This window comes from Pleurodeles waltl, chromosome 1_1 (genome assembly GCF_031143425.1).
Source record: "Pleurodeles waltl isolate 20211129_DDA chromosome 1_1, aPleWal1.hap1.20221129, whole genome shotgun sequence".
In the NCBI taxonomy this organism is placed as follows: domain Eukaryota; kingdom Metazoa; phylum Chordata; class Amphibia; order Caudata; family Salamandridae; genus Pleurodeles; species Pleurodeles waltl.
Genome location: NC_090436.1, coordinates 46902896 through 47191247, shown reverse-complemented (window position 1 = coordinate 47191247; position 288352 = coordinate 46902896). Strand labels below are relative to the sequence as shown.

General features: G+C 45.1%; 1 protein-coding gene across 1 annotated transcript; it reads right to left on the bottom strand.

The window, feature by feature from the left end:
- Nucleotides 1-44969: 44969 nt before the first annotated feature.
- On the bottom strand, nt 44970-162996 carry LOC138260468 (uncharacterized). The gene is made up of 4 exons (XM_069209029.1): nt 162906-162996; nt 98156-99008; nt 52242-52422; nt 44970-45578 (listed from the first exon to the last, which is right to left on the bottom strand). The coding sequence occupies exons 1-4, from the start codon at nt 162916-162918 to the stop codon at nt 45381-45383; spliced, it is 1245 nt and encodes a 414-aa protein (XP_069065130.1). The 5' UTR covers nt 162919-162996; the 3' UTR covers nt 44970-45380.
- Nucleotides 162997-288352: the final 125356 nt, after the last annotated feature.

Below are 288352 nucleotides of genomic sequence, written 5' to 3'. Positions count from 1 at the left end.
AGAGGCTCTGGGAGGCTACCCCTCCCATGCCTAAAACACCTATTTCCAAAGGAAGAGGGTGTAACACCCCTCTCCCAAAGTAAATGCTTTGTTCTGCCTTCCTGGGCTCAAGCTACTTGATCAACAGGAGGGCAGAAACCTGCCTGTAAGGTGACAGCAGCTGGGGCTGCCTGGAACACCTCAGAAGACTGTAATAGCAGTACTGAGGTCCTCTAAGGAGCCCACAGAGTGAATGGAATCATACAACCAAGGTTTGCAAAAGCCTTGAGGTATGATTCCAACATGTTTGATACCAAACACGGCCAGATTCAAAGTTACCATTGTGAAGCTGTACATAGGTAGTGACCTATATACAGTGCACATGCAAAATGGCATCCCTGCACTCACGAAGTCTGGGAAAATGGTCCTGGACAATGTGGGGACACCTCTGCTAGTGCAGGGGTTCCCTCACACACAGGTACTCTGTACCTAGCCTTCAGGGTTGGAAGGTCTGACATATAGGTGACTTATAAATGACCAGTGCAGTGTAAATGGCAGTGAGTGCATGCACCATTTCACACAGGCTGCAATAACAGTCTTGTAAAAGCCTTTGCATGGGCTCCCTATGGGTGGCAAAAGAAATGCTGCAACCCATAGGGATCCCCTGGAATCCCAATGCCCTGGGTACCTAAGTACCACATACTAGGGACTTATAAGGGTGACCAGTATGCCAGTTTTGGATGAAATACTGGGTTACCAGTATGCAGTGACAACCTTTAGAGGAAATAGAGCATAAGCACTGGGGTCCTGATTAGCAGGATCCCAGTGACACAGTCAAACACACTGACATCAGGCAGAAATTGGGGGTAACATGCCAAAAAGATGGAACTTTCCTACACCCTCCCCTCTACCTGGAAGTGCTTCCACAGACCCACCCCTAAATGTGCTTCAGGGATCGTGTTCATGTGGAGAGCAGACTCAGACCTCTTAAACCACAGATAGATGTCATCTTCCCTCTTTTAATCCTTCACCGGATCTTTACAAATGTGTATCCCCCTCTCAGGCTGCACTGAGGTACTGATGCCACCATCTCTACTAGACTGGCTCATCTGATCCAGCTTCCTTAAACTGAGCTCTTGAGCCAAGAGCATCTTGTTCTCCTCTATGGCCAACCTCTTCTCTCCCATCTCCATCTTAAGCTTCTCTAACACAAACTGGTGCACCCTCTCTGCTTCTCTGTCCTGACTCAGGAGTCAGACCCTTGGATGACACACTGCTACCTGCACTGGAGACCCTCCACCCCCAGGCAAAACAGGTACCTCTACTACATTATGAACATTCTGCACCTCCTCACCCTCATCTCCCTCTTCTGTGTGCCTCCCAGCCTCCTTGGCTGCTACCCAGCCCCTCAATGCCTTTTGCAGCTCCTCCTTCCTGACGGAGCTCTTGATTGGGCAGGCAAAATCCTTACAAAACTGCTTCAGTTGAACCACTGTGTACTCCTTCAGTTTCTCTAACTCAGAAACCTCCTTTATAGCCACAGCTGATGCATCTCTAGATTGAGACATTTTGGTGAGTACTCAAAAATGCAAAGTTCCAAAAGTAGTTCAGAGAGTTCCCATGGGAAGTTCAAAATCACAAAAAAGGAAGCAGAAAAGTCCAAAAAGAGAAAAAGCTAAAACAAGTACTATGTGGTCACTTAATGGTCTGCACTGAAAACAATAGCTTACACTTAATCACTGTCTGTCAAGTACAAATACAAGTTCCATCCTCACCGCTGATCCCCAATGTTAGAAATGTGGACTCTGGTTGGCAGTCAGTATGCACTCTGTGCAAGCAGGGAGCCTCACTCTAGTCAGGGCAATGGAGATACACACTTGGATAACCCCTGCTCACCCACTTGGTAGCTTGGCACAAGCAGTCAGGCTTATCTCAAAGGCAATGTGTAAAGTATTTGTGCCAAACAGTACAAAATAGACACCACACCAGTTTAGAAAAATAGGCAATATTTATCTAAATAAAAGAAGACCAAAACAACAAAAATCCAACATACACAAGTCAAGATATGAATTTTTAAAGTTAAAAGAATGGAAACGTTGATTTTGCACAAAGTACCTGGTTTGCATCAAAAATAAAGCTGCACGGGCGAGCGTGCATCAGAAAAGTCAGCGATGCATCAATTTCTAACTTGCAAGTGGGGCTGTGCGTCGTTTCTTCTCCGGTCAGGTAGGTGATGTGCCGTTTTTCTCTCCCGCAAGAGTCGATTTCCAGACGGGGCACCTTGGATGCGCGCAGGTTCACTTTGATTTTGATGCCCAGTGATGATGCTTGTGAAATACCGCCTTGCAGTGTTGGAAAACTGCGCTGAGTGGGGTTTGCGTCATTTTCAGCAGCCGGTGTTGTGTTGTTTCTCCAGCCGTGATGCAGGTGATGCGTCAATTTTCCAGCAGTGATGCAGGTGGTGCGCGGGTGGCACATCATTTTTACAGCCGCGTTGCAGGTGGTGCATCAGAATTTTCCCCGCACACCTTCCCGTGCGTGGATTTCAGTCCTTGTTCTACCAGCTTCACCTTTCAATGGCCCAGGGACTGGATAAAGCACCATTTGGCAGGGCAGGAGTCTGACCCAAAGACTTCAAAACCGAGGCAAGCTCAGTCTGAGCCCATGGAAACACTACACAAGCAGGAATATACCACAAAGTCCAGTCTTTGTCCTCTTTCAGGCAGAAGCAGCAACTGCAGACCAACCCAGCAAAGTACAGTCACGGGCAAAGGGGCAATACTCCTCCTCCAGCTCTTCTCCTTGGCAGAGGTTCCTCTTGGTTCCAGGAGAAATCTAAAAATCTGGGGTTTTGGGTCCAGTACTTATACCCCTTTCTGCCTTTGAAGTAGGTAAACTTCAAAGGAAAGCCTCTGCCTTGCCCAGGCCTGGCTTCATACTCATACCAGGGAGTTGGTGACTGCATTGTGTGAGGGCAGGCACAGTCCATTCAGGTGTAAGTGATCACTCCTCCCTCCACTCTAGAATGGTTTAAGCAAGAACATGCCCACTTTCTAAAAGTGGCATTTTCAAACAGACAATCTATAAACCAACTTTACCAAAAGATGTATTTTCAAAGTGTGAGTTCAGAGACCCCAAACTCCACATCTCTATCTGCCCCCACAGGGAAACTGCACTTAAAATATAAAAGCCAGTCCCAATGTTAACCCATGAGAGATAGGCCTTGCAACAGTGAGAAACAAATGTGGCAGTATTTCACTGTTAGGACATGTAAAACACATCAGTACATGTTCCGCCTTTAACATATGCTGCACCCTGCCCATAGGGCTACCTAAGGCCTAACTTAGGGGTGCCTTACATGTACAAAAAGGAAAAAGGTTTAGGCCTGGCAAGTGGATACACTTGACAGGTTGAATTAACAGTTTAGAACTGCACACACAAACACTGCAGTGGTAGGTCTGAGCCATCTTTACAGAGCTACCCATGTGAGTGGCACAATTGGTGCTGTCGGCCCTCTAGTAGCATTTGATTTACAGACCCTGGGCACCTTTACTGCACTTTACTAGGGACTTACTATTAAATCTAATATTTCAATCATGGAAAAGCCAATTACACATGCAATTTACACAGGGAGCACTTGCACTTTAGCGCTGGTCATCAGTGGTAAAGTGCCCAGCGTACCAAAACCAGCAAAAACAAAGTCCAGCACTCAGTCAAAACATGGGAAGCAGAGGCAAAAAAAAGAGAGGGGAGACTACGCCAAGGATGCAAGGTCTAAAAATTCCTATAAGAACTTTCAGCCCCTCAAGATCATCCTAAGGGTCCCCATTAATGGAGTAAGACTGCCAACCCACCCCTCCGTATTTTATGCTGTAGATCCAAAGCTTTGTCCTCCTATCTGCTCTTTCAGTAGAGGGGAACACATTGATACTTTTTCTTTGTTAACATTCACCATTTTGCAGTACTGTATTTAAAACAAGTTACCCTCGATTTAGTCCCTGTCCAAAATGCAACAGGGAAATCAACAAAATGTCACTCATTTGGATTAGTTTCAAGTACTTAATATCTGAGAAACAAACTAGTAAAGATGTGCAATGCAGAATTAAGTCAAAGTCAAATGGGGACAAAATCAAGCATAAAGGAATTAGCATAAATGAAAAAAAAATAGTTATCTCCTTGATATAATGATGTAAAAAGTCCTTTCGCCGTACTTGAATCCACAAATGGAGAAGCCCCCAGGTTGAGAGTGGAGGGGCATATCATTGGCTAAGAGGAGGGAAACGTCAGGAAAAATCCTCTCAGTAGAGGCACAAGTAGTTGGAATTAATGGCCCCAAATTTTATTGTTCCGGTTTGTGGTTTTGTCTGGGTCCCTCAATCCGTTTGGAGGTATTCACCCCGTCTCTGAAACAAAGTTTTTCAGGGCCTTTTTTCAAAATTCACTGGTTTGGTCTCTTCTTTCCACTCTGTTTTTTTTATTTTGCCCTTGGGCTTAAAGATAGAAAAACCTTCACAAGCTTTTGCAATGGACCCTGATGTTACAGATGTTACAGCCTCCAGTGATCAATGGTCCGAATATATCTTATTAAATGAGTAGGGCTTTCTTTTTTTTTAATAACCTTACATGCTTTAATATGGGGCATTCCTGCCTGTGAGTAGAAATCAAGACTTGAGGCCCGTGAAATCAGAGCATTAGCCTCAGCATCTGGCTTTACCCCCGTAGCTGCCCTTTGGGCGGTCCCTCTCATTTTATTGTGTATTACTTTTCCCCTATCTTCTTTAGTACTGATTAGTACCTTCATTATCGTGGTAACTCTGTCTTGAATGGAATCAGACCTTCCAACAAATATAACGCTAAGATGGAAGATAGAATTCTGTCTAGGCAAAACAGTGAATCAGACACCTGTGCCTCCTGACCAGGAGGGTTACCTGATTGACAATTAATTCCAAATTACGAGTTGTCGATGTTTGTGATATTAATAAGGAGTGTTCTTAAGATGTACTACTGAAGCGTTGCAGGCTGGTAATCAATGAGTGAGTGAACAGGGTTTGAGGATTATTTACCTTATAGTGCGACCTACACTTGAAATTGAACTCGGAATCTATGTCCAGAAGAGTAAAATCTTCTTTGAAAAAGCAGAGCATTTCCTCTTGTAGCATTTCTTTCTGGAGTTATTGCTCTAGATTCACTTACATGGGGACTTAGAGGGTGAGGCTGCAGGGAGTAATTATACATGCTTTGTGCAAGAAGATGTATTGTGCTATCATTCAAATCATTTTCAATCATTTCCTCTTTACCCCAAAGAGAAAAGATCTGATTCTTGCCTTTTCGCATGTTGTTATGGAGGAGGTCTGGGTGTCAGCCAAGCGGCTGGGTAGACTACCAGCTGGTAACAGCCGGGCATCCAAGGCGTTCGAGAAATGGCCAGAAGAATGGGGCTAAACATGGCCGAGAAGAGTCAGCTGCCAAACGCCTGACACCAAGGCTCAGGGACGAGCATCAGCTCCAGGCCCGAGCCCGACCGGCTATGCGGCTTCACCTCTGAAAGAACCTCAGCTCCTGTGCTCTCAGCTCTCCAGTTGAAACCAAGTGGTAGCTGGAATAAGGAGCCCAGGAAACACAAGGGGAATCACAAGGGGAGAGGCTACACCTCCACTGTAGACCCCTGAAACTTTCCACACACCTTGCTGTGCACCTCAGTTGCATCCTCCGTCCATCGATCAGGTGAACCGGAACCGGAAACAAACAATAAACACTACAAGACTTCTCACTCAATCAAAGTCCTAGGTGACTTCTGACATTGCAGATAAATCCAAATTTAAAGTTCACAAACCTAATGTCATCCTCAAAATAGCAGCAGTATGGTACTATCTCTCAGTTAACTACTGGCCAATAAGTGTAGCCAATATGTGTGTTGTTCTTCATTGATTCATTTTTGCATTTACTTGTTTGTTTGTTTGAATGTATTTTGTTCTACGTATGATAACAGGTTCCAAACTCCAACTATTAAAACGTGAACATATGGTGATTGTAAATGTTCCTTCAGCTATCAACATATTTCACAAATGGTATTATTTTGTATATGTGTGTGTACATTTACACATCATAAATTCTTTTTAGGAATGTTCAAGTAACATTTCTCAAGGTGTTAGTAATGTCAAGTTGAAATGACTACAACTACCATGATGCCTTGTTTCTGTATCTGGAAAACATGTTTGCACTGCAATGTTTCTCATGCTCTCTTTTCCAACATACATGCACGTGTTAAACTTGCATGAATTAGAAAAACCTCAATTAATGCAATAAATGGAAATGGCATGTTTCCAATACTGCATGTTGTCTCTTGATTTTCAGTGCATTGACCTAATGTAATTGGTCTCGCAAATCAAAGTATGTTGATTTAAAGTTTTCGTACAAGTCATGCTGCAAGCACTACCTACTTTGTAATAATATTAAATGTACCTAGCAAAGCTGATATGATGACTAATGTTAGGAATCCTACCAAGTATTATGATAGTCTGATCATTAGCATGCTAGGCCTTGGAATGGTTTCCTTCACATTTCTCCTCTCTACTGAGTTGCTTTGACTGTGTGATAAATCCCACTTCGTAAGTATTACTTTTCAGGACATCTCTTTAGATATAGTTTAGTGTAGTTTATAATGTGTTTGTAAATTGCCACAAACACTGAAAGGTCTACTCATAACATTATTTGTAAAATAATTTCCTTTCAGGTGACATTATATGTAGCTCAAAAGCTATTTCATCCACACTCTTGCAATATGATTTTCTTGCAATTCTTCTTAGGAGCTACACCCGGAGTATGTGGCCAACCATCAGCCACAAGGGGATACCTCTACTCCAGACTAAGATCAAGTTTACATTGAGGACTCCAGTTCTGAAAGCCCAGATGATGGTAAGCTGCCTGGATCATCTGGTCTGTCTAAACAGACAGCTTCATTTAGTCTCATTCTGCTCACACCTACACCTCCCAGCCCAGCTGTTACAACACCTCCACCAATGGATACTTCCACTTCCTGCGTCCAAGGGAATATCACATCAATCTTGTATCCCACCTCCATCCTGGCTGCTGTTGAGACAACACTTACCACCACCACCTCCAATTCAGCCTGGACCACAGGAGGGAACATTTATTCGGACCAAAAGGAGAGTATGACAAGACCTCCACCCCCACCACCACTAAAAGACGCAGAACCTAATTCCCTTCAGTGTGTGACTACCATTTACTCTGTGGACTATTTCTGGGCACATTTACCATTTTGAGGACAGTTGTGTTCTGTACATTGGTCTTCAAACAATTTTGGGTCTACCAAAATATTTTCATTTACCTTGACTGTTTTGTTTTTGCTTTTCATTTGTATATTGTTCTCATCCTGCTTGAGTTGATGTGTGTTTCTAAAATTAAAAGTTAACGCGCAAATTCAAAGACTGGTGTTGTTTTTACTGTAGTATAATATTTTACATTATTTTTACTTCCATCATCTTGTGAAAAAAGATAGCTTGAAACAAATTGCTAAATTTGGTTAATGTTTGTCCAGTTTCCAAATATATAACATAATTACCATCAGCATACATCTTGATATATTAATTACATCCATTTCCAAAAAAGATTGGTCTGTGCCATCCTTACAAATACAGTTCCAGACCTTGAAACTATGGAAGAAAGGAATTTTTTACAACAAAAAAGATTCAATAGGCAAATTAATACTGATTCATATCATCAGCTGGAGCTAGAAATCCTGACTCACAAGTGAATCCCATATCAATAAAGCAATAATCAAAATCGTGGCAGAACTACTTTGTGTGAACACAGGATTATTCCAATACAGTATGGCCTTATCTTGAGAAAAATTGTAACCAACTAAAAGTGGTGTGCTACGAGAAGTTCATCCTACAATGATGAGGCACATAAACAGCCTCATACAGTCAACACAAAATGAGGATTTAGCAGATGTGCATGGAGATGAGTATGGTATGGTTCAAATCACACATGTGGTTAGAGCAAGTGAAGCAGAACATATTGCCTTGATGGCAACATATAACAATTAACAAGTCTAATGCAATACCAAAAGTCCTATACGATCAATGTGCAAGTTGTCTTTGTACAAGATTTGTACACCCAAAGCGTGTGTGCCTTTCACAGGATCAACACAAGTTCCCTTTGTACTTGGCAACACCAGCATATAACAGCAAATGTCACAATTTTGAAATGTCAAAATGAGGATGATATGGTGAAGAATCCTAAAACAGAAGAGCAGCAATAAATTAATTTATTTTCCTGACAAAATAGACCCCCTACAAATGATAGCATGTGAGAACACAATCACTTAGATCAATCAAAGTTAATCAATGTACATAAACACAACAGTCAATGTGTCAAACCTTTGATCAACAAACATCCTTGCCCAGGAATTTTCTAGACCTACACATTCCTACAAAATGTCCAGTACTGACTGAAATGCTCATCACATTACAAGTTGTTCTGACAGTGAATGTAACATTATGTAAAGAATATTTTTACACTCATGTGAAGGAGTGTTCAATGAGATCTTGACATACGTCAAATCCTTCCTCTTCACCATTGTCATATTCATTTGGCATTTTAACATCCTCACCCAGTGACTCATCATGATCTTCATCCTCTGCAATGCATAGGATATTCCGTTGCAGGGCGATCTTATGTAACATGCAGCAGGCCATGGTGATTTGGCACACCTTATCGAGTGAGTAGAGGAGGGATCCCCCAGTTTTATCCAGACAGTGAAATCTGGCCTTCTGGAGCCCAAAAGCCTGCTCCACTGGCCTCGGTGTTCTTCCATGGCCCTCATTGAAGTGGACCTGCCCTAGCATTGTTGGATTCCTCAGGGGTGCTAACAACCATGGTAGTTTTGGATAAGCTGAGTCTCCTATTTGAAAAATATATGAACCCATTGTAGCGCCTCAAACTAGTAATATACCAATATTCAGACTGACAGATTGTATTTACCACCAAGACAGTCTCTCTCAGGTCCAAGTTGCGACATTTCCAAGGGTATGTGGCTCTTCCATAATACAAAGGAATCATGTGTTGACCCGGGGGAAACAGCCACACATGATGATGATGTACGAATCAGGTAAGCACACAACTCGGACATTGATTGAATGGAAGTTTTTGTAATTGCAATAGCCCTGTTCTCTAGCGGGTGGTGGCACTGAAGAAATATGCGTGCCATCAATTGATCCAATCAAATGTGGTAGGTCAGCCAAAGCATAAAAATCATCCTTCATATTTGCAAAATTCTCATTACGTAGAAACTGGATGAAGCTGCTGAAATGTATTCATTTTGTGTCCACAGGATCATTTCAATACGCTGTGGCAGTATCTGGAAGAATCTCACAACCAACTTTTAGTGGTGTGCTGCAAGAAGTTATTTCTTCAATGGTAAGACATTTCAGCAGCTGGAATGTATTATTTACACCTTTCTTTTTTTTTTTAAATAGAAGTATACAATACACTGCATCACCATTGATGCTAACTACAGTAATGATTGCATTATAATGTGTCAAATTTGTCAAATAACACTGTTGTACATATTTTACATTGGTAAACAAGCTAGCTACCATTTTGAGTGGTGGTGTCACACTTAACATTTCCAAATACACTGCTTCACATCCTAAAATGATGTCTGCCTGACCTTGCCCTCAGGACATTGGCAATCCGACGGCCATCATCAGAACTTGGCCACATAATAGGTGTAACACTCCACACTGGACACAGCCATAGGCTAACGTGTGTGACAGCAATGCACACAAGCCAACTGCTATGTATGTCTTCAACATTGTGTACATTTATGCAGCATCCTAACACTGCAGCCAACAACACCTGCTCCACGTTCGCTGCTGTTATTAACTTCTCAGAGCCAGGATGCTTGGCTAAGCAGGTGACAGGGCCCCTAACTTCTTACGTGAGGAGTTAAAGATGTTGACAACAGAGGTCCCGACTCTGTAAAGACAGCTGTATGGGAACCTAGAGGAACAGGTACATGTTTGAATGGAAAACGTATTTTTAAGTGACTTGTCTTATTTTAGACACTGGCTAATTTGTCCTTTTGAGTTCCTGAGTGAAGCTTTGTGATCGGAGTGTAGTAAACTCAATATATTTTACTACAAATAAAATGATGTGTGTTAGAAATGGGGTTTCTGGTTGGCTAGGGTATGCACCTAAGCAAGGCAGAACCCACCCACTCTAGTCAGGGCGAGGGAGTTACACACCCACGATAACCCCTGCTCACCCGCTTGGTAGCTTGGCACGAGCAGTCAGGCCTATCCCAGAGGCAATGTCTAAAGCGATTGCACAACACATGTGACGCAATATCCACAACACAAAGTAAACACAACACCACGTTACATAAAAATAAACTGTATTCTACACAACCTTATTAGTTCAAACACAAAATGTTAATAATACCCTGCTACACAATCAGTTGTTAGAACATTACTCAGTTACTGGTACTCCGCAAAAGCCAGCAGTAGTCACGTTAAACACATAGGTTACTGGTTATTCTGCAACATAAGCAGTAGCCAGGAAAACAGTATCAACAGAAATGCACATATCATGGAAAACACGTAACTGAAAGGCCAAACAGCATCATGAATGTACATATGAGAAACTGCATTGTGCAAATATCACCACAACATCCTGAATGCACATTAAAAATGAAACATTCCCTTCATGGTACATGCAAAGTTCATGGGATCACATAAAGGAGCTCCAACACTCCTTCTACGCTGAATGTAGCCCAAACTGGCTTTGCAGGGATGGGGCCTCGGTCGAGGGTCCCCTTACATCCTGCAAGCCATCCCGTGAAATGTGAGGGAGGGGGGAGCACCCACCCCTTCCTTTCCATTGGGAAGATCTCTCCCCATTAATCACCACTACTACAATGATTGCCCCCAGAGGCTATGGCAGGCTCTTGCTGGGAAGGGAAAAAGGTCTCCTTGACCTGCAGTCACAGGGAGCTCACGTGCTACTGGCACAGAGACCTGGGAAGAGGGACTTACCTTTGATTGCATGGTGGGTGCCCCCTCCTCAATCGGGGGTCACCTTATCCGATTCACCCTCAACTGGGCGGGGCCTCTGTTGAAACTTCCTGGCCGCCCGATGAGGAAAACAAAGGCTCATGCGACCTCTCGCGCCTTGAGGGAACACCTGTCTCCCCTCGGGGGCAAAGCAAAGCTTCTTCATCGAAGGCCCTGGGGTGGCCTAGCAAGAGTGAGGGACCTCTGATGAGGTTTCCCTCCCTCCTGGCCACCGCTCTGTCAAAGGATTGCACACCTGCACCCGATCTGGTGAGCGATCATCCACAAATAGTCATCTCAGGCCACAACAGTGATTGCACAAGAAGCGGTGCCTGCCTGTGCCCCGGGGGCATGCTACTACGCGCTCCTGTGCGCTGGAGGCACATATAAGGTGCACACTTCGCACTCCTCGGATCTCTACAACCTGCCCGGGTTGCGGCGGTGATTACCTGCGGCAGCACTCCAGAAGCGATTGGGACACACTTCTATTGCAATGAGTCAATCGCTCAGCATGAGCTTTAGCAGAGCAGTCCAGCGCTCGCCAACACAGATACAGGGTGCTTCCAGGATTCCTTAGGCAAAGCGCTCTTCCTGCACCACTTCAGCAGCGGAAAAAGCTGTAGGGGAACAAGGGGCACACCACCCAGCCCCTTGAGACAGTGAGAGGGAGCACAGGGCGGCAGGGCCCAAGCAAACAGGCCATCACAAAGAGTTGTAGGCAGTGGCAGTTCCTCCTAGTGACCCAGCAGATCACAGGTCAGCACACCAGCAGCAGTCCAAGGCAGTTGCTGGCAAGGCCCTCCAGCAGCATGCTATGTCCAGTTCAGTAGTGCAGAAATGTCTCTCATAACATGGGGAAAACCCCCTTTACTTATACTCAGTTTTGTATAGGCTTTCACAAAAGGTGAGAAGAGGTTCCAACCAGTTCCAACTGGTTCTAGGAGTGTCCTCCCTCTCCTCCAGCACAGGCTCCAGACATCAGCTGTGGGTAAACACACCCTTTGTATGAGGCCAGGGCACCACTTTTACAAATGCAGGTGTACGCTGCCTCTCCTTCTCTTAGCCCAAAAAGACCATTCAATATGCAGGTGCACCTCGTTGACACCTCTGCCTTCCCTGTGTACAGGCTGTCTGAAAAGTATGCACAACGACCAGCTGTCTCTCTGCCCCAGACGTGGATTGGAGTCAAGCTGCAAAACACCAGAGTCATAAGCACAGAGAAATATCCACTTTCTAGAAGTGGCATTTATATAATGGTTAAAAAATCCACCTACACCAGTAATCTGCAATTCTCACTACCATTACAACCATACCAAACATGCCTATGCTACCCCTCATAGATCAGACAATACCCCTAGACATAAGGCAGGACAATTCCAATGCAATCCTATGAGAAATGCAGCACTCACAGCAGTGAGAAACCAAATAGGCTGTTTGGCACTACCAGGACTGGCCACACAACTAAGCCCATGTCCTACCTTTTACATACATAGCACCCTGCCCATAGGACTAGCTTGGGCCTACCCTAGGGGTGACTTATATGTAGTAAAAGGGGAGTCCCAGGTCCCTGTGACAGTAAACTATGCAGGCAGGCCCTGCGCTAGCAGGCCTGAGACAGGATTGAAAGGCTACTTCTGTGGGTGGCACAAGCTGCGCTGTGGGCCCACTAGTAGCATTTAATTTACAGGCCCTAGGATAGGAATAGGGGTACCACTGTACAAGGGACTTAGAGGTAAATTAAATCAGGTGCAAGCCAATCATACCAAATTTAGAAAGGATAGAACATGTACTTTAGCACTGATCAGCAGTGGTAAAGTACCCATAGTCCTAACGTCAGCAAAAAAAGTAAAACAAAATAGGAGGAGGAAGGCAAAACGTTTGGGGATGACCCTGTAAAAAGGGCCAGGTCCAACAATGTGTAGCTTCTTTTGCTGTCTGTAAATTGAAAGGTAAAGTCATCTGAATAAATAAAGTGACTTTTCATTTCAATTTACTTTCAAATCAATATTGCCATTTACAGAGTGCATGACCCTTACTTCCAGTGGCCAGTAGACACTGTGCAATAGGTATAAGTAAAAAAGACAGCCGTATGTCAAAATCAAAGTGCTTCAACATTTTCAAGGTGTGGACCGGTCTGATCATTTTTTAAATCTCTTTACATCTGTCCCATTTTCCCGTGAGTATCTGTATTTACTAACCATGTAATGGTGACACATATGGGGAAAGGTACAGTCTGTGCTGCCAGTTTATATGACACAGGCTCTCAAGCACCCATAGTTATGTGTCATTCCCACACACACTTCTTTATACATCACCAAAAAGCATGCACTCACTGGCACAATTGGCAGGCCTTACATACTGCCCTTAGTCATTGTATGTGGTTCACACCATGGTATCCGTCTCAGAAAACATAAGGCATTAAGCCAATAAGCCAATGAAGCTGTGTTTGGTGGGGAGAGGGGTGCTAACAATGTGCAAGTTATATAGAGTTCAGTAGCTCACAATGATTTGCACTGGTCAGAAGTAGCTCTCACTACAGGAAATTTTTCAGATCTCCAGCCTAGATTATATGTTTGGCCTGGAATAGCCTGGAATGATAGAATGAGGACATTAAAATTGCTGAGGAAAACTCAACAGGATACAGTAAATCTTTCCAAGGATATATTACATTTGGGGAGTTAATCTGCACTGTCTGTTTAGCGAAGCATGTGATAGATTTGTCAAAATTGTGTCAACGCCCATCAGAAGAAGGAGATCAGGAAGGCCATCATCAAGAAGTTGTGGACCCTGGGAGTCTACAAGTGGTGCAGCATTCATTGCAAAAAAAGGTGGCAGGACGTATGATGCTGGACCGCAAGTCACTGCACCCTAACCCATCTAATGGCCTGCATACTTGCGGTGGTCTATCCGGACCTTGATGAGCAGTTGATAGCCCAACAGCAGCATCTAGGAGGTAAATTCGTTTTCTGAGCTTTTCTTGTTAATTAACTTATTTTTGTTACAGCAATGTTTTATGGCATCAACATTAAGGTTTATACACACCCAGTGCACACGAGAATTTTTGGATGTGTACGTTTTCCACAAGTTATATGATGTACTGTTTGCTGTATTGATTTGTGATAAAGGTTGCATGTAGATTTCTTATCACAACACAAGGACTGTTTTGAGCAGACACATGCCTGCATAAGAAAAAAGAGCTACCTGGATTTTGTCTATCTTATGAGGATTGTGTCCGGTGTGATGCTCCATCACAAACATGAGTAAGTAATGTTGGCCGGATTACAAGTGACATGGCATACAATGCACTTATGATACAGTCGATGTTTCTAACCTCACATTGGCGAGTTGGTATAATGACAAAATAATATTGAGCATCTGGTCCAAAATGACTAGGAACACGAGTACAATAGCATAATTTCTTAGCAAAAACTTATTAAAAATATGTTAGGGACCCACCCCCTAAAAGAACTGGGGTCTCCTTTGCTGAGGCAATGCCCCTCCTGGCCCCCTGGCTGCGCTCAGTGAAGAGGCAATCAACCTGTTAAGCAGCATATCTGTAAACCAAATAGCAATAATGAATTGCATCCAGGGGCTCAGTTGGCAAATGCAGCATATGGCTGCATTCCTGGATGCCATTCATAGTTCAATGTTTGACATGCAGAGATTGCTTGCAAAGAATCTCTCTGCACTGACCACAGCCCCCCAACTAGCCCAACTTTGTGTCCCGGCTCCTGTCCCTTCCGCATCCCACATTCCACCTCCCAACCCAATCCAAAGCACACTCATGACCTTGCACACATCCAATCACACAGACACAAGCTGTACATACACATACAAACACACACACATACAGAAACACAAGCATGGACAACCACAGAAATCATGCCCACCACCACAGGCATCACAGAAAGCACTACCACAACACCCACAAGCACCACCACACCACCATAACCACAATACCCACTACCACTGCCACCACAACACTGTCAACCACCAGCACACCCACATGCTTCACAACCACAACATCCACCCTAACAGCACACTCCTCCAAACACACATAGTCATACACACACATACACATCTCCACGCAACACACACACTCTCACAGTTAGCAGAATACAAGACACCTGCAAAACAACACACATCCAAGCATACACCAGACACACATACATCTACAACACATAGGACACACACACCACAAACACATCATCCACCTCAACAGTACACGGACCAAACACACGCACTCACAGAAGATAATTCCCACAACAACACCCACCAAATGCAAACACTTGCCCGAGCACCACACACTTTCAAAGAAACATACAACCAAACCTCCACCACATACACCAGACCCATATGCACCTGCAAAACACACACACAACGCCCATTTCTTCTTCTTCTAACTCCCAACCCATAATTCTCTCCCACCCTCTCTACCCCTTTTTCCCCTCAGACATTACCAGTTGCCTGTCCCTGAACCCCAACAAAAACAAAACCACATCTCCCAAGAGGGATTGTTGAGGTGCATGCTTGCCCACTTGATGGCCCAAACAGAGGAGGTTGTCCTTGACAGTGAAATTAGGAGGCAAGTTCTGTCCTGAAGCCCAATTTTGAGTAGCCCAATCATATGAATATTTATTATTTCTTTTTGGACTATGATTTCTGAGAGAACGCTATCATTTTAGTAGTAAAATAACATTTATTTTCCCAACTTTTGTCGAGCCATTCTTCTTAAATTATTATTAATCAATTAATGACATTTTTATAATTGCAAATGTGACTAACATGAAATTAACTTTATTTCTAACATTGATTATATTTTTTACGTATTTTTATAATGCATACAATAGTGATGAACATTTGTGATGGGCATGTTAGTTTTGGTGCAAGCATTCATCATGATTCGGGACAACTACACCAAAATTGCACATATTTATATTTTTAAGACTTGGGAATGCACATGTGTTAATGATAATTGTTAATAATAAACACATATACACAACACATGATAGAAACACTTGTTAGTTAAATTAAATCTAATGATTCACAGAAAATGTAAAAGACAAGGGGAAATGTGACATTGATACATATATACCATGTTTTAGGTTTAGAGGTGACATTGGATGTACGTTTCGTGTGAACCCACTTTGCAATTACTACATTATATTAGATTTATGTAGGTACAATCATGTATACTGTTAATAAATCTCATGAGGTAGTTTAGGAAAAATGATTAAACACACCTGTTTGGAGGTATTTCAAATTAGGGATTAATGTGACTTTTGGTGTATGTGTCGATTAGTTTGTAGGCCGTCGGTACCAAGTTGGTACAGTTAATAGTATATAGCGGTGTATTTCTTTACATTTTTCAGACTACCACATTACACACACACATGCACATTATACTGTTGCTTCAAAGTATTTTTTAAGCATGCAGAAGTCCAGAGCTAATGTATACAGACAATTCCAATGGTAACAGGTAAAACAGTGACTTACTTTGAGTTCCTGTGATGATGGGGTTGATTTTTGCCAGGGTCCACTAGCAGCACCAAATGTACAACTTGTACGATCGGGTACATGGTGGCAAGGAAAGAGAAAATGTTAGAAAAGGCAAGTTTCAAGCTTATATATCTTCGATTTCGCCAACTCAGGTGTGGAGGTTTAGCCACCACAGTTACGTCAGTGGGAAGGCACATAGTGATTGGCCCGGAGATAAAACTGGCTGGGGTCCTGCCATCAGCCACTTTTGCCTATAAAGCGATTGAAGCAGGTGAAAAATTCTGGCTGAGATGGCAGTTCACCTCTGGAGTTTGATCTATGGGCCAGCTGACATGTAAATAAAATGGGAGGACCACCTAGCTGGTGGACAGATTGCCCAACAGAAAACTAACAGCGGGACCAATTCCGCCCAGTTCTAAATCAGGCTTGCAGTCTTTCCAGAGATGTTAAATCAAATTACAGATCTTTTGAAAAAAGAAAAACCTTTTCAGTGGACATCCCAAGCTCAGAAGGATGAGAGGTTAAATGAAGAACCAGTTTTTTGGCAACTGATGTTACTAAGACTGTTATCGTGAAAACTGGGGCTTTCAATTGTGCAATAGAAGCTGTTATTTCACACAGAAACAAAGATGAAGAAGAAATCCTGTTGCATTCCATTCATGTAAATTAAGTGGACCGAAATTATTCAGTCATCAAGAAGAGCTATAAGTGATAGAGGAGGTTCTTAATGCATGGAAACATTAGAACACCACAAGTCAAAAAACTGATCATCAATACCTATAGGTATTACTGCAAGCCAAATGTTAAGCCATTTGATAAGATCAAAGAACTTTTTTTCAACAGTACGTCTTTATCATAGCTTATATTCCTGTTTCCCTCAACAGTGTGGTTGACTGACTATCCTGAATGAGAAGAATGTCTTCTGAACTAAAAGCTACTATCATAAAATAATTTTATAAATGCAATCTCCCTTATTAACTCATAGCTTAAAACTGTTCAAGTACTAGACAAATGATTGGGTTTAAAGAAAGAAAGATGTTCTAAGAGTCGAAGGAATGATTTTTGCCAATAAGAAATGTTTTGAACCACTAAGAAACTTCAAAACATTATTCTAGAAGCTATGAATGATTTTTATAAGCAAGTCATTTTGGTTGAAATGATCATATTCTACGTCATTGTTGCTGGTCTTCAGTTCATGAAATGTTAAGGACTGTAGGCATGATTCACAAAGGTAAACTTACACATTTATGTAAGGTTCCAATTGTTTGCTTGTCAAAAAGGTAATTTATGAGTAGTATCTTTACGACTGTGCAGTATCTGGAGATAAAAAGATAAGACAGTTCTATCTTTTTTTATGTGTGAAAATGCGTAAAGATAATATTTATTAAACTTGTAGTTTACCTTTGCGAATCAGGCACTAAATTATTTTATGTGGAGTAAGTGTTCAGAGTAAAGGGAATACTCAATCCAAATATTGTCTCATTCATTCTTTGGAATTATCTCAACAGCCAGGCGAATACATGTATAGATGTTTCATTGTTGATGTGAGAAGATCAAAAGGATGTACTAGAGTCATTGTTATTAATGACTGATTTACCAAGATGGTTCACTTCTCTCCTCTACCAAAGATTCTATCAAAATCACAAATGACAATTGTTTGACTAGTTGTAATCCATGCTCTTCCAAAGAAGGTAGTATCAGACATAGGTGTGCAGTATGTTTTTAGGTTGTGGAATCAGTTGTGCATTAATCTCTATCATCTGGATTTTATCCACAGACAAACACCTTAATTTGAGCATCTGAAAAGAACATTAGAAAATATAAATGTTGCTTTGTTAATTACTCATAATCTAACTAGAAATCGAGTAGGAGGCTGGCCTGGTTTGCAGTGAGTACCTAAGGTGCTGACACCTCATACTAGGTTCAGTTATCCCTTATTAGTGAAATGTAGACAGTGTCTAGAAGCCAGGCTCTCTAGGGGTAGTATGGATGAGCAGCCAAGGCCTAACTAGGAGACATGCAAAGCTCATGGAATACCACTGTAATCACACAGTACTCACACACATGAAAGAAAATACTCAGTGTTACAAAAATAAAGGTACTTTATTTTGGTGACACAAATGCCAAAAATACCCTTGAGACTATATTCCCTTAGGAGGTAAGCTCTACACAAAATATATACACTAGTATGCAGAAATAGCTGTAAAAACAGAAAACAGTGGAAATAGTGAAAATCACAATATTTAGAAATGGGCCTAGGGAAACACAAACCATATACTAAGAAAGTGGAATGCTAAAGTCGGTTTCCAACCTAGGCAAGTGTAGTGTGTAGAGGCGATGGGAGTATTAGAAAACACTAAAGGTAAGTAATAGAACCCATCCCAGAACCCAGGAAAGTAGGGGTAAATCGCAGTGACCTGCCTAGAACACACAAACACAGGAAAGAAGATATTGCAAGAACCAGAAGAGACTACAAGATACCTATGATAGATTCCTGTACCTGAAGACCTGTGGAAGAAGAGGACCAAGTCCAAGAAGCACAGAAGAGTCCAGGGAGAACAGGAGTCCCTGCTAACCTGGATGAAGGTGCAAAGGAAGAACCACCGGTGAAGAAGAACAATCAGAACTGCACCCAAGAAGACGGATGCGGGTTCCTGGTTGGGGCAGATTATGTCCCACGCCGGATGGATTGGTTTACATTGATGGACTCTGCCAAAAAGCATGGAACCCAAGAGGTGAAGCCAGAGGGGGCTCTCAGCAACTCAGAGAGCCCTCAGAAAACCAAGCAGCATGCACAGGAGTCCCACAGCATGGGGGCAATGAAGGTGCAAAAGGAGGCCCACGCAGAACTACAACAAAGGGTCCCACGCAACTGGAGAACCACACAGGAAGTTGTGGGTCGCAGGATAGAGTGCTGGGGGCTGGAGCTGGACGATGCATGGAGAACTTCATGAATGGTGCCAACTGCAAAACTTGCGATGCACAGGGGTACTGTCTTGCGTGAGGAGAGGAGTTCTTACCTCCACCAAAGTTGGACAGAAGGATGTCAGGAGTGTCAGTACTACTTTAGTCCACCACCCGTTATGCTGGATCCATGCACTTCATCAGGAGAGGGGATCCACGCCACCGGTCGTTGCTGCAGAGGGGTGCCTGCTGAAGCAGGGGAGTGACTCCTTCACTCAAAGGGAGATTCCTTTGTTCTTCTGGTGCAGGCTGAAGACCAGCTGTCTTCTGAGGATGCAGAACTGATGAACAGTTGCAGTTGCTGGTAGAAGCTGAAGATACAATGTTGCAGAAGTCGTCTTTGCTTCTTTGTTGCTGTTTGTAGAGTTTGTGGATGGTCCAGATGGAGTTTCTTCGGTAAGAAGGTGAAGTAAAGGTTGCAGAGGATCCCTGCTGGATTCTTGCAATCCGAATCTGAAGAACCACTGTTAGAAATGGGGTCTTTGGTTGACAGTCAGGTTACCCCCTGTTCAAGCAAGGACCCTCACTCTCGTCAGGGTAAAAGAGAATCACCCTCAGCTAACCCCTGCTTACCCCCTTGGTAGCTTGGCAGAGCAGTAGGCTTAACCTCAGAGTGCTAGGTGTAAAGTATTTGTACCAACACACACAGTAACTTAATGAAAACACTACAAAATGACACAACACCGGTTTAGAAAAATAGGAAATATTTATCTAAACAAAACAAGACCAAAACGACAAAAATCCGACATACACAAGTCAAGTTATGAATTTTTAGAGATTAAACTCAAAAATAGCGCTTAGAAACAAAAATGCTTCGAGGAGATGTTAACACGGCGTTGTGACGGAGTCGTTCCCAACAAGCCGACACCAGCGGCGCCGGACACGGAGTCGCGTAGACCCCCAAGTACAGTACCTTTGGTGAAGAGTGAAAACAAGCCGATGCGCGAAGTCGTGAATCGCGGCGTCTGTGCGAAACGTTGAATCCGTGCACTTCAAGCGGCGTCAGTCACGACGTGGTGCGGCGACTTCCACGGAGTCGTGGACTTCAGCGGGGCTGCTGCAGCGACGGGCCTGCGAAGAGTGTTGCGTTCCAGCGAAGGTCACAGCGTCAGGTGCAGGCGGCGTTACCGGATTCAGCAGCCGCGTCGGTCCAGAGTCGTCCGAAGTCGATTTCCTTGGATTTCCACCAGCTTTCCTTTCTAGGGCCCAGGGACTGGATAGGGCACCACTTGTCAGAGCAGGAGTCTCTCCAGAGACTCCAGGTGCTGGCAGAGAGAAGTCTTTGCTGTCCCTGAGACTTCAAACAACAGGAGGCAAGCTCTAAATCAAGCCCTTGGAGATTTCTTCTCAAGATGGAAGGCACACAAAGTCCAGTCTTTGCCCTCTTTCTCTGGCAGAAGCAGCACTGCAGGAAAGCTCCACAAAGTACAGTCACAGGCAGGGCAGCACTTCTTCCTCAGCTATCAGCTCTTCTCCAGGCAGAGGTTCCTCTTGGTTCCAGAAGTGTTTCTAAAGTCTGTAGATTTGGGTGCCCTTCTTATACCCATTTTAGTCTTTGAAGTCACCTTTCTTCAAAGGGGACTCACACCTACTTGTGAAATCCTGCCGTGCCCAGGGAAGTCATCAGACACACAGCAGGGGGTTGGAGCCGGCATTGTCAGAGGCAGGCACAGTCCTTTCAGATGAGAGTGACCACTCCACCCCTCCCTCCTAGCAGAGATGGCTAATCAGGAAATGCAGGTTACACCCCAGCCCCCTTTGTGTCACTGTCTGGTGTGAGGTGAAAAACAACCCAACTGTCAAACTGACCCAGACAGGGAATCCACAAACACGGCAGAGTCACAGAATGGTTTAAGCGAGAAAATGCTCACTTTCTAAAAGTGGCATTTTCAAACGCACAATCTTAAAATCAACTTTACTAAAAGATGTATTTTTAAATTGTGAGTTCAGGGACCCCAAACTCCACGTGTCCATCTACTCTCTAGGGGAATCTACACTTTAATCATATTTAAAGGTAGCCCCCATGTTATCCTATGAGAGAGACAGGCCTTGCAACAGTGAAAAACGAAGTTGGCAGTATTTCACTGTCAGGACATATAAACCACATTACTATATGTCCTACCTTATCCATACACTGCACCCTGCCATTGGGGCTACCTAGGGCCTACCTTAGGGGTGCCTTACATGTAAGAAAAGGGAAGGTTTAGGCCTGGCAAGTGGGTACACTTGCCAAGTCGAATTTACAGAGTAAAAATACAAACACAGACACTGCAGTGGCAGGTGTGAGACATGATTACAGGGTTACTTGTGTGGGTGGCATAACCAGTGCTGCAGGCCCACTAGTAACATTTGATTTACAGGCCCTGGGCACCTCTAGTGCACTTTACTAGGGACTTAACAGTAAAACAAATATGCCAATCATGGAGAATCAATTACGTACACATTTTAAACAGGAGCACTTGCACTTTAGCACTGGTTAGCAGTGGTATAGTGCCCAGAGTAACAAAAACAATAAAATCAGAGTCCAGCACCCATCAACAACCTGGGGAACAGAGGCAAAAAGTTAAGGGAGACCACGCCAAGGATGAAAAGTCTAACAACCACCCAAGAGAGAGACCCTATATAGCCCTGAAAGGAGGATTGGTCAGCTACACAGGTAAGCACCTATCAGGGGAGGGCTCTGACGTCACCTGCTGGCACTGGCCACTCTGATGCTCCCAGAGTTCCCTGCCAACTTGGAATCCAAGATGGCAAAACCCGGGGACCCTCTGGAGGAGATCTGAGCACCACCCCTGGGGTGGGGATGAACAGGGGAGTGGTCACTCACCGTTCCTTTGTTCAGTTTTGCAACAGAGCAAGGACTAGGGGGTCCCTGAACCAGTGTAGACTGGACTTTTCAAGGACGGTACCAAATGTGCCCTTCAAAGGATTTCCAGTGGCTTGGGGAGGCTACCCCTCCCAAGCTTGTAACACCTATTTCCAGAGGGAGAGGGTGTAACACCCCTCTCCTAAAGGAAATCGTTTTTTCTGCCTTCCTGGGCTTGTGCTGCTCAAGCAACAGGAGGGTCGCGGGGGCAACCCTGCACTAGCAGAGATGCCCCCACGACCTTCAGTACCATTTTCCTGGACTTCGTGAGGGCAGGGAGGCCATTTTACACGTGTACTGGGCATAGGTCACTACCTATGTCCAGCTACATAATGGTAACTCCGAACCTAGGCATGTTTGGTAGCAAACATGTAGGAATCGTACCCCTATGCTTTTGGAAGCATTGGTTATATGATTTCATGCATCCTGGGGGCTCCTTAGAGGACCCCAGTACTGCCATTACAGCCGTCTGAGGTTTTCCAGGCAGCCCCAGCTGCTGCCACCTCTCAGAAAGGTTTCTGCCCTCCTGTTGCTTGAGCAGCTCAAGCCCAGGAAGGCAGAACAAAGGGTTTCCTTTAGGAGAGGGGTGTTACACCCTCTCCCTTTGGAAATAGGTGTTACAGGCACTGGAAAAGCTTTGAAAGGCACATTTGGTACCATCCTTGCATAATCCAGTCTACACCGGTTCAGGGACTCCAAGTCCCTGCTCTGGCGCGAAATTGGACAAAGGAAAGGGGAGTGACCACTCCCTTGTCCATCATCCCCCCAAGGGTGGTGCTCAGAGCTCCTCCAGAGGGTCCCTGGGTTTTGCCATCTTGGATTCCAAGTTGGCAGGGAACTCTGGAAACATCTGAGTGGCCAGGTCAGGGAGATGACGTCAGAGACCCCTCCTGATAGGTGATCACCCAGCTAGGTGACCAATCCCCCTTTCAGGGCTATTTAGGGTCTCTCCTTTGGATGGTTCCTCAGATTCGGTTTACACGATTCCAGCAGGATTCCAATGCATTCTTTACTTCAACTTCTGACTAAAGAAACTGCATCTGGACTCTCCAGGACCCGACAATCTGCAACAAAGACAAAGATTTTGCCTGCAACATTGTTTCTCTTGCTCCTTCCAGCTTCTGCAACATTTCCCCAGTTGTGCATCCTCTGAGGACAGCCCGTTTTCAGTCTGCACAGGAAAGAAGAAGGAATCTCCCTTGGAGTGAAGTTATCACTCCCCCGCATCAGCAGGCACCAACAGCAATGACAACCAGCTGTGTGGATCCCCTCTCCTGCTGAGCTGCATTGATCCTGCATCACGGTTCGTGGTCGGAAGTGTTCCAGATGGTCCTCTCTACCAGCTGCCCAACTTGGGTGGAGGTAAGCCATTGCCTTCCCACGCAAGACAGTACCCTTGTGCACTGGGTCTTTTGCAGCTTCCATGGCTTGTTGGCGCTTCCTCCAAGGGGCCTTCAGGCACCATGTAGCTCCAGTCCCTAGCACTCTTTTATGCTACCCACAGCTCCCTTAGTGGCTCTTCTGCGGTGTGGGACTCCTTTTTGTAGTGCTACATGGGCTCGATTTGCACCTTCTGTGTCTTTTAGGCTTTCCTAAAAGAGAGAAGGCCTGTGCAGTCCTTCAATTGAAGTGGAGGAGAGTTCCATCATTTGGCTGTGCAATGGACAAAGCTTTTACCATCCCAGTGAACGCTCTTACATTTAGGAACTGTCACATTGTAGGCCGAAGAGTATCACAAGGTTCCTAATGGGCAGTACAGATAAACCATTCACACCTTTGAAAGCAATGCAAAGTGCTTTGAAGACAATGTTCTTTCGAATAGGTAGCCAATGGAGCTGGTCCAAGGCTTGTGAACCTGAATGATGCTTGGGAGTCCTAAGTAAAATGCGCACCGCAGCATTCTGCAGGACTTGTAGTTTATTTAGGAGTCCCTGCTGCATGTTGATGTATAATACATTGCAGTAGTCCGGCTTTGAGAGCACAAGAGCAGTGACAGCTAACTTCTGCAAGTCTTGCTGGATGAAATCGAAGGACTTTCTCAGGATCTTGAGGGCAAAGAAAAAAGAGGAGGTCACAGCATTAATTTGTTTAACAAATAACAGTTTGTCATTGAAAATTATCCCGGTTGTATGACAGAACCACACATGGTGGAACCACGCATGGCTTAACAACGCAGTCATAACCACAACTGCATCTTAACCACACATGCCTTTACAATGAATTTCATTGTAAAAGCATGCTTAGTAAGTATATTTGGTAACGCCATGCGTGGTTGTGTGATACAACCCCCCCAACCACCTCACCCCCACCCTAAATCATAAAACTTACCCTTTCCAAAAAACAACCCACCCTGTCTTAAAAACTACTCCGAACCCCTGCTGTCACCCTAAACCCTTAAACCTACTCTGCCGCTGTCCTACAAAGTACCTCAACCCCCACCCTAAAAGCTACCATGCCCTGTCCTAAAACCTACCACGACCCCCTGCCCAAGCCATTAATCCTACCCTGTCCTAAAAACTAAAACCCACCCCACACTGTCCTAACAACTACTCTGTCCCCGACCCTGCACTGAACCTACCCTGCCCTGTCCCAAGAACAATTCTGATCCCCTCTCCCCACCCTAAACCCTAAAAGCTACCCCACCCTGTCCTAAAAACTGCCCCGCCCTGAACCTTTGAAGCTACCCTGCCCTGTCCTAAAACCTACCCAGCGATGTCCTAAAAACTACCCCAACCCCTGTCCTAAACCCTAAACCATACCCTGTCCTAAAAACTCCACCAACCTGTCCTAAAACCAACCCTGACCCCCGTCCACACCCTAAACCCTAATACCTACCCTGCCGTAAAAACTACCTCCACCCCCTGCACGAAACCCTAAAACCTACCATGTCCTAAAAACTCCCCCACCATGTCTTAAAAACTACCTATACACCCACCTTACCCCACCCTGTCCTTAAAACTGCCCGACCCTCTGCCCGTCTGGCTGTTCCTCCTGTGTGCCTGAACCATGCAAATGCATTGTGCCTTATCCACACATTTGTGTGGTACAAGCACATGCATGGTTCAGGGCAAGCGTGGTAACTCTTGAGTGCTAATGGCCTGCGTGGCGCCTTGTAAAGGCCATTTACCAATTATCCCTAGTTTTTTTTACTTTAGAGACCGGACTTGGTAACTAGATTCTGAGATCAGAAGTGGACTGTTAATTTGTGATGATGTGATGGTATTTTAATTGGTGTGTCCTCAGCTCATTCTTCAATTTGTCTGGTATGTTTGGTTAAATGTTCTTCCACACCTGGGTATATAGGTTAAAAGGGTTTGTTTGTTTTTTAAACATTTTTTTGCATCTTTTTGTCTTCCATCTGATGATATTGTGTTTACATGTGTTCAATTTGAGATTTAGGTAAGTGAAATTGTACAAGTAATTTCTTGGAAATTCCACAAAATAAGCTGTGAGGTATTGCAAATGAAAATAAAACACAAGGGTATGTCTTGCATTTAAAAGGCAATTGAGAAATAGGCAACGTGGATTGGCTCAATGGAAAGATGCTTCTGTTGATCCATTTCCTGCTTCAGTTAGAACCAGAAAGAAATTTACTGTTATAAGTATTCATCTTTGGCACAAACATTTGTGAAAGTTTGCACTTGTTTATTTCCTATAGTTGCACAAAGTTTACATAATGCGAACTTCATGACATTTTGTGAGTCACATGGGTGTAACTAAAATTGGGCACAGACCTTTGACATCTACTCTCAGCCAGAACATGAGTGACAAACGTTACTACTGAAGACATTACAGAATGGCTCACTGTCATTCTGTTTATTTAAATAAAAACACATTACTGTTTTTAGCATGATGCTTCTCTTGGTCAGTGCTTGGGATGAATCCCTACCCCCAAGATCAAACGAGGCCCTCAAAGGAGAGGTGGAGTGAACTTTCAGTTTGAGTTGTAGGTTATCTGTGTATTCGTGAACACTAATGCCATTACCAGTGAATAGAATCTAAAGGAGCTCAATGGGGAGGTTAAAGATCATGAGAGCAGAACCAAACTTTGGAGACTCCAGGGAGAACCAGTCAAGGATGTTACCAATGAATACCATTTGAGTATAGAATGGGGATGATGTGAGATAATGGACAATGTATATGGTAGCTCAGAGATCTAGCCATCTTAATTTAATGAACAAGAGTCATCTTTATCTGTGGGCAGACCCATAGCTATATCTATGCTGTATCATAATCCAGAGGCAGATTGGTAGTTGTGCAGGAGATACTTGGGGTTGAAATGATCTTGAAGTTGTGCATAGCCTGTATTTTTGATGGCTTTGCTGATAAATCATAGGTGACCAATGGGTTGGTAGTAGACGGGGTTCTAAAGATCTGCTTTGGTTTCCAACCATATTGGAAGATTTGTCCACTAGTGAGAGATTCTAAATATATACCTGAAGTGAAAGAGGCATTGACAATAATGAGTAGAAGTGACAGAGCTTTTCCTGAAATGGTCTTGATCAGGACCAGGATGAGACATCATCTTCATAGAAAGTGGTGTTGAAGAGTCAGGGGTTTGAAGGATGACCATTACAGGATACAGTGCACAGCGGTATCTATAAGTGCAGAAGCAAGCTTGTTGTTTAGATTTGCTGTTGGTTCTTCTGTGTTTTTATAATTTTTACTGAAAAAGACAATAATGGAGTTCCTCTTGTCTTCAAAGTGTGTGTTATTGGAGAATCAGATATGCTGGCACATCATTTGATTGCTTTGAACAGCATGTTTACTTTATTGTCAGCTTAATTAATGGTATTAATAGAGGACTCAGCTATAGCTGATGTGATGAGGTGTCTGCGTTTTTCGAAGAGTGACAGTTGTACTAGTTTGTCAGGCTAATGTTTTTCTTTCATTTCCTTTCCTGTCTGCAGATGGAGTATTTGTTGTTGGGAAGATCTTTTAAACCTTGAATTGCTTTATGTTTGGCGTGCACATGTGTTTATTTGGAGTGTCAGTCTCTCGTTGTTTTTTTAGAAATATTCAGTGGGAGTGTTGGCAAGGTAGGAGACTATTTAGAGCTTTATGTTGCTGACTTAGAGTTTTTTTTAATGGTGTGAGGGTATTTTTCCTCACATCTGCTCTCAGTGTGTTTGCTGCTCTACCAGAAGTGTGACATGGAAGGCAAGGCGGTCGGTCCAGCCCATGGACATGTGAGGTTTGCATTTGATGGGTGGCAATGTTGTGAAAGCCAAGGTTGTTAATGTAGTACTTTGAATGTGTTGATTGGGTGAAGTGATGTATTATATTGAGTGCATTGATGAGACAGAGGAAATGAGGAGGATGACTTGGTTCTTTTATTCTTGAGGCCAACTCATGTCTAACACACTTCCAAGCATTGCCGACATCAGCACACAAGTCCCCCAGCACACACTGCAGCCCAGATTTATACTCTGTTTGCGCTGAATTAACGTAAAATTTTTTACGCTAATTCAGCGCAAACTTAGCTCCATATTTATATTTTGACGCTAGACTAGTCTAATGTCAAAATATTGGAGTTAAAGTAATTTTTACCAGCTGGAAACTACCTTGCGTCAATGAGATGCAAGGTAGGCGTTCCCAAGCAAAACATTACTCTAAGGCCCTAGCACCTTATTTATTCTCCCATGAAAAAATGGTGCACGGGAGGAAGGAGGGCCTAAATAATGGTGCTAAACTTGCCTAGTGCCATTATTTAACCGGTTCTGTGCCGAGGACGTAATGGTTACGTCCTGCGGCACAGTGCTGCTGTGCCCAGGATGTAAGCATTACGTCCTGGGCACCCAGCCCAGAGGGAGCGCTAGCACTCCCTCTGTGGGGTTCCCCCCCACCCCCCCAAGTCAGGGATGGAAGGGGAAGCACTTCCCCTTCCACCCCCGAATCCCCCCACCCCAGTGACATCTGACAATCACAATGCCTCCTCCTTCGCGCTGGAAGCTCAGCTTCCAGCACGATGATCGGAAGAGAAATGCTTTGCATTTCTCTTCCAATCAAGGAGACGAGGCAGAGATGCTTCAAAGGGAAGGAAATGTATTTCCTTCCCTTTGAAGTCTCTCTCTGCGTTTTGGCAGCCGGATTGTAAAGCAATCCGGCTGTCAAAACCCCCGCTAGGCACCAGGGATGTCTTTTTTATGAATGAAACTGGCAGGAGGGAGTGACCCCTTGGGCAAGGGTCGCTTCCAGGGGGGGCATTTTTTTAAGGCTTTTTCTGCCCCCCCTTGGGTGCAGATCAGCCTATTATTAGGCCGATCTGCCCCCGGGGGGGGGGGGGGGCAGAAACCTTTAGGCAACATAGGTAATTTTTTTTTTTGTTTGTTTTTGGTTTTTGAGATGGGGAGCGACCCCTTAGGCAAGGGTCGCACCCCTAGGGGGCAAATTATATTTAGGCCATTTCTGCCCCCGTGGGGGCAAAAACCACTAGACACCAGGGAGTTTTTTTTTTTGGTTTGTTTTTCACGTAAGGAGAGTGACCCCTTAGGGGGCAAATTTATTTTAGGCCATTTCTGCCCCCCATGGGGGCAGATCAGCCTATTTTAATTAGGCCGATCTGCCCCCATGGTGGGCAGAAACCACTAGGCGCCAGGGCAATTTTTTTTTTTTTTGTTTGTTTGTTTTTTTAGAGATGGGGAGCGACCCCTTAGGCAAGGGTCGCTCCCCTTGAGGCGCAAATTGTATTTAGGCCATTTCTGCCCGCTTTGGGGGCAGATCAGCCGATTTTAGGTCAATCTGCCCCCAAGGGGGGCAGAAACCACTAGGCACCAGGGATCTTTTTTTTTGCGGCGTCACGCAAGGGGAGTGACCTTGTAGGCAAGGGTCGCTCCCTGGGGGTTGGGGGGGCAAATTTATTTTAGGCCATTTCGGCCCCCCGGGGGCAGATCGGCCTATTAGTATTAGGCCGATCTGCCCCCAGGGGGGGCAGAAACCTCTAGGCACCGGGGCAAATTTTTCTTTTTGAGTTTTTTGTTTTTTTGTTTGTTTTTTAGAGATGGGGAGCGACCCATTAGACAAGGTGCGCTCCCCTGGGGGGCAAATTGTATGTAGACCATTTCTGTCCCCGTTGGGGGCAGATTGGCCGATTTTAGGTCAATCTGCCCCCAAGGGGGGCAGAAACCACTAGGCACCAGGGATCTTTTTTTTGCGCTGTCACGCAAGGGGAGCGACCTTGTAGACAAGGATTGCTCCCCGAGGGGGGGCAAATTTATTTTAGGCCATTTCTGCTCCCCTGGGGGCAGATCGGCCTATTGTTATTAGGCCGATATGCCCCCGGGGGGGCAGAAACCTCTAGGCGCCAGGGCAATTTTTTTTTTGTTTGTTTGTTTTTTTAGAGATGGGGAGCGACCCCTTAGGCAAGGGTCACTCCCCTTGAGGGGCAAATTGTATTTAGGCCATTTCTGCCCGCTTTGGGGGCAGATCGGCCGATTTTAGGTCAATCTGCCCCCAAGGGGGGCAGAAACCACTAGGCACCAGGGATCTTTTTTTTGCGCCGTCACGCAAGGGGAGCGACCTTGTAGACAAGGGTTGCTCCCCGGGGGGGGGAAATTTATTTTAGGCCATTTCTGCCCCCCCGGGGGTAGATCGGCCTATTGTTATTAGAAACCTCTAGGCGCCAGGGCAAATATTTTTTTTGTGTTTTTTTTGTTGGTTTGTTTTTTTAGAGATGGGGAGCGACCCATTAGGCAAGGGTCGCTCCCCTGGGGGGCCTATTGTATTTAGACCATTTGGGGCAGATTGGCCGATTTTAGGTCAATCTGCCCCCAAGGGGGCAGAAACCACTAGGCATCGGGTATTTTTTTTTGGCGCTAATGTCAAGCAGGGGGAGCGACCCCGTAGGCAAGGGTCACTCCCGGGGGGGGCTTGGGGGGTGGGGGACAAATTTATTTTAGCCCATTTCTGACCCCCTGGGGCCGGCTGAGCTAAAGGCCAAAATCCACAGGTAGGCACTGTTTTCTATGAAAAAATTTGATGTGTCCACATTGTGTTTTGGGCCATTTCCTGTTGCGGGCGCTAGGCCAACCCACACAAGTGAGGTATCATTTTTATCGGGAGACTTGGGGGAACGCTGGGTGGAAGGAAATGTGTGGCTCCTCTCAGATTCCAGAACTTTCTGTCACCGAAATGTGAGGAAAATTAGTTTTTTTTGCCAGATTTTGAGGTTTGCAAAGGATTCTGGGTAACAGAAACTGGCCAGAGCCCCACAAGTCACCCCATCTTTTATTCCCCTAGGTCTCTAGTTTTAAAAAATGCACAGGTTTGGTAGATTTCCCTAGGTGCTGGCTGAGCTAGAGGCCAAAATCTACAGGTAGGCACTTTGCAAAAAAAACCTCCGTTTTCTTTAAAAAAAATGTGATGTGTCCATGTTGTGTTTTGGGGCGTTTCCTGTCACTGGCGCTAGCCCTACCCACACAAGTGAGGTATCATTTTTATCGGGAGACTTGGGGGAACGCTGGGTGGAAGGAAATTTGTGGCTCCTCTCAAATTCCAGAACTTTCTGTCACCGAAATGTGAGGAAAACCTGTTTTTTTTAGCCAAATTTTTAGGTTTACAAAGTATTCTGGGTAACAAAACCTGGTCAGAGCCCCACAAGTCACACCATCTTGGATTCCCCTAGGTCTCTAGTTTTAAAAAATGCACAGGTTTGGTAGGTTTCCCTAGGTGCCGGCTGAGCTAGAGGCCAAAATCTACAGGTAGGCACTTTGCAAAAAACACCTCTGTTTTCTTTAAAAAAATGTGATGTGTCCACGTTGTGTTTTGGGGCGTTTCCTTTCACGGGCGCTAGGCCTACCACACAAGTGAGGTATCATTTTTATCGGGAGACTTGGGGAAAGCTGGGTGGAAGGAAATTTGTGGCTCCTCTCAAATTCCAGAACTTTCTGTCACCGAAATGTGAGGAAAACATGTTTTTTTAGCCAAATTTTGAGGTTTGCAAAGGATTCTGGGTAACAGAACCTGGTCAGAGCCCCACAAGTCACCCCATCTTGGATTCCCCTAGGTCTCTAGTTTTCAAACCTGCACAGGTTTGGTAGATATCCCTAGGTGCTGGCTGAGCTAGAGGCCAAAATCTACAGGTAGGCACTTTGCAAAAAACACCTCTGTTTTCTTTCAAAAAATGTGATGTGTCCACGTTGTGTTTTGGGGCGTTTCCTGTCACGGGCGCTAGGCCTACCCACACAAGTGAGGTATCATTTTTATCGGGAGACTTGGGGGAACGCTGGGTGGAAGGAAATGTGTGGCTCCTCTCAAATTCCAGAACTTTCTGTCACCGAAATGTGAGGAAAACGTGTTTTTTTAGCCAAATTTTGAGGTTTGCAAAGTATTCTGGGTAACAGAACCTGGTCATAGCCCCACAAGTCACCCCATATTGGATTCCCCTAGGTCTCTAGTTTTAAAAAATGCACAGGTTTGGTAGGTTTCCCTAGGTGCCGGCTGAGCTAGAGGCCAAAATCTACAGGTAGGCACTTTGCAAAAAGCACCTCTGTTTTCTTTAAAAAAATGTGATGTGTCGACGTTGTGTTTTGGGGCATTTCCTGTCACGGGCGCTAGGCCTACCCACACAAGTGAGGTAACATTTTTATCAGGAGACTTGGGGGAATGCTGGGTGGAAGGAAATTTGTGGCTCCTCTCAGATTCCAGAACTTTCTGTCACCGAAATGTGAGGAAAATTAGTTTTTTTTGCCAGATTTTGAGGTTTGCAAAGGATTCTGGGTAACAGAAACTGGCCAGAGCCCCACAAGTCACCCCATCTTTTATTCCCCTAGGTCTCTAGTTTTAAAAAATGCACAGGTTTGGTAGATTTCCCTAGGTGCTGGCTGAGCTAGAGGCCAAAATCTACAGGTAGGCACTTTGCAAAAAACCCCTCTATTTTCTTTAAAAAAATGTGATGTGTCCATGTTGTGTTTTGGGGCGTTTCCTGTCACGGGCGCTAGGCCTACCCACACAAGTGAGGTATAATTTTTATCGGGAGACTTGGGGGAACGCTGGGTGGAAGGAAATTTGTGGCTCCTCTCAAATTCCAGAACTTTCTGTCACCGAAATGTGAGGAAAACCTGTTTTTTTTAGCCAAATTTTTAGGTTTACAAAGTATTCTGGGTAACAGAACCTGGTCAGAGCCCCACAAGTCACCCCGTCTTGGATTCCCCTAGGTCTCTAGTTTTAAAAAATGCACAGGTTTGGTAGGTTTCCCTAGGTGCCGGCTGAGCTAGAGGCCAAAATCTACAGGTAGGCACTTTGCAAAAAACACCTCTGTTTTCTTTAAAAAAATGTGATGTGTCCACGTTGTGTTTTGGGGCGTTTCCTTTCACGGGCGCTAGGCCTACCACACAAGTGAGGTATCATTTTTATCGGGAGACTTGGGGAAAGCTGGGTGGAAGGAAATTTGTGGCTCCTCTCAAATTCCAGAACTTTCTGTCACCGAAATGTGAGGAAAACATGTTTTTTTAGCCAAATTTTGAGGTTTGCAAAGGATTCTGGGTAACAGAACCTGGCCAGAGCCCCACAAGTCACCCCATCTTGGATTCCCCTAGGTCTCTAGTTTTCAAACCTGCAAAGGTTTGGTAGATATCCCTAGGTGCTGGCTGAGCTAGAGGCCAAAATCTACACGTAGGCACTTTGCAAAAAACACCTCTGTTTTCATTAAAAAAATGTGATGTGTCGACGTTGTGTTTTGGGGCATTTCCTGTCACGGGCGCTAGGCCTACCCACACAAGTGAGGTAACATTTTTATCAGGAGACTTGGGGGAACGCTGGGTGGAAGGAAATTTGTGGCTCCTCTCAGATTCCAGAACTTTCTGTCACCGAAATGTGAGGAAAATTAGTTTTTTTTGCCAGATTTTGAGGTTTGCAAAGGATTCTGGGTAACAGAAACTGGCCAGAGCCCCACAAGTCACCCCATCTTTTATTCCCCTAGGTCTCTAGTTTTAAAAAATGCACAGGTTTGGTAGATTTCCCTAGGTGCTGGCTGAGCTAGAGGCCAAAATCTACAGGTAGGCACTTTGCAAAAAAACCCTCTGTTTTCTTTCAAAAAATGTGATGTGTCCATGTTGTGTTTTGGGGCGTTTCCTGTCACGGGCGCTAGGCCTACCCACACAAGTGAGGTATCATTTTTATCGGGAGACTTGGGGGAACGCTGGGTGGAAGGAAATTTGTGGCTCCTCTCAAATTCCAGAACTTTCTGTCACCGAAATGTGAGGAAAACCTGTTTTTTTTAGCCAAATTTTTAGGTTTACAAAGTATTCTGGGTAACAGAACCTGGTCAGAGCCCCACAAGTCACCCCATCTTGGATTCCCCTAGGTCTCTAGTTTTAAAAAATGCACAGGTTTGGTAGGTTTCCCTAGGTGCTGGCTGAGCTAGAGGCCAAAATCTACAGGTAGGCACTTTGCAAAAAACACCTCTGTTTTCTTTAAAAAAATGTGATGTGTCCACGTTGTGTTTTGGGGCGTTTCCTGTCACGGGCGCTAGGCCTACCCACACAAGTGAGGTATCATTTTTATCGGGAGACTTGGGGGAACGCTGGGTGGAAGGAAATTTGTGGCTCCTCTCAAATTCCAGAACTTTCTGTCACCGAAATGTGAGGAAAACGTGTTTTTTTAGCCAAATTTTGAAGTTTGCAAAGTATTCTGGGTAACAGAACCTGGTCATAGCCCCACAAGTCACCCCATATTGGATTCCCCTAGGTCTCTAGTTTTAAAAAATGCACAAGTTTGGTTGGTTTGCCTAGGTACCGGCTGAGCTAGAGGCCAAAATCTACAAGTAGGCACTTTGCAAAAAACACCTCTGTTTTCTTTAAAAAAATTTGATGTGTCGACGTTGTGTTTTGGGGCATTTCCTGTCACGGGCGCTAGGCCTACCCACACAAGTGAGGTAACATTTTTATCAGGAGACTTGGGGGAACGCTGGGTGGAAGGAAATTTGTGGCTCCTCTCAGATTCCAGAACTTTCTGTCACTGAAATGTGAGGAAAATTAGTTTTTTTTGCCAGATTTTGAGGTTTGCAAAGGATTCTGGGTAACAGAAACTGGCCAGAGCCCCACAAGTCACCCCATCTTTTATTCCCCTAGGACTCTAGTTTTCAAAAATGCACAGGTTTGGTAGATTTCCCTAGGTGCTGGCTGAGCTAGAGGCCAAAATCTACAGGTAGGCACTTTGCAAAAAACCCCTCTGTTTTCTTTCAAAAAATGTGATGTGTCCATGTTGTGTTTTGGGGCGTTTCCTGTCACGGGCGCTAGGCCTACCCACACAAGTGAGGTATCATTTTTATCGGGAGACTTGGGGGAACGCTGGGTGGAAGGAAATATGTGGCTCCTCTCAAATTCCAGAACTTTCTGTCACCGAAATGTGAGGAAAACCTGTTTTTTTTAGCCAAATTTTTAGGTTTACAAAGTATTCTGGGTAACAGAACCTGGTCAGAGCCCCACAAGTCACCCCATCTTGGATTCCCCTAGGTCTCTAGTTTTAAAAAATGCACAGGTTTGGTAGGTTTCCCTAGGTGCTGGCTGAGCTAGAGGCCAAAATCTACAGGTAGGCACTTTGCAAAAAACACCTCTGTTTTCTTTAAAAAAATGTGATGTGTCCACGTTGTGTTTTGGGGCGTTTCCTGTCACGGGCGCTAGGCCTACCCACACAAGTGAGGTATCATTTTTATCAGGAGACTTGGGGGAACGCTGGGTGGAAGGAAATTTGTGGCTCCTCTCAAATTCCAGAACTTTCTGTCACCGAAATGTGAGGAAAACGTGTTTTTTTAGCCAAATTTTGAAGTTTGCAAAGTATTCTGGGTAACAGAACCTGGTCATAGCCCCACAAGTCACCCCATATTGGATTCCCCTAGGTCTCTAGTTTTAAAAAATGCACAAGTTTGGTTGGTTTGCCTAGGTGCCGGCTGAGCTAGAGGCCAAAATCTACAAGTAGGCACTTTGCAAAAAACACCTCTGTTTTCTTTAAAAAAATTTGATGTGTCGACGTTGTGTTTTGGGGCATTTCCTGTCACGGGCGCTAGGCCTACCCACACAAGTGAGGTAACATTTTTATCAGGAGACTTGGGGGAACGCTGGGTGGAAGGAAATTTGTGGCTCCTCTCAGATTCCAGAACTTTCTGTCACCGAAATGTGAGGAAAATTAGTTTTTTTTGCCAGATTTTGAGGTTTGCAAAGGATTCTGGGTAACAGAAACTGGCCAGAGCCCCACAAGTCACCCCATCTTTTATTCCCCTAGGTCTCTAGTTTTCAAAAATGCACAGGTTTGGTAGATTTCCCTAGGTGCTGGCTGAGCTAGAGGCCAAAATCTACAGGTAGGCACTTTGCAAAAAACCCCTCTGTTTTCTTTCAAAAAATGTGATGTGTCCATGTTGTGTTTTGGGGCGTTTCCTGTCACGGGCGCTAGGCCTACCCACACAAGTGAGGTATCATTTTTATCGGGAGACTTGGGGGAACGCTGGGTGGAAGGAAATATGTGGCTCCTCTCAAATTCCAGAACTTTCTGTCACCGAAATGTGAGGAAAACCTGTTTTTTTTAGCCAAATTTTTAGGTTTACAAAGTATTCTGGGTAACAGAACCTGGTCAGAGCCCCACAAGTCACCCCATCTTGGATTCCCCTAGGTCTCTAGTTTTAAAAAATGCACAGGTTTGGTAGGTTTCCCTAGGTGCTGGCTGAGCTAGAGGCCAAAATCTACAGGTAGGCACTTTGCAAAAAACCCCTCTGTTTTCTTTCAAAAAATGTGATGTGTCCATGTTGTGTTTTGGGGCGTTTCCTGTCACGGGCGCTAGGCCTACCCACACAAGTGAGGTATCATTTTTATCGGGAGACTTGGGGGAACGCTGGGTGGAAGGAAATATGTGGCTCCTCTCAAATTCCAGAACTTTCTGTCACCGAAATGTGAGGAAAACGTGTTTTTTTAGCCAAATTTTGAGGTTTGCAAAGTATTCTGGGTAACAGAACCTGGTCATAGCCCCACAAGTCACCCCATATTGGATTCCCCTAGGTCTCTAGTTTTAAAAAATGCACAGGTTTGGTAGGTTTCCCTAGGTGCCGGCTGAGCTAGAGGCCAAAATCTACAGGTAGGCACTTTGCAAAAAGCACCTCTGTTTTCTTTAAAAAAATGTGATGTGTCGACGTTGTGTTTTGGGGCATTTCCTGTCACGGGCGCTAGGCCTACCCACACAAGTGAGGTAACATTTTTATCAGGAGACTTGGGGGAATGCTGGGTGGAAGGAAATTTGTGGCTCCTCTCAGATTCCAGAACTTTCTGTCACCGAAATGTGAGGAAAATTAGTTTTTTTTGCCAGATTTTGAGGTTTGCAAAGGATTCTGGGTAACAGAAACTGGCCAGAGCCCCACAAGTCACCCCATCTTTTATTCCCCTAGGTCTCTAGTTTTCAAAAATGCACAGGTTTGGTAGATTTCCCTAGGTGCTGGCTGAGCTAGAGGCCAAAATCTACAGGTAGGCACTTTGCAAAAAACCCCTCTATTTTCTTTAAAAAAATGTGATGTGTCCATGTTGTGTTTTGGGGCGTTTCCTGTCACGGGCGCTAGGCCTACCCACACAAGTGAGGTATAATTTTTATCGGGAGACTTGGGGGAACGCTGGGTGGAAGGAAATTTGTGGCTCCTCTCAAATTCCAGAACTTTCTGTCACCGAAATGTGAGGAAAACCTGTTTTTTTTAGCCAAATTTTTAGGTTTACAAAGTATTCTGGGTAACAGAACCTGGTCAGAGCCCCACAAGTCACCCCGTCTTGGATTCCCCTAGGTCTCTAGTTTTAAAAAATGCACAGGTTTGGTAGGTTTCCCTAGGTGCCGGCTGAGCTAGAGGCCAAAATCTACAGGTAGGCACTTTGCAAAAAACACCTCTGTTTTCTTTAAAAAAATGTGATGTGTCCACGTTGTGTTTTGGGGCGTTTCCTTTCACGGGCGCTAGGCCTACCACACAAGTGAGGTATCATTTTTATCGGGAGACTTGGGGAAAGCTGGGTGGAAGGAAATTTGTGGCTCCTCTCAAATTCCAGAACTTTCTGTCACCGAAATGTGAGGAAAACATGTTTTTTTAGCCAAATTTTGAGGTTTGCAAAGGATTCTGGGTAACAGAACCTGGCCAGAGCCCCACAAGTCACCCCATCTTGGATTCCCCTAGGTCTCTAGTTTTCAAACCTGCACAGGTTTGGTAGATATCCCTAGGTGCTGGCTGAGCTAGAGGCCAAAATCTACACGTAGGCACTTTGCAAAAAACACCTCTGTTTTCTTTAAAAAAATGTGATGTGTCCATGTTGTGTTTTGGGGCGTTTCCTGTCACGGGCGCTAGGCCTACCCACACAAGTGAGGTATCATTTTTATCGGGAGACTTGGGGGAACGCTGGGTGGAAGGAAATTTGTGGCTCCTCTCAAATTCCAGAACTTTCTGTCACCGAAATGTGAGGAAAACGTGTTTTTTTAGCCAAATTTTGAGGTTTGCAAAGTATTCTGGGTAACAGAACCTGGTCATAGCCCCACAAGTCACCCCATATTGGATTCCCCTAGGTCTATAGTTTTAAAAAATGCACAGGTTTGGTAGGTTTCCCTAGGTGCCGGCTGAGCTAGAGGCCAAAATCTACAAGTAGGCACTTTGCAAAAAACACCTCTGTTTTCATTAAAAAAATGTGATGTGTCGACGTTGTGTTTTGGGGTATTTCCTGTCACGGGCGCTAGGCCTACCCACACAAGTGAGGTAACATTTTTATCAGGAGACTTGGGGGAACGCTGGGTGGAAGGAAATTTGTGGCTCCTCTCAAATTCCAGAACTTTCTGTCACCGAAATGTGAGGAAAACCTGTTTTTTTTAGCCAAATTTTTAGGTTTGCAAAGGATTCTGGGTAACAGAAACTGGCCAGAGCCCCACAAGTCACCCCATCTTTTATTCCCCTAGGTCTCTAGTTTTAAAAAATGCACAGGTTTGGTAGATTTCCCTAGGTGCTGGCTGAGCTAGAGGCCAAAATCTACAGGTAGGCACTTTGCAAAAAAACCCTCTGTTTTCTTTAAAAAAATGTGATGTGTCCATGTTGTGTTTTGGGGCGTTTCCTGTCACGGGCGCTAGGCCTACCCACACAAGTGAGGTATCATTTTTATCGGGAGACTTGGGGGAACGCTGGGTGGAAGGAAATATGTGGCTCCTCTCAAATTCCAGAACTTTCTGTCACCGAAATGTGAGGAAAACCTGTTTTTTTTAGCCAAATTTTTAGGTTTACAAAGTATTCTGGGTAACAGAACCTGGTCAGAGCCCCACAAGTCACCCCATCTTGGATTCCCCTAGGTCTCTAGTTTTAAAAAATGCACAGGTTTGGTAGGTTTCCCTAGGTGCTGGCTGAGCTAGAGGCCAAAATCTACAGGTAGGCACTTTGCAAAAAACACCTCTGTTTTCTTTAAAAAAATGTGATGTGTCCACGTTGTGTTTTGGGGCGTTTCCTGTCACGGGCGCTAGGCCTACCCACACAAGTGAGGTATCATTTTTATCGGGAGACTTGGGGGAACGCTGGGTGGAAGGAAATTTGTGGCTCCTCTCAAATTCCAGAACTTTCTGTCACCGAAATGTGAGGAAAACGTGTTTTTTTAGCCAAATTTTGAAGTTTGCAAAGTATTCTGGGTAACAGAACCTGGTCATAGCCCCACAAGTCACCCCATATTGGATTCCCCTAGGTCTCTAGTTTTAAAAAATGCACAAGTTTGGTTGGTTTGCCTAGGTGCCGGCTGAGCTAGAGGCCAAAATCTACAAGTAGGCACTTTGCAAAAAACACCTCTGTTTTCTTTAAAAAAATTTGATGTGTCGACGTTGTGTTTTGGGGCATTTCCTGTCACGGGCGCTAGGCCTACCCACACAAGTGAGGTAACATTTTTATCAGGAGACTTGGGGGAACGCTGGGTGGAAGGAAATTTGTGGCTCCTCTCAGATTCCAGAACTTTCTGTCACCGAAATGTGAGGAAAATTAGTTTTTTTTGCCAGATTTTGAGGTTTGCAAAGGATTCTGGGTAACAGAAACTGGCCAGAGCCCCACAAGTCACCCCATCTTTTATTCCCCTAGGTCTCTAGTTTTCAAAAATGCACAGGTTTGGTAGATTTCCCTAGGTGCTGGCTGAGCTAGAGGCCAAAATCTACAGGTAGGCACTTTGCAAAAAAACCCTCTGTTTTCTTTCAAAAAATGTGATGTGTCCATGTTGTGTTTTGGGGCGTTTCCTGTCACGGGCGCTAGGCCTACCCACACAAGTGAGGTATCATTTTTATCGGGAGACTTGGGGGAACGCTGGGTGGAAGGAAATATGTGGCTCCTCTCAAATTCCAGAACTTTCTGTCACCGAAATGTGAGGAAAACCTGTTTTTTTTAGCCAAATTTTTAGGTTTACAAAGTATTCTGGGTAACAGAACCTGGTCAGAGCCCCACAAGTCACCCCATCTTGGATTCCCCTAGGTCTCTAGTTTTAAAAAATGCACAGGTTTGGTAGGTTTCCCTAGGTGCTGGCTGAGCTAGAGGCCAAAATCTACAGGTAGGCACTTTGCAAAAAACACCTCTGTTTTCTTTAAAAAAATGTGATGTGTCCACGTTGTGTTTTGGGGCGTTTCTTGTCACGGGCGCTAGGCCTACCACACAAGTAAGGTATCATTTTTATCGGGAGACTTGGGGAAAGCTGGGTGGAAGGAAATTTGTGGCTCCTCTCAAATTCCAGAACTTTCTGTCACCGAAATGTGAGGAAAACATGTTTTTTTAGCCAAATTTTGAGGTTTGCAAAGGATTCTGGGTAACAGAACCTGGTCAGAGCCCCACAAGTCACCCCATCTTGGATTCCCCTAGGTCTCTAGTTTTCAAACCTGCACAGGTTTGGTAGATATCCCTAGGTGCTGGCTGAGCTAGAGGCCAAAATCTACAGGTAGGCACTTTGCAAAAAACACCTCTGTTTTCTTTCAAAAAATGTGATGTGTCCATGTTGTGTTTGGGGGCGTTTCCTGTCACGGGCGCTAGGCCTACCCACACAAGTGAGGTATCATTTTTATCGGGAGACTTGGGGGAACGCTGGGTGGAAGGAAATTTGTGGCTCCTCTCAAATTCCAGAACTTTCTGTCACCGAAATGTGAGGAAAACGTGTTTTTTTAGCCAGATTTTGAGGTTTGCAAAGTATTCTGGGTAACAGAACCTGGTCATAGCCCCACAAGTCACCCCATATTGGATTCCCCTAGGTCTATAGTTTTAAAAAATGCACAGGTTTGGTAGGTTTCCCTAGGTGCCGGCTGAGCTAGAGGCCAAAATCTACAGGTAGGCACTTTGCAAAAAACACCTCTGTGTTCTTTAAAAAAAAAGTGATGTGTCCATGTTGTGTTTTGGGGCGTTTCCTGTCACGGGCGCTAGGCCTACCCACACAAGTGAGGTATCATTTTTATCGGGCGACTTGGGGGAACATGGATTAGCAAAACAAGTGTTATTGCCCCTTGTCTTTCTCTACATTTTTTCCTTCCAAATATAAGAGAGTGTGTAAAAAAGACATCTATTTGAGAAATGCCCTGTAATTCACATGCTAGTATGGTCACCCCGGAATTCAGAGATGTGCAAATAACCACTGCTCCTCAACACCTTATCTTGTGCCCTTTTTGTAAATACAAAGGTTTTCTTGATAGCTATTTTTCACTCTTTATATTTCAGCAAATGAATTGCTATTTACCCGGTATAGAATGAAAACGCACTGCAGGGTGCAGCTCATTTATTGGCTCTGGGTACCTAGGGTTCTTGATGAACCTATAAGCCCTGTATATCCCCGCAACCAGAGGAGTCCAGCAGACGTAACGGTATATTGCTTTCGAAAATCTGACATTGCAAGAAAAAGTTACAGAGTAAAAGGTAGAGATAAATGGCTGTTTTTTTCACCTCAATTTAAATATTTTTCTTTTTCAGTTGTTATTTTGTGTAGGAAACCCTTGTAGAATACTACACAAATTACCCCTTGCTGAATTCAGGAATTTTGTCTACTTTTCAAAAATGTTGCGGTTCCTGGGATCCAGCATTGGTTTCATGCCCATTTCTGTCACTGACTGGAAGGAGGCTGAAAGCACAAAAAATCGTAAAAATGGGGTATGTCCCAGTAAAATGCCACAATTGTGTTGAAAAATTAGGTTTTCTGATTCAAGTCTGCCTGTTCCTGAAAGCTGGCAAGCTGGTGATTTTAGCACCACAAACCCTTTGTTGATGCCATTTTCAGGGAAAAAACCACAAGCATTCTTCTGCAGCCCCTTTTTCCCATTTGTTTGAAAAAAACGAAATTTTCACTGTATTTTTGCTAATTTCTTGGCCTCCTTCTGGGGAACCCACAAAGTCTGGGTACCTCTAGAATTCCTAGGATGTTGGAAAAAAAGGCACAAATTGGGTGTGGGTAGCTTATGTGAACAAAAAGTTATGAGGGCCTAAGCGCGAACTGCCCCAAATAGCCAAAAAAAGGCTCGGCACAGGAGGGGGAAAAGGCCTGGCCGTGAAGGGTGTTAACGCCTGGGTCAGGGCTGGCATTAGGGGACCAGTGAGCCTATTTCCATGGTGGAACACCATGGATTAAGCCCACAGGTACCCTCCCCAGCCCTCTAAGGACACCTCTACCCCCACCAGAGGGACAGCGGAGAATGGGGGATCCCAGGTAAGTATAGGTAAGTATTTGGTTTATTTTTAAAAGTGCCAATTGGGGGCCCTGAAATGGGTCCCCCTACATGGCACTGAGTGCAAGGGCCATGCCGAAGGGACCCTTGTCCCCTGTGCTGGCCGTTGGGATTGTGGGCATGACTCCTGTCTTTTTTAAGACAGGAGTCATGTGGTATGGTAGGTTTTCCGTTAAGAAATAACGCTAGGCTGGTTAGAGTCATTTGTTTTTACTCTAACCAGCCTAATGTCATTTTTCAGTGCAAAACCCCTTTCCCCCATTCCGTCACCCACACCCGGCTAACATAATTTTTTCTGACACTAGCCCTACATGAGCACCTGCTTGCGCATTCCATTAATTCGGTGCCCGGCTGGCGCTCTGGAATGATCCAAGCCAATGCTATACTTTTTGACACAAAACTGCGTTAGCACATTTTTGCGGCAAAAACTATAAATATGGGCCTCCGTGCCTTCAAACAGATTGTTTCCTGATTATGCAATACGTTCATGATCTTATTAGCCCAGAGCACATAGATGCTTGAATAAACAATGGGTGCAGGAAAGAAACTAAGGCCCATACTTATACTTTTTTAGTGCTGCATTTGCATCATTTTTTGACGCAAAAGTGCCACAAACTTACAAAATAAAATTAGATTTTGTAAGTTTGCGCCACTTTTGCATAAAAAAATTACGCAAATGCAGCGCTAAAAAAGTATAAATATGGGCCTACGTTCTGACCACAAAGGTCTCAGGCATGCAATACTTCCAGTTCACACTTTACGTGAATTGCATCTACCATGAAACACACATGCATTCATAGGCCAAAGAATGCTCTGTCATTAAGCATTGTCAAAAGTATAATGAAGAATGTGTATTGGTTTAGTTCAAGAATTCAGGATTATGAGGTCACATGTCTTTGAGTGCTTTTCCATGTTAAATCTGTAACTAGCAAGTCAACTATTATTTAATATGTGTAACCTAGTATTGTATAGATTTTTACAAAAATGCCTGTCTTAGAACAGGCATTTGAGAAAAAACCCAGAGGTAGTTTGAGCAGTACTGAGGTGCAGTCCGTAGCATTTTTCTCCCTGTTATGAGAGTTAGTAAATACTGTCTTTGCATTGCCAAGAAGAGTCTGCATGTTTGTTCCAGTAGTGAGAGTTCTTGTTACCCTGCAACACTTTCATGACTGAGATAATGAGGAAGTCATTGTACTGTCCAGGAAGCCTGCACATGAGATGAAATGTGGCAGACTATGGTGCTGAAAGTCCAAAGTGGCATGTCAGGCAGGAGCTCCATGTAGTTCAGTGTAGTGTTATTACTTGGGGTGCAGGACTGGGGAAATGTATGGATGATGGCAAGACAGCATCACTTTTTATGCAAAATACATGTGCTGGATGATGTAGCCTGTGAGGACAAGGATGTATAGTATGGGGTTTTGAGCCATGTCACTGTAAGGTGATTAGGCGTACCACCACCACTGCAGTATGGAGAACTGGAAACTGTGCATTGAAGAGCATGTTTGGGGTATGCATTGAGTAGTTTGATGTGAAGTGTGTGATTAAGTTGATGATTCTCATTAGGATGGTGCGAGCGGTGCGACCGCACTGGGTGCTGACCTCAGCGGGGGTGCTGTCTGTAGCAATAACTTAGAAGCTTGTGGTTTAAAAGCACCTCCTGAAACGTTTCTTGTGCGTCCAGTGTTCAGGGAGCAATTAAAATATCAAGATACCTCTTGTGATTAATGTTCCTGGTCGTAGTGTAGAGGGTTAATATGCCTGCGGCAAAGAACAGAACTATATTTTATGTGGCTAGCTGAGTGGATTAGTAAAGCCAGCCTTTACAAGCACTTTAAAACAATTGAATGTATGTGAAAGGGGGGCTATGTAGAAATGAGGGGTACATTTGCTGGGGTGGGAGTGAGGGAATCTGAGGAGGTGGTCGTGGGGTGGGGGTGCAAAAAAAAAAGAACGTCGCACAGGGTGCCACCAGTGCTAAAGCCAGCCCGATTCCGAGTGTCCTGGAGGTCTATCTATGTATGTATGATATTCTGGCTTATTTCAAGTTTCACGGTTTCTAGGGCCAGAATGACTGAGTCTACAAATACTACCAATGTTCAGTGCTGGGGGGTTTTCATGAAGCTGCTGTGCCCTGCACCCACCTGCCCAGCTTCTGCTCAACAGGTGGCATGCAACTGCTACTTGCAGTTCTCACTTTACCTGCTACTGTCCTTTCCACACCACGCCATCCACACAGATGCCTCAACAAAGCATCTGCGCCCATTTACCGCCTGTTGCAAGCAGGCGATGAATTGAAGCAGACTTGGGCACCATATTCATGACAGAAGGGGGAAGGTGACAACTGAATAACTGCATGCATTTTTCACATTCGAGAAAGTTGTGCTTGACTAATTTTTTGTGTCCTGAGCATTCTTCTAATTTGTTGTTGATTACAAATTTGATGTCAGGTTGGAAAGTGATGCACCAAACAATGATAACAATGGTAAGTTCAGAGTGCCTTGAATCAAAGAAGTAGGAAACACATGTGGTTAGTACCAACAGAGTAAAATGGAGCAGATGTGCAAGAGGTGTAGACTGCTTTGTGACATATTCATGATCAGGCAGCAATATCAATCGTGACTAGGTGGTGGTGTTAGTCATCTCACCCCACAAAAGCTTCTGAAGGCTTCCTAGGTCTCTGAAGAGCAGTGACATCTGTTCTTCCTCCAGTTCCTTGTTCCATGTAATCCCACGTTGGAGAAATAAATGTTTTTTTTCTAAACCTCTGACTGTCCTTATAAATTGTCAGATGAATCAAAGATTTGCAGATCTGCATGCCCTCTGAGCACAGAACGAAGTGACACCCCCTCCCACTAGCCCCATGTGACAGCAAAGCACACCAGCACACCAGTCAACCATCACTTTCAAGAAAGGACAAACGGCAGAAGTCACCAATCAGTCTATAATTTATTTTGCATTCTGTTCCCAACATCAAGAGACGTTTTTGGTGATATTGCTGTAAATATGACTTCTAATTTAGTCCGCTATTTAAACACCCCAACTTCCAACATTAGTTGTCAAGTTTCCAAACTGAACGTTTGAGAAGAATTTGTGGGGAATCGCTGCCGTGAGAATGACTATTATAAGATTAGACATCAACTTGACTGTTGGAGAACTAAAGCAAAGGCAGAATCACAGATCAGTAAAATGGAAGCAGATATTAATTAAATTCAGCTTTATATTAAATTCGAATGTGATCCAAGTCAAAGGGCACTTAGTAATTTCTCTAAATCAAATTTTGCATTTGCAATTTTTTCAAGTAGCTCCCATGTGTTTTTTCAGCGTCGGGGGCATTCTCCTTATACTTCGTCCTGTTGGATCTGCAGATTGTAGTATCCCACCCCGGTCAACATACCGGAGATGGCTACCTTGTTGCCAAACATGGTGGTAATCGCGGCTCTGTAAGGCACCTTCATTGTGGCTTTTTGCAACGTCGCTTTCAGTGTCACCGCTGTGCCTGCCGGAAGGTCAAAATTGGTCGATAGGCTAAAAGGAAACTGCCAAAAAAAAGATATGATAGTTTATAAATGTGTGCATATATAGAAACAACATTTTATAAGCCATTGATAACTCACAATTCCATCAGCCTTGTGTTCACCGCTCTGTTCCTCTCTATAGATATATTTATGCCGCGACAGTGAAAATAATCAGGACAAAACAACAGCATTTTCTGTAAAAACACACACATACATTTGTACGGAGCAAAAGTGAAATTTCACTTTAGTACCTTCAATGCGATTTTACATCAGTGCATAAAGTTAACCCCTTGAATCTTTGCTTTCAATACCTACTTGAAAAATGCCATGGCAGTAATCATTTATGCAAATTCAAGTAAAATGTGCTTTTTATTGTTGAGGGAGGAGAGGGGAAGCCTTTTCTTTATTGTAGATAACATTGGAAAATATTATAAAGAAGAGTCGTATTGCTAATGATTTATTAATGATGTTCACCTGAATTAATGTAATAGATAACTATCTATTGATAATCATCATTTTAGTGTGACTGGATTGATAACCACTATAGTGCTTACCTGGGCTTCTAAAACAGTTGTCACAACAATATAGAGTTAGAGAACAGGATGGTTCTCGGAATAGTCACGTGTTGTTTTATAATTATTCTCTTTTTAATGTACTGATATTATACGATAGTGAAGGTGCTAGATATGTAAATACAGACCAACATGGAGAGATAAAAAAAAAAAATATATAGTATAAACCCACTACAGTAATATATTGGAATTGTATGTTCTGTGCATTGACACTTTGATGTTGTAAATATTTCGCAGCTCTGAGGAATTCCTCATTTATGGCTAAGCTGAGATTTATTGTGACAAGTTACAAAGAAAATTGAAGAAAAATAACCGAACACATTTTATATGTACAATAGAATGTGATTGGAATTTATTGGGTGGATCCTGCAAGAACTAGAATGCTCCCACAACAGCATGTTCATAACATTCCCGTGAACTGTGGGGAATGTTATGGATTTTATTTTGATGAAGTGATTAAGGACTGTATAGAATTGTTAATGCTTTTCTACATTGTTGTACTGTTTACAGATTTGTTATTAAAGGCATTCTTTTACCTCGGGGTCAAACACCATGACTGATATGGTACTTGAGATTTGGAGCTGTGCGGTGGTGAAGGACCATTACTGTCAAATGTGTTGACTATATCTTTCTGTCTATTACACAGTGACAGTCCTTTTTGTCTATTTATGTTTCAGCAACACTTTCTTTGCAAACCACTTCTGATTTGCCTATAACCTGGCTCTCATTAGATGGATCTGTACCAACGTTTGGCACTCGATGAGCATATGCAGCCAAGATCCCACATACAACTTTAAACATGCTTCGATTTAAGGTTAAAAAAGTTAGAAGAGGGGGAAAAAGATGTGCTTTCCTATTTTTGCTCCCATAAGAAATTTTGTTTGGAGCTACAGCTAAACCGTCTGAATTAATTGAGGCAAATTGTGTCATGAAAGTAGAGTTTCACTGGGAAAGCCTGTTTTTCATGATTTTGTATATTTGTGTTCAGCAGAGTTTGCATTTTAAAAAGGTGCCAGGCGGGCTTTGAAAGGGTTAAGACATTTATATATCTTGTCAGTGTAAAAGCCATTTATTGATATACATTTTCTATCTTGTGATGAATATGCATGTGGAAGTAATTTGGTTACTGGTTGACGGGGGTAAAACCCAACTCAAGCAGGAACCACAATCCTTGTAAAGATGAAGTGACAAGCAACCCCAAATTAACCTGTGCTCAACGCTCTGGTAGGGTGGCACAGAGCAACCAGGCTTAACTTGGAGGCAATGTGTAAAGTATTTGTGCAACACTTTAAACCGTAACTCAATGAAAACACACCACAACAGGATTGCATGCAAAATGTAGAAAAATAGATTCATCTTTAATAAATAAAACAAGACCAAAACAACAAAAATCCAATCAGGAGAATAGGATCCATCCAGTTTTAAAGATTTCAGTGAAACAGCACCAAAAAACACCAAGTGCCAATCTTATATATCTAGCCACACCAGGCCGGGGAAACTCACAAGTTTAGAACAACCGCAATGGAGCACTGGTCAGCTACAGGAACCCAGATAGGCCCACTGAACAAGAGTACCTTAAATCCTGGTTGCAGAGCATTGCGAGGTCCCGATTCTAGGATGCATTGTGCAGCCGAGGTGAAGAATGGTTCTTGAGGAGCTGCAAAGTTGTGATGCGAGATCCTGTTTTGCCATAAAGGATCCCATTGATGAGAGCTTGTAATGCAAAGTCCGGCATCGGGGATGCTTTGTGCAGTAGAGGCAATGTGTTAGTTCTGAGGAGCTGCGAGGCTGCACAAGAACCTGCGTCATCGTGGAGGCAGCCATTGGCGAGAGATTTGCAATGGTTCTGAAGCAGGCTGTGAGGTCAATGACGAGCCATTGCACAGTGGGAAACCCCACACCACTTGTTGGTTCTACTCAGGATTGTGCCACACAGAAGAGGAGATGTGTTGATTCTGCTGGATCCACAGATGAGCTGGCAAATCACCTTCAGGTCATCTTCCAAGGATCCAGGACTGGGGTTGTACCACTTGGCAGGGTATGACTCACAGATAGCAGAGTCAAGGTGCTAGATTCACAGTTGTTGAAATCTTCGGTCCCTAAGGTTCTAGTGTGGAGGCCAACCAACTAGCCTTTGCAGTTGCTTTGGGGTCCTTGGTTCAACAGATGCAGGTCCAGTTCATCTGATCCAGGCAAGAGGGCAGCAGGTCAGCACAACAGGGCAGCAGTCCTGCAGAGTGGGAGTCCTTTCAGCAGCACAGCAGTCTTTCTTCCTGGCAGAGTATCCACAGGCCCAGAGGCGTACTGTAGAGTTGGTGTCTGGGGTCCAATATTTGTACCTGGGCCTTTCTTTGAAGTGTAAGAACCTTCTAGCATTTTCCCTTTGATGTTCACAGGCTTTCTGCCTGCCCAGGCTCCATACTAACTACAGGGGGTGTACTGCCCTCCCATCCTACCAGTTATGGCCAATCCAGGTGCACCCATGCTCTCTTTTGTGTATAGCTATCTAAGAGGAATACACAAAACCCAAATGTCAACTACACCCAGTCATGTGACCCAGAGACAGTCTGCAGGCACTAAATGGCTAAGGAAAGAAATGCCAACTTCCTAAAAGTTTTTTGTGTTACTTTCTATTACGTGGCATATTCAAAATTGTGATTTAAATTCTGACTTCACCATAAAAGAGTATTTTTCATTACAGTTCCAAAGACAAAAAAACATGAAATGTTTACCTATAACCACTTGGAAGTTACAGCTCATTAAATTTAATAAGGTAATTACAATGTTATCCTATTAGAGAGGTAGTCCTCACAAGAGTAACAAATGACTTTAAGAGCTTTCCACTACTGGGACATGCACAATCTAAAAGCACATTCCACTTTTTAAAGCCATTGTACCCAGCCCTCTGGGTTGGCCATGGCCTACCCAGGGGTGACTTATATGCATTGAAAAAATAAGGTTTGGGCCGGGCAAAAAATGTGTTTTGCTAGGTTGACATAGAATTTTAAAACTACACATAGTCTATCATTCTACTATGTTTTAGGGACAGAGCCCTGAAAGCCAATAAAATAGGTTCAGAAAACTGGAGGGTGAGGGCAAAAGGTCTGAGGAAGACCATGTGGATTGGGCCGAGGCTAACGGCATACAACATTTGGTGGAGAATATGTTGAGATTTCTCTCAGTATTTTTCAATTGGTGCAGATCTATCAAGAGAGAGCAAGTTAAAAAGGGGGGATGTTAAAAAGGTTTCATTCACTAATAACCTTGGCACTGTTGCAATAAGTCTGCTCAAAATTTAGCACAAGCTTGGATTTTTTTTTTCTATTGGCATGTTAGCGTTAGTGCCAATCCATCAAGGAGCATTATTGAAAATGTTAAATGGGAGGCAATACGAATTTTATTTGCTTATAACTTTAGTGCTATTTGATGAATCTTTATAGAACATGGCAGGCAGTTAGCAAGTTAAATCCAGTGGAAGTATTTCAGGTTTTGTGCAGATCGGAACTCAACAAAGCTCGGTAAGAGGGAATATTGAATACATTTCTGATTTAATAACTTTGGCATCATTTGAAGGATCTACACCAAATTTGAAATAGATTAGGCACATTAAGCATACTTTTGGTAATCTCAAATTCCTAGTACTCCATTAAGGTGGAGCAGTTAAGAAGGGGGACTGTTCATTCGCTAATTACAGTGGCACTGTTTGAGGCATCTTCAAACAATTTGGCAGAAGCTTGTAAGGTTTGGTTCTCTAGTGGTATGTGAAATTTTGAATGCTCGGAGGCGGAATAGGCAAGGTAAGGAGGCTCTAAAATCTTTAGTTGCATCTATCTTTCGCACTCTTTGGATCTGCATAAAATGTGTCAGGCAGCTAGAAGGGTGTAGCCAGTGCAGGCTTTCAAGGTTTCTTATGATCCAAAGACCAAAGTTAAGGGGATTGTGGCAATCACTTCTGATTGGCTACTAGCCTTGCTATCATTTAATGGACCAGCACAAACCTTTGCAGAGGCCTATTCTTGGGGTAATTAGTTTCATCAGGGCTCATGAAGAAGAAATCGATTTGAAAAAGGCAGAAGAAATATTAATTTGCTAATATATTTGGCACTGTGCAATGAAACGGCACAACATTTCACAAATATTTTGCAGGTTTAGCTTTCAGTTCAGATCTGTTTGAGCAGATCCATGGAGATCAAAGATAAGTGGGTGGGAAAGTAAGTTTTGTTTACTAATAATGTTGTTGTAATTTGGTGGGTAAGCATGAGAAGTGGAAGACAGTTAGTAAATAACACCTGGTTGAAGGTCTGGCAGGCCCTGTAAATAACCCACCCTGCATGATGCTGAAGGTAATTGAGCTCATAGCCTAGCTGAAGACCGCAAGGAGACAAGAGTGGGCACATGGCAGGTGAATGCAGTATAACATTAATAAAAATGAAATCCCCTATAAAAAAAGATTAAAAAAGAGTTATGGTTAAGAGAGCACAAGATCAAAAAAGCCTGTCTTGCTCAGTACGCCCCTTAGCAGATGACATGTTAAAAAAGGCTGTCTACAAAGAGCAAAAGATGGTTAACGTACACCTCCTGTCTTTTAGTAGGAGGCAGGATGGGAGTTGAGGTCCACTTCTTTAACATCAAAGGAAGCCTACGACTATGCACTCCAGCCGCACCCGTCTACTGAGGCCATTCAAATAAATTATATAATTGTTTTTGTAATGTAATTTCAGGCGTTAGTCATGACCCTGAAACAATAACCAACATTTTCATATGCTGCTTAATACCATATCGATGCTCTTTTCTATTGATCAGAGTTGTTTAATTTTCCCAGTTATCTTGTTTTTACTTTACCGACCTGAGAATCCTATAGATTAACTTTCAATATCCGGTATTACCTCTGGTGACTACTGATATTTTTAAAAAGTACATCAATGGCTGCTAGTTTTTAGTAGTGAATGTGCCTTGGTCACACTTGACAGTAATCACTGTTTATTTCAATATGGCAACTAAGAGTAATCATCCATGGGAACCTGCAAATGTTGACTTTTGGTGCTGCGCAAAGTTCCCGCCATGTCATTTCCTATACTATCATTATAGACGTTACCCATAGTACTATAGTGAAATCACACCGCTGCTGGTGTTCTTCCACCAGGTTAGACATTTAGGGGGTGATTTACTAACATTTTGCGCTGGCTTTGCGTCATGAAAGTGACGCAAACCAGCACAAAATGTTGTTCATTATTAGAACACTGGATCGTTGACCGCTCCATTGAAAACAATGGAGTGCTGCGGACTTTTACTGGCCGGTAAAAGCCCGGAGCGCCAACATTCCAATTTTCTCTTTGTTCACAGCAACAGCTGTGAACAAAGCCTCACGGAGCCCGAGGGGATTTTAATCCCCTTGGGCTTCGTGTGGAATTTGTTTTATTTAATAGAACATTCTGCCCCCGAGTGGCAGAATGTTCTAATAGCCTTAGAACCCGCCGTAGCGGGTTCTACTTGCCATTAAAGGCCCTCTCCCTTCGGCTCGGGCCTTTAACGTGGGAGCGGGCCTTTAATGGCCGGTAGAGCCCGCTACAGCGGGTTCTAAGGCTATATTATTTACTTTCGGTTTTGCACTGGAAAATGATGAAGAGTAATGCAAAGTAATGCAAGAAGCTGTTTTGAATTACTTAGAGTCATAGGGGCGTTCCCATGCAGCCATCCTCCCTTTTTAAAGCAAAACCCTATCTACCAAAAATGCGAGTCAGGGCTTTGTGTCCAAAAAAACAGGTGTTAAAAGGAGAAATGTTGTCATCTGTCCTTTCTTTTCCTACTTTGCATGCGTGCTGCACTGTGCATACTTGCATATCTCCAGCTAAAAGTATCGTCTTCAAATGACCTGTAGGGGCAGAATGACCAAACTCGCAGTTTGGTAAATCTGCCCCTACATGTCATTTGATGAGGATACTTTTGGCCTGGAGATATGCAAGTATGGCCATCGCTAGAGCGGGGCTTTGTGTCCAGGACGATGAGCCTCACCGATGCTCAAGGCTGTTGGATGCCATGAATATGGTGAACGGAAGATTGACAAAACAACACTTATGCGAATCACCTCATAATAAAGTATATGATACCATACCTGAATTGTATTGTTTTGCATGATATTCCACTTCTGCTGGGATTTCTTATTCAGAAAAACCATGAGTCCATCTTCTGCAATCGTTGGCATTCCTATGGTAAAGGTTGGATCAGCTCCTGCTCCAGCTTGAAGTCCATGTTCTTTGGAAAAGGTATAGTTTTCAGTGAAAGATGTTTCAAATCTATCAGGAAAAGCAAATACAAAAAGCAAGCTAAATAGTCTTGATACCATGCTTAAAATAAAATGCCCACCCTCATGTACCAACTGTTATTGTTAACAGGTTAACATTTTCATATTGACAGGTAGCACTTAAAGGAATTAACGCATGGCCTTGCAGCCCTTGTGGCAGGGGGTGCCCACTGCTCCAAGGGGCTCCCAAACCTTTCAAGGGGCCCCATTTAGCCCAAGGCCAATGATTAGTTGTGTGCTTTGGAGGACTCGGGGCCCCTCTTCACATTCTGCCGAGGGGGCCCATCATTGTAGCTTACGCCACTGACGTAAGGCCCAGTAATGAGGTTAGGAATAAATTCTCTTTTTCACATCTTAAACTCCCTCGGTGAGGAATCCTCAAATCAAAGGTGTGTGCATGTGTTTTTTAGACATTTGTATAGTACGCACGTAGCTCAAATGAGAGGCAAGGGCTTTAGAGATGAGGATAAAATACAGAGACAGCAATGGTTTTTCGGTTGGCAGAGAAGGAGGTGAGTTACAGGGGGGTGGGAACAGGCATAAGGTCTCAGAGGATTATTAAGACTACTTTTTAAAGAAGATAAAGTAGAAAGGAGGTAGGAAAATGAAAGGTAAAACATATTTGTGGAAAAAACGAAACGTGATTGAATTAATTCGCAATTACATTTATATAGCGCTCAGCACTCCCGACGAGGCGTTGAGGATCTTTTCGTCGGCCAGCATGCTGCTTCGAAACCCAAGACTGCTGGTTAATCCAAATGTTATTGATTATTGGTTTATTGTGGGCTACAGGGATTGGCCTTTTGCTTTCAAGAAGACCAGCCCATTAATTTACTCCGGTATCTTTGAGATGGATTGAATTAGTAGGAGTTAGTGATGATTTGAACTCCTACCAAGATCACATTCATTTCTAATCACATGTGCATTCAATACCCTAATACAAATACAGAGAATTTTAAAGGGTAATGCTTCATTTTGTTCTGGAAAAAATCCTGACCTATTTGACAAATGTAGAAACCCCGGCGAGAAATGTATGTTTGGCCTATTGCATGTAAGGACCTTTTGATGGATGGGTTGCACAACAACAAACTTGTAGGCTGTTTGGTAGTAACAAAACAAAGACTTCTAATTTAGTCACAACCAAAGGGCAAAAAGGTAAAACCGGCTACAAAGGTAAACACACTGAGGTGCACGGCGTAGTGACACTTAAGAGACCAGCTTTCTGCAACTTAAATATAAAGTTTGATTACGTGTTGAAAAGAGATGTTTGTTTTTTTCCCCATAATTTAGAATTTTTATATATATATATATATATATATATGTTATATATATTTTTAGATAATAATAAAACACTCACCTGTGATGATTCGGTCTAGAAGGGAAAACTTACATTGGACAATTAAATAAAGGAGGAAATATACAATCGTTCCAGCTATAGCTCCAAGTTAGAGAAATCACCTGTGATTAAAGCTGGTCGTGAAGAAATTCCTGAGGGCAGGTAGGCCAAAACTGACAAGATTATTAGTCAAACCTTAAAAGTGACAGTTTATTTTGTATAAAGATTTAGCTCCCACAACAATGATTTTGTTTTCAGAGTGTAGAACAGATGGTCCAATGAAATGCGAGCACATTTCAGATGAAGAATGGAAGAAAGCATTTCCTTCAGTTTCTTGAAAGTTAAGACAACCATATTCAGCAGGCAGACACATTAAACCATTTGCTGTGTGTTATATTGTATATCGAAGAAAATAAACAGATGAAATAATTTGCTTCACATGGGTAGGCGCTTTAAGTGTAAGTGTAAACGCCTAGTGGGTAACTACATGGATAACTACATACATACATATGTTGGGGCCTTGCTCATAAACAATGCAATTTTGCAAAAGGCAACTGAAAAATTTAGTATGAACGTAGGAGGTTGTCTATCAAAATTACTTTACAAAATTATCAATGAAGTGGTCCTTTGCACAATTTTAATTATGCCAGAGATAATAGAGTAATTTCAGTAATTACTCATTACTCTGATGATGTGAAATTACCAAAATAGCACGATTATATCAGATTATATTATATTATTATATTATATAAGATTGAGTAATGCTGGATTACACTTCTCACATAATTATGCACAATTACAATACATTTGAGGCAATTATGAGTAATTACGCCAGTTATGTCCACCCCCAGGAAAAATGCATTTAACAAGTTCATTTGACAGAGGAATTTTATAATTCAAGCATAGACAATTGGAATTGCCAAAGCAAAGTTGTGTGGTTACATTTTCCATCTATTTGTGTATTATGAACTTGGCTCTAAAGAGCAGTGGAGTGCTTGACATCTACCTTGAAACGGGAGCTCCTCAACCACATGTGCTGTACACGGGACAGTACTGTCCGTTGGGGCCAAGCTGCAAATAGATTACATAATCCTGGAAGTGAGATCTGAATACATACTAGGCACTGCCAGGGGCGGCTCCTCCGCTGTGGCAGAGGAGCGTTGCCCCCGCAACCCTTTAAAAATAAAACAATAATAAACAAAGTTCTTTTTTAAAGGGGCTGGCCATGGGGGGTGACAAGCACTGAGGGAAGGGCATAAAGCACTCCCCTTAGTGCGCATGTATGTTGGGGTGGCCAAACACACATGAGCACAGAGGCTGTCACCAATCCGGCACTGTGTTGTAAGCCCAGGCCAGGGCGCTCCAGCCAATCATGATACTGCTCTGAGCAGCGTCATGATTGGCTGCAGGGCAGGCTGGGAGCCTGTGCCTACAGCGTGGCAGTGAGCGGAGGTACGGAGAAGGTAAGTTTTTTAAATATATATTTTATTTTTGTTCCCCGTGCCACTTTTTTGGATAAAACTTAAACAACTATGTTATTACAGCTAATTTCTTCCCTGGTGTTAATGTCCGAAGACTAGGTATGAGCAGGAATAGATGCAGAGTAAGATGACGACATCCACCAGGAACATGCTACATACTTGTTACTTAACAAATTGAGACAGTGACAAAGTTGGCTTGCTTAGAATCACGTGTTTTATCATACATTAAAGTGGAGGTTAGAGCCCAATTCTCTGGAATGAAATGGATCCGTAGTGGGCTTTTCCAAATTGTATTGAACTGTATTAAATTTTCTTTAGAGAACCTCATTAACTAAAGTACAAAATCTGGTTATGTGGGCCCGAAATCAGCTATTTCACATTGTATACCCATGCATTAATGAGAATTACAAGTAAAACTCCCCAAAATGGGGAATAAATTGTGGGATCCAAAAATACTGGTGTAGGAAGCTGGCACTTTGCATAGTGGACCAAAATTAAGTTCACTGTGCAAAGAGTCCAGGCAAACCCCAAAGGTATCACAGAGGCACAAATGGCATCCCAAATGCTGTCCTTTGTGGTAGTGTGGTCGAGCAGTTCAGAGGGTAATGCTAAGCATGTAAGGCACGCATTCATATAGTAAGTGAGACACACACTCAGTAAGGAAATCCGACACCAATTCATAAAAATAACACATACTTTCATATAATTTTAGATACGAAGATCACCAGAGTTATGAATTTTTCGAGTTTGCAAAAGTTGACAGTGCATTTTTCAGATGCAGTAATGTTATCCTATGGATAAAGAACAAGCACTGCAATCCTGTATAGTACATCAACTTACGGGACCAATCTACTTGACTCGGGGTAAGTATGGGGCAAGGTCCAAGGCCACCCCAACAGGCTACCTCGAGTGGCACTGAGGCGGCCAGGTGCAGTGGTGCAGTTCAGCGTTGGGTACCCCAGGTAAGTCGATGGGGATTGGTCCTGGCACAAAGTTGCTGCAGGGGAGGACTGAGCTTTCAGTCTGGGTGAACCACTGAGGGTGTTCTGTTCTTGCAATGCTCAGGGACATAGGGACTCCAGTGACCCTGTTCTCCTCAGTCCGGGGCCTCCCGGTGCAGAGGTGGTTTGGAAAAGTCAGGTTTACTGTCACTCGTGGTAGTTGCGGTAGAGGGGGCCACAGAAACAGACTGCAGGCATAAACTGGGGGACCCGTCTGGCCGAACAAGCAGGTGGCCTCGGGTCTCACAAGCCTGGGAGACGTAGGGATGCCAGTGGTCCTTCTCTGCTCTGTCCAAGGCTTCCAGGAGCATAGGTGCAGTGGTGCAGTGAGGTCTCCATCACCAGAAGTGGTTGCAGTGAGGGGGAATCTGCAGAATCTGGCTGCAGACACCATCAGGAAGTCTGAAGAAGAGGGCAAGTTCGGGTGTGCTTTGTCTCTGGAGGGCCTGGAGACCATGCTGACACTGTTGGCCCACTGCAGATTGGGCTAGGTGCAGTGATGCTGTCTGGCATAGGGTGTTTGTCAGTCACAGTCCTCACAGTTCTTTCTTTCGGTGCCTGCAAATACAGGGAAGCAGCTCCTCTGCTCCAAAGGAGTTCTACTTGGCAATTTGCAAAGCATTGGCAGCTCTCCCGGTTTCTTGGAGGCTGCAGGGGCAGGACAGGTCAGGTGCTCCTCGACGGTCAGATGTAGCAGGCATGCGAGAAGGGTTAGCAGCAAGTCTGTTGTGCTCTGCGGTTCTCGGGTTCAACAGGCTTCGTGTCCACTCCTTCCTTTGTGTCCATCAAAGATATGCTTTCCTGGTATCAGGGGGTCCCCTAAATAGTCAGTTTAGGGTGTGTTGAGGGGAGTGAAGGGTAATAGCCAATGGGCTACTTACCCTTGGCGTCACTACACCCCCTAGATGACCACTTCCTGTGAGGAGTGGGCATCACCCTGTCCAGAGTTCCTAAATTCCACCACACACAAGATGACAGAATTTCCTAGGCTGTGTCCAATTCAGGATGATCACCCTTGGGATATGTCCAGCCTGGAAGTGCAACATGCCTTCTGCATAGCTAATTCTTCCACCTGTCCAGGTAGCAGATGGGCCCTGGGGTGAGGGGGGGTCGACATCCTCTTCTGAGGAGAGCCAGTTCTGCATTCCAAAGGTAGTGGGGTTCTTTGAAGCCTCCTGCCTTGGGATGCAGACTATCCTGTGGGGCGGGGTGTGTAACACTCCTACCCGAGCAGGCTTTGTTTCTGACTTCAAGAGAGCAAAGTCTCTTACCCTTTGGGGTCAGGTTCCTGTCTGTTGGTGGCAGACTGGTTAGAACTAGTGAGTGAGCTCACCAGCAGTCAGTAGGTTTTCAGGGGCACCTCTAAGGTGCCTTTTGGGTGCACAACCAGCATCGAAGACACCCTCAGCCCCGCCGAACACCTGCACTTCTAGATCCACACTGACCCAAACACCACCCTCTGGGGGACCTTCGTTTACAGACTCCCCGGCCCCTGACAGCAGTTCAGCGACTCCATCACCGACGTCATCAGCACGCACACTCTCGCAATGCACACTACATACTCCTTGGGGACTTCGACTTCCACCTTGAGAACACCAACGATAACAAATCTACCACCCTGCTCAACAACCTCCCCAACCTCAACCTCAAACAGCTCGTCACGACACCCACCCACTCAGCAGGACACACACTCGACTCCATTGTCTCCTCCAGCAAACACGTCTCCTTCAGCCACACCACCAAACTCCACTGGACCGACCACCGCTGCATCCACTTCTCCTTCGAGAAACCCACAACACACCATCACCTGCAACGGATTCCCCACCGCAGATGGAACAAGGTCACCGAAGACCAACTGATCACTACCCTCTCCCGGAACCCACCCATCGACACCACTGACACACAGCCCGCAACCTCAGGCAATGGATCGACGACTGTGCCAACACTCTCGCCTGATCAAATATCCTTCCAACAGACGCACCAACAGAAAGGCCTTCTGGTTCACAACCGACCTCCAAAAATCTAAGCAAACATGCCGAAGACTCAAAAAGAAGTGCCAAGATCAGACACTGGACAACCACACAGCCTTGAAGAACGCCATCGCAGACACCACCAACTCATCCGAACCGCCAACAGAACCGCCTTCAAAGAACACATCGACAACAATGCCCACAGCCAAAAGGAGCTCTTAAACATTGTGAAGGATCTCTCCAACCCTGGCTCCAATGTTAACGACATCCTTTCATCACAAGACCTCTGTGACTCCCTAGCCACCTTCGTCCTCAGCAAGATCACAGACATCCATGACAGCTTCAGTACTCAGACCCCCGTCAACCACCGACACCACAAACTCACCACCCACCAGCCTCCTGCTCACCTGGACCCACATCAACGACAAAGACACCATCAAAATCATAATCTACTCCAGCTCACCATCTGACCCCTGCCCTCACCACATCTTTAACAAAGCAAGCTCTGTCATCGCACCCCAACTCTGAAAGATCATCAACAGTTCCTTCAAGTCCGCCACCTTCCTGGAGAGCTGTAAACACGCCAAGATCAATGCCCTCCTCAAAGAACCTATGGCGGACCCAAAGAACCTCAAGAACTTCCAGCCCATCTCCCTGCTCCCCTTCCTGGCAAAAGTCATATAGAAAATTGTCAACAAACAACTGACCCATTCCCTCGAGGAGAACAACACTCTGGACCCATCCCAATCCGGATTCCGCATCAACCACTGCACTGAAACTGCCCTCATCGCCGCCACCGACGATTTCAGAACCGTACTGGACAAAGGCTAAACCACGGCCCTCATCCTCCTGGACCTCTCAGCCATGTTCAACACCGTCTGCCACCACACGCCTCAGCAACACAGGAATCTGCAACAGAGCCCTGGACTGGATCACCTCCTTTCTCACCGGCAGAACTCAGAGAGTCCACCTCCCTCCATTCTGCTCTGAAGCCACCAAAATCATCTGCGGGGTACCCCAGGTTTCGTCCCTCAGCCCGACCCTCTTCAACGTCTACATGGCTTCGCTCGCTAGAATTGCCAGATCTCAGAACCTCAACATCATCTCATACGCTGATAACACCCAGCTGATCCTCTCCCTCACCAAGGACACCGCCAAGAACAACCTCCACAAAAGAATGAAGGCCATTGCCGAATGGATGAAGAACAGCTGCCTGAAACTGAATTCCGACAAGACTGAGGTCCTCATCCTCGGCTCCATCTCCTTTGCATAGGATGACTCCTGGTGGCCTGCCACACTGGGAACCGCACCGACACCCACCAACCATGCACGCAGTCTGTTTGTGTCATCAGGGTTCTTCCAACTACACCAGTAGATTTTCAAAGGTATTAGTTCAAATCAAAGAAGCCTCAGCTGTTTTTTCATGGCTTTGCCAAAAGACAATGAGAGGTAGGTAGGCAGGACCTCTGGTTCGTACAGTGTTGTGGCTCTGGTGGCATGTGCCAGTTTCTTTAAGGCTTGTGTGTCTTGTTCTCTTAATATTCATTTTGCCTATTTAGTCAGCAGTTTTGAGACTAAAGGTGCTGGAAGGCCACTTGGCCAGATCTATTATTCCTCAAGTACATCCAATGAGAAGTTTAGGTACTTATCCCAGCTTGTCCGAGGGTTGCTTATTACTTCCCAGATTACATTTTTAGCATGTTATGTTTGATATGCTTGGCTTTGAAGCAGCAGGATAAGAACTTTGCCTTCAATATCAAATACTGAGAAAACAGACAGAATTCTTGCCGGATTTGGGCATGTGATATGCAGTTGGGCAGGGAGAATACTCTTCTATAACAGGTAAATTGTGCCCTGTCCACCCAATTGGCCATTTTATTTCTCAATCTCATTGTGCCATAGGAGATGGTAGGAAGTAGTTTGCAGCCCACCATTTTTAGAAGCAGCCATAGGTAAGGGTTTGCCATTGGTTTCTATAACATGCAAAATACCCATTACAAGGAATTTGCTACCATTTGCTGGGTGTGGACTTACAGTGCGACGAGGCCCCTGTGGGCCTGCCATACCCCCAGGTATTTGTACATGTCAACACTCCCCTCGATGAACCGTGCTCCACTTTATTTCAGTTTGCATGTGATTATTATCACCTTGGTCTTTGCCATGTTTATCTTCAATTTGTTTGCTGTGCAGTAGGTGGTGAGTGCATTAAAGAGTCTATAATCCTATTGGTGTCAAATCAAAAAGAACTGTATTACCTGCATACTGGAACAATGGGATTCTGGTGCCAGCTATCTTTGGTGGAAATGCCCTTTCCTTCTTGAGGTGTTCTGTTAGATCAGCCAAATGCAAGTTAAGCAATAAAAGCACTAGTACACAGCCTTGCTTTAGGCCTTTATTTGTCATGATTTTTGCCGTGGTTGCCCATTCCACGCTGACTTTTATTTTTAGTGTTGGAAATTAGACCTATAATGGCTTTCAGTAAGGGGTGGGATGCCACATGCTTTGAGCCTTGTTCTGGAGATACTGGCGAAGGCAGTTTGAAAGGCCAGGGTTACTTCACTCAGAGAGGAGATGGAAGTGAGGTTGTCGTCAATCTGACAGCCGTTCTGAAAGCCTGCTTGCCTGTTTGGCTTGGGGGATCAGGATTGTAATCCCCTATTTAAAATGCTGTTGTAAAACTTCCCTTCCGTGTCGAGAAGTGCAATCAGGAATAATTCCATGGGCAAGATCAAAAGCCTTTTTTATGTAAGGGAACCAATCGTGATCTTCTCTCCAACTCTGGGATGGTTGCCCCAGTAAGAATTCTTAAAATAGGAGGCCATTACCAAAGTCAATCGAGGTGGGGCCCATTTGTATGTTGCGACCAGGATGTCACTTGGGCCTGGTGTTTCACCTGGGCGAATTGCTTTAATGGCTCTCACCTCTTGGTCCAGGTTTATTGAAGCCATGTGAAACCAGTCCCAGAATGCTTGTTTCCGGTCCAGGGAGGACCTGGCCTGGCAGTTCGGGCTGGACTGTTCCCATGAGGAACACGGTCAAGACTGATTTGCATATGGCTGGGTCCAAACTGGGGTTGCATGGTGAGCAAAAGAACGATGGATTAAACCCAGAACTGTAAGTGGGGGTGAGTGTTTGCATTGCTCAGCACTCCGTCCATCATCCTTTTGTGTTGCTAAAGTTGCCCTAAGTGGGAAGGGTATGCCCAGACGTGGGTCCCTTGCTCACTGTGCCACTGGATTCAAGCTAGCCTGGCTGATGAAGGGTGATACCCTGAAACCGGTCCCAGGATGCTTGTTTCTGGTCCAGGGAGGACCCTGTCTGGCAGTTCGGGCTGGACTGTTCCCATGAGGAACAGGGTCAAAACTGATTTGCATATGGCTGGGTCCAAACTGGGGTTGCATGGTGAGCAAAAGAATGATGGATTAAACCCAGATCTGTGACTTGGAGTGAGTGTTTGCATTGTTCAGCACTCCGTCCATCATCCTTTTGTGTTGCCATGTCAGCTAGGTCTGGGATTGGTGATGACATTAACACATTGGTGCCCTATCGAGGTTCTTCGATCTCACTGCCATCTGCCGCTTAATATACCCATAAGCTTTTAATATAGGATTCCCATTCGGCAGGGGCGATGTTAGCTGTGATTGCCTAGCATTTTGGGGTTCAGCTGTTATTAATCTATAGCCATAATTTCCTCTGATCTTTAGATTTTATTATTGTGTGTGATGCCACCTACCTACTGGCTTTCACCGCCCTTTTTTTGGGCGTAACTACATTTCCTGTATTTTCTCCTTATTGTGGCATTCTGATTCAGCAATCACAAAATTCTCCTCCTTATCAAGGCTGAGATTTTTCAGAGCTTTATTTAGTTGTTGTTTTAGGGCAGCTGTCACCTTTCTCTTATGGGTTCTATTCATTGTCTGAGTTTTACTCTGCCCATATTTCTCTTTATGGGGGCTCCATCATTCTCCTTTAGATAGGTGGCCAGACACTCACAAAGGTTTTAATTGAGGTTTTCCTTGGTTGTTTTCAAGGTCTCATCCAGAAACTGGTCAACTCGGCCCCCCTTCCCCTCTTTGTCCTCCAAGTTCCATTTTATTCAATTAATGGGTTCAAGGTCTTCTTGGCTTTCAATGAGACTTATTTTACGTGAGCTGGGTCTTATAGCCAGAGCTTCACATTTGAGGATGGAATGATCATTTGCCAGGGATGCAACATTATCAAATGTGCGTATATGTTGAAAGTGGCTAGGGACAATCATATGTAATCCAGGGTTGCCAGCCTAAAACAAGCTTCTGCCCTAGTGATTTATTTGCATTTACAAATCATGGTATTTAGTTGATGTGGGGTTTATCACTTTTATTCCCTATTTTGCCAGCTGTGACTTATTCTTCCTCAGGACTTTACCTGGCATGGGTCTGGTGAAAGTATCCCCAATCTCCGGGGGGGGGGAGGCAGGCTCTGCCCTCAATATCAGAGGAGCTGATTTTTTCCAAGCCTGGTAGATTAGCACAAAGTTTCATGATATTTCCCCTGTTGAGGACCTCCCACTGCCCTCTGGAGACATAGGGCCTGATTCCTACTCTGGCGGGCGGTCAAAAGACCGCTGGGGCCATTCCGACCTTCCCGCCGGCCCAGCGGGAAGGCGGCCTGCAACACAGAAGCCGGCTCCGAATGGAGCTGGCGGTGTTGCAGGTGTGCGACGGGTGCAGTTGCACCCGTCGCGCTTTTCAATGTCTGCTAGGCAGACAGTGAAAAGCAGGCTGGGGCCCCCAGGGGTCCCAGGACACCCGTTCCCGCCAGCCTGTTCCTGGCGGTAAAAACCACCAGAAACAGGCTGGTGGGAAGGGGGTCAGAATCCCCATGGCGGCGCTGCTTGCAGCGCCGTCATGGAGGATTCTCCCAGCCGGGGGAAATCCGGCGGGAAACCGCCGGACCCGGTTTTCCGACCGCGGCTTTATAGCTGCGGTCGGAATGGGCTATGAAGCACCGCCAGCCTGTTGGCGGTGCTTCAGTCATTTTAGCCCTGGCGGTCTCGGACCTCCAGGGTTAGAATGACCCCCATAGTCTGGGTAGAGGACAATTTTGTGGTCTGTTTCGGTCACCAAGATCTGACTATTAGTTTGCACCTTACCCATACCACTCTCTAAACTGGAGGGCTTCCTGATGTTACCCTCCCCACATTTCCGTTCCGAACAGTTTTGCTTATTTCTACTTTACGTGCACGTATCAGTGATACGTTGGTCACGTGTCCAATGTTTTGACGATTTTTTCCAACACCTCCATTCACCTCCGTTGCAGCCATCGACGGGCCTCTCGTCCACAGAATCAGCGGTCAAAAATGTTGTTGTTCATTGAATCGTAGACTTGAGAAGTTTGAGCACCAGTTAGACAAAGAGTACCTTTCACCTCATTGATCTGTGTTGATGATGCTTGCAAGGGCAGACTCTACGGCCTCAGAGTAGAGCGGGTCTTTGGCCTACCCACTCGGTTCAGGTCTGGAGCCCCTTCTATAGATTGTGGAGATGTGCTGGCCGTTGGTAGATTTTCTTGGCCCCACAGGCCTTTTTTCACTTCTTTCCTACCTGTTTTGTCTCCGCGGCCTATCCCCCGTTTGATTGTTAGAAGGGAGTAGCTGATGCACGTGACTGTAGATGTTGGGGAAATTCCTTGCCTTCCCCGCTTGTGGTGACATGCAAACTTTTCCCCTTAGAGATCATTGTTGCATCACCTGTGGTGGCTATCCCTTTCCCAACTATTATGATCTTCAGGCTGAGCGGGATCACATTACAGTTTGAATGGCTGGGTGTTACCTCAACAGATTCTGTTCTCTTCCGCCTTGTGTCTTTGAATGAGTTAGGGAATAGTCCCTTGAAGCATGCACTCCTTTTTGCCAATGAGGAGCTCATGTTGTAGGATGTTGATGTTACTGACAAGTTTGAAACCAATTTGGTACTTCTCTCTCGCTCCATGTGCCCCGATTATGTCTACCATATTGCCCACTTTGGCCTTTTTGCCAGATGATACATATGCCCAGATACTTGTGGAGACCTCAAAGTGTTGACAATGGATTAAACAATGGTGATGCGCACAACAGCAGGACATTTCTATACACAAACAGTGCATTTTCATATGTAAACAAAGTTGCAGCACCACTGTTAGATTCCCCCATCGTGAGCTCTCCATCAACTCTAGCAAGTAGGTACATGGTAAGGCTGGCAAGCTCTGAGACCCAGGTCTGAAGGTTAATGACTGACAGGTCACAGGAGGCATAACAATTAGCCGGCAGCCAAATACTCAAACAGGAAAAACTCAGATCAGATCCCACAGGTAAGCAGCAACACAACAATAGTCCCCGGAGATTGGCCCCAAAAAAACACACATGGTCAGTGGGATGTGTGCATTCCTAAAATACCATAAGGTTAGATACCACATGTAGTTAGGTACATTTAGCCAATCAGGACATGGCACCCAATACATGCAGTGCCCATGCGCTCCTCAGGCCGGACATCTGGACGCATACTCGCTGGCTCACATTGTGTCCATTTCAGGTTGAGGCACACCTGTATTCTGGATCTATAATTGTATTTACTACTCCTTGACAACTGTTCACATCTTCACCCTGGAAGGACTGCTTTTTATGACTTTAATAGACCCAGAGAAATGGATAAAGCTTTTTAACAATGAGAGACAGTCCTCAGACCCCAGTTCTGTAACCTCTCTCCTCGCCATAATGTTTAATTAAACAGACCATTTTCTGTTTTGCCAGACACCTATTGTCTTTTGTTTTTTTATGGTAAATTCTCATTTTGAGCAACAAGAGTCCACCGCAAAATACCCTCTAACGTCACTCCTGCATTGGCCTAAGATGGGGTCGTCCTCACTAACTTAGAGTGGGTCCGGGCTGCGGTTGTTTTCGTCGCTCTGCACTAACTGGCACTTTCCAGGGCACTGCTTGCTATTGTATAGTAACTTATCTTTTTGCCACTGTATATAGCCGCTGGCATGCAATTGCCTGGCCTAGCAGAGATCTTTGTGTCCCCATTCTTATAGTGGTTCCCTGGTACCAGTGTGGCCACTGCGGAGCTTCAGGCTCTGCGAATCTGTCTGCTGCTGCGTGGCTTTGAGAAACCCCCCTAAGGTTGTAGTGGGGGTTTTCTAAGCTATGGCATGACGCTGGGGCCAACTTTGGCGCCAGGGGCTCAGGGCTAGTGGGTCGACTCAGCTCACGCCCACGAGCATCCATAGCAGATATCACTTTCAATAGCCGATGAAAGCTTTATTTCAGGCTTTGGCCTTGTTGCGTCCTAAATTCTCTATTAAGTCGCTATTAGCTGGTTCGATATTTCATACTTGTTGGAAAATGGCTTCTCTGAAGGCTCACCTGAAACTTTTTCGCTCCCTCTTTAGAACTCTGGACACTTTACCATTGCTAACCAGTGCTAAAGTGCATGTGCTCTCTCCCTAAAAACATGGTAACATTGGCTTGTACCCAATTGTCATGTTTAATTTACTTGTAAGTCCCCAGTAAAGTACACTACATGTGCCAGGGCCTGTAAATTAAATACTACTAGTGGGCCTGCAACACTAATTGTGCCACCCACATGGGTAGCCCCTTCACCATGTCTCAGGCTTGCCATTGCAAAGCCTGTGTGTGCAGTTTCACTGCCACTTCGATTTGGCATTTAAAACTACTTGCCAAGCCTTAAACTCCCCTTTTTCTACATATATGTCACCCCTAAGGTAGGCCCTAAGTAACCCATTGGGCAGGGTGCTATGTAGGTAAAAGGCAGGACATGTACCTATGTGTTTTCCATATCCTGGTAGTGAAAAATTCATAGATTTGTTTTCCACTACTGCGAGGCCTGCTCCTCTTATGGACTAGCATTAGAACTGCCCTCATATATTTTTGTTATACAATCTGATCTAGAAGGAGTAGCCCTGTCTTGTTTAGTATTTCCAGAATGTAGCTTACTGATGAAGTTGGATTTAATATTAGTATTTTAGAAATACCACTTTTAGAAAGTAGGCATTTCCCTGCACTTACTGCCATCTGTGCCTCACAGTCCTGTCTCTAATTCATGCCTGGTCTGTGCTGGTTGTCAGCTCCCCTTTTGCATTCCACCCAGACAGACATAAACACAGGACACTCAGTCACATCTACATTCATCTGCCTACTGAATGGGTTTCCCTGGTTAGGAAGGGTGGAGGGACTCTCTCTTACATTTCAAAGGCCAGTGACCTGCCCTCATTCAAAGGACTGATAACCCCCCACAGGGATCCTGGCAGACAGGACTGGGCTGAAAGGGGAACTTGTGCACTTCAAAACCACTCTTTGACTTTTCCCCTACTTCAAAGGCATTTTTGGGTATATAAACTCGGTCTCTGACTCCAGTAAATCAGACACTTCTGGATCTACACCTGCACTCTGTCAGAGGAACTGCCTGGCTGCCCAAAGGACTCATTTGGACCGTTTGCTGAGAAGGATTGCTGCCCTACTTGTTGCCCTGCTGCCCTGCTGGCTTCTGACCTTGCTGGGAGGACTCTGCCTTCCCCGAAAGTGCTCTCCAAGGGCTTGGATTGAACTTGCTTCCTGTTCTGAAGTCTCAGGGACACAAACATGCTTTTAGCTAGTTTTCCAACTTCATCGACGCAGAGAATGCTGCCAGCTCCTGCTTTGTGGACATCACTGCATGCAACAACCGTGGCCTGCAAAGCAAGTCCGACGTTGCCATGACACAGCTGATGTCACGCAGGGTCGTTGCGACAGTGCAAAGTCAACACATTGCGTCTTGACCGACTGGATCCATCGACCCTGCTGGGTCACAAGGAACCAATGCATCACAACTGACGCCTGCCAGCTCCGGATGCAACCAGATGGAACCAACGCCTCCCCTTCACCTGCCTCGCAGTACAGAACTGACGCCTCATCTCCCTGGTCGCCGCAAGGGACTGACGCTACTCCAGCCCCAGCTAGGCCTAATCTCGCTGACTCCGAGCAATGTTTTTGTTGCTTTGTTTTGAAAAGGTACTGTACCTAGGGTTCATGCGACTCCATGACCGGTGCTGTGCCATCAGATTATTGAGAATGACTCAGTCAATGACACCGTGATAGCCCCAGTTGGAGCCATTGTGTTTCTAAGCGCTTTTGTGGGATTTAATCTTTAAAAAAATCATAACTTTGCTTGTGTACATTGGATTTTCATCATTCCAACCTTATTTTATTCAGATAAATATCTATTTTTCTAAACCTGTGTGGTGTATTTTTGTGGTGTTTTTACTGTGTTACGGTATGAGTTATTGCACAAATACTTTAAACATTGCCTTCTGAGTTAAGCCTGACTGCTTAGTGCCAAGCTACCAGAGGCTGGGCACAGGTTAATTTGGATTGTGTTGTGACTTACCTTGACTAGGATTTTGGACCCTACTTGGACAAGGGTGTATACCTCTTCCAACTCGAGACCCAATTTCTAACAATACATAATACTTGGAGTTTAGTATTGACATTTAAGGTTTTGGTGGGCCTAATTAGTGCCACTTTTATTGGTTGGGTCTCAGCCCTTGCTGGTCTTGAAGTGACAGAGTGATGTCTTGATTATACTTGATCTTGGTTATTCTAGCTCTCAATCACCTCTACAGGTAGTGTTATGAGGCAGAAGGTATCCTTTTTTTCATATCAGGTCTTTTTCGGTTCTAAGCCACTTCCCACAAGCTGCCCACAAGGTGCATCCAGGCCATCAACCGACCAGTCTGAGCGGAACTCAGCAACCAGCCTCTAGTCTCCTCGTGCAGCTGTTTACCGCCTGCTTCTGGGCCTGCTGCTCACCCAGCAACTCTGTGCTGCCTCCCCACACTGCAATGCACCCTCCCAACTCACCTCACCTCCAAAATGTGAAAGGAAGATGCTGTAGATGGACCAGCAGGTGGGGGAGTGCAGCACGTCAGAGCATTGGCGGCTAGAGGAAGGAGGAGGGGAAGGAGGAGGTGAGGGCTGTGTGCTGATTTTGGGATGTGTACCCAGGTTGCTTCCACGGGCTTGCTGGTACCACCTGGTGCTACCACTGCTGCTGCCGGTGAAAACCTTCAGTTGAGTGGTGCTTTGCATGTTTCAGCCTCTCAGGTGTGGCAGAAGGCAACTGTCTTCTCCTGCCTTCCCTTCTCCTTGCTCTTTCATCTTCAGGTAACTGCATATAAAATAATTCACACCTTCATACTACCAAAATGCAGAACAGACAGAGGTATTGGAAACACAAATGTTGTGGGAGAAAATATTGTGTCAAGAATATCGAGGAGAAAAATACTGTGAAGGTAAGTTTCCATGGGTAAGCAATGTTGAATTATATATAACTTCACATGTACCTTGATGATATTGGGGCCATATTTGTGACCCAGTTTGCATGGCTCTTGCATCACGTATCATGGTGCACGAGGGACACAAACCTTACATCAGACTTTTAAAGCCACACAAAGCCACCTTGCTTCAAACATCTGGAGTAATGCAATGTAGTGCAAATCGCTGTGTTGCATTACCCTGTGCAAGGGCGGCATTCCATGGGCATTGCTTGGATGTTCCCTCACAACTCCTGTGGTGTTTGACACACTTGAGATTTACCAAACCTGGTAAACCTGGAAATGGACCAAAAAGAGACGTCTCCCCAGGAGAAGTGTAACAATGGGGAAATATCTTATTTCTTTATTTCTTCTCATTTTCCCATTTCTATGTGTGCAACATTCTGCATTCCTATCTATTTTTGTGTAGAGTTCACGCCTCACCTGCAGAGTGTCCTCAGTCAAATCCACTACTAACTTCTATGCAGAATGGCCATTTTATGTAAACACATAGGCTCATTGCTCAATTAGGTTCACTTCTCTTCAAATACAGGTACACACTTGGCTCCCATTTACTATCAATTTTTGTTCAACAGATGTTCTTTTTATGTATACAGATAAAAAAGGATTTGTAATGATTTTAATCAATTGTGCATTATCTATCTCTCTATCCCTCTATCTATCTATCTATCTATCTATCTATCTATCTATCTATCTATCTATCTATCTATCTATCTATCTATCTCTCTCAATTCAGACATTAATGCGTTGCTCATCGAGGTGGGTATTCCCACTGTTGTGAGAAAATTACAAAATCCTGTTTGTTTCACCCAGAAAATCACCCTTTAAAAGAACGAAAAATATGAAAACAGGCCGTGATTTGGAAAAGCATGAGGGAATTTAAGAAGAAACACCAATTTTCAATGCAGATAATAGTCCATGATTAACTGCTGTGCTCTAAATGAAAACCTGTCATGTAATATCTTATACAATTGTACAAAGATGGCATTTTTCAACTTCAGGGTAGTTCAACAGTGACAAACGATTCACTTTAGAGATCTTTCTTCATCACATGTAATAGAGTGCTGCAGTTTGTAATTTTAAACTACTGGGACCTCTTTGGTCTCTCTGGCCCAACCAATTCCTACATTCTGTGCAATACAGAATTCTCCTTACCTTGGGCAGACAGAGGTTGCCTATCAGGGAACTTTCTTCTTTTGTACTAGAGTTGGACTAGTTTGCATAAGATTGTTCTCCTCTGTGAAGTCATAGATGAACTATTAAGAGTGGAAACTGAAGTTTTTAAGTATTTATACAGGTTTGTAGGTCAAGTACTCCCATCACTTGTTTGTTCTTTGTTCTACCTCCTGAGGGCTGGCAGGTTGTGAGAAAGTAGCCTCGTTCTAGCATGGTTACCCCCATTTTTGGCCTGTTTGTCAGTGTGTTTTTACTGCCTCACTGAGATCCTGCTAATCAGGACCCCAGTGCTCATAGTTTGTGGCCTACATGTCAGTATGTTTTACTGTTTTGTCAGTATGCTTGACTGTGTCACTGTAGTCCTGCTAACCAGAACTCCAGTGCTTATGCTCTCTCTGATTACAAATTTGTACTTACATACTGGTAACTCAGTATTCCACTCCAAATTGGGATACTGGACCTCCTTTATAGTCTCTAGTATATGGTACCTAGTTACCCAGGGCATTGAGGTTCCAGGAGATCCTTATGGGCTGCAGCATTTCTTTTGCCATCCATAAGGAACTCATACAAACACTTCTTCAGGGCTGCCATTGCAGCCTGAGTGAAATAGTGTAAGCACTATTTCACAGCCATTTCAACCGCACCAGGTCGCCTATAAGTCACCTATATATCAAACCTTCAGACCTTGAAGGCTAGGTGCATAGTACCTGCGCTGGAGTATACCCCTGCAATAGCAGAGGTGCCCTCACATCGTTCAGGCCCATTGTCCCAGACTTTGTGAGTGCGGGAACACCATTATAAGTGTGCACTACATATAGGTCAACACATATATGTAGCTTCACAATGGTAAGTCTGAATATGGCCATGTGAGGTGACTAGGATTGAGAAATTGTACTCCTAATCTGATTCTGGTATTGGGGGGCCAATTCCATGCACCCTGGGGCTTCACCATGGAGCCCCAGTACTGCCATACCAGTCTTCTGAGGTTTTCAGTGCAGCCCCAGCTCCTGCCACCTCACAGTCAGGCTTCTGCCCTCCGAGGGCTTGAGCAGCTCAATCCCAGAAAGGCAGAACCATGCATTTCCTTTAAGAGAGGGGTGTTACACCCTCTCCGTTTGGACCTAGGTGTTACAGGCATGGGAGGGGTTTCCTCCCAGAGCCTCTGGAAGTGCTTTGAAGGGCACAGATGGTGTCCTCCTTGTATAATCCACAACCCAGTCTACACCAGTTGAGGGACCCCCAGTCCCTGCTCTGGCGCGAAACTGGACAAAGGAAAGGGGAGTGACCACTCCCCTGTCCATCACCACCCCAGGGTTGGTGCCTAGAGCTCCTCCAGAGTGTCCCTGGGTTATGCCATCTTGTTTTCAGGATGTTCAGGGAACTCTGGGAGTATCTGAGTGGCCAGTGCCAACAGGTGACATCAGAGACCCCTCCTGATAGGTCCATACCTGGTTAGGTGACCAATTCCCCTCTGAGGACTATTTAGGGTCTCTCCTGTGGGTGTTTTCTCAGATTCGATTGCAAGACTCCAGGGGTCCTCTGCATCCTTTACTTCATCTTCTACCATCAGATCAACAGCAGAACTGCTCCAACAACTTTACAACTGCATCAAAGTATCCAAGAAGGCTACTGCAACTCTATAACTTCAGCTCCTGCCAGCAACTGCAACAGTTTCCAGGTTGTGCACACTCTAAGGACTGCCTGTCTTGATCCAGCACCAGAAGAACCAAAGGAATCTCCTGTGGAGTGACGGAGTCACTTCCCTGCTGCAGCAGGCACCTCTCTGCAGTGACGATTGGTACTCTGGGTGCACAGGTGGTAGACTAAAGTGACCCGGAGTGTCCAAAGGTCCAGCTCTCCAAATTTGGTGGAAGTAAGAGCTTGCCTCCCGGTGCCAGGAAGTACCCCTGTGTAGCACATATTTTTCAGTTCCCAGGGCTTCTGTGCACTTCTCCAAGAAATCCTTCATACACAGCATAGCTCTGTTCTGTGACGCTCAGCTCCCTGAGTTGTTCTACGGCAGTGTGGGATCCCTTTGTATAGTGCTGCAATGACCACCATTTGCAACTCTTTTGTCCCTTGGTGTGGGACTCATGTGCGCACTGCATGGTCTTCTGAGGGATCTCTGAGTTGCTGAGAGCCCCCTCTGGTTCCCCATCCTGAGTAGAGTCAACCTGGTCCTTCCTGGGCCCCGGCAACGCCATTTTTCACGAAACACATTTTTTGCATATACCAAGTCTAGTTTGCTTAATCCAGCAACGCAAACCAGACTGCATTCATTCACCTGCCGTGGGACATCTTCTGCACCAACCAGGAACCCGTATCTGTCTTCTTTGGTGCAATACTTACTTTGTCTTCTCACCGGTGGTTCTCCTTTTGTACCTTTAGCCGGGTTAGCAGGGGCTCCTGTTCTCCCTGGACTCTTCAGTGCTTCCTGGACTTGGTCCCCTTCTTCCACAGGTCTTCAGGTCCAGGAACCCATTGTTGGTGTGTTGCAATCTCTTTTGGCTCTTGCACTGTCTTCTACCACGACTTCTAGTGTGCTTTAGGAAACTTGCGGTGTTTTACTCCTGCTTTCTTAGTTTCTGGGGTGGGGTATTTGACTTACCTTTGGTGTTTTCTTACACTCCCAGCACCCCTCTACACACTACAGTTGTCTAGGTTGGAAACTGACTTTCACATTCCACTATTTTAGTATATGGTTTGTGTTCTCCATAGGCCCATTGCAACCTATTGTGACACTAAAATAAAGTACCTTTATTTTTGGTAACATTGAGTATTGTCTTTCTTGTGTGTAAGTACTGTGACTAGAGAGGTAGTGCAAGAGCTTTGTATGTCTCCTAGTTCAGCCTTTTCTGCCTACAGCTACCTTTAGACAGCCTGGCTTCTAGACACTGACCGTTTCACTAATAAGGGATAACTGGACCCGGTATAAGGAATAAGTACCTTAGGTACCCACTACAAACCAGGCCAGCCTCCTACACAGGTCCAATGTGGGAGGGAATGAATCAGGCTGAACATAGCCTATCGTGTTAGGAATTAATAGAAGACCCCTGTCTTAGACTTGACAACATTAGAGTGGCCTTCCACCCAACTTTTTGTCTACCTCCTCTACTTACCTGACATTGTGTTTTCCTGGCTTTAGGACTCTGTGCACTTTACCACTGATAACTAGTGCTAAAGTGCTTGCATGGTAACATTGATTCTTCCCTGACTGGCATATTTAATTGAATTATACATCCCTAGTAAAGTGGTACTATATATGCCCAGGGCCTGTAAATTAAATGCTGCCTGTGGGCCTGCAGCACTGATTGTGTCACCCACTTAAGTATCCCTTTAACCATGTCTCAGCCCTACCCTTGCAGAGCCTGTAAGTGCAGTTTACCTTGCCATGTCGACTTTTCAAAATTTCAGGCCCAAACTTTCCCTTTTTTATACCTATAAGTCACCTCTAAGGTAGGACCTAGACAACCCAGAGGGCAGGGTGCAATGTATTTAAAAGGCAAGACATACTTTTAAATTATTACTTGTGCTAGTAGTGTAAAACTCCCAAAGTCATTTTCCACTACTTCTAAGCCTATCTCTCCCATAGGATAACACTCAGATTACCTTATTACTTCTTATACGTGTCATTCACAATCTAGAAGAAAAACATTCTTCGGGTTTGGTGTCCCTGGAATCACAATTTAAAATCACAATTGATAGTAAAGTTGGATTTATAATTGTACTTCTGAAAATGGCACTTTTAGAAAGTTACCATTTTCTTACTTTAGCCATTTGGTGCCTACTACCTTTCTCTAATTACTTTTCAGGGGTGACAGCTGAGCTTTGTGTATTTTCCCTATACAACCTTACACAATGCGAGCTTAGGTGTGATTTGATGGGCCTTGAAGGGCCACCCTGACAGGATGGGAGGGTGGAGCTGGCCACAGTCTCACACTTACACCTGAATAAACTGTGTCCTATCCCCACACAAAAATCTGCATAATCCCTTGTAGTGAATCTAGAGCCAGGGGAGAAAGGACAGGACCACAGTGCACTGAAAAGGCCTTCAAAGGCCAAACTGGAGACATGTATTGGAACTCTGACACCCCCAACTCAATACACTTGTGGACCTGTGACTACTCTGCCAGGAAGAAAGACTGATGTGCTGCTGGAGGACTACCCTTTTGCTGGACTGCTGATTTGCTGGAAGTCTGCCTCTCTCTGCTGCCTGCTGCCTTCTATTCCCCTGCCTGGGTGAGAAGGACTGAACCTGCATCACTTGAACCCAGCGTGACTCCAAGGACTAGCTGACTGGTCTCCTGATCTGAATTCTCCCCAAAATTCAATATTTTCAACCATCCTACTTCTATACCTGGACTCTGACTTCTGTGAGTTTGCCCCGCCAAGTGGTGCCAGTCCTGGTCTTTGGAACTGGGCCTAAGTTGTTTTGCTCTAGCAGTACCAACGCATCTCCTTTGGCATGGGAAAAATCAGTGCATTGCTACTGTTGTGTGGACAGAGCTGGTAAATGGCCTTCTGAACCAGCTCTGTGTTTTTTTTCTTGAGCGCAAGGTCGCTGCCTCCCCGTCGACCTGAGCCTCGACGATGATGATGAACTCTACATCGCAACCACTGTGCTCTTTGGGATCAGTGCATTGCTTTGATGCTGATGCAGCCAGTACCCAAATTCAAACTCCCCTTGCATCTAGGAACCAACCCACTGTTACCGCTGCATTGGAACATCAAAGTATCTCCTCGACTACATGGGAAAAATCCTTGCATCTCCTTATCAGCATAGGTTGGAATCAAAACAACATTCCCACCTCAGGAGTTTAAGGTACTTTGGCTCAGCGGGCCAGTAGCCGGCTTGTTCCCCATCGCAGTCGGCCTGTTTTCTTTACTTTGTCCTGGTCCGGCACAACCAATTATCCTCACTTGGCGGATATTTGATCTATTTGATCAAATTTGAGCTATTTGATTTTGCCATTTTGGTCCTGTTTTATTTATTAAATTGTGTTCTATTTTTCTAACCTGGTGTGGAATATTTTTGTGTGGTGTTTTCACAGTTTTACTGTTTGAAGTGTTGCACAATTACTTTACACACAACCTGTCTGCTCTGGGCCAAGCTACCAGGGAGTGAGCAAAGGCTAATATATGTAGGAAAGTACCATCTTGCCTGGCATGTTACCCTCATTTTTCACTGTATATATGTTGTTTTAGTTGTATGTGTCACTGGGACCCTGGTAACCCAGGGCCCCAGTGCTCATAAGTGTGCCTGAATGTGTTACCTGTGTAGTGACTAACTGTCTCACTGAGGCTCTGCTAATCAGAACCTCAGTTGTTATGCTCTCTCATTTCTTTCCAAATTGTCACTAACAGGCTAGTGACCATATTTACCAATTTACATTGGCTTACTGGAACACCCTTATAATTCCCTAGTATATGGTACTGAGGTACCCAGGGTATTGGGGTTCCAGGAGATCCCTATGGGCTGCAGCATTTCTTTTGCCACCCATAGGGAGCTCTGACAATTCTTACACAGGCCTGCCACTGCAGCCTGAGTGAAATAACGTCCACGTTATGTCACAGCCATTTTACACTGCACTTAAGTAACTTATAAGTCACCTATATGTCTAACCTTTACCTGGTAAAGGTTAGGTGCAAAGTTACTTAGTGTGAGGGCACCCTGGCACTAGCCAAGGTGCCCCCACATTGTTCAGGGCCAATTCCCTGAACTTTGTGAGTGCGGGGACACCATTACACGTGTGCACTACATATAGGTAACTACCTATATGTGGCTTCACAATGGTAACTCCGAATATGGCCATGTAACATGTCTATGATCATGGAATTGCCCCCTCTATACCATCCTGGCATAGTTGGCTCAATCCCATGATCCCAGTGGTCTGTAGCACAGACCCTGGTACTGCCAAACTGCCCTTCCTGGGGTTTCACTGCAGCTGCTGCTGCTGCCAACCCCTCAGACAGGCATCTGCCCTCCTGGGGTCCAGCCAGGCCTGGCCCAGGATGGCAGAACAAAGAACTTCCTCTGAGAGAGGGTGTGACACCCTCTCCCTTTGGAAAATGGTGTGAAGGCAGGGGAGGAGTAGCCTCCCCCAGCCTCTGGAAATGCTTTGTTGGGCACAGATGTGCCCAATTCTGCATAAGCCAGTCTACACCGGTTCAGGGGACCCCTTAGCCCTGCTCTGGCGCGAAACTGGACAAAGGAAAGGGGAGTGACCACTCCCCTGACCTGCACCTCCCCTGGGAGGTGTCCAGAGCTCCTCCAGTGTGCTCCAGACCTCTGCCATCTTGGAAACAGAGGTGCTGCTGGCACACTGGACTGCTCTGAGTGGCCAGTGCCACCAGGTGACGTCAGAGACTCCTTGTGATAGGCTCCTTCAGGTGTTGCTAGCCTATCCTCTCTCCTAGGTAGCCAAACCCTCTTTTCTGGCTATTTAGGGTCTCTGTCTCTGGGGAAACTTTAGATAACGAATGCAAGAGCTCATCCGAGTTCCTCTGCATCTCTCTCCTTACCTTCTGATAAGGAATCGACTGCTGACCGCGCTGGAAGCCTGCAAACCTGCAACATAGTAGCAAAGACGACTACTGCAACTCTGTAACGCTGATCCTGCCGCCTTCTCGACTGTTTTCCTGCTTGTGCATGCTGTGGGGGTAGTCTGCCTCCTCTCTGCACCAGAAGCTCAGAAGAAATCTCCTGTGGGTCGACGGAATCTTCCCCCTGCAACCGCAGGCACCAAAAAGCTGCATTACCGGTCCCTTGGGTCTCCTCTCAGCATGACGAGCGAGGTCCCTCGAATCCAGCGACTCTGTCCAAGTGACCCCCACAGTCCAGTGACTCTTCAGTCCAAGTTTGGTGGAGGTAAGTCCTTGCCTCACCTCGCTGGGCTGCATTGCTGGGAATCGCAACTTTTGCAGCTACTCCGGCCCCTGTGCACTTTCGGCGGAAATCCTTTGTGCACAGCCAAGCCTGGGTCCACGGCACTCTAACCTGCATTGCACGACTTTCTAAGTTGGTCTCCGGCGACGTGGGACTCCTTTGTGCAACTTCAGCGAGCACCATTTCACGCATCCTCGTAGTGCCTGTTTCTGGCACTTCTCTGGGTGCTACCGGCTTCAGAGAGGGCTCCGTGTCTTGCTCGACGTCCCCTCTCTCTGCTGGTCCAATTTGCGACCTCCTGGTCCCTCCTGGGCCTCAGCAGCATCCAAAAACGCTAACTGCACGATTTGAAGCTAGCAAGGCTTGTTGACATTGTTTCGGCGGGAAAACCCTTCTGCACAACTCTCCACGGCGAGAGGGATCCGTCCACCAAAGGGGAAGTCTCTAGCCCTTTTCGTTCTTTCAGAAACCTCAGCTTCTTCTGCCCAGTAGAAGCTTCTTTGCACCCGCAGCTGGCATTTCCTGGGCATTTGCCCATCTCCGACTTGCTTGTGACTTTTGGACTTGGTCCCCTTCTTCCACAGGTACCCAGGAAATCCACAGTTGTTGCATTGTTGGTTTGTGTCTTTCCTGCATTATTCCTCTAACACGACTTCTTTGTCCTTAGGGGAACTTTAGTGCACTTTGCACTCACTTTTCAGGGTCTTGGGGAGGGTTATTTTTCTAACTCTCACTATTTTCTAATAGTCCCAGCGACCCTCTACAAGGTCACATAGGTTTGGGGTCCATTCGTGGTTCGCATTCCACTTTTGGAGTATATGGTTTGTGTTGCCCCTATCCCTATGTTTCCCCATTGCATCCTATTGTAACTATACATTGTTTGCACTGTTTTCTAAGACTATACTGCATATTTTTGCTATTGTGTATATATATCTTGTGTATATTTCCTATCCTCTCACTGAGGGTACACTCTGAGATACTTTGGCATATTGTCATAAAAATAAAGTACCTTTATTTTTAGTATTACTGTGTATTGTGTTTTCTTATGACATTGTGCATATGACACTAAGTGGTACTGTAGTAGCTTCACACGTCTCCTAGTTCAGCCTAAGCTGCTCTGCTAAGCTACCATTATCTATCAGCCTAAGCTGCTAGACACCCTATACACTAATAAGGGATAACTGGGCCTGCTGCAAGGTGCAAGTACCCCTTGGTACTCACTACAAGCCAGTCCAGCCTCCTACATTGGTTGTGCAGCGGTGGGATAAGTGCTTTGAGACTACTTACCACTCTTGTCATTGTACTTTTCATAAGAGAAAAATATACAAAACAAGGTCAGTGTATATACACATAGCCAAAAAGTTTTGCATTTCCTCTTTTCACTCTTTTCTAAGTGCTGAAAAGTACTTCTAACTTTCTAAAAAGTTCTAAAAAGTTTTAAAAGTTTTTTTTCTCTGTCTTTCTAAAAGCTCTGACAAACTTTTTATCTTTTACTATCACTTTAACTCTCTCTAAAAATGTCTGGCACAGGCCAAAATATTGATCTGTCCAAACTTGCATATGATCACCTTAGCTGGAAAGGAGCAAGGAGTCTCTGCATAGAGAGAGGTTTGAGTGTAGGGAAGAATCCTTCCTTAGAACTGTTAATTAACATGCTTAGAGTACAGGATAAGGCCATAAGTGCCCAATCTGTTGAAAAAGTAGCTAATGGTTCTCAATCTGATCCAGGGACTCCCCCAGGAAAAGATTCAGGAAAGAAACGTCCTAGCCTGCCCATTACTAGACAGTCTAGCATAGTTGGTAATGATGATGAGCCACACCATATAAATAGTGTTGTCTCACATCATAGCAAAAGCATTTATTCTCACCATACTGGTAGTGATGTTTCTGTTAGCCAAGCTGTTAGGGTGGCTTCTGTAAGGGACAGGTCTCCTTCTGTCCATTCTCACCATACTTCTGTTTCAAGGCATGTCCCTCCCACCCACCCTGATGACAGATTGTTAGAAAGGGAGCTCAATAGATTGAGAGTGGAACAAACCAGACTGAAGCTCAAGAAGCAACAGCTGGATTTGGATAGACAGACTTTAGAAGTAGAGAAGGAGAGACAGAAACTGGGTTTAGAAACCCATGGTGGCAGCAGCAGTATTCCCCATAGTCATCCTGCAAAAGAGCATGATTCCAGGAATCTGCACAAGATAGTTCCCCCTTATAAGGAGGGGGATGACATTAACAAGTGGTTTGCTGCACTTGAGAGGGCCTGTGTTGTACAGGATGTCCCTCAAAGGCAGTGGGCTGCTATCCTATGGCTATCATTTAGTGGAAAAGGTAGGGATAGGCTCCTTACTGTGAAAGAAAATGATGCTAATAATTTCCAAGTTCTTAAGAATGCACTCCTGGATGGTTATGGCTTAACCACTGAACAATACAGGATACAGTTCAGAGAGACCAAAAAGGAGTCTTCACAAGACTGGGTTGATTTAATTGACCATTCAGTGAAGGCCTTGGAGGGGTGGTTACATGGCAGTAAAGTTACTGATTATGACAGCCTGTATAACTTGATCCTGAGAGAGCATATTCTTAATAATTGTGTGTCTGATTTGTTGCACCAGTACTTGGTGGACTCTGATCTGACCTCTCCCCAATAATTGGGAAAGAAGGCAGACAAATGGGTCAGAACAAGGGTGAACAGAAAAGTTCATACAGGGGGTGACAAAGATGGCAACAAAAAGAAGGATGGTAAGTCTTCTGACAAGGGTGGGGACAAATCTAAAAATGAGTCTTCATCAGGCCCACAAAAACACTCTGGTGGGGGTGGTGGGCCCAAATCCTCTTTTAATCAGAACAAGGAAAAGAAACCATGGTGCTATTTATGTAAAATAAAAGGCCATTGGACAACAGATCCCAGTTGTCCAAAGAAAGGCACCAAGCCTCCTACCACTACAACCCCTACTGCTACACCTAGTGTCCCTACTAATAGCAGTGGTGGTGGGAGCAAACCTACTAATAGCCAATCCAAGGGAGTAGCTGGGCTCACTATTGGTAACTTAGTTGGGGTTGGCCTTGTTAGGGAGGCCACAGAGGCTGTGTTAGTCTCTGAGGGGGCTATTGATTTAGCCACCTTAGTTGCTTGTCCCCTTAATATGGATAAGTACAAGCAGCTACCCCTAATAAATGGTGTTGAGGTTCAGGCCTACAGGGACACTGGAGCCAGTGTGACTATGGTCATAGAGAAACTGGTCCACCCTGAACAACACCTACTTGGTCACCAGTACCAAGTAACCGATGCTCACAACAACACACTTAGCCACCCCATGGCTGTTGTTAATCTCAACTGGGGGGGGGTTACTGGTCCAAAGAAAGTTGTGGTATCTTCAGATTTACCTGTAGACTGTCTATTAGGGAATGATTTGGAGACATCAGCTTGGTCAGATGTGGAGTTGGAGGCCCATGCAGCAATGCTGGGCATCCCAGGGCATATTTTTGCTTTAACAAGGGCTCAGGCCAAAAAGCAAAAAGGACAGGGAAGCTTGGATCCTGGAACAATGGACCAAGTGCTCCCTAAAGCTAGGGCTAGTAGAAGCAAACCACTTCCTACTATCCCTCCCTCTACAGTGGATTCTACTTCTGAGGAAGAAGAATTCCCTCCCTGTGCAGAACCTACACCAGAGGAGCTGGAAGCAGACACTGCTGAGCTTTTGGGTGAAGGGGGGCCTGCCAGAGAAGAGCTGAGTGTGGCACAGCAAACCTGTCCCACATTAGAGGGTCTCAGACAGCAAGCTGTCAAACAGGCTAATGGGGATGTCAGTGACTCTCACAGAGTTTACTGGGAGGACAACCTCTTGTACACTGAGCATAGGGATCCTAAACCTGGAGCTGCCAGGAGATTAGTGATTCCTCAGGAGTACAGAAAGTTCCTCCTAACACTGGCACATGACATTCCCTTAGCTGGGCATCTAGGACAAATGAAAACTTGGGACAGGCTTGTTCCCCTGTTTCATTGGCCTAGAATGTCTGAGGACACAAAGGAATTTTGTAAGTCCTGTGAAACCTGTCAAGCCAGTGGCAAGACAGGTGGTACCCCAAAGGCACTCCTTATTCCACTGCCTGTGGTTGGGGTTCCCTTTGAAAGGGTAGGGGTTGACATAGTTGGCCCCCTTGACCCTCCTACTGCTTCAGGCAATAGGTTTATCTTGGTGGTAGTGGACCATGCCACAAGATATCCTGAAGCTATTCCTTTAAGGACCACTACAGCTCCTGCAGTGGCAAAGGCCCTCCTGGGAATATTTTCTAGGGTGGGCTTCCCAAAGGAAGTGGTATCAGACAGGGGAAGCAATTTCATGTCTGCATACTTAAAGGCCATGTGGAACGAGTGTGGTGTAACGTACAAGTTCACAACACCCTATCATCCACAAACAAATGGACTGGTGGAGAGATTTAATAAAACTCTCAAAGGCATGATTATGGGTCTCCCTGAAAAACTCCGCAGGAGATGGGATATCCTTCTACCATGCCTCCTTTTTGCCTACAGGGAGGTACCCCAGAAAGGAGTGGGCTTCAGCCCCTTTGAACTTCTTTTTGGACACCCTGTTAGGGGTCCACTCACACTTGTAAAGGAGGGTTGGGAACAACCTTTAAAAGCTCCTAAGCAGGATATTGTGGATTATGTACTTGGCCTCAGATCAAGGATGGCTGAGTACATGAAAAAGGCCAGCAAAAACCTTCAGGCCAGCCAAGAGCTCCAGAAGCAATGGCATGATCAGAAGGCTGTTTTGGTTCAGTACCAACCAGGGCAGAAAGTGTGGGTCTTGGAGCCTGTGGCCCCAAGAGCACTCCAAGATAAATGGAGTGGTCCCCACACAATTGTTGAAAAGAAGGGAGAAGTCACCTATTTAGTTGACTTAGGCACTGCCAGGAGTCCCCTTAGGGTGCTCCATGTCAACCGCCTGAAACCCCACTATGACAGGGCTGATCTCACCCTGCTCATGGCAACTGATGAGGGACAGGAAGAAGACAGTGATCCTCTACCTGATCTCTTCTCTTCCACAGAACAAGATGCTCTGGTGGAAGGTGTAGTTTTGGCTGATTGTCTTACTGCTGAGCAGAAAGACAATTGCATAAACCTCCTAGATCAATTCTCTGAACTCTTCTCTACTGTTCCAGGTACCACTTCTTGGTGTGAGCACACTATAGATACTGGAGACAGTTTACCTGTCAAAAGTAAGATCTATAGGCAGCCTGACCATGTCAGGGACTGCATAAAGCAAGAGGTCCAGAAAATGTTAGAACTAGGAGTGGTTGAGCACTCTGACAGTCCATGGGCTTCTCCTGTGGTACTGGTACCAAAACCCCATTCCAAAGATGGAAAGAAGGAAATGCGGTTTTGTGTAGAATATAGAGGTCTCAACTTGGTAACCAAAACTGATGCTCACCCTATACCCAGGGCAGATGAGCTCATAGATACACTGGCATCTGCCAAGTATCTAAGCACTTTTGATTTGACTGCAGGGTATTGGCAGATCAAATTGTCAGAAGATGCTAAACCTAAGACTGCATTTTCTACCATTGGAGGACATTACCAGTTTACTGTAATGCCTTTTGGTTTGAAAAATGCACCTGCCACTTTTCAGAGGTTGGTGAACACAGTCCTGCAAGGGCTGGAAGCTTTCAGTGCAGCATATTTGGACGATATAGCTGTCTTTAGCTCCAGCTGGGATGATCACCTGGTCCACCTATGGAAAGTTTTGGAGGCCCTGCAAAAGGCAGGCCTCACTATCAAGGCTTCAAAGTGCCAGATAGGGCAGGGTAAGGTGGTTTATCTGGGACACCTTGTTGGTGGGGAACAGATTGCACCACTTCAGGGGAAAATCCAAACAATTATTGATTGGGTTCCCCCTACCACTCAGACTCAGGTGAGAGCCTTCCTAGGCCTCACTGGGTATTACAGGAGGTTCATTAAGAACTATGGCTCCATTGCAGCCCCTCTTAATGACCTCACATCCAAGAAAATGCCTAAAAAGGTATTATGGACAGCAAACTGTCAGAAAGCTTTTGAGGAGCTGAAGCAGGCCATGTGCTCTGCACCTGTCCTGAAAAGCCCTTGTTACTCTAAAAAATTCTATGTCCAAACTGATGCATCTGAATTAGGAGTAGGGGCAGTCCTATCACAACTTAATTCTGAGGGCCAGGATCAACCTGTTGCTTTTATTAGTAGGAGGTTGACCCCTAGAGAAAAGCGTTGGTCTGCCATTGAGAGGGAGGCCTTTGCTGTGGTCTGGGCACTGAAGAAGTTGAGGCCATACCTGTTTGGCACTCACTTCATTGTTCAGACAGACCACAAACCTCTACTTTGGCTAAAACAAATGAAAGGTGAAAATCCTAAATTGTTGAGGTGGTCCATATCCCTACGGGGAATGGACTATACAGTGGAACATAGACCTGGGAGTAGCCACTCCAATGCAGATGGACTCTCCAGATATTTCCACTTAGACAATGAAGACTCATCAGGTCATGGCTAGTCTTATTGTCCTTCGTTTGGGGGGGGGTTGTGTAGGAAAGTACCATCTTGCCTGGCATGTTACCCCCATTTTTCACTGTATATATGTTATTTTAGTTGTATGTGTCACTGGGACCCTGGTAACCCAGGGCCCCAGTGCTCATAAGTGTGCCTGAATGTGTTACCTGTGTAGTGACTAACTGTCTCACTGAGGCTCTGCTAATCAGAACCTCAGTGGTTATGCTCTCTCATTTCTTTCCAAATTGTCACTAACAGGCTAGTGACCATTTTTACCAATTTACATTGGCTTACTGGAACACCCTTATAATTCCCTAGTATATGGTACTGAGGTACCCAGGGTATTGGGGTTCCAGGAGATCCCTATGGGCTGCAGCATTTCTTTTGCCACCCATAGGGAGCTCTGACAATTCTTACACAGGCCTGCCACTGCAGCCTGAGTGAAATAACATCCACGTTATTTCACAGCCATTTTACACTGCACTTAAGTAACTTATAAGTCACCTATATGTCTAACCTTTACCTGGTAAAGGTTAGGTGCAAAGTTACTTAGTGTGAGGGCACCCTGGCACTAGCCAAGGTGCCCCCACATTGTTCAGGGCCAATTCCCTGAACTTTGTGAGTGCGGGGACACCATTACACGCGTGCACTACATATAGGTCACTACCTATATGTGGTTTCAGAATGGTAACTCCGAATATGGCCATGTAACATGTCTATGATCATGGAATTGCCCCCTCTATACCATCCTGGCATAGTTGGCACAATCCCATGAGCCCAGTGGTCTGTAGCACAGACCCTGGTACTGCCAAACTGCCCTTCCTGGGGTTTCACTGCAGCTGCTGCTGCTGCCAACCCCTCAGACAGGCATCTGCCCTCCTGGGGTCCAGCCAGGCCTGGCCCAGGATGGCAGAACAAAGAACTTCCTCTGAGAGAGGGTGTGACACCCTCTCCCTTTGGAAAATGGTGTGAAGGCAGGGGAGGAGTAGCCTCCCCCAGCCTCTGGAAATGCTTTGTTGGGCACAGATGTGCCCAATTCTGCATAAGCCAGTCTACACCGGTTCAGGGGACCCCTTAGCCCTGCTCTGGCGCGAAACTGGACAAAGGAAAGGGGAGTGACCACTCCCCTGACCTGCACCTCCCCTGGGAGGTGTCCAGAGCTCCTCCAGTGTGCTCCAGACCTCTGCCATCTTGGAAACAGAGGTGCTGCTGGCACACTGGACTGCTCTGAGTGGCCAGTGCCACCAGGTGACGTCAGAGACTCCTTGTGATAGGCTCCTTCAGGTGTTGCTAGCCTATCCTCTCTCCTAGGTAGCCAAACCCTCTTTTCTGGCTATTTAGGGTCTCTGTCTCTGGGGAAACTTTAGATAACGAATGCAAGAGCTCATCCGAGTTCCTCTGCATCTCTCTCTTCACCTTCTGATAAGGAATCGACTGCTGACCGCGCTGGAAGCCTGCAAACCTGCAACATAGTAGCAAAGACGACTACTGCAACTCTGTAACGCTGATCCTGCCGCCTTCTCGACTGTTTTCCTGCTTGTGCATGCTGTGGGGGTAGTCTGCCTCCTCTCTGCACCAGAAGCTCAGAAGAAATCTCCCGTGGGTTGACGGAATCTTCCCCCTGCAACCGCAGGCACCAAAAAGCTGCATTACCGGTCCCTTGGGTCTCCTCTCAGCACGACGAGCGAGGTCCCTCGAATCCAGCGACTCTGTCCAAGTGACCCCCACAGTCCAGTGACTCTTCAGTCCAAGTTTGGTGGAGGTAAGTCCTTGCCTCACCTCGCTGGGCTGCATTGCTGGGAACCGCGACTTTTGCAGCTACTCCGGCCCCTGTGCACTTCCGGCGGAAATCCTTTGTGCACAGCCAAGCCTGGGTCCACGGCACTCTAACCTGCATTGCACGACTTTCTAAGTTGGTCTCCGGCGACGTGGGACTCCTTTGTGCAACTTCGGTGAGCACCATTTCACGCATCCTCGTAGTGCCTGTTTCTGGCACTTCTCCGGGTGCTACCGGCTTCAGAGAGGGCTCCGTGTCTTGCTCGACGTCCCCTCTCTCTGCTGGTCCAATTTGCGACCTCCTGGGCCTCAGCAGCGTCCAAAAACGCTAACCGCACGATTTGCAGCTAGCAAGGCTTGTTGGCGTTCTTTCGGCGGGAAAACACTTCTGCACGACTCTCCACGGCGAGAGGGATCCGTCCACCAAAGGGGAAGTCTCTAGCCCTTTTCGTTCCTGCAGAAACCTCAGCTTCTTCTGCCCAGTAGAAGCTTCTTTGCACCCGCAGCTGGCATTTCCTGGGCATTTGCCCATCTCCGACTTGCTTGTGACTTTTGGACTTGGTCCCCTTGTTCCACAGGTACCCTAGATTGGAAATCCACAGTTGTTGCATTGTTGGTTTGTGTCTTTCCTGCATTATTCCTCTAACACGACTTCTTTGTCCTTAGGGGAACTTTAGTGCACTTTGCACTCACTTTTCAGGGACTTGGGGAGGGTTATTTTTCTAACTCTCAATATTTTCTAATAGTCCCAGCGACCCTCTACAAGGTCACATAGGTTTGGGGTCCATTCGTGGTTCGCATTCCACTTTTGGAGTATATGGTTTGTGTTGCCCCTATCCCTATGTTTCCCCATTGCATCCTATTGTAACTATACATTGTTTGCACTGTTTTCTAAGACTATACTGCATATTTTTGCTATTGTGTATATATATCTTGTGTATATTTCCTATCCTCTCACTGAGGGTACACTCTGAGATACTTTGGCATATTGTCATAAAAATAAAGTACCTTTATTTTTAGTATAACTGTGTATTGTGTTTTCTTATGATATTGTGCATATGACACAAAGTGGTACTGTAGTAGCTTCACACGTCTCCTAGTTCAGCCTAAGCTGCTCTGCTAAGCTACCATTATCTATCAGCCTAAGCTGCTAGACATCATATACACTAATAAGGGATAACTGGGCCTGGTGCAAGGTGCAAGTACCCCTTGGTACTCACTACAAGCCAGTCCAGCCTCCTACAATATAGGGTTTGACTAACACTTACTCGAACTAGGATTGTGGTTGCTGCTTGTAGGAAAACAGGCTTTTTGCAGGTTTCCCTCAACATTTGTCCAATTGTGGACTCTAAGCTGCCGGGTTTTTGACTTTGGGAGTGTATTGAGGCCTGCTGTCCATACCTCAAGGACATTGTTCTTTCCTTTTTCAAAATATATGTGCCATTGACTGCCACAAATTGACAAGTGCTGACTTACTTATAAGTCCATAGTATATGGTATCCAGGTACTAAGGACAAGTAACTCTGGCTGCCCACATAAAAGCTGCAGCACTGGTTGTGCCACACTGTGTGTGGCAAAGTGAAAACCCGACTATCAGCTATCATTGCAGACTGAAGAGGCTGTGCATTCACTGCACAAATGACTTTGCTGTTACCACTAACTTTAAAGTCTACTAGTCCCTTAACTACTGTAAGGCAGGCCTATCTAGCCCCATGGCAAGGAGTTGTATATTGTTAAGATAGGTATATAATTTTGATATGTCTATACAGCCAAACCCTAAAGTGTCTGTGTTTGCTGAGGACAGTTAAGTAGCCTTATAAGGTAAATGCAGAGTTAACAGTTGGCACTCCAATGTGTCTAACTTCTGACAAAGTCTACCTAACTATGCAGTGTAAGGTATCAAATTAAAGAGGACATCAAATGTGACTCAATGGTGTGGTCAGCATTTATGTCTGATTTAATGCTGGCCACTTTTGCAAACGCTGACACTCTTTGACCTAGCTAGTACAATGACTTTATAGAGGCACAGGGACTGAGACAGGGTTATGCCCGCCTGGGGAGACATGTACGACTCACAGCCCAGAAGAAATGCCGTTGCCACACTGCAGACACTGTGAAAGGTCTGAACTGACTATGCTCTTGACAACGGATGATGGGGTGGAGGAGGAGAATGAGCCTCTTCCTGACCTCCTGTCTACCCAGGAGAAAGATGGGTCTGTGGAAGGTGTGAACCTCTCCCCAACAGTGACCCAAGAGCAGCAGAGGGACGGTCACCAGTTACTGGGACAGTTTGCCTCCTTGTTTTCCTTGACCCGAGGAGTTACTCATCTGTGTACTTATGATGTGGACACTGGGGACAGTCCACCTGTGAAACAAACGATTTACAGGGTGACTAACAAGGTCAGAGCCAGCATCAAGGATGAGGTTTCCAAGTTGCTAATGTAATTGAGTTCTCCAGCAGTCCTTGGGCCAGCCTAGGGGTCTTGGTCCCAAAGGCTACTACCCCTGTGCCACGCTGAAACTGAGATTCTGTGTGGACTACCGTGGACTCAACACCCTCACTAAGACTGACACGCACCCCATCCCCAGAGCTGATGAGCTCATAGATCTGCTAAAAGCTGCCAAGTTCCTCAGCACATTTGACCCAGATTGCCTTAACCAATGGGACAAAGGAGAGGTCAGCATTTTCCACTCCAGAGGGGCACTAAGAGTTTAGGGTTATGCTCTTTGGGCTGTAAAATGCCCCTGCCACCTTTCAGAGGTTGATCAATTAGGTGTTAGCAGGGCTGGATTATTTCAACCCTGCCTACCTGGACGACATTCCAGTTCTCTGCTCCAGCTGGGAGGTGCAACACCTCTGTGAAGTGTGGAAGGCCCTGCAGAAGGCAGGCATCACTATTAAGGCCTTTAAGTGCCAAATAGGGCATGGACATGTAGTTTACCTAGGACACCAGTAGGGGAGTGGCCAGGTGGCACCCTTGCAATTACAAATTGACACAACTATGGCATAGGAGCCCCCCAAGACCCAGACAGAGGTGAGAGCCTTTCTAGGTCTCACTGTTTACTACAGGAGGTTTGTTAAGGGGTATGGCACCATTGTTGCCCCCTTGGCAGAGCTGACCTCCAAAAAGCAGCCCATGAAAGTCATCTGGACCGAGGCTTGCCAGGCTGCTTTTGATGACCTGAAGGCAGCCATGTGCACGGGACCTGTGCTAAAGGCACCTGACTTCTCCAATGAATTTGTTGTGCAGACTAACACTTCAGAACATGGTGTGGGGGCAGTTCTAACACAGCCAAATGAAGAGGGCCTACACCAGCCTGTAGCCTTCATTAGAAGGAGGTTACTTCTCTGGGAACGGAGGTGGAATGCAATTGAGTGGGAAGCTTTTGCTGTGGTCTGGGCACTGAAGAAGCTGAGGCCCTTCTTGTTTGGGACTCACTTCCGGGTTCAGACAAACCGCAGGCCCCTCAGATGGTTAATGCAGAACCCAAAACTGTTGAGTTGGTCCATCTCCCTACAGGGAATGGACTTTACAGTGGAACACCGCCCTGGTACAGAACACGCAAATGCTGATGGTCTGTCCTGATTTTTCCGCCTTAGTGATGAAAACTCCTATGAGGTTGGGTAAATCTCCCCACTTTCAGCTGTGGTGTACATGTGATATACCTGGCATCCTTGGTGTGGTTTCTCCTGTCTTCTTGCCTCTGTTACCTGTTTTTGACAGTATGCTGAACTTCGTTTTGCTGGTTTTGGTACTCTGGGCACTTTACCACTGCTGACCGGTGCTTAAATGCAAGTGCTCTCTGTGTAAGCTCTCTGAATAATTGGCTTTTCCATGATTGGCATATTTGACTTACTAGTAATTCCCTAATAAAGTGCACTAGGGGTACCCAGGGCCTGTAAATCAAATGCTACTAGTGGGCCTGAAGCACTTATTGTGCCACCCACATCTGTAGGCCTGTCAACATGGCTCAGACCTGCCACTGCAGTGTCTGTGTGTAAAGTTTTAAAGATGCCAATTCTACCTGGCAAGTGTACCCACTTGCCAGGCCCAAACCTTCCCTTTTTGTTCATGTAAGGCACCCCTAAGGTAGGCCCTAGGTAGCCACAGGGGCAGGGTGCAGTGTATGTTAAAGGTAGGACATGTACTGATGTGATTTAAATGTCCTGCTAGTGCAATACTGGCAAATTTGTTTTTCACTATTGAAGGGCCTATCTCTCTCATAGGTTAACACGGGACTGCCTTTAAATATATTTTAAGTGCAAATTCCCATTGGGACCAGATAGAGATTGGGAGTTTGGGGTCTCTGAACTCACAATTTAAAAATACATCTTTTGGTAAAGTTGTTTTTTAGATTGTCAGTTTGAAAATACAACTTTCAGAAAGTGGGCATTTTCTTGCTTAACCATTCTGTGCCTCTGCTTGCTTGTGGAATCCACGTCTGGGTCTGACTGACAGTTGGGCTACTTGTGAATTCCTTCTAGACAGTGACAAAAAGGGAACCCAGGAGTGTCCTGCATATCCTGATGAGCATCCTGGGCTAGAGTGGGGAGGGAGGAGCTCACACTTACATCTGAAAGATCATCACACAATGTAGTCTCCAACGCGCTCGTGTGTGTCTGGGGCCAGGCCTGGGCAAGACAGGATCTTGTGAATAACAGAGACCTTCTTTTGATGTTTGCCTTTTTCAAAGTCAGAAATTAGTATAAGTAGTAAAGCCAAAGCCCCAGACGTTTAGATTATTTCTGGATCAAGAGGAATCTCTGCCAAGGAGAAGAACCCCTTTGCCTCTTAGTGTGCTTTGCTGTGTTGGCCTGCAGTTGATGCTTCTACCTGAGAGAGGACAAAGACTGGACTTGGCTGTGTTTTCCTGCTTGTGAAGTGTCTCCAATGGCTTGGACTGAGCTTGCCCTCTGTTCTGAAGTCTCAGGGCCATCAAATACTTCTGAAACTTGCTGATACTCCTACCCTACCAAGTGGTGCCCTATCCAGTCCCTGGGCCCTTGATAGGTTAAGCTGGTGGAACCAATGCTGAAATCCACGCCCAGAAGGCGAGCAGGAGAAAAATCGACGCAGCACCTGCTTCGTGGCTGAAAAATCGACACATCACGCATGCAGCGTGGCTCTTCACCATTGTGCTCCAGGATTTTGCACGCATCATTGCTGGGTGTCAAAACCACAATGAACCTGCTTGGACATAGGCTGCTCATCCAGAGATCGACACATTGCTCTTCTGCGTGAGAGAAAAATGAAGCATCACCTACCCTACCGGAGAAGAATTGATACACGGCCTCACTTGCGAGTCAGGATATTGCCGACTAAGTCTCTTTACATTTATATGACTATTGCTAGTGAATTGCAAAACTAGGATTCATTAAAACATGTTTCCTGAGGAAATAGGCTTATGAGGGGTTGATTTTTTCAATGCGCTCAGGGCACGTCTGGGTATACTTGGGGAAGCGTTCCATCACGATGGACAATATGTCTGTATGATTAATGCTGGTGAATTGCAGAACTTTTTGTATAGTTACTTACAACCATCAAATTCTAATTCTTAATCTTGTTCTTTTCTCTTAACTTGTTTCCTTGATAGACTTAGGACTTACTATGGTCCTGTGAACTTCTGTTATATACTGTTGAAATGTTTGGAACGTATTCGCCTAGGTGACACATAAGAGGAGCCAGTTTTTTTGATTACTTGAAAGGTCTGAAGTCTACATTATACACCAGACACAGGTACTTACCTAGGAATGTGTTATTTCCCTTTGGCCCCTAGTTTTAGGTTCATTATGGATTACTAGATCTAAATCCATTTAGTTTGTAATTTTAAACTGGATAATCAGTGGAAGCACAACAACTCAATGATGCAATCATTTCATTTCAGCTTTCTCATATATGATTGACCTTATGTTTCTGGTAGGTTGACAGGATCTGCATCAATGCCTCTAACTAAACTCTTTTGATAAATAAGCACAGGACAGCGTCTGTCTATACACTTCGGATGCTATTTTCTGTTTCTACACACATTTACTGCACTTCTTTGAAGGTTATGGTGTATCACTTATGGTTTGGATTAACATGATTGGATTTAAATCATTTCCATAAGTGGAGTGTGTGGCACATTTTCTTTTCCGTACGGTGTAGACATCCCTTTACTTTCACCAATTTTGGATTGTCAGGTAATATCATGTCCTTATGTTTTAAACTAGAGTATATGTCCATCATTATATTTTACAGACTTGAAAAAGTCACTTGGTGATGAAACACGTGTTGGCTGTTAATGAATGAATTAACTATGAAGGACTATTGCTCATGGCTGATAATGCACAAATAAGTTATAAAGGACTTGATGTGAATCAAACTACAAGTTTGCAACAAAGAAGATCATTGTTTTCTTAAAGGACTGGTTCAAAATCTTTATAACTTGGAAAACAATCATCTATATTCTATGTGCTCATACCGAAGTGCTGTGGTGCTAATTGGATATTTGTACTTATGAATTCTTGTGATTCATATTTGTTTTGCCTTGAGCTAGTAAGGCAATTGGCCACATAGCACCACATCTACAAGAACCTATTTACGTTTATTACTGGACACATGTGGGAAGTGCTTCTACTTTACCATTACTACCACTATTTCTATTTACCTTGAGGGTGCAGTTGAACCTTTCAACCAACTCATTTTGCTGGGGATGGTAAGCAGTGGTGAACTTATAGGTTACCCCACACTTCTTCCACAGAGACTTCCTATAGGAAGATATGAAGTTGGTACCTCTGTCAGATACCTCCTCCTTGGGAAGCGCATGTGGGGAAAAATCCCCATCAATGCCTGGCCTGACCACAGGGGCTGCCACTGACCTCAGAGGGGTGGCTTCTGCATACCGGGTTGCATGGTCCACCAAGACCAGGATAAATCTGTTAGCCTAGGCAAGTGTAGTGTGTAGAGGGGTGCTGGGAGTATTAGAACACACCAAAGGTAAGTACTAGAACCCACCCAGTGCCCAGGAAAGCAGGAGTAAAACACAGTAAGTTTCCTAGAACACACACAGAAATGAAAAGGATTATGCAAGAACCAGAAGAGACTGCAAGACACTAACAGTGGATTCCTGGATCTGAGGCCCTTTCAAAGAAGGGGGCCAAGTCCAAGAAGCACAGAAGAGTCCAAGGAGAACAGGAGCCCCTGCTAACCCGGATGAAGAAGATCCACCAGTGAAGAAGAACAGTAAGTATTCCACCCAGGAAGACAGAGTTGGGTTCCTGGTTAGTGCAAGTGATGTCCCACGCTGAAAGGAGGATTGCAGTCTGGTTTGCGTTGCTGGAGCCCACCAACAAGCCTTGGCACACGCAAAGCTAGCGATTAGTAGAAAATGATGCTGCCCGGGACGAGGAAGGACCAGGTGGACTCTACCCAGGAAGGCGAGTCAGAGGGGGCTCTCAGCAACTTAGAGAGCCCACAGAAGACCAGGCAGTGTGCATAGTAGTTCCACAGCATGGGGACAAAGGAAAGTGCAAAAGAGGCCAATGCAGCACTACGACAAGGACCCCCATGCTGCAGGAGAACCATTCAGGAAGCTGTGCATCGCAGGATAGAGTGCTGGGGGCTGGAGCTGCAAGATGCACAAAATACTTTGTGGAAGGATGCCAACAAGCCTTGGTATTTGCAAAACACACAGTGCATGGTGGTACTGTCTTGTGTGGGAAGGCAAGGTCTTACCTCCACCAAAGTTGGACAGTAGGATGACAGGACAATCAGGACCACTTCAGTCCACCACCCGTGATGCAGGATCCACACAGCTCAGCAGGAGAGGGGATCCAAGCAGCCGGTCATCATTGCAGTAGGTGGCTGCTGAAGCAGGGGAGTGACTCCTTCATCCCAAAGGAGATTCCTTCACTCTTCTGGGGCAGGCTGAAGAGGGGCTGTCCTCAGCGAATGCATGACTGGGAAACAGTTGCAGTTGCTGGCAGGAGCTGAAGATACAATGTTGCAGAAGGCGTCTTGCTTCTTTGTTGCAGTTTGTTGAGTGCTTGGAGGGTCCAGATGCAATTTCTTCAGTGGGAATTTGAAGTGGAGGATGCAGAGGATACCTGCTGGAGCCCTGCAATCCGAATCTGAAGAACCACCCAAAGGAGAGACCATAAATAGCCCTGAAAGGGGGATTGCTCAGCTAACCAAGAAAGCCCCTATCAGAGGAGGGCTCAGATGTCACTTGCTGGTACTGGCCACTCCGATGCTCCCAAGTGAGGCCATGAATCGATTCTTCTCCAGTCGGGAGGTGATATGCCCTTTTTCTCTCCTGCAGAAGAGTGATGTGTTGATTTCCAGACAAGCAGCCTCAGGTCCATGCAGGTTCACTGTGGTTTTGACGCCCAGTGATGATGCATGCAAAATCCTGGTGCACAATAGTGAAGAGCCGCGCTGCGTGGGTGATGCATCGATCTCGAGAGCTGCAAGTGGGTGTTGGGTCAGTTTTCCAGCTGCGATGGAGGTGGTGCATCAGTTTTTCAGCCACAAAGAAGGTTTCTCCCGCTCGGCTCGTGTGCATTGATTTCAGCCTTGGTTCCACCAGCTTCACCTTTCAAGGACCCAGGGACTGGATAGCATACCATTTGACACAGTAGGAGTGTCAGCATGAGAATCCAGGTGCTGGGGGAGGAAGTCTTTGATGGCCCTGAGATTTCAGAACAGGAGGCATGCTCAGTCCAAGCCCTTGGTGACACTTCACAAGCAGGAAAACACAGCCAAGTCCAGTCTATGTCCTCTCCCAGGTAGAAGCAGCAACTGCAGGCCAACCCAGTAAATCACACTCACAGGCAAAGGGGCAGTACTCCTCCTCCAGCTCTTCAGCTCTTCTCCTTGGCAGAGATTCTTCTTGTTGGGAAGTAATCTAATCGTCTTGGGTTTAGGGTCCACTACTTATACTAATTTCTGCCTCTGAAGTAAGTAAATTTCAAAGGAAACTCTCTGTTGTTCACGTCTGGCCCTAGACACACACCAGGGGGTTGAAAACTGCATTGTGTGAAGACAGGCACAGCCCTTTCAGGTGTAAGCGCCAGCTCCTCCCTCCCCACTCTAGCCCAGGAGGCTCATCAGAATATGCAGTATACTCCTCAGCTCACTTTGTGTCACTGTCTAGAAGGGATTCACAAACAGCCCGACTGTCAGTCTGACCCACACGTGGATTCCTCAGTCAAGCTGAGGCACGGAATGGTTAAGCAAGAAAACCCAATGGGAAACCGCATCTAAAAGATAAGATATTGAAAGGCAGTCCCCATGTTAACCTCTGAGAGAGTTAGGCCTTGCAATAGTGAAAAACAAATTTGGCAGTATTTCACTATCAGGACATTTAAAACACATCAGTACATATCCTACCTTTAACATACACTCCATCCTGCCCTGGAGCTACCTTGTGTAGGAAAGTACCCTCTTTCTTGGCATGGGTACCCCCTTTTTCTGCCTGTTGTAAGTGTGTTTGACAGTGTTCATTGCAATCCTGCTAAGCAGGACCCCAATGATAATGCCCTTGCTCCCAAAACTCATCCCACAATTGGCATACTGGTGTCCCATATAAGCCCCTAGTATATGGTACCCAGGTACACAGGGCATTGGGGTTCCAAGGGATCCCTATGGGCTGCAGCAGTTATTCTGCCACCCATAGGGAGCCCATGCAAAGGATTCTGCAGGCCTGCCATTGTCACTGCACCTGGTCACTATAAGTCACCCCTATGGTAGGCCCTCTCAGCCCAGAGGGCACGGTGCAGGTACCTGTGTGTGAGGGTACCCCTGCACTTGCAGAGGTGTCCCCACAAACTCCAGATCCATTTTCCTGGAGTTTGTGAATGGGGAAGTGCCATTTTGTACGCGTACTGGACATAGGTTACTACCTATCTCCAGCTACATAATGGTAACTCAGAACGTAGGCCTGTTTAGTATCAAACATGTTGGAATTCCATGCACTCTGGGGGCTTCTTAGAGGACCCCTAGCATTGCTCCTACAACCTTCTAAGGTTTTCCAGGCAGCCCCAGCTGCTGCCACCTCACAGGCAGATGTCTGCCCTCCTGTTGCTTGAGCAGAACAAAGGATTTCCTCTGGAAATAAGTGTTATTGGACTTGGTACGGGTAGCCTCCCCAAGCCACTGGCATGCTTCGAACAGCACATTTGGTGTCCTCTGTGCATAAACCAATCTACACCGGTTGAGGGACCTCCAGTCTCTGCTCTGGTGCGCAACTGGACAATGGAAAGGGGAGTGACCACTCCCCTGTCCATCACCACCCTAAGGGTAGTGCCCAGAGCTCCTCCAGAGGGACACTGGGTTTTGCCATCTTGATTCCAAGGTTGGCAGGGAACTCTGGGAGCATCTGACTGGCCAAGTCAGACAGGTGACATCAGAGCCCCCTTCTGATAGATGGTCATCCAGCTAGGTGACCAATCCTCCTTTCAGGGCTATTTAGGGTCTCTATTTTGGGTGGGTCCTCAGATTCGACTTGCAAGATTCCAGCAGGATTCCTCTGCATCCCTTACTTTGACTTCTGACCAAGGAAACTGCATCTGGACTCTCCATGATCAGACAATCTGCAACAAAGACAAAGACTTCACCAGCAACATTGTTTCCACTGCTCCTTCCAGCTTCTGCAACATTTCCCCGGTTGAGCATCCTCTGAAGACATCCCGTCTTAAGTCTGCACAGGAAAGAAGTAGACTCCCTTGGAGTGAAAAAATCACTCCTGTGCATCTGTAGGTACCAACAGCAATGATGACTGGCTGCATGGATCCCCTCTCCTGCTGAGTCAGAAGTGGTCCCAGCACAGTCCTCTCTACCAGCTTTCCAACTTGGGTGGAGGTAAGCCTTTGCCTTCCCATGCATGACAGTACCCCGTGCATGGCACCTTTTGCAGCTGCCAAGGCTTGTCGGCACTTTTTCCAAGGGGTCTTCAGGCATTGTGTATCTCCAGCCCCCAACACTCCTTCCTGTGATGCACGGATCCCTCGGTGGCTCTCCAGCGGCGTGGGACCCCTTTTCGTAGAGCTGCATGGGCTCCATTTGCACCTTTGGTGTCCCCGTCCTGTGGGAATCCTGTGTGTGCTGTCTGTGTTTCTGTGGGCTCCCTGTGATGCTGAGGGCCCTCTCTGATTTCACCTACTGGGTTGAGTCCTCCGGGGCCTTGCTGGTTCCTGTCAGCACCACTTTCCACCCACCTCAAGTTTTGCTGGTGCCAAGGCTTGTTGGTGGAATCCGAACACGCAAGCCCGACTGCAATCTTCCTTCTGGCATAGGACATCACCTGCATCCTCCAGGAATTCGACTCCGACTCCAGGGATGCAGTGCTGACTCTTTTTCCTCATTCCTGCATCCTCAGCCTGGTGGGTAGGGGCCCCTGCCCCCACTGGACTCTGCTGTGTCTTCTGGACTTGGTCCCCTCTTTCCACAGGTCATCCTCTTCAGGAATCCACCATTGGTTTCTTGCAGTCTCCTCTCAATTTTGAAATTCTCTTCTTTTTTTCTAAGTGGGTATTTTGGGGAAATTCTAGTGATTTACTCCTGCTTTCCTTGTCGCTGGTGGGTTGTGGTGCTTACCTTTGTACTTTCCTGGTACCTCCTGCGCCCCTCTACACACTCCACTTACTAAGTGAGGGTCCAACTCTTGCATTCCATTTTTTTGTATATTGTTTGTATTCCCCCTAGGGCCACTATTCCCTATTGTGTTTTATACTGTTTGCACTGTTTTCTAACTATTCCTATGCCTATTTCTGACAACTAGTGTATATATCTTTTGTATAACTTACCTCCTAAGGGAGTATTGCCTCTATAGTATTTTTGGTGTTGTGTTACCATGATAAAGTACCTTTATTTTTGTAACACTGAGTTTATTCTTTCATGTGTGTAAGTGCTGTGTGACTACAGTGGTACTGCATGAGTTTTGCATGTCTCCTAGATAAGCCTTGGCTGCTCATCCACAGCTACCTCTAGAGAGCCTGGATTCTAGACTGCCTAGACTACACTGATAGGGGATACCTGGACCTCGTATAAGGTGTAAGTACCTTAGGTATCTACCACACACCTGGCCAGCTTCCTACAACTAGGGCCTGCCTTAGGGTTGCCTTACATGTACAAAAAGGGACGGTTTGGGCCTGGCAAGTGGGTACACTTGCCAGATCAAAATGGCAGTTCAAAACTGCACACAGAGGCACTGCAGTGGCATGTCTGAGCCATGTTTACAGGGCCACTCATGTGGGTTGCACAATCAGTGCTGCAGACTCACTAGTAGCATTTGATTTACAGGTCCTGTGTACCTCTAGTGCACTTTACTAGGGACTTACTAGTAAATCAAATATGCCAGTCATGGAAAAGCCAGTTACACATACAGTCTACACAGAGACCACTTGCACTTTAGCACTGGTCAGCAGTGGTAAAGTGCCCATAGTGCCCACAACCAGCAAAAAAAAGTCCAGCACACGGTCAACAATCACAGGAAGCAGAAGCAAAAAGACTAGGTAAATTGCACGAAGGATGCCATGTCTAACAGTGTCATAGCTCCCAAAGGGTTGAACTGAAGGTTAAGTAGATAACTCTGGCTGGACCCATGAAGACAAATGTGAGTATGCTGCTGAATAAAACCCCAACCCTATCATATATTACACCCATATTCTTACAACTAACAACCCAATTCCTAACACCCTGCAACCATTTCAAGCTGAACAAGAATGTGAGATAATGAATTACACTGGTGGTTTTAGCATTCTATATATGATCGGTGGTTGGAAACATGGAACTTTTGGTCATTACTGTCCCAATAAACTGTACTGTTGTTAGGTGGTGGACCAGTCAAAAACCTCCTTATTAAGTTTCTTGACATACCTCAAATTGCCATCTGGGGTAAGTGTCATTAAATAGTCCTAATAACTCCTAGCTTGAACAGATGCTATGTTAGTGCAAATCCATTTTACAAACTTTGCAGAAGACTCCTACAACCATCTGTTAGCTAAGCAGGGTTGTTCTATTCCACCTCTCCAAGAACACAAGACACTTTCAGATGTGCCTTACAATTCTCATTCCATGTTTTCTTTGTTTTTTTTGGTAAATGCACTAGCAACTTAGCATGAAAATGATATATGAAACCATAGTAATTAGTGCGAATATGGCAGATGAAAATAACAAATATTAACAAATCGAGCATTAGAAACTTAAATTCAATATTCAGTAACCCACCATTTACTGCAAAGATTTCAGCATTGTACTTACTCAAATGTGCATGACAAGCTAGCACTGCCTTCCTTGTTATTATAATTCTGCTCTTTCACTTTCACTACTTGCTCCTCACTTGTTTTCGCAATACCTGGTAGGAATGTGAGATTTTGAATCGTATTGATGGTTTTATCCTTCATCAGTAAAAGGTGCTTGTAGACTTGGAACCCACTACCCAGTTTTTGGGCATTATCTTCCCAGTTTTCTGCACTGTTGGTGGGTGGTGGACCGGTCAACATCTCCCCGGTAGATTTGTTGACACACCACATATGGTCATCTGGAGTGAAAGCCATGAAGTGGCTTAGTAACCCCCAACATGGACCATTACCAACCTCTTCAGCATTTTCCACCCAGTTTGTAGTTGTTGAGTTAGGATAAATGCCTTTTACCAGCTTTTCCGGAGTCGCTCCATACAGCATTCCCATAGGATCATAAAAGAGAGTAGTAAACTCATTCCATCTCTCACCGTTCAGCCTCTTTGCTTGGCTGTTAATCCAGGATTCATCCTCAATGGTTGGTGGGATGCCTTTGTATAGGTGTCCATCATGAGTGACAGCATAGAGCCGATCACTAGGGTGGAAAAATATAAGTTTGAACTGATCCCAACCACTATTCCCAACAAGTTGAGCCTCACTAAACCAATCAACCCCCACAGAGCTTGGCAAAAGTCCTTCGTATAGTTGTTCTCCACGCACAGCATAGATCTTGCCATCTGGACTGTAGGCAATCTTGCTAGCATTTTCAAATTTTCCAATATTTACGGCTCTTGCATGAAAATCATCTTCAGCATCTTTTGGTGGCAAGCCTACTCTGCAAATATTTTTTTCATCCACAGTGAAAAGAACAATATCTGAAAAATAAAATATAGAAACATTTGTTTTGTGAGCTGATATAACACACAATTATGAAGAGTATGACAACTGTTAGTTTAACAGAAGTTGCTTAGCTTTTAACAATAGCAGAATCGACCATGGCATCTGAGAGAACTACATGCAGTACGAAGAGGAATTGCAAAGCTGTTACTTCCCCTAGTACATCAGCTGTATGGTGTGGACCTTTTTTATGTCTATATTTAAATATCATGGTTCACCTCCTAGTTCAATATCTGGAATCTTCTATAAGCGCACATCCTAAGGTAATCCCTTATCACACGCGCAGGCTGCGCAGAATGAGTTCCTCAGGATTTACCGGTGGCAGCCATTCTAGCGGTGCACACTCAGAAGTTCGATGACATTCTCATTGCAGTACAAAGCATTAAATCCACTCTGGAACCTAAGATTGATGCCCTGTGTATCGATATAGGCCACCTGCGGGAGGAACATAGGAAGTTGAAGGACTGTGTTGCGTCCGCTGAGGGCGAGGTTGCAGAACTACGTCCTCCTCTAACGAACGCTACCCAGCACATCAAGAACTTGCAAAAAGAGGTTTGGCGCTTAAAACAATGCCTTGAGGACCAAGAGGGGGGAGCCCATCGCAATAACATTTGGGTGGTGGGTCTGCCTGGGCAGGAGGGGGGGCCCTGTATGGACCTCTATATGGAGCAGTGGTTGGCCCAAACAGTTCTCCAAGGTAAACAATCATCCTTTTTCTCAGTGGAAAGAGCGCACAGGGTACCTGGCAGGCCTTCTCAACCGGGACCCCACCCTTGCCCGGGGGTGGTGCGTCTCTTTAACTACAGAGACAGAGATCACATCCTACAAAGGGCTCGCACTGGCGGCCCATGGAGAGTCGCCAATTCACAGGTGAATATTTACCCCGATTACATGCTAGAGGCCCAGCACAGGCGTACCTCCTTCCTCACGATGATGCGCACGCTGAGGGAGCACAACGTTAGATATGCTCTCCAGTTTCCGGCAACCCTCAAGATCATAACGGACACTAGCACCTTTTTTTGCGCCACACCGGAGGAAGCCTGGACATGGATGGAGGGAAATGGCATAGCTTCAGGACCACCACAATCACCCTCATGCTTGACGAGGCGCTGGCTGAGGGAGGGCTTCCGGGATAGTGCGCAACGCACACAGACGGCCTTTACCCCTGAACAAGCCTCCAGAGATCGGGTGCGTGAGGAGGTAGAATGGCGTGTGGGCTCCCCTGCATCATCAGTGAGAAGTGCGGAGTAACAGGATGAGGTCTCCCCGGATCTGGAAGCGGAGCAGCTCTGAGGGGGGGGCCCGACGGTGACACCCCAGATTGCAGAGGATATGCTGTAGGGGGGCCGTGCCTGGTAGGGTGGACCTCCCCGACCCTGGAATAGCACTACATACATGATAGGCTTGTCAACGTTGACCATCATCAGGCCTGTGCAGATTTAAAATGCCTATCCCCTCCGCTCTTGTACTGCAAGTTACTCTTAACTGCTCGTACTGTCTATGCTCCCCCCCTTCCCTTTACACCTAGGTGTAATCATACAAGAACAATAATGTTTCAGTTGGGTATCAGAATTACAGTGGTTGTCCACCAATTCTTGATGCAGCCTGTGAAAAGTTGTTTATTGTTACATTTATGTTTTCTTAGTGGGCTCGTTCACTGGTAAATGGGTGGGTGTGCTGGAATGTGCGGGCGGATCACATGTTGGGGGATGGGGACTGGGACGGGGGCGGGGAGCGGTGGAGGTGCAGAGTGCTATCTGATCTGTCGACACGAGTATCCCCCCTCCTAAACGCAACTCATTGTTCACACACTCAGCTGCATGGCGCAATATTCCTTCATGACATGGAATGTTAGTGCAAAATATTGGCTTAGCTGCTTCTGTCAGAGCATGCCCAAACACCAATTTCTGCGCTGCGGGGTGGGAATGACCCAATGCTGAACACACAGGAAGACATTAATACGGCATTCTTTGAATATTATTCCACACTACGCAGCCCCAGTATGGGGGCGAAGCGCGTTGAGGTGGAGAGGTTTCTGACCCCCCTCCACTTGCCCAGGATGTCTTCTGTAGATAGGGAGTCACTGGAAGCTCCCCTACAGCTTAAAGAACTTGAGGGGGCTATAAAAAGTATGGCACGGTGGAAGACCCCTGCCACGGACGGATGGGCGATCGAATTTTATGCTGCATATCAGGTAATGTTAGCCCCTAAAATGCTGGCAATGTACAATGCAGCGTATGATGAGGGAGCCCTTCCGTCCTCCCTGAGCAAGGCGACGTTGGTGGTCCTCCCCAAACCTTTGCGGCTGGGATCGTACCGCCTGCTATCGTTGCTTAACTTCGATTACAAGATATTAAGTCGGATGTTAGCGGGCAGACTAATGCCCATAATTACTAGTTTGGTTCATTCTGACCAAAACGGATTCATCCCGGGCAGAAGCACCTTTCTTAACCTCCATTGATTGTTCTCCATTATCGACTGGGCGGGTGAGGGGAAAAGTGAGTTGGTGGTGGCCTCCTTAGATATAGAAAAAGCATTTGACACACTGGGGTGGACTTACCTGCTGCGGGTTCTACAACAGCTGGGCTTTGGTCCCAACTTCCTGAAATGGATATCTCTATTATATCAGTCACCTATAGCCTGGGTGAGGACGGGCGCTGTGATCTCCAAGCCCTTCAATATTGGTCGTGGGACATGCCAGGGATGCCCCCTGTCACCACTCCTTTTTGCATTAGCTATGGAGCCCTTAGCGCAAGCCCTGAGAATGAGAGCGCCTGACTGGGGACTTTCTATGGGAGGGGTTTGGCACGTCATGTCACTTTACGCCGATCATGCTCTAATATACCTCCGCGATCCTGTGCCAGCCTTGCCCCATTTGTTGTCACTGCTGCAGGAATTTAGCAGGGCATCCAGCCTCAAGATAAATTGGGCGAAGTCCTGCTTGTTCCCTCTTATGCCGATATCCATGGCTCAACGCTAGCAATTACCTATTACCTCCCTGTCGTGGGCATGTTATACCATCAAATATCTTGTGGTCAGGCTCTTCCACAAGGAAAAAGATTTAATAGGCGCAAATATAGGTGGTGTCCTGACAGGAGCGAGGTCTTCTTTACCATTTTAGACTTCCCTCCCACTCTCTTCCCTGGGCAGATTGGCTATCGCTAAGATGCTGGTGCTTCCAAGATTGTTATACCACTTCTCAGGTCTTCCGATCTTCCTTTCGTATAAGTGGTTTGCAGAGATGTGCTCCTTTCTCACAGCATTGATATGGGGCAGGGGTGGAACTCGTGTGGCATTAAGCAAACTTTACACTCCTATGTCGGAAGGTGGCCTGGGTGCCCCAAACTTTGAGCATTATTACGCAGCGGCTCAGCTCCAATGGTCTATGCGTTGGTTAGCTGGTCATAATTTTCATGAATTATGCACCACGGTCAAACAAGGAGGTACAAATAGAATGTTAAGCTGGTTGATGTCTCCTAACCCCGGCACCCCAGTTGCAAATAGCAATTTATTAATGAGAAACGCCAAGAAATGTTGGCTCAGATACACGCACAAGACAGGCCGGGGGCGGCCCCATACGCGTCCACTATGGACACTGCCGGGCTGGGCTACTACTCTGCACAAACCAGCGGCAACTGCCTGGGAGGTGGCAGAAATAGTGGAATGGGGCAACCTCTTTGAAGACCACATGTTGATCCCGTTCACTAGCCTAGTAGGCGATTTCAGTCTCCCTCCCGGCACCTTTCTCACCTATGCTGCTCTAACCCGACTAGCGACAACTTACTGGGGCTCTCCGCCCAGAGAACCTGTCACATCGGTTTTGCTCAAAACACTACTGACTCACAGGAACACAAATAAGGCGATCACAATATATACAATGCGCTACACATAGATGACAATACTCGCCTTACATCGCTCCGGACATACTGGGGGGAAGCGCTACACATTGAACTTACGGATGCCCAAGGGGAACAGACCCTCATGGCTCCTAAAATTATATCAATAAATGCCGGCTTCAAACGTATCCAGTTCAATTATCTGCATCACACCTACCTCGCTCCTGCGAGGCTGACGAGGATTTACCCATCCACACAGGATGAGTGTCCGAGGTGCCACAGTGGGCATGCTGATTACTTACATATGGTGTGGTCCTGCCCCCATGCGGTTGAATATTGGGTAACGATAACTGAGACATTAAACAAAATTACAGGAGGGATCACGCACTGTGATATGGCACACTACATACTTGGCATAACACGCAGAACCTCAAAAAATAAACCGGTGAAAAAAATCTTAGACTCAGCACTTGTACTGGCAAAAAGATGTTTAGCAATGAGTTGGAAATCCCCCATATTGCCACCTGTTTTGAGATGGCTTGCAGATCTATGCATCGTTACTTGCTTTGGTTAGACCCCCTTCTAATCCCCCTGATTGGGCAGGGGAGGTTGTGGTGATCAAGAGTGAGTTGAACCGGCGGGCGGGGTAGTGTGGCGGAGAGTTGGGTTGGTTTCCCCCCCTCTTTCCCCCCTGTCTATGCTGGTGCATTAGGGTTGAACCATTCGCAGTACCGTTTCCTGCCCTATTCGTAGACTGTAGAACGTAAATCAGACTCAGAATCAGCCCCCCTCAGCACTCCCTCAGCACACCCTGGTGGCACACCTACCCAGTTTATCGCAGTTATTGTAGTTTTATTAGAGTTTGGTATTATATTGTTTTTCTTTAGTTTTTTCTTTATTCTGAACTTAGAATGGAATATATATATTATTCAGTGGAATTGTAACTATCACCCTGTGGTCGATCCTCTCCGGTACACATTTGCCAGTCTCTCATTCCTAGCTCTCTAAGTTTGGTTATAATGCGTAACGTATTGGGTAACAATATCCAAGTATAAGCACTATGTTGTTGCAGCTTAATATTTATCATACTATATTGATTTGCCATCGGAAACCATTCCTAATTTACAGAAAAATAAAGAAATATGGAGAAGAAAAAAATAGCAGGGCCATGCCCAAATGTTAGATATCATTTGCCTGTGACAGGAGAAGCCTCTTTGAAGTGTGCCCCAAGAATATTATGAAACCCTCGGCAGACCTGTCAAGAAGGATGTGACATTTAAACAGGATTCAACACTTTAGTGCCAAAAATGTTTTCTTCTATCCCACACTGCATATTCTATCAGGTTCAGGTCGGTCATCTCAGCCCCCAAGGTCATCCTATTGTTTGCTCCTTGGAGCAACATCTAACTTCATTCATGCCTATTCAAATGCTAATTACTGGCTAGAACAAATTGGAGAGCAAAATGCAGATTGAGCTTCCAAAACTTTACATAAGGGAAAGGAAACTTTCAAAAGTCATCTTTCCAAAAAATGTATTCCACATCTGACTTCACCAGTGCTATTAAAAAAGTAAAAAATAAAATTTGTAGCTGTTGCCCAGGCATTTATTAAATTTAATGTTGTATCCGATTGCTTCCTTATGAAACAGCCAACTTTGCTACAGTGAAAACAGCTTTCTGGGTCTTCACACTGTAAGTGCAGGTTTAACATTAAACATTGACATGCCTTACGCAGAAATACCAAGCATAGAGCCCCCTGGGAAATAAGGCCTACTTAAGGCTGATTTTTTATTGATATTTAGAACAGCACAGCTAGGCTACAAATGGTAGTCCTGGAGACATGCCCTGCTGAATCACTGCAGTAAATGGTACAATGAATGCAGCAGTCTACTGGTAGCATTTGATTTACAGGCCCTGTCTGCATTAAGGGCAAAAATGCCTGGGTCACTTCGCCTACTGTGACTGGGTCTTTCAATATTTCTGGATTCATCCTCCATTTATGGGGCCATCTGCTGCCTTGACTTCACATCATATTTAAGCTCTTTGTTCTGGAAGTGGTCCAATATATCTACCACAGAAACTCCTCCCTCTGGGCATTTGAGGCGAGAATGTGGTTCATCTGTGAGTATGCTGTGTACAAATATGAGCAGAAAGAAAATACTTTTTCGTCAGGGTGGGAATATCACCAGTGTTGGGCCTGGGCCTCTTTTGCTGAATACATTTATGATCGCCATAAGGCTCTGTAAAGTGTACCACTGCTAACCGGTGCTAAAATGCTTGTTCTCTCGCTTTCAAACGTGGTTAAATTGTTTTATACCTAATTGCCACATTTAATTCACCTATATGTCTCTTGTAAAGTGGCATACCATCTACCCAGGGACTGTTAATTAAATGCTACCAGTGGGCCTACAGCACTTATTGTGCCACTCACTTAAATAGCACCTTAAAACAAGTCCCAGGTCTGCCATTTCAGCGTGTATGACTTTTAAACTGCCAGCTCAACTTGGCATTAAAACCCCCTTGTCAAGCCTTACAATTCCCTTTTGTTACATATAAGGTGAGGTGCTGTGTAATTAAAAGGTTGGACTTCCACTTTTAAGTTATACATGTCCTGGTAGTGTAAAACTCCAAAATTCATGTTTCACTACGATGATACTTACCTCTCCCATAGAATAACATTGGAGATTGATTATTACATTTACTAAGCTGTAATTTCCAATTGAGGGCAGTTTGATGGGTGATGTTTGGTACCTATGAAATTGTTACAATAGACCCACTGTAATGGTAAAGGGAGATGCTTCATGAAAATTTTGTAAAATGCCACTTTTAGAAAGTTTAAACTTTAGACATGCATTCACATGGAACTCATTTTCTCAAAACATTATAAGACAGGAAATCCTGTAAGGAATCAATCATAAGCAAAACATTTTTCATCAAGACAGCAAATACCATTTATACTCAATCCCAAAGTGTGCCTGTGAATCTGGTTGTGTATGGAAAGTTTCAAGGTGATCTGTCAAGCAGGGCAGAAAAAAAGGGGAGATCAAAAAGCATGCATTTCCCATGTTAATTCCCATAGGAGTTTTGAACACGACTACAGCCTGAACCACTGGACGGAATTACATCAAATTTGGCAGAAAACCAGCTAGAACGTTTTGTGGCGATCTGTCAAGTGGGGGCCGAGAAAAAGGGGGTGCCCCAAATTGCTTTTCCCCATTTATTCGTCCATAGAGATTCTGAACAGCGATAGAGCCCGAACCGCTAGACGGAGTTACACTGAATTTTGTAGAAAGGTAGCTCTTGGTCCAGAAAGCGACCTTTTTGTTATTTGGTGTAAATCCATTCAGTAGTTTTAGAGAAATTAAAGAAAATCCAAATTACAGGCTACAGGGACGTTATAGTAAGGCTCACATTTTAAAAATAACTCTTGCCCTTACTTGAGTCCTTGCCATGCACTGCTAATTACCCCACAAATTATGGCACTCATGACGTATCTGATAACATCACTACTAATATCAATGTAATATGTAATATTTCCAGTAAAATATTTGAGGAAAGAACTGCATAGCGGGGGCAGGAGTTATATCATAAAGCCTAAAAACTCTCTATCTCTCTCCCTCTCACTCTCTTTCTCTCTCTCCATATCTCTTTTTCATTCTCTTTCTCCCACTCACACACCTACTCAGACCCTTAAGCATCCACTCATAAACCTACTCAGACACTCATGCACTCACTCATCAACTCACTCAGAACCTTGTTCACCCACTCACAGTCCCACTCATACCCTCACACACCCACTCACAGACCCACTCAGACACCCACACACCTACTCACAATGCCATTCACATTCTCACACACCCACTCACACTGTCACGCACCCACTCGCAGACCCACACAGACACTGATACACCCACCAAGATACTGATGCCAGCTTAGGGCACGAGTTATGGTTACGTGAGATAACTCTAAATATAACTGGTGACTTTCTATGGTTTGGGATGTTTAAAATGTGAGCCTAACTATAATGTCCTTCTAACCTTTGTTTTTTTAAGTGAATATATATTTATAGATATATATAGTAGGTAGTTATAGTTGTCATATGGTTTCCATAGGAAAAGCATTTTTTGTTTTTCTCATAACTTTGGTGCCATTTGACGAATCCTAACAAATGTATCAAAAACTAGTTTGCCCCTCACTTCAGCTCTTGAGAAAGGGGGGGGGCCCAAAACAATTTTTCCCCATGCACTTCCCTATAATGTTTTAGATAGACATTACTACAGTTTGAACCGCTGGACCGAATTACACCACATTTGAAAGAAAGGTAGCTCTTGGTCGAGAAAGAGCCCTTTTCGGATTTGAGAGATGCAGCTGGAATGAGTTCCAAGGCTTGTTTCCCAGTGAAGAGGGCAGGTAATCTGACTGACACGTTGTCACAGAGGACTTTTCTTACACCAGGAAGGATAATGCAATAGAACATGAGGTTTGAGGTGTCAGAGACTCTCAAGATGCTATCCTGTTTGTGTATTTGTGAACAATGCGATGTTAGCAGAACCACCATGCAAAGTAATAAGGCGGCACAGTCGAGTGATGTCTGTTATTGGTGAGAAATGAGACAATGCAACTGACATGATATGAAATTTAAATTGTAATTTACATTGTTGACACCTTTTTAACGTTTCAACCACTGACTTAAGTGGGCTGAAAGGTAGAGAGGAATTAGGACCATTTACAAAAGTTGTGGCCCCTCTGTGAGGGCATGTCTTGCTACTGTAGGTCTTAGGATTTAGCATATGAAAAACCTTAGACATTCCCGAAAAAAAAATGTTACAAGGACGTTGTATTTAGGTTCAGAATTCACACTCACAAAACCATAGAAATTCAGAAGTTATAGTTATACTTATTTCAAGAAGTTATAACCTGTGCACCAAGGTAACTATAACTCATGACCTTATCAGTAATGACATCTTCTACAACATAATTTATAGTATAACTGCAACATTTGCAATAAAATTAGTGATGAAAAAACTGAGCATGGAGAGGGTGCGAGTAATAGTTATCTTAGTGCACTGGTTTTTATTGACGGTACATAGTTTTGAGATAAAGGTCTGTCTGTTGTTGATGTTGATGGCATTTCATTCTTGGGCAGGATATTAGAGTCTTATCAGGACTGTATTTAGCTGGGGTATAGTTGCATAATGGGGCAAGTTCTGTGTGCAAACCTGCCAAAATGCCGCACGTTGGGTCTCACAGGGTGACACCAAGAGTGGAAATTGCACCAGTGTGCTAAAATCAATGAACATATACTCACAGGCTAATACCCATGAATGCAGCCAGAGACCCCAATCATGAGCCAATTGTACACTGAGCGTGGCAGTAATGGCAGACTCCTGATTGGAGACCCGGCTCTTCTTCAAGTGAAGGCTTTTAGAAAGTTGGCATTTAACTGCATTTCACCCTTTGTGCCTACATCCTGTCTTGGGTGTCATGAATTGGTGTAGCTGACAGACTTTGTGAGTTCCTCCCAGACAGTCACACAATAGAGTGCTTAGGTGTGCCTCAATGAGCCACCTGCTGGCAGGATGGGGGGCGTGGAGCTGAGCACAGCCCCATTTGCAACTGAATAACCTGTGCTCTGCCTTCACACAAAGGCCCTAACCATTTGGTATTGTCACTGCAGTCAGCTTGAAGCAACAGCAGGGGAGTCAGACAACTCCATGCACTTCAAAGAACTTTTTCAGAAGAAGGGCTCTGGGGTAAAAAATAGAATCTTCTGACCCATTCTTCAGTTCACTACTGGAGCTGCTGAAGGTCTCTAAGAGGACTGCCTGCTTCTGTGACCTGCTGTACATACTGCCAGACTGCTGATGTATATGGAAGGACAGCTTTGCTGCCTGGAGTCTGCCTTGAACCCTCAGACGCAAGCCCTACTGTTAAGCCCTGCATCTTCAATTGCACCCACGACTACCAGATGTGACCCCATGAGCTAGTTTTCTGTCCTCCTGTTCAGAGATAAAGGGACATATAAGGCTCCCACCGTCTTGAACCAGCACCTGGTCCCAGCCTCAGTGGGTCCTGAACCCCCAAGAGGTGTCCCACAAATCCTAGACCCCTGGTTGTGGTGCTAAATGTACCCCTAACTGAGGACTTAGAATTAGGGCCTGATTTAGAGTTTGACAGACAAAAGTGACGGATATCCCATCTTCCATATCACAATCCCATTATAGCCTATGGAAATTGTAATACAGCAGACAGGACATCCGTCACATTTGTGACAGAGTAACCTGTCTGCCAAACTCTAAATCAGGCCCAAAATTTGCCCAAAAATTGCTCTGAGAACCAAGAGAGGACCGGGACCAACCCGCTTGCCCACCCTCCTGAGGTACATCACCAGTCAGATTGACTTTGCGGCTTCTCCTGCTATTCTCTTCTCCACAGGAGCAAATTCATTTCAGCGGTCCTTCACCAAAGTGGTATCTGACTTCGTGGAACTATCCTCAGCTACAGCCTTCTGCCTCATCCCACTGGAGTTTATCGACTTCCAATTAGGTGACTAAGGGCCTGATTACGATTCCGGCACCCAGGGGTGTGGTTAGTTTTTGGCACTGCTTCAGAATAACGATTTCTCGTAAACCTGGTGCAGTGTCAAAAGCAATGGTTGTTGCGTGGAAACACCCACAGCAACACCCATTGCACGTCCCTCTGCAGCAGAAAACTGCATTGGGCCCATATTCAGAAGGCGGCATTAGGCCACGCAAAGTGGCTTGGCACAGCCTTGTAAATGTGGAAATAGGCGGAGCGCCAATGAAAGTGATGCTCCATTTGCACTAGGGGCTGTAAATAATCCCTTACGCCCACTACACATGAAAGACACATTTTCTTGAGCTCCATGTGTCTAGGGATGAAAGGCAATAATATAGCTTCACATGACAATTATACAGAATTAGTCAGGACTCTGGTGACGACAGAGACATGAACGGGTAGGTGTGCTTTCCCAGGGGTATTGCATAGGTAGAAGGCAGATATTAAAGGTAGTGTAGACACACATGATATGACTTCATCTTCACTTACAGATTCAAACCCATTGGTGTTGCACTCGCCCTGATATTGAATTATTATGGCATGTAGGGGTAAATGCTTGACTTGCTTGCCATATTCATCATCTGTCAGCAGATGTTCAGTTTGCTGTATGATAAGTGCATTACAGTCACAGCACCGCACATAACAGTGGATGGGACATGTGCTGCTTTCTCTCGGATTACCCTGTGTGTCAAAAACTACTGTTCATCTCAATTTATGATGTTTTCTTTAGGGAAATTCAGCAGTATTCCCCAGCATGTATTGCTTAGTATTTTTAAAGATAGATATGCTCACTCAGTTTGAGGAATGATGCCTTGGATGCATACTTGGACACCCCCAACTTGCATCCACAAACTCTAAGGAGTTAGACTTTCAAAAGTGAGTGCTCTAAAGATGCACTCATATCTACCTAAGCCTCATGTGGCTGTCATGGGAGCCGTTAGTAAAGGTTCACTAGGCATGTAGTTGGTAATGTTCCGAAACAAGGAGGCGGTTACTTGACAGGTGGTAAAACATAGTCAAACTGACTATGTCCTGTGATTTATTAATGTGATGAGCCCTTGTATAGTGGTAGTATGTTAATGTAAGTGCACTAATTGATAGGATTGGGCCTGCGGCCACCAGTATGAAAGTCTCCTGTGTGATGCATGAATGACATGTGAATGGATGATAAAGCTGTGGTGCCTTGACTTGGGTTTATGGCTCACCTTCAGAAGTCTTGGTTACAATATTCAGATACTTTCATAAGTAGTTCTGCTTTGAAGACATAATTTCTGTAGGTGCTAAAACCAACTAGTGTATGTGGTGATTTACCTTTAAAAAATGTGTACCAGAATTATATATGTGGTGGTAAGATGTCTCTTACTAGGAAATCTTTTTTTCTCATATGGGTAGCTGTGGATTTTGGGCCCTAGCTCAGATGGCACCCAGGCAAACCTGCACATTTTTTAAAACTGGACAACCAGGGAACTCTAGGGGTCCGTGACATGCACGTCTCCCACCAAGTAATATTACCCAGAAGCCCTTTCAAACATCAAACCTTCGTGAGAAACACACATTTTCATAACATTTCTGTTATGGAAAGAAATACAGAATCTATGTGGAGGCATAGGTTTCTCACTAACCTGAGTTCCCACTTGTCTCCAGATCAGAACAGCACCCCACTTGCATGGATGGCCCAAGAAAAAAGGACACAAAAGGCCCTAAATCGCTATGTTGAGAGGTAAGCAATACGGGTAGGTACAGTATTTGGGGCCGTGCTGTGGGGTCAAGTATGCAAACCTACAAACCACAAACATTTTTGAAAACTAGACAAATACAGGAGTCCGGGATGATGTGCCTTGCATGGATCCCACAACGTTTTTTTTATCCACAATGCTCCACAAACCTTAAACTCTGACTGAATTTACACATTCACCTTCCATTTCTGTGATGGGAAGTTCCAGAACCCACAGGAATCCACAAAATTCAAACAACTCTGCTTTACCCCATTTGTGTTGATAGAAATGCTGCCACATTTGTGCGGCTGGAACAGGAACGGCTCAAACCATGGTCAATGGGAAGCCTCACCAGGGGACCATTGACCTTGGTTTGATCTATTTCTGTCACAGGCACTAGGCCTACCTACACAAGTGAGGTACCATTTTAATCAGGAGACTTTGGGGAATGCTGTGTGGAAGGAAGTTTGTGGCTGCCCACAGATTTCAGAAATTTATATCAAAGAAGTATGAGGAAAATTTATTTTTTTTAGTCAAGGTTTGAGGTTTGCAAGGGATTCTTGGTAAAAAAAAACATGTTGAGAGCCATGCAAGTCAGCCCACCCTGGATACCCCTAGGTGTCTAGTTTTTAAAAATGTACAGATTGGCTAGGTTTCCCTAGATTCTGGCTAGGGTCTAAAACCAAGACTAGAGCTACCCACATTGGAAAAAGTGGGTCCGTTTTGGGTGAAAAAATGTGATGTATCCATGTTGTGTTTTGAGCTGTTTCCAGTACAGCTACTACATCTACTGACACAAATGAGATTCCATTTGTATCAGGAGACTTGAGGAATACCAGGTGGATGGAAGTCTGTGGCTCGCCACAGAATCAAGATCATCACAGAAAAAATGTGATGAAATGTGTTTTCTTAGTCAAAGATTGAGGTTTGCAAGTGGTTCTGGGTAAAAGAGGTGGTGAGATACACACAAGTCAGATACCCCTGGATGTCTGGTTTCCAAAACGTACAGGTTTGCTAGGTTTCCTTAGGTGCCGGCGGAGCTAGGGTCCAAAATGTATAGCTACACCCATTTTCAGTGAATAAATGTGATGCGCCTATGTTTTGTTTTGGGCCATTTCCTGTCACAGGCACTTGGTCTACCCACACAAGTGAGGAACCCTTTTTATTGGTAGACTTGGGGGAATGCTGGGTGTATTAAAGTTTCTGGCTCCTGACAGATTCTAGATCTTTCCATCACAGAAATGTGAGGAAAATGCTTTTTAGTGGTCAAGGTTTGAGGTTTGCAAAGGATTCTGGGTAAATAAGCATGATGGGACCCATGCAAGTCAACACAATCCGGATAACCCTGCATCTCTAGTTTTAAAAAATTTACAGGTTGGCTAGCTTTCCATAGGTGGCGACTGAGCTAGGGTCCAAAATCTAGAGCTACCCACATTGGAAAAAAGCGTCAGTTTTTTGTTGGAAATGTATTGTGTTCATGTTGCGTTTTGGGTGGTTTCCTGTTGCAGGCACTAAGTCTATTTACTTAAGTGAGGTACCATTTTTTTTCAGAGTCTTGGGAAAAAGCTGGAGGAAAGGAAGTTTGTTGCTTTACACATATTCCAGAACTTTCCATCACAGAAAAGTGAGGAAAATGTGTATTTTTAATCAAAGTTTCTTGTGTGCAAGGGATTCAGGGTAAAAAATGTGGCGAGACCCATGAAAGTCAGCACACCTTGTACACCCCAGCGTCTCCAGTTTTAAAAAAAATTACAGGTTGGTTGGGTTTCCCTAGGTGCCCGCTGAGCAAGGGTCTGAATTCTAGAACAACCCACATTTGTAAGAAACGGTCATTTTCTGCTGGAAAAATGAGTGTATGTTGCTCTTTTGGCTGTTTCCTGTCGCAGAGATCTACCCACACAAACAAGGTACCATTTTTATCAGGAGACTTGTGGAAATACCGGGTGGAAGTAATTCGTGGCTACCCAATTTGAGGTTTGCAAGGGATCTGGGTACAAAAACATGGTGAGACCCCTGCAAGTCAGCCCACCCTGGATATCCCTAGGTATCAGATTTAAAAAATGTACATGCTTTCTAGGATTCCCTAGCTTCCGGTTGACCTAGAGTCCATGTTCTAGTGCCACCCACATTGGAAAAAAGGAGCACTTTTATGTGGCAAAATGTGATGCATCCATTTTGTGTTTTGTGCCGTTTTCTATTGCGGGCCCTAGGTGTACCTGATACAAGTGAGGTACCAATTGTATCGGGATACTTGGGGGAATGCTGGCTGGAAAGAAGTTTGTTGCTTTTTTCATATTCCATAATGTTCCATCAAATAAATGTGAGGAAAATGTGTATTTTTAGTAAAGGTTTGATGCTCGCAAGGGATCCTGGGTAATAAAATATTGTAAAATCCGTTCAAGTCAGCACATCCTGTATACACCTCGGTATCTAGTTTTTAAAATTGTACAGAAGGTTTTCTAAGTGCTGGCTGAGCTAGGGTCCAAAATCTAGAGCTACCACCACTGGAAATAAAGGATCAGTTTTCGGTGGAAAAATACAAAGCACCTAGTTTAACTTTAGCAGTTTACTGTGGTAGGAACTAGGTCTACCCACACAAGTGAGGTATCATTTTAATTGGGAGACTTGAAGGAATGCTGGATGTAAGGACCTTTGTGACTCGCAGCAGATTCCAGTTCTTTCCATCACAGAAATTTGAGGAAAATGTGGTTTTAGCCAAAGTTTGAGGTTTGCAGGGGATTCTGGGTAAAAAGAGCAATTGAAACCCATACAAGATTGCCCACCTGGATTACCCTTGGTGTCCAGTTTTAAAACATGAACAGGTTGCCTGGCTTTCTCTAGGTGTTGGCTGAGCTTAGGCCCAAAATATTGAGCTACCCATATTGGAAAAAAGGGTCAGTTTTCATTGGAAAAATGTGATGAGATGATGTTGTGTTTTGGGTTGTTTCCTTGTGTGGGCAGTAGGCCTACTCACACAAGTGAGATACCAATTTTATTTGGGGGCTTGGGAGAATGCTGGATGGAAGGAAGTTTGTAGTTCCCCGCATATTCAGAATTAAACATCACAGAAATGTGAGTATACTGTGCTTTTTTGGGCAAGGATTGAGGTTTGCAAGGGACTCTTCGTGGAAAAACATGGTGCGATCCATGCAAGTGAGCCCATCCTAAATACCCCTAGGTGTCTAGTTTTCAAAACTTCACAGGTTGGCTAGGTTTCCCTTGGTGCCAACTGAGTTAGGGTCCAAAATCTAGAGTTACCAACACTGGAAAAAAGGTCAGTTTTCGGTGGAAAAATGTAATGCATCCGTGTTGCATTTTGGGCTGTTTCTTGTCATGGCCACTAGGCCTACCCACACAAGTGAGGTACCATTTTTATTGGAAGACTGGAAGAAATACCAGATGGATGAAAGTCTGTGGCTCCCCACAGATTCCAGAACTTTCCATTGCAGAAATGTGAGGAAAATGTGTTTTTTTAGTCAAAGTTTGAGGTTTGCAAGGGATTCCAGGTAAACAAATGTGGGGAGACCCATGCAAGTCAACCCACCCTGGATACCAATTTATGTCTAGTTTAAAAAAAGACACAGGTTAGCTAGGTTTCCTTAGGTAATGGATGAGCTAAGGTCCAAAACATAGAGCTACCCACAAGTTAAAAGGTTTGTTTTCAGTGGGGAAATGTGATGTGTCCATGTTGCGTTTTGGGCACTTTCCTGCCATGGGCACTAAGCACAAGGGAAGTACCAGTTTGATCGGGAGACTTGTGGGAGTATAGAGTAGTGGAACATTTATTATTACCTTTTGGATTTCACTGGATTTGTGCCTTGTAAATGTAAGCCAGTGGATAAGAAACATGACCTTTTGAATAATATCCTCCAAATCATATGCTTGTACGGACACCCACAAATTGAGAGATTTTGAAATAACCATATTTTCTGCCCATTTCAGAAATACATAGGTTTTCTTGATGCCCATTTTTCATTCTGCCTATTTTGCTATATGAATTTGTGTATACTTGGTACTCAATAAAAAAACATTTTACAGTGCAGTTCAGTTGTTGGCTCTGGGTACCTTGGGTTCTTGGACAGCCTACAAACCCTATATATCCTGGCAACAGAGGGATCTAGCACAAGTAATGCTATATTGCTTTTGTAAATTAACCATTGAGACAAAAAGTTACTGATGTTAATTTTGTCACAAATGCCACTTTTTTTCCTATATTTCTTAATGTTTCTTTATTTCAAGTTATTTTTCTTGGGACAACTTTGAGGAATCTACACATATGAACCCTTGCTAAATTTGGATTTGTATGTACTTTTCAGAAATCTATAGCTTTTGTGGATCACCTATGGATTTCGCACTGGTTTCCACCACAAACTGGAAGTAGGTTGACAGCACAAAAACAAGTAAAATAGGCTACCTCTAAGAAAAATGCCAAAACGGTGGTACAAAATAAGACTTTTTGATTCAGCTCTGCATGTTAATCTGGGAAGATGGTTACTTTAGTACTGCAAACTGTTTGTGGATGCCATTTTTAGGTAAAAAAACAGACACTTATATCTGGAGCAAGTTTTCCATATTTTTCTTAAAAAACTCAAAATGTTGCTATATTTTGCTTATTTTCTCAGTCCCCTCAAGGAGAATCCACAAACCCTGGGTACCTTTAGAATCTCCAGGTTGCTTGCAAAACAAGATGCAAACTTGGAGTGGATACCTTATGTGGAAAAAAGTTATGGCGCCCTAAGCGTGAATTACCCCAAATAGCCAAAAAAGGGCTCAGCCCTTGGAGGGGGTGGGGGGGAGAGCACAGCAATTTTTCTCATTATGTTTTCTGTATGTGCAAAACCTGAATAAAGAATTGTGAAATAAAAAATAAGAAATTCTGGGAATAAAAAAGCAGAGCTTATAAAAGTTGTCCATGCCAACGTATTACAACTATTTAACATGACAACGTGTCTAGCTATCTGCTCGTTAATGATGTATTGTTATCATCAATTTTTCCCTTTCTCATGGATTTAATAATTCATTAAACATACCTCTGCAACCCATATCAGGTTCTGCTCAGCCTTTATCTTGTAAAAACAAAGAGTACTTCTTCCAACCTGAATATTTAATATTTATATTTAATATGTCATGAGTAATTTAACATTTAATTTCATAAGCAGCTCATGGCAGTGGCACAAGTTAAAGAAAGCTCAGTAAACTATAATTGGTGAATTTGAGAGTTTGTTTTGGTTTTTCAAATTTTAGTTTTTACCTTTTTTCAACATGCAACTGTAACATCATTTTTATCTTTGTTTTTTCAGTGAATTCCTAGTGTTTTTCTTAATGTTAGCTAAGATATTATTAGCATACCTAACTACATTGTCACTTTAACTTGTATATTTTCATTGAATGTATATAGTTGTAGGTTATGGAGGAAGCTCATTTTTTGTGTTTTGCTTATAATATTGGCACTGTCTCACAAATCTTCACAAAAGTTTCCAAAAAAAGTTCTACTTCAACTCCTCCCTCAAACATTCTGCTATGATCCTTCGAGTGCAGGCCAATCAAAAAAGAAAGGGGAGCCATTAATTTCTCATGTTAATTGCTATGGGAAATTTTAAGAAGAGATACAGAAAAAAGGCTAAACAAAATTATTTACAATTTGACAGTTAATTAGACCTTTGTTGACATGTAAATCTGTTCAGACATTTTTGAAAAGTTTGTATTTAAAGATGAGTTCGAGATGGTCATGAAGGGTTTACAAAGCAGGTATGTCAGGGCTGTTGGTACCCAAATATGCTCTGATTGGCAATTTTAAAGGGGACAATTAAATTCTGGTTGGCTGTCCATAACCTGGACAATATGTTATTCCCACCATTACTGGACTCTGGGGCATGGTTCATGTGCCCTGAAAATTAATTTTAAAAATATATGAGTCAGGGTAATCACATTCAGATCTTAAGGAAGACGTTGGTGGGTCCCAAGGGGACCATTCTTGTTTGACTAGCAATAACGTGGACAACATGTTGTGGCAGCCATTGCAGAGAATGACAGATTTTGAGGGTTACAAAAAAGGAGTACACATAAAGGGTGATAACAGATTTTAGTCACAATATATAAACATTTAATGGTGGTGCCATGCTAATTAAAAAAATTATGTTGTGTTCTAAGATGAATTTACCCAGTAGAAAATGCTGATACTCTGTTGGAATTGATGAACCCTGTCTGAGAGAAACTGTTTTCTCTCATGCGGCTGTGGAAGGTGCTCCAAAAGCTAAAGTAAGAACACATTTTCTGAAAATTCACACTATCCTCCTCAGCCATCTAAGAATAAACTAAGTAAAGCATGTAATTCTAACAGCATCAGCAGCCTGTCAGTGAATTTCCCAGGCCTCATTCACAAAGAGAAACTTACAATTGGTTAGTATTCACAAATATATCTTAGGAGTATTACTGTTACAAGTGTGGAATCTCTGCATGTTAAAAAGATGAGACAGTACTAGCTCTTTATTTGCAGAGATTCGACAGCCAGGTCCCACATCCAACCACATGTGGGCAGCCAACACCCCATTGCATGTTCCATGGGATTGGCTGTAGGGACTGGCCTATTGCCAGGCCTCTCATGCAGGCCTTGCATCCAGCCCCTTGCAGGCATCTGGAACGCTGAGGGGGCAATTGTCTTGCATACCCTGGCCGCACCCAGGCAGACTTACTGACTTTGTTAACGAGTCACAACACCAGAATATATAAAGCAAGCCTATTGGCTTTCTCACGGAGTGACTATATAAATATATATATATATATATATATATATATATATATATATATATATATATATATATTAATCTAATGTATATTTCAGTAATTCACACAATGCAATAGTAATAGTGATTAATATAAAAATGTTTTAATATTGCCTTTTATGGGTTGAAAAATGTTGAAGGAAAGACTCAGAGACATATTTTTTTAAACAAAACTATCATGTCTCAGAGTCTTTCTTTTACCATTTTGAAGCCAGAAAATTAAATCATAAAAAAATCCCACAAAATGGCCTTGAGCTCCAGCTGAAGAGAACAGAGCTCCAGCTAGGAGTACTTTTAGAAAATATGGTAAGCTGTCCTGGGATCATGAATTCAATGACGCAGTAGATGTACTTTTAAATTTTGTATTTTGCTGTATGTGTGATGCACTCCCTGCAGCTCTCCACAGCATTAAAAAGAAAGTATGCAGTGCCCTCAAGACTTTTAGGGGCACCACCAGGGGTAAAATATATTTTTCCAAAAAGGCTTATGGCATAATATGGCGTACCTCCCACAGAGGAGCCCCAGGGACCACCACCTTTCCAGGATTTCATAATTATTTTGGGTGGTAGCCACATGGACCCCCACTTCCATGGGATCCAGAGAGCCCCAGGGACCGCCACCTCCCCGGGGCATGATTTATTTAATGGAAAGGGGCTGCACAGACCCCCATCTGGGCTGTTTGAAGCCCCAGGGACCACCTTCTTCCCAGGACTAAAAGAAATTACTGTGGGGGCGTGTGGGCTCTCCATACCCCAGAGACCACCACCTCCCATGGCTAGTTACATTTTTTAAAGAGGGAGGTGGGGCCAGGCCTACACAGCCCTGGGGACCACCACTTCCCTAGGGCTGTTCTGTGTTAATTAAAGGAGGGGGCCACAAGGCCATTAATGGCCCTGGGGAGTGCCAACCTCCAGGGCTGACTCCTGCTATCTCCTGAAGTGCCCACCCTCGGGAGACAGCTATTTGCTTTTGCTTGGGGGAGCTGTGACAGCTCCTGCCAAGCAGAAGCAAACACTAACTATGTTTCTAGCAAGCAGGAGCATGAAAAGTGCTCCCACTTGCTGGGAGTGGAGCTTTTATCTGTTTCCCTGCCCATTGTCATGCAGGCAGGGAAACAGATGAAAGATTGCTGCCACACGGAGGGAGCTGCATATTTAGTTGTCTTGCTGTCCTTTTCCCAGGGTAATGGACGGCTAACTAAAAGGCCCCCATAAGTGTGATTCCCACTGATTTGGCAGACATGTTCTTAATTCACAGGAATATGATTCCATCTCCACCAAACAAAGAAGCACTTACATCTGTAAAGCAGAAATCATCCTTCTATTTTAGGCATGGCCAAGGCAAAGCAAGTGTGCTTTCTCTGAAGTTCCACTTGAAAAGTTATCTGAAACCCTTGATAGAGGTGTTTGCATCATTGCATTTTCAAGTGCAATATCTTTTGTAGTGACACTACAAATATGTAAAATGACATAGAAGCCCAGTTGACCCCACCCAATATACATTAGTGTGTGCAATGTCTACTCGCCTTTTTCTAGGGTGATGGGCAGCTTACTTAAAGCCCTCTGAGCGCAGTACCTGCGATTTTGGAGCTGCGTTCTTGTGGAACAGGAATATGATCACATCTCCGCCAAAAAATGAACCACTTAATGCATGGCGTGGGACTCAGTGGGTATAGGGCTAGGCCACAGGGCCTGGCCTGCAGCCAAACCCCGTAGTGCATAACCAAATATTGTGCATAGTTACAGGGTTGTGTGGTTGTAGGGAGTAGGCTGCAGGGCTTGACTTGTGGCCAGACCCTGTGGCCAACCCCCACCCCGCATGGCCAATGGCCATGCATGGCACAGGGTTGGGTGGTTATAGGGGGTAGGCTGCAGGGCCTGTCTGTGGGGTTTGGTGCTTACAGAGAAGTGAGCGACCAGCCTGACTGCAGGTGGGCAAACCCCTTGGGTTTGGTGCTAATACGGGTTGGGCCACAGGTCCTGGCCGCAGGCATGGCCCTGGAGACAATCCCCACCAAGCACGGCCATGGTGGTTAGATTAATTGAAATTACTTAACGTTAAAAAAAGGTTACTGGTATTATAGTTAGGAAGTAGAATTAAAAACACATAGAAATTCTATGGTTTTATAAATATGAGCCTAACTATAACGTCCATGTTTTTTCAGTACATTTTTATGTTTTTTTTTTATTCTCTTTTCTAACTGTAACGTCCCTTTAACCTTTGCTTTTTTCAACGTTTTATATATATATATATATATATATATATATATATATATATATATATATATATATAATGATGCCCTACAGTAACTATAACTTGTGTCCTTGACATTGTGATTACCCCACAATTTACAGCACTCATGACATCTTTGATAACATCATTGATAAAGTCACTGTAACATTTACAGTAAAATTATTGATCACATGCCTGTGCACGGTGGGGGCGGGAGTTATAGTTACCTAAGGACGCAAGTTATAGTTACTTGAAAGAAGTCCAACTATAACAGGTGAATTTCTTTGTTTTTTTTGGGTGAATTTCTAATGTTTTTTTAATTCTATTTCCTATTAATCAGTATATATATATATATATATATATATAAATGTATATATATATATATATATATATATATACATATATAGATATTTGGTGTTCATCATTAAATGAACAAGAAATTGAAGAAACTCAAGACTCCTGCGAGTGCTGTGTTTGACTTTTGTCAATTTGTGGAAAAATAAAAATAAATATATATATATATATATATATATATATATATATATATATATATATATATATTAATCCACAACAGATGGAGCAATATCCACCAGACGGCTGCACTAATCCCTTGATCGTCGCCAAATCGTGAGGACAAAGCAAAGTTCAAAGATCAAAGTTGAATTTCTTCAGTTTTTATTCCATATAATAATGTCACAGTTTCCTGCAGAGAATGTCAACGCGTTTCGGCAAACGCCTTCTACTGGACAAACTTAACCAACAAAAACCGGCATCTTATATACATAATTAAAAAAGAAAGAAACCCATCATTTGTTTCCATTTCATACTGGTGCAAACTAATGGTGCGGCCATCTTTTAACGTGCAAATGACTCAAATAAACCTCCATGTTGAAGGCAAAACATTGCCTTACCAGTATTCACATATAGTATTATTGTCACATGTAATCTTCACAAGCGCCATCAATTATCATAATAAATGACAACAATATAATAAACTGAAGGCCATACATTTTCAATCTAATTGATTTTGCTACCCCATATAAAAAAAAACGCAAAAAGACATATCTTGGTTAACCCAATGCCATATCATGGTTAACTTATTTAGAAAAATATATATTGTTACATATTTTGAGCCAATATTCTCAATTATTATTGATCAACCATTTTTAAATGTTTTTAAATATTTATAAAAAATTGTTATTCTTTAATATTTATGTTTTTAAATACTTATACATATTTTCAAATATTATTAAATATTTTTAAATATTTTAAATTAATAATAAATACATTCATGACAACTCAATAGTCATTGTCCTGTAATTAAGTATTCAAAATCACATTTATCATTATTCAAATCAAAAAATGTATACAATCATTATTATTTTCTAAAATCGTAATTTAAAAATAATAATGATCAAATGTCAAAATGCTATAAATATTTATAAATGATCTGGCTATCTTATTAAACTGAGCTAGGAATTTTTGATGTGGAGCCTTTTCACACAAGTGTATCATGTATTCTGATTCATGTGCGAGAGCATTTTATCCTTTGAATCCTAGATTTACCCTCATCATTCGAAGTGTTTAATATTTCTAACACATGCAAATTAATTTTGTTATGTAAGGCATGATATGCTGATTTTTAATCCTTCATTCACAATTACTTTATGCATGTAATAAAGACAAAAGGGCCACTAAATAAAGTGCAAAGTGCTAACCATCAAAACCACTTCTATATAAATCATGTAAATATCACATGTTGAAAACAGTGATGGAAAATTTATCTCTTCATATATATATATATATATATGTATACATATATATATATATATATGTATATGATTCGAACAAACGGTCAGAGTTATTGTTTCAAAGGCACACTCAGCTGCCGGTGCTAATAATGAAGGAGACCACCCTCAAAAATACCATGTATCCAAAGAATAATTTACCGCACTCCAGAAATCCTTAAGGCAAGTTTTATTTAGAAAACAGCAATCACCAATGTGTTTCAACTCCACTTGAGTCTTGCTCACGGTCCAAGACTCAAGTGGAGTTGAAACGCGTTGGTGGTTGCTGTTTTCTAAATAAAACTTGCCTTATGGATTTCTGGAATGTGGTAAATTATTCTTTGGATAAAATATAAATATATATATATATATATATATAAAAACAAAAAATCTCTGCTCCTCTGACACCTCAATCCCTTTTGGGGAGTGGAGAGTAGACGGCTGTGGGAGCGGAGCAATGAACAATATAAGAAGTCCAACATCTAACGGGCAATCTCATTCCAATACACAGTTCCCAAAATCAACCTTCATTCAATCAAAATGTATGACCATAAAATCACAAAAATACATTAATTAAATAATTTTAAAAATGCATTAAAATACCTGCAATGCAGCCATTAATTAAAAGGCATAAAATGTCTTACTCTAATAGCAGCAATTATATACAGAGGCACACATTTCTGACTGGCATACCTAGGGAGTGCATGTATCTGAGGCCATCTTTTTATGCAATAAAGTACTTGTGCAAAAAATAGGATGCAAGAACTGGGATCTGAGTGGACAATACAGTTTACAAAATACCACAAATTGCTCTGTTGCTTGGGTGGAAAAAACATTGCATGGGTGGCATAACAAAAGGTTAACCCTAGAGCCAGCAACAGGAAAAGCAACTAAATGGTGAGCCAAATTTAATCTAAACCTTGTCAAATAAAATCTATTTTGGGGGTTGGAAAGCCAAGATAAATAAGAGTTTGCTACAGGCACGTTATGAATTTGAATATAATTTACAACATAGTGCATTTGTGAGGCAAAAGCCCTTGTCACTCTGTCTTTTGCATACTGTTTATCGCTTTGGGAGAATCAAACAGGGTACTGAGGCCCAAGCTGTAAAAAGTGCTCTTAATGTAAGCCAGTCATGGAATAGATTGCATATTATCTAAAGTCAAACAATCTTTCAAAACTTCTCGGAAAAATCCAGCCATGGGTGAACTCCATATTTTTAACCACAATAACCAAATGCAATGCCCACAAAGTCCTCTAAGTACTCCGTTAAGTTCAAGATGTAGAATATAACTTGTAGTACTTTAAAAAACCACATGCAATCGCCACAATTTTTTTTTCCCCATCACCTGTAATTTCGCTGGCACATCACATCCCCATACTCCCACCCCACATACCCCAATGGGAAAACATTTACTCCTATAAAGCTAGATCATCTCTCTAATTGGCTTAAAACCAATCCTTGCTGTAAATCTGATAACCTTATTGCATGCTGCCCCCATGCTTTTGTTTGATTAACCTCTCAAACGATCCACTCACATCGAACAAAATACATAAATAATACAAATATGGGATTTTTTCAATTAAAGTCCCCCCAATGCTAAAATGTTTATATTTGGGTTTTGAGACCAGCAAGTCATTACAAATGACTTTTCTTGGTTAACCTTAAGTTTTAGTTTTATCATGAAATCATTTCAACCATTTAAAAGACTCTGGAGACCATTTGCTATCAAAGGTAAAAGGGACGGCCTTGTCCGCATATAAATGTACACGGACCGCCTTTGATCTGATTCAGGGGACATCTTTCCTTAAATCTGTAAAAAAGCGCCTAGGGAATTATTATACAATAAGGCTTCCAATGGCACAGGAGATAATTACAGCCACACCACCCGTTCCTCTCCCTGCAGGTGATGGTATTGCAGGTACACAGGAAGATTTAAATCCATTCAAAGCAATTGGATCAGTAGCCCATGTTTCTTGGCAACAAATAATGTCACATTGTTTGGCAAAAATCACCCAATCCTCATTAGAAAGTTTGCCCCGGGTCCCAGAGATGTCCTAAGAACGAAAAGCGAACCCTGGGCAAAATCAACATTGGTATTATCACAAATTTCAGTACACAATGCTTGGAGGGAACGGCTAAGCGGAATCTCCCTAACAATTTTATTACTAGCTTAATTTGGGATACTTGTGACGCTAAACGTCAGTCATTATCTGACAAGGCCTCAAAACGATTGGGGAGAATACAACATGTTAGGGGCAGTGCCCTCTGTGGCTTATGTGATGGTTTATAAAACCTACCATGTGAGAAATTAGTGGCCTGAACCAGCAGGGGAGGATAAAAGAAGCCTAGAGGGGCGTACCTTTATTCTCCCAGAATTACTTACTACTCATAAAGCTGGCTTGGGATAACAACAAACACACATAATCTAGATCTTTGAAATTCAAAACCACACACTTCCCTTCCACATATTTCACCATAAAGCCAACCCAATGCACTCAACGTGCCTTAATCATTTTATCAATTATGGCTTAATGGTGTCCCAGCTTTTTCCTACACTAGAATGCAGCTTTATTTATGAGGCTTTTGTAACTCTTGTGCGCACCTCCTGCCAATGCCGGACGTTCACAAGGACCAATGTGTATGGGGTGCTGTCAGGAAGTAAGTGCAGACAGTCTGGGACCCCTTTTGGCTGGACAAATGTGGGAGGAAGTGACTGGTTTATAAGAGCAGACAGTCTGGGACCCCTTTTGGCTGGACAAATGCGAGAGGGAGTGACTGGTTTATCACATTCTTATCCCCGGAAAAATGGTGACGTTGCGGCCTGTGACTTGGACTTGGAGGCCCTGCCGTCTGTTATGGTGTTAGTTGATGCAATGCAATTTGTTAAAAGTAAAGGGTCTTGGGCGAACACACCTTGGCAGGACCCTATAACACTGCTTTTGCTGCTCATCTGCTGCACGCAGGCACAGGCTCCCAGCATCAGGATTGGATGGAAGCGCCCAGCCAGGCTGCTCCCAGGCAGACTGGAAGACTGTGCAGGCTCTCTCCAGCCCGGCAACTGGGAAATGCACAACAACATTGATCCCGGCTCGTAATACGGCCAGCGGCACAGCTGTTGTGCGTCCGGTGCATCAGCACACATCATGCATATCACTGTCTGCAAGTGCAAATGCCAAGTGCATGGGCAGCACCCCGTCTCTGCCAGCATTTGCCATGTAAACATCGCTGGAGAAGGGAATCGTAAATCCCAGGGCAGTGCTGATGAAGCACTGCCCTGGCTGATTGAGATTGCAGGCACCGCCAGGCCGTCATCCAGAGAAAACATGGCGGTCCGACTGTGGCAGTAATGCCACAATCATATTGTGGCAGTCTGACTGCCACTTTGGCGGTGTTCAGACTGCCACCGTGAGCCTGGTGGTCCTAGGACCGCCAGACTCACAATGAGGGCCTAAATGTGTACATATCCCTCAGGGAACCCCGAGTCTAAGTGAGTACTACATTATCTGAGTTTGTACCTTTTTGGATAAAATTGCAATACTGTGACCAAAGGTGTGATTGTCAGGTCAAAATGGCATTGTGGTTAGATTACTTTCTTAATTGTTGCTGCCTCACTCTCGTTAGTTTTCCTTCTTGCAACCACTGCTCCCTCTGATTTAACCCACTGCAACGCAACATCTTGTTCCTAATATTTACTGCAGATTAAAAAATTGAAGCCAGCAAACAGCTACCTCAGAAAAAAGTGTCCCGGCTCATGTGAGATAGCAAAACAGATTCAGTTCCATAATTCAGCAGATTGAAAGAGGGATAAAGAGATGTATTCATAGCTAACATTATATGTAAACAGAATTGCCATAAGCTATTCCTTTAACCCCTTCGCTGCCAGACCTTTTACCCGTCAGGTGCCAAGCCATTTTTTTGGCTGTTTGGGGCAGTTCGCGCTTCGGCCCTCATAACATTTTGTCCACATAAGCTACACCAAATTTGTGTCCTTTTTTCCAACATCCTAGGGATTCTAGAGGTACCCAGACTTTGTGGGTCCCCCTAAAGTAGACCAAGAAACTAGCAAAAATACAGCGCAAATTCAGTTTAAAAAAAAAAAAATGAAAAAAGGGCTGCAGAAGAAGGCTTGTGTTTTCTTTCCCTGAAAATGAAATATAAAAAGGGGTTATAGTGCCAAAATCACCATCTTTCCAGCTTTCAGGATCAGGCAGATTTGAATCAGAAAACCCAATTTTCAACACAATTTTGGCATTTTACTGGGACATACCCCATTTTTACTATTTTGTGTGCATTCAGCCTCCTTCCAGTTAGTGACAGAAATAGGTGTGAAACCAATGCTGGATCCCAGAAAGCTAAACATTTCCGTTAGGTAGACCATATTCAGAATTCAGCAAGGGGTAATTTGTGTAGATCCTACAAGGGTTTCCTACAGAAAATAACAGCTGAAATAAAAAACAATTGAAATTGAGGTGAAAGAAACAGCCATTTTTCTCCACGTTTTACTCTGTAACTTTTTCCTGCGATGTCAGAGTTTTGAAAGCAATATACCGTTACAACTGCTGGACTCTTCTGATTGCGGGTATATATAGGGCTTGTAGGTTCATCAAGAACCCTAGAGACAATAAATGAGCTCCACCTTGCAATGGGTTTTCATTCTATACCGGGTGTACAGCAATTCATTTGGTGAAATATAAAGAGTGAAAAATAAGTATCAAGAAAACCTTTGTATTTCCAAAATGGGCACAAGATAAGGTGTTGAGAAGCAGTGGTTACTTGCATATCTCTGAATTCCAGGGTGCCCATACTACCATGTGAATTATAGGGCATTTCTCAAATAGATGTCTTTTTTACACACTGTCTTACATTTGGAAGGAAAAAATGTAGAGAAAGACAAGGGGCAATAACACTTGTTTTGCAATTTTATGTTGCCCTAAGTCTCCCGATGAAAATGGTATCTCACTTGCATGGGTAGGCCTAATGCTCGGCGACAGGAAACGCAACGTGGACACATAAAATTTTTACATTGAAATCTGACGTGTTTTTTGGCGTCTAGCTCAGCCGGCACCTAGGGGAACCTACCAAACCCCAACATTTTTTAAAACTACACACCTTGGGGCCACGGCAGGAAATGCCCCAAAACACAACGTTAACACATCACATTTTCTCAAAGAAAACAGAGCTGTTTTTTGCAAAGTACATAGCTGTGGATTTTGGCCTTTAGCTCAGCCGGCACCTAGGGAAATCTACCAAACCTGTTGATTTTTTAAAACTAGACACCTAGGGGAATCCAAGATGGGGTGACTTGTGGGGCTCTCACCAGGTTCTGTTACCCAGAATCCTTTGCAAACCTCAAAATTTGGCCAAGAAAACACTATTTCCTCACGTTTCGGTGACAGAATGTGAGAGGAGCCACACATTTCCCGATAAAAATGGTACCTCACTTGTGTGGGTAGGCCTAGTGCCCGCAAAAGGAAATGCCCCAAAACACTATCTGGACACATCAAAATGATCAAATACAAAATTACCTGTTTTTGCAGGGGGTGAACTGCGTTTTTGGTCCTGGGCTCGGCAGCCATCTAGGGAAACCTACCAAACCCAGACATTTCTGAAAACTAGACACCTAAGGGAGTCCAGGGAGGTGTGACTTGCGTGGATCCCCTAATGTTTTCTTACTCAGAATCCTCAACAAACCTCAAATTTAACTAAATAATCACTTTTTTCCCATATTTCTGTGTGGGATCACTGCACCTGAACAAATATCCTACCACCCAACGTTCCCCTCAGTCTCCCGGTAAAAATTATACCTCACTTTTGTAGGTGGGCCAAGTGCCCGTGACAGAGAAGAGCCAAAAACATGTCAAATTTGAAGGGGAACCAAAGCAGGTCCAAAAGGGCAGTTTGAAAAAATAAATTTTTAGGATGACAAGTGCAGCAGACTTTTTATCAGTATAGATGAGACAATGCTCGGTGGTAGGAATTTTGTGGATTTCTGCAGATTCCGGAAGGTTCCATCACAAAAATGAGGGAAAAATGTGTGATTTCCAGCAAAGTTGGAGGTTTGCAGGGCATTGTGAGTAAGAAGATGGCGCGGGGTACATGTGAAGCACACAACCCTGGAATCACCCAGATGTTTAGTTTTCAGATGTGTCTATGTCTTGTGGATTTCTCTACATGGCACTGTCCTAAAGTCCAAAAAGTGCAGCCCTCATCATTCCAGGTGGGACGATTTTGAGAGTTAGCCAAGCTCTCATGGTCCAAATGTAAAACCAAAACACAAAATACTCAAATGTCCTCTTGCCTGCCGTGTGATAAGATGTTTTAGTGTGCGGGGGCAGAGCTGAAAGACTGTTACCCCCTTCAGTTGGGGTGGGGGCAGAACCAGGCCCATACAGGTTAGTAGCCACCACCCCACTCCTTTTCTTTTTTTTAAATTCCCTGGCATCTAGTAGACTTTCTGCACCCCAGGGGTGTGGATCGGGGGTAATTGCCCCATCTGCCCACTGGTGTGCAGAACAACTTTGGCCCCATTAATTTGGGGTGAGGGTATGGCCATACCCCCACCCTCTTATTTTGAAAAAACATTATTCCCTGGTCTCTGGTGGTCTTTCTGCCCCCCCTTGGGGGCAGATAGGCCTTCCAAAAATAGGCCAATATGGCACTTCATGGGGAGCGACCCTTGCCCAAGGGAGTGCCGCCCCAAATAAAACACACACATACACGCTCACCGAATCCCTGTTGCCTAAGTGGTTTCTGACCCCTTTCTGACCCCCCTGGGGTAGATCGGCCTACTAGAAAGAGGGGCAGAAATGGCCTGAAATAAATTCCCCCCCCAGGGAGCGACCCTTGCCTAAGGGGTCACTCCCCTTGCGTGAAATTGGTGGGAAAAAAAATGGCAGAAATGGCCTAAAGTTAATTTGCTTCCCAGGGGAACAACCCTTGCCTAAAGGGTCGCTCCCCTTGTGTGAAACTGATGCAAAAAATTAAAAATCCCTGGTGTCTAGTGGTTTCTGCCTCCCTTAGGGGCAGATTGGCCTAACAAAATTAGGCTGAAATGCCCCCAAGGGGGACAGAAATGGCCTAAATACAATTTGCCCCCCAGGGGAGTGACCCTTGCCAAAGGGGTCACCCCCCATACATAAAAACATAAAGTAAATAAAATAATATATATCCCTGGTGTCTAGAGGTTTCTGCCCCCCCGGGGGCAGATCCCCCTGATTATATTAGGCCGATTTGCCCCCAGGAGGGGCAGAAATGGCCTAAAACCAATTTGGCCACCGAGGTAGCGACCCTTGCCTATGGGTCCGCTTCCCACATATAAAAAAATAAATAAAAAATAAACAAGGGGGGCAGAAATGGCCTAAAAATAATGTAGCCCCTTGGGGAGCGGCCCTTGCCCAAGGGCCCGCTTCTCTTATGAGTAAGTGTCAAAAAAAAAAAAACCTGGTGTCTAGTGGGCATTTCAGCAGAAATGCTTGCAGAGACATGAAAGAAAAGGCCTTTCCTTTCCTTTCATGCCTCTGCCTGCCCCCTCATCCCGCTGGAATCAGGTTTCCAGTGCGATCGTGTGCTGACGTCATCAGACATCACTGGGGGGGTGGGGGATGCAGGGGTGGGGGCCCAGGGCACAGCTGGAATCGATTCCCCTTCCAGCCCTGCCCTGGGGGTGTGGAGGGAGGCCCTCGGGGAGGAGTGCCAGCGCTTCCTCCGAGGGCCTATACTAGGACGTAGTAGTTAAGTCTATGGTGCCTCAGCAACGCGCCACCGGACGTAACCACTGCGTCCTTGGCGGGGAAGGGGTGAAGGAGAAAATTCTTGTTTGATAGCAGAGATACAGCTGCAAGGAATTCCAGACCTTGGCAGTTATAACCACTATTGAGAAGCCCACTTTTTGAATCTTAGATTTCTAACCATTGATATATACTTAGACCTAAGATCCCATTATGGTTTGTGGCAGGAAAATGTAGATGCCATGTAGGTTTCCTAGCTGATGTTGTAAACATGTTTATGACAGAGACACAGAACATAGAAATAACATCTCTTATTTACTGGCAGCCAATGAAAATTTGGTAGGGGTGCAGTCTCATAAGTCTAGTGGCTGTATTTTGCATTAGCTGCAATTTCTGAAAATGATATTTAGGAAGCAAAACTAGGAAATTATTAAAATAGCCCCCTTTGGGAAAAAATGAGTGCTTGCAATAAATCCGTCCTAGATGTTGGTGGTATTAAAGGAATAATCTTCCTGAATAAACAAGAGTCATAAACCAGCAGTGCAGAGACATTGGTCATGTTCTCTAAAAAGCAGGTTATTACCAGTCCTTACTACTAGATTACAAGCACGGGACAAGGGAAAGGACAAAGTTCCTGAAGTTTCCCACCATCATCAGTGGTCCATAATATATCTCGTCAAAAACTATGGTTTCAGTCTTGTCACAATTAAGGGATGGAGCGATTTGGTACATCCATCTCACAACTTCCTGGAGATAATTTCTTATGTTACAAGGAGCCTCAGTTGTGTCACTATCCAGTCTAATAATTAGCTGTGTATCATCTGCATAAGTATGAAAGGAAATATTAATTGATTAGGGCAAGAGGAGCAATGTATGTGTTAAACAAGGTGGGGCTCAACATGGAGCCCTGGGGAAAATCTGTAATTAGCAAATTCTGCCACTTGAGTCCATTTCTGCTACAAAGATAAACAACACTCATAGAGTTTTCTTGTGATACCAGATTCAGTTAGACATATAAAAAAAAATTGAGTTGAAAAGGGTGCCAAAGGCCACTGATAGACCTAATAATTTCTGGGTGCCACTTCACTCTCATCCCTACCATATCTTATGCTGTCTACTACTTTGACAAGGACCGTTTTTGTTCATAAACCTTTGTGCAAACCAGATTATGCCTTAGATAAGAGTCAATTAGTTTCTGAAAAGTTAGTTAGCTGATTACCTTCCAGGGTCTCCATCAATTTGTTGAAGAGAGAGACGTGAGATCTGGGGTGGTAGCTAAACAATGTTTTATGGTCTAGCAAGGGTTTCTTTAATAAATAATAGAAATGGTTGATTTCCAATTCTTAGGTACCTTCTGAAATTCAGGAAAAAGTTACACAGTTTTGTCATCAAATGATTTGTGCCCTCTAAAGCCTTCTGGAGATAATAACCTTATGAAGCCTTCTTTATTTGTTGAACAAACCATAGGGCACAAAATCAGATTTTTTTCGATGGTTGAGGGAGCAAAAAAAGGCTTCACTAGTGGACAGAGTGCATAAGAAGTACAATCAGAGACTTGGGGGAATTTCTACACCAGATGTATGATTCTATCTTGAAAAAAATGTTTGGTAGCCTGACCCACATCTCATGTGATGGCTGATTACATTGTCCACTGTCACGGTGCTTTTATAGAGCTTGTAAACCTCTGTGAACTTTCAAACAAGAGATCCTATTATGGGTGTGCTCAGCTTTAGTAACTTTGAATAATGTATGTATGATTTACATTTATAAAGAGATTTAAATATTTTAGTATTTTGCAATCATTCTTCATGGATTTTAACTCTGAATTGAACCAGAGAGCATGTGGGAGACTTCTTTTAGTTGCTCTTTTCAAAGAGGAATGATGGTATTGAGTGAAGTAGAGACCCACCTTTGAATTTAGTGTCAAATTGTTGATGTTTAAGTTAGGGCGATAGGTATCTAAAATAGAGACCAATTTTTCTGAGTTGTGTGGTCCAAAGCAAACATAACTACTTGTTAGATGGAATTAGAACCATTAGTACCATAAATAACAAAAAATAAGAGTTGATGATCAGTCCAAGTTAACTGACTGGTCCTGTAAAAAATAATGAAGAAAGAAGAGCTAATTATTAGGTCCAAAGAATGACCGGACGGATGAGTGCGGTCAGTAAAAAGGCTCTCTAAATTCATAGCTTCCCTAAAGTGCTGAAAGTGGTGTTCTTCTTTTTCCAAGTTATTATCCATTTGAATATTAAATATAGTATTGTCAGTCTAGTGTTGAAAACAAGCATCGAACCAATCAGAAGTTGCTTTTCCATGTTAGCCATATTTTAACTGTTTATAACCTCATTTATTTACACAATTACTGCTACCTGTTTGGAGGTGCACCAACCTTAGTGATGGATAGCCAAATTACTTTTATTTGGTTATTAGGTGATAGTTAGATTATTAGATGCAGTTGTAAGCAGAAAGAGTGGTATGGACTTATCTTAAGGCTTTGCAAATGTAGGCATTACTTGGGTGGAGATTAGAGGTGTGAAGTGGAGTGTTCAAACCTATGTGTAATTGTCAGCACTGTGGTGGAAAGAGTCTATGTCACTATAATTACTATATTACTATTGTCATGAAAGACACTTTAAGACTAATCATGTTACTTTTACCCTAAGCCCAGACATAGAAATGGGTATGGATCACCAAGAATTGTCCATAACTTGAGGAAGCATGTAACAAATATTACCAAGAATTTCAACAAAGTTTGACTTGTCAACACTCCATAGGAAAGGTGGTTATAACCTCAGTGATACTGGAAACTATATGTACATCTCCAAAATTCATAGCTGCACGAGTCACCTCATTTTATAATGCCTCTATAACACACTTTTAACCAAAAGGCTCCCTTCAGAGTCATCCCCAGCAAAGAAGCACACCTGCAAATTTTAAAACTATCCCTTTGCTCTTTTAAAAAAAAAAGAAATCCGACTCATGTGGCACAGCTGATTTATGAGTAATATTCCAATCAGAAATTTATGGCCCATTTTCAGCCCACTGCTCGACCTGACTCACCAGTCAAGACTCAGGGGTCAGAGTTTTAAAGATTTAAACTTTTTTCCTAGCTTAATATTTTGTTGTTGCTTCACTTTCCTTAGCTTTGTTGCACTGATTTATGACCTTGCAGTATGTGTTTACAATAATTTGGGTTTTGGCACTCCCTCAAATCAGGGGTAACTTGTGAGTTTCAAGGATGTTCAATGGAAACTTTTAGCATGTGAACTGGTCTTGTTTACAGTGGAGCCATCTTAAACGAATTGATGAAGGATTAGGCAGGTATATGCCCTTGCTAATATTTTGAACTATATTGCTCTTTATGGTGGATGGTCAAATATATAAGATATTAGAATAATTTGCCAATAAGGATACATTTTAAAATTGTATTACAATAACTCAAAAGTCAAGTCCAACTTCTGAGTCACAATTTTTAGGAATTAATACAAATTGAGATTATTCCTCAATCACCTGTTACACAATTAAGCCAATTAATGAAAATAGCTTATAGTCCTAGGATTATGGCATTCAGGCACTAAGGGTTGATCTTACCTACATGTGAGCATGTGGTGGCATGTCCCAAGTCCTACGTTCAGGTTTTGATAACAGCAATGCAAGCAAATGACCACAGCCACCAGCAGTAATTTCCTTTTTTTTTTTTTTACAGCGGTTCTCTTTTTTCTTTTAGTATCTTTTTAACATTTCATTCTTTCATTCTTTTTACCAAGTTGAATGTCAAGTTGTTTTTGGTGTTAATTTAAATCCCCCCCCTTAACATTTGACTTGCATAGTTGTTTTTACAATTTGCTTTTTTACATAGTGCCTACACCCACACTTCACTTGCCGGTCGGAAAACAAAATGGTTCTTTTGAGAGCCACCACAAATGCCTTGAGGAGCTAGATACCTAATAAAAAGCACTTACGTGTACTCTTTATAATACTTGATGTACCTGTTTTAATGTTTTTTGAATAATGGTTGTTCCTAATTATGGAATTTGACTTTACAAAAATCTGTTGTTATGTATTGATATAATACATTGTAAATAAGTTTAAAAGTATGCAGACAATTTGGTGAGTGTTTAATTCTTAATCCCTTAACTTTTGAGGCTTTCCACTCCTAGTGATGAGCCAGTAAGTCAAAAACTTGTAGTCAGTTTTATATCATAAAATTATAAAAGCACAGTACAGATATAATCTAATTTCATAAACAGTGCTGAGCCCTTCTATTGATATCTGGGGACTTCACACTTAAGTCTTCATAACTTGTTTCCACATAAAATATCTGCCCAAAATTCTCTGATGGAAACAGAGAAACTAGCTAAACTATCTCCCCCCTATCCCTGACTGTGGCCCGGGGTGATTGTAGGGGAGTATTGGTAAATCTGCAACTATGTGGGACACCCTCTGCCTCGCAGTTATTGGAGCCCTCAAATGCCTGAGTGTGGCCCTGGATGCTTATGTTGGTAGGTAGAGTGTGTAACTAAACCTGGAGATGTGTTGTATACACTCCACCTCACTCTACTTTTACTAACTTTGAAGCATTTCCCAAAATCCCTGATTGCATCTCTGAAATCTGATACGAGTGAGTGGGACATATGCATGAACCTGAAGCTGAATTGGGCAACCTCAGCCTCACTGTACTTTTGTTGTCCTTGGAGTACCCAATCAAACTCCTAATTATGGCTCTGAGAGCTGAAATGGGTGAGTGGGGGTGAGTGTTTTAACCTGTAAAGATGTGGGATCCTCTCTACCTTACTACACTTTAGCTGCTACTGTGGTGCAGGGGTATATGTAAACCTGGAACTGCATTGGACACCCCTGGCTCACTCTACTTTTGCTGCCATTGGAGCACTCCTCCAAATCAGTGACTCTGAGGGCTGATATGAGTGAGTAGGATTGCATGTGTAAACCTGTTACTACATGGAACACTCTATGCCTCATTGTAATTTGCCTACTATTGGAATCCCCATTTCAAGAACATGGCCATGGATGCTTGCGTGGGTAAGTGGAAAATGTGAGTAAAACTACCTCTACTCCAGTCTAATTTTGCAGTTCAAATCAGTGATTGTGAGTCTGGAGGCTTATGTTGGAGTGGGGAGTGTGAATCAACCTGGACCTGGTTTGGATACCCTCTGCTTCACTTTACTGTTTCTGCCATTGGAGCACTCCCCCAAATCCCTTATTGTGGCCCTCAGGGCTGGTGTGGGGGAGCAGAGTATGTACATAAACCTGTCCCTGCATGCTGATGGCGAAGTTCTCAAATATCTTAGTTTGACTCTCAGTTCTTATGTGGGTAAGTGTGGGGCAGCATCAAGTTGGACTTGCATTGGACTCATTTTGCCTTACTGTACTTTTGCTTCCATTGGAGGGTTCCCACAAAGCCATTATTGTGGGCCTGAGTAATGATGTAGATGAGTGGGGTGTAGGAAAACCTCTGCATCATTGTACTTTTGCTGTCTTTACAGCTCTCTCCTTAATCCATCATTGCAGTCATGTGCCCTGATGTGGGTGAGAGGGAGGTGTGTGTAAACCTGGACCCGTGTAAGACACCCTCTGCCACAATCTATATTTGCTGCCACTGAAGCACTCAAATCCCTGAGTGTAGCCTTGGCTTCCTCTCTGGGTGATGGGGCATGTGCGTAGGCCTGTATGCAACACCGTCTGCCTTACTGTGGTTTCCCTGCACCCTGAAAGATCAGACCTCTGAGTGTGACTCTGGGTCCTTTCCCTGGCTTTAATTTACTACTTTTCAAATTTCATGCAGGATAATTGAACAGCAACAAAGCTAATAGAGACTGCAACTTTATTTGCCCTCTAATTTATCTCTGCCCCCTTACATATTAGCTCAAAATTCAGCCCGGCAAAATTTAAATTATGCCAGAGCAATCAGAGTAATTTTAGTGATTATGCATTACACTTTGACATGGTATTACCAATAATAAAGAGGTTAGTCCTGCTTGCATAATTAAGAGTAATTTGGGGGAATAATATTCTACCACAAAAACATATTTATTGAGTGCAAGCAGCACCTTTCAGTCACTATTTCTGTTCTGTTGAATTAGTGCAAAATGTATTTGTTAGACTTTTCATCCTTGGCGTGGTCTCCCTTAACTTTTTGCCTCTGTTCCCCAGGTTGTTGATGGGTGCTGGACTCTGATTTTATTGTTTTTGTTACTCTGGGCACTTTACCACTGCTAACCAGTGCTAAAGTGCAAGTGCTCCTGTTTAAAATGTGTACGTAATTGATTCTCCATGATTGGCATATTTGTTTTACTGTTAAGTCCCTAGTAAAGTGCACTAGAGGTGCCCAGGGCCTGTAAATCAAATGTTACTAGTGGGCCTGCAGCACTGGTTGTGCCACCCACATAAGTAGCTCTGTAATCATGTCTCAGACCTGCCACTGCAGTGTCTGTGTGTGCAGTTTTAACTGTAAATTCGTCTTGGCAAGTGTACCCACTTTCCAGGCCTAAACCTTCCCTTTTCTTGCATGTAAGACACCCCTAAGGTAGGCCCTAGGTAGCCCCAAGGGCAGGGTGCAGTGTATGGATAAGGTAGGACATATAGTAATGTGGTTTATATGTCCTGACAGTGAAATACTGCCAACTTCGTTTTTCACTGTTGCAAGGCCTGTCTCTCTCATAGGATAACATGGGGGCTACCTTTAAATATGATTAAAGTGTAGATTCCCCTAGAGAGTAGATGGACATGTGGAGTTTGGGGTCCCTGAACTCACAATTTAAAAATACATCTTTTAGTAAAGTTGATTTTAAGATTGTGCGTTTGAAAATGCCACTTTTAGAAAGTGAGCATTTTCTTGCTTAAACCATTCTGTGACTCTGCCGTGTTTGTGGATTCCCTGTCTGGGTCAGTTTGACAGTTGGGTTGTTTTTCACCTCACACCAGACAGTGACACAAAGGGGGCTGGGGTGTAACCTGCATTTCCTGATTAGCCATCTCTGCTAGGAGGGAGGGGTGGAGTGGTCACTCTCATCTGAAAGGACTGTGCCTGTCTCTGACAATGCCGGCTCCAACCCCCTGCTGTGTGTCTGATGACTTGCCTGGGCAAGGCAGGGTTTCACAAGTAGGTGTGAGTCCCCTTTGAAGAAAGGTGACTTCAAAGACTAAAATGGGTATAAGAAGGGCTCCCAAATCTGCAGACTTTAGAAACACTTCTGGAACCAAGAGGAACCTCTGCCTGGAGAAGAGCTGATAGCTGAGGAAGAAGTGCTGCCCTGCCTGTGACTGTGCTTTGTGGAGCTTTCCTGCAGTGCTGCTTCTGCCAGAGTAAGAGGGCAAAGACTGGACTTTGTGTGCCTTCCATCTTGTGAAGAAATCTCCAAGGGCTTGAGTTAGAGCTTGCCTCCTGTTGTTTGAAGTCTCAGGGACAGCAAAGACTTCTCTCTGCCAGCACCTGGAGTCTCTGGAGAGACTCCTGCTCTGACAAGTGGTGCCCTATCCAGTCCCTGGGCCCATGAAAGGAAAGCTGGTGGAAATCCAAGGAAATCGACTTCGGACGACTCCGGACCGACGCCGCTGCTGAATCCGGTAACGCCGTCTGCACCTGGAACGCGACGCTCTTCGCAGGCCCGACGCCGCAGCAGCTCCACTGAAGTCCGCGACTCCGTGGAAGTCGCCGCACCACGTCGTGACCGACGCCACTCGAAGTGCATGGATTCAACGTTTCTCACAGACGCCGCGATCCCCGACTTCGCGCATCGGCTTGTTTTCACTCTTCACCAAAGGTACTGTACTTGGGGGTCTACACGACTCCGTGTCTGGCGCCGCTGGTGTCGGCTTGTTGGGAACGACTCTGTCACGATGCTGTGTTAACATCTCATCGAAGCATTTTTGTTTCTAAGCGCTATTTTTGAGTTTAATCTTTAAAAATTCAGAACTTGACTTGTGTATGTTGGATATTTGTCGTTTTGGTCTTGTTTTGTTTAGATAAATATTTCCTATTTGTCTAAACTGGTATTGTGTCATTTTGTAGTGTTTTCATTAAGTTACTGTGTGTGTTGGTACAAATACTTTACACCTAGCACTCTGAAGTTAAGCCTACTGCTCTGCCAAGCTACCAAGGGGGTAAGCAGGGGTTAGCTGAGGGTGATTCTCTTTTACCCTGACTAGAGTGAGGGTCCTTGCTTGAACAGGGGGTAACCTGACTGTCAACCAAAGACCCCATTTCTAACAGTATTCTTATATTCTTGTGCTCATTTTGGAGCCTGGGCATTTTTTTCTAAGAAACAGTGCTAAACACAGAATTACTCTTCTCAGGTAATTATGCCTAATTTTAGGAATGAATAGGTCATTATGTGTGATTATTCTACACTGAATTACTCAACCCCTGCTCAAAATGTGACTTAACCAACAGTAAGTGAAACCTGCTAACGTCTGCCAAATTTGTTGTGGATTTTTCAAAGAATGCCACAATTATTAGCCAATGAACTCTTTTTTACACATTCCCTTTCGTGGGCCACCATGAAATTGAGAAAACCAAGAGTAGGCTAACTTGCTCTGCAACAATTTGTGCAGAAACATAAGACAATGCCAACATTATTAGTAAATCAAGCATGTTTTGAACTCCTCTTCAAACTCCTCCCTACATCGGAATTGCATAAAACCTCAAATACCTACACTGAGAGTAACTTGTGAACTGCCTGTCACATTTAATGAAGATTCATCAAACAGTGCTGAAGTTATAAGCAATTGTATTGTCCTCCCTTTAACTCCCCCTCTTCAAACATTTGCGCACAATGTGACATGGCAATCAAAAAACAAACCTTTCAAGTTTCTGCCAAATTGTGTGCAGGTTCTTCAAACAGTGACACCTTGCACATTTGCTCCCCCCCCCATAACTTTGTCCCCCTGGTGGTCTTCATTAAATCAAGAATATTAAAAGAAGGTTAAATATACATAAGTGTCTGCCGAATTGCATGCAGATTCATGACACAGTACCAGAGTTATTAGTACATCAAAATATTTTTGATCCATTCCCCTTTATCCAACCCCCCACCCACCCCCATAAGATCTTCCTGAAACCTAATAAACCTTCAATGGGCATCACTTGCTGACTACTTGACAAATTTGACAGATTGATCAAACAGTGCCCACGTTATAAGCGGATGTATATTGGATTGACCTCTCCTTTAACTATGCTTCCCCTTTATGGATTAACACAACCTAACATACCAATAGATATACCAATAAAAACCTAATTCTCCCTAGAGTCTGATTCATAAAACAGTACCAATTTTATTAGTAAATGAACACTGTTTTGCCCCACCCTTTTACTCTGCAACTACTGCTTTGTATATGCCAAATTCAAATGGCAACAACGTTATAGGCAAAATTACAAGTGATGTCACATCTGACAAAAGTGAAAACCTTTCAAGCTCATGGGACAGGGCTCTCCATCGAGTAGCTTAGAAGCTACTGGTAGCCCTCCAGCACCCTCAAAGTAGCTCTCAGAGGTAAAGCCAAACTTAGTGATATTTAAACTTTTTGGTGCAAAACTGAGCTAACGCAGTTTTGCACCAAAAAGTTTACCGCTAGCTTACACCATTTCTGGGCGCAAGGCAGGAGCCATATTTAAGGAATGGCGCAAGCCGGTGCTAAGCTTGCGCTAGCATCAACACAAATGTGTGTTAGCCAGGTTGGGTGGAGGTATGGAAATAGGAGGTTGTGCCTCAAAAAAGGACATTAGGCTGGTTAGCGGTAAGAAAAATGCAGCTAACCAGCCTTGCATCATTTCCAGGCTCACAACCATCCTAAACCATAACTTCTGTCTTAGAAAAGACAGAAGTCATTCCCACCACCCCAATGGCCAGCACAGGGTACCAGTGTCCTTTGGGGATGGCCATTGTACCCAGTGCCATGCAGGGGTGCGAGGGCCCCTTGTTGGGCCCCCAATGGCACTTAAAAAAAATAATAATAATACTTACCTATACTTGCCTTACTTATCTGGCGTGGGGTCCCCCATCCTCTGGTGTCCCTCTGGTGTAAGTGGGGGTGTTCCTGGGGCTTGGGGTGGGCACCTGTGAACCCATTCCATTGCGTTTAACCATGAAAATGGGTCCACAGGTCCCCTAACGCCTGGTCTGACCCAGGTGTTAAATGATGGTGCTAAGCAAGCTTAATGCCATAATTTGGGTCTGCCTCCCACCTGTGCGTCATTTTAACACAGGGGGATAAATATGGTGCTATGGAGATAGTGTCATTTTTGGGATGGGAAGGCCTACCTTACATCTCAGTGACGCAAGGTTGGTTCATGCATCCAAAAAATGGTGCAAACTCCAATATTTTGACACTAGAGGTGTCTAGCATCAAAATATAAATGTGAAGTTAAGTTTGCACCAAATTTGTGTTAAAAAATGATGTAAATTCAGCACAAACTGGTATAAATAGTCCCTTTAATGTCTATGGATACTAAAGAAGGCAGCACTGCTCCTTTCAAGGCCTCCACAGTGTCAGCCAGCCAAATCAATGACAAGGCATCATGATAGCACTGAGGTCTGAGAATCAACCATCAGAATCCACTCTAAATCTAACTAGGTCACACTGATATTGGCCATGGTATATCTCCTGCTCTATCAGTTGCACAAACATGGAAACTAAGGAACTAAGGAACATTGGGCTAGATGTATTAAAGCATGGGTAATCACAAACAGTTTCCCAGTGGACAAAACATTTGGTTTGTGATTCGTCCGAAGCCCGCATTAATGCCAGCAGTGTAGTTGGGCGGGGGAAGGGAGGACTGGGTGGCTGGTCTTGTGGGGGAGTGGTGCAATAATGTGGGTGTAGGGAAAGTAATGCATATACATCTATCGGCTGAATTGCACAATCTGAAATCAGAATATCTGGTATTAATCATGGCTAATCCACTTTACCAAATTGTGTAATGCTAGGTAAATTGTTTTATTTCACTTTCCCTCCTTTTACTTCATCATCACATATAAGAGGGCCTTGAAATACATGATTTCAGGGTATGTGCTATTCAAAATCTCCTATTTTTTCGTGTTTGTTTTAATAAACTATAATGTTGTTCATGTACAACAGGAACCCAGGCAACTCAAAGAGTGAACATAACAAATGACTTGCCGCTTAGTTTACTATTGGCATTGTTGTTGGGGAGCAGGGTTGAATGAATGTTTAAAAACTGTCACTTTAAAAAAAATACTTTTCAATGTACTGACATTATCTGATGTACTATGGTGAAATGGTTCTACATATTAATGACATACACTTCTTGAAATTTGAAGAGACTTTATTATATTTTGACATATTTGCTGAAAGATGTCTTTAAAAATAAAGGTGTTTCTAAATGTATGTAATGCAGGATAACCTAGTTACTTCCTTCGTTTACCTTCAATTAACCTTTCAATAAAAACTTTCTTGTTTATTTAAGATTGTTTTAATGTTACTACTGAGTATAGTAAACAGCAGTGCAGCGCTATTGTCGACTAGGGGGCCGCATGTAAAGTTCAGGAGGGCCACATGCGGGCCCCGGACCGCACTTTGAGTATCACTGTATTGAAAGGTTTTATTCATTTTGTGTCTATGGGAAAATGTGTTCATACATATGGCCCATTGTTTATCCTCTGGAACCAAAGAGCACTTTTTGTCAATACAGGCATAACTGAGGCAATGGTTCCTGTAAAGAGATATCAGCTTATACTAAGGTCATCATACCTAGCGGTAGGTATGAGAATTGAGTCATAGACTGATAAATACTGAAGGCCCCAATTCAACCACCGAAGTAGAAAGAATTATTATGACAGTTAAATGCAACATGCAAAGTGCTGTGAGACTCTTAACTGGTTGTTTGGAAGATAATGGGCTTATTCGATCCTTGCTTTAAAAACCCGCTTTGTGCTCGAAGCATAAATTCCTGGTACATACCACAGTTAGATCTTGTTGAATTTTGCTCCACTACTTGAAAGACTGCTACCTGTTATATAGCCACTCTGCAATTATTAAGCTTGTCTTGTGAAGAAATTTAGAGAACCCCGAATGATGTGACTTCATTGATGATTATCTGCATTTTTCAGTAATCATGGGTCCCATGTACAAAGGGCTTTCCAGCTTGCAACTCCCATGACTCGACAAAACAGAGGGTTTTCACAAGCTAAAACCCTTTTTTGAAATGTAATAAGCCAACTAATGATTTTGAAACGATTTTTTGAATTGTTAAATGGGTTACAAAACATAAAAAAATCAGTATTTGGAAGGGGTGTGTTAAGGACATCTTTTCCAAATACAGATTCCTCCTAGTATGTATTAATGTTTTGCCACTGAAATCCAGTCAATTTTTTTTACTATTTTACCACCACCTTAAAGTAGGTGTCAACCCATGCACAAATGGGAAAGTGTCCACAAGGGACCCTTTACCCTTGTTATTGTGTACAAGTGTCCAACGGCACCACTTCCTGCTCCTAAAAAATGTTTGTAAAGGTTTTCATTTTCTTTTTTTTCAACACATTCCAATTTCCTTTTAGGAATATGAGCTGCAATTAAAAAGGAGCTTCATTTAAAAGCAGTCTTAAACTTGACAGCCTGGTGACACCAGCAGGCCACCATGTCTGTGATTGTAGCCAATCACAGTAGGTTAGTATGTTGTGAATCAACCAATTAGTACACAGGCCAGTTCTCAAAATACAAATGCCTTCTGTAAAAGCTGGTCTGTAAATTGTGACTTATTTTACTAAATTCATTTTCAGTACACCAGGCCCCTTGGGTCTTAACCCTTTTGAATAGGGCAGGCTTCAGTTCTTTTAATATTCCAGCTGTGAGAGTTAGCAAAGGAATACCACCAGTTGGCATGACTATTTTAGTAACCATTTCACTTAACTGGAAATTTGAAGAAATTGGTTGATGTGATCTTGATATCCAGCAATTATAGTTAATATTTCCCTCTGGTGATCAAATTATGCTTTTTGATGTTTATAATAGAGACCCTACGCAGGAGGAATAATTATCTACACTCTATGCCCTTGATTCCAGTCTTCATAATATTGGTAATCGCATGAGTATCAGGAACAAGATAATTTACTTATAGTTGCTTTAATGTCTAACAAAGGCTGCTCACTAGCGACTGGAAAGGAATACCAAGTGCTGTGCTGCAATAGTTTGATGCTAAACCTTAGTGAACCCAAAAAGAACTGCATGCGATGTACTTGTAGTAAAAAAAGCCAGGGTGCAATGGTCTTCTTGCCGTATTATCGCCTCAGGCAAGACACGTAGGGCCAGATGGATAAAGCAGGTTTAGAGGTCGCAAACGACCAGTAAAAGGCTTCTTGCCATGTGGCAAAACTTTTTTGCGAGTCAGTAACCTATTACCAATTCACAAAATAAGGTTTGTGAGTCTCTATTATGAAGGAGCATGCCAAGGCCAATGGTATGTGGGATGTTTTGTGACCAGGACTGCGGCCACAAAACATTTGCAGTTGCCACCAACTTTAAGTTGGTTGTAACCCATTCCCATGGGAGGAAGGGTCACCAAGGGGCACCATTCCCTTTGTGATTGGGGGTGCAAGCATTTTTAAAGAGTCCCATAGACCACTGCCTACTCCTAAAAAATGAAAAGAAACCTTTTGGTTTCTCTTTTTGTAATGCATCTTGTTTTCCTTTAAGGAAAACTGACTGCATTACAAGAAAAAGATTGCTTTATTGATAAATCAGTCACAGACATGGAAGCCTGCAGACCCCAGCAGGCCACCATCTCTATGAGTGTGGTCATTCCCAAATTGGTTGCAAGTTGCGACCTGCCCCATGAATATTAATTAGACAGGTATCCTGCAAACCATTTGAGAATCGCAAACAGTATAAAACACACTGTACTAGGAAACAGTTTGTGATTTCCTAACAGCGAGTCACAAAAATTCACTATTTCGAAATTGCAAACCTACAGGTACATACATCTGGCATGTAGTTTTATAAGACTCAACATTTTTGTCACTGAGGCTGAATGGTACTCATATTTTTCATTCCTATAATCCGCTCTGGAGATGGCTGATAGTTCACTGATTTGTATTATTGAGACCAAGCATTTTTAGACCTTCACTATGAAGGAGATTATGGGCCTCATTATGACCCTGGCGGCTGGCGGTAAGCTGGCGGTAACACCGCCAACAGGCTGGCGGTGTTCCGCCAGCTATTATGACCCTGGCGCAATAGCAAGCACCGCTGCCCTGGGGATTATGAGTTCCCAACCACCAGCCTGGCATGGAAAGGCTGGCGGTAAGAGGGACTTGGGGTGCCCCTGGGGGCATAGCCCCATCGCACACTTCACTGAACGAATTTCGGGCAGTGAAATGCGTGACGGGTGCTACTGCACCCGCTGCACATCAGCATTGCCACAGGCTCTATTACGAGCCGGCAGCAATGTTGATGTGACTTTTCACTGTTACCATCTGCTGGCCCAGCAGAAAAGTCAAAATAGGGAGCCAGAAATACCAGCAGCACTGGCAGTATTCTGGCACCCGCAGCCTCGGCGGTCTTCTGTGAAGACCGCCGAGTTTATAATGAGGGCCTATGTCTGCTATAACTAAGGAAAAAAGAGCACAGCTCCGGGTCCCAATGGAATTCCAGCTGATTTATATAAACCAGACCCCATTTTGTGGGCTCCATATATCACTTTTTTGAGCAGTTGGAACTTAAATAGAACATCTTTTCCTGTTTCTTTGTTGGGATCAGAAATTGTCTATTTTCTTAAGAATGGCTTCAGATACAACCTAGCAAACTATAGATCCTTTAGCCACATAGACAATATTTAAAAAAACGGTATACAGTATCGTCTAGAGTTGAGAACTGGGTGGAGGGTAAAAAGGTGGCCCATTGTCTCCCATGCTTCCAGAAATAAATTTGCACAGTAAAGCTAATTTGGATGTATGATTGTTTTATCAAAATATGTTGTGCTAAGGAAATCCCTGCTTTGCCTGTTATTTGTTGATGTCTTCAATCGGGTACCCAGGCATCTCCTATTCCTATAATATTCCTTATTTGAGAAGGGTATCCTTCCTGGGAGTCCACAAATGTTGATCAGATTCCAGGGCATTTTAGTTAAGATCTATTTGTGCCCTGCTGGGGAATCCTCAAGACCATTTCATGTTAAAAAAAAGGTGCTTGGCAGGGTTGCTGCTGGTCCCCTACTGTAGAAATACCATTGATAAAGGTGGTGATGGGACAATCAGAGTGGGGGTGCAGCCATCAATGTTACACCATGGACATCGTAGGGATTGTGAAAGTCTAAGCCCCACCCAAAGAACAATTGTAGCAAATGAGCTACTGCCAGTTTTAAGTGTATGTTATGTAGCCGGTTGTGCATTTTGAAGCACAGTTTTACAAGTATATTAAAGTAGCATAGTACCGTAGTACATTGTCATTTACAGAAAACACGTTTTCCATTGAAATGGCCACTAAATGTTCACATACATGCAGCTTTACTGATAAAGCTGTATAGTGCACATAGGACAATATGTAGAAAACAGGTATTAGCAACTAATTTGCACTTCTCTACATACATGGCCTGATTATGAGTTCGGCGGACGGTTTACATCATCCACCAAAACTTCCAATGAGGAGGTTGCCGCTATACAGGCTGCCTCCCTGTCGGGCCCATTAAGAATTTCCCGCTAGGTCAGTGGGTGGAAACCTGAGTTTCCACCCCCTGGCATAGAGGGAAACAGCCTAAAGCATTGTCTCTGGCTCTTAATCGAGCCAGTGGCAATGCTGTAGGATGCAGGTTGCACTAGCAGGCTACAGACACAAAGGGCTAATGGAAGGAAAATACCAACTTTCTAAGGGTAAAGTGAGTAAAGGTGCCAACAAGGGAGTTTATTAACAAAAGAAATTGAGTTCTAAGATTATTCAGTGATTATTCTTGTCTTGAATTAGGAGAGTGGGTGATATTTACATTGTCACATGACAAATCTTCACCAGGTTCATATTATGTTGTAGAAAGCACAGTGTCAACGTACTCTGCAAAAATCTTTATGTTAAACCCCTTGATGTTCTATATGTTCAATTTGAATATAACATGCTAAAGCATATACACCTGTTTCTGTGAATTATTCAATATTTTACACTTTTTTCAAGTTGACTATTGAAATTCAGTTATGATGTCGCCCTCGGACATCCCTGAAAAATCTTAGTATGCAAATGTTTTTTGTTAAATAGCTCCATTGTTAGCACCTTTACTCACTTTACTACAGACACCCAAACTCACAAGGGAATACTGGGTTGTCCGCTTGTTTGTATTTGTAACTTTCTAAAATTGACATTTTCAAAATAGTAATGAAAAGACAGTGTTGCTACTAAAGAGGGTTTATCATTACATTTTCATAGGTACCAAACATGACATATCTACCTCTTCTCACTTAGAAATTACAGCTTAATAAATGTATTAAGAAATCCCCAATTTAACCCTATGGAAGGGGTAGTCCTCACAGAACTAAAACATCAATTTGGAAGCTTTTCCCCTACCAGCATATGTAGAACTTAAAATTACATGTCCCACATTTTAATTACACAGCACCCTGCTCTAGGGCCTTACTTAGGGGTGAATTATAGGTAATAAAAGGGGAGTTTAAGGCTTTTAATGCCAAGTCAACATGGCAGTGGAACACTACAATCAGGCTGCAATGACAAGCCTGGGATATGTTTTACGGGGCTACCTAAGTGGGTGACACAATAAGTGCTGTAGGCCGGTTGGTAGCATTTAATTTACAGGCCCTGGGTGTAGCATACACCACTTTACAAGGGAGGTACAATTAAATTAAGGGCCATATTTACAAGAAAGTATTTCTTGCGGCCTCTTGTGTCCCTTAACGCCACCATGGTAGAGCCATGTTTACAATACGGCGCACTATGGTGCATGTTAGTGGCAATAACGTATTTTTTTAACGCTATTGTAATGCTATAATGGATTTCTGTAAAAAAGACTATGCTAATCCTGTATAGTGTTAAGATGCCCTTTAAAATCAATGAGAGCCTTATTTTAACGCCTGCTTTAAGAAGGCTTTAAAAATGACGCTAGAAATTGTGCAATGGAATCTTGTGGATTCCATCTGACCATTTCTAGCGATCCTCTAATGAGGGAATGCCCCTTTGCATACATCATGCATATATTATGCATGAAGTGGCGCAAAGGGTTTACAAGGTGTCGCAAACTTAGTTTGCGCCACCTTGTAAATATGGCGCTATTGTAGTGGCCCGTTGCCACAAATGTGGCGCTAAGAGATGCAAGGGCCTTGTAAATCTGGTTGCGCAGAGACCTAAAGCCAATAAAAACTAATTCAGCAAAAATTGGAAGGAAAAAGGCAAAATGTTTAGGGGTGACCCTACAGCGAAGGCAAGGCACAATATCCAGGTGAATAGTAATTACATAAAATGATTTATCATTTATATTTTACATTAAAATATACTTATAATAGGGAGATCTCCACCCCAGTGGGAAAGTCCTCCAACAACATGTTACTTGTCATAATTTGACAAATGAACATTTATTCATAGGAATCCTTACCCCCACTTAAGTGGAGACATACATTTACACTTTGGTGTAAGCCTCCACCCCGAAATGCTGAATAGCAAACAACTGACCTAAATGGAAAAACCTAAAGTATCACTATTACATGAGAGGAAAGGGCTCCAACCCAGAGGTTGCTCTGCAAATGTATAGGAGTCTTTAAGAGAGATTTGAACTATTTCAGAATAGAACAAAAACAGAGTGGAAAGAATAACCAGAATACAGGATAGACAAAGATTAATAGTTGATTCTAGACACTAGGAAAGAACAAGCAACAATGACTGAGGTCACTTACAGCGCTAGCGTTAGCTCAGAGAGCAATGAAAATGACAAGGAGACAGAGGGCAAAGGTACAAGTCAGAAAAAGTGCTACAGAACTCAGAGCAGATGTTCAGAAATCAAAAGCAGGCTACACTCAACAGTAATTCCCAGTTGCTGCAGAAAGAATTGACATGGATTCATAACAAGGAACTCCAAGATGTTTCCAACAGGCACTGGGCAAACTAGTTCTTGCATGTACACATAAAAACTCTTGACAAGATCACAGGCAAAATGAATGGACTCAAGGAAAAAAATACAACACCTGCCAACACATCTGAAGCTCAATAGAAAAACAACAGAAATGCAAACTATTGGGGTAGAAAGATATGGTAGAAAGACTGTGAGGGAAAGATGAAACAAAATAAATCAGCAACAGCGTATACCAGACATAATTGACACAACGCAGGACACTGCAAAAGCAGTAACATGAATCATGATTCATCTCTGGCTCTAAAGGACAGGATCACTAAATTCAGGTAGCTAATGCAAAAAGCAGGAGCTCTCAGTAATGATAAACAATAAATCACTCTTAAATCCCTCATTTCAGCTCACATCCAAACATAGTCATACTAATTGCCAAAACAAATGTGAGCCAGCGGCAGCACAGTACATTTGGGAGTAAAGAGGAGTAGCTCACAGCTTTGGGGAAGTCATACAGGTATTCCAGTGCATCATTAATTGGAGAGCAATCCATAGACAGAGGGCATAATTTATGGTTCATCAAAAGGGTCACTCCATCACATATGTGACGGATCTCCTGATTCATTGTATTACAGGAGCCACTGGCTATAATGCAATTTTAATATGATGGATGAGATCTCCGTCAGGTTTGTGATGGAGTAACCCATCCACCGAACTGTAAACCCGATCCAGAATTCGGTCTGGCTGTGGTTTCAAAGAGGATCACCAAATGTGCAAATTGGATGGTGCTACAGACTCCAAACTTTGAGATGGAATTAGGCTTACGTAAGGACTTCCAGTCGCACCACTTGATGACAGGATGTGAGAATCACAACACCCTTTTCCATTTTGTTATTAACTTTAATAGTAAATGCCTACAGTATAAACACATAGTTTCAAATGAGGTATCATCCAGAACATTCTTTCTTGAGAAATGTATTTCTTCGCTTCATGTATGAGTTAGAGATACTTAAAAAAACACTTTGTTGTGGGCATATCAAACTTTCCAGTCAGTTGAATAAATGACATTATCACCTCAGTGCTTCATGTATCTCTCATTTTAGGTATATCTAACCTCTTCCCCGAATCCCCAGAGGTCAATAACCTCTTCATTGACATTCCAAATCCATAGCTGGGTCTTTTTAATTTATCCTCCCTTTACAGCCCAACTCTTTCATGACAAATTGCAGCCCTTAAGTACCAAGTATTGGTGAGGTAAGCGGAAACCTTGAAAGTCTGCCATAGAGGTAATGCAAGTACTCCCCTATCATTCTGTAATGTCTCTCTTTAAGGATAGTTCTCCCAGAACCTTATTGTTCCACTAATTATTCACTATCAGGTGAGGTGCTAGGCTGCAAGGGTCCGATTCAGAAAGGAAAGCCTACACTTTTGTGTAAGTTCACAAACTCAAATTTAGTTGCAAGTTTATGACGGTGGAGGCTCTGCGCATAAAGAGATAGGCATGTCGTATTTGTGTGCGAAGATCTCCACACTGAAGGCGGGTTTTCCGCAGTTGTGAACTTAATAATAAAACTGTCTCCACTGATTTAAACAAAAGGGGTCCAACAGCTTAGATGTTTTATAAAACATTTGGAAATCTTGGAAGTTCCATCATTTTATGAAGAGCTGACTAGATCAGTAGGGCCCAAGGTAGGTTTCCTACCTGGGCTCTCAAACCTGAATTTATTGGGCAATTAAACTGATGGATCCGTCTTTTCCTCTTTTGTGCACATGTAGTGGAGAGCACCATGCAGCTGTTAAATAAAGGGTACAATAAGTGTTGATGTATGCTAAACCTGTGACCATTCAAAATGGACCACCAAGTCTAAGTACTCAAGCTCTTACCACACTCACTAAGCCCATTTCAGAAATAGATTAAAAAAAGGGACAATGTCAAATCAGTATGGTTTTCACATGCACCCTGGTTTGATTTGTTCCTGTTCTGGGCAGTACAACCAGCTACTTAAGTGGATAATAATTTCTGTCTGAAGAGGTGTGGGACTGCTGAGATGTAGGAAGCTTGCAGATCCCCAAAGATTCCAGAAGTTTCTCATAGAAAAGTGAGGAAACCTTTTTTTTACCAAATGTTTGAAGAGCCATGTGGATAAGAAACCATCATGGGATCCAAGGAAGGCCCACATTCTGGACACACCTGGGCCCCTATTTTATTTTTAGAAATATCAAACATAGGTTTCCCTGAGTGGCAGCTGAGCCCAGGTCCAAAATCCATAGCTACACATATTGCAAAATGAGCCTCAGTTTTGAATGTACAGTTTTGATCAACCCATGTTAAATTTTGGGACTATCCCTGTCATAGATGCTTGGGCCATCCACAGAAGTGGACTACCACTTTTATCAGGAAAAGTGTCAGAATGCTGGAAAGTAGTAAATGTGTGGCTCCCTACAGACTCCGAACTGTCTCTCACACAAATGTGAGGAAAATGCATGTTTGTTTCAAAATCAAAGTTGGAAATTTGAAGAGCATTCTGAGTAAGACGGTACTCATGGGAACCAAACATTTATCACCATGGACTTCACTGGCTGACTAGTTTTCATAAATGTCTGGGGGTTTCTTTGTCCCAAAATCAACAGCTACCCACATTGCAGAAAAGGGTTTCAATTGAGTGGAAAAATGTTGATCGTCACATGTTACAATTTGAGGACTTTTCTATTGCGGGCTCAAAGGCCCACCCACACAAGTGGGGTACCAGTTTTAACAGGACATATATGGGAACGCTCAGGAGTGAGAAATGTATAGATCGCCAAAGATTCTGGAAAATAGATGTTTACGTTTGAAATTTGCAGTGTATTCTTGGAAATATTTTATTTAACCAAAACATGGAAGTTTGAAGGTTACTGTGCTTAAGAATACATCATGGTATCCATGCAAAGCCCACCACCTTAGGCTCCCCAGGTGTCTATTTTTTTTAGAAATGTATGGGTCTGGTAGATTTCCCTGCAGGGCAGCCAAGGTAACGCCTAACATCAACAGCTACCCATATTGCAAAAAAGGTTGGTTTTGAGTGTAAAAAAAATGATCTGTTCATGTTGAGTGTGGGGGCCTCCTCTGTCGGTGCTAGGCTCATCCAAAGAAGTATGCCGCCATTTTTATCAGAACAAGTGTGGGAACGCTGAGTAATAGGAACATTTCTCAATGTAATGAAATTGTTTGCCTTGTGCCAAATGTTGATGTTTTAAGGACCTTGTGGTTAGGAAAAGTTAGAGGGGTCTATGCAAATCAGAGAATCCGAGACTACCCTCGGTGTCTACATTTTAGAACTTTCTGGAGTTGGTAAGTTTCTCTGGGTGGCGGGCATTGCCCTATCCTGCTCAAGGGAGGCATTCCATGGCCTCACTAAGCATAACATTTGACTGTGTGTGTAGGGGATGGATGCAGGACCTGGCCGTGTGGCTAACCTTCAACAAGTGACCAATGTCCTCAGGTGGCCAAACCCCGAACTTGCTGGTCAATGCCACACAGTCAAACCCCTATGGACACTCACCTCACGTTTTCTATTTTTTTCTCACTGTAGAGCAGTACTCCTGCAGGCACACCAATGTACTGCAGAACAGTGCAAGCTTGACTTTTTAATGCTTGCATGTCCCCTGGTACCCTGCTTAACTCCCACAGGACCTCACGGGATTGCGCTGAGTTCTGCAGTAAAACTGTGGGTCCTCACCAAAGGCTTTGCAGGATCCCCCGGGAGTACCGCAGGACCCACAGCACAAAATATATATATATATATATTTTGGTTTGGCCCAGTGGTCCCTCTGAGACCCCTCCACAAGGATGGGTAGCACTATCCTTTTACCATATTTGTTAACACTCAGGACCCAGGGACCAAGTCACAGAGCCCTAAAATCATTGCCACAACATTCCTGTTGATGTTATTGCCATCTAATCAGATTGTTTGGTACCCATGACTGGTACCAATCCTGTGTTACAAAAGGGGTAGAGAGAAAAAAAAAAACTCTCAGCTTATAAGAATGCTCTTTTTTTAAAATTTGCAATATACTCTAAATTATCACTATATTTTGTAGCTTAATTTACCAAAAATGGCTGGATAAATTTACACAAGTTCACAACATGTCTTCTGAGTAAAGATTTAGCTCTCTGGAAAACCTTGTGCATTCGTTTATTCTGTATCACCTACGATAACTGATTTAGAAAATTGCATGGGAATTTTGGGAAGGCTAGAGCATTTTGACCCCCTCCTTTTTGCTGGCCCAAACCCTTTCCAGGGAGTAGCTGTAGTGGATGAACTTTTTTGAGAACTTTTGTGAGGATTTATCGACAACACTAAAGTTATTAGCAAAACAACTATGAAAACTCTGACCTAACTATAACAACACAGTGCCACAGCCACTGTGTATCTTAGAAACAGAGAGCGAAAAAGAGGAAGAAAGAGACAGGTTGGTTCTGTTGCTTAATACCTTGATTTATGTGCTAACTACTGAACTATTGTTGCCTTGGCACCTGTCAAAAAAAAAAAAATTATTAGAGAAGAACAGAAGTTAAGAGAAAAATATGCAGTGCCCAGTGCTGTGTGCTTTTATTACACCTCCAAATGCATATCAAAAAGCAACACTTCTGGAAATATGCAGTATAGTATAGATGGCACAAAACTGTGAAAGTTTCTTCCCAGTCTATCTATATGGTCAGTTGTTAAAGTCAATCCTCTCTACCCTTGCAGTGATGCTTGAGAGAATTATGTTGGCCCCACCACTTATAAATAAGCTTCACTTGCCTTTCTCAAGGAATGGAGTGAGTCATTCTTCTTCCCTGCCTTAGAGCCATGTAGTGTTATATATCTTCTAACTTTTCTAAGAACACATTGATATCATTCATTTATTTGTTTTGTAGTGTAGCAACATTTTGCCAAGGCCACATGCAGCACTCTGAATAGGGGATGGCAAAGGGGTAACATGATCCTACATAGAAGCATTGTAAGGATCTGGTCCATAGGTGGTTTTCAAGGATGTCCCAAGGCCCGACCTTAGAGGTCTAAGCTTTCTTGAAGAGTTCTCTTAAAGGCTGTTAATTTTGGCAAATTATGATGTTGTATTTCTCTGTTTTTTGAAATTCACAGTGTTTATCCAATTAGTGTTAGTGATCTGTGTGGGCAACAAAGGACATAGGTCATTATTTAGCGTTTGGTAGACTGGAAGTGTCATCACAAATAGAGTGGGTATCCTGTCCACTGTAAAAATAGACTATGGCGCTTGTAATATAGTGGATCTCCTTCACCAAAGTCTAAATAAGGCCTATAGTGATAGATACTTTTCTAAAAGGAAACAGGGCTCACTTCAGAATTTTATACTGTGCAAAGTGAACAAATTCCAAAAAGGTGTGCCATTCCAGGAAATAGCTTAGCAAATAATTGTAGGTCAACTGGGGAAAAGTATCCCTTATCGGATACACAAGTACTCTTCCACTGAAGTGGCATGCTTCATTGTTGGGCTTTTCTCCTCACTGGGCGGACACTGCAATACCCAGACGGCTCAAGCATGTGGGCCGTTTGCCGGAGACCTTTTTTCCTTACTCTGAAATGGTGGTAGTGTTGTGCATTTCATTAGGAGGAGGGGTGAAGAAATCTATCCTGTTAGTGGTATATCAAGGAAAATAATCTCACTGTGGGGATCCTTTACTGAAAGTGAACGGCCCTCATGGAATGCCATTGAAATGCTTTAGGTGTTCTCAATTGGGGTTGTCGGACAGCGTGTTGGAAAACAACAGGTACGTGGGAAGCTGGTGCCCTTACACACCCTGAGGACTAGTTGGGGGAATGGCTGATCTTTGGCCCTAAGAAGGGGCAAAGCCCAAGAGGAAACCAAGGACAAAGGGTGGCACAGGGAGCTAGTGGAACCAGTTCCATGCAAAGTTTGCCACCTGGGAGGCCTCAGGAAAGTGGTCTAAATGGCTAGGGCTCACCATAAGGAGCCGATTGAGCCCATGATGGAGTAAAATGGCCCCATAGAGCCCATGATATATGCCAGAGAAGGATTCAACCTTTGACCCCCCCCCCAGCAATTGGCGCGCGTAGAGCTCTGCTGCCAGCTGATGAAACACCCTCTATGGTAGGACAGGGCAATGAGGGTCAGGGGTTGCTGCAATTAATTATTTTAATTTCTTTAGTCCTGGGAGGGCAGCTTGCATTGAGCCCTCTCCCCAGAGACCTGGAGCCCCAGGGAGCCCAACCCCCAGGCTAGACTACAGAACTGAGACCCCGATCCTACACCCCCACCATCAGAGGAAAGTGGAGGGGTACCATTGCACCACCCCATCCCTTTGCTCCAGCATCATGCAGGTGTAGGGGGAGAGCTGCCATGCTTCCCCACGTTGCGACAGGCCCACCATGCAGGCTGTGTCCATGTCCAAGGGGAACGGGCAGCTGCCATGATCAGCTGTGCCCTGCACTCAGGAGTGAACAGGGCAGTAGAGAGCTGCCAGCTCCACCGAGTACAGAGGGAAGCGAGAGGTGTGCTCCCTCAACTTCTCAAGGCATAAGGGGTGCCTGAGTGGGACTGGGCACCCCCAATTAAAAAGAAAATGCTGTGGGGGCACAAACCTGTGCAGCCAGAAAAACAACAAAAGCGAGGCAGAAGCTGTCCTGAGCACAGCGGGAGAGCCACTCATTAAACAATAATGCTCCTAGTGGAGTGTCCCCTAGTGCTCTGCTTAGCTGAAACTGACCCAAACCTTTTCTGTTGCTTGTGGTGGCCCCAGGATGGTGGGGTCGCTACCAATCAATGTAGATGAGTGTGGAGGAGTTGCAGGAACACTGCAGCTTCCCACCAAAGGGCCCAAACACAGTTTTTAAATGTACTGAGCTCAAGTGCCACATGTTGTTGGTTCAAAATGTGATGTCCTCTAGGGACTGCTTTTATGATTGCGTTATCAATATGAGAAAGTCTATAAAAACATTTAGACATGTGATGATCATTTTCAAATGCTTTATTGATATAATAATGTTGTCAGTGATTACTGGTCAAGGTGCACATGGCTATTTTTTCCTATTGCATTTATTCCTAAAATAATATTTTTTGACATTTGGTTTCTTGATTTTGACCCCTTCAGGTGGTCAGAGGTAGTTATGCAATGTCCTCAAAGGGTACTTCCATCAGCCTGATGTATATTTGTAAATTACTGTATTTCTAAATGACTGCATAGTATTGAGTAGTGTGTGTATAATGAATGTACTTTTTCTGTTTCAAAAGCAAAGACACACACTTGACATTCTTTTGTTGGGTATTAATACCACTTGCCAGCGAATGGTGATTACTAGCTCACACCACCTTCCTTGAATAGGCCTTGGACTGCTCTGCTCCGCTACCCTGAGAGAGTTAAGCACTACAATGGGGTGTTTTGTTCCCAGTTTAAGAGCAAATGTGGACCATTACTTGTGTAAGCCACACAGCTAATGGCCCGATTCCTTACAATTGGTGTATTTAAAAATTGAAGGAGAGGTCTTGATTGAACCACGCATACAGCTTTTTTAAAAATGTGTACTGGTGCTGGAGCACTGTCTCATTCGTCATCATCACAATCATCATAAAACTTTATTTCAATCACCATGATCTTAAAAGTACATCACAAATAAATATTGCACAGACGTGTATACAATCAAGATAAAATGCATGTATGCAACAACAAAGAGGGCGTCAGGGGCAACCACATACAAAAGTAGGAATCACAGAATAAAAATGTATTATGAGTAATCAGACAAGGCCCTAGACATTGAATTGGTCCAATTCAAAGATTAAAGAAACACAAACCTAAACACATAGTAAATCCATGAAAGACGCTAGCAGCATTCATTAGATTGCCTCAGTATAAAGTGACCAGTAAAATTACAGCATGTGTCTTATTTAGTGAATGAGTCAAAGGGAACATTCTGGATGCTGTGGCTCCCCACGATCATGACTTCAGGTTTAGGTCCTTTGACACTTAAAAGATTGTCCTTGAAACAGTAGTAAATGTGCCTGAGCCATTTTGTGATCTCAGTTCACAATTTAAATGATGGCCATAAATTGCATAATTCAGTGTGGTATATTCATGCATATTTACCCTGAAATTTTGCAAGATAATGCCTGAGAACAATTATGCATTTACTGCTATTTTCATAACTCAAAAATCCCCTCTTCCATCCAAAATGATTGCAAGGTTGCATAATGCACTGGCTTGCTAAATGTGCACTTGTGGTAGAATTTTTCCCCAACATGCTCCCTGCATTTAGTGATAGTTTCTTAGCACAAAATGCACCTTTAAAAGGATGCATTTTGTGCTAAAAAATAGCACTAAATTCAACAGAACATAAACAGCATTGCTTGCTTAATGTGCTCCAGCAGTAAGATCTTTCCACCAAATTACTTTTCATTACGCGAACGCTCGTAACACGTTGTTATTGGTAATTGTTAAAAACTGGGTTGTCAGTTGACTGAGGTGTGAGCTCTGGTCAAGCAACAACTACAGTCTCCTGCAGGGTTATCCACAAAAGTCACTAAATTACCTTGTGCTGAACCCTGTGTAGCTTGGGACAAAAAGCAGTCAGGCCTAGCTTACAGGCAGTCTGTGAAGTATTTAAGGAGCACACAAACAGCAATAAAGTGAAAACACAACACAAGAAAAATCTCAAATGGGTTTAGAGAAATAGAATAAGCTTGAATAAAATATTTTGACACTAAAATGACAAATGTCAGTAGTCCTAGAGTTATTATTTTTTAAATTTTTTACTAAAAACTAGCACCTAAAAGATCAAAGCACCAACCCTGGCCATCTAGGGCCAGATGTATCATCACGGCCCTTTGCGATTCGGAAATATCGTTTTTTAAGAAAACGCTATTTTCGACTCGCAAAGTGCCATGTATCACATTTGCGATTCGGTAATAGCGATTTCTTAAAAATCACAAATGCTATCACTGAATCACAAATTACGATACCCGCCCCATTCGCAGCAAATTTTTTGCATTTCCAAAATTGCGATTTCTGAACCAGAAATTGCAATTTTGGAAATGCAAAACCCCAGGGTGCTGGGGGGCTAAGGCCCCCTCTGCTGCACCCCAAAGCTTTTTGGGGGGACATGTAAGGTGCACACATGCCAAAAGGGAATGTGTGCTTTACATGTACAATTTAAAAATGCATTTTAAATGCATTTTTAAATTTTGCACATGGTTACCACCAAGTTCAACTTGGTGGTAATTAGCGATTCCTAAATGCCAAAATCGCATTTAGGAATTGCTTCATACATGTGCTAAGAAATCGCAAATAAGGAATCCTTATTTGCGATTTCTAATTTGGAGAGTCACAATTTGCGACTCTCTAAACAGGGTTGCAATTTTAAGGAATCGCTATTTTAGCGATTCCTTAAAATTGCGTTCAGAATGTATTTAATACATTCTGAACTGGCACCGTTTGCGAATGCAAAATGCTTTCATACATCTGGCCCCTAGTCACACCAGAAGAAACCAAAGATGTAAAAATATAGCCCACGCGATGGAGCGCGGTTCCGATCCAAATAGTGGATTGGGCTCAGTCAGTGCTTACATTCAGACCTAAAAGAAATTCTGAGAAAAAGATGTCTGAGAAGGTAAAGTTCAGCAAGGCAAAGTTGTAGGAGGGGGTGTTGTCATTGGATGGTCTTGGGTCGAAGCCGCTGTGAAGATTTCTACTTTTGGGCTTAATCTCTTAAATGGAAGTTGAAAATGTACAGTGGAATGAGGCAGCGGGCTGTAGCCAAAGGCAGATCAACAAGGCCAGAAACCCCTATGGTGAAGGACTGTTGAAACAGATTTGATTCTATGGAAAAGAACATAGCTAGAGAGCACTGCAAAGTCAATCCAATTGCTGATGCACCTTGGGTGGATAAGTGAGCAGATTGGTCCTGGTCTCCTCCTGGTTCTTAGAGCAGTTTTTGGCCAAAATTCTACTAGTTAGTCAGTTTGGGGATTTTGCCATCAAGACACAATTAGCACCACAACTAAGGATCCAAGGGCCAGATGTATCAAGCTTTTTCGCATTTGCAAATGGTGCAAATTGCAAAATTCGGCAGTTTGCGAATTAAAAAATGCCTTTAACAATGTATGAAAGGCATTTGCTGTGCAATTTTAAGGAATCGCTAAAATAGCGAATCCTTAAAATTGCGACCCCATTTAGAGAATCTCAAATTGCGATTCTCTAAATAGGAAATCGCAAATAGAGAATTCCTATTTGCGATTTCCAAAGCACATGTATCAAGCATTACCTATATGCGAATTGGGCATTTAGGAACATTGTAAATTCATTTTTAAAATTGACATGTAGTGCACACATGCCCCTAAGGCATGTGTGTGCTTCACATGTCCTTAAAATGTTTTTGGGGGTGCAGCAGAGGTGGCCTTAGGCCCCCAGCACCCTGGGATTTGCATTTCCTAATTTGCGAATTCCTAACTGGAATTCGCAATTTGGGAAATGCAAAAACATTCACAACAGGCCCATAAGTGCGATTGCGGTTGGATTCTCTATTTGCGATTCGCTAATAGCATTTGTGAATTTTAAGAAATTGCTATTACTGAATCTCAAAATTCATACATACCATTTTGCATTTCTTAAATAGCGATTTCTTAATATTTGCTATTTAAGAAATGCAATTCGGTTTCTTGATACATCTGGCCCCAAGACTAGTGGGACACCTCTTGTGGGTTCAAGATGGTGGGAGCCTTTTGCATTCATGTGGCTCTGAATAGGAGGCCTGCAAACCAGCCCTTGGAAACACCCTGGCTGTCCTGGGCTCAGGTGACTATACGGTGCTCAACAGCAAGGCTGGCCACTGAGAGTTCAACACAAGCTCCAGACAGCAAAGCAGTCCTTTGCCTATGGTCGAACTAGAACCTATTTTAATGATGACTTATATGTATTAAAAGGGGTGTTTAGGGCTTGGCATGGGGGTTTTGATGCTATGGCAGTTTAAAACTGCATTTGTGCTGCAGTGGCAGGCCTAGACATTCTTTTAAGGTGCTGGTTAAATTGATAGCACAGTATTGTTGCAGGTCCACTGGTAGCATTTAATCAACAGGACCTGGGTATATGGTATACCACACTACAAGGGACTTACAAGTAAATTAAATATACTATTTGGGTATAAGACAATCAAACTAGGTTTAGGGGAGTGAGCGCAAGCACTTTAGCACTGGTTGGCAGTGGTAAAGTGCACAGAGGCCTAAGGCCAACAAAAACAAATTCGGTAAAACGAGGAGGAAAAAAGACAAAGAGTTTGGTGGTGACCCTGCCTGGAGGGCCAGGTCCGACACTCAATACTCAACGAATAACATACAATTACCAAAACTACTCTGATAACACCTGCATAATTAAATTGCTCCCAGGCCTAAATGTGCTAGTCCTATGTGGAACTGCTTGTTATTCATGCACATTTGGGATGTTAAGCCATGTTACTGAACTATTTTCGAAGAAGGTCACCTACAGAGCTTAAAAAGCGGCAGAGTGAGAAAACGATCTTTCAGGAATGCTTTAAGTGATTGTTTTTAGTAGCAAACATTACATGCTGTATCTACTATGGTGGCTTCATTCAGTTAAAGTCCAAGTCAAACTAACCCAGTGATGCCGGTCCATTCCTTCTGTTTCTGTGTGCCTTTATTGTACACCACTAAGTGATCTAGACGAATTAGCACTTCAAATTCACCTGCATCCTATGAGACTAGGAAATCCCCCCCTATATTGGTAGCTCTGGGTGGCTTGGACCCAGACTCACAGTCATGGAATATTTTTTGATATTCCACATATTAGTGTAGCACATGTGATCCCCTCCTTCCGGTATCAAAGGTAAATAAGGTCGGGTATTTGTTCCCCTGACATGGCAGAATATTGTGTGTCCAATGACTTGCCCAAAAGTGGATTGTTTATCAGCCCCCAGGTTTGCCACGGACATTCTCATATACTATACTGGGGCATCTGTGAGATACTGCTTTGTCACATTCACATAGGACGCAGCACATGTGAGAAACTACAACTCTCCTTGGCCTGTATCGTGGTCTATGTCATGGAGCATTTTAGAATTGCAAACATTTCACAAAAGCAACACCACACTATGAGTTCGCTTTCATGGAATGGGGAATGGCACATGGACAGGAGAATACTGGTCCAATTCTGTGTGCTTTTCCCAATTCTAGGGAATTTTAAGGGCCCATATATACATCCATTCAAAAAAACAGTTTGCAACAGGTAGCGATGGATACAATGGCCTGTTTAAGCCCGTGATGAGGGTGTTAGAGGCATGGGATGGCAGTAGGTCAGAGCAGTTCAGGAAAGATGTCAGAGGACCATTCACTGCTCCACACATTCTGCAGCAGATGGACAGATGGGGGCTGGACGCATCAGGTACTTGAAGCTTTCACAACACCGCACAATAATTTGGGCTCAGAATTGCCAGTCCTGGAGGATGCAGACAGAGTTGGACAGGTGACATTTGCCAATTTACAATGGCCTGGAGTGAAATCCCTGCTGTGGATACTGCTCTGGGTCTGGCACGGAGGGCCTCAATACGGCTGTAATTCTGATTACGCCAGAGCACCACACATCTGAAAGCAGCTGAATTATTGAGTCAGATATTAGGGTAATATTAGTAATAACGGGGGATGGGGATCAGACCAAGAATTACTGCCTCGTAATCATTTTATAATTCCTCACAAAACAAGTAAGCCTTGCAATTCTTCATTTTTCCGGGTAGCATCAAGATTCCACCTCAGTGCTTAATTTCTAAATAAAAACGTGCCGGCTCCCAAAGCCCTCCCCTGAAACAGAGGCTACTTCAATTAAATGTGCAAGCACTGAATACTGAGGCAGCATAATCCTGAAGTCATTTCGGGCCTCTTTCATACATTTGTAGCCACTCCCTGCCTCTTCAGCTCGCTCTTGCAGCTTTCTGCTTTCTCCATTTGTGGCGCTTTTCGTTTTTCTTTTCCTCCCTCTTTACCATTTGTGACTTTTACTCTCAGTAATTGCTTGAAGCAGAAAAAATAAGCGCTGGCCGTCAGGGTCTTTTCCTTTTTAAAGTAGAAGGAAGCCCTGTGGCCCCCTACTAACCCTATTAGACCCTGGGGACCCCATATCACAGGGCTGTGTTTTTCTTTTTAACAGGAGAAGGGCTGCATGGCCCCCTTCCCAAAGCCTCATAAGGCCCTGGTAACCCTATCCCCAGGCCCTTTTTTTAAAGAGGAGGAAGACCAAGTGCCTCCCCCACCTCCAGTCTCATTAGGCCCTGAGGACTTAATCCCCCAGGACCATTTTTTGAAGGCGAGACCGTCAGGTGTCCCCCTTCCCTGAGACTTTAAAAGACCCTGGAGACCCCCTTTCCCAGGGCTCTGTTGTGTGTTAAGGTGAAGGGGCTATATGGCCTTCCCTGAGCCTCATTATGTTCTGGGAACACCATCCCCCGGAGCCAGATGAATATTGAAGGGGAGGGGGTGAATGGCTCCCCTACTCTAACCTTATTAGGCCCTCGGGACCCCATGCTGGAGGACCTATTTTCTTATTAAAGGGGAGGGCCCCACTCCCAGAGTCTTGTAAGGCCCTGGGGACCTCCATCCTCCATGGTAATTTTTTTAATTAAGGGGAGGGAACCGCGTGGCGACCTACTCAAGCCTTGTTAGGCCCTGGGGACCCCATCCTTCAATGTAGTTTTTTTTTATTAGAGGGGATGTGGCATGTTGTCTTCCTTTCCCTTCCCGAGCCTGGGGACCTCACCTGACAGGGCCCGCACTATTATAAGTGGGTGTCCAGATGCCCACCCAGGGCCCCTGCAGTTCCAATTGCATGCCCACATGTAGCTATGGGTCAGCTGACCTACTATAACTAACCAGTAGCAACCGCCATATCCAAAATAACCCAACTGCCGCCTCATGCAGTGGTCTAGGGTACACATTCCATGAACCTTGTACACATCATCTTTTCAAACCATTATTTCATCAATTTCAATGCATCCAATAATTTACCTCTACTTTATTTCTGTGTCATTATCATTACCTGGACTTAATAAAATAAAGGTTTTAGGGTTAAAAAAAGGGTGTGTTTGCCGACAATGTATATGTTTAGAGTTAGGGAAGGGTAGAGCAGAGGGTACGGCATATGTTTGGAGTAAGAGTCAGGCCAATGACATGGCAATGGTAGGGGATACTTTAAGTGTTAGGATAGGGTTTTGGGTAAGAGCAAATATGTAGATTTTAGTTTTAAAATAATGATTAGAGTCAAGGACAGGTTTCAGATTAAGACAGATTTTAGAGAAAGTAACACTCTGAGTGGGACATAATTTTAGAGTTAAAGCTACAGTAAACATATTGTACAGAGTTTTAAAAAATCACATTTGGTGATCTGGGCAGCTGTGGCCCATCCTTAGGGACTGGGGGCCATGCCCTCTCACCTTTTGCCCATCACAAAGAGTGGCTGTCAGGCTGAGGAAAAGTCAGCCTGACAGACACTCTTTATTTTCAGATCAAGCAGCCAAGAGCTAGACATGTGCTAAATGTGGGGCTCTTGGCTGCCTGAGCTGAACTTTACTAGGCTGAGGATTTCACAACTCCATTTTAACCCTTGAAGTGCCCACGGCTGAGTGTAGATCACAGACTCTTCGTCATAAAGAGGGGTGTGGTCAGCAGCTCTCACTGACCCCATCCTACTCTGTCACAAAGTGGAGAGAGCAGCTCCCCTCATTGGCTGACTTAAGGTAAGCCACAGAAAGAAGGCAACAGTCCCAACCCTCCTGGGACCTTCAAAGCAAAGCTGCACAGGTAAGTATGTTTTTATTAATGTTTAGTTCAGGTGTGTATGTATGAATATGTGGGAGTAAGTGTTGTGTGCACATGTGTGAGTGAATGCATGGATGTAAGTGAGTGTGCATGTGTGTCACACTTGTTCCCCCTCGCAGCTAAACGTACCGGCCTCTGATAGATCTGCATGGCACAAAAGTATGGCTGAGGTGATGTTGTTGAGATGATAGTGAAACACATATTATTATCAGACAGGCAAGGTGATTTCAAAGAGGTAAAACATAGACCACAAAATATAATTTCAGGAATAAATATAATGAAATTAACTTCAGATCTGTGTTGTGAAGAAGCGAGAAATACAGACAATTACTCTAAGGCTAAAAGTAAAATACTTACCTAAGTTTGCCATTGTAATGAGTCACTCTTTGGCTGTTCTCCCCCCTGGATAGGATGCGTGCAGAGCTTGTACCTTGGGAGCGTGGATGGGTAATATGAGGTGCTGCATAGCATTTATAGGCAAACATTTTAATTAATTCAGCTGGCAGAGTTTCATTGAGTAAATACACGCCATTTCTTATGACTAACATTTCAGGTGATACACACAAAATAAGCAAAAAGAATGCAAGCTTATCTCACACATTCAGCAATTTCAGGCACCAACTGTAAAATAACACTTTTTGAGCTGATCTATTTGACAAAAAAAACACCTAAAATAAACATTTGACCAGAAAATTCGAGGCTATCTCCTCTTTATTAACTTCCCTGCAATGGTTTGTACGGAAGGGATTTCTTCAAACTGGAATGCACCCCACATAAGGCAGGCCAGAAGGGTACCCTAGAATACTTCGCTCACACAATGCATGTCTTAGTATTCCAGACCCAAATAAACAGCTCTGAAAATCTTCCTCTCCAAATGGCAGTCATGCAGAAAGCCAGAACACTGAAGGGACCTTTAAAAGAGACCTGAAAAAAAACTATTCTCTCAGAGTCTTGACTAAAGATAGTATTTCATTAAAATGTGAAAGTTGTTTTCATCAGGATATTCACCATTATCCTTACCATCCTTCACCCAGCAAGGGCACCCCTTCATCTTCGAATGTCTATGGCTAAGGTGTGCTAGGTCTGTTATTAAACAACTACTGTGTTTGTGGGACACTCTGTGGGTCCGATTCCCAAAGGTAAACTTTGCCTTTTGGTCTAAGTTTAGTCCATAAGTTTAAGTTTATGCCTTTTCGCTACCAATAAACATAAGTTACGAATAGTATCTTTATGTCCACACTCAGGGCGGAATCTCTGCACTCGGGGCAGAATCTCCACACCGAGTGTAGAGATTCCAATCTCCATCTGGAGTGTAAGCTCCGCACCTGGAGTGTACACTCTGCACCCGGAGTGGAGCCTCCGCACTTGGGGCGGACCTCCGTCTCAAGTGTGGAGATTCTGCCCCAAGTGTGGATGTAAAATTACTACTTGTAACTTAGCTTTGTGAATACTGAAAAGTCATAAAGTTAGACTTTTGTTCTAAACTTAGACCAAAAGTCAGAGTTTACCTGTGGGGATCTGGCCCCAAATGTGTATCTCCCACTTGTTATTCCTTGCATCTCATATATGTGAGTATATTACAAGAAGTTGTAACTAATGTAACTTCCAAAGGGGGTCATACCCCTTAGATGTGGTCTGTGCTATACAAAATTACTAAATAATAAAATAAATATTCATAATCACATCTATTTGTTAGAAAAGGGGTTTCTAGTTGACAGTTTACACCCTGTCCAAGAAGGGACCCTCAATCTAGTAAGGGTAATGGAGTCACACACCAAAGATAACCCCTGCTCACCCCCTTTGTAGGTTGGCACCAGCAGAGAGGGGAAATATCACCTGCAACGCATTAAATGCAACGAGATGCATTTACCACAATGCCTTTACAAAGCACATGCGTTTACCACGCAAGGCTTTACCATGCATGCCTTTACAACGAAATATATACATCTCATATTGTTTAGGTTGGGTAATGGTTATTGGTGGTAAATTCATTTTTAGGTTTCAGGGTGGGTATGGGATTTGGGGCTGTGAGGGCATTTTTAGGTTTTAGTGTGGGTATGGGTTTTTGGGTGGTAAAGGCATTTTTAGGTTTTACTGTGGGTATGGGTTTTGGGGTGGTAAGGGCATTTTTAGGTTTTAGGGTGGGAATGGGTTTTAGGGTTGTACGGGCATTTTTAGTTTTTAGGGTGGGTATGGGTTTTTGGGTGGTAAGGGCATTCTTAGGTATTAGGGTGGGTATTGGTTTTGGGATGGTAAGGGCATTTTTAGGTTTTAGGATGGGTATGGGCTTTGTGGTGGTAATGGAATTTTTAGGTTTTAGGTTTGGTTTGGGTTTTGAGGTGGTAAGGGCTTTTTTAGGTTTTAGGGTGGATATGCGATTAGGGGTGGTAAGGAGTTTTTATGTTTTAGGGTGGGTATGGATTTTGGTGTGGTAAGGTAATTTTTAGGGTTTAGGGTAGGTACAGTTTATGGGTGGAAAGGTGTGTTTGTGTGTGTATATATATGTATATATATAAAAATATATGTATATATATAGATATATATACACGCACACATATTTTTTTTAATAAACAAATTTTATTGCTTTTAAAGAGAAAACAGGTAAAGTACACAAGTAACATACAAGCCTTGGTCTGTTTGGTACCGACTGGATGGTCAACTCTAATCTGACACTTCTGTACCCGAGGTACACAGGAATTTCCAAAATTTCATAGTTTGATATTACAGAGAAAAAAGAAGGAGCATGCGCACACTTTCTTTTGAGCCCCTTTAGTCTAGCAATCCTGTCCATTTCCCCCAAATCTTCTCATATTTTTGGGGGCATCCCCTTGAATCATAGACCACTTTTTCTGGGGCTGCACACCAGTCCGCCCCGTCTCCATTTCAAAAGGGAGGGGCCCCTGGCGGTATTCCAAGCAGCCGCAATGTCTCTCTTAGCCACCAGCGTTGCTGCTCCGACCAAAGTCCTGCCCGCTCTAGACCCTTCCATGTCTTCCATTACCCCCAATAGTACCATTTTGGGGGTCAATATTTGCGATGTTCCCAAAGCACTGTTCAGCTCTTGGTTTACTCCCTCCCAGTACATTTGAATCACGGGGCAGGACCATATCATATGGAAGAAGTCGGCTTGGACCTCACCGCACCGTGGGCACTGGGCAGAGCAACGGACACCCATCTTATGCAGCCTATCTGGAGACAGATATGCTTTGTGTAGAAAATAGAATTGTATCGCCCTCAGCCTTACCGACACCGCCAGCACTCGGGGAGCCATCAGTGCCTCCGCCCAATCTGTCTCTTCAAGCGGTCCCACCCACTTCTCCCATCCCTTCCTAAGGTGGCCTAGGTCCCCAGGTGCATTGTTTACTAACATTCTGGGATACGCCTTTCTTCCCCAGACTTCCCATGAGTGTTTTAGCCTCGACTGGGTTGAATTCCGGCGAGGTGGTCGTCTCTTTCAGGTGCATATCAAGGGCATGCCGGAGCTGGAGATACCTAAAAAATTGCTTCAGGGACAATTGGAACTCTTGTTGCACTTCTTGGAAGGACTTCATCATACTACCCTTCCACACATCTCCCACCAAAGATATGCCCAGTGTGTACCATTTCCCGAATCCCTCCAGTTTGGCTGTCTCTCTCAGCCAGCTACCGTGCCACAATGGGGTTTGCAGAGTAAACACTTTGTTCCAACCAGTATGTCTTAGGGCCGCTCTCCATGCTAAAAAGACCGCCTTGGTGATAGGCTCTAGCTCCCTGGGGATCGGTGCACCATAGAGCACATCCAGGATACGGGGGTACCCTAAAGCGTCTAATTCCACCTGATATGCTGGGTCTGACCAACCCCGTTGAACCAGTCGTGAGCCACCAGGAGCTGTGTCGCCAGGTAATACAGGTACGGATCTGCCATGCCCAGTCCCCCATCATGTACCCCTCTCCTGCAACTCCGGGATGTTACTCGGTGTAGTGCCCCTCCCCAGATAAAGGAGATGGTAATTCCATCCAGTTTTCTAAACCATGAGCGAGGGATCGTGAATGGCAAGTTCTGGATCACATATAGGAGGCGCGGTAGGACCATCATCTTATACAAATCTACTCGGCCCAATACATTCAGGGGCAATGATTCCCACCACCTAAGATCCTCCCGTACGCAAGACGCCAGTGGAGTTAGGTTCAGGGACCAGGATAGTTCCGGGAGCAGTGCAACCCATATCCCAAGGTATTTAAAACTTAACCGGCGCAGAGTCACCACCTCCTGCCAGTCAAAGCAGTCTCGTGATCGTGCCAGAGGGACCAGCACCGACTTGGCCAGGTTCATCGTGAGCCCTGAGGCTTCGTCAAAACGCCGGAGTAGGTGGAAACTTCGAGGGCCAGTCACTCCTGGGTTTGCCATGTATAGCAGGACATCATCCGCATATAAGGCCACTCGGTCCTCGCACGAGGAGCCCCATTTCCAAACTTGGTAAATCGGGTCTTCTCTTATCATTCTTGCCAAGGGCTCAATGGCCAGAGCAAAAAGGAGAGGAGAGAGGGGGCAACCTTGTCGGGTTCCCCGATGAATCGGAAAGGCCAAGGACAAGACTCCATTAACCTGCACCCGCGCCGTAGGCTTTGTATACAGGGCCCGGACCAGTCAACGGAACCTTGGTCCAAAACCGGCGCGCCGGAGTACCGCAAGAAGGAACCCCCAGTCAACGGAGTCAAACGCCTTTTTGAAGGTGATGAACAGGAAGGCTAAGTGTTGGGGCAGTCGGTGTCGCCTTGTGAGGGCCACTTGGAGCCTTCGTATACAGTGACGCGTGCTACGTCCGGCCATGAATCCACACTGATCCGGGTGCACCAGCAGGGACATCACCCTCTTGAGACGGGGGGCCAGTATCGCGGCGTAGATCTTTACTTCACTGTTAATCAGAGATATGGGTCTGTAGTCCGCGCAGTAAAGGGAGGGGGGTTGGGTCTTAGGCAATACGACAATGGTGGCAATGTCTAGCCCATCCGGAAAGGAGCCTTTCTGGTCCACTTCTGCATAGAGATTCATTAGATGCGGGACCAGGTCTTCCCTAAACCTCTTATAGTATTCTGGAGGGAACCCATCAGGCCCAGGAGTTTTCCCCCCTCCCATCACCGCTATGGCCTCACCAATTTCCGCTTCAGTGAACGGTTCCTCCACTGCCCAAACATCCACCGTGGGCAGTTCCGAGAGCGGAGTGTCTGCTAGGAACCGGACGGACCTCTCTGGGTTAGTCGCTCGATATAAGACCTTATAGTAGTCAGCGAACGTCTCGGTCACCCCCTGGAGCTCAACTAGCCGCTCCCCATGCTCATTGCAAATTTCAGGGACAATTCAGGGAGTCTGCTGTTGGGAAATCAACCAATATAGTAGTTTCCCTGTCTTATTACCCCTGCTTGCAGCGCTGCCCTGGCGGATTATCACCGCCGGGGCTAAAACGGTGGGAAACCGTCGGCCCCGCCGGTGCGACTGCGGCGCTACTGCCGCAGTCAAAATATGGGTCTCCGTACCGCCAGCCTGTTGGCGGTACGGACGCCACTTTAGCCCTGGCGGTCTCCGACCGCCAGGGTTAAAATGACCCCCTTAGTGTCTAAGCTGTGGTGGACCCCTCCATTCTTGCGGATTAAGAAGTGTTATGTTTTGAACATAAGCGCCGTGACCTCGTCCTGGTCACTGGCCCTCTTGGGCCAGCCCTCCCCTCTCCGGAGGGAAGTCACAACACTGGGCTTCGGGAGAGGTTGGTATCCTCCGCCGTCACCGGGTGCGGTTCCCCAGAGTCTCCGATCCGCTGGTCACCTCCAGTGCCCCCTGGCAGCCCCACCGCCGCCGACTCCCGAGATGTCCCCTCCGTGGATCCCTGGGGGGAGCCCGATGGCGAGCCACCTCTCTCCTTGCGCCTTCTGGAACGAGTTCTCTGGCGGGACCCCCCCGGTCGCCGTGTTCGGCTGATCTACTGCTGTCCAATGAAGGCCTGCCGCTGCGCTCCCTCATTAGGGCTCAACGGGAGCTCCTCGGTCAGCCACGTCCATGCCTGTCCGGGGGACTCGAAGAAATAGGTCCTGTTATTATGGACCACCCGTAATTTAGCCGGGAAGAGGAGGCGGTATGGCACCTCCATCGCTCTTAGCTTTTGTTTTACTTCTATGAACGAGCGGCGCTGCACTTGAACATCCCTTGTGTAGTCTGGGAACACCATGACTTTGGTTCCATCACAGTGCAAGTCTCCTTTTGATCGTGCCGTTTGAAGTATTGCATCTCTATCTCTGAAGTTGAAAAGTCTGAGAATCACCGGCTGCGGCGGAGAGCCTGGGGGGGGGGTCTGGCCTGCAAGGCCCGATGGGCGTGTTCAATCGCAAACCAGGGTGTGAGACAATCCCGGGGCATCCAGGACCAGAACCACTCCTCTAGGAATGTGGCCAAGGAGGAGGCTGCAGTGTTTTCCGGTAGTCCCACAATTCTGAGGTTATTGCTGCGGGATCTGTTTTCGGCATCTTCAGCCCTTCGGTATAGCTCTGTTGTGCGGGCTGTTAGCGCTGACACCTGTGTTTTGAGGGCAGCCAGGTCGTCTTCTACTGTGGAGATTCTGGACTCCGCTTCTGTAATCCTCGCTGTAGCGTTGCGGAGATCCTGGTGCACTATGGCCACATCCACCCTCACCTCTCCGATCTTAGCCTCCACCGCTTCTTGGGATGTCTGGATCGCCTGGAGAATGGCCGCCAGGTCAATGTTCCCAGCCTGTTTCCCGTCGCCACCCTCCGCCTTTCGGTCATCTTTCGGTGCTCCACTAGGGCCTGTGGCAAATTGGTTGATGCACATCTGCTCCGCGGCAGGGCAGGTCTGCCTGTCTTTACCCATAACGTCTTCCTTCTGGAGTCTGCCTGTAAGTTACCTCCATGCAACGCTACTTGCACCGCCTTTCTTTAGGCCTCAGGGTCCGATCCTCGCCGGGATCCCCCCAGATATCGTCTTTTTAGGTCTACTAATGCCCGAGGAGGGGGGGGGTTCCCCCTTCTGCCGGTGTACCTTTGGTTTTCATCTCTTCCACCTCCCCTCCTGTGGCGCAGATCACCAGCTTCGGTTCCGACGTCCCTGGGCCTAGGATCAGCCCTCACTTTTGACCACTGGGGTTCCCTTCCTCATCCTACGCCAGGATCAATACCCCAGTATGGCCTGCTCCACCGTCTGTCCTCCACACACTTCAGTTCTCAGGGCTCCCGGCGTCCGGCAAGCTATGGGGCTGCGGGGGGAGGGAGGGAAAGGCACCCCATCCACCACCTAGGAACCCCTTCCCCCAAGGGGGAGAGTCCTCGCCTCGACCTCATCTCCCTCACGTCCTCCAAGAGGCCCACCCGGACCACACCCGGGATGGAGGGGGCCGGGGGAGCGGGGCAGAACCCCCCCTCGGAGCAGCAGTCACTCACCGGTGCCCCCCGGTCCTGGGGGGATCTGAGGGGGGGGGCCCTGGCACGCAGTCACCTTGATTTGTTTCCGCCCGCCGGGGCGATCTTTAGTGTATTTTAGGCCACCGGCCCTGCCCCAGCTCCGGTGCCTCCAGCGCCTCTCTCCGGTCCGGTGCCTCCGCCTCTCCCCTCTGGTCAACCGGAGCAAGGGAGGGGGGGAAGACCCCACGTTGCGCAACCGAAGCAGCTACCGTCCGCTACTTCCTTCGGCTGGAGCGCCCGTCATTTTGCGCGCGGGATGCTCCGTGTGAAATTCTCTTTTCAAACCTTCAGCTGATCCTGCAGCGCGGACTGGACGTCTCCGGTCCCACGCACTGCACCCGCGGCCTCTCTTCTCCTTCGGGGAGGACCGCCAACAGCCTCCGCCGACAGATTCCACCGGTCACCACCTATACCTTCGGAGCGCCCGCCATTTTGAACGCGGGCGCTCCGTCTGTTTTCCGCTCCTCCTGGAGCTGCGAGCTCCGGGACGCAGTTCAAACACCCCAGGAGCCCCTCACAGCCTTCCGGGGTCACCCCTCTCCACCGGGGAGGGCAAACGATGGGTGCACCTTGAGCGGATGACGGAGGGGTCCGGAGCACTACGATAGTGCGACCGCCATCTTACACACACACACAGACATATTTATAGAAAAATGATATTACATAATATACATATATATGTATACACACACACACACACACACACACACACATAGATATAAATAATGTATGTTATACTTACCTCTACTTTTTACCATGCATATGCCTTTACCAACTATGCCTTTACTGTAACATTTTAGTGGTAACAGCATATGCGTGGTAAAAACATTTTGTGGTAAGTGCATGCATGGTAATGACCATGCATTGTACTTACCACGTTGTAAAGGCATGCATTGTAAGTGCATGCATTGTTCCATCATACATCCATCTCAGAGGCAATGTGTTAAGTATTTGTACCCACCACACACAGTAACACAGTGAAAACACTACAAATGGACACCCCACCAGTTTAGAAAAATAGCCAATATTTATCTAAATAAAATGACAGAAAACCAACATACACAAGCAGAGATATGAATTTTCAAATTAAAAAGAGTCTTGGTCCATAGAAATCAATGGGTGCTTTGTTTTAGCACAAAAACTGGCATGCGTCAAAAATAAAGCAGCAGGGACGACGTTGCATCAGAAAAGCAAGCGATGTGTTGATTACTTACTTGCAAGTGAGGCTGTGCGTTGATTCTTTCCTTGTTGGGTATATGATATGTCAATTCTTTCCCCACAGTAGAAAGATGCACAGATTTCCAGATGAGCAGCCTCAGGTGTGTGCAGTGAAGTGGAAGTTTTGGCACCCACGGACGATGCATGGAGAATCCAGATGCATGGCAACGATGGAGCTGCACTGAGCTGGTGATGCGTTGATTTCTGCAGCCACGAGGCAGGTGCTGCGTCGATTTTACAGCTGGAGTGTGGGTGCTGCATCGATTTTACAGCCGCTGGGTGGGTGCTGCGTTAATTGTTTGGCTGCTTGGCTCAGGTGCGTGAAGTTTCACTAAGGTTTTACCAGTTTCTCCTTCCAAGGGCCCAGGGACTGGAAGTGGCACCACTTGGCAGCTCAGGAGTCTCAGCAGGAGAGGCCAGTTGCTAGCAGATGAAGTCTTTGATCTCCCTGAGACTTCTTAAGAGGAGACAAGCTCTTGGAGAAAGTTAGCAAGCAGGATAGAGAGCAAAGTCTAGTCTTTACCATCTCCAATGCAGAAGCAGCAACAGCAGGCCAGCCCATCAAAGCACACACAGCAAAGGGACAATACTCCTCTCCACTGTTCTTCAGCTCTTCTCGTTCGCAGAGGTTCTTCTTGATCGGGGTCAGCATCCCAATACTTCTACTCATTTCTGCCTTTGAAGTAGGCAAACCTCAAAGGAAAGTCTTTGTAGTGCACAAGACCCTGCCTCTCCCTGCCCTGGTCCCAGACACAGCCCAGGGGGTTGGAGACTGCTTTGTGTAAGGATAGGCACAGCCCTATTCAAGTACAAGTGTCAGCTCCTCCCTCCACTCTAACCCAGGAAGACCCATCAGGATATGCAGGACACACATCAGTTCCCTTTGTGTGACTGTCAAGAGTAAATTCACTGACAGCTTAACTGTCAGTCTGACACAGACATGTATTTAGCAACCAGGCAGAGGAACATAATGGTTAAGCAACAAAATTGCCACTTTCTAAAAGTGCCATTTTCAAACTTATAATTTAAAAACCAACTTTGCTAAAAGATGTATTTTTAAATTGTAAGTTCAGAGACCCCATACTCCATATCTCCATTTGCTCCCAATGGGAAATAACACTTAAAAGGAATTCAAAGGCAATCCCCATATTAACCTATGGGAGAGATAGGCCTTGCAAAAGTGAAAAACAAATTTGGCAGTATTTCACTATCAGGGCATGTAAAACACACAGTATATGTCCTGCCTTTTAAATATGCTGCACCCACCCATGTGACTTCATTGGGCCTGCCTTAGGGGTGACTTATATGTAGTAAAAGGGAAGGTTTGGGCCAGCCAATTGGGTGCACATTCCAGGCCAAACTGACAGTTTATAACTGCACACACAGACACTGCAATGGCAGGTCTGAGACATGGTTATAGGGCTACTCATGTGGGTGCACAATCAGTGCTGCAGGCCCACTTGTAGCATTTGATTTACAGGCCCTTGGCGCACATGGTGCACTATACTGGAGACCAGTAAATCAAATATGCCAAACATGGATAACCAATCACAGTCACAATTTACACAGTGAGCACTTGCGTTTTAGCACTGGTCATCAATGGTAAAGTCCCCAGAGTGCCAAAAACCCAGCACACAGTAAGAAGCACACCAAGGATGCCACGTCTAACACTATTAAAAATTGTTATAATGTGTACAACAATAGTGTGCACAGTTCACAATTTTTTTTCCAGATCTATAATGACTTAGGCTTGGATGAACATGAAAAGAAAGTGGGTCTGCTACTGAAATCCAGAAGACAAGAAAATACTCTGATATTTGATGAACTGGTAATTTCATGTCAAAATTCTTAGTTATACAAGTTGAGAAGAGAAGTTTTGGGCAGAACATATTCTTAAGTCGTCACTGTACACTTCCAGTACTCTCTGCCAGGCTTGCCTGAAAGCCAGCAAGGAGATATTGCAGATCCTGCCTTGCTCTTGACAGCACTTGGGAGACATCAGCCCTTATCTTATTTAAATATTGGTAATTATTGTGTGCGTCTCCTGTGGTCCTAAAAGAATTCTGGGGCGACTTCATCACTACAATACCATTCCTGTTTGAGTGCGAAACATGTGGAGAAGAGGTAATCTAACTGGACTGTGATTTGGTGCACTATATGGGAACATTATCCATAGAAGAAGGTGAGTTGTTGCGACACAGAAAACAAGATGGCATCGTCAACTACCTAAAATATGAAAGGAGCCATTTCAAAGTGTGTCCCTATTTTCATGGGCATGGTGGGATGGCATGAAATTATCACCCTTGTTCTTCAAACAAATCAGGGGAGGTACGCAATATATGTCTCCCATATTTGGACAAGTCAGGGGAACAGGACATAACCCATATTCCCAGGTGACCCTAAATGCACAACATAGAGGGAAAAATAAATGGTTGCCGTCCTTGGAATGGGGGGCTGTACCACAGTGCTTAAAAGATGGAGGGGTGGTAAATACTGCCTCACCCACACAATACACACCCCTCACCCTTGAGTAAGGTGAGGTCTATGAAAATGAATCCCATCTCTTTAGGGTGTGGTAGAGATAGATTGCCAACATTATTCCATGTTTGGGAAAGGTAGGGGACCTGGGAAACCCATTTGCCTTTAACCAAGGCACAGTCTAGAAAATGATCACCACGTTCTTGGACAAGGTGAGAGTGCAGGATTCTACCTACCCTCACCCTTGGCATGGTGGTGAGGTTATAAAAGTCAGTGCCTACTCAGCTGGACGGGGTGGTGGGTTATCACATACCCCTTTATCTTGGCTAAGGTAGCCCCCTGCCATCTGCCTTAGACTAGGTTGGGATGGTTACAACATAAACCTCCCACAGTTGTTTAAGGTGGGTATCCTTCATCATTGAGTATGACATAGCAACCCCCCCTTTTGAGTCACATGGAGTGGCTGTGAAAAACGTCCTGGGCAAAAAGTGGGGCTTCTAGATGCCCAGTAAATATCATCACTATTGAGCATGACATTAACAACCCCCCCTTTTGAGCCACACGGTGTGGCTGCGAGAAACTTCCTTGCCAAAGAGGAGGACTACTAAATGTCTCACAGTCCTAGCTAAAGTGAGGTTGATGAATACTACATTTCCCTTAAGGGAAATTAAGGCAAGGTATTTGCCAGAAGGAAACACTTGCCCTTGGGAAGTTTTGAATGTAGTCACACTAATGAATAGTGCCTCGAAACAATGAAACAATTTGATTCACTAAATAACTATTGAGTTATTAACCACATACCAGGTTGCAAGTTTGTATTACAGCTGTTGTATTCCATACATACCATCCTTGCCAGGGTGTTAAAAGTAATCATTCTCAACCTTGCACAAAGGCTGTAAAGAATTGTGCCCCCAACCCCCCCACATCAGAACTGTACATCACTTGCCGCACTAAAGGATGAGGGCTTTTCATCTGTTTTCCTCCCGATCCTTACGGAAGGCCATCAGAGTGGTTCCTATGCCCCATACTTACCCCAGAGCAGCTGATATTATGTTTGTGAAAACCCTTTCACCCTGGAATTCCAGGAGAGTTGTTAATGCTCATCACGGTGTCCATCAAAAGGGGGTGGGAGTATTTGCTCTCCATCACATGTCCTTAAAAAGGGGGGTATCACGTGTCCCTCCTACCTAAAGACTTAGAGGTGTTTCTTATCCATTTGCCTTTCCCAAGGTCAACTGGGTATTTGTTTCATTTGAGGAAATGTGTGCCCCAGGTCAGCTAAAGGGTCGAGTGGGCGATTTCTTAGCCCCCATTCTTGGTCTTGCCTGAGAACAAGTGTTGTTCACTCTCCCCCTAGGAATGCCTCCTAATTTATTTAATAGTGGGTGTTTCTTACTCTGTAGCCCCCACACCTGGCCATTTGGACAGGAAGGATGTATCTTTTAATATTTTTATTATTTGCAATTGTGAAAACAGCTTGAGTACAAATTTGAGCCACTCTTGTCTTCCTTGTCCCACAGAGGACCACGTCCTCTGACAGCTAACTTAACCCAAGCTGGAATCTTCTCACTGAAAAGCTAGTCTTACATGGGCCACAAATATCAACAAATGCACAAAAGACTAGCACACCCAGACAGACAATTGTGTGTCAGCAATCCCATTATTCTTCTAGTGCTTTTTGCTACGAGGAAATTTGGATGCCAACCAGTGGAAATAAATTTGAACCTTTATAGCCACAACAGACTGGTAGGTGAAGTGAAAGGTCTGCAAAATTGCATAATTTATTTTCCCAAATTATGGAAATGTTGTTAAAATTATGCAGAATCACACATAAATTACAAAAATATGCTATGGTTATTTTTGGTGAAAAGTGAATGTGAGATGTATCCTCTTTTTTAACACATTTTCTGCTTGAACCTTTCTGCAAAAAATTTGCAAATGTTTTCCTCTAGCACACTTTTTAACATGTTGCTCAATTTGTATACAACATTTGACATTTGGGCCCATATTTATACTTTCTTAGCGCCGCATTGGCGCCGCTTTTTGATGCAAAACCAGCACAAACTTGCAAAATACCATTGTATTTTGCAAGTTTGCGCCATTTTAGCATTGAAAAATGATGACAATGTGGCATTAAAAAAGTATAAATATGGGCCTTGGTTTGCTGTCCTGATGTTATAGATACTTCTCTTCCTAATCTTAGGGGTGTGACTTGAAACCACCAATGGGAATAGCGAAAGGCACAGGTGTACTGTTATCAGGTAAACATGGTAATCAGCACCAGAATACCCTTGCGGGTGATTAGTGCGCTCTAAAAAGTCTGATTGATTGATTGATTGATAGATGTTGCAAGGGAATCACAACAAGGAAAGACCTCATCTCAGACGTTATACATACACACTGATCATCACCCTGCCTTGGATCTCTATTAAGTTGAAGTGCTAACAGCAGAAGGAGACAGACACTACCAAGTGGGAGGAAAATACCTGGACAAGCATGTGGACAACCTTATGAGTTGAACTTTTGACAAGGTGGTTGAGACAGCAGGGGTTAAAGATAGTAGGGCGATTGAAAACATTGGAATTACTGGGTTTTGGCCCCAAGGTTAACCCCTTGGGTGCCCTGGACGTAATGGTTACGTCCTGGGCTACACTGCTTGGGTGCCCAGGATGTAACCGTTACTTCCAAGTAGGGGCCCTCGGGGGAAGAGCTAATTATAGTTAGGTCGATCTGCCCTCGGGGTGCAGAAACCGCTAGACACCAGGGATATTTTTTGTTGTTGTTTATTTTCTTTTTTTTATATGTGGGGAGCGACCCCTTAGGCAAGGGCCGCTCCCCTCGGGGCAACGTTACTCTTAGGCCACTTCTGCCCCCCCTTGGGGGCAGACCAGCCTATTTTTATTAGGTCAATCTGCCCCCAAGGGGGGCAGAAACCACTAGACACCAGGGATATTTTTTTTGACATATTATTGAATGAGGAGAGCGGCCCCTTGGGCAAGGGCCGCTCAGCAGGGGGGGCAAAATATATTTAGGCCTTTTCTGCCCCCCACCGGGCAGATCAGCCTATTATATTTAGGCCGATCGGCCCCCGGGGGGGGCAGAATTCCCTAGACACCAGGGATATATATTTTTGTGTTTACTTTATTTTTTATAAATGGGGAGCGACAAGGGTCGCTCTCCTGGGAGGCAAATTGTATTTAGGCCATTTCTGCCCCACTTGGGGTCAGATTGGCCTATTTTTATGAGGCCAATCTGCCCGCAAGGGGGACAGAATCCACTAGACATCAGGGATTTTTTTTTTTCATCAATTTTACGCACGGTGAGCGACCCCTTAGACAAGGGTCGCTCCCCTTGGGGGGGGAATTTATTTTAGGCCATTTCTGCTCCCCTTGGGGGCAGATCGGCCTATTTCTATTAAGCCGATCTGCCCTCTGGGGAGGGGGGGGCAGAAACCACTTATGCACCAGGGATTGATGTGTGTGTGTTTTGTTTGGGGGGGTAGTCCCTTGGGCAAGGGTCGCTCCCCATGGGTGCACATTACTGTTGGCTATATCTGCCCCCAGGGGGGGGGGGGCAGAAAGCCCACCAGAGACCAGGGAAGTTTTTTTTTCAAAATAAGAGGGTGGGGGTATGGCCATACCCTCACCCCTAATAAATTGGGCCAAAGTTGTTCTGCCCACCAGTGGGCAGATAGGGCAATTATCCTGGATCCACACCCGGTTGGGGGGGGGGCAGAAGGTGTACTAGATGCCAGGGAATTTTAAAAAAAATTGTGTGATAGTGGCTACCAACCACTATGGGCCTGGTTATGCCCCCACCCCAACTGAAGTGGGTAACAGTCTTTCCCCTCCCCCTGCACACTAAAACATCTTATCCCATGGCAAGCAAGAGGACATTTGATTATTTTGGGTATTGGTTTTACATTTGGGCCGTGAGAGCTTGGCTAACTCTCTTGAAGTGGATGGTAACTCATTCACAAACAGGAAGGGGTCCCCATGTGAATGATCACAAAAATGTTTTTTCAGAGCAGGCAGTGGTCCACTGCCTGCTCTGAAAAAAACCGAAACAAAAGGTTTCGGTATTTTTTTCCAAATGCAGCTCGTTTTCCTTTAAGGAAAACGGGCTGAAGATGGAAAAAAAAAAAACTGCTTTATTGAAAAGCTGTCACGGACATGGTGGTCTGCTGTCTCCAGCAGGCCACCATCCCCGTGAGTGCCCAGACTCGCAATGAGGTGGTTCTTTGCGACCCCATTGAGAGTTGCAGAAGGTGTCTGAGACACCTTTCTGCATAGCAAATTGCGAGTTGCAATTTGCGAGTCGCTCTGACTCGCAAATTGCAACTCGCAATTTGCAACATACCTGCATCTGGCCCTTATTGTGCTATTCACTTAAGTAGCCCCTTAAACATGTATCAGGCCTACCATTTCAGCTTGTGTGCAGTTTTAAAATGCCTACTCAGTGTGGTAAAATATACTCATTGCCAGGCCTAAAACTCTATTTTTAATAAAATTAAGTCACCCCTAGGCTAGGCCCTATACAGCCAAATGGCAGTGCCCATTGCAAAGGTTGGACATGTACTTTTAAGTTTTACATTTCCAAGTAGTGAAAAAATCCCAAATTAGCTATTCGCTACTGTGGGGCCTACCTTTCCCACAGGATACAAATTGGCTACCACAATACATTTAATAAGTAAATTGTAAATCGTTAATGTATTTATATAGCACCTTCAACCGCTGATGAGACCTTGAAATCACCTTTAGGCAGGTAGCATGCTAATCCGAAACTCAAGATTAGCAGTAAATTGGTTTGTACAATTTTTATTTTTTTTCTTTTCCATGTGCATTAGTTGTGTTAGGTTTGTGCTTTTGATTTGATGTCTGCTTAGTAGAGTTTGGGGTAGGGATGGAGTGAGAAAAATGAATTTAAAAAGGAGAATTTAGACTAGAGATCGAATGACAGAAATGGTGTTGAAAGGGGAAATAGTATGTGTTTTGTAAGTTTGATAAAGGTGGGGTGAACGTTTGCGATTCACTGGGAGTTTATTATATTCAGAAAGGATTAAGATGAGACAGAAGGAGGAGGGATGGGAAGGACGTAAATTAATTTTAAAAGTGTTTTTTGCATTCAATTTTTAGCTTTCAAAATGAAATAATCTATCTAGATAGGAAAGTGGGGCACCGCCCTTGACACTGAGATCCCTCTCTTGTTTCCAGTTTGTTGGATTTGACATCTTGGGCATGGTTTCCCCAACTTTTGCCTTCAATTCTCCTGTTTTTGCTGACTGTTTTGCTGGCCTTAGTATTCTGCTAAAAAGTGCTAACATGCTTATGCTCTCTCCCTAAAACATGTAATGTTGGCTTACACCTGAAATTTAATTTACTTGAAAGTCCCTAGTAAATTGGTATTGCCTGAACCCAGGAAATGTAAATTACATGGTACAAGTTGACCTACATCACTTTCAAGCATGTTCCAGGTCTGTCATTACAGCTTGTGTGTGCAGTTGACCTTTCAATCTGGCAAAATAAATCTTCTGCCAGGCCTAAACCTTACCCTTTTTACATACAAGTCACCCCCAGAGTAGGCCCGCACAGCCCAGATGGCTGAGTGCCATGTAATGAAAAGCAAGGCATGTACTTTTAAGTTTTACATGTCCTGATAGTTAAAACACCTTCAATTTGTTTTTCACTACTGCTAGATCTACCTCTCCCATAGGATAATTTTGGGTTACCTCATTACATTAAATAAATTAGCATTTTCAATTGAGAGCAGGTATGAAGGTCTTGTTTGGCCAGTAAAGCATTGTAATTCAAAACCCTCTTTAATGGTAAAGTTGGATTTTAAGTTACAATTTTGAAAATGCAATTTTTTTGTCCTAGCCATTTGGTGGCTGCAGTTTGTATCCTGGATCACATGAGTATATGTAACTGGCAGTTAGTATTTGTGTATTCTTGCCAGACAGTAAGACAAAGAGGGCTAGGGTTTGTCAGCATGGGCCATCTCTGTTAGAATGAAGGGAGTAGCTGTCACCTACCACACATACACATCACAAAGATTCTGCCTCAGCACACTAAAACGTGTCCCTCATAAAGGCAGAGTTGTAGAATTTCTTAAAACAGTTCACGAAAAAATGACAAAGCTGTGAACAAATTTTAACTGCATGTTGCAATAAAGGAAAGAAACCAGCTCAGGGACTGAAAATGTTCTGTCCCGCAAACAGAATATTTTTAACATCTGACCTTAAAACACTTCCATTTTATTTCATCATAACTTTTCATGTATAACTTTTTGTTTAACTTTATAGTTTTAAAATAAAATACAATTCAAAGAGACAAATATGTGATTCAAAAACTTGATTTTAAAATGCCTCAAAAAAATAACATTTAAAAAGCCAAATATGTGAATCGAGAAACGTAGGGCCTCATTTACAGGGATTCAGCTTTACCTTGCAGCGCTGCTCTATTCCAAAGTGAGAGGGCAGGAATGAACCGTATTTATACAATACTGTGCATTCCTGTCCCTTCCCCCTGTGCTGGTGCAGTTTTGGCAGCCTAGCGTGAATGCAGGCACCCTTGCACAAAAAGAATCATGAGAGTAGTTTTCCTCTTTTTATGTGTACTGCACAATGCACTTACGCCTCACCTGGTGCATCCTCATGTTTACATGATTCTGTAAATCTGGGGAAGTATCAAAATTCACAGGTGTTGCATGGGAACACCCATCTCAATGCTCATGGAGCACCTCCCATGCACAGAGTAAGACAATGCAGTGATTTGTGCTGTCTTGCCTTACTCCATATCTTTGAAGCCATTTAAAGCCATGCAAAGTAGCTTTGTGTGGCCTCATAGATATGATTTTGTAGTCTGCACTGTAAGAGCATCACAAAATGTGACGCTCATGCAGTGCATGTAGCTCTTAAATCTGCCCCTTGATTTTAAAGTGCCTACAAAAAATCTGAATTTCTGAGAAAATTGCATGCTCTTCCAGATACAATGCTTGATTGTATTGAGGTATTTGATGGTGAGTCACAAGTGACCAGCATTTGAAAAGTGAAACCTAACTTTACTGACTTTGGGCCTCATTACGACATTAGCGGTCTTTTCAGAAGACCTCCGCGGTGGCAGCCGCCAAAAGACTGCCATGAGGGCGGTAATCTGTCCCCCCCTTCTTATGACTCACACCTTGAAGACCACAATAAAAAAGCCACAAATCTGACACTGCCAGTATACATGAGGGCGGGAAAAAGGCAGTTCCACCACCAGTACTGCCAGGCTGAAAGAATTATTATGAGCCGCAAATCACCACCACGTTTTTTTGATGGCAGAAAACCATTGGCAGCGTGAACAGCCGCAGTCAGAACCCGCCACATTGGACAACACCACATTGGACAATTTGAATAACACATCACTGGACAGTTTGAATAACCCACATGTGACACACATGCACACACCAGACACACCTATTCACTGCACTATACAACACCCCTCCACAACCCACAATCTTTTGCTACAAAATCGATTTTCACACACAAAGAGAGCAGGCAAATACACTTACATAGCACCATTACGCCATAGTCATATATACACCTCACTTAGCACATGCCATGCAACTGTGCTACCAACAGAAAACGCATATAACAAGTACACACACACCACAAGCATCCATCACTCACCACACACCACCCACACCCCATCAATTACCCTGCACTACACCCTTACACACACACAAACCCGCCCACCCTCAACACAACCACTACCATGTCCCCACAAAGGTATCCACAGTTTACAGACGAGTTGAGAGTCTCGATGGATGAAATCGTCAGGGTAGAGCCACAGCTGTTTGCAGCACAGATCCAGCAAACCTCAATAGCCAGAAAAATGGAGTTGTGGCAAAGAATAGTCGAGAGGGTCAACTCATTAGGCAACTATCCATACCAAAGGGAGGACATCAGGAAGAGGTGGAATGACCTTAGGGGGAAGGTGCATTCCATAGCATCACAACACCAGATCACCGTGCACACGACTGGCGGTGGGCCCCCATCTCCTCCTCCACATCATTGGAGGAGAAGGTCTTGGACATTTTGCATTCCGAGGGCCTGACTGGAATACCTGGGGATTGGACTGGTCAACTGTTGTGCCCTGCATGCTTCCTCACCACCCAAATACTCCTCAATTCACTGTATGTCTGACTACACCTCCCGCCTATCCACCTAATGTCCCTCTCCTGCATGCCACACCTCCACCCAGGCGAATATCTGGAATGTGCACATCACATTGAATTCTTTACATGTATGACTATTATACTAGCTATACCAACTAGATGGTATGACTGAGGACCACTACATGGCAATGACAGCAATGCAATGGCACAACACAATGCCAAACAAGGCTAAACACAGCTACAGCACTGTGACTAATCACGATCCACAACCCAGGAATTGACCCACCATGGTATGGCATGTGAGAAGGCAGATCCCATGCACATGTACAACATGCACAGACAGGAGAATGAACCTTGCATACATACATACCCTCCTCCCACTGGGACACCATGCTGCAATGTCCAGCCATTACCTCTCACAACTAGCAAGCCAAAATAGTCACTAGTCACAGTGACATGGAGTCACAGTCATGTGAACTATCAGGCAGTACCAGAACCCATCCACAGAGCCAAAGTTACAAAACCTGAGTGACTTAAATGGAGTATGCCACACATGTCACAGACCACTAACTACCACCAATGATATGTTGTGCAGCATCTGTCATTGTCATTGCTGGCAATCATGTCAAGCCACTGTATGCATATGATAACGAGAGAACCAAACACAATTTCAATTTTCAACTTTCTCTCACACTCCATCCACAGGGGCCCCTGCCAGTGCCCTCATGGAGAGGATACCAGAGAATTCCAGCCCTCCTCAGGATGAAGGTTCTAGTGAGGACAACACGTCTCGTTCTCTGAACACTGATGACCTACCTGGCCCATCTGGGACACCTGGTCATTCTACAACTCCCTACCTCACCCTGCCCACATCAATCCCCTCCAACTCTGTGGCTTCTACATCACAGTCAACCCTTCATCCCCAAACCTGTGTCCCAAAGACTGTTCAAACTATTGTGTGCTCTACAGTACGGGGACCTGAGTCGACCCCTCACACCCCAGATAATGAAGGTCCTGCAAACACTGGGAGTGGACACACCCTGCCAAGGGCACAGTCACATGGGGACAGGGGACATGGGAGGGAAGCTGTGGGCTAAGGAATGGGGCCTCCAAGGGACTCTACTGACCAAGAAACCATCTCCTAAGTCCTGGGAGCATACCAACAATATCAGGACAGGATGGACCAGATCATCACCATATTGGGATAAAACAAAACGCTGCAGAGGGAATACCACCAGGGGGTCATGCATCAGTGGCAGGCACACAATGCCACCTTGGCCTCCATTGCAGGGGTGCTGAGGGATATCAACACCTCCCTGCATGCTTCAACCACCCACCAGCAAGTCCCTTCTGCTAGCAACATAACATCTGAGCCATCCACTTCAGGGGCAGTTAGTGGAATGGAGTCCATGCCAGGGAAACCACAGCCCTCAGACACCCCTCTCTCTGTAGCAGAAGAACCCTCCCACAAACATGGTCATCCATCCAGACATACAGCTGGAGCAGATGTCAAGACCCAATCCACTACCAGGAAGTAAACCTCACCTGATTTGTCTCCCTTGAATGCCACTGAGACACCCTGTTGACTGTTCAATGCCATAACTACATCTTCTTATTGGCACATGACTACTGGGCCTGTGCAACCAACTGCTGTACCACCTACTCTGATGATTCCTATCATGACCTCACTCATCACCTGTTGGACAATGTATGCACCATCATTGTTCCTGTCACCATTTCATTATATGCACAACAAACATCAATGGAACACAGCTACTATATATGTGTCTTCATTAAAACATCATCAAATGTAATGATAGCAAAATGTGATCTGGTTTTGCCCCCCTACTTCCAACAGGCAGTGCAATGGACAGCAGAGGGAGACACAGTACAACAGATATGTTCCAGGACAGATGCCAGAGAGGTAAAAAATCCAGGGCCACACATGAGTATAGTCAGTATTACAACCTGCAAAAAGACAATGGCAGATAGTACCATCAGGATGGAAGGCATGGAGCCACACAAAGCACATATGCAGCTCACAGATGTCATGCCCAGTGTAGAATACCTCCTAAGCAGGGGCCCCCATACATTACCTACAAATCTCCAGTCACAGAATATTCATCACAAATCATTTTAGCTGCCATCTGTCATGTACAATTCTCAAATAATTTAGCAATGGCTAATGACTATGAATGCCTCAAGCCATAAGTAGAAGAGGCACATATTTCAATACCACAGTCAGTGGTTGGAATGACATGAGAACAGGAGAATGCTACAAACATAACTGAATAGTGGTCTGTACAGTGGAGATGTGAATGTGAAAGAGCTGAGCCACTTTTACTGTGCACCTTATATTCAATCAGTGAGCTCCCCCAACACACACATAGGGATAGGACCACATTACACCCCCACTGATGAGTCAACCCAGGAGGACTATTGTCAGCAGTTCTTGTGGATACACAACACTTGCAAACTCACACTCACCATACCTGAATGTCACTGGAAGTACTCATTGATGAGCTCAGTCCTAGAGTAAGTTGCACCTTCCTCCTCTGCCTCCTCATCACTATCCATGTCAGCATTACCAGCCACTGGTCCAACCTCCTCACCCTCATGAGCAAGCACTGGAAACCGGTGTCTCGAGACTAGATTGTGGAGCACGCAGCAGGGTAATATTATCTGGGATACCTTCTGGGGCGAGTAGAGGAGGGCGCCTCCGGATAGGTCCAGGCACCTGAATCTGGCCTTCAGGAGACCAAATGTTCTTTCGCTCACACGCTTCATCCTTCTGTGGGACTCATTAAAACGGTGTTCCTCATCTGTGGCAGGGTACCTCACTGGTGTCAACAGCCAGGGAAAGTTAGGATAGACAGAGTCACCTGTGGAAATAAATGTAGGACCAGTGAAAATATAGGTACAGTGACAGAGAAGAATGTCAAGACAGGTGCAATAACAGTGAAACACCTTCATATGCATACATACCAAGGAGCCAGGCCCTCTCAGTGTGTAGCCGTGCCATCATGTGTGGGACATTGCTGTTCCTCAAAATGTAGGAGTCATGCACAGATCCAGGAAACTTGGCTGTGACCTGTGAGATGTACTGGTCTGCCAGACACACCACCTGAACATTTATAGAATGGTAGTTCTTCCTGTTCCTAAGCAGCTCTTCATTGGCACTGGGAGGGACCAGGGTTAAATGCTTGCCATCAATGGCCTCTATCACATGAGGGATGTGTCCCATACCATAAAAGTCTACCTTCACTTAGGGCAAATCTGCACGTTGGGGGTACCTGATGTAGCTGTCCATGTGTTTCAACAATGCACACAGTACATCCTTCAACACAAGACTGAACATGGGCTGTGACATCCCTGCTGTCAAGCCCACTGTATTCTGAAAGGAGCCTGTGGCAAGAAAGTGTTGCACTAACAGGACTTGTATTGTGGGAGGGATGGAATAGGGATTGCATATGGTTTGTAAGAGGTCAGGCTACAACTGTCTATATAGATCCATGATGGTCTGATGATTCAGAAGCTAGGTCCTACAGGGTTGCAAGGTCAACTAGTGGATGGTACACTGCTGGTTGTCTCAGTCGCCTCAAATCAGGATATCTTGGTAGAGAGGAGAGAATGCATTGAGAAACGCACTTGACACATGTAAGCCGAACATGTCAAAATCATACAAACTTAACACTGTAGGACATGCTTAGCACTGCTGACATCCTATTATCAGCATGCTGAAGCACCTTGGGCACCATCCTTGCAGCACATTGCTGAACCTGTAAGTCATATGGGTCAAATATCACATCTGTAATGTACCATATGTGGCACACTGAGCTGTCCTGCATGGATCAATTGACTAGTAATGGGATATACCAATATAGTGCTACAACCTCTGTGCCTCCAAGTATCTAAACATGACCATCATCAGACATTCTCCCACATCACATCACTGTGTCAGACATGTCACATGTCTTTGCACTACCATGATGGCACAATATAGACTTACTTTGCCATTTTGGTGAATATGTGTATGGCACACTTATTTTGGCACATCAAAGCATGACATGTGCACAAAATGGCAGCCACCTGTCCTGCTGCACTGGACAGTTGGAAGTGACCTAAGTCCACCAACTTATGTCATCATGGTGGTAGGTGGTCACAACCGCTGTGCAACTTGTCGTTGGTGAACATTGCTTCCTATGGCAGACTGGGGCTAATGGCGATGACCGCCAGAAGTGACGGTCCTGTACATGGAGGCTGTGACCGCCATTTTCTGCAATCTTGCTCACTTGACTCCTGGCACTGTAGCTAGCAAGACCTCTATGACCTGAGCTGCTGTGTACTGTCTCTGGGAGCCATCATGCCACATCCTGCAGGTGATAGGGCCCCAGCCTTCACCCCAGAAGAGCTGGAGAAGCTTGTGAAAGGGGTCCTATCCCTGTATGGACAGCTGTACCAGAGGAGCAGGTGAGCCCAATGCCATAGTCATGTGTGATAGGTGTGCATGTGACAGTGAGTTGGGTAAGTGTACCGGTGAGGCAGTACATGAATGCAGAGGGCATAAAGTGAAGGCATGTGAGGCAAGAGAATGGGTATGTGTGGGGACTTGGTGAGCCAGATGTGTACAGGCCACTGCTGTTGGTATGGTGCCATTGTACATGACTTTCTCCTATTGTCTGTGTCCTCCATGCAGGTAAATGCCCATCAGAAGAATCTGACATGCCATCGCCAAGCAAGTGCAGACCCTGGGGATCCACAGCAGGCTGAGCACCTCTTGTCACAAGCTGTGGGAGGACCTTAGACGCTGGGCCCGGAAGACCATGTAGGCCCAGCTGAGGATGTCTTCCCATTGAGGGAGGGGTGCCCGGTGGAGCCTGACCCCCGTATGGCCCGCATTTTGGCAGTGGCCTACCCCGAGGTGGATGGGCGTTTGAGGGCAGCACAGCAGCAACAAGGGGGTGAGTACTGACTGTATCCTGGGACTTGACTCTGGTTTGTATGTGATTAGCTGCCTCACTGTAGCTTATGTGACAATGTAGTCAATGCAATATGTATGTAGACTGTTGGTTATTGGTAGTAACCACCCTGGCTGAATATAAGTTGTAAATGTGTTTTGATGGTTTACTGTCAGTGGAGGTACATCTCCCATGTCAAGACATCACCATGTCTGGATTGTGGAGATGGTCTGATGACATTGGCACATGTGTGACTCCGTCCTGCCTATACAATGGATGTGAGCTTGTGTATCGCCCTAACCACTGAGTATGACCTGCTCCATCCATCTCCATTTGTAGCTCTAAGGTGTCAGTCCACTCCCATCTGTATGGCATACCGGCCCATTCAACAGTGTGCCTCTCGTTTAATGATATTGACTGAATGTGAGGCAGCCATTACATTTCCACCACAGATGTGGTCTGTATAGGACTGGACTTATGGTTTGATAGTTGTATACCCAAATATTGGTCATCTGCCACCTATAGGGTATGTGTAGGTTGCTAAAGTAGGATACTGTTACATGTACAGTTGATTAGGTCTGATTGCAATCATCATGCATTTGTAAGTGCTAGACTTGTGGAGATGAAACATTCAACCCAATGGGATAGTACTAGAGGTGGTAAGTGACTAGGCAGACCCCTTAATTTTCAATATGTTATGTATATGCCATGTATGCCAATGCCCTAGCACTCACAGTGCAACACAGCTTAGTTACTGCTTACATCATGTCTCAATGGTTACTTGGGGGCACATCTTATGGAGTGGGCAATGTCTGCTTCAATTGGCCTACCTAAAGTGGCAGATTAGGACAGGATTGGGTATTGCATGACTTATGGGGTGTTAATGTGAATCACATGGCGTATATTCTCTCCTGAGGCTGCCCTATGTAGTAGAGTAATGTATTGTCAGTGCAAGGCAGTGGGGTTGGTCCATGTGTGCATAATCCTTACATGTATTTACCATATGGGATGTGTTTTGTTTGGACTTAGGTATAGGTATTCACAAATCTGGAAGGGTGTGTGTGAGGGTGGTGTTATCAAATTATTTGTGAAGTCCTACTGGTGAAACTGCATGTGGATTGGTATTGTAGGTGGGCCATGATGTCATATGTGTGTTCCTGAAGTTCGTCAGTTGTGAGACTGCACTCAGTGATTAGGTAAGGATGTGTAATATGTGCAAGATAGGCCGTTGCAGATGCATTTAAATGTATGATTGGCTGTGATATATGTGTTTGGTGTCTGCATTTCTTCCTCTGTGATTGTGTCGGACTAATCACATAACTATACCCCAGACTTGTATTGTACCCATCAGATGTTGCCTGTATGGGTGTTTAATTTGTAGTGGCTAAACCAGTTATGATATCTATATTGGCATTACTGTACAGAATGTCAAGTGAGCCATGTAATGTGACAGTCAGATGCTGTGTGGTGTGTGAATGGAGTAGCCTTCACTTGCATGGATAGTTTACAATGGATATGGAGTGATCAGCTGTTGTATCTGTTGAGGCATGATGTGTTTTGTTCAGTCAGCTGCACTTCCAATGGGTGATTTGGTATGGAGAGGTATGATGTGAAATCACAGAGTCATTTGTACTTCATCCAGGGCATGATGTGCATGCAAACATTGCTTTGGTTATGATCATGTAGATGACTCCAGTCGTGCTGACCTACTTGGATATAGATGTGGGTGTGAGCGTTGGCATACAGGGGTGGGAAGTAGTGACATGTTGTGACATGATGTAGGAAATGTGCATTGACACCTGAGATAGCCTAGCCAGGTGTAGGCATGATTACCCCCACTTTTGGCCTGTTTGTCAGTGTGTTTGACTGTGTCTACTGGGATCCTGCTAATCAGGATGTAGACCTGATCAGTAGTTATGCTCTCTCCCTTAAAGTATGTCTATTGCATACTGGTAATCCCGTATTTCACCCACAAATGACATACTGGTGGCCCCTCATAAGTTTCTGGTGTATGGCACCTAGGTACCCAGGGCATTGGGGTTCCATTGGATCCCTATGGGCTTCAGCATTTCTTTTGCCACCCTGGGGAGCCTATGCAAAGGCTTCTACAGGACTGCTATTGCAGCTTGTGTGAAATGGTGCATGTACCCTTTCACTGCCATATACACTGCACCAGGTCACTTTTAAGTCATCCCTATTGCAGGCCTTCCAGCCCTGAGGGCAGGGTGCAGAGTAATTGTGTGTAAGGGCACCCCTGCACTAGCAGAGGTGCCCCTACGACCTCCAGGACCATATTCCTGGACTTTGTGAGAGCGGGGACTCCATTTTACGCACGCACTGGACACTACTACCTGTCCAGCTTCACAATGGTAACTGCAAATATGGCCATGTTTGGTATCAATCATGTTGTAGTCATACCCCAAGGCTTTTGCAAGCATTGGTTTTATGATTCCATGCACTCTGGGGTCTCCTTAGAGGACCCGCAGTACTGCCATTACAGCCTTCTGAGGTTTTCCAGGCAGCCCCAGCTGCTGCCACCTCACCAACAGATTTCTGCCCTCCTGCTGCCCAAGCAGCTCAAGCCCAGGAAGGCATAACAAAGGATTTCCTGTGGGAAAAGGAATTACACCCTCTCCCTTTGGAAATAGGTGTTACAGGTTTTGGAGGGGTAGCCTCTGGAAATGTGTTGAAGGGCACAGATGGTGCCCTCCTTGCATAATCCAGTCTCCACCAGTTCAGGAACCCCCAGTCCCTGCTCTGGTGTGAAACTGGACAAAGGGGAGTGACCACTTCCCTGTCCACCACCACCCCAGGGGTGGTGCTTAGAGCTCCTCCAGAGGGTCCCTGGGTTTTGCCATCTTGGATTCCAAGTTGGCAGGGCACTTTGGTAGCATCTGAGTGGCCAGTGCCAGCAGGTGACGTCAGAGCCCTCCCCTGTTAGGTGCTTACCTGTTTAGCTAACCAATCCCCCTTTCAGGGCTATTTAGGGTCTCTGTCTTGGGTGGTTCTTCAGATTCGGATTGCAAGACTCCAGCAGGAATCCTCTGCATCATTTACTTCATCTTCTTACCGAAGAAACTGCATCCGGACCCTCCAAGAACTCTACAACTGCAACAGAGAAGCAAAGATGACTTCTGCAACATTGTATCTTCAGCTCCTGCCAGCAACTGCAAATGTTTCCCAGTCGTGCATCCTCAGAGGTCAGTCAGTCTAGATCTTCCATGTCATCATTGGAATCCTTCTCCAGTGGACACTCCCTGGCGGAATCCATCTGGGACCAACCCAGCACCCTCTTTGTCCACCACCCTCCTTACTACCACTGCCCTCCCTGTAGCTCCCCACCCAGTTGCCAAAGCCCAAAATATTCATCCAGTCTCATGAATTTCAACAGAATAATAATAGTTTTTTGGGAAAAATGAAGGCTAGTTTCAATTTACAAACCACTTTTCTGAAACAGTAGTATTAAGTTTATCAGCATGAGATTATCATAAAAAGCATCTCAATCTTACCCTATGACCTGCAAGTCATTCCAGTGGTCCCTGGGAAGTTGATGTTAGAAGAAAAGCAGCAAATCATGTTGAAGCCACCTACAGCCTGCAACTTCGTCCTACTAGAGACTTTTGACTTCCATAAAAGAGACTAAGGGCCTCATTTAAAAGCCCCTAGTGCTGCCGCTGCGTCACTTAGTTTTGACGTTGCAGCGGCGCTAGCAGTGCACTGCATTGCTCCATATTTACAAATTAAAGCATTGGGCCCAATGTGTCAGTTTGTAAAGTCCTGCATCACATTATACTTGCACCAATTATATTATATTTAGGGCCGGAGTTCCCACAGAAAAAGCCATGTAGAACAGTTGTGTAGGCATTTTAATTATAGCTTCATACCCTTTATTTTGGCAAACTAGGCCTGCCGTTGTGCACTTTAACTTAGATATATTTTATTCAGCTTTGTTTTATTATTTTAACAATAGTCACATTTGGGGTGTTGTTTTATTTTCTCTATCTAGCTGTTCTTTGCCTAGGCCAGCACTGCGTTGTTAAACAAGACATTTCTTTCACTCTGTGCTTTTCTCAAGGCTGCAGTAAGATAGGTTGCTGGCAAAAGTGGTACACTTTGGCCCTCATTACAACATTGGCGGTAAAAGCCGCTTACTGCCGTGCAGAAGACCGTCAACACACCGACCGCAGAATTCCGCAACAGCTATTATGACCCACTTTTTGGAATCCGCCAAAATTCAGACACCCACACAAGTCCGCCACAACAAAGGTCAGTGATGAACTGGCGAAAACAAAATCTTCACCATCACGCTAACAGAAAAACACCCACACTATCACGACACACGAATCCATGCGGGGTCTTTCAACTGCGGTATTCCATTGGCGGTACACACCGCCGCGCTCAAAATACACACACTCTTACAAAACACAGCCACATTGGACAAATCGAAATACACACACCTGATACACATACACACACCACTCCCTCACACCCATTAAAATATAAAACACACCCCCACATCACCCACAAACCCCTACGACCAAAAATCACGAACTAAGGCCAGAGAGAGACACCACCATCAAAAATACCAGCATCCACAGGCACACAACACTATCACCCACATAACTTCCACGCACCTCACACTACACACCACTACATATCAGCACACTTATCACCCCACACACTTATCACCCCACACATCACCTACACCACCCCATGGTACGGCAAAGACACCCCAGGTTCTCGGAGGAGGAGCGCAGGGTCATGGTGGAGGAAATCGTCCGGGTAGAGCCACAGCTATTCTGATGACAGGTGCAGCACACCTCAATAGCAAGGAAGATGGAGCTATGGCGAAGAATAGTGGACAGGGTCAATGCAGTGGGACAGCACCCAAGAAATCGGGAGGACATCAGGAAGAGGTGGAACGACCTACAGGGAATGATAACTCTTCCGGTTTCTGTACACCTGTTCACTCCTGTGGGGGGGGACCAAAGCAACATGTGTCCCATCAATGGCACCTATGATGTTGGGGATGTGTCCCAGGGCAAAGAAATCACCTTTCACTGTAGGCAAATCCTCCACTTGAGGAAAAACGATGTAGCTCTGCATGTGTTTCAGAAGGGCAGACAACACTCTGGACAATACGATGGAAAACATAGGCTGGAACATCCCTGATGCTATGGCCACTGTTGTTTGAAAAGACCCACTTGCAAGGAAATGGAGCACTGACAGCACCTGCACTTGAGGGGGGATTCCTGTGGGATGGCGGATTGCTGACATCAGGTCTGGCTCCAACTGGGTACACAGTTCCTGGATTGTGACACGGTCAAGCCTGTATGTGATAATCACATGTCGCTCCTCCATTGTCCACAGGTCCACCAATGGTCGGTACACCGGAGGATGCCACCATCTCCTCACATGTCCCAGCGGACGGTGCCTATGAAGGACAACAGCGAGCACAGAGTCAAACAACTCAGAGGTACGTACCCACAGCTTACACAGAACACGATTCCTAATCCAAAAAGTGGCCTGTATGTGTGTTGAGTCTAGGCCTAGGTATGTGTGACGCAGTTGAAAATGAAGCCATGTGGGCCCCTGAAATGGCAGCTGCCTGACCTGTAAAGTGGGACAATAGGATGTGAGGTAACTGCACTGGCATTGTACACCGTCGCGGTAGGCGGTTGAAGACCGCCTACAATGCTGCATTGGTTAACATTGGACCCTATGGGTCCCAGGAGCCAATGACGATGTACGCCCCCGGTGACGGTACGCACCGCTGCGGACGTGACCGCCATTTTCTCTGTTCAATCACTCGATACCTGATCTTCGACAGGAGAGGACCTACACTGCAAGTGCTGCTGTGACCTCGGTCTGGAAGAGACAATGGCTCGAGTGTCTGGGGAAAGGGCCCCTGCCTTCACATCGGAGGAGTTGGAGAAGCTCGTGGATGGGGTCCTCCCCCAGTACACGCTACTCTACGGTCCTCCAGACAAACAGGTAAGTACACAGGGAGCATGTTGAATGGGCTATGCCTGTGTGGAGAGGGCTGGATGTAAGAAACAAGGAGGGAGAGTGCTGCATGCATGAAAGACGGTGAATGCATGTCCCACATGGCAAGGGGGGCAATCACTTTGACGGTGCAGTTAGTAATAACTTCTCTTTTTCCCCTGTACATTTCATGTAGGTCAGCGCCCACCAGAAAAAAGATATTTGGCGTGCCATCGCCAAGGACGTCCGGACCCTGGGGTCTACCACAGACGGAGCACCCCCTGCTGGAAAAGATGGGAGGACATTCGCCGCTGGAGCAAGAAGACATCCGAGGCTCAGCTGGGGATGGCCTCCCAACGTGGGAGGGGTGCCCGTCGCACCATGACCCCCCTGATGTTCAGGATCCTGGTGGTGGACTACCCGGAGTTGGATGGGCGCTTGAGGGCATCACAGCAGCAACAAGGGGGTGAGTACACTCTCATTCTGCTGACTTTGCGTGCAGTGGAGGTGTCTGGGTGGGGGAGGTGGGCTGTGGGTTTCCCTAGGCCAGGGTGAGTTCCGTAGGCAAGGCCCCTCCGTAAGGCAGACCATGTGGCACCCCACCCCACCTCTGTAGAGTGCCAAGTACACCTACTCATGCCCCTGTGTCATCTATGTGTGCAGATGTCGTCCATAGCCTTGTAGGGCATTTCCCAGGAATTGAACAGTGGAGGCCTTCTGTGTCTGTCGTGTCCGCCAACGGTAGCGGTAATGCATGCACTCAACATGTCTTTCTTCTGTCGTCCCCCCCCTTTTTGTGGTCCCCCTGTTCTTGTGTGCATTAGGATCAGCAGGCGGAGGAGCAGTGGCACCGGAGCACCAGGGGGCTGCATCCAACATGGCCATGGAGGGCCACACTATGGACTCGGACTTCACCAGTGGGACGGAGGGCGAGGGGAGCTCCACGGCAGGGACAGGAGCTGACACCAGTGACACAGACTCGTCCTCTGATGGGAGCTCCCTTGTGGTGGCGTCAACATCTGTGCCACCCCCATCTACAGGTACAGCCGCCACCCCCCCTTCCAGCACCGCTCTCCCAGCAGCCCCTCAGCCTTCGCCCTGTGCCCGTTCACCCAGTAGGGTGGGCATCACTTTCGCCCCAGGCACCTCAGGCCCTGCCCCAGTCACCCCTGCTGCCTTCAGTGAGGAGGCCATTGACCTCCTCAGGTCCCTCACTGTTGGGCAGTCTACCATTTTGAATGCCATCCAGGGTGTAGAAAGGCAGTTGCAACAAACAAATGCATTCCTGGATGGCATTCATTCTGGTCAGGCGGCCCTTCAGCGAGCTTTTCAGACTCTGGCCTCAGCACTGATGGCAGCCATTGTCCCCGTCTCTAGCCTCCCCCTCCAGGGGGTCCCTGGGTTTTGCCATCTTGGATTCCAAGTTGGCAGGGCACTTTGGTAGCATCTGAGTGGCCAGTGCCAGCAGGTGACGTCAGAGCCCTCCCCTGTTAGGTGCTTACCTGTTTAGCTGACCAATCCCCCTTTCAGGGCTATTTAGGGTCTCTGTCTTGGGTGGTTCTTCAGATTCGGATTGCAAGACTCCAGCAGGAATCCTCTGCATCATTTACTTCATCTTCTTACCGAAGAAACTGCATCCGGACCCTCCAAGAACTCTACAACTGCAACAGAGAAGCAAAGATGACTTCTGCAACATTGTATCTTCAGCTCCTGCCAGCAACTGCAAATGTTTCCCAGTCGTGCATCCTCAGAGGTCAGTCAGTCTCCAGCCTGCAACAGAAGAATGAAGGAATCTCCCTTAAAGTGAAGAATAACTTCCCTGCTTCATCAGGCACCCCTCTGCAGCGACGACCGGTGGCTTGGGTCCCCTTTCTTGAAGAAGTGCTTGGATCCAGCAACACAGGTGGTGGACTGAAGTGGTCCTGATGTCCAAGTGTCCAACTTTGGTGGAGGTAAGAGCTTGCCTCCCCACGCAAGACAGTACCCCAGTGCACCACGTGTTTTGCAGTTGCCAAGGCTTGTTGGCATGTTTCCACAAAGTTCTTGATGCACCGTGCATATCGGGTCCCCAGCACCCCTTCCTGTGATGCACAGCCTTCTGCGTGGTTCTTCGGAGGCGTGGGATGCCTGTGTGTAGTGCTGCATGGGCTTCCTTTTGCACCTTTGTCCCCGTGCTGTGGGATTCCTGCGTGCGCTGCCTGGTCTTCTGAGGGATCTCTGAGTTGCTGAGAGCACCCTCTGGCTTCCCATCCTGGGTAGAGGACACCAAGTCCCTCCTGGTCCCAGGCAGTGCCATGTTCCACTAACCGCGAGCTTTGCGTGTGCCAAAGGTTGTTGGCGGAATCCAGTGACGCAAACCAGACTGCAGTCATCCATTCGTCGTGGGACATCTTCTGCACAAACCAGGAACCCGCATCTGTCTTCTTGGGTGCAGTACTGACTGTTCCTCTTCACCTGTAGTTCTTCTTTTGCACCTTCATCCGGGTTAGCAGGGACTCCTGTTCTCCCTGGACTCTTCAGTGCTTCTTGGACTTAGTCCCCTTCTTCCACAGGTCTTCAGGTCCAGGAATCCATTGTTGGTGTCTTGCAGTCTCTTCTTGTTCTTACATTTTCTTCTTTCTCTTGTTCTTGTGTGTACTAGGAAAGTTACTGTGATTTAGTACTGCTTTCCTGGGCTCTGGGGTCGGTTCTATTACTTACCTTTGGTGTTTTCTCATACTCCCATCGCCTCTCTAAACACCACACTTCCCTAGGTAGGAAACCAACTTTCGCATTCCACTTTTGTAGTACTTGTTTGTGTTCCCCCAGGCCCATTTCTAACTATTGTGATTTTCACTATTTGCACTGTTTTCTAACTGTTTTTACAGCTATTTCTGCATACTAGTGTATGTGATTTGTGTATTAACTACCTCCAAAGGGAGTATAGTCTCTATGGTATGTTTGGCATTTGTAACACCAAAATAAAGTACTTTTAATTTAGTAACACTGAATATTTTCTTTCATGTGTTAGAGTACTGTGTGACTACGGTGGTATTGCATGAGCTTTGCATGTCTCCTGGCTTCTAGACACTGACTACATTTCACTAATAAGGGATAACTGGACCTGGTATAAGGTGTAAGTACCTTTGGTACCCACTACAAACCAGGCCAGCCTCCCACACCAAGATATGTATTCTTACGGATGTGCATGTTTACATGTGTGTATGTGAGGTATATGTTAACCCTCTCTCCCTACCTCTCTGCCTCTATGTGTGTATCAGCATTAACAGGCAAAGGAGAAGAGGCACAAGCGAGTGGGGAGACTGCATGCCACGGGACCCAGGGTGCTGCTGCCTGCAACTGCGAGGGACCCAGTGGTACGGAGGTCGAGGGGAGTGCCAGAGGGGAGACTGGATCTTCCATGTCATCATTGGAATCCTTCTCCAGTGGACACTCCCTGGCGGAATCCATCTGGGACCAACCCAGCACCCTCTTTGTCCACCACCCTCCTTACTACCACTGCCCTACCTGTAGCTCCCCACCCAGTTGCCAAAGCCCAAAATATTCATCCAGTCTCATGAATTTCAACAGAATAATAATCGTTTTTTGGGAAAAATGAAGGCTAGTTTCAATTTACAAACCACTTTTCTGAAACAGTAGTATTAAGTTTATCAGCATGAGATTATCACAAAAGCATCTCAATCTTACCCTATGACCTGCAAGTCATTCCAGTGGTCCCTGGGAAGTTGATGTTAGAAGAAAAGCAGCAAATCATGTTGAAGCCACCTACAGCCTGCAACTTCGTCCTACTAGAGACTTTTGACTTCCATAAAAGAGACTAAGGGCCTCATTTAAAAGCCCCTAGTGCTGCCGCTGCGTCACTTAGTTTTGACGTTGCAGCGGCGCTAGCAGTGCACTGCAGTGCTCCATATTTACAAATTAAAACATTGGGCCCAATGTGTCAGTTTGTAAAGTCCTGCATCACATTATACTTGCACCAATTATATTATATTTAGGGCCGGAGTTCCCACAGAAAAAGCCATGTAGAACAGTTGTGTAGGCATTTTAATTATAGCTTCATACCCTTTATTTTGGCAAACTAGGCCTGCCGTTGTGCACTTTAACTTAGATATATTTTATTCAGCTTTGTTTTATTATTTTAACAATAGTCACATTTGGGGTGTTGTTTTATTTTCTCTATCCAGCTGTTCTTTGCCTAGGCCAGCACTGCGTTGTTAAACAAGACATTTCTTTCACTCTGTGCTTTTCTCAAGGCTGCAGTAAGATAGGTTGCTGGCAAAAGTGGTACACTTTGGCCCTCATTACAACATTGGCGGTAAAAGCCGCTTACTGCCGTGCAGAAGACCGCCAACACACCGACCGCAGAATTCCGCAACAGCTATTATGACCCACATTTTGGAATCCGCCAAAATTCAGACACCCACACAAGTCCGCCACAACAAAGGTCAGTGATGAACTGGCGAAAACAAAATCTTCACCATCACGCTAACAGAAAAACGCCCACACTATCACGACACACGAATCCACGCGGGGTCTTTCAACTGCGGTATTCCATTGGCGGTACACACCGCCGCGCTCAAAATACACACACTCTTACAAAACACAGCCACATTGGACAAATCGAAATACACACACCTGATACACATACACACACCACTCCCACACACCCATTAAAATATAAAACACACCCCCACATCACCCACAAACCCCTACGACCAAAAATCACGAACTAAGGCCAGAGAGAGACACCACCATCAAAAATACCAGCATCCACAGGCACACAACACCATCACCCACATAACTTCCACGCACCTCACACTACACACCACTACATATCAGCACACTTATCACCCCACACACTTATCACCCCACACATCACCTACACCACCCCTTGGTACGGCAAAGACACCCCAGGTTCTCGGAGGAGGAGCGCAGGGTCATGGTGGAGGAAATCGTCCGGGTAGAGCCACAGCTATTCTGATGACAGGTGCAGCACACCTCAATAGCAAGGAAGGTGGAGCTATGGCGAAGAATAGTGGACAGGGTCAACGCAGTGGGACAGCACCCAAGAAATCGGGAGGACATCAGGAAGAGGTGGAACGACCTACAGGGAATGATAACTCTTCCGGTTTCTGTACACCTGTTCACTCCTGTGGGGGGGGACCAAAGCAACATGTGTCCCATCAATGGCACCTATGATGTTGGGGATGTGTCCCAGGGCAAAGAAATCACCTTTCACTGTAGGCAAATCCTCCACTTGAGGAAAAACGATGTAGCTCTGCATGTGTTTCAGAAGGGCAGACAACACTCTGGACAATACGTTGGAAAACATAGGCTGGAACATCCCTGATGCTATGGCCACTGTTGTTTGAAAAGACCCACTTGCAAGGAAATGGAGCACTGACAGCACCTGCACTTGAGGGGGGATTCCTGTGGGATGGCGGATTGCTGACATCAGGTCTGGCTCCAACTGGGTACACAGTTCCTGGATTGTGGCACGGTCAAGCCTGTATGTGATAATCACATGTCGCTCCTCCATTGTCCACAGGTCCACCAATGGTCGGTACACCGGAGGACGCCACCATCTCCTCACATGTCCCAGCAGACGGTGCCTATGAAGGACAACAGCGAGCACAGAGTCAAACAACCCAGAGGTACGTACCCACAGCTTACACAGAACACGATTCCTAATCCAAAAAGTGGCCTGTATGTGTGTTGAGTCTAGGCCTAGGTATGTGTGACGCAGTTGAAAATGAAGCCATGTGGGCCCCTGAAATGGCAGCTGCCTGACCTGTAAAGTGGGACAATAGGATGTGAGGTAACTGCACTGGCATTGTACACCGTTGCGGTAGGCGGTTGAAGACCGCGGCACAATGCTGCATTGGTTAACATTGGACCCTATGGGTCCCAGGAGCCAATGACGATGTACACCCCCGGTGACGGTACGCACCGCTGCGGACGTGACCGCCATTTTCTCTGTTCAATCACTCGATACCTGATCTTCGACAGGAGAGGACCTACACTGCAAGTGCTGCTGTGACCTCGGTCTGGAAGAGACAATGGCTCGAGTGTCTGGGGAAAGGGCCCCTGCCTTCACATCGGAGGAGTTGGAGAAGCTCGTGGATGGGGTCCTCCCCCAGTACACGCTACTCTACGGTCCTCCAGACAAACAGGTAAGTACACAGGGAGCATGTTGAATGGGCTATGCCTGTGTGGAGAGGGCTGGATGTAAGAAACAAGGAGGGAGAGTGCTGCATGCATGAAAGACGGTGAATGCATGTCCCACATGGCAAGGGGGGCAATCACTTTGACGGTGCAGTTAGTAATAACTTCTCTTTTTCCCCTGTACATTTCATGTAGGTCAGCGCCCACCAGAAAAAAGATATTTGGCGTGCCATCGCCAAGGACGTCCGGACCCTGGGGGTCTACCACAGACGGAGCACCCCCTACTGGAAAAGATGGGAGGACATTCGCCGCTGGAGCAAGAAGACATCCGAGGCTCAGCTGGGGATGGCCTCCCAACGTGGGAGGGGTGCCCGTCGCACCATGACCCCCCTGATGTTCAGGATCCTGGTGGTGGACTACCCGGAGTTGGATGGGCGCTTGAGGGCATCACAGCAGCAACAAGGGGGTGAGTACACTCTCATTCTGCTGACTTTGCGTGCAGTGGAGGTGTCTGGGTGGGGGAGGTGGGCTGTGGGTTTCCCTAGGCCAGGGTGAGTTCCGTAGGCAAGGCCCCTCCGTAAGGCAGACCATGTGGCACCCCACCCCACCTCTGTAGAGTGCCAAGTACACCTACTCATGCCCCTGTGTCATCTATGTGTGCAGATGTCGTCCATAGCCTTGTAGGGCATTTCCCAGGAATTGAACAGTGGAGGCCTTCTGTGTCTGTCGTGTCCGCCAACGGTAGCGGTAATGCATGCACTCAACATGTCTTTCTTCTGTCGTCCCCCCCCCTTTTTGTGGTCTCCCTGTTCTTGTGTGCATTAGGATCATCAGGCGGAGGAGCAGTGGCACCGGAGCACCAGGGGGCTGCATCCAACATGGCCATGGAGGGCCACACTATGGACTCGGACTTCACCAGTGGGACGGAGGGCGAGGGGAGCTCCACGGCGGGGACAGGAGCTGACACCAGTGACACAGACTCGTCCTCTGATGGGAGCTCCCTTGTGGTGGCGTCAACATCTGTGCCACCCCCATCTACAGGTACAGCCGCCACCCCCCCTTCCAGCACCGCTCTCCCAGCAGCCCCTCAGCCTTCGCCCTGTGCCCGTTCACCCAGTAGGGTGGGCATCACTTTCGCCCCAGGCACCTCAGGCCCTGCCCCAGTCACCCCTGCTGCCTTCAGTGAGGAGGCCATTGACCTCCTCAGGTCCCTCACTGTTGGGCAGTCTACCATTTTGAATGCCATCCAGGGTGTAGAAAGGCAGTTGCAACAAACAAATGCATTCCTGGATGGCATTCATTCTGGTCAGGCGGCCCTTCAGCGAGCTTTTCAGACTCTGGCCTCAGCACTGATGGCAGCCATTGTCCCCGTCTCTAGCCTCCCCCTCCAGAGGGTCCCTGGGTTTTGCCATCTTGGATTCCAAGTTGGCAGGGCACTTTGGTAGCATCTGAGTGGCCAGTGCCAGCAGGTGACGTCAGAGCCCTCCCCTGTTAGGTGCTTACCTGTTTAGCTGACCAATCCCCCTTTCAGGGCTATTTAGGGTCTCTGTCTTGGGTGGTTCTTCAGATTCGGATTGCAAGACTCCAGCAGGAATCCTCTGCATCATTTACTTCATCTTCTTACCGAAGAAACTGCATCCGGACCCTCCAAGAACTCTACAACTGCAACAGAGAAGCAAAGATGACTTCTGCAACATTGTATCTTCAGCTCCTGCCAGCAACTGCAAATGTTTCCCAGTCGTGCATCCTCAGAGGTCAGTCAGTCTCCAGCCTGCAACAGAAGAATGAAGGAATCTCCCTTAAAGTGAAGAATAACTTCCCTGCTTCATCAGGCACCCCTCTGCAGCGACGACCGGTGGCTTGGGTCCCCTTTCCTGAAGAAGTGCTTGGATCCAGCAACACAGGTGGTGGACTGAAGTAGTCCTGATGGTCCTGACGTCCAAGTGTCCAACTTTGGTGGAGGTAAGAGCTTGCCTCCCCACGCAAGACAGTACCCCAGTGCACCACATGTTTTGCAGTTGCCAAGGCTTGTTGGCATGTTTCCACAAAGTTCTTGATGCACCGTGCATATTGGGTCCCCAGCACCCCTTCCTGTGATGCACAGCCTTCTGCGTGGTTCTTCGGAGGCGTGGGATGCCTGTGTGTAGTGCTGCATGGGCTTCCTTTTGCACCTTTGTCCCCGTGCTGTGGGATTCCTGCGTGCGCTGCCTGGTCTTCTGAGGGATCTCTGAGTTGCTGAGAGCACCCTCTGGCTTCCCATCCTGGGTAGAGGACACCAAGTCCCTCCTGGTCCCAGGCAGTGCCATGTTCCAATAACCGCGAGCTTTGCGTGTGCCAAAGGTTGTTGGCGGAATCCAGTGACGCAAACCAGACTGCAGTCATCCATTCGTCGTGGGACATCTTCTGCACAAACCAGGAACCCGCATCTGTCTTCTTGGGTGCAGTACTGACTGTTCCTCTTCACCTGTAGTTCTTCTTTTGCACCTTCATCCGGGTTAGCAGGGACTCCTGTTCTCCCTGGACTCTTCAGTGCTTCTTGGACTTAGTCCCCTTCTTCCACAGGTCTTCAGGTCCAGGAATCCATCGTTGGTGTCTTGCAGTCTCTTCTTGTTCTTACATTTTCTTCTTTCTCTTGTTCTTGTGTGTACTAGGAAAGTTACTGTGATTTAGTACTGCTTTCCTGGGCTCTGGGGTCGGTTCTATTACTTACCTTTGGTGTTTTCTCATACTCCCATCGCCTCTCTAAACACTACACTTCCCTAGGTAGGAAACCAACTTTCGCATTCCACTTTTGTAGTACTTGTTTGTGTTCCCCCAGGCCCATTTCTAACTATTGTGATTTTCACTATTTGCACTGTTTTCTAACTGTTTTTACAGCTATTTCTGCATACTAGTGTATGTGATTTGTGTATTAACTACCTCCAAAGGGAGTATAGTCTCTATGGTATGTTTGGCATTTGTAACACCAAAATAAAGTACTTTTAATTTAGTAACACTGAATATTTTCTTTCATGTGTTAGAGTACTGTGTGACTACGGTGGTATTGCATGAGCTTTGCATGTCTCCTGGCTTCTAGACACTGACTACATTTCACTAATAAGGGATAACTGGACCTGGTATAAGGTGTAAGTACCTTTGGTACCCACTACAAACCAGGCCAGCCTCCCACACCAAGATATGTATTCTTACGGATGTGCATGTTTACATGTGTGTATGTGAGGTATATGTTAACCCTCTCTCCCTACCTCTCTGCCTCTATGTGTGCATCAGCATTAACAGGCAAAGGAGAAGAGGCACAAGCGAGTGGGGAGACTGCATGCCACGGGACCCAGGGTGCTGCTGCCTGCAACTGCGAGGGACCCAGTGGTACGGAGGTCGAGGGGAGTGCCAGAGGGGAGACTGGATCTTCCATGTCATCATTGGAATCCTTCTCCAGTGGACACTCCCTGGCGGAATCCATCTGGGACCAACCCAGCACCCTCTTTGTCCACCACCCTCCTTACTACCACTGCCCTCCCTGTAGCTCCCCACCCAGTTGCCAAAGCCCAAAATATTCATCCAGTCTCATGAATTTCAACAGAATAATAATCGTTTTTTGGGAAAAATGAAGGCTAGTTTCAATTTACAAACCACTTTTCTGAAACAGTAGTATTAAGTTTATCAGCATGAGATTATCACAAAAGCATCTCAATCTTACCCTATGACCTGCAAGTCATTCCAGTGGTCCCTGGGAAGTTGATGTTCGAAGAAAAGCAGCAAATCATGTTGAAGCCACCTACAGCCTGCAACTTCGTCCTACTAGAGACTTTTGACTTCCATAAAAGAGACTAAGGGCCTCATTTAAAAGCCCCTAGTGCTGCCGCTGCGTCACTTAGTTTTGACGTTGCAGCGGCGCTAGCAGTGCACTGCATTGCTCCATATTTACAAATTAAAGCATTGGGCCCAATGTGTCAGTTTGTAAAGTCCTGCATCACATTATACTTGCACCAATTATATTATATTTAGGGCCGGAGTTCCCACAGAAAAAGCCATGTAGAACAGTTGTGTAGGCATTTTAATTATAGCTTCATACCCTTTATTTTGGCAAACTAGGCCTGCCGTTGTGCACTTTAACTTAGATATATTTTATTCAGCTTTGTTTTATTATTTTAACAATAGTCACATTTGGGGTGTTGTTTTATTTTCTCTATCTAGCTGTTCTTTGCCTAGGCCAGCACTGCGTTGTTAAACAAGACATTTCTTTCACTCTGTGCTTTTCTCAAGGCTGCAGTAAGATAGGTTGCTGGCAAAAGTGGTACACTTTGGCCCTCATTACAACATTGGCGGTAAAAGCCGCTTACTGCCGTGCAGAAGACCGCCAACACACCGACCGCAGAATTCCGCAACAGCTATTATGACCCACATTTTGGAATCCGCCAAAATTCAGACACCCACACAAGTCCGCCACAACAAAGGTCAGTGATGAACTGGCGAAAACAAAATCTTCACCATCACGCTAACAGAAAAACGCCCACACTATCACGACACACGAATCCACGCGGGTCTTTCAACTGCGGTATTCCATTGGCGGTACACACCGCCGCTCTCAAAATACACACACTCTTACAAAACACAGCCACATTGGACAAATCGAAATACACACACCTGATACACATACACACAAGACTCCCACACACCCATTAAAATATAAAACACACCCCCACATCACCCACAAACCCCTACGACCAAAAATCACGAACTAAGGCCAGAGAGAGACACCACCATCAAAAATACCAGCATCCACAGGCACACAACACCATCACCCACATAACTTCCACGCACCTCACACTACACACCACTACATATCAGCACACTTATCACCCCACACACTTATCACCCCACACATCACCTACACCACCCCATGGCACGGCAAAGACACCCCAGGTTCTCGGAGGAGGAGCGCAGGGTCATGGTGGAGGAAATCGTCCGGGTAGAGCCACAGCTATTCTGATGACAGGTGCAGCACACCTCAATAGCAAGGAAGATGGAGCTATGGCGAAGAATAGTGGACAGGGTCAACGCAGTGGGACAGCACCCAAGAAATCGGGAGGACATCAGGAAGAGGTGGAACGACCTACAGGGAATGATAACTCTTCCGGTTTCTGTACACCTGTTCACTCCTGTGGGGGGGGACCAAAGCAACATGTGTCCCATCAATGGCACCTATGATGTTGGGGATGTGTCCCAGGGCATAGAAATCATCTTTCACTGTAGGCAAATCCTCCACTTGAGGAAAAACGATGTAGCTCTGCATGTGTTTCAGAAGGGCAGACAACACTCTGGACAATACGTTGGAAAACATAGGCTGGAACATCCCTGATGCTATGGCCACTGTTGTTTGAAAAGACCCACTTGCAAGGAAATGGAGCACTGACAGCACCTGCACTTGAGGGGGGATTCCTGTGGGATGGCGGATTGCTGACATCAGGTCTGGCTCCAACTGGGTACACAGTTCCTGGATTGTGGCACGGTCAAGCCTGTATGTGATAATCACATGTCGCTCCTCCATTGTCCACAGGTCCACCAATGGTCGGTACACCGGAGGATGCCACCATCTCCTCACATGTCCCAGCGGACGGTGCCTATAAAGGACAACAGCGAGCACAGAGTCAAACAACTCAGAGGTACGTACCCACAGCTTACACAGAACACGATTCCTAATCAAAAAAGTGGCCTGTATGTGTGTTGAGTCTAGGCCTAGGTATGTGTGACGCAGTTGAAAATGAAGCCATGTGGGCCCCTGAAATGGCAGCTGCCTGACCTGTAAAGTGGGACAATAGGATGTGAGGTAACTGCACTGGCATTGTACACCGTCGCGGTAGGCGGTTGAAGACCGCGGCACAATGCTGCATTGGTTAACATTGGACCCTATGGGTCCCAGGAGCCAATGACGATGTACGCCCCCGTTGACGGTACGCACCGCTGCGGACGTGACCGCCATTTTCTCTGTTCAATCACTCGATACCTGATCTTCAACAGGAGAGGACCTACACTGCAAGTGCTGCTGTGACCTCGGTCTGGAAGAGACAATGGCTCGAGTGTCTGGGGAAAGGGCCCCTGCCTTCACATCGGAGGAGTTGGAGAAGCTCATGGATGGGGTCCTCCCCCAGTACACGCTACTCTACGGTCCTCCAGACAAACAGGTAAGTACACAGGGAGCATGTTGAATGGGCTATGCCTGTGTGGAGAGGGCTGGATGTAAGAAACAAGGAGGGAGAGTGCTGCATGCATGAAAGACGGTGAATGCATGTCCCACATGGCAAGGGGGGCAATCACTTTGACGGTGCAGTTAGTAATAACTTCTCTTTTTCCCCTGTACATTTCATGTAGGTCAGCGCCCACCAGAAAAAAGATATTTGGCGTGCCATAGCCAGGACGTCCGGACCCTGGGGGTCTACCACAGACGGAGCACCCCCTGCTGGAAAAGATGGGAGGACATTCGCCGCTGGAGCAAGAAGACATCCGAGGCTCAGCTGGGGATGGCCTCCCAACGTGGGAGGGGTGCCCGTTGCACCATGACCCCCTTGATGTTCAGGATCCTGGTGGTGGCCTACCTGGAGTTGGATGGGCACTTGAGGGCATCACAGCAGCAACAAGGGGGTGAGTACACTCTCATTCTGCTGACTTTGCGTGCAGTGGAGGTGTCTGGGTGGGGGAGGTGGGCTGTGGGTTTCCCTAGGCCAGGGTGAGTTCCGTAGGCAAGGCCCCTCCGTAAGGCAGACCATGTGGCACCCCACCCCACCTCTGTAGAGTGCCAAGTACACCTACTCATGCCCCTGTGTCATCTATGTGTGCAGATGTCGTCCATAGACTTGTAGGGCATTTCCCAGGAATTGAACAGTGGAGGCCTTCTGTGTCTGTCGTGTCCGCCAACGGTAGCGGTAATGCATGCACTCAACATGTCTTTCTTCTGTCGTCCCCCCCCCTTTTTGTGGTCTCCCTGTTCTTGTGTGCATTAGGATCATCAGGCGGAGGAGCAGTGGCACCGGAGCACCAGGGGGCTGCATCCCACATGGCCATGGAGGGCCACACTATGGACTCGGACTTCACCAGTGGGACGGAGGGCGAGGGGAGCTCCACGGCGGGGACAGGAGCTGACACCAGTGACATGGACTCGTCCTCTGATGGGAGCTCCCTTGTGGTGGCATCAACATCTGTGCCACCCCCATCTACAGGTACAGCCGCCACCCCCCCCTTCCAGCACCGCTCTCCCAGCAGCCCCTCAGCCTTCGCCCTGTGCCCGTTCACCCAGTAGGGTGGGCATCACTTTCGCCCCAGGCACCTCAGGCCCTGCCCCAGTCACCCCTGCTGCCTTCAGTGAGGAGGCCATTGACCTCCTCAGGTCCCTCACTGTTGGGCAGTCTACCATTTTGAATGCCATCCAGGGTGTAGAAAGGCAGTTGCAACAAACAAATGCATTCCTGGATGGCATTCATTCTGGTCAGGCGGCCCTTCAGTGAGCTTTTCAGACTCTGGCCTCAGCACTGATGGCAGCCATTGTCCCCGTCTCTAGCCTCCCCCTCCAACTTCCTCCACCCAGACCCAATCCCCTCTACCTCAGCCTATCCCAAGCACACCTACAGATCAGCATGCACACACGTCAACACACAAGGGAAGCACAGGCAAACATAAGCACCACACATCTCACAGGCACTCACGCAAGCATCACACACATGCAGACACACCAACATCCATTGCCTCCACTGTGTCCCCCTCCTCCTCGTCTCCCTCCTCCCTCCCAGTCTCGTCTACACTCACACCTACATGCACTACCTCTACAGCCACTACGTCCCTCTCCAGCACACCCACCACCACACCCCGCTCACGTGCAGTACCACCCCCACTACCATTCACACATCCCCTGTGTCCTCTCCCAGTGTGTCTGTGACACCTCCTCCCAAGATACACAAACGCAGGCACACACCCACCCAACAGCCATCCACCTCACAACAGCCTCCAGCGCATGCACCTTCACCCAAAGTCACCAAACGTACACCTCCTACAACCACAACCTCTTCCTCCACTCCCAAACCCCTCCAGCTACTCATCTCAGTGTGTCCAAAAAACTTTTCCTGTCCAACCTTGACCTCTTTCCCACACCTCCCCCACCCCGTCCGTCTCCTAGGTCCCGAACTAGCACCTCAGCCACAACATCTCCGGGACCAGTGGTGCCTGTAGTCACCGGAATCTGGAGTGCACCGGCCACTAGGGCAGCCTGTGTGGCACGGACCCAAGCACAGACAGTCCCCCACCTGTAAAGCATCAGAAGTTGGCCAGTGCCCGGCTGGAGAGGGGGAAGACTCCAGCCACCAACGCCGCTCCCAGGGGTCCCGGGGGAGTGTGGAGTCAGCTTCCAAGGTGGGGAAGGGCCACAAGAAACCCGGCAAGTCTGGGAAGAGCAGCACAGCGGAGAAGAACGCCATCATCCCCGCTGCCCAGGAGGCCACCTCCAGTACAAGCCCAGCTTCCCAGGACGGGACCGCCAGCACAAGCCCAGCTGCCCAGGAGGATACCGCCAGCACAAGCCCAGCTGCCCAGGACAGGACCGTCTGCACAAGCCCAGCTGCCCAGGACAGGACCGCCAGCACCAGCCCACCTGCCCAGGAGGCCACCGCCAGCACAAGCCCAGCTGCCCTGGAGGGGCCCGCCAGCACTAGCCCCCTGCCCAGGGGGGGCCCGCCAACACCAGCCCACCTGCCCAGGAGGCCCCCCCAGCACAAGCCCCGCTGGGCCATGAAGGACCACCAGCAAAAGCCCCGCTGGGCTATGAAGGACCGCCAACAGCTGTGACCCTGCAATGGAGACCGCCGTCTCAAGCACTGCTGAGCAGGGCACCGGCGTCTCAAGCACTGCTGAACAGGGCACCGCCGTCTCAAACACCGCTGAACAGGGCACCGCCGTCTCAAGCACCGCTGAACAGGGCATCGCCGTCTCAAGCACCGCTGAACAGGGCACCGCCATCTCAAACACCGCTGGACAGGGCACTGCCGTCTCAAGCACCGCTGAACAGGGCACCGCCGTCTCAAGCACCGCTGGCCCATGAGCGGCAAGGGCACTGACGCAACTGAGTCCGTCACGGGGTGAATGATGCACTCTGGGCACCATGCCCCCTCCAGAACCAGTGGAGACTGTCATCCACTACCTCTGTCCTTAGCAGGATGAAGCACTCTGGGCACCATGTCCCCTCCAGAACCAGTGGAGAAAAGCATCCACTACCCCAATCCTTGGCAGGATGAAGCACTCTGGGCACCAATCCCCCCTCCAGAACCAGTGGAGAAAAGCATCCACTACCCCAATCCTTGGCAGGATGAAGCACTCTGGGCACCATGCCCCCTCCAGAACCCATGGAGACTGTCATCCACTACCTCTGTCCTTAGCAGGATGAAGCACTCTGGGCACCATGCCCCCTCCAGAACCAGTGGAGAAAAGCATCCACTACCCCAATCCTTGGCAGGATGAAGCACTCTGGGCACCATGCCCCCTCAAGAACCAGTGGAGAAAAGCATCCACTACCCCAATCCTTGGCAGGATGAAGCGCTCTGGGCACCATGCCCCCTCCAGAACCAATCTTGAGAGACTGTGGCTTTGCACTCCCCAGGATTGAACACTGGGCAAACCACCCACTGTAGAGACTTGAGAGACTGGGGCATTGCACTCCCCAGGATGGAACAGTGGGCATTTGGCCACCTCGTGGATTTGGCATTGTGCACTCAAGCGGCTGAGGTGCCCACCCTTTCCCTCCCCTGAGGTGCCTGTTTAGTTGCTCTCTGATGCCCCTGCAGTGTTCTCTTCGTCATGGTCAGGGATCTTGTGTGGACCTCGCCCATACCGTGTGGTCCCAGTGTTCCACGGACTTTCTTAGAGCACTACCTGGACTACTATGCTTGGTATATATTTTGTACATGGTGTATATATATATTTCTGCCTACTTGCTTTTAATATATTACAATGGTTACATTAATTTTCTATTGTCTTTGCATTCTTCTGGGGGGTTTGGGGGTGTAACTGTGATGTATTGATATACATTAGTGTGTGTGTTGTAGTGGGTGAGGGTGGGGGTGTTGCGTGTGTATGTCCCTGTTTTTTCCCTCCCCTGTGTCGTAGGTGCAGTACTCACCGTGGTCTTCACGGCCGGCGTTCGTGCTCCTGGTAGAGGAGCAGGAAGACTATTGCAGGTAGAATTTGGAGTTCCCGATCCATCGTGTTCTCGTGGGGTGTGTAGAGGTGAGCGTTTTGCCTTCGGGATTCCTGTTTCCGCCGTGTTTTTATCCGCGGTGAATCCGCCCCGGAAAAGGTGGTGGATTGGACTGTCATAATAGTGTGGGCGGTACATTGTCTCCTGCCTGTCAGTTGGCGGTGACCGCCGCGCTGTTTGTTTGTACCGCCGTGGCGGTCTGAGTGTTAAAGTGGCTGTCTTTGTTGGCGGTTTCCGCCACGGTCGTAATTCCACTTTTTTTTCCGGCGGCCTGTTGGCAGTCTTACTGCCGCTTTTACACAGACCGCCAGGGTTGTAATGACCACCTTTGTCTCTAATGTTCACTGAAACATACACACTCTTACGTGGGGATCCTTTTTCAGAACATCAGCTGTTTTATTTTTAAAACACTACTGTGACCCATGTGCGTTAGAGGGAGATTCCAGCCAGATGACCACAACTGTACGCTGATTGCTGAGTGCCTCGCTGCAGCTTCTTAGGTAGACTACAGGCCTCTTGCTCAGGTATGAGGGGTGAGGTCTTCCCAGGGGACCTGAAGGGCAGAATTGGAGCTTAACATGCTGTGCTCTAACATAGGCTAGGTAGGAGCTATTTTTAACGATCTTAGTGACAATATGATAGCGTTATTTTTATGTTTCACTCTCGTTGTCACAATTTTAATCCTGTCATGCTTCATTGACCTAGTTATTGCAATCCATGCTTTATTAGCTAGGATGCAGTCACCTCAATAAAACCTTATTGAACTAGACTCTGCCTCTGATTGTCCTTGCATAGGTGAGGCTAATGTAACTGAGAGAAACAGATGAGATCTGAGTGACTATGATTTCCTTGAGGAGTCAATTGTGTCAGAGGGTTCCTCACAGATTAATTGAGTGAATTTGTGATTGAGTGAAAGATTGTGGCTATTGCTTCAGAAGGCTTCACCTTCCCTTCAACCAACAACCCAATTCCTCACAAACACTTTTCAGAATATTGGCTTTATTCTTGCCAGGTTTCGTCAAATAGGTCAAAGATGGGAAAAATTATAAATGGAGATTTAAAAAAAACTCCTTTTTCATCTAACATAGAAATTGAAAGAAAATCACATGTTTGTGATTGAATATATTCCGGAGAAACCATAGGTAGGAATAATCTAAAATCAATATTTGTAATAAAAGGCACGTGCCAGGCAAGCAATACCAAGAACAAATTGTATAATACTCTGATTTATGGATATTAAGAGAAATGTTTAGCATTTGTTGGCAGTTAAGATTAAAACAACACTCATAGGAAAATACTCTTTTGCATTGTTAATATTTGACCCTTTTTGAACCAAGTATTGGAAATAACATATCCCATACTTGGGGTTTTCAGCCTGCTGTTTTTGATGCACATTGGTCAAAAGTCGGAAAGGTTACGAGCAGGGATCTCAAACCAAGTGTTTTCATCCATCTAGAATGAATATCACCATAAACCGCTTATCTAAGTATCTCTGACATACTGTTGAATTACAGCACAACAAAGTTGGGGACATAGTTCTTGTTTCAATTTTGCCTCCTATTCTTGATTAGTTGCTTTTTTTAGCCAGTCGTCTTTGAGCAAAATTCAAAAAGCAGTTTGGCATACACACTTTTGTTATATTTCTTTGAATATCACATTTTTACAAATATAATATCTGTAACGAACAATTACAATTCTTGCAAACTTATGAAGTCTCATGACAAAGCCATCACATTCACAACACAGTGCCAATACTCTAAAATAATTTTTACAAGTTGGAGAATAGCAAATAAAACAATCCTCTGGCTCAGAATAAGGGCGCTGGTGCTCTGCCAATATCAACACCTGCAGCATATGTCACACATTAATACTAATCGGGCTTGATACTTCCCCATTTATAACAGTGTAGTCTGAATTACCACAAGCCACTCCATTAGAAACTGAACATCTGCAAAGTATTGAAATTTAAAAACACTTTTCAGCTTTAGTTGAAGTCCACAACTATTAACATCAAATCCAAGACATAATTCCTTTATGGGTCACGTAGGGAAAGCATGTTATCAAAAAAAAATAAAACCGTCAATGCTCAGCATGCTTCGACAAGCACGGCAAGCATGGGTAGCAGGGAATTTTCTTGCAACTCATCCTTCTTCAAAGAAGGCACCAGGCATAACAAAAGCACCCTTGGCTTTACTGGAAGGGAGAGACCATGTGGAGCTCCCATCATGCTCTATGGTTAAATGGCATTCAGAGCATAACAAGATGGCCAGTCCATGAGCAGCGCTGAGCGAATTCCAGAGCAGAGAAGCTTGATGTAGTGACTCACAAGCTGTCATAGCACACAAAATATTTGATTCAATGGAGTGGAGTGGAGTTAAACTTTGGGGCACCTGCCTGGACGGGGAGAAGAGAAACCAGCAATAAGCTGGTGCACCATAATTCTTCTGGGCATCCCCGTGCTGTGAGATGATTTCACGCAGGCCAGTGGCTCGATTTTGTGAGCCATGCTCATGAGCCTTCAACAGTGAGATGCGGAGCAGAAGAGGAGAAGAGAAGATACAGGTGAGCGCTCAGTACGCACGCAAGGGTGGGCTGTGCTGCCAAGGCATCAACTGGCTGGCAAGAGTTAAGACTAGCACATGGAGAGAAGAACCAAGGACATTTAGACAAGTTCTAAACTACTTCCACTAAAATGTATATTACTGCTGTACATTAGATATGCCTCCAAGAAAGCCGCCAACTGTCTCCTAAGCGTGCCACATCCCCCTCCCCCACTCACTGCCAAATAGCTTAGCTGTTGATTCTTCCAGAGGCCTCTTAGTGAGCCTCCTATTTTGTCTCAGGAGCACGCTGCAACACTGCAAAATTGCAGTATTAGGGTGATCCATGACATTTTCCTTATCACAACCTAATATGAACTGCTATATACAAATAAGTGTTGATGAGGCAGTATTTGTGATACCCAGTGAACACCTCCAAGTAGCTCAGTGCCAGTTTAAAAAAATCTTATTTCAAATCTAATATCCCTACTTTATTTGACCCAGGGCTCACATAGGGGTTGAAGCAACCTTTGGGTGGCTCTAGGTGGCAGAGGAACGTGGGAAGCTGTGTGTGTAGCACAGATGTGGCTTGCAGCACACTAGTATCTTTCTGTTGTCCACCTGAAGAAGACCATGAAGTATATTATGAAACTCATTAATCATGATGGTTCATCAAAGCCAGTGCTACGGGCAAGGCTCTAAAGGCCATAAAAATTAAAGAATTTGTCTCCTATGACAGGAAGGCAAAACTAAGGCCCAATCAAAGAAGCTCACCTTGCAGCCTCTCGAAGGGAGCTGCACAAAAGCCCAATTTCCCCAGTGACTTCCCACGTAACTCTCTCTACTTGGCCTTACACACCAAGACTACAGAACCAGTGAAGTCTCAGACTTTATCAGCACCAACGCCAATTGTTGGTATGGACCAGACAAGTTCTATCCTTAACGACCAGCGAAGCCTTTCATACAATACTCTTGACTTTCCTCTGCCTTCCTGTCAAACATTCCAAAAAGAATCTTTCATATCTCTTGTTTTCAATGAGCAATCCTAAAGGGGCGGAGAAAGAGAGGGTTATATCAGAATCCAGTGGTTCATCTAGAGGTCTGACCATCACAAATACAGCATTAGGTGATCTCTCGGGCCATATAGAGATGGCTTTAACACACCTTCTCTTGGTGCTGGTGTTGGAAAACAAAGACAACCTAACATAGGGGTCAACTGATTTGTCTATTATTCCAGTGGAAAAGTCAGTGGTCTCAATTCCATTTAGACCACTTGAACACTTGTTGGAAACATTGTCAGTGGATAGTATGCTCAATCAGATTCTTAAGGAAGTATGGGGTTTGAAAACATTGCAGAAACAGGTTCACAGAAAGACCATCAAAAAGCTGGGTCAGAAAAACGCTAGCATACTTAATCTTTCCTCCCGTGTTTCTCCGGCAGAGCAGAGGGTTTCTGATTTTGGAAGATACAAACAATAAGCGCGAAACCAAGACACCACAAATCTACGCAGAGCTCGAAGCCTAAGGTTCATAGGAATTCCACGGTTTACACGGTATCCACAGTTACCAAAGTGGTCTCAGATCTCATCTATAGGCACATCCTTCCTGATGAGGCTGCAGCAAATACAGGTGTCACAGTTATGCGGGCTTGTCGCGTAGGCTCTCATTATCCTAATGAAACTACTGGATTTTTGGGCGGCAAGATCGTTCACAGTGTGGGGGACTAAGTCTAACCCACGGCGAAGGACCCTTGTCACCCTAAATCCGGGTTGAGCTCCGGCTAACTAGCAGTGCCTCATCTCTCTCAAAGGGAAGAGACAATGGGGCAGCCGAGCGCATGACATCTTAGTGCTTCCCAGGGAAGTCGTGGTCACTCAGATCCCAACCAGTTCTCTCATACACAATGTGGTCTCATATATAAATGACATAGGCAGTTTGAGTTTTAAAGATTGGTTTAATAAAATGACTGCATTTTAGATAACAAGGCGTGAGCCGCAATAACCACAACCATACAACACAGTAGGATTGAAATAGTAACGAGAAGAGTGAAACATAAGAATAACGCTATCATAGTGCAACTAGATTACATTCTCTCTTCTAAGTTCTATTTTGAGCACAGCATGTTAAGCTCTAAGCCTGCCTTTCAGGTTCCCTCGGGAGGACATCGACCCTCATACCTGAGCAAAGGCCTGTGATCGGGATCAGCATCTGCAACAGGGCAGTCAGCGTCTAGTTGTGGGTTCCTGGTTGGAATCTCCCTCTTACGTATACCAGGACTAAGAAGTGTTTTTATAACTAACACGCTGGTGTTCTAAGAAACCTCCCTACGTAAGAATGTATGTGAGCACCAGCAAGATGAAACCGCCTAACTCCTCAGTGAGGTGACGTGCCCTTTCCCTTTCAGACATTCTGCCTGACACACCGTCCGTACCCTGAACGCCCCAAAAAGTAACCCAAACAACCCCCAAGAAACAAACTATGCAGGACAATATGGAGGTCAGGGATAAAAAAATAGGACAGCAGACAGCACAGAATTACACTTAAAACACCACTCTCTCACACAAATCTCCAAAACACCTCCTCCCACCAAGACTGTGACTGTAAAAGAAACTGAAAATAATTTTGCAGTTCCTGGTGTGCATGGCACAGCCCTCACCTCACTTCCTGCGATGATGCGTCACATTTTTCAGGATGCATCATTTTTTCTGACGCTAAACACCTGGGTAATTTTTTATGTTGCATGTCAACTCAACATTAGACAGTTCCAAAGCATCGCATGATATGCATCATTTTTGGTAGACGCAATGCCATAAAAAAAACACGAATGGCAGCAATGTGTCAATTTTTTTGATGGAATGCATGTAAAATATAATAAAATGTATGGTGTCCTAGGCAAAATGTATATTTACATTTGAACTGTCATGTGTAGTGTTGTGTTACTTGTTGATATGTCAGGTCAACATCCTGCTCAATGTCCATGTGTGTGAGAAAACAGGGCTGATTGCAGAGGCCCCATAACTTTTTGCCCCCATTTTCCACTTTTTGCTGGTGTTTTCCTGACTCTGATGGTGCCCTGGGTACTGCTAACCAGTCCCAGGGCCTGTGCTCTGTGTAAAATGGATATGCAAATTAGGCTAATTATATTTGGCTAAGTTAACCTACCTATAAGTCCCTAGTATATGGTAGGGCATGTAGGTTTAGGGACCACAGCATAGGTGGTGCACACCTAGGTGCACTGCTGAGGTGCCCAGTGTCATTTTAAAGGCAGGCCTGCCTTGCTGGCTGCTTTTAAATTTAAATTATATGCAAATTCGACTTTGGAATTAAAGGTACTTCCAAAGTCTTAAACTACCTTATTTTTACATATAAGTCACCCCTAAGGTGTGCCCTATGTGCCCCTAGGGCTGGGTGCCATGTAACTATAAGCAGGGACTTTATAAAAATAGATTTATAAGCCCTGGTGAGGTAAAAACAGCCAAATTCGTTTTTCCCTCATTGAAGTAAATGGCCTTCATAGGCTAGAATGGGCAGACTTTATTTTAAATTTTAAAGTCTCCTTAAATGTTACATACCAAGAATTTGGTATCAAATTAATTGTTGTAATAAATCCCACAACTTCCAGTTGTTGGAGTTAATATAACTTGTTCAGGTAAAAAGTTTAGACTTTACCTAAAAAGTTGCCAATTTCAGCTCTGCATTGTTTTTGCTGCTGTGCGCTGATTGGCCAGCCTGCAGCAGCTTCTGCCAGGCTACCTTGATGAGGTGTGAAGTGGCCTGACTTCACACAAAGGAATGTGCTTGGGGGAGAGAAATCTCCCCTCAGCAGATGGTGAGGCAGGAAGGGGGAGGGCGGCCAAACTGGTCTTCAAAGGCAGAGAAGGACATTTGGAGCACCCAGCAACACCCCCACAACCTGCAACCCCAGACAATTAGGTGCCCCCTTGATTAGATTAGGAGAGGGCAGGAGAGGGGTGTGTTTATGATTTTTAGCCACACCAGTGGGTGGGTTCAGCCAGATGTAACCTCCAAAAATCAGATTCATCCATGTTGGATTTTTAGAGACTGTTGCCTTCTGGGATGGATTTTTGCCACACTTCCCAGGAAGTGGTCATCACAGGGGGACGACCCTGTCCCTGATTGGAGAACCAGGACCCCCCTGCTTTTCACCCAGGAGCAAGGATAAAACTGGCAGACCTGCACCCACACCTCAGATCCCTACCAGATTTCAACAAGAAAAGAACTTAAGGAGAAGAAGGACTGCCCTGCTGGACCCCTGGCCTGCACCTGGAACCTGCACTCAGAAGGACTGCACCAGCTGCACACTTGGGCTTCACCACAAGAAGGACTTTGCCTGGCTTCAACTGGTTCAAGGAGGGACTCCCTGTTTGCTACAGGTGAAAAATTGCTAAACCAGAGTCCCCTGCACCAACTCCTGAAGAAAGCGACCAGCTGACCACTGTCCAGTGGCCAAAAAGGAGTTTGCGCCAGGTGCATTCTGGGAGTTGAAGTCCGCACCCCCCAAGGACCATCACAGAACTTCTGGACCCTTGGGGTGAGCTGTGGACCCCAAAAGAACCTTAAAAGAACATCTGGGTGAAGCCCCAGAAGTTTGGAAAAGATTTGAGAATTTTTGAAAAAAAGCTCCAGAGAGGGACCGACCCGCCGCGGAAATTCTAGCCGGCTTGCCTCAACCGTGACCCGGCCTGACTTCGTGGTTCGTCCCGGTAAAGAAAAACATCCGAAAAAGAGACTAAGTCCGAAGGTAAAAAGTTGACCGGGTCCTCCCAGCCATCGTATCCGAGAAGGGCTCCATGGACGTCGGATCAAGATCCAGGTTTACCCCGGTCGAAGGATTTTCATCTCGAAAAAACGACTAAGTCCGAAGGTAAAAATCACCACAGAGGAAACCCACTTCGCGTATCCGGACAAGGGTTCCAGGAGGTCGGATTCAACTGGCAGGTTCGTCCCGGTAAAGAAAAACTTCAAAAAAGAGACTGAGTCAGAAGGTAACTTTTTAACCGAGGCCTCCCGCGACTTGTAGCCGAGCAGGGCTCCATCGCGGTCGGCCTGAAACTTTGACTTTGCCCCGGTCCTGGTGCAACCAGATGACCCGATTGGCGCTTTTTGTTTCTAAGCGCTAGAAAAATAATAATACTTTAAAAATTCATATCTCCGGTTCCCCTGAACCAATTTTGTTCGTTTTTCTGTCATTTTAAAGATAAAAATATAAACTATTTTTATAAATTGGTTTTGGATTTTTAAACTGTTTCCTGTGTTTTATTTAATTACTGTTTTGTGATATTTGAATGCTTTACACTTTGTCTCCTAAGTTAAGCCTTGACGCTCGTTGCCAAGCTACCAAGGGTTGAGCTGGGATTAATTTACTGAGACCTAACTGTACCTAGGTGGAGGTTAGTGGCTTGTTGCTAGGTGTAGGTACCTACCTGCCCTACCAATAACCCATTTTCCAACATAATTGGAAGCAGCGACGGGATCATGTGCTTGTGTTCAATATCACGTTACAGTTTTAGGTAAAACAAATTAAAAATCCTTTAAATTGTCCTAGTGCAAAAAATTTTTTAATTTTTTATTTGGATTAATTTCAATTATTGATTTTTTGTAATTTTTCTAAATTCTTGTTTCCAATTTTTGCAAAAAGATTTTGTTGACACAAAACTAGGGAACCATGGAGCTTGATCTGGCTAGCCTACCCACACTGACAGTAGTCCAGCTTAGGGGGTTGTGTATTGAAAGAGGGTTGCCTGCAACCACTGATCTCAGGAAGCAAATCCTGATTAAATCCCTGACAGCATGGGCTGAGGCCCAAGAGGTAGAGACAGAGGAAGCTCCAGAGGAGGAAGAAAAAGGGGAGGATGCTAGCTCTAACCTCTCAGGGGAGGGAAGGCATCAGACCCCAAGTGAGGATGAGGAAGAACGGTCCTCAGTAAATACAGTCACTAGGGGCAGATCCAAAGCTAGTGGTGGGAACGGGGTCCTTTCAGGAGGAGAGAACCCATCCATCAGAGAAAGAGAGCTGGAGGCCCAGCTAGCATACATAGCTTTGGAAACAGAGAAGCTGGCCCTAGAAAAGAAAAAGTGGGCATACAAAGAAAAAAGAGATGGAGGCAGCGATAAAGAAGCTGAGGTGTCCATGGGTGGGGGTTTTTCCCCCAGATTACCCAAAGGGGTGGTTCCTGCCTATGTAGAGGGGGATGACATAGATAAGTGGCTGGGGGCCTTTGAGAGGGCCCTCCAGATGAGGAGAGTCAAGCCTCAGTACTGGGGTTCACTTCTTTGGGAGTTAGTTCCCAACTCTGGGAGGGATAGGCTCCTAACCATGAGTGGGGAGGATGCAGACTCATACCCCAGTATGAAGAGTTGCTTGACTAAAAAGTTTGGTCTGACCCCAGAGCAGTATAGAATGAAGTTCAGGGACACCCAGAAGGTCAGTACCCAGTCTTGGGTTGACTTTGTGGACATTTCACTAAAGGCACTAGAGGGCTGGATTATTGGTAACAAAGTAGATACTTATGAGGGGTTATACAATCTGATCATGAGAGAGCACATCTTGACCAATTGTACCCAAGAAAGGTTACGCCAGCATCTAGTGGACTCTAAGCAGACCAACCCTAGAGAGCTAGGGGAGGCAGCTGATGAGTGGTTGAGAACCAGGGTGGTTGTCAAGTCCCAGGGGGGAGACTCCAAGAAGTGGGGGACAGGTCACCAAAAACCTAAGGAGGGAGGTGGTAAGCCCACCACAGAGACTCCCTCTGTACCCCAGAGCCTTAAGAAGGAGGAGAGTAAATCCCACTCCCACTCTGACCAGCAGAGACAGGGAGACCCAGGGTTAAAAAAGCTCTTGGACAGTAGGGCTTGCTTTGACTGTCAGCAGACAGGTCACTTCAGAGGAGATGCAGCCTGTCCAAAGAAAGTGGTTAGCATTGGGCTGTCCAGTGTAGCCATGGAGGAGGATTCCTCAGATGATGAAGTCCTCTTAGCATTGAGCTGGGAGACAGGACCAGATGGTAAGCTGGTGATCCCTGAGGGTGGGAGTAGGCACTTCCACCACATTCAAGTGAATGGGATCCCTACCACTGGCCTGAGAGACACCGGTGCCAGTCACACTATAGTGAGTGACCGGTTAGTGACCCCAGACATGTATGTCCCAGGAAAGACAAAGAAAGTCAGGATAGCCACAGGGGAGGTCACCTCCAAACCTGTAGCCATAGTGCCCCTAGAGAGGGAGGGTATCCTTGACTGGATTAGGGTGGTAGTCAGTGCTGACCTCCCCCTAGATTGTATCCTGGGCAATGACCTCCCAGAGGTGAGTCTGGTCACAGATGGGGTGGTCGCCCAGAACGCCCCCTCAACCCAAAGTCCTGGGGAGTCAGTCCCTACAGTTAGGAGACAGGGGTCCCCAAGAAAAGGAAAGAAGAAAAGGAAGGGTAGGCCACTCTTAAAGAGAGTTCCAGGGAGCCAAAGGCCTTCTGCCCCAGTAAGGGGGGAGCCCAGAGTTGGCACTGGTGAGGCCTCCCCTGACCCCAAGGAAGTCCTGAGCAGTCAGGCAGCTGTCCAGATGCAAGGTGTTGCCCCTGCACTGACAGAAGGGAGAGTGGAAGGAGGGTGTCTGCCACAGGAGGTGGTAGCCCCCCACTCTAGACAGCAAGAGGGGTGCCAGGACCCCAAAGATGCCCCTAAAGCAGCTCAGCCACCTGTCAGTGGAGAGCTTAGGGTGTGGTTCTGGGTACTGACAGCTGTCAGTAGCCTCTGCTGGGTGCTAGCCTTCCTGGCAGCACTGTACTTGGCCTGGGAGGCAGACCCCAGGGCCAATAGCAAAGTAGGCCCCCTGACCCTGTTGGTGATGGTGGGGTTGCTCAAGTGTTGGGTGACCTCTTTGGGTAAGCTAGGTGTTGCCCTAGCAAAGTTTGGAGTAGGGGAGGTGGGCACCTCACTACCCAAGTTGGCAGAGAGAGAGGAGGAAGACCCCCCTAGAGGGAAGTTTCAGTTTGAGTTGGGTCCTTTTACTGTTGGGATGGCTTCACTACCCAGAGGGAGTGACCCTGACATGAGGATGCAAGGCAGAGTAGGCCCTGCAAAGGGACAGCCAGTTTTCTTCACTGTCTTCCTCGCCTAACAAGCCAGGAAGACTCTCCCAGGGTTGGGCTGAGTCTCCTGGGCGTGTGGGCTGGGGGGGGGTTGTGTGAGAAAACAGGGCTGATTGCAGAGGCCCCATAACTTTTTGCCCCCATTTTCCACTTTAGGCTGGTGTTTTCCTGACTCTGATGGTGCCCTGGGTACTGCTAACCAGTCCCAGGGCCTGTGCTCTGTGTAAAATGGATATGCAAATTAGGCTAATTATATTTGGCTAAGTTAACCTACCTATAAGTCCCTAGTATATGGTAGGGCATGTAGGTTTAGGGACCACAGCATAGGTGGTGCACACCTAGGTGCACTGCTGAGGTGCCCAGTGTCATTTTAAAGGCAGGCCTGCCTTGCTGGCTGCTTTTAAATTTAAATTATATGCAAATTCGACTTTGGAATTAAAGGTACTTCCAAAGTCTTAAACTACCTTATTTTTACATATAAGTCACCCCTAAGGTGTGCCCTCTGTGCCCCTAGGGCAGGGTGCCATGTAACTATAAGCAGAGACTTTATAAAAATAGATTTATAAGCCCTGGTGAGGTAAAAACAGCCAAATTCGTTTTTCCCTCATTGAAGTAAATGGCCTTCATAGGCTAGAATGGGCAGACTTTATTTAAAATTTTAAAGTCTCCTTAAATGTTACATACCAAGAATTTGGTATCAAATTAATTGTTGTAATAAATCCCACAACTTCCAGTTGTTGGATTTAATATAACTTGTTCAGGTAAAAAGTTTAGACTTTACCTAAAAAGTTGCCAATTTCAGCTCTGCATTGTTTTTGCTGCTGTGCTCTGATTGGCCAGCCTGCAGCAGCTTCTGCCAGGCTACCTTGATGAGGTATGAAGTGGCCTGACTTCACACAAAGGAATGTCCTTGTGGGAGAGAAATCTCCCCTCAGCAGATGGTGAGGCAGGAAGGGGGAGGGCGGCCAAACTGGTCTTCAAAGGCAGAGAAGGACATTTGGAGCACCCAGCAACACCCCCACAACCTGCAACCCCAGACAATTAGGTGCCCCCTTGATTAGATTAGGAGAGGGCAGGAGAGGGGTATGTTTATGATTTTTAGCCACACCAGTGGGTGGGTTCAGCCAGATGTAACCTCCAAAAATCAGATTCATCCATGTTGGATTTTTAGAGACTGTTGCCTTCTGGGATGGATTTTTGCCACACTTCCCAGGAAGTGGTCATCACAGGGGGACGACCCTGTCCCTGATTGGAGAACCATTACCCCCCTGCTTTTCACCCAGGAGCAAGGATAAAACTGGCAGACCTGCACCCACTCCTCAGATCCCTACCAGATTTCAACAAGAAAAGAACTTAAGGAGAAGAAGGACTGCCCTGCTGGACCCCTGGCCTGCACCTGGAACCTGCACTTAGAAGGACTGCACCAGCTGCACACTTGGGCTTCACCACAAGAAGGACTTTGCCTGGCTTCAACTGGTTCAAGGAGGGACTCCCTGTTTGCTACAGGTGAAAAATTGCTAAACCAGAGTCCCCTGCACCAACTCCTGAAGAAAGCGACCAGCTGACCACTGTCCAGTGGCCAAAAAGGAGTTTGCGCCAGGTGCATTCTGGGAGTTGAAGTCCGCACCCCCCAAGGACCATCACAGAACTTCTGGACCCTTGGGGTGAGCTGTGGACCCCAAAAGAACCTTAAAAGAACATCTGGGTGAAGCCCCAGAAGTTTGGAAAAGATTTGAGAATTTTTGAAAAAAAGCTCCAGAGAGGGACCGACCCGCCGCGGAAATTCTAGCCGGCTTGCCTCAACCGCGACCCGGCCTGACTTCGTGGTTCATCCCAGTAAAGAAAAACATCCGAAAAAGAGACTAAGTCCGAAGGTAAAAAGTTGACCGGGACCTCCCAGCCATCGTATCCGAGAAGGGCTCCATGGACGTCGGATCAAGATCCAGGTTTACCCAGGTCGAAGGATTTTCATCTCGAAAAAACGACTAAGTCCGAAGGTAAAAATCACCACCGAGGAAACCCACTTTGCGTATCCGGACAAGGGTTCCAGGAGGTCGGATTCAACTGGCAGGTTCGTCCCGGTGAAGAAAAACTTCAAAAAAGAGACTAAGTCAGAAGGTAACTTTTTAACCGAGGCCTCCCGCGACTTGTAGCCGAGCAGGGCTCCATCGCGGTCGGCCTGAAACTTTGACCTTGCCCCGGTCCTGGTGCAACCAGATGACCCGATTGGCGCTTTTTGTTTCTAAGCGCTAGAAAAATAATAATACTTTAAAAATTCATATCTCCGGTTCCCCTGAACCAATTTTGTTCGTTTTTCTGTCATTTTAAAGATAAAAATATAAACTATTTTTATAAATTGGTTTTGGATTTTTAAACTGTTTCCTGTGTTTTATTTAATTACTGTTTTGTGATATTTGAATGCTTTACACTTTGTCTCCTAAATTAAGCCTTGACGCTCGTTGCCAAGCTACCAAGGGTTGAGCTGGGATTAATTTACTGAGACCTAACTGTACCTAGGTGGAGGTTAGTGACTTGTTGCTAGGTGTAGGTACCTACCTGCCCTACCAATAACCCATTTTCCAACAATGTGCTTAAGGTATGTCTTTTCAGTGTACATGTGTGATGGTACATGCCTTACAAGGACCAGACAATACATAGGCCACATTTCCCATGAGAAGTGTCAATGTGAGGTTCATAGGGAGGCCTTATGTGCCACCAATGGGACACATTTCAAATGCTCTTGCGCACATTTGTGTCTCCGTAGTGTCATACAAACTTACACCAAAGGGGCAATAAACAGGGCCTCACCATGTACCATATATGTAAACCCATTGCGATACCTCATACCTGTTCATGGTATGATGTGTGCAAGATGGGCATACCACCGTAGGGAGGCCAAACTAGCTATTGCACTGTGAAAGTAACTAGATGTCTCATTTTGCATCAAATGGCCATGACAGGCCTTAGACTGATGCTCATGCTATGTACTGTGGGTTTTCATAGCATTGTGCAACATTTTTTGATGGCAGTCCAGCAAAGCACCACAATTGCGTTGTAGGAGGCTGGACTGGCTTGTAGTGAGCACCAAGGGGTACTTACACCTTGCACCAGGCCCAGGTATCCCTTATTAGTGTAGAGGGGTGTCTAGCAGCTTAGGCTGATAGAAAAGGTAGCTTAGCAGAGCAGCTTAGGCTGAACTAGGAGACAAGTGAAACTCCTACAGTACCACTAGTGTCATATGCACAATATAATAAGAAAACACAATACACAGATATACTAAAAATAAAGGTACTTTATTTTTATGACAATATGCCAAAAGTATCTCAGTGAGTACCCTCAGTATGAGGATAGCAAATATACACAAGATATATGTACACAATACCAAAATATGCAGTAATAGCAATAGAAAACAGTGCAAACAATGTATAGTCACAATAGAATGCAATGGGTGCACATAGGGATAGGGGTAACACAAACCATATACTCTAGAAGTGGAATGCGAACCACGAATGGACCCCAAACCTATGTGACCTTGTAGAGGGTCGCTGGGACTGTAAGAAAACAGTAAGGGTTAGAAAAATAGCCCACCCCAAGTCCCTGAAAAGTGGGTGCAAAGTGCACCTAAGTTCCCCAAAGAGCACAGAAGTCGTGATAGGGGAATTCTGCAAGAAACAGCAACACCAGCAATGCAACAACAATGGATTTCCTGACGAGGGTACCTGTGGAACAAGGGGACCAAGTCCAAGAGTCACGATCAAGTCGGGAGTGGGCAGATGCCCAGGAAATGCCAGCTGTGGGTGCAAAGAAGCTGCCACTGGATGGTAGAAGCTGTGGATTCTGCAAGAACGACAAGGGATAGAAACTTCCCCTTTGGAGGATGGATGTCCCACGTCGTGAAGAGTCGTGCAGAAGTGTTTCCGTGCAGAAAGACTGAAAACAAGCCTTGCTAGCTGCAAGGGTCGTGGTTAGGATTTTTGGATGCTGCTGTGGCCCAGGAGGGACCAGGATGTCGCCAATTGCATGAGGGGAAAGAGGGGGCACCCAGCAAGACAGGAAGCCCTCTCAGAAGCAAGCAGCACCTGCAGAAGTGCCAGAACAGGCACTACGAAGTGGAGTGAACCGGAGCTCACCCGAAGTCACGAAAGAGGATCCCAAGGCGCCGGAGGACAACTCAGGAGGTCGTGCACTGCAGGTTAGAGTGCCGGGGACCCAGGCTTGGCTGTGCACAAAGGAAATCCTGGAAGAGTGCAGAGGAGCCGGAGTAGCTGCAAAACACGTGGTTCCCAGCAATGCAGTCTAGCATGGGGAGGCAAGGACTTACCTCCACCAAACTTGGACTGAAGAGTCACTGGACTGTGGGAGTCACTTGGACTGAGTTGCTGAGTTCAAGGGACCTCGCTCGTCATGCTGAGAGGAGACACAGAGGACCGGTGATGCAGTTCTGTGGTGCCTGCGGTTGCAGGGGGGCGATTCCGTCGACCCACGGGAGATTTCTTCGGAGCTTCTAGTGCAGAGAGGAGGCAGACTACCCCCACAGCATGCACCACCAGGAAAACAGTCGAGAAGGCGGCAGGATCAGCGTTACAAGGTCGCAGTAGTCGTCTTTGCTACTTTGTTGCAGTTTTGTAGGCTTCCAGCGCAGTCAGCAGTTGATTCCTTGGCAGAAGGTGAAGAGAGAGATGCAGAGGAACTCTGATGAGCTCTTGCATTCGTTATCTAAGGATTTCCCCAAAGCAGAGACCCTAAATAGCCAGAAACTGAGGTTTGGCTACTTAGGAGAGAGGATAGGCTAGCAACACCTGAAGGAGCCTATCAGAAGGAGTCTCTGACGTCACCTGCTGGCACTGGCCACTCAGAGCAGTCCAGTGTGCCAGCAGCACCTCTGTTTCCAAGATGGCAGAGGTCTGGAGCACACTGGAGGAGCTCTGGGCACCTCCCAGGGGAGGTGCAGGTCAGGGGAGTGGTCACTCCCCTTTCCTTTGTCCAGTTTCGCGCCAGAGCAGGGCTGAGGGATCCCTGAACTGGTGTAGAGTGGATTATGCAGAGATGGGCACCATCTGTGCCCATCAAAGCATTTCCAGAGGCTGGGGGAGGCTACTCCTCCCCAGCCCTGACACCTTATTCCAAAGGGAGAGGGTGTAACACCCTCTCTCTGAGGAAGTCCTTTGTTCTGCCTTCCTGGGCCAAGCCTGGCTGGACCCCAGGAGGGCAGAAACCTGTCTGAGGGGTTGGCAGCAGCAGCAGCTGCAGTGAAACCCCGGGAAAGGTAGTTTGGCAGTACCCGCGTCTGAGCTAGAGACTCGGGGGATCATGGAATTGTTCCCCAATGCTAGAATGGCATTGGGGTGACAATTCCATGATCCTAGACATGTTACATGGCCATGTTCGGAGTTACCATTGTGACGCTATACATATGTCGTGACATATGTATAGTGCACGCGTGTAATGGTGTCCCCGCACTCACAAAGTCCGGGGAATTTGCCCTGAACAATGTGGGAGCACCTTGGCTAGTGCCAGGGTGCCCACACACTAAGTAACTTAGCACCCAACCTTTACCAGGTAAAGGTTAGACATATATTTATTTTTTTTGAATTCATTCGGTCTAGAAATCTGGACCATTTAGAGTAATAAAAATAACAATCATACATGATAAAAAATATATGTTAAAAAACAAAATAACAATATAAAAACCAATAATAGTCGGAACAATATAGCAATAAGATCAACAGGACTAAGTTTTTGTTCATGAATATAAATACAATAAATAGGACATGGATAAAAATGGTAAAAGAGAAGAAGATAAAAGGTAAGGTATAAAACTTTTGTCTGACAAACCAATGTGTGCAGCTATTTTCCCATAAAACCTGGCCCTCGTCAATCCAAAAAAACAAATAGAGTTCCCATTTGGATAAAAGATACTTTATCAAAGAACCTATCAGATTTCAACTATGAAAGCTATTAAAAATGGCTCTATAAGCTTGTACAATCTCTATTGATCATATAGAGGGCAACAAGTACCTACTGAAAATTCCTACTGGTACTACATAGAAAATAACAGTTGAGACTCCTTCTATAGACTGATACCAGGATGGCTCAAGTGCCCTTTGATACAATAAACCTACGACGGATGTACCAAGCCTCTGATAAATATTTGGTGACTGTAATAGCTACCACGGAGGATGAATCATATGTACAGATTCTAGTGCCATTTGCTCTATCCTGTAATGACATGTTTTTGCAGAGGGGAATAATCCACCTCTCTCTGGGACTCTTATACGAAGGGCAGAAGAATAATACATGCTCTGTTGATTCTTTACAGTATTGGCAAGAGATACATCTATCATTTGAAGCGGTGTTAGATGGTCAGTGGGCCGTAAAACCATTGATAGGCAATGTACCATATCTTAGCTGGAGATATAGAGCACGGGCATACGGAGGCATGGGAAGGTTCAAGAAATTCTCAGCCCAGGGTTCATGCTTGAGTTGAAGAAATTCCATTGTTAGCCTGCCCGCCCTCTTTTGGTGCAAGGAGTCTTCATTAACTTTCTCCCAATATCTGCTTATAACAAGTCTCCTAGCATTATCGGGAATTTGATCCGGATACTTCCAGTAATGGGGAAGACCTATTTTATCCCAGGCAGATTTCATCTCCTTCAGCCATGGAATTTTCTCCAGTGCCTGGGGGGCGGCTATGAGCTCTCTTATAGCCAGCCTATATGGTTCGAGTTCAACAGATTTCCATAAACAAATCCAATAGGAGAGAGGTCTTAGGGCCGCTGTGGTTTTAATGCTATTTAAACCTAGGTCGAGCCTTAGAGGGGTCATTGGTGTGCCCATACCTAACCGGGACACCTGCCTAAGGAAATGATTTTCCTTGGTTTGCAGAATGTCCAGGTTTTTGTGGGACCCCCAGAGTTCCGCTCCATATAAGACTGCTGCTCTAATTTCGACATTGTAAATCTCCGCAAGTATGTTCTGGGGGGGCTCGGAGCCTTTCTGGATCTACGAACAAGGGCCCCGCCTCTTTGGCTTATAATAAGAGCCCCTTTGTCAATGGCTGCCTTCCATTTGCCTGTGGTCGATAGTCTGAAACCCAAATAGTCGAACTCTTCTACTTTCTCCAATGGAATCGAGTTCATTTCTATGTTAACGCGCAATCGTTTCTTGGAAGTACTGTAAATCATAAGTTTTGTTTTCTTGATGTTTACATCCAGACCATACAGTAGTCACTACAATAAACACAGAATTGATTGATCAAATTTTGGATTCCCATTGGCGATTTTGATAGCAGAATTGTATCATCTGCGTATAGCAGACACAGGATTTTTTCCCCACCCAGTTTCGGTGAGTCATTTATACAGTTCTCTAAGTAGTGAATGCAATTATTAATATAGAGCAGAAAAAGAGTGGGTGCCAGAACACATCCCTGTCTAACTCCTTTTTTAATAGCTACGGGGTCAGACAACTCACCCCCCTGACCACATCTAATTTGAGCGAAGGTGTTTTCATGCAGTTGGGCAATGAGTTTCAGGAGACCAATTGGCACTCCCATATTTGATAATGTTGACCACAGCAAATTCCTGGGGATCAAATCAAATGCGGCTCTAAGGTCTATAAAGACCACATAGAGATTACCCCTCCCCAGGTCGACATTCTTCCATTTTATTGACATGAATCTTAGGGCTTGGTCAACTGTACTCACTGCAGGTCTGAATCCCGCTTGTAGGTCAGAGAGAGCTTCAGACTCCATAATCCATTCCTCAAGATGGAGCAGAAGATGTTTCGCATAGATTTTTTGGGAGTTATCAAGGAGACTAATTGGACGATAGTTGGCATGAGTATTTGGATTTCCTTTTTAAAAAATGGGTACAATTTCAGCCCCTTTCCAAGTAGGTGGAGCGGGGGCCCCCGCTGCAATTGCATTGCAGATGAGATTGAGATATGGAGCCCATATGTCGGGTCTTGATTTATATAGATCGCCTGGGATCTTATCTGGGCCATTTCAGAGAATCTATTGCTGCTCTAGTTTCGGTTAGAGAGAATATAATCGGGGTTAGACATATAGGTGACTTATAAGTTACTTAAGTGCAGTGGTAAATGGCTGTAAAATAACGTGGACGTTATTTTACTCAGGCTGCACTGGCAGGCCTGTGTAAGAATTGTCAGATCTCCCTATGGGTGGCACAAGAAATGCTGCAGCCCATAGGGATCTCCTGGAACCCCAATATGTTCCAGTATGCCAATGTAAATTGGTGAAATTGGTCACTAGCCTGTTAGTGACAATTTGGAAAGAAATGAGAGAGCATAACCACTGAGGTTCTGAATAGCAGAGCCTCAGTGAGACAGTTAGTCATAACACAGGTAACACATACAGGGCACACTTATGAGCACTGGGGCCCTGGCTGGCAGGGTCCCAGTGACACATACAACTAAAACAACATATATACAGTGAAATATGGGGGTAACATGCCAGGCAAGATGGTACTTTCCTACATGCGTCCATTATTTTTGGGTCTGTTGTGCTAAATAGTGCCATGGAGTACTGTATTGGGAATACAGCGCTACCATGGTGTCACATGGCAATCCTATAGAAGTAGTTCATCATATCCAATGCATCAGTTACTTGTGAATATGCCCCTATGTGTGGTCACCTTACACCACTGATCGGTTCACACCTAGGGTGCCATGGACTGGGCATGGAATTGTGGCCCATAGACCCACATTTAGGACTACTCATATGGCAGACAATTTTTTGCTCTGTCCCTATGTACAGACAGCAGGCTGTCACGCAAGGGGTGGTGGTGTTTAAATTGCATGGTGATAGTAAGTGTAATTGTCGAGCCACTTGCTTGACAGGAGCGTCACCATTTCACACCTTCCTGTCTTCTCATGTGTACAACATGTTTTCTGTAAGTGTGCAGATGTGGAGGTACATGTTTTATTGGGATCTGGACACAGATAGGACATTAAGCCTATTTGTTTAGCCACACAGTTTAGGATAGATAACTCATGTGTTAGACATGTTCATCACATGATACACTTGCTAAGTGTTTTTTTTCCTGGAATGCATTAGTTTTTCCCTAGATTGTGGCCACCTGACCCACCCCATGACAGTGCATCTATGTGGCTGGCTAATATGTGTCCAATGAAGCACACATCAGCCTGTTGTGCAAGATAGACAACATACGGTTCCCATGCAGGCAACTGTTGTGATGTTTAGGACAGACACGTGCCATGGATGTGTTTGTCATGCCATGCATGTTGTTGCTTTGTGTTCTTCATGTGTGCTTTCTTCTGCCTACTACAATGGTATGTCTGAGGTATCAGTTCGACAATCTTCATGATCCATTCTTTGATCATAGCGCTCCTACGGAACAATATCTTTGCTCACTTCAGAGACTAACATTTTACCATCTGTACATACATTGCTACTGTTTGTAAAAGTTAAGAGGTGGTTTCCCCAAAAACCAGGAGCTATCATACATCTTAGAATTTCTCCATGCTCACAATTGTGGGCCACACAGAGCCTGGGTGGGATATTAATATTGCATTTTGTGACAATGTTTTTTCCACATACACTTTGACAGTATAATTCCTCACCACTTAGGTTTGCACATAATTCCCTTCTAGCACACACTGTGCATGGCAGAATTGCAATCAGACAAAGATAGCAGACTACATGTCAGTGCACACTCATCTGCAGGTTTACAAATGTACATCTGCACACCCGTGCTTTATTATCCTCTAGAGTCTTTCAGGATGTTGATGTCGGCCTTACTCTACTACATGCTAGGTACTTACAGGGCATTTCTGCCAGCCTTGCCCTATTTTCTTTTAGAAACTTACAGGGGATTCTTGTCAGCCTTGCCCTATTATCTACTAGGGACCTACAGGGGCTTTCTGTCAGCCTTGCCCTATTATCTACTAGGGACTTACAGGAGATTTCTGTCAGCCTTCGACTCTTATCTACTGGGAAATACAAGAGTATGTGATTAGGAATTGTATAAGAGCCTTTATTATTTTGGCACTCCATTGGTAGATAGTGGGAGAGGGGCATGTCTCTAGACCAAGGGTACATATATTCCAGTTTACACATGCACCATTCATACTTGTTTGTGCTGGGCAAACACACAGGTGGACTTCCTGATGGTGTGACTAGAATGTCAAGTGACCAACACAATGTGTATGTTTATGTTAATGGTCTTACATAAGTACAACGTTGTCTTGTTGATTATTATAATGGAATTGTTTAGACTTTTTCACCTGTAGAAGCCAAATGGGGTCATGTAGGCCTTAATTGCCACATTGCTGACAGTGTTTGTACAATTGGTATTTGGCACGCATTTTCCTCATCCCCACTGTTCTGTCCTTCATGAATGCCACTGTATCTTTTCAATATGATTTTTGCCAATGAATCTTGAGTTTGCTACAAGGCAAGCAACGTTAACTGTTAATTATCCATTGTAGGCAGGATGGAAGACCGGAAGACTGGCATCCACACATCTCTGTACTCCTGACACAGCACTTGTGTAGACTCTAAGTAGACACTAAGGGCCAGATGTAGGAAACGTTTAGCGACTCGCAAACAGCAACAATTGCCATTTGTGAGTCGCTAAACGCGTTTCCCAATGCAGAAATGCATATTGCGAGTCGGTACCGACTCGCAATATGCATTTCTGAATCGCAAATAGGAAGGGGTGTTCCCTTCCTATTTGCGATTCTGAGTGGTATGCAATACCATTTGCGACCGCATATGCGGTTACAAATGGTGTCGCAGTTACCATCCACTTCAAGTGGATGGTAACCCACTTGCAAATTGGAAGGGGTCCCCATGGGACCCCTTCCAGTTTGTGAATGGACCCAAAAATATTTTTTCAGGGTAGGTAGTGGTCCAAGGGACCACTACCTGCCCTGAAAAAAAAACCGAAACTAAAGGTTTCGTTTTTTTTTTTTAAGTGCAGCCCGTTTTCCTTTAAGGAAAACGGGCTACACTTAAAAAAAAAAAAAAACTGCTTTATTGAAAGCAGACACGAACATGGAGGTCTGCTGACGACAGCAGGCCTCCATGTTTGCGAGTGCCTATACTCGCTATGGGGCCGCAATTTGCGACCCACCTCATGAATATTTATGAGGTGGGTCATTGCGACCCCATAGCGAGTCGCAGTCGGTGTCTGAGACACCGTACTGCATACCAATTTGCGACTTGCAAATTGCGAGTCGCAGGGACTCGCAATTTGAATGTCGCAAATTGGTTCTTTGCTACATCTGGCCCTAAGTCACCTCCACAAAGTGGCTGCGCCAGTTCAGTCCAGGAGTGTCATAGCTGCCCTTCATGTGTTTAACATGGGCACTCACACACAGCTGCATCCAATACCCTTTGTGAGATGCACAATGAGTGTGGATTGATTTTAGGTGTACTCCTGACAGCTAGGGTGCCCACATGCATATGTAAATATGTCTGTGTCCAGATAGACACATGGAGTTTGTCAAAGGAATGAGTAATGCAATGACATTTTAGACATACATGGCAGATGAATGTTTATTTGAGTGGGACGGGCCTAGACACACTGGTGCTGTGTCCTCTGTATGTCAAACACTATTTGTCATGCATATGTATATCACTGAGGGATATGTTAGTATGTTTCCACTGTGCTTGGAAAATGAAGAAATAGCGTTGTCACGTTACTGACATTGGCCTAAAGTTATGGGCACTGACTGGTCTTGTCCTAACAAGGGCAGACATCTTAATAACATTCCTCACAAGAAGTGACAGTGTGGCTGCTGTCAAATTTCTACCCAAGAGACCTGTGTGACATATATGATTCAATGTGGCATGTATGTTACACTGGCATAGCAAACATTACACCCACACATTCCATTCTCATAGTTTTGTGTGTTGTTTTATGGTGTTTCTGAGTATGTTCCTACTTGTTTACCCACTGTTGTGACTTAGGGGGTTATTCTAACTTTGGAGGAGGTGTTAATCCGTCCCAAAAGTGACGGAAAAGTGACGGATTTACCACCAGCCGTATTACGAGTCCATTATATCCTATGGAACTCGTAATACGGCTGGTGGTATATCCGTCACTTTACCGTCACTTTTGGGACGGATTAACACTCCTCCAAAGTTAGAATAACCCCCTTAGTCTTGATTTTCTGAATATGTATGAATAGCAGTTGCTTTTGCATGTGACAGATAATCCAAGACACTTTGGTTTATTTACAAGTTGTTTGTAAGTTACATTTTAAGTGTGAGATTCAGGAGAAAAAATTGACAACAATTTGTGCCCACCTGCATGCCCCAGCAATGGTATATGGGCCTTCGCCATCCTGAGTTGAGTGATCATTGTCCTCATCCTCCTCCCTGGGGTTCTCCACCCGATCCTCCCAGGGGACATTAGTCTTCACACATATGTTGTGCAAAATTGTACAGACAACAATGATCTTGCACACCAGTGGAGGTGAATACAGCAGTCTCCCTCCTAAGACATCTAGGCATGGGAATCTTGCTTTGAGAATGCCGAGTGAAGGCTAAACTATATTCCTGGTGCTGACTAGTGCCACATTGTATGCCTTCTCTCTGTCATTCTGTGGATTTAAACAGAATGTCATCACCCAGGGCTGGATGCCATGACCTTGGTCAGCTGCAATAGAAGAGGAGAGAGAGTGTCAGACTTGCCCTTGTGTTTGGTAACAACTGGCCTTGCTCAGTATGTGTTTGTGAAGTATGAATACAGACTTGCTTCTGGCGCTGTGTGGTATCATATGTCCATGCATGATTGCAGTTGTATGTGATAATGCACCTTCCAGTCAAGAATGTAGGCTTAGGGGTTTGCTGATGGTGTTCATTGTGTGGCATGACAGTTTATCCATGCCGGATGTATGTGCTGTTCAATGACATGGGACCTGCCAATGAGCGAGTGTGAGTTTTTTCCTAGTTTGTGTTATGTGGTCCATGAGACAGGTATTGTGCTCTGTGTGTTGCATGTCCCCACCCCTAGTGGACATTGTACACCTGCTTTGCACACAAAGATGTTATCCATATTTTCTGGAAGACATGCATGTGTATGCATACACATAATGCAAAGTGTGGCATAGTGGTTTCATAGCTTTTGCAAGGTTTGTGGCTGATTTACAAGACCCTGTGTCTTAGGGCAGGGCATGAAATGTGTTGCTGTGCTACCCTGCACCACTGTGAAAGGCCAGCAATGTGCCATATTCACCAGATATAGTGCATTTCTGTCCTCAGCCTCTGCCCTGACACAGAGTGAGATGGCAGGCTGCAAATGGGCACCATGGTGCACAGATGCCTTTGTTGTGGCTGTGATTGATTATGTGCAGGGATATGTTCCTTTCTGCACCTGACCAATCAATTATGCATTGGTAGTATTCCTATATGTGCTGCAGAAAACATCAGACATAGTAAGATGGATATTACTTCAGTGAAATCAGTTATTCCTCCTGCTTGCACCATGGTAATGCCACCCATAAGGAGGAGTATACATTTTAGATGCTGCATTATGTTACCATTGTTCCAATGGCCACCTTTGGATGTGAGATCTGGGTATGAGGGCAGTGCAAAATGCAATGAGTGTTGTGGTTGGAACACCCACAGCAACCCCCTTTACATGCCACTTCTACCCAAAGTGGTGCGTGTAAAGGGTCCATATTTACAAGGTGGCATGAAGCCACAAAAGTGACTTGACGCTGCCTTGTAAATACGCACAGTGCAGAGCGCCTCCAAGGCAGCACAAAAAGTGGCACTACAATGGTGCTAGGGGCTCGTGTATGAGTCCCTAAGGGCCATATCATTGGGACACGGTGCATTGTTCCAATGCGTCTGTTTTCATGTGGCTCCCTTGCTCCTCCTAACTACACCATGGTTGTGCAGAATTTACTATATGGCGCAACATGGTTGTCATTACCAGGACAGAGTCAGAATGTTTCACGCAGTTCTGGTGCTTTAGCTGAACTAGTGGGAAAATCATTTGGATGCTAGTGCATCAAAGGTCAGGGAGACCCATAGATTATGAGAGGGGCATCACTTTAACACCTGCCCTGAGCAGGCATTAGAACTAAGGTAAAACAATTTGCACAGTGATATCTTGTGGTTTTCCCTGTGCCATTTTTCCAGACATCCCTGCGTTGGAATACCCCCTTGCATACACTATGCCTGGCGCAGCCTTCATATGGCACAGAAGTTTGCAAAGTGGCACTATGCATGCATATCGCTACTTTGTTACATGACACAGGACAATGCCCACCTTAGCAAACATAGACATGACACTAAGGTGGCACTAAGACTGCGCTAAGGCGTTTATATGTGTCCCTAAGGGATGTGTGTAAAGGTGCAGCATTTACAAGACAATGTTAAGCCCCAAAAAGGGGCTTGACACTACCTTCTAAATGCAGAGTGAACATTATGATATTCTTACACTCATGCAAAGAAGTGGTCAATGACATCTAGATGTATTTCAATTCCTTTCTCTTCACCACTATCATCATCATTTGGCATTTCAACGTCCCCACCCAGTGGTACATTATGCCCTCCATCCTCTGCAATGTATGTGATCTTCCGTCTCAGAGCAATGCTATGTAACATTTGGCAGCCCATGGAAATTTGGCACACCTTATTGGGTAAGTAGAGGAGGGCTCCACCAGTTTTCTCCAGACAGCTAAATCTGGCCTACAGGAGCCCAAAAGCCTGATCCACTGGCCTCCATGTTCTTCCATTGACCTCATTGAAATGGACCTCCATTGGCATTGTTGGATTCCTCAGTTGTGCTATCAACCATGGTTGGTTAGGATAAGGTAAGTCTCCTCTATGTAAAATTTAAACAAAACATTGGACTATAAGAACTCATTGTATCTCCTCATACTAGTAATATACCAATATTCAAGTTGACAGATTGAATTTACCAACAAGCCAGGCCCTCTGAGGTTCAGGTTGTGACATTTGCAGGGGTATGCTGCTGTTCGTAGTACAGAGGAATCATGTCTTGACCTTGTAAAATGGGCACACATGCTGGTGATGTACAAATCAGGTAATCAGACAAGTTGCACATTGATTGAATGGAAGGTTTTACAATTGCAGTAGACCTGTTCCCTGGCGTGTGGTGGCACTATCTAATCACATGTGGTAGTCCAGCAAAAGTATAAAAATCTCCCTTCACATTTGCAAACTCCTCATTACGTGAAAAGTGGATAAAGCTATTGATGTGTCTCATCGTTGAGGAAATAACTTTTTGTAGCGCACCACTAAAAGTTGGTTGAGACATTCCTCCAGATACTTCCATAATGTATTGGAAGGATCCTGTGGCTACAAAATGAAGTACTGCTATGATTTTCACTATTGGTGTTATTGATGTGGGATTCCGATTGTGAGGCGGAAGATCTGGCTCCAACTTACGACATAAATACAGAATAGTTTACATATTCTATCTGTTTTATTTTTATAATCTCCCTTTCTTCCATGGTGGCAAGGTCTGGAAAAGGTCTGTACACTTGAGGCTGTCGTCTTCTACCTCTCCCTGCTAAGTTAAAAAAAAAAAAAAAAAAAAATGGTGAAACAATATTTTGCTTAACAACTCTTCTTTGTAAACTTACATATATTTTTGGTATAACTATTTTCTGAAGTTGCAATTTAGAATAATCATTTTTATACATGCTATTTGAAATGTATTATTTACATATTATTATTATTATTTTTTTTTTTTAATCAGTCAACAGAAGTATAAAATACACTGCTTCACTATCGATGTAAGACACAGTAATGCATTACATTATAATGTGTCAAAATGAGCAAATAACAGTGTTGTACATATTTTAAATTGGTAAACAAACCAGCCACCATTTTGAGTGGTGGTGACACACTCAGCATTTAAAAATACATTGGTTCACATCCTAAAATGGTGGCTGTCTGACCCTGCTGTCAGGACATTGGCAATCCGACGGGCATTGACATAAGTTGACCGCATTGTAGGTGTAACACTCCTTGACAGACACAGCCATAGGCTAATGTGTGTGATGGCTATGTACAAAAACCAATGGCTGTGTCCGTCTCTGTCACAGATTGCATACGTCATGTACATGTACACGGCATTAGGAAAATAGCTCACTTGCCTCCTAACACTGCAGCCATCATCACCTCCTTCACTTATGCTGATTTTATCAACCTCTGTGAGCCAGGATGCCAGGCAAAGCAGATGAGAGGGCCCATAACCTATCCAGTGAGGAGTTGGTACTTCTCACCATGGAGGTATTATCCCTATACAGACAGCTTTATTGGAACCCAGAGGAACAGGTACATGCTTGTTTGGAAAACGTATTTCTAAGTAACTTGTTTCTTCTTAAGACACAGGCTAATTTGTACCTTCTAGTTCCTGAGTGAAGTGTTGTTATTAGAGTGTAATCAACTCAATAATTTGACAGGGGACATAATGATGTTTATCATTGTTTGAAATGTCTGTAAAATGAAATGAAAATTAATCTAAATGAATAAGGTGACTTTTCATTTCTATGTACTCACAAATCAATATTTCATTTAGCAAATTGCAATCCCCTTACTTCCAGTGGCCAGGGACACGGTGCAATAAGTATAAGTGGCAAATGCAGTCATATGTCAAAATGAGAGAAATGTAGAGCGCATGAAAAAACTTTCAAATTACAGACTTGTCTCATTTGCTTTTTTTGCACTTTAAATATATCCCATTTTGTGATAAATGAGGATCTGTGTGTTTTCCTCACGTCATGGTGCCACATATGGGAAAGGGTATATCCTGTGCTGTAAGTACATATGACCCAGGCTCTCAGTCAGTCATACAAGTATGTCCCATTACTACACACACTCTTTTTCATACATCACCAAAAACCAATCAATCAATAATCAATCAATAATTTGTAAAGCGCACTACTCACCTGTGAGGGTCTCAAGGCGCTGAGGAGTAGAGGGGGGAGTAGTAGGGGGGAGGTGCTGCTACTGCTCAAACAGCCTGGTCTTGAGAACTTTCCTGAAGGTAAGGAGGTCTATAGTCTGGCGCAGGTGGGTGGGAAGAGCGTAACACGTTTTGGCAGCGAGATGCAAGAATGATCTACCACCAGTTATAGTTCTGTGGACACGTTGGACGGTTGCGAGGGCGAGGTTGGCGGAGCGGAGATGCCGGGTCGGGGTGTAGAAGGAGAGTTGTCTGTTGAGGTATTCTGGTTCAGTGCTTTGTGATCGTGGGTGAGGAGTTTGAAGGTGATTCTCTGGTTGACTGGGAGCCAGTGCAGGTTTTTCAGGTGGTCTGTGATGTGGCAGTGGCGGGGATGTCCAGGATGAGGCGTGCGGAGGCGTTGTGGATGCGTTGCAGCCTCTTCTGGAATTTGGCCGTGGTTCCTGCGTAGAGGGCATTGCCGTAGTCCAGTTTGCTTGTTACGAGGGCTTGGGTGACTGTTCTTCTGGTTTCGGTGGGTATCCACCATGCTCTCACTGACACACATGGCAGCCCTTCCATTCTGCCCTTAGTCATTGTATGCAGTTGCAATCATAGTATTAGACTCCAAAAAGATTAGGCATTATGCCAATGTAACTATACGTGAGGGTGTGTGGAAATAATGTACAAGTTGTTTAGCCTTTAGTAGCTCACAATGATTTGTACTTTTCAGAAGTGGCTCTTAACACAGGAAAGGTTTCAAGCCCAGGCCTAGATATGGTGGTGGCCTGGATTTGCAACATGAGAACACTGAAGGTATTAAGAGTACTCAACAGGGCATTACAAATTACTATTTCCTAGGAAATTTGAAATGATGTTAAATAATCTGTTGTGACATTTCAGAAATGCTTGTGAGAGATGTAATACAATTGTGTCACAGAAATACAGACAAGCAAAACAACTCAAAACATATCTATCTTTCTTTTTTATTATCCATACAGGTCAACGCCCATCAGAAGAAGGATATCTGGAAGGCCATTGCAAAGAATGTGCAGATCATGGAAGTCTATAAACCGCACATCGTACTATGCAGAAGGAGGTGGGGGGAATGACAACGCTGGGCCCGCAATTTATCAGAAGTCCATCTCGACTAGTTCTCCCAAAGTGGCAAGCACATGCAGCACACCTTGACCCCTCTAATGGCACACATACTTGTGGCGGCCTACCGAGACCTTGATGGGCAATTGAGAGCCCAGCAGCAGCATTAAGGGGGGTAAGTTAGTTTTGGAGCTTTTCTTGTTAGTTAACTTTTTTTAATTTACAGCAATGTTTTATGGCAGAAAAATGAAGACTTAAACACATTCAACACACATGAGGATTCCTGGAGGTATAAGTTTTGCAGAAGGTGTATGATGATGTGTTAGATGTATTGATTACTGCTGGCAGTTGCCACTAGATTCCTTACTACACCTGAAGAACTGTTTTGAGCAGACACATGCCTGCATCAGAAAAAAAAAAATACCTGGATTTAGTCTATGTTCTGATGGACATTTGTACCAAACAGGCCCCATTTGATGTTTGGGTCAGGTGTGATGCTCCATCACAAATGTGAGTAGATAATGATGACCCTGTTACTAGTGACGTGGCATACAATGCTCTTATGATACAGTTGACGTTTCTGACTTCACATTGGTAAGTTGGAACAGAGGTATGCTGCCAACCTAGAAACTAAAAGAAATCTGATGCTTTTGGTCAAGCATGTATTTACTAAGATTCATGCAGTGCTGTGTAGAGTAGCATTGTGTAAGAATATGTTGTGCTGCGTTGCGCCACTCTCTTGCATCATGGATGCACTGTACTTACTCTACGGCTCACCATGACGCAGGAGCGAGAGATGGGTAATGCAGTGTGGCACAAGGCTGTAGTCTCATCGAAAGGTGCATTTTTTTGTTTGTCACCTCAAAATTATCATTAGCCAAGATAGATGCTTTTTGGTATGCCGTAGCGGAGATCAACTGCCTGGAAAAATCAAGAAGGATTGTAAATGAATGGGAGAATGGGTGGCATGATTAATGTTAGACCTGTCAGCCTTAGGTTGATCTATCCCCAAGCTTTTATCCTCACCTCCTCCATTTTTGCTGCACATATTTTTGTTGTTCTTAGGACTCTTTGCACTTTACCACTGAAGTGCTTGTGCTCCTCCCCTAAAACATGGTTACACTGGCTTTTACCGAATTCGGATAATTGTTGTACTTGTAAGTCCCTTGTAGAGTGGTATACCATATACATAGGGCCTATAACTCAAATGTTACTAGTGGACCTGCAGCACTTATTTTGTCACCCACTTAGATAGCACTTTAAAACATGTCTCAGGATTGCCAATGCTGCCTGAATGCAGTTTTAAATTATGAGTTGACTTGGCTTTTAAACCCCCATGCAAAGTCTTTAACTCTCTTTTAATTATATATGTCACCACTTAGGTAGACCCTAGGCAGCCCATAGGGCAGGATGCTATGTAATTTAAAGGTTGGACATGTACATTTAAGTTTTAGATGTCCTGGTAGTGAAAACAATTCACAAATTCTTTCTCATTATTATGAAGCCTACCCCACCTCGATAAAGGATAACTTTGGGGATCCCTTATTACTTTTAATAGACAGTAATTTCCAATTGGGTGCTGGTAGCTGTGCCATATTTGGCGTCCTTGGTGAAGAGCCCTATTAAAGGTAAAGTTGTGTTTTGATCAAAATTATTGAAAAATGCCACTTTTAGAAAGTTGGCATTTTTCTGCCCTTGGATCTTTTGTTCCAATGGCCTGGCCTGAGTCACATGATCCGGTATAACTGCTAGTTAAACTTTACAAATTCCTCCCAGACGGTCATACAATAGAGGGAGTATGTGTGTCTGAATGGACCATCTGCTGGACAGATGGGGCAGAGGTGAGCACAGCCCCAATGGCAACTGGATAGTCTGTGCTCTGCCTTCACACCAAGACCCTGCATTGTCATTGCAGCCAGCTTGGAGCCAGGGAAGGAGAGCCAGGAAATTCTATGTACTTTAAAGAACCTTTCCAGAAGGTTCTCCCACCTTCCTGAAAAAGGGCACCAGGGTATAACTATAGGGCCCCCAGACTCACTCTTCAGTACACCTCTCCATCTATAAATACTCTGCCAGAAAGAAGGACTGATGCACTGCTCGAAGGACTGCCACTCTGCTGGATTGCTGCTCGACAAGAATGCTAACCTGCCTGAATCATTCCCATGCTTGTCCTGCTGCTCTGCTACTTTCTGCCGGGGGACAAGGACTGGATCTTCACCTGTCCCAGGCCCTCCAGAGTGACTCACTAGTGCTAGATTGCCGGCCTCCGGGTCCAGCCACAGGGAGACAAGAGGCTTCCTCCATCTTGAACCTATACCTGGACCTGGCCTAAGTGATTTCAGACCCTCTAATTGCAGACCCTGGACCCTTGCAAATTGTGCTAAACACCCCCAACCCAACCGCACATATCCATACAAACACCCCCACCCGCTCTCACACTAACATGCACACACCTCCACTCAAACACACACACACACACACCCTCTGAAATCATTCACACCACAAGCCTCCTCTGCATTCATGCACACCACACCCCCTCCACGCATTCATACATTCACACACCCCCTCTGCATATGCACCTTACACATACCCCCTCATCTGCACACTTACACACTGCCCTCATTTGCACACTGACACCCCCACTCACAGACTAGCACACATGCACCCCACTCACATGCATCCCAATACACACACCTACTCACTCACACCCCGACACACCCCTCCCCTGCACATACATGCAGACACACACCCCCAACCACACGCATACATCCAGATACCACCACACGCTTGCTCACAAACAAGCACTCAGACACCCCCATTCGCACAAATACATGCACTCAGATATCCCCACCCCTCTACATTCAAACACACATGAACTCATACCCAAACACACCCTATCCCCTCTGCATACATGCAGACACACACAGCCTCCACGCACACACACATACAAATACGCACACCCATTCAGGCACACATACACGCATATACCACACACATGCACCCAACACCCCCTCCCTTTCGGACAATCAACTTACCTTTTCCGGTAAGGTGGTCTCCTGGGAGGGGATGAGTCCTGGTGTATTCCACCGCCAACACAGCACTGCGACAGGACTTCCCCATGACGTATTACATATCGTAATATGGGGGGCAGTGTCTTGTTGTCGTGGCGGTGCTGGTGGTGGAACTGCCTCTTTAACTCCATCGGGCTAGCTGACAGAGTCGGACAAGTTCAAACAGGACTCCTCTGACCGCCGACATTGGCATCTGTTGACTGCATCTGCTTCGGCGATCTGCTTAAAAGACTGCTATGAGGCCCTAAGTCTGGACATAGAAATCTTCAGTGCAACTTCAAACCAAATCTGTTCAGCGACGACGCACCCTCATCAGACACCTCCTGCAGCCTTGCCCACTGAACCTTACCTTCTGAGAAAACTTTTCTCAAGAATTCTGAAGTTAAGTGCTGACGGGACTCAATTATGGTCATCATATGGTCATCATATTTTACAACTTTGATCCGGTCTCACATGAATAGATGTCCAGCAAAGTTAGGTACAAGTTTTCACTAAAAACCTTTAACATTCATAACTTCAGTTCTACTGAATGGATTTTTGTAATTTTGGTGTCAAATAGTTTGTTAAAATGTACTTTGCTGTTTTAAATTGGTTTGGGATTTTTCTTATGTTGTGTTTTCACTTGTGTGCTACATACATAATTTACACATTGCTTCTAAGTTAAGTCTGACTGCTTTTTGTGCCAAGCTACTGAGGGTTATTCACAGGTTAATTTAGTGACATTTTGTTGTTCACCCTGCAAGGGATTATGGCTATTGTTTGACCAGGGCTCTCACAGCAGTCGACCAACAACTTGATGTCTAACAATTACAAGTGCAGGACAAAGAACTACTGTCCAGTAACCTGGAGGCTGCAACAAGGACCAGAGGAGGACAGGATGTCCAGGAGGAGTTGAATCCTTTGGAGGAACAGGTGGCATCACTCATTCCAACTGAGTTGGTTGCAGGAGTCGAGGGCATGGACAATGCTAACATTGAGGAACAACTCAATGTACACGGTGAGTTATATTATAGTACACATGAAATATATGTAAACTTTGCCAATATGACTCCTTACAAACATATGAAAGTAACACTTACATACAAGCACACATAGGGCAGCTATGGAAGTTACCTGTAGAACTACCATCATGAGTCAAGATGTATGTATGTGTAGTAGTATACTGAAACACACAAGACAGATGTGCATGTGCCTTTGTATCATTTCTATATACCACCAAGTCCTCTGTGAATCATACAAATCTTGCTTCATGAAAACATAGGGCTTAGGTACTACATTGCCATGTAAAGTAGGGATGCAATCTAACTTGGAGTGATGTGCCGAGATAAAGGCATAAACTGTGGTGGTGCTTATGTTGCCTAGTTCCACATTTTACACACCTCCCCAAATCTCCAAGGTTTTCTGAAGTGCAGGAATGTATGTGTGTTCAGGATTATGTTGTACCTTCCTAAATGCCATATTCATCAAAAATACACAGAGCTCATAATAGCAAGATCCAGCAGATGGTTTGAATTATCCTCACTCATGAAAAAAAAACACTTCAGTAACTTAGTATATGTCACACATCTGCAATGGCACATGATTGTGTTTCAAAGATAAAACATACTGGTAGTATCATGATATAGAAGTTTAATAGATAGAAATGGAGGGAAAATGGCCTCTCAATTCACCTCAACAACATAAACTTGAAGGATAATCCCTGTTCAGCAATTTGTGTGGCTTAGAAGACTCCAATTTTACTTCTCAATAATAATGCAGAATATAAATGTTGTCTTTTTGTATATGAGACCTACACCTTATGGTACAAAGGTGAAGCCATCAAAGAAGTAGGATTTCTTACTAATGTCATGTTTGGCTTACATCTGTTGAACATAGTTACAAATGGAACCTAACAATTGGCTAGCTTAGACTATTGTGATGAGAAATCCTGTTTTATAGATAAAATGGCTTAAATTATTTTTTAAATGCTTATCCCATCTGAACTTAGAACTATTTAGTGATGTGTATGCATAACCAATATGTTTGTGTCAACATGGTAAGTTGTAGCTCTTACATATCAACTATACTAGAGTTCACAATTAGGGTATGAAACTATCCCACGTGAATACTGATGAATTTGGCACACACTACAATATGGCCATGTTGACATGTTGGTATTTATGCTTGGGATATATGTGTGTATGAGAAAGTGAGATATGCTAACATATCCCAAGTATGTTCCAGTAGAAATAACTATCTCTCCTGTACAACAGCCTGTCCGTGATAAGCAACCTGGCCTTTACTCCTCCCTGCCCCCTATGGATGAAGACACCTTCATCCTAATCCTGGGTATTATTGACTGTTCATCTATGATCTTGACAAGGCAAGAGGATGTTGTTGACTCTACAAGTAAACCAACCCAGACTGCTTTGCATATTCCTGTTTGCCATATCATCAGGGAAGCAACTGATGACTCCCCCAAGTCAACTTTCATTAGGGAGTGGGGTCCAGTAGCGTATGATGGAAGAGATCATGTTGGGGATGGGAACTTTTGTGTGCATTACTTAAGGATTCCAAATGTGTTTCAGCCCCATTAAGGGCTTCACACCCGTTCTTGGCTCGATGTAATTGATGCCTCCTTAACTGACATTACTAATGATGATGTTGAAGGGCGAATAATCCTCCTATATCAAGTACAAGTGATGTTGTCAACTATCCCATGAGCACATGTGGGCAACGGTGACAGCACTGTATGTGCATGTCTATAGGTCAGTAATGTTTTATTTCAGATTCAATGATGTGATGCTGTGATGCATCATCAAAATGGATACTGGGCAAACTGCCATGGTAACCATGATTCAGCCACGTGAAACAAAATTCTGTACATTTGTCAGGTGTGTCACTTCAACCTCAGGTGCAACATCATGAATGATCATACAAATAACATATTCTTTATGTTATAAAATGCAAACAAGTAGTAATTCACCTGTTTGGGTACAACCTAAACTCATCCTTCAATAGCCTGTGTAATGACTACATACAAGAGGTCACTTTTTTCAGCTACGAGATAGAATATGTAAAGATTATGTACAAGTGCATGTCTTTAGTACATCACATAAGGGTAATACAAAGCAAAAAGTTCTTAGTTTGTATAAAGAGTCAATGTGATCTCAAGTCAAAAGAAGTAAAACATATATTTCCATCCAGTTATCTATTAGGACTAGTTCACATGAGACTCAAGGTCTGTATTTGTTCTTCTTTGTGTCATGCTTTTAACAATGGGTCTCACACTGGATATTCTGCATCTTTTCTGTGAATTTCAATGATGCATCAATTTATTGGCATACACAATGCATCTTATAATATTGACACACGTACCATAGACCTAGAATGGCTGTGTATAGGCTATGTATTGGCTGTCCAACATACAGTGCAGCATCTCTAGGAGACTATTACTTTGCTGTTGTTGTAAATTCACTGAGACATGAATTAGAAAAATGTGCAAAGCATTTACATAGTTGTATTGCAAGTGTAAGATGTCTGTATACTGTATTGTGTTATAGTATGAGCCTTAGATAGTCTCAACGTTGAAAGGCCATTGTAAAATTAATTTATTTTTATTTTAATAAATGTATTTTGTATATGTGTATGTATTTGCTTTGAGAGTTGAGTTTTGTGTGTATATGTACATGTCTTGCCAAATGAGGTACCTTGTCTTTTGAAATTGCATTTATTTCATCTACATTGATTTGTGCTCACTGTAAAGTCTGGCACAAACCTAATTTATATCTTGCCACTGCTATTGCCGGTGCATTATATCCTATGGCACTTGTAATACTGCAGGTATGATACCTTTACATTTCTGAAGGAGTATTCTGTGTGCATAGCTTAAACTTCGAGCAGTAGGTCTGGTACGTTGTGCTTTCTAAATGTATCTGAGAGGGGGTTATGTGTACTGATGACGTTACTACTGGACTAAAACCCTCAAATACTTGTCACACTGACTGTTTAATCATGACCATCTACTTAAGTAGAAACCATTGCAGTGTGACACAATACACATTAATCTGCTCACAGTCTTTATTGTGGAACACTCTGGACTAGAATTACTAAGGACTTGTACTGTCCTTGTGTCATGCAGGGTGATGATAGGGCAATGCAAGCCCTTAAGAGAGATTTACTATGCCATGCAGAGTCACCTTGAATGACTGTGGGGTATAGTAAATCTGGAGTAACACAAGCCAGCGCAAGTTGCTGCCTTGTGTTACTCTGCCCTGGGTGGAGCATGGGTGTTCCCCTACATCCACTCATGTTTTTTGGAACATTTCAAGATTTACTAACAATTAGACCAGGGCCAAATTTTAATTCCATGAACAGAAATGGAGAATTTTGGCAACTTCACATTACTCTTGTAGTTATACATGTGGATTGAATATACATTAATTGTTTAAATAGCTTCTCTAAAAAGACATCCCATAGAATAATTTTTGAATTTTAACTACATTGAATAACCAGATTCTGGTTAATCGCTCCTAGCACACCAGCTCCTCTTTTTAGATGCACTTTCTGGTATATGTCCGTTAGCCTCGTCTGATCCCGAAACAATGCCAGATATAATTGTAGAATTGATCCTGAAAGAGAGCCCACAGAATGGACCCATGTCCAAGCATGAATCCAGGATGTTTGATGCCTCCTCTGAACTTTACTTAATATGCACAGAGATATGTAGACTCCAAAATCTCATTGGGGTTTCTTACCCAAGTCTTGAAGACGTTGAAAACTCAAGGGTAAACTTCTATTCTATAGTCTAGACATCTGACATCTTATTAGAAAAAAACAGACCATGAAGCTCTCTCAAGAAGGAACAGTATCCCTCTATCTGTTGTTCCTGAAGTATTAGAAGATAAAGAAATGTTCAGCTTTCCATCAGACCTTCTCATGAAGCTACTGGAGCCATCTTCCCAACCATATTTGAATCCCAAAGCACAGACCAGATCAGATAGAGGATCCCAGCACATGATGAACATCTGAGATTTATTATTGTATGTCTCCTACGTCACCCACATATGCAAATGATCATGAATGCAAAACAGTTTCTAGTATTCTTTATTACTGAAGAGAAATTATAACTTGTGCATTCATCACTAATGGTTATCACCTATGATTGGAGGAATGTGGAGTATGTGGATCCTGGAACTCCAGAGAACTTTTTCATTGTCCTGGATAGCCCACATGTAGATACCACCAAGGCTCCCAATGACGACCAGTGCCGCAGACCCACCTGATGCTTAATGAAGGCCTTGTTCTAGTAAACACCACAAGTCTTTACAGCCAGGCCTTTCTCACAGGCTGTACAACAGGGCAGAACTTCACCAGATAGTGGAAACCCTGGCCAGAGTTTGGGGCAACACAAGATCCTCTCTCAAGGTAACACAGTGGCATGATGATGTACTGTGATTACCCCTTTCAAATTCTGTTTCTGCCTATCATGCACCTGGCTCCCCTATGCTCTCATTATCTTCTCCAACCTATCATAATGTGGGATTACCAGCTACCTTCCTCCCTACGCTACTATTAATATTTCTACTATTTTCCGTGATGAACACCCTGCTGATTCCACATGCATTTGTTGGAGGGCTCTATGTTGAAATGCTGTTCTCCTCATACATAAGTTTGGAACGTCTTGGATAAAGAGAGTATTGTTATATGGCTTGTTGTCAGATGGTGCTTTTTATACTTACAGGCATTGAATAAAATAATGAACCCATTGTACCTTCCTTTGGGTAGTGTCTTGCTCCTTTCAACATAATTGTAGATGTATTTTACTGATGCCCCATACAGACAATGGGCCTGATTCTAACTTTGGAGGACGGTGTTAAACCGTCCCAAAAGTGGCGGATATACCACCTACCGTATTACGAGTCCATTATATCCTATGGAACTCGTAATACGGTAGGTGGTATATCCGCCACTTTTGGGACGGTTTAACACCGTCCTCCAAAGTTAGAATCAGGCCCAATGTCCTGAGTAGTATATTTTTGGTTCTTTGCACAGTCCCATTGCCTTTTTCTCCAGGCTGCTCTAGTCACAGTCACTTTCCCTGATACAATGCCTTTGACTGGCTTTACTGGCACTGTATCTCATCATAGTGCCCACAAGTATCACTGAAGTTTAGAATCCAAAGTTACTACACCTGTGATATCTCCAAGTAGGCAGCATAGACTGCCAGGGAACACACACCCAAAAGCTACATTCCCCCCACTGTATTTACAATCTTAGGTTGTTTACTTTTATCCCTTTCTGTGGAACCCAGCTCTTCTCTTGTTATGTCAAGAGTCCTTCTGGTTTCGGGACGGATCCACCTGTAGATTTTGCGGAGCATGCAGAGGGTGTTGAAGCAGGAGGATGAGACTGCGTTGACTTGATGGGTCATGGAGAGCAATGAGTCAAGGATGAAACCCAGGTTGCGGGCGTGGTTGGTGGGCGTTGGTGCGGCTCCTAGCGTGGGCGGCCACCAGGAGGCCTCCCACGCGGAGGGGGTGGGGCAGAGGATGAGGACCTCTGTCTTATCTGAGTTAAGTTTTAGTCAACTGTTCTTCATCCAGTTGGCAACGGGCTTCATACCCTTGGGGAGGTTAGTTTTGGCGGTGGCGGGGTCCTTGGTGAGGGAGAGGATCAGCTGGATGTTGAGGTTGTGAGATCGGACGATTTTGGCGAGCGGCGCCATGTAGACGTTGAAGAGTGTCGGGCTGAGGGAGAAGCCCTGTTGTATGCCACAGATGGTCTTGGTGGCTTCAGATAGGAATGGAGGGAGGCGGACTCTCTGTGTGTTCTTTTGGAGAGGAAGGAGGTAATCCAGTCCAGGGCCTTGTCGCAGATCCCTGCGTCGTGGAGGTGTGTGACAAGGTTTTGGTTTCAGATGGTGTCAAAGGAGGCTGAGAGGTCAAGGAGGATGAGGGCTGTGGTTTCTCTTTTGTCCAGGAGGGTTGGGATGTCATCGGTGGCGGCGATGAGGGCGGTCTCAGTGCTGTGATTGCTGCGAAAGCCAGATTGGGACGGGTACAGAGTGTTGTTTTGTTCCAGGTGGTGGGTCAGTTGCCTGTTGACGATCTTTTCGAGAACCTTTGCTGGGAACGGAAGCAGGGAGATGGACCAGTAGTTTTTGAGGTACTTAGGGCCCGCCTTGGGTTTTTTGAGTAAGGCGTTGATCTCTGCTTGCTTCCAGCTTTCCGGGAAGGTGGCGGTCTCGAAGGAGCTATTGATGATCATACGGAGTTGGGGGGCGATGATGGAGCTCGCTCTGCTGTGGATGTAGTGCGGGCAGGGGTCAGATAAAGAGCTGGAATTAATGGTGTTCATTACTTTGGTGGTGTCAGCGTCGTTGACGTGTGTCCAGGAGAGCAGGAGGTTGGTGTGGTTGGGGGGTGATGAGTCGGAGGTCTTGGTGGGGTCCTGTTGTTGAAGCTGTTGTGGATGTCTGTGATCTTGCGGTGAAATAAGGTGGCAAGGGAGTCTTGCAAAGGTGGGATGTCATTGGTGCTAGAGCTGGGGTTGGAGAGTTCCTTCACGATGTTGAAGAGTTCTTTGCCGTTGTGCACGTTGTTGTCAATTCGTTCCTTGAAGGAGGATCTCTTGGTGGTCCGGATGAGCTGATGGTGCTTTCAGATGGCGTTCTTGAGGGCCGTGCAGGTGGCTGGTGTCTGTTCCTGGCGCCACTTCCTCTCGAGTTTTCGACAGGCCTGCTTGGAGGTCCGGTGGTGAACCAGGTGGCCTTTCTGATGGTGCGGTTGTGAGAGGGTTTCTTGATCGGGTGAGAGTGTTGGTGCAGTCGTCGATCCATTGCCCGAGGTTGCAGGTGGCTGTGTTGGCGTCGGTGGTGTCAGCTGGTGGGGCTCGGGCGAGGGTGGAGATCAGCTGGTCGTTGGTGATCTTGTTCCAGCTGCGGCAGGGGATCAGTTGCAGGTGGTAGTGGGGGGGGGGTTTATTGAAGGTGAAGTGGACGCAGCGGTGGTCGGTTCAGTGGAGTTCCGTGGTGTGTCTGCTGGCTGAGAAGATGAGGTTGAGCGTGTGTCTGGCAGAGTGGGTGGGAGATGTGACGAGTTGATTGAGTCCAAGGTTGCCGAGGTTGTCAAGCAGGGCGGTGGAGTTGCTGTCATTGGTGTTTTCGAGGTGGAAGTTCAGGTCTCCGAGGAGGATGTAGTCTGTAGATGCAACGGCTTGAGTGCTGATGACGTCGGCACTGAACTGAGGTCAAGGTCCGGGTGGTCTGTAGATGAGGGTGCCCCTGAGGGTGGTCTTGGAATTGATGTGGATTTGGAAGTGCATGTGTTCGGCGGTGCTGAGGGTGTCTTCGGTGTTGGTTGAGATTCTGATGGTGTTCCTGTGGATGATGGCGATCCCCCCTCCCAGTCTGTGGTCTCTGTGTGTGATCTTGTAACCCTCTGGGATGGCTATGGCGATGTCGGGAGCTGAGGATGGGTTCATCCAGGTCTCTGTCAGGAAGGCGATGTCCGGGGAGGAGGCGACCAGAAAGTCCCAGAGTTCGATGGCGTGCTTTTGGACGGAGGGGGTGTTGAGAAGGATGCATCTGAGGTGGTTGCGTCCGGTTGTGGCGGGTGAGGTGGTGGCTCGAAGGGTGGAGAAGCTGCAGCTCCGGCAAGGGAAGGGTCCGTGGGTGAGCTTTGGTGAGGCCTGGAAACAGGTGGTAGAGTGGCCGGTGTTGAGGATGTGGAAGGTGTTGGTGTCGTAGTGTTGTCTGGTTCCGAGGGGATCGCGGTGGCCAGGGGGACTGGCGCTGGGCACAGTCCAGGTGCGGATGGGCACAGAGGGGCTTGCAGGCACGCCCGCTTCGCGCAGCCTCCATTAAGAGGGGGAGGTGGGAGGGAGGAGCAGCTGGGAGGCCGGAGGGAAGCGCGAATGGGCGTGCAAGGGGGTGGGCCGCAGGGGATGCAGCGGCAGAAAATACCACAGGAAGAGGCTGAGAAAGCAGGAAAGGCAGCAGAATAAGGCACAAAAAGAGAAACAGAGCAAGAAAACAGTGAAACTGTGAAAAACAATGAAAACAGACACAAGGCAAACAGACAGACAATACTTACGGTACCACTGACCACCAGGGATGATGTGTAGGCGGGAGCCTGCGGGTGGAGGAGGGCCTCGAACTCACAGTAGCAGCTGTGGGGAGAGGGACGCGGGCACAACGCTGGAGCTGTGCGGTGCGGGGAGCTTCTCCTGACCTCAAAGCAGGTCAAGGGTTGCTCTCCTCAGCGCGCAGCGGCCGCCATTAAGAGGGGGAGGTGGGAGGGAGGGGCAGCTGGGAGGTCGGAGGGAAGCATGAATGGGCGTGCAAGAGGGGTGGGCCGCAGGGGATGCAGCGGCAGGAAATACCACGGGGAGAGGCTGAGAAAGCAGGAAAGGCAGCAGAATAAGGCACAAAAAGAGAAACAGAGCAAGAAAACAGTGAAACAGTGAAAAACAATGAAAACAGACACAAGGCAAACAGACAGACAATACTTACGGCACCACTGACCACCAGGGATGATGTGTAGGCGGGAGCCTGCGGGTGGAGGAGGGCCTCAAACTCACAGTAGCAGTTGTGGGGAGAGGGACGCGGGCACAACGCTAGAGCTGTGCGGCGCGGGGAGTTTCTCCTGACCTCAAAGCAGGTCAAGGGTTGCTCTCCTCAGCACGCAGCGGCCGCCATTAAGAGGGGGAGGTGGGAGGGAGGGGCAGCTGGGATGCGAGAGGTAAGCACAAATGGGCGTACGCGGGGGAGGGGCCACGGGGTATGCAGCGGCAGGAAAAATCACAGGGGAGAGGCTGAAAAATCTGGAAAGGCAGCAGAATTAGGCACAAAAAGAGAAAAAGAGCAAGAAAACAGTGAAAAACAATAAAAACAGACACAAGGCAAATAGACAGACAATACTTACGCATCACTGACCACTAGGGATTAGGTGCATGCAGGAGCCTGTGGGTGGAGGAGGGCCTCGAATTCGCAGTAGCAGCTGTGAGGGCAGGGAGAGGGACGAAGGCACAGAGGAGCTGTGCTGTGTGGGGAGCTTCTCCTGATCTCAAAGCAGGTCAACGGTTGCTCTTGATCTATCTATTGTCTGGGGACTCTTCCTCTGTTATCAGGGGTGAGTACTTTCTCTCCCAAATAAGGCTCACCAGATACCTCTAAATCCGTGTGTCACCAACCCCTCTCATAGTCTCCCTACCCCTATGCAAAGGAACATTAAGCTAGATACAGTATCACACATCCCATCTAACCATGATGTCTGTTCCCACACTCTCCTTCAGTGCCCATGTCCTTTGCCATGAATCATTACTCTTGACCCCACCAGACTGTACCTAAGACTGGTATCAAATTATTACACTTGGGAGCCTATTCCCAAAAGTAATCGTACAAGTGAAATGTGTGTGGCAAGTGTGTGGAATGTCAAATAAGGGCATACAATCACTAGTAGAAGTAACGTTACAGTTGTTTTCACCCCCCTGTTTCAGGTGGTGAGGACAAGTAACTTAACACTTTTGAGTACCTTAACCACTTTTTGCTTTTCATTATTTAGAAGCGTAAGTTTGTTAAAGGTGTAGACTTACATATCCACAGCCTTGAAACAGAAGGTGGAGTCAGTAAAAACATTATATACAACTGTAAATGTAGTAGTACTTGTGGTAAGTTTCCATCATATTTGAGATTTCGCACACTCTGTGGAGACCTATGCATTCAGACTGTGTGATCCCTATGGTAATGTATAGGGACATTTTGAAAATTTGAAGTTTAAAAACAAATTAATTAAAATATTTGTATGTTGAATGTTAATGGAAGTAAATGTTATATTTTTCAAAAAAGTAAATCTATTTTGTAAAAAAGCGATAGCACTACTAACTAAATTCAAAATTAAATTGAACAAACCTACATATAATAAATTAAATACAAATTATTTTAAAGATTTATTTTTAAATATAGGGTGCCATGTTTATAGTTATGTAATATGCATTGTATGATACTTAAAGTTATGTATATGTCATTTAAATTATTTTAATCTATTTTTTAAGAGTGATATATTATTTTGTATTAAAAATGATATTGAAATTGTGTTTAATAAAATAATATTTAATTAAAATGTAATTTTTGTTCTTTCACATTAAAATAAATGTGCAAATGTTTTTTTTAAATAGAAAGGCATTCATTTATTTGAACATTATTTCCACAAGGGGTTTTATTTTAGGTCCTTTGATCCAATATTTTCTATGGGAGGGTGATATTGTACCTGTGGGTAACTACAGGTAGTGCTGAATTTACTTTGTTTCTGAGCTGGAGCACATTTATGACAGTTGTGGTTCATTTTTGGCTGTAGTAATTATAGAAGGGCAGTTTGTTAATAGTAATGAATTATGTATTTTGTGCATTGGTACTTTTTACTCCCTAATTCCGTCCCTAGCACTCTATGCACCCTTCCTTACTTCTTCCTTAACCCCTACCCTTTATTAGTACTTTTTTTCCATTTTCCAGCCACTCCCTCCTGTTTCTTCCATGTTTATTACTAAACATATATCTACGTGTGCGGAGATCTCCACTTCTGGGGCAGACATTTCTGCACATAACAGACAGGAGAGTCGGAGAAGGAGATGTCCACACATAGGTTTGTGAATATAATTTTGTTAGTAGTAGTATTGTAGTACTAATAACCACACTACAAACTGCAGTTTATGAATAGCCCCCTTTGAATTCGCTTGTGCTATACCAGTTGGGTTCTAGGTCATGTCACAACAAGTCCTTTCCCCCTTTCCTATTCATATTGTGCCCTTTCTCTTTGCAACCTGAACTTTCTTTCCTTTTTACATAATAATTGCCATAGTAATGGCATTTTGATATTTGTATTGAAGACTGAAATACATTGAGGCCCTCATTTTGACTTTGGTGGTCAATTTCAAACCCGCCACCCGACCGCCGGTGCTGGTGGCCTGTAGACTGCCATACTACGAGTGCTGACAGCCGTCCGTCATCTTTGTGGTGGAAAGTCACCAGAAGTCCTGCTGGTGTGGTGGTGCTGGTGACGCAGGACCGCCAGGACCCATTCACTCCCAGACGTCCTCCATGCCCGTGTGTGTGGGTGCGTGTCTGAGTGTCTGCGGAGGGGGGTGGTGAAAGCGTGCGTGTATGTGGATGAATGTGAATGTGTGTGTGTGTGTAAGTGCGCATGTATGGGGGTGTCTGTGTGCATGAATGTGAGTGAGTTGGGGTGTCTGTGTTGATAAAATGTGAGTGAGTGGGGTTGTCTGAGTGCATGTATCCATATACTGAATGAGTGTGCATGTGAATGTATGTGAATGCATGCGTGTGTGAAGGAGTGGGGGATGTTTGTGAGTGTATGGACGGGAGGGGGGGATGTGTGCATGTGTGGGGACATGTGTGCATGTGTGTGCTGGCGACAGGAATGAAGATTCCTTTCACCAGGTGCATGACTGCCAGAGTTTTCATGGCAGGGTGACCGCCACAAAGCCTGGTGGTTAGCAACCTTGTGATCCGGCTGGCAGGCTGAGGCCTGCTGCTAGGTTAGAGGTGCTCACCGCCAGCCATGGTCGTGCGACCACACCGGCAGGCCAGGCAGGGTTGTGGAGGCTTGGCGTCTGCCAAACCCCACAACTCTTAATGTGGCAGTCCTTAGCGCCAGCTTCGCGGTGGAAGGACCGCCACAGCGAGGCTGGCGGTCTCATGACCACCAGCCTCGTAATGAGGGCCTTAGTCTGTACTCTTCGACTATCCTTTTCTTTAGTAAATGGTAAGAAATGATAGTGGGATCTGAGCAAGTCACACCACCATGCAGTCCTCGAATTTACACGAATGTGTGGATTTTGTTAGTTTCACTGGGTGGCGGCAGGGCCAACCCCAGGCCAAAATATTGCAGTGAATTTGCATCAATATTGAAAAACAGTCAATATTGTATTTTCTCCTTGTTCAAAATACAAAAGTAAGAAAAAGGAAATTAAAAGTAGAAAAAATAACTCAACCACAACACAAGATATGCAAAGATCCACACTGAATCTTTGGGCCATTCCTGTCTGTTTTTAGAGTAACACAGCAATTTTGTGAACCATACAGTGACCAGAATTTTCCATCACAGAAATGTTTTTGAGTTTAGGCATAATTCAAGGGTTGCAGAGTATATAGGGTAGGAAAACCTAGTTGAACCATGTAAGACACACTACCCTGGTTTCCACTTAGCGTCTAATGTTAGAAATGTCTAGTAGAGTCTGGTAGGTTTCGCTGGGTGGTGACTACGTCCGGGCCTAAGTCCTGAAGCTGCCTATACTACCAGCATGTGATATTTTTGATGGTGAAAATTAATGTCTCTTTGTTGCTTTTTGAGAACTCTCCTGTAGTGGGTACTCATCCCATCTACAAAAGTGGAGTACCATTCTTATCGGGATAAGTGTGAGAATTGTTGTTGGTAAGAAGTTTGTGGATTACTAAATTTTCCTGAATCACCAACTAGGACCTTGGGGTGGCATTTTTATTGTGAAACTTATGGAAATACAGCATAGTAGAAGATTTGTCAATATCAAATTATCAATCTAATTTTTCTACATTTTTGGCTTCCAAAAATAAGCGAGTGCGAAAGAAAGAACACTTTTTGAAAAATGCCCTCGGAATGACATGATAATATGGATAGCAACAAATTTAAAGGTAGATAAACAACCGCTATCACTAAACTCAGTATCCTGGGTATATTTACAAAATGTGTGGGTTTCCTTCCTAGCCATGTTGCATTCAATAAATTGCACCATATGAATGGATGCATGTCCGGTACGCAATAAAAAATCACTGTAAGCTAAGGCTTAATTGCTGGCTCTGGGTTTGTGTGTTTTTGGACATCCAACAAACACTAGGGCACAGTTTTAAGAAAAGGGTGCAGTACAACTTTTCTTGTGCCCCTTTGCGTCCCCTTACCACCACCATGTGTGCGCCGTATACATATACTATAGGATAGTGTTGCCGTCACATAATGCAAGGTGACTTAAGTGTAACACAATCCTTAAGTCAGTTTTACCAAGCCACGCAAAGCCACCTTGCTTGGCCCTGCATGGCTTGGTAAATCCAGTGTAATGCAACGCAACTCAAGCCACTGCCTTGTATTGCTCTGCACTGGGAATGTGTTACAAAGGTGGAGCGTGGGTGTTCCCATGCATCCACACATGCTTTTTGCATTCCCAGATTTACTAAGGAATAAAACTGTGAATGTGTCAAAATTGTACACTCTGCTAATTACGGCACAACAAGGAGAAACATCTTTATTTTGCCACATTGTTTCCTCTTTCTAAATATGCTGCATTCTGCAGCACACTTAAAAAGAGGAATAAGCCTCTAAGGAATGTTTTTGTGCAGGATGGTGTCCTTCATTTATTAAGCTAAAGCTGAGCACCGTGGCGCAAGAGTGCCTGCATTGGGGCTAGGCAGCACATAGTGCGCCACCACAGTGAGAGAGCAGGATTGAGAAATATCTTAGTAGATATGGCCCATGTCTTCTCTCTTGATTTGATGCAGAGCTTTGCAACAAGGTGTTCGCTGCATTGATCTGTGTCAAATCTGGCCCCAAAAATACAAGCCATGTCTAGTAATTCTCTCGACAGCATGGTACACAGAGTTGTGGGAACTGCCTCTCCTTTGTGCTCATCTCTACTCTGTATCTGCCCAAAGTGAGCTTGTCATCTAAATTTTACCTCTTGTTTGCCTTCTCTGCCAGTATAATTAATCTACTTGCTTTCATGATTTACACCTTCACGGCTTCTAAGCCGTTGGCATCATATCCTCTCTTCTCGAAAAACTCCAGTGCCATACACAAATCAGGTCTTGGGTTGCTTGTGTTCCAGTTAGGGGAGGATCTGGCCTGGCCCTTCAGATTGTACTGGGACTATTGAAGCAGGGTGAAAACTGATTTGCATATGTCTGGGTTCCAGTGGAGGTGTCATGATGGGAAAGATAATTATAGGTTGAAATGCTTCCCTGAGTGATTGCAAGTGGTTAGAAATATTGCAAGCATTTCATCAGTCACCTTTTGTGCTTTGAGGTAATGTAAGTGGCTACGGGTATGCCCAGACATGAGTCCTATGCTGACATTCTGGCTTTCAAAACATGTCGCCATGGCCCAGGCCTAGTCTACCTGTGCTACTAGAATCTGGAATCCACTCTTACCTGCTCTCCCAACCACTACAAACCATGCCATTACCTTGCTCCCCAGTGCTAAGCAAAGAAGCATAAGGTGCCCAACCTTTTGTCACAGTTGAGAGTAAAAAGCCATGGCTTCTTCCCATGTCCAAGCAACACCTCTTGGTGTAACTTCAGAATTGCAGGCAATCAGTTGATGTTCTTGATCAAGGCCACATTAGTGGAGTACACTGAATATCACCTGCCTGCACCACTACATTGCTTATGGATCAAAAGCAGACATACTCCACATGTAGCAATATTGGACTTGGTATGGATGTGTAAGTACTAGACCAGTTAAGAACATGCAATTATACTAACCAGAGGCAGGTCTTTTAACATCTATACCAATACTGAATCACTCACTTGGAGCAAGATGTCTTCAGTCTGGCAGTAGGACCTTTGGCAAATCTAGGTTGAAGGTAGAAAAACCTGTATTCCATGATCTTCAAACAATTGTCTCCAGGCATGATCTGGAAATTAGGGATGGACATAATTGGAGTAATTCTCTCTTGTGCAATTGCACATAATTACTTCAAAATTACTCACAATTATGCATAATTACAATTTAGGCAGTTTCACATCACAAGAGTAATGAGTACAAATTCTCCCAGGCCTACTGGAAATGAAGTTGATAGATAGCCAGGCTGAAAGAAATTCATGAGCTGTACCACCATATCCAGCACATGACATTATTGTGGCGCATGGCCAAGAGACACAAATTTCCTGTGGAGGAAAACATTTCAAGTTAGTCGGAACCATTAAAATGATGATCAATAAAACACGACCCCCAATTACCAGGCTAAGGGCCAGATTTACAAGGCCCTGGCACCTCTTAGTGCCACACTACCGTACTTTTTTTTTATTGCTAATGTGGCATTAAGGAGGCCATTCTCCTTCGCCATATTTATAAAGTGGCACATTGCTAGCATTGCGCCACTTTGTAACCCATTGTGCCACATTAAAAAAAAATCCCCCCAAAAAATCATTAACATTTATAAAGCGCGCTACTCACCCGTGCGGGTCTCAAGGCGCTAGGGGGAAGGGGGGTTACTGCTGCTCGAAAAGCTAGGTCTTGAGGAGTCTCCAGAATGCAGGAGTGGTCCTGGGTGGTCCTGAGGCTGGTGGGGAGGGAGTTCCAGGTCTTGGCTGACATTATACCTGAACCAGGTATAATGTATGCAAGGGGTGCCGTTTCCACACAGGGAGGCCGCAAAGAAAGGTGCAGTGAAATCTACAAGATATTTTTTCCGTCTTTTTTAACACCTGCTCAGGGCAGGCGTTAAAGTGACGGACCCATAGTAACCTACGGGCCTACTTAGTGCTTTGCTGCACTAGCGCCATAATTGTGGAAACGAGTGACATGGTGCGCTGTATTGTAAGTACGACGCAGCCATGCTGTCGTTAGGCGGGGCAGGGACGGCGCAAGAAAAGTTTGTTCTTATGACGATCAAATCACATGAAAATCATACATGCATAACAGCTTTTGTCTGTGGTTGGTGCTGTATTTTGTTGTGCATCGGTCAATTGATTTCAATGAACTCTGCCTTTAGTTACTTATCGGACTCAGTGGAGCCTGTGCAGTCTCAGAAGGCATCTGGCCACAGCTTGCAGTATGGTAATACAATTGCTTAGAGTCATATGACTTACCGCAGGACAACGTCGCCAAGAGCGCTCGACTATAAAGTTATGCAAGAGCAAGTTTGCAAGTTTCTATAGTCATATGATTTTGCTGTTGTATGCTTGCCTGTAATTGTTTTAGTACCGACGCTCTAATTTGCAAACATATTTCTTCCAAAATTGACAGTGAAAAAGTTATGAGGCATCACTAATGAGCTTGTTTATTCTGTGAAGAAAGAGAGAGAGTCACACACTGCTGCCTGTACAGAATCATTGATGACGCATGTACTAAATGAGAAACACTTGCTGGTAAGGGTCTCATTTACTCGAAATCATAAATATAAATATAAAAAGGGTGATCGAGGATCAAATTGTTCAAAGGAATGTTGCCTCAGCTGGCAATCTGACCCCCAAGTCGCTAAAGATCAGGACAATTTGGCAATTTGATAAACAATCACTGAGGGTGCATGTGGGTAGATGAATTGGTGTCCAAGGATCAAATGCGAGTGTTTAGAGGATGGAGAAGGCACGCTCTTTGTGTGGTGTCGAGCTCAGAGGTCAGGCTGAGAGTCTCTTAGCCTCTTCAGGAGTCTCAAGGAACACTCGGGGGTGTCCACGCTCTTGCTGGGGGAGTGTTAGGACCCTCTGTGGGTGAATGAATTAAAGCTAAGGATACCTGGACGACATGGCTAAGGTATCTGGGATTGCTCTGGGTCTCTTGATGACATGCTGGAGTCATCTAAGGGCTAATTCATGGTTTCCTATTGGAAACATTTAGAGCCAGGTGAGGATAGGGGCAGTTTATGGGTCTCTGAGAGCACTCTATGAAATCAAAGGGCATAAAGGTAATGTCTAGGAGAACACAAGGATCCTGTGTAAGCACAGTAAAGTTGGTCCAATTTCAGATGGTAGTATCTCAAAGCAGGACCAAATGAAGGTTCTCAAATGGCTTGCTGTCTGACAACTTTCTGTAGGCCTCTAAAGCCTTGCTGGGTCTTTCCTAACGTGAGCTTGTATGGTGATAGTCTGAAAGAGGGTGAGTAATGGCCGTACAAGTGTCTCTGAGACTTTCTGAGAGTCTCTGGAGTCTACTTGAAGTGTCTACAGGTAAACTGGATCTCTGAGGGGATGTTTGAGGAGTATTAATACCAGTTCTGGGTGGCCAAGGGCAAGCTGAGGTTCTCTCAGGGCAGGCTGACTTTTTCTGAGGGCATGCTAGAGGTTTCTGATGCCACTCCAAAAGTCTCAGGGGTCAGGACAGTGCTTAAGAAACATGTTTGGGTAATTGAGGTCTATAGTGATGTGCTGAGGGTCTGTGAAGGCTGACTTAGGTTGCCCAAAGGCCAGCAAGAAGGCACTGAGTAGCATTGGGTACTTGAAGGTAGACTGAGAGCCTCTGGTATCATGTAGAGATAATGCGAGAGATGTTGAAGGTATGCAGAGATCTGATTGGTGGTATGTACTGATCATTTCAATGGAGAGAAGGCAAGCTGGGAGTCTTCATGGCTCTGCCGATAGTGTCTCAAGGTATGTGTAGAGTTCATGAGGGTCATTTGCAGGTGTGTAATATCTATTTGAGGATGATTTACCCAGTGGGCTGGGTGTGGCATATATTGACCAAATGGTCCTCATGTCTTTCAGGTTATACAGAAGAATTGTAAGACCTGATGTGCAGTGTTTGAGTTTGGGTCAGTTATGTACCAGAGTTGTCTAAAGGCATACAGGACGGGCTGTATCAATAGGTATTTTAAGATATGGGTTCTGCCACCATTTGGCCAGGCAGGTGTCATCAAAGAGCTGGAGCTGTAGTCGTTTACCTCATTAGACATTCGTAAATGGTTGTTGTTCACTAGAAGCCTATAGAATTGCTGCATTTTTCTGGAAATATGGCTGCATTTTTTGTTTGGCATCTCTAATGCAAAGTAAAATCACAACACAACCTAAACATAACACAGCACTACATAAAATAGGGACAATATACTGAAACGCAACAAACAGTCAGTGAGATTTATTTAGCCATGCAAGCCACCTTGTGGTTGCTCTGCGTGCCTTAGTAAATTTAGAGAAATTCAAGGTAGCGGAAATCACTGCCTTGGGAAGGAGCTCCATGAGTGGAGCATGGGTGTTTCCAGGGATCCATCCATGTTTTTTGACACATTCTCAGATTTACTATTACTAGTAAAATTGGTAATGTGTCAAAATGCTACGCTTTCTCAGGTGATGCGTAAAAAGAAGAAATATGTTCCTTTCTCGTTGTTTCCTCTTTCTATGTGAGCTGCATTCTGCAGCATACATAGAAAGAGGAATACACCACATAAGTGTCCTTCCTGCACAAAAACGATAGTGCCTGTAACGCAGTCACTCTTGCACCATGGCGCAAGGGTGTGTCCCATAGTGCTAGGCTGCCTGAAGTGCATCAGTGCAGGGAGAAAGCATGAAAGCATTGTATCTTAGTAGATATGGCACACTCCTGCTCTCTCCCTGTTATGCATCATATTGCAGTAAGGTGTCTTGCTGTATTGGTAAATCTGCCTCCTAAATTTCTATCCACAAAGGAAATGTAATATTCCAATATAGTCCAAAATATTTTATGATCTGAATTTGCATCTTTTGGTCATGACTGCAAGGTCTGAAGGCTGTCTGATAGTGTCAAAGGTCATGCTGCTGACCATAAGTGGGATATGAATTCATTATGTGGATATCTCTGATATACTACTATGGGCTTATGTTAGTGAGATAACCTCACTAAAGGGAACACTGGTGATTACTAAGGCCCGACTGCAGATGTCTGAAGCAGTACCAGGAGATTAGTCAGATAGTTTTTCTTCAGTACAAATGTGTTAGACTTAGCATCGTTGGCATGGTTCCCCTAACTCTTACCCTCTGACCTCCTGTTTTTCTGACTCGTTTTTGCTGGCTTTTAGGGTTCTGTGCACTTTACCACTGCTGATCAGTACTAAAGTGCAGATGCTCTGTACTCTAAATTGGAATATTTGATTTACTTATAAGTCCCTAGTAAAGTGCACTATATGTGCCAAGGCCCTATAAACCAAATGGTTCTAGTAGGCTGCAGTACTGATTATGCCACCCACTACAGTAGCCTTCAAATATGTCTCAGGAATGCCACTGCAGGACATGTGGGTGCAGTTTTGAACTGCCATTTTGACCTGGTCAGTGTACACACTTGCCAGGTCCACACCTTTCTTTTTATTAAATATGTCAGTGCAGTGTATTTAAAAGGTTGGGCATGTACCTTTTAGTTTAACATGAAAAAAACCTCTTAAATTAATTTTCCACTAGTGCAAGGCCTATCTCTCACATATCGTAAAATTGGGGTCGCTTTAAAACATCCTTTAAGTGTAGTTACAATTGGGAAGCAATAGACATATGGAGTTTGGTGTTTCTGAACTCACAATTTAAGTGAAGTTGGATTTTTAAATTATAAGTTTGAAGATGCCACTTTTAGAAAATTGGCATTTTCTTACGTTAACTATTCTGTCTCTGAACACATGTCTGGGGTAGATGACAGCTGTACTTTGTGCATTCCCTCTAGACTGTCACACACAAAGGAAGCTTGGGCGTGACACATGCATCCTGATGGCCAGTTACCCGGCTGATGGGTCTTGCTGGGCTAATTGGAAGGGAGGAGCTGACACCTCTACATGAATACAGGGATGTGCCTTTCCTCACACAAAGGGCTGCATACCCCTCTCTAGAGTGTCTGGAGACAGGTAAGGAAGGGAAGAGGCCTCTTTTGAAATCTCCTCACTTCAAAGGCACATTTGGTATAGGTACTAGATCCCAAACCCCACCAAATCAGTTCACTTTTGGGTACCAATGAGAATCTGCCAAGAAGAGGAGCTGTGCTGCCAGGAGGGATTGACAGAGAGTGCAGCTACTGGAATGGTTTTGCTGCCCCTCTAGTAGATTTTTTAATTCAGCTGTAGCTTTCTGACCGCGAACGCCTCCATTAGATAAATCTCACTGGATGTCATTCTAGTGACCCAAAATAATGCTATGGGATGCCAAAGCTCGCTCACCAACTTCTCTTCTGGAGCCTCAAACGAGAAACAATTCTGTCACACTGCGATTGGCTGAATTTGGTCGGAACTCCATATTACAAGAATAACGAGGAGTCACCAAATTCCCCCAGTCTTGCAGGTGGAACAAAATATTTCACCCACCTTTAATCTGCACACTGTAGCCCGTGCCCCTAGTCAGGGGTCCTTTCTTTCTCCTACAGTGCATTAAATGGACTATTGGAAGAGATAGTTAAAAGCCCCTGACACAATGTTGACATGGTGAAAATTTGACAGCTGGTGGCTAGATTTAAAGGGTGTTAGGACCAGCAGTGTCTCTAAAGTAAATGCTGCCAGTGGGTTTCCAGCACTTATTGTGCTATGCACTTAAGTAGCACCTTAAAACATATCACAGGCCTGCCACTGCAGTCTGAATGCAGTTTTAAACTGTCATGTTGACTTGGCATTAAAATCCCCCTGCTAAGCCTCAACCGCCCATCAGTTTTTTTGCTCACCATGCCATTCCAGTTTGGACCCAGCCATAGGCAAATCAGTCTTGAGCCTATTCCGCATGGTAATATTGCAGCCCGAACTGCCAGGCCAGGTCCTCCCTGCACCCACTCTTCAGTTCATTACTGGGCATGCGTAAGGACTGTCAGAGGGCTGCCTGCTGCCGTGACCTGCTGTGTACTCTTCTGGACTGCTGCTGTATCTGGAAGGACTGCTTTGCTGTCTGGAGCCTACCTTGAACCTTTAGAGCCCAGCCCTGCTGTTGAGCCCTGCATCTTCATCTGAACTCAGGATATCCAGATTGACTCCAAGGGCTAGTTTGCTGGCCTCCTGTTCAGAGACACAAGGATACGAAAGACTACTAGCATCTTCAACCCATACCTGGACCCAGCCTGCATGAACCCCCAAGAGGTGTCTCACCAGTCCTTGGCTGTGGTGCTAAATGTGTCCACATGGCCAAATTCCAAAACTGAGTACTTATACAAATTTCGGCTCAAAAGTGCTCTGATAACCAGGAGGAGACTGTAACCTGCTTGCCTATTTACTAGAGGTGAATAGCTGGCCTGATTGACTTTGCAGCTTCTCACACTACATTTTTCTCCATAGCAGCAAATCCTTTTCAGCGGTCCTTCAGCAGTGGAGTATCCAGCCTTGTCAAACTGTCTTCGGCTACAACCCTCTATCACATTCCACTGGAGATTTTGGACTTACATTTCATAGACTAAGGGCCTGATTTAGATATTGGTCATTTTCCTTTGAATACCCTGACTGCTGACTAGGCGTATGGTCCGCTCTATTTAGACGCTGGTGGGCTCATTGACGAAAGTCCGTCATGGACCTGCTGACATCGCCAGAATTTTTTACCCACATTGACGACGCTCTAGGCAAAATCGACTGCCTGCAGGACCACAGCCGGTTTTGTGCTGGACAATCACAATGTCCCTTCCTGCTGACATAACTGTGGTGGGTAAACCTCAACACAGTTGGTGGATCGGAAGGCATATCATACCCCTTTCTGTCATGAACCCGATCGTACAAGTCGTTCCTTTGCTGCTGCTACTTGACCATGACACAAATCAACCCAGTCATTGCCAGAATCAAAGGTGAGTGTCTTTTTTACCTGTTACCATCTGAATATTCTGTTTACATTAGCTCAGGACTTGTGCATTTTTAAGTCATACCTACAAGGAATAGTTTAATTGTTGTGCAATGTATATGTGTGTAATGCGGTTATTTATGAAATTTAAAGAAACACACCTATTTATTTCATTTACATCTACAAATTTGGTACAAGCTGCCTTCATGCTAATGGACACCTACATAAAAATAATATTTTGCCCTAAACTATCCAATCAGATACATATCTGTACGTTAGGGTTTTGTGGGTGTTGTTTTGCATGTAGGTGTGGTTTTCTGTGAGTGTGTTTGTTTGGACGAGTATGCTATTGTGGTGGTTGTTGTGGTGCTCGTGGGTGTGCTGGTGGTTGTGGGTGTGCTGGTTGTTGTAGTGGTGCAAGGAGGTGTGCTGGTGCTTGTGGGTGTGCTGGTGCTTTTGGATGTGTTGGTAGTTGTGGGTGTTGGGGTGGTTGTGGGTGTGGTGCATATGGGCCTGTGGGTATAGTGTCAGTAGTGTGAGTGTGTTGTTGGGTATCTGCTTGTGTTTCTTCATGTGTTTATGTTTGTGTCTGTGTGTGGGTGTGCTGATTGTGTCTGTTGGAGTGGGTGCCTGCAAAGAAGTGAATGTGCTTGGGATTGGGGGAAGTTGAGATTTGGGATGAGGAAGGGACAGGAGTTGGGGCTCAAGGTTGGGCTGTTGGGAGGCTGCAGACAGTGTAGAGGCTATTTTAGCAAGCAATCTCTGCATGCCAGACACTGAACTATGAATGGCATCCAGACATTCAACCATTTGTTGCATTTGGAAACTAAGGCCCTTCGTGCTATTAACAATTGCAGTCTGGCTTACAGAGATGCTGCAGAAGAGGTCAATAACCTCTTCACTGAGAGCAGTTGGGTGGACATGGACGGGGGAGGTGCCTGCAGCAAAGTAGACCCCAGCCATTTTAGGGGGAGGAGGTTTGGCCAACTGGGGGAGGGAGCAATAGGGTGGGTGGAGATGGGAATCTGGTTGGCAGACAAGGATGCAGATAGTAAAGCTACTATAGGGTATGCCATCACTAGGGACTGGTCACTTGTGGAGTCTTCTGCAGAAGATGTCAAGTTAATGGCCTCCATTCCAGTACCCTCACCCTGTTGCTACTATGTTCATCGGTGTCTGAGGTCTCCCCACCTGACTCGTAGTGACTAGCTGCATCCCCGCCTTCTTGGCCAATGTCCCCTTTGCTTGCTCCTGAAGATGCTGAAAAGACACATACAGTCAGTAAGTCAAAAATACTTTATGTGGCTAATCGCCATAAAAGCACATTATAAAAACAATAAATATATGCTTAACATATACATATAAACTATGGTTTAAATTAGGATTGTGAAACAATACATCTCCTTAAAAAAAGTACAGTACTATACATGTACATATAAAACATGTACATATAAAACATGATTAGGATAAAACTAATCAACAAAACTCTCCTTTGGTTCTTTGAGGTAAAAAGTGCAACACTGCTCAAAATTCAGGGCATTAGTCAGTATTGGTTGATAGCAACTGCTTTTTGCGAGTACACCATGAAATGAATAAAATTCTCGCAACTGAGAAAACAATTGGTTGCCAGGGATTGGTTTTTAAGATTCTGAGTACCTCTAGTACCTCTAATACCAAGAAGCCTACAAATCGGGAGCAACCACTTCTTTCTCGGATGAGCATAGGTTTTACAAATGGAAAAGACAAGGGCCTCAGACTCCTCACCTGTCCCACAAACACGGCAGGTCGAATCCTGAGGATTATTGCCCCTCCTCCATTTACTAGTCAACACACTTAAGGGTAGTGCACTGTGCCTTAACTGTACCAACAGTTTACGTGCCAATGGTGGGTGAATCTCATCTAAAAAAGATTCATGACCATAGTGGTGCTTAAGTTCTAAGGCCCATATTTATACTTTTTAGCACTGCATGTGCGCTGCTTTTTGTCGCAAAAGCGGCGCAAACTTACAAAATACAATTGTATTTTGTAAGTTTTGGCCGCTTTTGTGTCAAAAAATGACGCAAATGCAGCGCTAAAAAAGTATAAATATGGGTTTAAGAGTCTTTGGGTCAATGGGCCCAGGGAACCATTCTCTAGAATCATAGACAGTCTGAGATGCCCATATGAAACTACACTGGGGGATCCTCCCACAACCTGGACGTACCCAACTTGGCCAGGGTATCCCTAATGTAACAGAACTAGGTCAGATTCCTGTCCCCCGGGAGGCCCATCATTTCTCACAATCCTCTCCTATGAAATTCTAATTCAGGGGTGGCCCAAAGTCTCCTCCAAAAAAGTAGAGGTATGAGTCCTAGATCTTCAGTAATTGGTCTTAATCCCAGGTTGAACCTCAACGGAATAAGGGTGTCTTAATTGCTGCCTAAGAAAACTATTCTCAAGTTTTTGTTTCCCAGTCCCTGCTTTCCCCAAAGTTCTGCCCCATACAGGACCACCCCCAATGCTTGTGTTCTATATAGCTCCACCATAGGTCTAACAGGTTTGAAGAAGAAGTCTTTAGAGGCCCTTGCCAAGCCACCCGTAAATTGCACCAGTCTAAGCTTTTGCCGATCAATGTGCAAGGACAAATCCATGCACTCCCCAAGTAATATCCCTAAGTATTCAAAACCTTTCACCCTCTCCAAAAAAACATTCAGCTTCAGGTCTGAATGAGTGGGTGCAGTAGGAATAACCCATTTGCTGCTAGGCCTTTTCCTCCTCAGGTGCCAGGCCTTTTTTTGGCTATGTGGGGCAGTTCGAGCTTAGGCCCTCATAACTTTTTGTCCACATAAGCTACCCACTCCAAATTTGTGTCCTTTTTTTCCAACATCCTAGGGATTCTAGAGGTACCCAGAGTTTGTGGAATTCCCCGCAGGAGACCAAGAAATTAGCCAAAATACAGTGAAAATTTAGTTTTGTTTTAAAAAATGGGAAAAAGGGCTTCTTTTGTCTGCAAATTTCAGAGCTAGCAGCTCATTATTATGCAAGGCACTGCTCTGTCCCCTCTCAAGTTTTTTACAGACAAGCTCCCTTCGATAGCCTTTGCGGTTAGAACGTGTAACAGTGTCCACTCTAAACAATTCCTTGAACAACTGCACTCCAGTGTAGAAGTTGTCTACGTACAGATGGTGACCTTTGTTAAACAGTCGTCTACCATTGTATTGAATCCTAGTGTGTTTTAATGGGATAACAGGAGTTAGCTTAGCCTTTGGCTTGCAGACTCGTGCCCCCGTCACCTTGTGACTTTTAACCTACTTAGCTTGCTCTGTCTTAGCCCATTTAATTATTTAATTAATCTAAGATGGCTGCCTTGTTTATAGTTATGCCACTTGTTATGCTTTGCATTATCAGTGCCACTGCGCTAAGGAGTCAATATCAAGCGATAAAGACAAACAGTAGGTGTACACACTAAGGCCCATATTTATACTTTTTGACGCTAAACTGCGCTAACGCAGTTTAGCGTCAAAAAGTTTTGCGCCGTCTAACGCCATTCTGAAGCGCCAAGCGGGCGCCGTATTTATGGAATGGCGTTAGACGGCGCAATCAGACCGGCGCTGCCTGGTTTGCGTGGGAAAAAACCACGTAGACCAGACAGCGCCGGCGTAGGGGGAAAATGGCGCATGGGCGTCTTAAAATGGGGCAAGTCAGGTTACGTCGAAAAAATCGTCTTAACCCGACTTGCGCCATTTTTTAACGACGCCCATCCCCCATCAACATGACTCCTATCATTGTAAAGATAGGAGTCATGCCCCCTTGCCCAATGGCCATGCCCAGGGGACTTCTGTCCCCTGGGCATGGTCATTGGGCATAGTGGCATGTAGGGGGGCACAAATAAGGCCCCCCTATGCCACCAAAAAAAAATATAAAAAATAAAAAATTATACTTACCTGAACTTACCTGAATGTCCCTGGGGTGGGTCCCTCCATCCTTGGGGGTCCTCCTGGGGTGGGCAAGGGTGGCAGGGGGGGTCCCTGGGGGCATGGGAGGGCACCTGTGGGCTCATTTTGAGCCCACAGGCCCCTTAACGCCTGCCCTGAGCAGGCGTTAAAAAGTGGCGCAAATGCGCCGTTTTTAGCCACGCCAACTCCCGGGCGTCTCTTTTGCCCGGGAGTATAAATACCACGTAAAGGCCTGGGAGTCATTTTTTAGACGGGAACGCCTCCCTTGCATATCATTAACGCAAGGAAGGGGTTCACGCTAAAAAATGACGCACATTCCGGGAACTTTGGCGCTATTCGCCTCTAACGCCATAGTATAAATATGGCGTTAGTTGGCGTTAGTTTTGCGTCGAAATTGCGTCAAAAAAAACGACGCAATTTCGGCGCAAACGGAGTATAAATATGGCCCTAAGGGACTTTCCCTCTCTATACTTTTGAGGGATTTGTTTATAATAATTGCCACCCCAAGCATGTCTGTTATCTATTGTTTGGGAACACAACTACGTCAGGGGTCCTGGTAGATCTGTATAAATATATCGCACTTTAGACAGATAATCAGAGGGATTCCGACCAGAGGGCATAGCCACCATCGCTGACATCGATGCTGCACGTCATCTTCATGTCCCTGCGGAGTGTGAGATTGAGACCTCATTCCAAGGTAACGAGGGTTGGGGACTCCTCTCATGGACATGGCATTGGCAGATTAGGTTTAACAAACCCAGCTCTCCTTTAGGTAGGAGGTTAGGCCTATCATATTAGGGTATTAGGACATATTACACATCTTATGTCTTTTATATGCTACTGCAAGATGGTGGGGGTCTTTGTAATAATGACTCTTGTCTTCATAATTCTGTTTCTGGCACTGTTCATTATCCTAATCATTGCAGCCCATGCAAAATATCGCAGATTGCAGTTGTGTTAAATAAAAACTATTGAAACTTTACTGCATGTTCGTTATTGCCTGTGTTTGGTTGAGACATGATGTATCTGTGAGAAAGAGGTAATCTCCGTTTAACCACGACACTCCCTGAGATGTCTTATTCTCGAGTCCATGCGTAAAGGCGGCCACAAATCACCTTTTACTATTTGTGTTTTTTGTGAGGTGCTGCTAATGAGCCAGAAAGGGTTGGGACAACAGTTGCTACCTGTTGTAGGATAGGCATAGTCGCCTACAAACATAAGTACTGTCATCCTTGAACCAGCTGTCTTGCCCAGAGCAAGAGTCCAAACTATGACACCATGTTCCCACACAACTTTCTCACTAACTCCAAAAGTAGGCAGGCAACCAGGGGGGGTCAATTCTAGAATCCCTACCAGAGTAGAACAGAAAATGACACATATCCTGTACTACTTTCAGACAGCATATACATCTTAATTCCATACTGTGCCCTCTTGCTAGGAATGTACTGCTTTAAAACCAAATGCCCCTTGAACAGGACCAAAGACTCATCCACACTTATTTCTTTGCCTGGAACATACACCTCTGAAAATACGATCTTCAAAATGATCAAGGCCTAATTTTAAAAAGACAGTCACAATCAGGGTGATCTCGGGGCAAGGCTAAAGCATTGTCAACAAAATGCAGCATCCGAAGAAGAAGCAAATACTGATTAAGAGCTATTGTTGCAGAAAATATAGCCGTTGCCATTAAGGGACTAGTAGACCAATGAGAAGACAGTGATGACTTCTTGATCAACCACATCAAAAAAGTCAAACCTAGGAACTTTTTCAAGTCTTCCAGATTTGTGGGAATCCACTGGGCAGCGCTAGACTGAGGTCTAAGTCTGTCAGCGTTGTCCCTCAAATACTGCTACGCATACAAATTAGTCTGCTCAACAATCTCTTCCAAAAATACATAGTCCATAAACAATTCAAAGAAATTGACAGGCAAAATTCCGTATTCACTCTACACCCTGGGAGATCACTAAAGACAGGCAACTGTGGCTACTCCATGTTTGGGGCAACCCAGGTGTCAGGTCTTCCAATGGGAAACCTTTCAGCCCCAGGCTGCTGCACTATTGGCACATCAGTGTCCTCCTCTAAAACAGGCCCTTCATCTGCACTGAGAGTGGCTTCCTCATCAGAAGATTCTTCTCGGGCAGAAAACTCACTGCCAGAATCTCCCACTTCCTCCTCTGCCTCAGATGCAGTCAGTCTAATAATCATGGTCAGAAGATGACTCAAAAAGCATGCCAACAACCTGCTGAGTGGTCACTCTGCGGCTAGCCATAATCCTTACTAAGAAGTGTAACTTGATGAATGTGCCAACAACAACCAGCACTGTCTAAAAAAAGTAAAAAAACAAAGTGTGGCTTTATCACAAAGAGTTATGTACTCAAAAACTATACCACTCACTTGCCTGAAAAAGCTAGACTCACCAGCAACTACTCTGCACAGACACAGCAATCACCAATGATTTCCCACTAAAAAGAAAAAAGAAAAGCAAATTAGACATAAGACAACACAAATATCATTGTGCACACATATAAGGACAATTTCACACACAATCCTGCATTTAGTACACCCCCTACAAACATGTCATTCATGCATGGCAACAATACTCCTTTGAAGTAAATTGTTTTTACTTACCTAAAACATGCAAAAATAAACTGTTATAATCACATATGCAAATACTTTGTCAGTTTGACAAACACCCCACCACCAAGCATTGAGAACTTTTCCCTGGTGCCTAACTGGATTCTGGCCCTCTTGGGACAGATGGGCCTATAAAAAAGCCTGATCGATCAGCCCCTAGGGGAGCAGAAATTACCAACAGTTCTGTGCCCGTTTGGGGGGCTGTCACGGGCTACTCGTTGTTTATGTCTTTGGCCCACTGAAACTGCAGAGTGGTCTTAATTCTTGTAGGTTCTGCCTTGACCAAGGTAAGGGCGGCTCTTTCTGGTAACCACAGTGCTGCTGACGAAGGAACGCCAAAAGGCAGTCCGTGCCCTCCAGAAGGAGTCCCAGTAGAAAAAACCCCAAAGGGAAAAACCTCTAAAGCAGGAACTCCCTGGAACAAAAAGAAGCCAAAAAGGTAAGTCTTCCAACAAGAAAAACAATAGTGGAAGAAACTGGAACAAGCTAGGAAAAAATGGGAGACAAAAAAACAGGAACGAAGATCACCATCAAAAGAAGTGTTGCAGCGCAAGGAGAACAAGAATCACACAGCTTATATACCCTAACACAGGAAATGGCCAACAGAAAGAAGAAAGACACCATATTGGATTCAGAAAGAATCATAGGAGAACATAGGGAAAAGGCGCCATTTTAAAAAGGAGTCCTAAGGCATGCAGGGAAAAAGAAAGGCATGCTGGGAGAAAGAAAAACATGGCTGCTAAGTGTAAAAAAAATATAAAGGGGAAAAGGAGAAAGAAGAGAAAAAAGAAGAAATAAAGAAAGAAACAGACTGCACCAGGTAAGTGAGGGGTTGGGGGAAAGGTGCCCACGTCTAATATCAAGGGTGCGCCATTCCCAAGACTCGCAGAGGCCCCATGCCCACTTTGGGGCCTCGTGCAAGGAAATAAAGAACAGAAGGGGCGCGGCACGCCCGCCCACCAAGAACCGCGCCCGAGTCGAATGTAGGTCAACCCCGGAACCCTGGGTTTGTGTGGATTCAGATGAAAAAAACGGCAGATCAAAAGTGGGGTGTGAACGGAAGAAGCATCTTCCCAAGAACATTCACTAAAAGGATAGCCTTTCCAATGAATAAGATATTGGAGATGGTTTCGGAATATGCGAGAATCACATATTTCTTGAACTTCATATTCGGGTTCGTCATTCACCAACAAAGGGGGAGGACATGTCAATTGTCTATGAAAAGGGTCAGGCTTATAGGGCTTCAATTGAGAGATGTGAAATACTGGATGGATTTTCCATGTTCGAGGCAAACGAAGATGGAAGGACACTGGATTAATCTTCTGAAGAATTGAAAAGGGTCCATAATAGCGGGCTTTAAACTTATTTTGTGATAGACGGAGGGGCAGAAATCTTAGATTTCATAAGATGGAGCCTCACATTGTTTCTTATCAGCCATTCTTTTCATGTGCCTTTTAGTTACCAAAAGATTTGACAGTTTAAGGCTTTGGATTCTATGTAACCTTTGGGAAAAGGAGGTGATTGCAGGAAGTGTAGAAGAGGTCTTAGGAGTGGCAGGAAAAGATTTGGGATGAAATCCATATGAGCAGAAAAAAGGAGTGGCTTTTGAGGCACTATGTACGGTATTATTGTAGGAAATTTTAGCAATGAGGAGATACGTGGTCCAGTTACTCTGAGTGGTATTGCAAAAACAGCAGAGATATTCCTTGAGTCCTTGATTCAGGCATTCCGTCTGCCCATTAGTTTGCGAATGAAATCCAGAAGATAAGGCTATATCGATATTTAGGGTTTTACAGAAGTGCTTCCAAAACCGTGATATGTATTGAGGGCCGATCTGAAACAATAACTTGAGGAAGGCCATGGAGACAAAAGATTTCTTGGATGAAGACCTGGCTTAATGCTTTGGATGTGGGTAGCTTCTTCAAGGCAGTAAAATGGGCCATTTTTGTAAACAAATAACTCAGCTTCCAGCTGAGGGTAGTAATGAACACATAAAACCAGTTGATACAGTATGCCAAGGGACTGGTAGAACTGGTAAAGGTTGAAGTAATCATGCAGGCCTAGTATGGGGTATTTTAGCTTGGGCGCAGATGGGACAAGATACCACATAACTTTCAGTATCTTGCTTAAGTGTAGGCCACCTAAAACAGCGAAAGAGCAATTCCTGTGTGGCTTTGATTCCTACTATGACCTGCCACAGGGGAGTCGTGACACATTTGTAGTGCCTTTCTTTGCACTATTTTAGAAGGTAGGACTAACACGTCTTTATGGTAGTAGTACCCTTTATTCTTGAGTAATTTTGGATGCAGATTCTTCATCTCTTGTTCTGAGAGGGTTGAGTATTCATCGAGGAAAGACTGGACTAAACCGATTATTTTGTCTGGTTCAATTAGTTGCTGTTGTAGTGTGGTTAGTTTTACGTATTCATTGCGCTTTAGCTTCAGGCTTTAGGCCTTTGTGCACTTTGCCCTGAATATATTTCATTCATTTGCTGACAGCTTAGAGCCTCTGTGCACTTTGCTCTGTATGCTTTTTATTAGGCTTCGTACTGTTATTTTTCAAATAGCCAGTTCTACGGTGTTGTTTTTTATTCATATCACACTGTTTTGCCTACTTCAGCACTGGAGTTCTCCATAACATATTTACTCTGTGCTTCAGTCAAGGATACAGTCTGGTACATTGCCGATAGACGTGGTAGGAGTTTAGACTTGGCATTCCTGCGTAGGGACATTTTGTGATCACAATGACATGTTAGTTATAAAATCACTTCCTTGTCCCAATACACGCAAGAGGGAGATTCCGACCAGGGAACCACAACTAGACGCTGACTGCCTCGTTGCAGATGCTGAACCAAGATTACAGGTCTTTACTCAGGTATGAGGGCTGATGTCTCCACAGTGATTCTAATAGGCAAGCTAGAAGCTTAACATGCTGTGCTCTAGATAGAACAAGCAGAGGGAGAGTAGAAACTGTTTGACAATATGATAGCTTTGTTCTTATGTTTTACTCTCCTGGTAACTATTACAATCCTACTGTGTTGTATCGTTCTGGTTATTGCGGCTCACGCCTTAATATCTAAAATACAGTCGTTTTATTAAAAAACATTATATAAAACGTATACTGTCTTTGTCATTTGTATATGAGATCATATTGGAAATAAGAGAGTTGGTTTGGATCTGAGTAACCACGACTTCCCTGAGAAGTTCCAAAGATGTCATGCGCTCGGCTGCCGAATCTTTCCTTCCACATGGGAGAAATGAGGCACTGCTAGTTAGCCGGAGCAAAAACCGGATTTAGGGTGACAGAGTTCTTTACACGTGGGTCAGACTCAGTCCCCCACACCGTTATAGATCCTGCTACCTAGAAATCCAGTAGTCTCATTTAGAATAATGAGAGCCCACGCGACATGGCGCCGCCAACGTTTGGTCTGGCTCTAATGTTTAGGTCCGACTGACTCTCTTGGTCTCTTATATATTTTGACTCCTCGGTTCCGTATACGGAGACGTCCGTGGGGCTGAGGGTTTCCGCCGCCACGGCATAGGTGTTTCCTATTGGTTAGTGGTTGGTTGTTCAAGCTTGAACTTTGAAAGGAAATACCCCGATATTGGTGTGCCTTCTCTGACCTGAAGCTAATTTTTATAAAATGGCGAATCCTAATGTAGTGAATATAGCAATTAAAATGCGTCATCCGCTCACGGGACATCTGTTGACACATGGACTGACAGTCCGGGGGGTCCAGTCACTTTTGTGGTGGACGCCCATGCAGCCTATAGAACGGAACTTTTTTTGATTCTTGGGTCGGATTTCCAGCTGTGGATGGGGAAACAAATACTTTTCACAAATACACTGTTGTGAATGTCCCTGGACAATACAGGGCTTACGCTTATTTAGAAATACCTCTATCTTATCAAGAACACCATAATTGGCTTGATGGCGCCCTCCCACACTCAGTAGCACAAGTTAGGTTAGGTCCACTGAGTAATGATGGTCCTACCTGGCCTTTATTGGCTACATATACACCACATCCTGCGGTTGCTCAATTAGCAGTGGTTGAAGTTTGTCGTTTATATACAGAATTAACGGCTACATATAGACGATTAGTTCAGTTTGTAATGCAGACACTAAATACGAATGCAGCGCGTGCTGCTCCAGCGCACCCACAGGCTGTGGTTCCGGTATTAATCCGGCCACTGTGCACTCAGTTATGGGTAAAGTACCGGCTAAACGAGAGGAGACTCAATTTTGGCTGGCGCAAAAAATGAATACGCTGGAAGCAGTATTTCCCCATACGGGACCTCAGGATAAACATAGAATTTTGACGATGTGTTTGCCGTATGGGATGGTTCCTCCGGTGGACCTTTGTAATACCTGGGGCACGGTGTTTGCCGCGCTCTACACTACGGCACACGGTACACCGACATTAGCTAATTTACCGGACGTGCTTAAACAGATTAAAGATGAATATGGGGCTGCCCCTGCCTTAGATTTGGGCATGCAGTTGCTGGGCAATTTTGCCACAGTTTCTTCTATTATTTTGAGTAATCTCAAAGGAGAGGCAGTAGCACTAGCAGTGCGAATGCGTCTTTGGGATGTTCCGCTGCTTAATCAGGAGCGGGAGCTTCCGAGAATAATTGCGGAAACATATTCTAGTATTGGTCGTGATAGCCTGGGGGCTAGACCACAAAAAACCCAGTTACAGGGTAAAAATAATAAAGACAATGCTAAACAGCAACAACCTGAGGGTTCGAAAAAGCGCTGGGAAAAGAAACAGCAAACACCTAAGAAAGATGGTGGGCAGTCTCCGCAACCGGAGACCCCACAGAATAAGTATAATCTCAGGAATAGGGATACTTTGAAGACGCCTGATAGATATCAATATACTGATACACGCCAATCTCGTTCCTTTCAGGACTTCTCGGAAAAGAGAAGTGAGAGAGGTGGGCGGTCAGAGCGGAGGACGGAGTACGTGAAACCGAGACAGGATTCACAACGCTCAGCTGAGGTTTCTATTAAACAAGAAGAGAAACCGCTGCAACAAAAACAGCAATTTAAAAATAAGAAAGTGGCAGCTGTCTCAGTGAGACATGCCGCTCAAGAAGAGAGTTCTCTTGACGAACAAGATATGGGCGTTAGCACTGTTAGACAGCACGGCAGAGGTCACAATAGTTCGCCGGAGTCTTCTAGAGCATCTGGAGGTGAAAGCAACTGATGACTTCATACAAGTCGAGACGGCGGATATGCGAGTCTCTGATCCTGATAGAGTATATGAAGTGACTCTGCGAATGGAAGGGGACATTGACCGTATTATAAACGCAATTTTTTGGGACCATGTGGTAAAATCATATGATGTTCTGCTGGCCGAACAAGATTGGCCACCTGACTTTGTTCGCGACTGTCCGGTTGGGGAGGAGGTTATTGTTCCTTCCTTCTCACCACTTGTTCCGAGAGAACTAGCGGAGTCCTATAGTAAATCATGGGCTCTAGCACAGGCTCCCGCCTTGTATAGAAATAACGTGGGGTGGGACAGACAATCACCTTATCATGTAATTCCGATAAAGGGCGAACCTCAGTCACAACCGCAGTATCCTATCAAATTTGAAGCAAGGGCATCGGTTATAAAAATTCTTACACAATTGGAGTATCAGGGTGTAATTGAGCCCTGTGTCTCGCCGATGAATAATCCCTTGTTTCCGGTTGCTAAACCGGACCATTCATATAGGATAGTGGTGGATTACCGACATTTGAATAGTCATACACGCACATATGCAATACAGAATTCACACAGCGCAGCGCTTATGAATAATATAGTGCGTAAAAAATACAAGACAACTTTAGATATCTCGAATGGATTTTTCTGCCAGAATATAGCGCCCGAGAGTCGGGACTATACCTGTTTCAGTGCGTTTGGCTCTCAGAATTTTTTTTGTCATTTGCCTTAGGGGTATAAGAATAGCCCAGGACTGTTTTCGGCTCGTGTAACTGAAATGCTGCATGAGTTCGACCCTGAAGCATTATCATATGTTGATGACATATATCTGACAGATGATGAGATTCTGCAACATCTAAGGTGTGTATCGCGCATTGTTGTGGGGTTTGCTGATATTGGCTATAAGTTTAATTTTAAGAAATCAAAGATTGCCTTCCTCAGCGTCATTTTCCTTGGATATGAGTTGTCGAGTGAGGGCAAGAGCCTAGCGCCACATTTTTTGGAGAAATGTGCTTTATTGCAGCCTCCTAATACGGTTCGGAAGCTCCAGTCATTGTTGGGGTTTCTGAATTTTGGCAGAACTTACATTCCTGAATATGTGACGCGTATAAAACCCTTATACGAGTTGATTCGCCTGAATTTTTCGAGTAGATTTTGGACGATTGAACATACACACATACTGCGAGAGTTACAGAGTGATCTCTTAGCAGTTAAACACTTACACACACGGGACAATAAGACACATTTAGTCATCAGGGTGATACCTGGGGCTGTTGGGTTTACTTATGTCACCTTTAATGAAGGGGAGACAGTCCCGATTGCATACAAGTCTCACTTGTATTCTGCTGCAGAGCAACGTTTTGCACAAACTGAGAAAATTCTCACTGCAGTACAGATGGCTGTTATTAAAGAAAGACCGCTGGCCCAGGGTCAACGCATTGTTGTCGTTTCCCCAGTTCCGGCTTTAGAGGCCGTTACAAAAGCGAGTGTTCCTAATTCGAAAGCTTTACACCCGCGATGGATACAATGGGCTACGTCTTTGACAGCCACTGATGTGGATTATGTATTTGACCCTAAACTGCAGACTCAAGAATTTCTTCAATACGAAATAGAATACCCTGTTCCTGCTGGTACGTTGCCTATTGACCAATATCAAGTGGTCATGTATACCGATGGCTCTGCGCAACCAGCAGTTGGTACTAAACAACAGTATTCTGCTGCATGTGCGGTGGTGAGCGGCACTATGGAGGGGGAAGTGTTCTGCCCCCGACATACTTATACTAAAACCTTGGGAGATTGCACGGCACAGCTGGCTTAGCTCAAAGCTCTATTGTTAGCATTGGAGCACGCGGATCTGGCACTTTTAACCTTGCTGGTCTGTGACTCCTACTACTGTGTGCAGTCTTTCAACAAATATTTACACTATTGGAAGATGAATGGGTTCAGAGATTCTAAAGGCAACACCATTAAACATAAAATGTTGTGGGGTAAGGTTGCGGATCTGAAGGAAACGCTTCCTAATGTCCATGTTGTACATACACTTGGACACCAGCGCGTTGGAATACATGTTGCTGGGAATACTTTGGCTGATGAAGCCGCGAAATCGGCAGTGGCTGTCGCCGCTGTGGCCGCAGTGACTCGTTCGAGTTCCAAACCAGACACAGAAATTTCGGCTGCCATAAAGGCTACGGCTGCTGGCACGCCCTTTCCTAAAGGATTTCCTTCAAAATATACTTACTGCTTAAATGGTGCGCTGAATGCTACTGTTACAATTCCAGGCATTGGTGTACGTGAAATTCCCAATAAACTTGAGAGGCCTCGATTAATTTCTGCAGCACATGAGGGGGTGGCTTCTGCACATACTGGTGTGGCTGCCACGATTTCACTTTTACAAGCTCGTTACTGGTGGCCTGGTCTCTATAAAGAGATGAAGCAATATGTCCTTTTTTGTGACGTTTGTCAACAGATTAAAGCATCGTCGGCTAGACGCCCGCAGCAGACGCCCCTTCTGATTTCAAATAAACCATTACAGTGTGTGTACTTGGATCATTGTGGTCCGCTGACACCAGATAGTGCATACAAATATATATTAGTGGCTGTAGATTCGTGCTCCAGATTTGTATAAGTATGGCCACAACGCTCGGCTGACGCTTGCACTGTTATTAAAGATTTGCGCATCTTCGTCGATATATTTGCAGTTGCAGCTTTTCATTCGGACCAGGGCCCTGCTTTTGCCTCTAAGGCATTCAGGGACACCATGGCTTCGTTGGGGGTCCAACTCCAATTCTCGTCTCCATTTCATCCCGAGGGAAATTCTGTTGTGGAGCGTTTAAATCGTGTTTTAAAGCAGTCCTTAACGGCCAGAGTTATAGGTACGGGTCGTGGTTGGCTTGCCCACCTATATGGAGTACAGAGAGCACTTAATAACTTGCCTAGAAGGTCACTGGGGGGTCGTACTTCATATGAGTGCCTGTTTGGAACACAAATGTATGTTCCTGATCTAGATGGTCCTGGTGTGGAGGCGGCAGATATGCCCTTTGACATAAATGATCGTGTCACAGTTTTGCAGGATTTACAACGATTCCGTGAAGATAACTCTTCTGCCAGTGCTGCCTCCTCAGGAATTAAGGATGAGCCAGTAACACTTACTGGTTGGATACCCAGGATTGGGGATCTAGTGCGTGAAAAGGTCGCAGTTAAAAAAGAATTTGGTCCTTCTTATCGAGAACCTGTCCCTGTGTTAGGGGTGAGCGGCACGAGAACTGTGATTTTACCGCCGCTGCGAGGGGCCAAAGGAAATCGCTTTGTTTCCATTGATAATGTCAAGTTACAACATGTGGCCGATTCTGCACAGCAGACCAAGAGGGACACCCAGTAGTTCCGGAATCCCTCTCACTACTGGGGAAGAAGTCCCGCTGCAGGTGATTTTCACCGACACTGTTTCCTCTCCGAGCTTGGGGAGGGTGGATGATGATTTTGCGATTGTTCCACCGACGGCGATTAATATGGAATCTTGTGATCAAATTGCTGTACGTTCTACTGACGTTTCTGAACATGTGGTTTATAGCGTGCCACGGCGAGAGCCTCCATCTGCTTCTTCGTTCACAGTTGCACCTTTTGCTAGAACTGCTTCTGGCTGCTTCAACGACGCTGATAATGATGGGTCCGGCTCCTCGTCCTCGATGTCTTCTGTCCACGGTCCACGACGGCTGCTGGGATGGCTTAAACGAACATATTTTGTTTTTCCTTGGAACTATTTTTGGCTGTTTTTGGCCGTGATGACTATTTTATTATGGTTGGGATTTGTGGTTACTTTTTTTCTGATAATACATGGTCATTTTCTTCCTGATCAATCTGACATTGAGCACGTAGAGACTGTGTTTAAACCGCATTTTTCGCCTCATATGGTTCGAAGAGACTTGTCCACAGTGAACATTTCTGCTATACCAGTTCCGGATGGAATTGTGTGGGATAAAGTAATGTTTGATATATATGGTCCCACTGAATTGATTCAAATACCGTATGTCCTCAAATTATCAATGAATGATGTTGTTATACCTGGCATTTTTTCTGATGATTGGGATGTGAAGACAGTAGATTCTATGCTAACGGATTTGCAATATTATACTGTCTATGACGATGAAGATGCTTACCAGTTTAGAGATAATCATGGTGACATGTTTTGTTACAACTATTATGGACACCACTTTATTCATAAAGCTAGTAGCCCTAAGCCCATGTTTAATTATGTGCAATGGGAACATTGCTCGACTCCTCCACAAGGAAGTTCGAAAACGTATTATGATAAATTTGCATATTTTTCTGGGCATGATCAACGTAATGCTAAGTCCTACTATTTTAAAGTTGCACCGTATTCTAATAAGCAAATGTTATTGACCGATACTAAATTACTGTATTCCAATTTGTTTGTATCTAAACTTTCGGTCGAGGGATATGAATACTGGTTTAAAACTGTTGACTTGAAAAGTGTTTGGGGTTCGAAAAATTGGCATATGCGGGGCAGGGACACGTTATTTAGAGCATGTATTATCCCGGTCCAAATGATTTTCCTCAATGACACAGTACAACAGACTAGCTGTTTAGGCTTAGCGACAATTAGGGAGTTGACTTTGCCTAGTATACCTGTGCCTTCTAAATTAACAAATTGGCAGCACTATGTGAATGCTACTTTTAGTGACTTTACACATTGGGTCCAAAATGGTACGCTTAACACTTCATCGTTACATCCAGGCGGGTGGTTATTATGGCCTGTAGACACTAATGTGTGTCATCAACGTTTTGTCACCTCTTCAGGGGGGTTCAGGACTAGTAGGGCAGACCCTCGTTACGTATCACCAGAACATGCTGATATTATAACTACATACAGTGTGGGGAAGCTTTGTCAGCAATGGTTGAAGTCATCCACGCTGGATGCAGTTAAGTCACATCTCACGTTACTGTCTAATGATACTGACTTACAAGATTTTTTGTCAGGTCCCAAAGTACCACGGAAGAAAAGGTTCTTATACGAGGTTTATAATGAGATTTGGAAGCTTTCACAACAAGAGGCTGCAGCCCGGTTGAGGCAGATTGATCAGGAAAATCTGATGCAGACTTTGTCTGTTGTTGATAATGGCATGCATACCCTTTCTGACCGTGTTTACACGATTGACAGCATTGTTTCCTCTGCCATTGACATTATTAAATCGGACATGTCGTCTTTATATCATGGGCAGAGTCAGACGCGGTCCATCATGCAGCTGGGTTGGACTCTTCAGACCTTGAAGGCGGGTCGCGTTCCATGGCAGCACGTTTGTGCCAGAGAGATCTTTATCTCTTTTAATTTGACTCGTCAACAACAACTGATGGCTAAAAAGGAAGCAACATATGTTATGTTAAATATTGAGAAATTAGAGAAACTGCCTTTCACGGTAGCTGAGATTCCGTCAGCTGAATGGTTGATTCATGGGGTTATTAATTTGCCTATCTCTACTTTGCAATTTACTTCGTGTTTGAAGCACATTCCGGTGGGTAGATATGAACTATTGGGAGACAGTTACATACACAAGGTGTGGGACCTTCCCTTTCAGTACAGATGTGTTAATGGTTTGAAGGAGGTTTTTCTTAGCGGCAGCGAATGCGAAGCTTCTTTCAGCCATTCAATGGTTTGTAAACAGCTGTCCTTGCACGGGGCGTGTAACGCTTCGATTGCTAACTTAGCTTGTTATATAAAGGGAGTTCCAGTCCCGGTTATTAAAAACACTTTCCAGGTGCTTTCTAACGGCAGTTACATTGTTCTTAACAGCGAACGCTGCTGTGGCATGCGCCCGGAATAGTTTACATCGTCGTTGTCAACAAGGCCGTTACGTGCTGCAGGAATGTGTTGTTTCCCCCCACTCAATTTAGGGAGGTAGCGGACATCTGGCCTCATATTGCTACTTCCAAGGTTGATTTCGACAAGTTGAGTCGGCTAAAAGCTTTATTGTTTCAAAAGCATGTGGCCCTTACATCTGCTAGCGAGACCTACGCACTTCAGGTGGCAAGGTCATCGGCGGAGATACAGTCCCTTTTGAATACTAACTTTCCGAATCACTTCGGTGAACTTGTGGGACGTATATTTAATGCATCCAGCACTGCTGGTATTGCACATTTTTTCAAAGTCGTTGGTGTTGGTTTTGCTCATACCTTCTCTTCCATATTCGGTTTGATACCTTCGGCTATACATTCTATTTTCGGAAGCATTTTTGGGGGTTTCCCGATTACTTTGGCTTTATTGGCTGGAGTCTTGCTGTTGTTGCTATTTTTTCGCAATGGCTGTCCCGTCACGACGAAATCCTGTATTGCTGCTCCCGTCAGCGCGGCTGTGTCGTGAACGCATGATGCAGCATTTTGGAGCGACACTCCTGGGACATTTGGAGTGTGACTGGTCTCTGTCATTCAGACCGGTTTTGGATTGTGTGCAACCCGTGTTTCGATGCCTTTGGTGCTCGTTTGAACATGCACTGGCTCTCTGTCTCTCATTGCAGCGCCCTCCAATGGTCAATACTGATCTGTTGATGTTCCCGATTAGGGCTCATTCCCAGACTTGTGCACTACGGTTGCGCTTGCTTCGTGAGGCAGTTTATGAGATTCCCTTCCTGGAAGAAGATGGTATTGTCTCTTTCATAGGCCCTGCACGGGGTGCCGCCCTGAATGGTTTTGGGGCTTTGGATCACACCTGCTCCATGGTACTTTGTGGCGTGGATCTTCCAATATTGACATATATCGAAGTGGAGGAACTCCTGCGTTCTATTGCTTCTATCTGACGATTGGATTTTTCGAAATTGACACTATATTGAATTTGGTTTTATGATCACATGTTACCTAAATTTATGACTTTGTTGTCTTCTCACCTTGTCGAAATAATTGTTTTAGGTATTGTTTATATTTAGGGCATCCTTTTATATTATTGGAACCACTTGCTACCGACAAGGGGAGGGTGTAGTGTGGTTAGTTTTACGTATTAATTGCGCTTTAGCTTCAGGCTTTAGGCCTTTGTGCACTTTGCCCTCAATATATTTTATTCATTTGCTGACAGCTTAGAGCCTCTGTGCACTTTGCTCTATATGCTTTTTATTAGGCTCTGTACTGTTATTTTTCAAATAGCCAGTTCTTCGGTGTTGTTTTTTATTCATATCACACTGTTTTGCCTACTTCAGCACTGGAGTTCTCCATAACATATTTACTCTGTGCTTCAGTCAAGGATACAGTCTGGTACATTGCCGATAGACGTGGTAGGAGTTTAGACTTGGCATTCCTGCGTAGGGACATTTTGTGATCACGATGACATGTTATAAAATCACTTCCTTGTCCCAATACACGCAAGAGGGAGATTCCGACCAGGGAACCACAACTAGACGCTGACTGCCTCGTTGCAGATGCTGAACCAAGATCACAGGTCTTTACTCAGGTATGAGGGCTGATGTCTCCACAGTGATTCTAATAGGCAAGCTAGAAGCTTAACATGCTGTGCTCTAGATAGAACAAGCAGAGGGAGAGTAGAAACTATTTGACAATATTATAGCTTTGTTCTTATGTTTTACTCTCCTGGTAACTATTACAATCCTACTGTGTTGTATCATTCTGGTTATTGCGGCTCACGCCTTAATATCTAAAATACAGTCGTTTTATTAAAAAACATTATATAAAACTTATACTGTCTTTGTCATTTGTATATGAGATCATATTGGAAATAAGAGAGTTGGTTTGGATCTGAGTAACCACGACTTCCCTGAGAAGTTCCAAAGATGTCATGCGCTCGGCTGCCGAATCATTCCTTCCACATGGGAGAAATGAGGCACTGCTAGTTAGCCGGAGCAAAAACTGGATTTAGGGTGACAGAGTTCTTTACACGTGGGTCAGACTCAGTCCCCCACACCGTTATAGATCCTGCTACCTAGAAATCCAGTAGTCTCATTTAGAATAATGAGAGCCCACGCGACACTGTGAAGGGGTGTTAGTACTTTTAGGGTAGCGTTGAGACAGAGCATATGCCATGATATTTTAAGAACCTGGAACATAGGTAACATGAAAATTGAATTGGCTGAAGAAAAAGGCCCAACAGGCTTGGCAATTGTTCCTGCACCGAGCAAGTTTCGTAAGCATTGTAAATTAGGATGGCCTGTTCTCATTTCAAATGGTTCTTTAGGACCCATAAGGAATTGTCTCCACTCTTGACAAGCTGTTTTTAAAGCTAGAAGTTCTCTTTCCAACACTGAATAATTTTGCCTAAGGGGTCACTCCCCAAAATAAAACAAAAACACATCCCTGGTGCCTAGTGGTGGATTCCTGCGTGGCCCGTGATTGTGGAGCAGGAATCCAATGAAAACAGGCACTGGGGGAAAGGAAAAACTCTTTCCTTTCCCCATGTGTCTGTTTTCCCTACCAACCCCCCCTCACTTGTTTTGGGTCCTCTCTCCAAACGCGCTGGAAGCAAATGGCTTCCAGCACATCCCCAGCAGCATTTGATGGCGTCGGCATGCTGTGAGCATGCTGACATCATCAGATTGCCAGGGGGGTCGGGGTGGAAGCGATTCCCCTTCCATCCCTGACGGGGCAGGACGAGCTGGTCTCGTCCTTGGCACACGGCAACCGTGACCGAGGGTGAGACTGGCTCATCAAGGGCACCTGAGAGGTTAAGGACCATGTTGGTTTTACTCACATTGATCTGCAGTACCCTATGTCTGAAAAAATCGTTAAAACAGTCAAGAGTCCTTTGAAGGCCCATCGGTGTTCTGGACAAAAGGAGGGTGTCATCTGCAAACATTAGTGCGGGAATCTTGTCTGAAGCAAGCCTCAGTGCATCAATGGTAACATTGTTAAGTGTAGCTATAAGAATGTTAATCTACAGTATAAATAATGTGGGCGCCAATACACAGCCCTATCTCACACCATTTCACACAGGGAATGGATCTGTGAGATTCCCTTACTTATCAAATTGAATTTGTGCAAAGCTCTTCTCATGGTGTCTCCAGATAGTGCTAATAAGATATCCATGAACCCCCATGTCTGCTAGAACCTGCCACAAGGATTCTCTGGGGACCAAATTGAAGGCCGCCCACAAGTCGACGAATATTAAATAGAGGCTAGAGCCCCATAGGACTACTGTCTTCCAATATAGAAGCTGAAGGCGAAATACTTGGTCTATAGTAGAAGTAGACTGCCTGAAGCCCAACTGTAGGGGACTAAGGACATTAGTATTGTCCACCCATCCCTGCAATCTCTCTAAGATCACACGTGCAAACAATCTTTGCATCATGTTGACCCGACTGATTGGCCTGTAATTTGCTGGGAGAAGGGGGGGCCTTTCTTATAGATGTGGATTATTTTGGCACCTGCCCAGGACACTGGAGGGGACATACCCTCCAAAGTAGCATTAAAAAAAGCTATGAGATCGGGGATCCAAATTTCTGGTGCCGAAGGTATAAATCTCCTGAGATTCTATCAAGTCTTGGGGTCCTTCTAGGAGGTATCAGTTCGGCCACCTCATCCATAGTGATCGTGGGATATACTTCAATGCCATAGGGGCTAGATGACGCACATGAGCTAGGACCCATCATAACCGTATCCCGTATGTGTAAATCATACAAGGAACTGAAATGGATAGACCACTGTTTGGCTGAGGTGTTGTTCTCTATTGCCCCTGAGGACCCCGGAGACCCTGAGGCCACCACTCGCCAGAATAGCCTGAAATTCTTACGTTTGAGTACCCCATTGAAGGCCTCCTACTTAAGTCTTTACCACTCTTTCTTGGTGGAAGTTAGGCACTGTTTGTAAATATTCCTGGTTAATTGAACCCACACTGCGTTCTTGGATTTAATGGCCTTTAGCAATTCAGTTTTTGCCACACAACATTATTTGGTGTACCACACAGTGGAGATTTTCCTAGGACTTCCACAAGGAACGTCCTTTTAGAATTGTTTTTTTAATTCCTCTACTATTTCTTGGTGCGTGGCTAAGATCCTGCACCAGCGTTCCAATTTCTCTGCCAATTCTAGCCACTTCTCAATTTTTTCCAGGACCGGACCTATAACTCCATACAACTTCTGAACAGATTTAGGAGACCGGGTGACCTCCTCCCATTTGACTCTGTGCCTATTAGGCTCCAGGACTATCCTCTGATCCAATCCAGAGGGGCCCTCATCATTAGCCCCTATCCACGAAGTCCCCAATTTAAGGGACAAAGCATTGTGGTCACTATCATGCCTTACAATGACTTCCATGTCAATGACGTCAGGCTGAAATCCACACAGGTATAATTAATAGTACAAGACCGCCCCAAATGATTGAATGTATGAGACACGCACTTATCCGAGTTACATCGCCCATTGCAAGCTCGAATAGAATGGTTCTATACAAGGGCATTAATTTGAAGCACCAGCGATGTCCATTTTTTGATCGGATCGGTCATCAACGGGTGATTCCCCATAACCTGTCTTCTTCATAAAAAAAACCATCTGTGAAAGCGCTTAATGGTTCAAAATGACAGTTATAATACCTGCCAAGTAATATGTAGGCCCCACCTACAGGGTAGAGAGGAAATCACCAAAGACTTACACACTGAGCTAACAGGTCTAGAGTACACATTGACCAAATAAAATTCACTGGCATCAAGAAATAGGAGGGAAATACATAAAACATCATCACTGGTTGTCTCCACTTGCCTAACCGAACAGCCCAGATGTGAAGCCACCCAAGGCGATAGGCCCCCAGAGGTCTTCCCCTTTCCCCAGCACTGCTCTTAGCAACTTTGGAGAAGGTGTCATATCCTTGATACTCTATTTCAGTTGTCAACCACATCTCTTGAAACATACACATGTCATAATGGGTTGCAAAACTGGCACAGTCAGTGATTTTTAGTTTCCCCTTTATACACTCTACATTCCATGACAAAACCTTAACAGACTTGGATGCTTCCACCACTACTTTATCACAGCTAGGTTCAGTCAGTATTGAGGAAGCATCAAGATCGCTCTTTGCCCTAGCTTCATGTTGGGAGACTTCGCCCTGACCAAAGAGCACTGGGTGAGTAGCTGACACTTCAATACCACCACTGGAGCTACCAACCTTTGACTGCATATACTGGCTTAGTGGACAGAGACCAACCTAGGAGGTGGAACTATTGAGAGCACCATGCCAACTGGGATTACCAATCCTGGCTATTGAGGGACTACTAACACCAGCTCACAAACCACAAGGTACAGAATCCGACCCCACTGTCCCACCTCCCATGGAGCCGATGGGGTCCTGGTTCTTTTTCCTGGGCAGCCAATCACCCCCATCTAGTATAGCAAAGTAATTCTGAGTTGGAACCGCAAATGGGGAGTCCCGCAACCCATAAGGGATCCTGGGAGCTGGGGGATTACCTCTCTGCGCTCAGCAAAAGCTGACTGGGAAAGGGTGGGATTTTGGCCAGGGATCGATAAAAGTAACCTAAGGGAAGGGCCTCTATACAGGAGGGATCTAAATGCTTACCAAACAAGACACGTTTAGCCAGAGACATGGATCTAAAATTAACAATGACACAGTCGCCATGTCGGTCTGCCCTGCCTGGTTCAATCCAGGCCACTCTCCTCACATGTAGCAGCTCTCTGGTGAGAGCAAGAGGAAAGCCTCTGTGTCACACTAGCCACCCCACAGTCTTGTTTAGCAGAGCATTATATGTTTCAACGCTATCGTGTGAGGACATGAAGCTGGTGAGAGATCAGTTACAGGTAACTTTACTCTCCTCTGATTTCTACTAGAGAGTGGGTGACTATTTAGGCTTGAATAGGAGCTACCTTTGTCAGGAACAAAATCTGCTTTGCTTGGGCCTGCGTTACTAGGATCAGCCTGAGGGGCGGATGTATTTGGGGTCAATGCAATCTTACGTGGACCACCAACAGGTGGCCCCATCGATCTAGCCGATCGATCTTAGTTTGGATAAATTGGGGGGTGATCTTTGGACACAAATGACCCCTCCCCAGGATGGGACACCCCTACTATTCTAGTTTGTTATTGGTTTATCAACCGCGACCTTTGCAGCTAGCAAATCTTGTTTGCGGTCTTTCTGCGTGGAAACAACTTTGCATCCTCAAGCACGCCATGGGACATCTTCCGTGCAAAGGAGAAGTTCCTGGCATCTTCTGTGTCCCAGATCTCTGCCAACTTGGATGCAGAGGTGTGAGGGTACAATGGACACCTCTGAGTGCCCAGTGCCAGCAGGTGACGTCAGAGACCCCTCCTGATAGTTGCTTACCTTTCTGTGTAGCCAATCCTCCTCTGGGGGCTATTTAGGGTCTCTCCTGTGGGTTTCTCTTCAGATAACAAATGCAAGAGCTCACCAGAGTTCCTCTGCACTTCCCTCTTCGACTTCTGCCAAGGATCGACCGCTGACTGCTCCAGGATGCCCGCAAAACTGCAACAAAGTAGCAAGAAGACTACCAGCAACATTGTAGCGCCTCATCCTGCCGGCTTTCTCGACTGTTTCCTGGTGGTGCATGCTCTGAGGGCTGTCTGCCTTCACCATGCACTGGAAGCCAAGAAGAAATCTCCCATGGGTCAACGGAATCTTCCCCCTGCCAACGCAGGCACCAAACTTCTGCATCACCGGTCCTATGGGTTCCCTCTCATCTTGACGAGCGTGGTCCCTGGAACACAGGAGCTGGATCCAAGTGTCCCAGACAGTCCAGTGGCCCTTCTGTCCAAATTTGGTGGAGGTAAGTCTTTGCCTCCCCACGCCAGATAGTAATCCTGTGTACTGCGTGAACTGCAGCTGCTAGGGCTTCTGTACACCTTTGCAAGACTTCCTTTGTGCATAGCCTATCCCAGGTCCCCAGCACTACGTCCTGCATTGCCCAACTCGCTGAGTTAGACTCCGACTTCGTGGGACCCTCTTTTGTTGTGCTGAGATGACTGCTGTGCTCAGATCTTCTGAATGCCTGTTCAGGTGCTTCTGCGGGTGCTGCCTGCTTCTGCGTGGGCTCTCTGTGTTGCTGAGTGCCCCCTCTGTCTCTTTCTCCAAGGGGCGACCTCCTGGTCCTTCCTGGGCCCTGGCAGCACTCAAAACCTTCAACTGTGACTCTTGCAGCTAGCAAGGCTTGTTTGTGTTCTTTATACGTGAAAACAACTCTGCATCCTCCAGCACGCCCTGGGACATCTTGTGACCAAAGGAGAAGTTCCTGGCACCTTCCATTGTTGCAGAATCTTCAGCT

What these genes read in the sequence shown, in the direction of transcription:
- LOC138260468 (XM_069209029.1), bottom strand. An exon ending in AGCTTGTCATGCACATTTGA is followed by an intron (nt 52,423 to 98,155) that starts GTAAGTACAATG and finishes TTTTCCTGATAG; the next exon opens with ATTTGAAACATCTTTCACTG. An exon ending in TGCAAAACAATACAATTCAG is followed by an intron (nt 45,579 to 52,241) that starts GTATGGTATCAT and finishes TTTTTTTGGCAG; the next exon opens with TTTCCTTTTAGCCTATCGAC.